The sequence below is a fragment of the Pipistrellus kuhlii genome, unplaced genomic scaffold (genome assembly GCF_014108245.1).
Source record: "Pipistrellus kuhlii isolate mPipKuh1 unplaced genomic scaffold, mPipKuh1.p scaffold_m20_p_20, whole genome shotgun sequence".
NCBI classification, from domain to species: domain Eukaryota; kingdom Metazoa; phylum Chordata; class Mammalia; order Chiroptera; family Vespertilionidae; genus Pipistrellus; species Pipistrellus kuhlii.
This window is the reverse complement of record NW_023425516.1, coordinates 16,614,385-16,896,267: the sequence shown is the minus strand read 5'-3', so window position 1 is coordinate 16,896,267 and position 281,883 is coordinate 16,614,385. Positions and strand designations below refer to the sequence as shown.

The 281,883-nt window shown below is 50.5% G+C and overlaps 8 protein-coding genes and 1 non-coding gene across 25 annotated transcripts in view; 5 read left to right on the top strand and 4 right to left on the bottom strand.

Moving 5' to 3' along the window:
- CORO1C (coronin 1C) overlaps positions 1-76,135 on the bottom strand; it is an 85,145-nt gene extending 9,010 nt beyond the window's left edge. Inside the window, exons 1-5 of one of the 4 annotated variants that reach the window (XM_036448752.2) lie at positions 76,002-76,135; positions 27,015-27,214; positions 9,844-9,966; positions 2,737-2,866; positions 229-410 (exon numbers count right to left, since the gene is read on the bottom strand). In XM_036448752.2, the coding sequence (XP_036304645.1) occupies positions 229-410; positions 2,737-2,866; positions 9,844-9,966; positions 27,015-27,214; positions 76,002-76,023 (657 nt within the window). In that variant the 5' untranslated portion in view covers positions 76,024-76,135. Of the gene's footprint in view, positions 1-228; positions 411-2,736; positions 2,867-9,843; positions 9,967-27,014; positions 27,215-28,213; positions 28,231-51,018; positions 51,167-51,452; positions 51,469-76,001 lie in introns of those variants that run through there. The other 3 variants (XM_045585643.1, XM_036448750.2, XM_036448751.2) reach the window with 3 other exon arrangements.
- On the top strand, positions 34,017-34,123 carry LOC118725764. Its single transcript, XR_004990109.1, has one exon. It is a non-coding gene; the product is annotated as a U6 spliceosomal RNA (small nuclear RNA).
- On the bottom strand, positions 71,170-110,394 carry SSH1 (slingshot protein phosphatase 1). 2 transcript variants are annotated; one of them, XM_045585642.1, is made up of 16 exons: positions 110,209-110,394; positions 105,035-105,075; positions 90,227-90,330; positions 89,530-89,594; positions 88,943-89,064; positions 86,966-87,034; positions 85,769-85,834; positions 84,628-84,822; positions 84,088-84,181; positions 83,200-83,328; positions 81,106-81,152; positions 77,665-77,811; positions 76,002-76,202; positions 73,054-73,612; positions 72,514-72,795; positions 71,170-72,474 (listed from the first exon to the last, which is right to left on the bottom strand). In XM_045585642.1, exons 1-16 carry the CDS (start codon positions 110,272-110,274, stop codon positions 71,587-71,589), a joined length of 3,075 nt encoding a protein of 1,024 aa, XP_045441598.1. In that variant the 5' UTR covers positions 110,275-110,394; the 3' UTR covers positions 71,170-71,586. The 2 variants fall into 2 exon arrangements, with proteins under 2 accessions (XP_045441598.1, XP_036304642.1); XM_036448749.2 differs by having other exon boundaries at positions 71,170-72,795.
- An 8,335-nt stretch (positions 110,395-118,729) lies between these two features.
- Positions 118,730-134,632, top strand: DAO (D-amino acid oxidase). 3 transcript variants are annotated; one of them, XM_036448753.2, is made up of 11 exons: positions 118,730-118,929; positions 123,750-123,952; positions 124,960-125,074; positions 125,592-125,668; positions 126,320-126,385; positions 127,679-127,733; positions 129,206-129,310; positions 130,435-130,517; positions 131,029-131,146; positions 131,809-131,907; positions 133,327-134,632. In XM_036448753.2, the coding sequence occupies exons 2-11, from the start codon at positions 123,759-123,761 to the stop codon at positions 133,456-133,458; spliced, it is 1,044 nt and encodes a 347-aa protein (XP_036304646.1). In that variant the 5' UTR covers positions 118,730-118,929; positions 123,750-123,758; the 3' UTR covers positions 133,459-134,632. The 3 variants fall into 3 exon arrangements, with proteins under 3 accessions (XP_036304646.1, XP_045441596.1, XP_045441597.1); XM_045585640.1 differs by lacking the exon at positions 118,730-118,929 and adding an exon at positions 119,008-119,078; XM_045585641.1 differs by lacking the exon at positions 118,730-118,929 and adding an exon at positions 119,659-119,679.
- A 2,467-nt stretch (positions 134,633-137,099) lies between these two features.
- On the bottom strand, positions 137,100-170,153 carry LOC118725352 (SV2 related protein). Its single transcript, XM_036449063.2, has 16 exons — positions 169,921-170,153; positions 162,637-162,797; positions 161,508-161,593; positions 160,597-160,695; positions 159,203-159,274; positions 157,098-157,222; positions 153,006-153,069; positions 151,491-151,616; positions 150,694-150,822; positions 148,759-148,832; positions 146,567-146,643; positions 144,301-144,408; positions 142,322-142,433; positions 141,232-141,313; positions 140,356-140,445; positions 137,100-138,631 (listed from the first exon to the last, which is right to left on the bottom strand). Exons 1-16 carry the CDS (start codon positions 169,953-169,955, stop codon positions 138,425-138,427), a joined length of 1,647 nt encoding a protein of 548 aa, XP_036304956.1. The 5' UTR covers positions 169,956-170,153; the 3' UTR covers positions 137,100-138,424.
- Positions 170,154-177,184: 7,031 nt separating this feature from the next.
- On the top strand, positions 177,185-194,051 carry USP30 (ubiquitin specific peptidase 30). Of its 3 annotated transcripts, none has more exons than XM_036449065.2 (13): positions 177,185-177,385; positions 180,912-181,021; positions 182,477-182,659; positions 184,449-184,552; positions 184,808-184,906; positions 185,459-185,501; positions 186,486-186,580; positions 188,916-188,975; positions 189,426-189,512; positions 190,344-190,424; positions 190,519-190,738; positions 191,595-191,715; positions 192,476-194,051. In XM_036449065.2, exons 1-13 carry the CDS (start codon positions 177,303-177,305, stop codon positions 192,735-192,737), a joined length of 1,548 nt encoding a protein of 515 aa, XP_036304958.1. In that variant the 5' UTR covers positions 177,185-177,302; the 3' UTR covers positions 192,738-194,051. The 3 variants fall into 3 exon arrangements, with proteins under 3 accessions (XP_036304958.1, XP_036304957.1, XP_045441592.1); XM_036449064.2 differs by having other exon boundaries at positions 177,187-177,385; positions 185,456-185,501; XM_045585636.1 differs by lacking the exon at positions 180,912-181,021 and having other exon boundaries at positions 177,232-177,385; positions 185,456-185,501.
- On the bottom strand, positions 191,463-200,512 carry ALKBH2 (alkB homolog 2, alpha-ketoglutarate dependent dioxygenase). Of its 2 annotated transcripts, XM_036449067.2 has the most exons (5): positions 199,953-200,506; positions 198,617-199,045; positions 196,818-197,016; positions 195,207-195,525; positions 191,463-191,890 (listed from the first exon to the last, which is right to left on the bottom strand). In XM_036449067.2, the coding sequence occupies exons 2-4, from the start codon at positions 198,891-198,893 to the stop codon at positions 195,219-195,221; spliced, it is 783 nt and encodes a 260-aa protein (XP_036304960.1). In that variant the 5' UTR covers positions 198,894-199,045; positions 199,953-200,506; the 3' UTR covers positions 191,463-191,890; positions 195,207-195,218. The 2 variants fall into 2 exon arrangements, with proteins under 2 accessions (XP_036304960.1, XP_045441595.1); XM_045585639.1 differs by lacking the exons at positions 191,463-191,890; positions 196,818-197,016 and having other exon boundaries at positions 194,947-195,525; positions 199,953-200,512.
- Positions 200,513-201,547: 1,035 nt separating this feature from the next.
- UNG (uracil DNA glycosylase) lies at positions 201,548-211,498 on the top strand. Of its 2 annotated transcripts, XM_045585637.1 has the most exons (7): positions 201,553-201,763; positions 202,408-202,614; positions 203,251-203,346; positions 205,395-205,492; positions 206,330-206,418; positions 207,779-207,957; positions 210,249-211,498. In XM_045585637.1, the coding sequence occupies exons 1-7, from the start codon at positions 201,647-201,649 to the stop codon at positions 210,387-210,389; spliced, it is 927 nt and encodes a 308-aa protein (XP_045441593.1). In that variant the 5' UTR covers positions 201,553-201,646; the 3' UTR covers positions 210,390-211,498. The 2 variants fall into 2 exon arrangements, with proteins under 2 accessions (XP_045441594.1, XP_045441593.1); XM_045585638.1 differs by lacking the exon at positions 207,779-207,957 and having other exon boundaries at positions 201,548-201,763.
- Positions 211,499-216,316: 4,818 nt separating this feature from the next.
- Positions 216,317-281,376, top strand: ACACB (acetyl-CoA carboxylase beta). Of its 7 annotated transcripts, none has more exons than XM_045585633.1 (54): positions 216,317-216,415; positions 227,030-227,676; positions 240,874-241,006; positions 242,091-242,229; positions 244,596-244,705; positions 244,945-245,026; positions 246,411-246,509; positions 247,735-247,844; positions 247,950-248,060; positions 248,878-249,087; positions 249,344-249,514; positions 250,422-250,583; positions 251,743-251,906; positions 253,442-253,592; positions 253,680-253,783; positions 254,525-254,606; positions 254,848-254,993; positions 255,153-255,303; positions 255,666-255,800; positions 256,742-256,888; positions 257,646-257,834; positions 258,531-258,631; positions 259,462-259,488; positions 259,760-259,848; positions 259,943-260,067; positions 260,670-260,783; positions 260,929-261,042; positions 261,521-261,610; positions 262,586-262,704; positions 263,104-263,241; positions 263,978-264,074; positions 264,149-264,256; positions 265,135-265,191; positions 265,404-265,445; positions 266,341-266,556; positions 266,746-266,901; positions 267,739-267,942; positions 268,763-268,918; positions 269,809-269,931; positions 270,040-270,309; positions 270,659-270,756; positions 271,619-271,739; positions 272,506-272,616; positions 273,643-273,786; positions 274,365-274,485; positions 275,899-275,995; positions 276,426-276,522; positions 276,983-277,118; positions 277,671-277,848; positions 278,258-278,369; positions 278,598-278,756; positions 279,240-279,410; positions 279,502-279,638; positions 280,031-281,376. In XM_045585633.1, the coding sequence occupies exons 2-54, from the start codon at positions 227,039-227,041 to the stop codon at positions 280,155-280,157; spliced, it is 7,389 nt and encodes a 2,462-aa protein (XP_045441589.1). In that variant the 5' UTR covers positions 216,317-216,415; positions 227,030-227,038; the 3' UTR covers positions 280,158-281,376. The 7 variants fall into 7 exon arrangements, with proteins under 7 accessions (XP_045441589.1, XP_036305011.1, XP_045441587.1 ...); XM_036449118.2 differs by lacking the exon at positions 216,317-216,415 and adding an exon at positions 217,022-217,300 and having other exon boundaries at positions 278,258-278,370; positions 278,602-278,756; XM_045585631.1 differs by lacking the exon at positions 216,317-216,415 and adding an exon at positions 217,022-217,300 and having other exon boundaries at positions 278,258-278,370; positions 278,599-278,756.
- Positions 281,377-281,883: the final 507 nt, after the last annotated feature.

Below are 281,883 nucleotides of genomic sequence, written 5' to 3'. Positions count from 1 at the left end.
GTTACCAAGCGAGAGCTAAGCCATGGGTAAAAGCTAGACGGTACAGCTCTGAGGAGAGGAGTGACTGGAGACCGTCAGAAGTCTGCACCAGCCTTTTCTGATTCGCAGGCCTCTGCACACAGCGAGGTCCACTGACCAGCACACAGCCCTCTGTGGCGCCTCAGAAAGCACACAGGACAACTCACTGAAGGGCCACAAATACTGGGGTTCTGTCCGGAGAATACTCACAGCAACAATCTCTTGTTTCCTAGGATCGATTACTCTCACTTTCTTGTCTTTGGAAGCCGTGCAGATGAGACTGCCGTTCCGGTTCCAGCTTACATTGTAAATCATGTCCGAGTGCATATCATCCAAGTTGATCAGGGCTTCCCCCGTCCCCACGTTCCATATGATGATGGCATTATCACAGCCTAGGAGCAAGCACAACCACCCCCCAGGTTTAAAATGCCTGCATAACGGCGCATTTGTGGAAACTACAAAGACGTGTATTGAAAGGAAGGTGCTGACAAGAGGCCCTACTTACGGGGAGTTTTAACAAAGAAAGAAGAAATTTGTATAAAAGAAATCAGCGTAAAAGTAAAAATATAGCTTAAGTTTGGGTTTGTATGAAACAAGTAAAAACACCCAAACAAAACTAAGAACTACAAGAAAATAGAATCCTATGTTTTCTGTTTGTGTTTTTTTAATCCTAACCAGAGGATATGTTTTTATTGACTTTAAAGAGAGGAAGGGGAAAAGGTGGAAGGGGAGAGAGAGAGAGAGAAAGAGAGAGAGAGAGAGAGAGAGAGAGAGAGAGAGAGAGAGAGAGAGAGAGAGAGAGAGAGAGAGAGAGAGAAATATCAATAGGTTGCCTCCCGTATGCTCCCCAAATGGTGCTCTGACAAGGGATCAAACCCACAACCTTCCGGTGTATGGGACGATGCTCCAATCAACTGAGCCACAAGGCCAAGGCCTATGTATACTTTTCTTTCATGTATATATATGTACACGCATACACATATACATATATACAAATAGGTAGATATCTTCTTTTGTAGATCTTAGAGAAAATAGGAGAGGGAGAGGGGGGGAGACAAGGAGGGAGAAAGAGAGAGACACCCATCACCCCTTACCACAGATTGAGCCCAAAACCCAGGCATGTGCCCTGACTGGAAACAAGCCATCGACCTTCTGTGCACGGGATGATGCCCAACCAAACGGAGCCACACCGGCCAGGGCGAGGCCTATGTGTTTTTAAGAGTTAACTGGGCTGTCAGTTTCCTTTCTAGTAAAATAAGCATCAGAATGAATACAGCTTACTTCTTCTCCAGCAGAGCTAAAAATAAAGAGCTTAAAAAATAAAGAGCTTGAAAAACTGTTTCGGACACTTAACAAAGATGGTGGAGAGCAGGCAATTCAAATCAACGATGCTGTACTACATGGTCTTGGATTAAAGCAAAGCAAATTACAGTAAAAGAAAGAGAAATGCAGGGACTAGCTAACAGATCTTTATCTTTCAAGGGGAAGAAATAGGTCAACATTAGCGTGATGTGAGAAGCCCAAAGTTATAGTCATGTAGGCATGAGGATTCTGAAACTGTCCCCAAAGAGGCCACACTGTTGCCTTGGCCACCAACCCTCAGCTCATCAACATCCTTCCTTCAAAGGCCTGCCCCAAGTCCCTGAGACCCTTTAAAAGAATATCTTTTGCTGCTCCAAGGACATTATTTCAAAGATAAAGAAAAATAAGAATGAATGTATAATTTACATGCAACAAACACAATACATTTATTTAAAATATACACTCATGAAGCTTTGACAAGCATATATATTTGTGGAGCCACCATCACAATCAAGATATAAAACATTCCCATCACCCAAAAAGTTTCCTCTTGTCCTTTTTATGCTTCTATAAAAGAAGAAAAAAATCTCAGATTTTAGACAAAGAAACGGATTTCCGTAAGATAACTTAAAATTGAAAGTGGTTCAACAGTGAAAAAAATCAAAAACAACCTTACCATAAAAAAAAATAAATAAATAAATAAGGGTGATTTAAACAATTGAGGTTTAAATAGTCCAGACAGTGGACTATTAATGGAGTCATTAAAAATATCATAAGAGGAACATTTAACGGCATGTGAAAAAGATCACATACTCAAGTCTCTGAACTTAAAATCATTTACGTGTGTGCACAGAAGTACCGTCTGGAAAGAAACACCAAAATGGTAATAATGATGTTCCCTCTGGGTGGTGGGATTATAGATTTTTCTTTTCTTCCTTTTGCTTATATGTAACATATAACATGCACATGCTACTTGCATAAGGAGACAGTGACAGTATTCCTTAAAAGGAAGAAGGATATGTGCCTGACAGGATCACCCTAAAGTTGGCAGCAACACCAGAGCCGGAACCTAGGGCTCCTGGTTCCCATCTGGGTTCCTTCTGCTACATCCAGAGTAACTAAAACTGCGCCAGGGAGAGCCCCAGCAGGAATAATGAAATCTGCTGAGACACAGGCAGATAGTATGTATCTGTTCATTTTCCTAAGCAGGAAGTCTGTATCTTCCACAGACTGTCAAAGTAGCCTTAACACATGCGCACATATGGGTCAGGGAACACTGCGTCTCGGCGCCTCCTCGTGGATTCCTAGTGATCTGCTTCAAACAGTTTAGCACACAGTTGAAGGCACTTGCTGCTCCTCTCCACAAGGGCTGCAAGCAGCGGTGACAATGGGGGGAGGGGGCTGCTCAGCTCCTACCTGCACTAAGAAGCACGTTACGGGCTGTCGGGTGCCAGGCTACGATGCCAACTCTCTTGGAGTGGCCTTCTAAAATCACCACGGGTTCGGTCAGGGAAAGGGTGAGTCCACTTTCTGGAATCTGCCATACCTGTTGGAAAAGAGAAAGAGGACCCATCTTTCAATATCACATTTACTGTGATCATCTGGTTTGAAGACTTGTTCTGCATAAACAGAACATACAATGGTCTTTGGATAAAATGCAGAATAATATGAAATGACTGTGTACAATTGTTTTTAAAAATGTCCGAATGACTAGAAAATGACTACTAATTTGATCAAAGTATGAAGTCAGCAAGGTAAACAATTGAAATGAGACTTTAGTGATAACAGGAAATGCATTCTGCAAGATGAATTCTACCGAGGCTTAGAACTGAAGTAGTAATACCATCAGCCATCTCCAGATGGCACCAAAACCATGGGCTGCTGGGTTTTCTTGCAAGGATTGCAAATCTCTGACCACGATTAAATAAATCAATTGTGTGTTTCCCCAAGTCCCTAATGAAGCAGCGTGATGGGAGGTTTTGGTGATAATCAGCATTTCCAGCTTAAATATTATCACGGAAGCAGAGCTCATCATGGAACTTCACCTTGCCCTTTCTCTCGCTTCTGCACCACCTTCTCCTGGGATGGTGAGGAAATTTTAATGATGAAGCAAAACATTTATTGTAAAATTTTAAAAATAAGGAAACTCTGTTCCTTTTATATGTTACTCTGGCAGATTCAATGGTTCCTTCAACTAAGTTTATGCGTTTAATACAGGCACCTAACCCATTTTACTATCTTTAACAAAAGATTCATGCAACATATTTCTTTTTTTCTCGTTAGAAGGAACTTTTACCCTTTGTGACAGTGTGAATAGACCTGGACAAAATAAATCAGTCAGAGAAAAACATAATACCATATGATCTCACTAATAACGTGGAATCTAATGAACAAAATAAACTGATGAACAAAATAGAACCAGAAGCACAGATACATGGAATAAATTGGCAAATGTCAGAGGGAGGGAATTGGGGGAGAGATAAAGGAAAGTGAAGGGATTAGCTACAGAATATATATGCACAGCCCATGGGCACAGACAATAGTATGGGGAGGGCTAGACAGGGGAGGAGGCTGAGTGAAGTGGGCAACATGCTTCTCGAGCAGCCACTATGAGACAGTCCGTTACCAGGCAGGGTGGGAAAGGCTGAGAAAAGCAGAGACGTCTATAAGACTGAAAGCCAAAGTCAGCAAAGACAAGGGACAGGATGTAGAGGGTTGGAGCATGGGCTCTGGAGCCAAACAGATCCCGGTTCAAATCCTGCTTGGGCCACTTACCATGAGGTCCTGGGCAAACAACTCAGTGTTACTGTGCACAGAGGCAACATCAGTATCTATACTTCCTAAGGCTGCTGTGAGATTAAATGAGTTAATAGGTCCTTAGAACAGTGCCTGGCACAATCAGTGCCCTCCAAACGTAGAGACAGTAGAATGCAGTAGTTGAGAACATGGGCTCCTGAACTAGAACAGACTGTCCAATCCCTGATTCGGCTATGTGTCAGCTATGCCCTTGGGAACAGTCACTAACCTGTCTGGCCTTAAGTCTCCTCTCCTATAAGATGGGACTAATAATAAACCCGCCCTCACTTGGTTGTTTTGAGGACCAATGTGGTAATATGAATCTAGAGCGTTTAGAATAATGCCTGGCATGAAGGCAGGCTCTGGATAGATATTAACTACTCTTATTACAAGGAAACCACACAGTGTGTGTGACCAAGGGAATGCTGGCATAAGCTAAGTGCTGAATGAGAATACAAATGTCATGGGGTCACCTTCTTGCTGTTCAGGTTGGGTATATCCAAGAAGGCTTCCTAGGGAGATGACCTGGAAGTATGAAAAGGAGTGAGGTGACAGGAGGAAGAAGGAAAGGAAGGAAGGAAGGAAGGAAGGAAGGAAGGAAGGAAGGAAGGAAGGAAGGAAGGAAGGAAAGAAGGAAATCAAGTATCCAGTTTTGAAATAAAAAACACAGATGCATATAGCAATCTTCCAAAAAGTGACTGCCCAGGAGGCTGGCCGAGTGGCTGACAGGAAAAAGGCCAGAGTAACAAAGACAGCACAGACACGAGGCTTTCCAGTGGGAAGAGAAAGTGACTGGAAAAGCCTGTAGCACTAAATGAAAAGACGACGAAACTCTTGCCTCTGCTGCTGGTCAATAAAGATGGTGCTGTTCTCCATTGTGAACTGTGGAAAAGAGCCGGCAGAGTCGTAAGTCTTTCCACATGAAGCGTACACACCCCTTGGTTGGTGCCCATTGGCCCTACTCATAGGCCTGTCATTATGTGGCTCTCTGCCCTTTTCAGGACCGTCTGCAGCTTCCGGGCCTGGGCCTTCCAGTTTGGACTGAGAGGTCATGCCTTCTGCAGCAGCAGGACAACAAAGAGCGGAAGTGCCACTGGGTACATGCTCAGTATTCTCCTGTGCCAACGGGATGCAGCCTGGTGCAGAAGAAAGGGCACTGGCCTGGGTGTCAGAAGGTGCCTGGGCTCCTTCACAGATGGGACGCTAATTGGCCATACTAGCATTAAAAAGGGACTTCACTTCTTGGAACCTCAATTTCCTTAATACCGAGACAGCATCAGCTCTGCTTCCTCAGGAGTTACTGGAAAGGTTAAATGGACTAAAACATTTTGTACACCCAAGCACTACCTTAATGTGAAATACACAATAGGGTGACCTTTGATAAAATGATTGTGCAGGGCCTGTGTTTCTTAAATTGTAAAATGGGAGTTATTCCTGCCTTACTTTGCTGCTATGAAGCTTCACTATAATCATGCATGTAAGGCCTAAAAACAGCACTTGGCAAGAAAAAAGTCCCTACTATATGTTTAAGATTATTTTTCTTGCTGTTACGATGACCGCCATGGATTGTCCGACCAGCATAGTTTCTTGGAATGAGTCTTATCTCCAAGTTAATTGAGTACCGTACCCAACAGTCTAACTTACGTCCAAAATATCTCATACATGAAGGGTCTGGTTCACACTGAGGACAGTTAGCACAGATGAGGACAGCTCTGAGCTCTAGGCAGGTCCGGTAGCTTTTCTCTGCTGTGGACACAGGTTCTAATACCCACCAGCTTTTTCAAAGACATGCCGTGAGTGGAGAGGAAAAGGTTCCGAAGTCCCTCTGCTGTGCGGAGAGTGGGCACCTCAGCCTAGCAGGGCTATCAGCTCTATCCGCCGCCACTTGATATTTTTGTTTTTGTTTTTTAAACAATAGTATGTTCCTGAAACTTTGTATTTGGATAACACATTTTTACTATGGCAATGGTTTGTTTTGTTTTGAAAGAAAGGGAAAAACGCAATCAGTCCCAAGGCTTCCAGATGAAAAAATGAATCAACCAGTGAAAACCCACGGTGGTTCTGGAAAAAAACAACTTGAAGCACATGTTCGGGAACTATCGTATCACCGGCATCCTTTTCACATGTGAAACTCTGGATATGGACAAAGGCCAGCTCAAGGAAATATTCCCAACAAGAAAGGAGGAAAGTTAAGAAGCTCAGGCTTCTCGCAAGCAATAATTTTAAAGTGCAATTTGTTTGAAGGCTTTATTTCTCAAGCGAACACAGTGCACGTTTAGAGCAGCACAAAGTGCTTCTAGACACTGCTTCCCTACTTTACACCCATCATGAACCCGCTACTGGGGTAGGCACTAGAGTTACAGCCATAAAAAAGGCTATTTTCCCAAAGGCTATATTTTTTAAAAGCTAAGGAAACCAATTCCAAAGGGAAAATGAAGGAAATAAATAATCTTAAGAGACAGGAAGAGGTTGCAGATTCTGTAGCAGCTGCAGAGCAGCACAATCCCCTACAGATCCACTAACCCCACAGGGTAGGAGGCACAGAGTCATGACATTCATAAATGAACCATGACATCGCGAACAACATTAGCTTTGGGAAAATCAAGAACTGAGAGCTGGGTTCTGGTTTGACAAGGCTATAATATGGGCTGGAAAATGGCCCAGATGCAATCTGCACAAAAAGGAAATGACAGGAAGCCCTGCTGAAGGACCGAGGGACAGGAATCCCGAGGAACACGCTCTCATCACCAACTACAACATCGCTTCCATTTTTATTTCAAGACAAAAACTGTATTAGGAAAACTTACAACAGAAGCAAAAATGTATAAAATAGGGAGTTGTTTTTGTTGATTTCCACAGAAGTGTGAGACTGATTTGGGAGAATGGAAAAGTGTTCATTTAAATGTAATCATTTGGGACTGTTCAGAACATCTAGCTGGAGACAACCTTCAAACTTTCCCTCGCCCAGAAACAATTATGCAACCTTGCTGAACTAGCCATTTCTAAAATTTGTATTTGATTACTACCCTGCAGATAAGGGACCATGTCAAATCAACATCATTCACAAAACTTAATTGGCTGATCTTTGTATTATTTAAAGCATTATTCTTTTCTTGGAGCTAAAATTTTCCCAAGTATAACACTAGTAGCCATATTCTTTAAAACCCTCTATAAGTAGCTATTGCTGAAGGAAAACATTCAACAGTACAAAAAATATGGAAAAAGGAATAAAGTATAGGAGGAAGGTTTATATAATTGCGTTTGCTGGTATAAAACATCACTTCAAATAGTAGTCCACTGAAAGCAATGCCTTAAATGCATCTGAGATTTTCATATGTATACCTATGTGAAAAAGCAAATGAGATAGGGTCAGGATATTCTAATTCATTCTTTGAATCCTTGAGAACCCGGATTCTTAGTGTGGAAGAAAGGATATATACAGAGATGTTATATTACAGAGGTTAGATAAAAACTCTATAGCCCTAAATTTGAACTGGAAATATTAAAATGAAGTCAAAAGTTACCACATCTTTAAATGTGTGTGTGTGTGTGTGTGTGTGTGTGTGTGTGTGTGTATTCTAGCTCCATTTACTACAATCTTTTTTAAAATTTTTAAATTACACTTGACATTCAATATTTCATGTGTACAGCATACAGTAGTTAGATATTTTATATAACTTATGAGGTTATTCCTCTTCCCAGTAAGTCTAGTACCCATCTGACATCACTCATAGTTATTATAATAGCAAAGTCTTAAAAACAATAATCACCATGGACCAATGAGCATCCCTAGCACCCAGATTGTGACCTAGAAATACCATTTTCCATGAAAAGAAATCAGAACTTGAGAGAAATGGCTGATTTGAGGTGTGGGGCGAAGGATGTCCAAGGTGAGCTGGAACACCTTAACACACCAAATAGTAAGGGAGCTACCAAAAACAGCAGGGTATTCCCTTGTAATAAATCAATTCACTTAACTGAATTCATTCAACTTTAGTGTGTTTCATAATACAAAAGTTGTGTGTGTGTGTGTTTTAAAAGAGACAACATGACCAATAATGCTGGCAACAGAAAGAGGTGGATCAAGAGAGGTTAAGACTCGCAGTCAATTTAAGATTTTGGCATTAGGTGGAAATACTGTTCTTCTGCCCTCAGCAAAATGTTTGTGGCCATTAAAATGGTCAACTTAGCAGGGCACATTAAAAGGAACAATTCCTTTTAACAGCAGCATATTTCTTTAATATGCTTTGGCTGCCAAAACTATGAGATCGCAGGAGGAGTTATCCTCAGCCAAAAGTCCATGAGGGAAAATGAGTAAATGTTTAAATGTCACAGTTCAGAAATTAACAAGTGTTTGTGTAAAATCATTTTAATTAATAAAGGCTTCCAAACAATGCTCCTAAGTCTGGTTCAGTCCGCAGAAAATGGAGAGGGAAGTAACAGTAGTGGTTCTCTCAGCTCCCCACTTGATGAATCTGAGACTGCTTGCAACTTGATCAGTTACTACACTCCCGTTTCAGTACTTACTTCAGCACTTCCCCTCTGTGCTATGTCTAACCTTTTGGGCTAAGGTTAAAAATTGATCCAAACCAATTACAATCTTAAGATCATAATCAAGAACAAGAAGCTTTATATTAAAAAGTACACCAGCCCTGGCCAGGTGGCTCAGTTGGTTGGAGCGTCATCTGTGCACCAAAGGGTTGCTGGTTCAATTCCTGGTCAGGGTACATACCCAGGTTTTGAGTTTGATCCCTGATGATTGGGGTGTGTTTGGGAGGCAACCACCAGTTGATGTTTTTCTCCTTCCCTCTCTCTCTCTCTCAAATCAATTTTTTAAAGAAGTAGCCCAAGACCTTATTTCATATGTAATCTACTTTTGGAATCCAATGAGGAAATATATAAAACTTTAAAAACCTTTCAAAATGTAGGATGTGAGGGCGATCTGGCTGCGACATCTGTCACCCCATTGATCGCCAGGGTTGATTCGGCTGATCTGGCTGGCTAGGCGGGTGTCCCCCTCCTCCCTCACCGATCCATGTGCGTCCCTCCCGAAGCTGCGCGCTTGGTCGAAGAGGACGACTTTCCCCCAAGAGGAGAGGACCAGTCTTCGGTCAAGGGTATACGAGTAGCTGCGCTCCCCTGCTAGAACTTCCAAACAAGCTCAAAATGTTTGCACTGCTGCACAAAAAAAGGATTTCTTACCAAGGGTCCACGAGACAGAACACAACTTCTAATGATAGCTTAAAAAGAAGCATTTGCAAAAACTCTTTACTATCTCTCGGTATCTGTTCCATACCCCCCTTTTTATCCATACCCCTTTGGGATCTTATTTCACTGTAATGTATAATTCTTAGAAGCAGTTTGTTCTCTCTTTTTGGGGAGAGAAGAGAGGTCATGTGGCCCAGTAATTCACAGAATTATTGCAAAGTCATTTCAGTTTCTCCAAAATCTTCCCACAGAACTGTCAATAAGCACATACAAACACACACTCATACAAAAGAAGAAAAAGGATAACATAGTACAACCTCTTGTAAAAGCCTTCTCTGTCATTAAACTTTAATGTCACTAAGTCCTGTGTAATCCATTGGACAATCAAAACTGCTGTGATTTTCAAGCATCTACACACACACACACTCACACACACACACACACACACACACATACAGTTTTTGCAAGCATTCGGTGAGTGTTACTGGCTTGTGTGTATGCCACACCCTGGAAGCTTACCATAACCGTGCAGTCCTCTGAACCGCTGGCAATGACCTGATCGTTATGCGGGCACCAATCTATGTCAAGCACTGGTCCTGTGTGGCCACATACTGTAGGGTAGGATTTGTCAATTCGACCAGTCTGAAAGCAGAGAGAAGCAAATTTATTATGTAACGTCAATGCCAGAATTTGTTTTCTCAGACCCATTTCTCCTTTATCACCTCCACCCAAAACTCTCAATGATCTATTAAAGATCAAAATTTCTAGTACTACAAAGAGTTTAAGCAACTGCATTAATAGACAGAGCAAAAAGTAATACAAAAGTTTTTTACCAAAGTGTTTTTCTATGATAGCCAAATAATAAATTATACGTGTTTCTACCACAAAAGTTGATATTACTCAAAATTCAAAGTATAACTTTTAATATAATAAGTTAATATTCTTGAATATACAAATTGAAGTACTGGAAATGAACAGCAAAGTTAAGGTAATAAAATTAGCAAGCAACGTTAGGTAATAGAAGGAAACTCTTTTTTTTTTTTTAATATATTTTATTGATTTTTTACAGAGAGGAAGAGAGAGAGAGAGAGAGAGAGAGCTAGAAACGTCAATGAGAGAGAAACATCGACCAGCTGCCTCTTGCACACCCTCTACCGGAGATGTGCCCGCAACCAATGTACATGCCCTTGACCAGAATCGAACCTGGGACCTTTCAGTCCGCAGGCAGACGCTCTACCACTGAGCCAAACCGGCTTCGGCAAGAAGGAAACTCTTTAGCTACTGTTTAGGGGCTTTAGAACATATGTTTTACATACTATGACATATGTCTCCCCCCCACCCCCATTGACCCTCATCCCCTGCTACTCCCTCCCCTCAGGACAAGCCCCCACTATCCCAGCATCTGTGTCCATTGGTTAAAAAAATACAGTTTTTAATGTTGGTCATAAGTAACAGTCACAATTTGCTCATAGTACACATTTGAATCAAACAAGCGAACCTGGCTTAGGCCATTTTTGTATTAACCAGAGCAAATGCTACTGTAACAACAAGTGTTCAAAAGCTACTTCCTTTTTCAAACAAGTTAATGTTAGTCCATGCTGAGGTTCTTACAAGCTTTAACAGCTGGTGATCAAAACCGAATCACTGCCACAAAACCGAACCCTATTGTTGCTGCTGCTCTTGTTATGGCAAGACATCACAACACTGGGGACTGGAGAGGCTTCTGGGCAGTACTAGGACACCACAAAGCAAATCTCAAAAAATACCAAGGAATCAATATCCTGTAGAGCATGTTTTGAGTACAATGCAATACAATTGAAAACAGAAAAATATAAACCAAAAATCTCCAATGCTTCTAAAAAATTTTTAATGTACTAAATAATTCAAACAGAAAATTATAATAGCCAACAGACTGATCAATAAATAGCCAATAGTCTAACTGATCAATAAATACATGATTGCCATATTGTGATTTATAAGGTATTTGATCTTCATCCATAGTTCCTGGTTCACAGCTCCTAAAACCCTTAAAATTTCCTAAGTGTTGAGAGTGATAAAGATATCATCTTTTGTATGCTAATGAGGTGACTTTTGGATCCCATCCCAGGGCGGTGGCTAGTGGTCAGGAGAACCAACCATGTGATCAGAGGTGTGAAACTTTCAGTCCCACTCCCTGGCCTGGGGAGAGGGGAGAAGAGCTGGAGATTGAGCTCAAGGCCAAAGGCCACTGACCTAGTCAATCTAACTAACTATGAAGCCTCCATAAAACCTAGGAAGACAGCTGGCTGGTCGCTTGGGGAGCACTTCCCATGCCATTACACTATGCCCCAAGCTCCACAGACAGAAGCGCCTTTGTTGGGGACCTCACCTATGTATCCTTCAGTGAACTTTGTAATAAATCAGTAGCCTAGTGAGTAAAGGAGTTCCCCTGATTTCTGTGAGCCATTTTGGAACATCACTGTGTGAGTCAGAAGCACAGGTAACAACCTGGACTTGTGACTGGCACCTGAAGTATGTGTATTGGGGGAGGGAAGCAGTCTTTGGGTCTGAACCTTTAACCTGTGGAATGTGATGCTATCTCTGGGAAGACTGTCAGAATTGAGTTGAATTCTCCAGCACCCTGCTGGTGTCTGAGAACTGCTTGCTGGTATGAAGAAGTCTACATGCACACACAGAAATTGGGTCTGGAAACCCTTCTCAATAATATACCAAAGCTTGTGGGATATAGCTAAAACAGATCTTAGGAAAAAATTTATAGCCTTAAATGCATATATGACAGAAGATAGAAAATTAATGATGTAAGAATAAACCCAAAGAACGTAAAATTATGAGAAGTAACAAAAAGAAAATAAATAATAAACCAAATCAACAAAATTAGACATGGAAGACAAAAGGCACAAATACCAGATATTAAAAAGAGACATAATTTGGTAGAAATTTACATGATATGAAAATACTAGGAATAACATGATAATAAATTTGAAAAACCCAGATGAGATAAGCAATCTCTTAGATAAAAATCTAACTTATCAAAACTTTTTCAATAGATAGAAAACCTGAATAGACCTATAAGTGTAAAAGAACAAGTTAAGCATCATTCCACACAGCCCTGTAAATCAAGCAGTCACTAAATACCAAAAATCACTAGGCCCAGATGGTTGTGCATATTAACTTTACCAAATATTCAAACAAATGTTCCCAGAAAAGAAAAAGAGCACTGCTGACCTCGTTACACAAAAATGTCCACCTAGATAACAAAGGACAGTATATGGAGAAACATAAATCTATGAGACTTAGAAATATTGTTGCAAACTCCCTAAAAAATAAAAAAGTCACCCAAATTCAGCCTTATGGGTTGTTCTACAAAAACCATAAGCAAGTGAAAAGACAAGTTGCAGACTGGGGGAAGATATATATAGCATATAGACCGACAAAGTCAACAGCAATCTAACAGAATAATGGGCAAGCGATATGAGCAGATAATCCACAGAGAAGGAAACTTGAAAAGCCAATAGATATATGAAAACATCATCTCATCGTAATCAGGGAACAGCAAATTAAAACAATGAGGTAATATTTATACCTATTAAAATTGGCAATTAATTTGGAAGTCTACATATAAGTGCTGGTAAGTGTGCTGGGAAAGAGGAACTCATAAAAACTGATCACAGGAGAGACTATCCCACTACACCACCTTCTGAGAGCGATCTGGAAACAGCTGGAGGTGACAGTGCCAGCCCCTCGGCAGTCCCACTTGTAGGTGGTCTGTGAGAGGAAAGCCCCATGTTTTGCACAAGAAGGATATTAACTGCAGCACCGTGGGAATTGTGGAAAAAAGAAAATAGAAGCAACTTCACTGTCCTTTGGTATGGGAATAAGTATCATATAAAAGTTTAACAGACACAAAGTAACAGTCTGTTTAGATATATACACATGTAATAGAAGTACAAAATATGATATATACCAACTTTGAGGAAACAATTACCTCTGGGGAAGGAGGAAGAAGTAAAGACGGATGGTATCTTAGCTACATCTGTTATGTTTTATTGTTTTTCAAAAAAGATATATGAAACCAACATGGCAAAATCTTAACTTCTGCTTAATCTTGTGGGTGAGTACATGAATGCCCTATTATTTTATTTTTTGTTTGTTTGATTTGCATCCTATTTTTTAAAAATAATAATTCAATAAAGTTGAGAAACACTTGTTTCTAACTTTACTTTTATATATATATATATATATATATATATATATATATATATATATAATTGATTTAAGAGAAGAAGGAAGAGGGAGGGAAAATAACATCAATGATGAGAAAGAATCATCGATCGGCTGCCTCCTACATACCATCGACCAAGGAGCCACAACCCAGGCATGTGCCCCGACCGGGAAAAGGGGTTCAGAGATAGATGCACAACCACTGAACTACACTGGTCAGGCTAACTTTACATTTTTAAGTAATCTTTACTCTCAAGGAAAAACAGTTTTTATTGTATTCCAGGGTCTTTGCACTCTTAGGCTCTCCCCAGCAAACCACATCTGGCATCCCTGATGGCAAAGTACTGAATTCCGAACTTCCAAGGACACCAAATATTCCCCCCCCCCCCCCCCAATTTGGGTTAAGAAGAGCTTTTGCTCAGACACAGAACAATTTTGGAATCTGGAAGTGCTATTAAGAGTTGTTCTTAATTACGTACTGAGAAGCTTACGAAATTACTTTTTTTAGGTTAAAATTAAGCACCCAGGCTAACAGTTAATAGCTATAGCCAGTATTTGTCAGTCAAGTAAGATATTTGAGCAGTATTAAGCATTTCTGTCATTCCCAATTCAGCTTCTACAAGTTTATAGCATACAAGCTCTAAGCCTGGAATCTGAATGTTATTTAAAGGGCAACTACCATGTATTTCCTTTCCTCCTCTTTATCAAAAACAAATAACAACTAATACTTTTAGAATGCTTATGCTACATGTTAGGAACTATTTGAAAGCCCTTATATTCTTTTTCTTACAAGTACCTTTATGATATAGGAACTTCATTATCCCATTTTTCTAAATAAAGAAACTTTAGTACAAAGAAAGTAAAAAAGTAGAGATCTAAAATATCACTAGATTTCTATAGGGAAAGAAAATTTCCACTAAGCTATGAGATGAAAAAGGCACTAAAATAATGCTGAAATTATTGGCAGCTGGTTATCAGAAATAAGGAGTTAATAAAAAAAAATTATATCCTACAAACAGCTGCTTCCTCTGGTTGTGACATCATCAAAAATCCGTACAATAAATAAAACGGGGAAAGCAGCATCATATCGCAGCACAGCAGAAAGGGAATTGACTAAATGTCTGATAATGATAAAGGAACAGAAAAAAAGATGAAAGTGTGAGAAAATTGGCATTTTAAATCTACAGTACACTGATCATTTTACATACAGTATGTTCAAAACACAGTCAAGAACACACATTCTTATAAATGATGGTATTTGTACACCTACACACACACACACACACACACACAAAAGAACACACATTCTTATCCATAACAAAATAAATTTTTAAAAAGCATAACATAGTCACCCAATGAGTATATGTATATGTCACTAAAAGGGTGGAGCTGGGCGATTTTAAACTGCTGAGCGCTCAAGTACACGGAAACTGAAGGAAACCATACAATAATGCCTTATATGGTAAAGATCAGAGCACATCATTTCTGAAAGACATTTTGCACTAGGATCTAAATGAGAATGCATTTCTCATTCATACCCATGACACATCCTCATTTATCATTCGGTGAACAAACGAAGGAATCCATGTCTAATTTGTTAGACTGTGAAGGACCATTCACAAAGACATCCACGGAAGTCATGGTGACATACACAGCTTACCTGCACCTCTGAGCAGCAAATTTAAATGAATGCTGAGGCTGGAAGGAAGATTTACAAGAATTTAATGCCAGCTTTTACGTATCTTTTTTTTTTTTTTTAACTAAGTGGTGATTTATTTTAAAAATTATCCATTAATTTTTAAAGACTTATTTATAGAATAATTTCATTTACTACAAATGAGTCCACTGTTTCATTAGGGATGTGTCTCCTCAGTTGCATCATCTAGAACAGTACTACTTTTTCTAGCATGGAACTGAATATTTAGCTGAGAATTGTCAGCCAGCCAGTTGGACCTCCCATTTTAAACAAAGCTTTTTATTTATTGATTACTTACTAGTCCTAATCACATACCACAGACCTGTTATTGTACTTCTTTAGCTACAATTCCAAATGGTGGGAACTGCCAGCAAGTCAACTCAAGTGGTAAAAATTACCCAACACTAAGTTCCCTTCAGGCTTTGGCCCAGAGTCCAATTCAAAATTCGGGACGTGAGTGAAATAGGTCAGGACACTAGCTTACAGACTTTATCTAAAAGATCCAATGGCCTGCCAGGGGCCAAGCAACATGAGCCCCAGGGAAAATTCCACCTTCAAAGTGTGTGTACAGCTGGCACAAGAGAGAAGTGTGACAGCACAGTTTCCATGTGGCTGGCCCAAGCTGAGGCTGATGGCTTTGACGTGTCCCAGCCAGCAGCTCTCACAGGGGCAGAAAACCTCCTAGACACTGGCACTATCGTTTGCTTTAGGTTTGGGGAAAGTCCTCAAACATTTCAAAGCAGTAAAATAAAACTCAGCAGAGCTCCTGGAGACAGAGGCTTCAACTAAACTCACAGAGTTAGGTGACACTTTCAACCAATGGGCTTTTATATTATATATTTTTTTAATTGATTAAGGTATCACATATTTGTCCTCAACCCCCCATTCCAATCCCCCATTCCTTCCCACTCATGCCCCCATCCCTCTATTGTCCTTGACCACTGGTTAGGCTCATATGTATGCACACAAGTCCTTTGGTTGATCTCTCCCTTTTATCCCCACCCTCCCTTTGAGGTCCAACAAAGGTCCAATAAGACCCATGACTCCTTATCTCTGGGTCTGTTCTTGTCCATCAGTCTACGTTGTTCACCATTTCCCCTAGATGAGTGAGATCATGTCCTATTGGGTGGGCTTTTTTATTTTTTTAAGGGGAGGAGGGTGAAATAAAAAGTTAAGCATCAGTTAATACATAACTTGATCTTAACCGCTCTAAGGTGGAAAAAATTCCTCCTTAGGCATACAAAATTCAACGTAACTCTCATAATTCTAGTTGTAAGGAAGGATAATTGCCATAAATATCAATGGAAAACAACCACTGCTTCCACTTTCACCTAACAGTGTGTCTTATTTTTCACACTTCATTTCAAAAAGGATTCATACTTAAAAGGTACACTCATCCTACATGCCAAGGCCAGTACTGTGCAATCAACACATTCTAATTATATACTAACAAATGTGTACAGAAATCTCACAGATATGTTTCTATAAAGGAGTTCCACTCTAAGAACTAATGGTGTATTACAGATGTACCCGCAGACATTATAACATTATCAAACTCTCAAAATTCGGTATTGGGATGCTTCCAATATAACCTATGCATTATATAATGAGAATCACTGATCGGCTGCCTCCTACATGCCCCTTACTGGGGATTGAGCTGCATGCAGCCCAGATGTATGCCCTGACTGGGAATAGAACCATGACTTCCTGGTTCACAGGTTGATGCTCAACCACTGAACCACACTGGCCAGGCCAGAATAATTAGTTCTTAATATGAGATTGGCCCCTAACATGATAATTGTTTTAGATCCACATTTTAGCTTGTGCAGTATTAGGTTGAAGAAGCTACTGGTCCTAAGGAAAATCAACCTAATAATACTGTTTCACTCAAAATGTAACATATTGTTAAAACCACAGAACACTACCCAGCAAGCTTAGTCTTTCTCATAACTAACATGTTTTCATAAACCTAGTAAACTCCTGTGGTGATAAAAGGTGACACACATTAGTCTTATCAGTCAAATCAAATAATTCCTTTCAAGATGTTCAAGGTATTCCAAATGCGATTTCTTTCTAGTTTCCATTCTGGAGTTTTCAATCAAAGCCCAAGCTCTTCCAGAGTGCTGGGTTCTGGTTGCTCTCTATACTGTCTCCCTTATCTAGTCCAGCACAGGCAGCTTTCCAGTACTTTTCCAACTTCTAACCTTCTGTCATCTTAGTATGCAGCCATTTTAGAATCCACTAGAGGCCCAGTGCACAAATTCGTGCACAGGTGGGGTCCCTCTGGGTGGTTTGCAGGGATTGGGCCAAAACCAGCAGTCCAACGCCACCTGTAGCTCAGAGCTGCTGCTCCTGCTCATCCCAGCCCTACTGGGCCTTTGGCAGACTCGTGCCCAATCAGTCCTGATTGGGAGAGGCTCAAAACCGGCTCTCTGACATCCCTCAAGGGGTCCCGGATTGCAAAAGGGTACAGGCTAGCCTGAGGGACCCCACCGGTGCAAGATTGGACCAGGGAGGGCTCCAGAGTGTGTCCAGCCCATCTCACTCAGTCCCGATCAGATCACAGCAAGCCATTGAGCAGCTTTAGCATATCATTAGCATATTACGCTTTGATTGATTGTTCGGTTGTTCTGCCATTCGGTCTATTTGCATATTACCCTTTTATTATGTAGGATTATTATAATCTGTGCTTATTATACAGATTGATTATACCACCCTCTGATGTAAGGGTTTAAACAGCCCTAGCCCAACCTAATGCAAGGAACAAGGTATAAAGATTTTGTTTTAGGAAAAAATGCTAATCAAATTCACTCTTTGTGCCCAAATTTCAAGAATTTTGTCATAATGTTCCCAAATTAAAAGATCTTTTCAAAGGCATTGATAACTCATTACTGGCCTTGAAGCAATACAGTAAGAGTTTTTTTTAACTCTCAGCAAGGAGAATGGTAAGTCAAACATGTGCTCGGAAGCACAGGAAAAGTTTCCAGTCCAGGCATAAGGGCTCCATTCACAATGTGCAGAGTTCAAAGGAGTCAAAAAAGGATGTCTACTGAAGTGGGTTTTCCTTTTTATTCAACTTCCTTTTTCTTGTAACAGTACTATTTATGTGGATACGTGTTCTGTTGAAAACTCTTAATGCCCTATTGCCCCACAGGGAGGAGCTATATTGACTGTGGTCCCAAGACAGGGAGAAGGAGCCCAGATAAAACCGGGCCTTCTGCAGCAGACCGTAAGGAATGGCGCACACAATATATGACTTGTTGACAGGCTGGTCACTGAAGGTGACAGCTCACAGCCCAGGAATAAAGCATTCTGAGGAGGTTTTACTTTAAATGAACCAGAAACACCAACTTAAGAGAAGGTGCTCTGAAATAAAACACAGATGTGATTAGCCAGTCCTGTAAGGTAAGCTAAGCACTAAAGCTGCCAGGGAGGGGCAGTGTGGTTCTGCAGAGACCTCACCTACCTGTGAGTTAAAAAAAAAAAAAAAAAAAAAAAATCTTTATGGGCACAGTGAAATGACAAGCAAATAATTTTGCCATCAAGTGTCCTCTTTACAATTGTCTTCAGTTATAAAAACTTGAGAGAAGTTACTCTAAAACAATGGATATTTTATTATCAGACATCAATAAAGTGGAAAAGTTAATTAACATCTCCTTAACCACGCCTAAATGCCCAATGGTGACCAGAGAAGCTAAATTCTCTAACTTCCTGACTTAACAAAAAAAAAATTTATGAAGTGAAAACCTCATCATTGCAACAAGTAATTTCATATGATATTTATGGTCTGAGAACAAACAAAATCTAGAAACCCAAGATGAGGTGGAAGAACCAAGTCAAAATAAAATTCAGCTTCAAAGCAAAAGCTGAAAAGCAAAAGAACTATTGATCTAAGTACAAATATAGGAAATTAAAACAAAGCATCCAGAGTCAAATTAGAGAGGAGAGTAACTGGCTGCCTCACCCCTTGCACTGAGCAAATGACACGGGAGGTAATCTCCCCTGGGTCCCTCTGAGAATGATGAACTTGAACTCCACGGCTCCCCCTTCCAATCCCAGTTTTACACTGGTCTGCCCACAAGCCTCAGAATAAAAATCCACCCTCCTTGAAGTGGGGATGAAAAGCAGAAAAAAATTACAATGGTTTTAGGTAAATGCCTTGGGCTTCACGGCCAAGGCAGTTCCCGTCTTGAGCAGCTGTAAATAAGCAGAAGGACAGGAGTAGAGACCCAATTCAGTAGCTTGTATCATTTACTCATGACTTAAAGTTCAGCCAGAAGAGAAACCCAAGCCACTGCTCCTCTGACAGTGCCAACACGTGCTACATCACTGGTCCTCCCAGCTCAGCCTTCCCTGCACTCAACTCAGGTCGCATCCCTAATCAGCACTGATATTCAACTTGTTAAGAACAGAAAATTTGCTACCTATGGTTATAAAGTGGCTTCTGGACAAATCAGGACTGCAGAAATGTGTTCATTAAACCTGAGTCTATTTCAGAGTAATCTGCATTCAAGAACCTTTTTTTCGCTGCTTTCTGGGGCCTGGGCTATCATGTTTATGCACTGAGGGCTTCTGCCGGCAGCACTTGTCTTGTGCTCTGCACAAACTCGGGCTCCAAAAAACAGGAAAGAGTTAAACGTTCTTTGCACTTGACTCAGTGGCTTCCCTTCACCACACACTCCCAGATCCCACCGTTCTCTGAGCCGCTGTGCAGCCAATCAAAGCAAAGGAAGGAAATTATCCTGGCCAGCTGACAGCCCCAGAGCTCTGATGGCCATATATGGTAAAAACCACTGTCAGAGCCTTGTCAAGCCTGCGGGCCGGCTGCTGTGGACATATCAGTGAACTGCAGCAGTTTGAGAGGCTGGCCAAGGAAACACACAAAGGACAGGCAGCCTGCTCATCTCCAGGGGAGGGGGGAGGGGGAGGGGAGAGGGGGGAGAAGGGTGGGAGCCATCATCTGCCAGGGCACACTCTGAGTCACAGTCACTCACTGCAATCAAAAATAGCCCCAGGGTACATTGTGAGGTTCCTTCTGCTGGGACTTTGTGCACCATTGTTAACTGAGGTTGAGTAGTGTCCCCCATCTCACCCCACCCTCCATAGCAAGACTATGGAAAACGGAGTCACTGGGAGAAAATGAAAAGGCCCTTCTGTGCGCTTCATGTGATAATGAGACCGTGTAGGGCTCACTCGCTCATGTGGCTGGCAGCTCGTGACATAATTTGGAAGTCATTGTTCTGCACCTGGTGCCTTCGCCTGCCTCCTCCAACCCCTCCTCCCCACCCAGCTACACACACACACATACACTCATCAGGCCTCCCGGCCTTTCAGGGTCCATACAACTGACAGTTTAAGGTGCTCAGGGCATCAGACAGTGTCTATTTCAGGAGACAGTGAATGGGCATTCCAGGACACTGACAATGAACCCCTGCCCATGACACCAAAGCCACCAAGGGCCCAAAGTCCACATTTGTACACAGGGCTATTGGCATTGCTACCCTGTCCAAATGGAGTGCCGCTAATTGTGGGAATGGAAATTGCCTGTCAGCAGTGTACAGTAAGGGGGGAGGGGGGTGCAGCCAATGCAAATCCAGCAGGTGCTGGGTAAAAGCACCCTCGGAGGCTGCCATTTCTTTTGAACTAGTCCAAGAAAGAAGGCACCTATCAGCATGGCGTCTGGCACTTAAAACCTCAAAAATGTGAACTGCTGTGATTTCATCATTCATTGCTGCTGTTTCTGCACAGGACATGGTATAGATAAACCTTAAGACAATTTTCTGAGCTGACAGAATCAAAGCCCTGACAGGCCAGTGTTTTTGTTATTAAATCCCTAATCCCAGAGAAAGATGCAAAGGATTAAGTGTCAATTAGACTGCAGTTTCTATACCTACCACTCCATCCCCAAAATCTTTCACACTCTCGAGGGGGGGAGATATTAACAAAAAAATATACATGTACAAATCAAACCAAGATTCAGAGACCTAAATTCTAATTCATGAAAGACTCACAGCTCTGGGCAATCACTCAATCTGAGTTTCAATTTCTGCAAATGAAGAGCAGAGGGATGACAGCAGTTCTACAATGAGCAGAAACTGAGATTCCATTTAGGTGGGGGCCCTCTAAGCATATTCAGATATCATCCTGGAGTCTCGTTTTTAAGACTATAACATGAAGTCACTGCCTTTTCCTGAGGCTGATACAGAGGAAACGTGCAATGTTGTTCCAGTTATAACAACAATCCAAAAAATGTAGAACAGTGCTTATTCTGGTTCTCCTCCATAAAATGATCACGGAAAAGACCAATTTTGCACTATTTACAATGGGGGTGGGAGCCAAGAAATGTGATTTTTCTATCAAAAAGCTATTCTTCAGCCCAGCCGGCATGGCTCAGTGGTTGAGTTACAACCTATAAACCAGGAGGTCCTGGTTCGAGTCCCAGTCATGGCAAATGCCCAGGTTGCGGGCTCGATCCCCCAGTGAGGTAGCCAGCTGATCAATGATTCTCATCATTAATGTTTCTTGCTCTCTCTCCCTCTCCCTTCCTCTCTGAAATCAATAAAATACTAGTATATATATGTTTTTTTAAAAAGCAGGTATCCTTCAGCTTCTCTTAATTCCCCTCCAATCAAATATCCCATTTCCCCAACACTAGAAAGGTCTATCTAAGTTCCCAGATCCAGGAATCTGAGGGGAGAATGTGGCTCCCACCTCATTCTTTGCCACCCCAGAGCATCTCTTTTAATTCAGTTTAAGGAATTGGCTGGGCTCCTCTTCTGTTTCATCTCTAGTTCCTACACACGGGAAAACCTGAATTCTAATAGAATATTCTGTGATGACTTCCTTGACTTCTGAGCCTCAGTTGGAAGTCATCTCTCATTGTGTGTGAGAGCACTTTATACACACACAGAGCTCCCAATTGAAAGATCAAGGTCAACTGTTATGAAAAGTTAGGAGAAGAACCAAACATAGGTCATGGCACAGAGCAGGTGCTCAAATGTCTAAGGAATGAGTATGTGAATGAATAAATGAATGTGATTTCTAAGGAATGAATATGTGAATGAATGAATAGGATTTTTTAAAGTAGAACTGTTTTAGATTTCACTAAAACTTACACCGTTAGCTCTTTATATGACACTTTTAAAAAAATAATCTTTACATGTAATAAGTTCATTGTAAAACATTTTGTAAAAAGTATAGGTATTATAAAAAAAAAATCACCTTCAGACCCACCATCAATGTTAACATTCCCAAAAACCAATAATGTAATTTGAAGTTATGTGTAAGATAGCGAGTATGACCTTATAACATATTTTTTAGGTTATATGACAGTATCATGGAACATAAGGATCTTGCCATATAACATTAACTTTCTCTGGCTTCTATACAGAATCCCCCAAGTACTCATATATTTCTTTTTAATGGAATGCTTAAAACTATGAAACGGCCTTCTTTTAGGTCATTGTGAACCTCAATGTGACCTCACATTATGAATCAAGCACCATATTCTGAGAATAGATGTATGAGTTATCAATTGCTGCTTCACTCTAAAACTCAGCCACTTAAAGCAATAAACATTTATTATCTCACCCGGTTTCTGAGGGTCAGGAGTTGAAAAGCAGCAGTTATCTGGGTAGTCAAGATGTCAGCCAGGGATGCAGGATCCATTTTTAAGATGGTTCCCTCACATGTTTAAGTTGGTGCTGGCTACTGGTGGGAAGTTCTATGGACCTCTCCACAGAGCTGCTTGAACATGGAGGCTCCAAGAGAGATAAAGTAGAAGCCATGATGCTTTATGACCTTGCCTCAGCGTCACACTCCACCAACTGCACCATATCCTCGTGGTTATACAGTCAGCCTATTAATGTGGGAGGGCACCACACAGGCATGAACACAAGGAGGTAAGAATCCCTGAGGCTACTACCACAGAGCGTAAAGCAAGACTTTGGAGAACCTGTTTTCAAGAGCTACCATTCAAACAGCCATCCAGTTTGCACCCTCTATCCAAGTGAATGTCAGCGGACCAAGAGTATGTCATTCTAACTGCCCTCCCCTTATCTGTTAAGAAGGAAGAAAATAATTATAATACAACGTGACAATGAAGTCTGTGGTACTAGTAGCATGGGCAAGGACCCAAAGAATGATTTCCATTGTCTCAGCAAATTAACAAGTAACAAGTGAGTTGGACACTGAACAATTAGAATACTACTCAGTACTGACTGAAATGAATCAAGATTTCTTCCTCAATAAATATGGCAGAAAAACACTCCCTTGTAAACATAAGTTCTATGAGAGAGTTAAGTCCTAATGCCCTAAGGAAGCTACTATAAGTAACGAATTAATTTATTTCCTATGTATCTAGAAGGCACAGCCATGTCCCATCCTTGAGAAAAGAAAATATTCACTGAAATGATTTTCTGTAGAGCTAAATTTTTTCACAAAATCCTAGTTGAGAAAGACCACAAAATGAATTGAAAAGATAGTTCACAGACATAAATATAGCAAGATCTCAGATATTCCCACACTCAGTTCCTAAAATGTTAGAAACGTATATAACTGTATATAAGGTATACTAGTATAAGGCATCATACAACTACACCAGAGGAGCTAGGACAGAGGAGATTAACAGAGCCAACAGGTTAACAGAGACCTAGCCACACTTATCCCGTAAGGGTTCAAAGCAGAGCTGCTCTCTCAGGCAGTTGAAGGGAGGATGAAATGAGTCATCACTCCAATGCTAGCGGGTAAGAATAGTTTATAGAGGAAGGGAGAGAGCAATTAGGCAGGATAGGACCCCTTCAATTTGTATCCTCCATCCAAGTGAATATTGAGAGCAAGAGCATATAATTCTAACCAACTCCCCCCTCACGCTTACTTGCTGAAGTTAGGATTTACAGGCTCACTGTGATCTGAAATTCTGGTGCATGTGCACCTAACCACAAAATGGTGTGATGTGTCTGAATGCCCCACGTGGTTCACAGAGGGATGGGAATGCCTCAGTCCCACATCACGAGTGCAGTTATTCCACACAGGAGGGGCTTGTTCATGCCCATGTGGTAGAGCACGGGGGACTGGGACAAGGCAGTCCATGCAGTTGTGGTGGGAAAAATCCCTATACCTCAAACCACAAAGCCAACTTCTGTTCAGCAAGACTGCTATTATTCAGCCTGTGAAAGACCAAAGAATAAGAAAACGCATACTAAGCCACACCTTAATAAGTCATGACAGAATGGCATGCCATAGCTTGAAGGAAGCATTACAAAAGCGATCCTGAATCACGTGTTAACCTAAATCGCCCCACCTCAGGGCTGAGTACTTTCCATATTCCTCTGACAGTGACCTCTTAAAAATCCCACTTTCTCTAATAAAACCTTCCTAACAAAAACCTCGTAAACCAGCTAAAGTAAACATACATTTCATTCCTAAACTTACCTCTTGTTGTATATGTGTTTTAATGTATGTCCCTACTACTCTCTCCATTTTCTATTTTAAGTCCTGCAAGGCAGAGTCCGTGATTCTCCTGGAATCTAACCACAAATCCTCATGAGATTGCAATAATAAGCCCTATTTACAGCTAACACTAGCTCTGAAGAGAAATTCAATGAAGACCATGTTTTAAAATGGGAGCCTTTCTGAAAGTGTCACAATACATCTTAAGATCGATACATGCATATTCAATATTAATATGTATTGAGAGCCCCGACAGCATCACCCAAACCAGTCTGCCTGTCTATATTAAAAAAAAAAAAAAAAAAAAAAAAAAAGGGGTGTGGGAGTGTGGGGGGTGTGGAGGGAAACATTACCAGAAGTCTCTGAGATAGTTATTAAAAACCATACCCCTAACTGAAAAATTAAATACCCATCTCCTTGAGTTCATGGTTAGAGTAATCCCAGACTGCTATCAACACATATTGGAGCCCAATACACATCTAGAGCATCATTTTCTATGATCTTGATTTCAAGCATCACTTCATGTTATATGTAGAAATTTGATTTTTCTTCACTTTCAAAACTCCAGTGCCTTATCTTGGCTGACAAAGCTGAACCGTCTTTCAGCTGGACACCAAAAACCCACCACTAAAAAGTCAGGTTTCCCAGTGCTCCTTGTTCTTGGTAAACAAACTAAAAAGTTGTGGAGACCAAATGCAACTGGCATTCATTTCAAGCTCCTAGTCCAAAATCAGGCTTAAGTACTGTTATAAGATTGTCATGTATCATTTGCCAATAAACAGCAATGTTCTCCACAGAAATAAAAGTATCCAAGTAGAAAATTAAATTTCCATTTAATGAAAAATTCTCCGTTAAAATATCACCAACGATTCCGCCAATTAGGAGATGCATTTGAAAACACAGATCGAATTTGTTCCCCAAGGCATCTGTCCCCTATTTCGGTAGTGAAATGGTCCTATTATGTAATATCACATCAATCCAGTCGCTAAAGTAAAAATCAGATGTTAAAATAAAACACGTTAGTCATAAGCATCTGAGAGAAAAGTACAGGAGAATTGGAAGTTTTCCCAGTGAGAGTTTTTCCTAAGGAAAAAACACCCAAATGGGAAACAATACTTTGAAAGAAAATCACTTTTATTGTAATCACTTTCAGAATCACATGGTCCATAATGATGAGACGTGCCCCTCGTATGCATGGCTCAGACTCAGGGAGACCCACTGTTCTCAGCAGAGTGGAAACAGCTGTAACGTGACCCAACACCTCATCCTCACCAGCACTGAGCCCTTATCAGAGCTCAGGACTCACCAACCCTTTTTTCCTCCAAAAGCTAACTAGAAAATTACTCTTCCCAGGTTCTCTCTCACACAGCAACACTGCCCCCCCCCAACCACCCCCGCCCAACCTCCCTCCCCCCAATTATTTGTGACTCTGGGATTTCCTTTTAAAGCAAGTATAGGTAGATTTTCACCACAATATTCAAGAATAGTCAGAAAATCACAAATCTCCGATCTTCTCTGAATTGGAAATGACTCTCTGGATGGAGTAGGGAGAACTGGGAAGTCCACTGATGTAGAAGGTCACACAAATCACTTTCAGTGAAGATCCTTTATTTCTACCACTTATTAACACTGTTTAGATCCTATGCTGAAACTTACTGTTATCCAGACTTAAAATCTGCTTCACTGGGAACCTTTTCTTGAGCTTTGATTTCATTTAGCATTCAAAAAACCAAAAGTCTCAGTCCTCATGACTTCACACACACAAAAGATGGTCTTACAAATTTCTGCCCAAAAAAAGATTGTTTTTAAACTATATCTTTTGGAAAAAGGTTTGTGAAAAGTGGGTGACTAACCAAATCATAAAATTCCTTGCCTGCCATGCTCACAGCATCATTATGATAATCTTTTTCATCCACAGACGTCACGCCCAGAACAGAGTTCATCTTTCTGTTTAATGATTCTCTACTAGAGAAAATCTGATGTGGTTGTAAACTGTAAGGAATGAAACCTCAATTATATCACAGTCTAATGGTTTGGGCAATCTATTACAATGTTAAGCAAAACAGAAAGTCAGGCCCTAGCCAGTTTGGCTCCCTGGATGGGGCGTTGTCTGGGGACTGGAGGGTCCCAGGTTCAATTCCGGTCAAGGGCGTGTACCTTGGTTGCGGGCACATCCCCAGTGGGAGGTGTGCAGGAGGCAGCTAATCGATGCTTCTCTCTCATGGGTGTTTCTAACTCTCTATCCTTCTCCCTTCCTCTCTGTAAAAAAAATCAATAAAATATATTTTTTTAAAAACAACAACCAGAAAGTAAGATTACTTACCTTGTGCAAAGGGAGCACGAGGAACGCACCTCCCCCACTTGCTTCAATGATTATGGCAACAAATCTGGGATTGACAGCGCAAAAGGAACTATCCCAGGTCACTCGAGAAACACGGATGTCATCATAACACTGGTCATTTTTTACTGCTTGTCCAAATACATGCCGGAACTTGCTTTGTCGTACCACTCGCCTCATCGTGTCTGTAGGAGAACAAAAATTATGTTAAAGTCATGCACTCAACTGAAAGCTTTACTTTTACAAATTAAAAAAAAAAAAAAAAAAAAAAAAAAAAAAGCTCTAAGTAGAAAAAAAATTTAAAAACAGAATGGTATGGCATTTTGTCTGCTCCCGTAAAAAGGAGCCTAATGGCAAATCCAAAATTCCTTGAGCAGCACATACCCATAGAAAACTGAAAATGCGTCAGGGAAACGTCAGGGAAAGAATTACAAAGAAATGAAAAATTCCTAATTCAAGATCCAGAAACTGCTCATCAGTTTAATTTCAGGGAAAAGATCAAGACAAAGAATGAAGAAAAATTAGACTTTCAGGACTGGGTGGGAATTGAAAGATAAGTAAATTCAACTCTCTCTCCCCCTTTTAAAGATAAGAAAAACTCCAAAGTTAAGTTATGTAGTAGATTTGAAGCTCAAGAACCCCTCCCCGCACAAGAAAAGATATGACACTGGCCTTTTCCTCAGTCTGCCAAGGTAATTTTCCCCCAGACACCAGCACTCCCGTCTGAGAATTCTGCCCGCTCACAAGTGTTTCCACAAGACCAACTATGAGTAGTAGAGAATTCAAGAAATATAAGCATCCACCCTTGTCTTCAAGAGCCTTCCAACACAGGCATTATCATCAGAGCAAATCAGAACCAAACTCCTGGTGCTGAGTGCTACCAGAAATCTGGCTAAGGCAACTGACAGTTCAAAAGCCAGGACTCAAAAAAGAGTAGCAAGGACTTAAATGGAGAGTAATGGGATAAAAATAATGTTTGGGATGGCAACAAGTCTGACAGTGGCATACTAGCATTTTAGACAGGAAGAAGCTAAAAGCACGTTCTGGGCTAAGAGCTGAGACAATAAGCCAGGCCTGGAAAGGCCTGGAATGACTGTAGCAGTAGCAGTTGGACAGCGGAACGGAAAACCTCAGGGAGGGGAAATGAACCAGGATGGTTTTTCACGTCAGAGTTGATCATTCACCTGAGGGAGGGGTGTTATTCCTGGTTTCCTCCTGGGTCATTTCAGACTCCAAATTCCACTAGGTTGTCCGATAGACGTGTGCACTGAAAGCTTCCTGCTTTAACATCACCAGGCCCCACCCGGTGAGTGTCCTGGACTGTGCCAATGTAATTATCCTCCCTGTCAATGTAGAACATTCTGCTCACGTTGGCTAGGATAAAAGGGGCCTGGAGAAAACCTAAGCGGAAATGGAACCTGGTCAGCTGAAAATCAGTCATTCTGACCCCCATCAGGTACAGAGGACAGCTAATACCTGTCCTCTCATGCCAAATGAGACACAAGGTGGGCTTTTGCTAATTGCTTCCCTCTACTTCCCTTTCTCATGACGCTGGGCCCACTGCTAAATGCAAAGGGAGATCATTTATTTTTGCCAGTCTCTTTCTAACCTTCTAAGGTGTGTGCAAAACTTGTTCTCTCCAAGCCTGGGGCATGTGGCTGGGTTGAGGCAGCAGACTGTTGGCAGGCAGTTGAGCACCCATGTTCCTCAGCCCAGCTGTTGCCAGACCTTCCCAGCTGACTCCCAGGACCATACATTTAGAGAACTTGGTAGAGGAGAGGGCAGATTATTTGCTTCCACGTGGCCAGGGTTCTTCATCTGTGAAACAGTGTGAATAATTCTCAAGCATGAGGAGATAAAGAGCTTCCATAAGGTGGTGAAAACCACAAGGAAAGTACATCCATACAAAAGCCAATGTACCGCCAGCTGGTTTCTGGATCCATTTCCCTACACAACCATCTGCACAAGTTAGCAGAAGCTCAAATCCCACCAATACCTTCTAGCAAGTATTTCAAAAGTAAGTTAACATAGAACTAAGGATTGCACCATATGTCAAGAGTTAATATTTTTCATACACAAAGTTCTTACAAATTAAAACATGAAAATCTCAGTAGAAAAATTACACAAAGGACATGAAGAGGTAATTTACAAAAGAAATACAAGTGGCATTTATCTTCATTCCTTCCTGGAATCCTAATAAAATGGCAAAGAATAAAAGCAGGTATAAACACCAAAGGACATGAGAAAGGTCACTAAATGGAGCCTAAGAAGAATGCAAATGGGACAACAAAATCTTGGGAGATGGAAAGCTATCCTATACTGAAATGAAATGCGAATGTCCTCTGTTCTCTTGCATGTTGCAGGAGGAAGGGCTCATTTGAAAACACCAAAGCCCACGGAAACCCCAGAGCACTCAGAAGAGAAGCAGGGATGTGGGAGAGGGGCTACCGAGAAAACTGACGCCTAAATCAGAAGCAGCTCCCCACTCAGATCACCCTCTCCCTGCTGCACAGAGCACTGCCCGCACCCGCTCCAGCACAGCCAGACTGCATGCCCTGGGCAGGTTGACACGTAGCACGGGTGAGCACAGGCAGGAACAGGTGTCACACTGACAATGTGGTTCTGTATAGTGGAGTCTCCCTTGTTACTGGGGCTCCCAAAACACTGGCTACCAGCCATCTGATAAGATCTCACCACCCCTGTGAGATCTACCACTCAACCAGCCCCTCAGCCCACACATGCATGAGGTCAACTTTTTGTGCCAACCTTTTAAATGTGAATGGACATTTGAAGAAGGCCTCTAACTTGAAAAATAAGAGACAACTTTCCTCTTCACTCAAATAAACTAGATATCATCTAATCTCACCAGCAATATAAACGTGGATAAGTGAAGTGCTTTGAATATCTTAGTAAAATGTATTACACAAATCTGCTGGCTAACTTACATACTAAAATACCTGTAAAAGTCATTTCTATATTATACACAGTGACAATTTATTTTCATCCTAACTGCACAGAGTCAGAATGATACACAGGTTCTTTTGCTACCACCATAGATTAGAGCAGGCGTCTTCAAACTACGGCCCACGGGCCACATGGGGCCCGCAGAGGAGTCTGATCCGGCCCGCCAGGTTTTTTGGGCAGTGAGCGCAGCCGAGGTGTTACAGTAGGAATTAGTAGTTCATATAGTCCGGCCCTCCAGCTCTCTGAGGGACTGTGATCTGGCCCCCACTTTAAAAAGTTTGAGGACCCCTGGATTAGAGTGTCGGCTACAGAGCAGAGACAGTGAGAAAAGTCAGCGCTTCCACAGTGCTGGGCTGACCGAGCCAGGCAGGTCCAAGTGGAGACTGAAGAGCATGTAAGCCCATTGACATCCAAGGTTGAACCTGATCTGAGCTCAGCTGTCCACATGTGGCACAGCTGCTTTTCCTGCACATAACAGAGAAAAAACAATTAAGAGGGCAGGCTCCAGAGTCAAATAGTCTTGTGAGTGAGAAGCACAGCTGTACCATTTACTTCCTGGCCATGGTTCAGTGGGGCAAGTCAATTTATCTCAAGTGTCAGATTCTCTACCTGAAAATGGGTACAATATATATAAAGTTGAAGTGATCATTAAATGAAGTAAGCACTTGGTGGTAGGAGTGTAACAAGAGATTAATATGCGAAAGCACCTTGTATGGTTAAACACACGTATCTAATTATACAATATGTGTCAGCTCTTATCATCCTAGAACTTTACATAAGGTAACCCAGATTCAAATTCTAGCTTTACCATTTATTAGTAACTTACTTAATCTTTCTGGGCCTCATTTTCCTCATCTAAAAGAATTAGAAACAACATCAGACAAAACTCAGGTCCCGGGAATAATAAACAAAAATTACATAATCATCTCACACAGAAAAGCATTTGACAAACTCTTGCATGATAAAAACACTCAACAAACTAGGAATAAAAGGAAACTTCCTCAAACTGATTAAAAACAAACAAACACAAAAACACAGGTAACAATATCCAATGGTGAAAAATACTTTCTCCCTAAGATCAGGAACCAGACAAGATGTCTGCTTTTGCCACTTCTACTCAGCAATCTACCACAGGTTCTAGACTGGGTGATTAGACCAAAAACAACAACAAATAAAGGGCCCTCGGATTGGAAAGGAAGAAGTAAAATTATCTCTAAGTGCAAATGACATGATCTTACATATAGAAAATCTAAGGAATACACTAAAAAACTATTAGAATTAATATTAGCAAGGTAACAGGATAAGAGACCCACATATAAGAATCAATTTTATTTATGCACACTGATAACAAATAATCCGAAAATGAAATTAACAAAACAATTCCAGACCCTAGCCAGATCGCTCAGTTGGTTAGAGTGTCATCCTGATATGCCAAGGTTTCGGGTTCATTCCCTAACCAGGGCACATACAAGAATCAATCAATGAATGCATAAATAAGTGTAACGACAAATTGATGCTTCTCTCTCAAATTAATTTTTTTTAAAAGAAAATATTCACAGTAATGTCAAAAGGAATAAAATACTCAGGAATAAACCTAACCAAAAAGGTGAAAGTCTTGTATACAGGCATACCCCATTTTATTATGGGTGGCTTTAAAATGCTTCACAGATGTTGTGTTTTTACAAATTAAAATGAAGACCCTCCACCAGCAAAAAAAATCCCTACAGCTCGCTTTATTATAACACTTGCTTTATTGTAGTATTCTAGAACTGAACCTACAATATCTCTGAGGTATGCCTGTACTCAAAATTATAAAACACTGATGAAAGAGATTAAAGAAGACACAATTAAATGTAAAGACAGCTGTGTTCATGGACCAGAAGACATTACTTTAAAATGGCAATACTCAATGTAATCCCTATCAGAACCCTAGCTGACTTGTCCTTGAACTGATTCTAAGATTCAAATGGAATTGCAAGGGACCCAAGAGTTGCCAAAACAACATTGAATGAGAAGAACAAATTAGGAAGATTCATACTTCCTGGTTATAAGACTCACTACAAACCAATGGAAATCAAGACAGTAAGGTATTAGAACAAGAACAGACAGATAGCCTGTCCTGTGAGGTATGTGAAGTATATCTCAAAAAAGATGTGGGTTTTTTTTTAAAGCTGCAAAGTTCTGAGCACAGACTCTGATGTTAGCAATTATTATTTAAGAGCCCACTAATAGATTTTTCTACCCAAGGGGGGAAAAAAGACAAATAAATTCTCTACTGATTATGGCCAAAAGTGCAATTTTCACATATGAAAACCAGCATCAGTTTTCAAGGACCCTTTACAAAATATTTTTGTTCCCTCACCTCAGCATGGAATTCACTACACAAAATTTCTCCTCTAATAAAGGAAAATAGGGATCTCACACAGAAAAACTCCCTTCTTCACAAGACAGCTGCCTGCATTATCAAGTTTTATTAGGTGTTTCATCATATTATTGTTTAGCTACAAACTTCAAATTACAATGTCATACCATCAAACTTAATTCTTTCATTAAATATCTTGTCCCAAATCACACAACTAAAGCATCCTTCAAAACCGAAGTATTTTATAAATTAATTCTCAATTATATTTTAAAAAGTAAATTTTAAAAATCCTGAAATAAAAAGCCCAAGGAAATACTACTACTTGACACAATTTTAAATATCTTACCAGAGTTCAACCTTGGAGAAGTTGCCTACTTATAATGTCTTTCAAGAACAAATTCCTAAAACTTTGTAGGACCTTTGCATTTGGAGGATCATCACAGTATTAAAGGAGATGATGTAGACATAAGTCATCTATTAAGCAAATCAAATATTTACCAAATGTCAAAATGTATTGACTTTAGATAGGAGAAAATGCAATGTAGTTTTGAATTTCCACAAACCTTATGTAAGACCTTATAACGTGCAATTTATCATCCTACCCATATTTCCAGTAAAACTGGGATTATTTTTAAATCATTTTCATTATGATAAAAATTGGTATTTGAACAATGTGAGGATAGGTTGAGAGAGCACAGACTCAACTATGGAATTCACTCACTGGAATTTAGTTGAAAACTCTATTTTAGAAATATGAATAGTAGTTCCCCAGCCCAATTTTCCAGGTGATACTGAAGGACAGAGAATTAAGGGTTGGGTCTTGATTGTCCAACAACCATCATAATAAATTTCTTTTTTAAAATGTATCTTTTTCATAATCCCCATGTTGTACATTATTTCCTCAGGACTTGTTAATTATACAATCAAACTCTGTCACTTTGACCACCATCATCCATTTGACCACCACCACCCCAATCCCTGCCTCTGACTCCCACCAATCTGTTCTTTTCTACAAGTTCAAGATTTTTTGTAAGTTTTAGATTCAACATATAAGTGATATCATACAGTCTTTCTCTGTCTGATATATTTCACTTAGCATAATGCCCTCAAGATCCATCCATGTGGTCACAAATGGAAGGATTTCCTTCTTTTTTATAATGAACTCGAGGCCCAGTGCACAGATTCATGCACCAGTGGGGTGCCTCAGCCTACCCTGCACCCTCTTGCAATCTGGGAGCCCACAGGGGTAGTAGTTAGCGCCTGAAGCAGCAGAGGGCCAGGGAGGAGCTAGAGCCAGAGGGCTCGATCCTGCTCATTCAGATCCTGCTGTGCCTGCCACGCTGCCACAGAGGTGGGCGAGGCTCCTGCCGGTGCAATGACCACCAGGGAGCAGCTCCTGCATTGAGCATCTATGCCCCTGGTGGTCTGTGCGCATCATAACTATTGCCAGCCGGTGGCTTAGACTTTTATATATATGAGGTAATATTCCATTGTTTTATTTTATATACCTCACATTCTTTATCCATTTGTCAATGGGCACTTAGGTTGTTTTCATATCTTGGCTATTATAAATAATGCTGCAATGAACATGTGGATGCAGATATCTTTTCAAGCCAATGATTTTGTTACTTTTGTACAAATACCCAAAAGTAAAACTGCTGGTACTCACTGTGGCAGCACATGTATTAAAACTGGAACAATATAGAGAAGATTAACATGGCCCCTGCACAAGGATGACACTCAAATTCGAAAAGCATTCCGTAGTTTAAAAAATAAAATAGAATTGCTGGATCATATGGCAGTTCTATTTTTACTTTTTTTGAGAAAGTTTCATACTATTTTCCATATTAGCTGTACTAATTTACATTCTGACATTCATGATACTAACAGCTCATCCATGAAACAAAAAAAAGGGTAAACATCTTTACCAAGAACAAGCTGTAAAAATAAGGTCGACCTCAGAGTTAGGCTCCTTCTTCGGGACTGGGCTCAACTTAGGCTTGGCTATGCTGGATTAGACTAGGCTGTTAGGGCGATCCTGGGCTATTCGGGATTAGGCTCAGCTATTAGGGCTAGGGTCGGTTATTTCAGAAGAATAAATAATAATGTCTATTTCTACGGTTTAAGGACTTACTTTATAAGTATCCGAGGGAAGTTCACTAAAAAATCATTCTCAGAATAAAATACACTCAATTGATGATCAGATGACAGAAAATTTAATTCATAAGCCATACATAAGAAATGTATTGGGTAGGAGGAGGAAAAAATGTATACAAGTCAGAGTGTTTATATTGTAATGGCACTAAATAAAATATACTGGAAAAACTGAGTAAATGTTACTACTTTTTCTCCATTCTGACTTCCATCAATCTAATTTTAAAAAATGACCACAATTTTGACATTTCCTTGTTTATTGAGAAGTTATCTGTTTAAAGATCCCAGCAGATGTACTTCTATGGTTCATATGAAAGGAAACACATCCTGCTAGGAACACATACAGGAAAACCCCTACTAGGAGCAAAATCCTGCTCAAAACATTTGCAGAGACCATTCCAGAGCATCATCAGGCTGAGAACTTTCCCTAGCCAGGACCGCAGGAGGACTCCAGAATATCCCAGTGGGGAAAGAACATGTTCCCTCTAAGTTGCTGCTTTTATGGCAGGTACTTTTTAATGTGGAAGAGATCTATTACTTAATAGAAAATGGCAAGTAAAATAACAAATGAGGCAACAAATATGCTAAGCTCAGCTATTTAAATGGCAATCCCAACACGAAAAATTCCTTTTAACAAGTTGGAAATGTAATATGTAAGCCTACGTAGAATACACATTCACAAAGGAGCAGACACCCAAAGCAAATATGGGAGGGACTATAATTAAATATAAAAATTTAACATTCATCATTTCTGGATATGAGTTGGCTGAGCTTTTTAAAATTTTTTAAAACAAAACCTACCAGTGACATTTGAAGAGTTCACCTTAGCAAATCATTTTGGTTGCATCCATTTCCTTAATTAACAGATTCATATGAGACATCCCAAGAGGGGGGGAGGGGATGCCTAATTTACCTACTTTAATAGAAGTTGTTTTACAATGATGAAAAACGACCACATGATATAAAACACAAAACACAGCAGAAAAATCAGACACACGACAGACCTCATACATAACAGCTATGGCTGAAAAGGATTTGCACTCCATTAATGACATTGAAATATAGAGGGGGGAAAGTTTTTTCTAGAAAAACTGTTAAACGCTTAAGACAACTAACTGCAAATATTAAACTGCCTTGATATTGGTTCAATTGATCATGAAAACAAAAATGGTAAGAATAAACGGGAGTTTAAAAAAAAAAAGAAGGGGGAAAATTCATACTCATTATAATCTTCCAAACAGTATCATCCCCCTACTCATTCAGGTAATAGGTAAGAAGCCAAATGATGCATACCAATTATAAATGTACTTTGTTTCAATTTAATAACCCAATATCATTTTTTTAATGTTTCTAGGGGGGAAAAATGAGAAAATCCAAGTAAGATCTATAGGCTCAGTCCTCACAGAAGCCTGGGGGAGAGAGGGTTCTAGAACTCCATTCCAGGCCCTTCATTTCCAGCCCAGAGACACTGTGACTTGCCCAAAGTTAAAGGACTTCTGAGAGAGACACATGACCTCAAACCGCAAAGTGCAGGCCAGTTCAACTTTCCACCCTCTGAACTTCCATAGTTTTTCAAAGATAAACTCCTCTTCATACATACAATTTGGCTTCCCCACATCAGCCAAGAGTGCCACTCAGAGCTCTTTCATGGGGGTGCTGCCTCAACAAAACTCATAGTTCCCCCAGGCCTGTTTGTGCAATTTTTAAATATGAAATTGCATTTTGCTCATGCAAAAAACACAGAAAAATCAGAACAGAGAAGCTGGTGATAAGCATTCAAATATGCTGAGAACAACAGGTATGCCAAATGTTTACTTCTGATTGAAAACTGTAGTCTTAAGCCAGAGGCCTATGTGCTCAACTGTCCAAAACAACTGCATGAAAAGACATGCATAAAACTCTAGAAACACATACACACACACACACACACACACACACACACTTCTAAAAGGCAAGGTTTAAAGACATTTATACTTTTTAAAGTTTTCTAAGAAGAAAACCCCAACTTTACATTTTATAATTTTATACTGATTTTAGGAACTTCGAGCAAAGTTGGAGAACACCTACCATCAACATAAACACTGACTAACAACTTAGAGTAGAATGTGCAGCTATGAAAATGACTGCTAAAAAATGAAGTCTGAAAAGAAATGAAATGAGCTACATACATAAATCAAATCACGATATACACTTTAAATACCTCAATAAAGCTGAGTTTAAAAAAAAAAGAAATAAGAAAATGTACAGCAAAATAGCAAAATAAAGATCCTAAAAACAAAAAAATGTACAGAAATCTTTCTCTTTTATACTTGTATCGATATTAAACAGAGACCCTTGATCACTAAAAGATGCACTAATGGGCCTGTAACTCAAGTGAAATATAATAAATAAGAATGACATTACAGAAATTTTGCAGTTACTAAAACATGACATTATAAGGCTTTAGGAGTCATCTCTTGCTCTTCAATGACAGAAATAATATTTTTATTACACTATCAAGTAAGAATAAATTTTCCCCACAATAATGTACAGGATGATGTGTTTACAATCCTTCTTCTCTTCTAATTTTCTGCTACAAAACCACCTCCACCCATCCCTGGAGCTTTGAAAGGAACTGAGGAACCTCCCTCACAGACAGAGGCAGGCACCACCTGCCAGAGAATGCTGTGGAACATATATACTCGTCTGAGGCTGCAGTCATCTCCCTAAAGTGCACCTCGGGAGACTAGCAGACTCAGAAGCTGAACTCCGCCTCTCTCTTCAAAGAGCCAAATTAATCCCAAGAGTTCTCATACCAACTGCAGACTTTTACAGACATGACTGACACAGCAATCTCACTTTAAAAATTAATGATGAATGTGTTTCAAAATGTTCCCTATAATTGATGACCTACTTTTCTTATCAACAATGGGTAAAAAGCACACTGTATATGACTGCTCAAACTTGCTAAGTCTGTTTCCACTACTTAATCAGATGGAGTTTCTCTCAGAATAAAATTTTAATAATTCTCTGGCAATAGTCTTATACCAGGAAATGAAATTATTGGACTCCCATATCTTTTTGTAGTTGTTGTTTTAAGACATTTTTATGAAGACGTTCACAAGGCTAGGTATAAAAGCAAAACTAGCCAAGTAAAAAAAACAAAGTAATCCCCTTCAACTGAAAAATTTCAGTCTTCTCTTTTTGCCTATACTGTGGGCAAACTGATTAAATAAACATATAATCTTGACAATGATTCAAGGGAATGGTACGGGACAGTAAGAAAAAAAACCTCTGGCTTGGATGTCAGACCCAGTTTATCCTGACAGTCACCTACCCACTGAATCATTTTGATCCCAGCATTGTGGGATTCGTCTATAAAATGGGAGAACTAAAATATAAATGACTTCTAAAGCCCACAAGTCTATAGGAAATGCTTCTTTCACTGGGATCCAGTCCACATTTCTCCTAATAAACACACTGACTCACTGAAAACCAAATTAGTTACTAGCACCCACATGGTTATACATATAACATGTACACTCATCAGTGAATGCTGAGTAGGTCTTTAATCCCAATCATTCATCATTCATTTATTGATTGAGCTTTTTTCAATTATTTATTGAGCTTTGACCATGCACCTGGCATTATGTTATATATTGAAGATGCAATGGTGAGCAAGCAGACTGGACCTTGCTCTCATAGAGCTTACAGTCAACATAATCTGGCTCTTGCTCTCCTTGACCTACAGTCTACAGTCACATAATCAAATATTCACCCAGACATTAATGTGTGGCTGGGACAAATGCTGGGATGAGGAATCAATAATCAGGAAAAAGAACCATACTTTTATTAGCACAAAAGAGGCTTCCCTTTAGAAGTAGGTGTCTGAAAGAATAAAAACAGGGAAAATAATTTATATATAACTTATTATACCTTTTCAGATTACTAACTGAAGCCGTGGCTTTAAAATTAAGGAAGTTTGCCAAGCAAGATGCCCGGAGCTTGAAGGTAGAAATATTGAGCATGCCATTTGAAAATGCAACAAGCACATTTAAAGTAAAAAGAAATCTCCCTATGTTTCCAGAATTTTCAGACATCCGATAGAAACAGGAAAGTACACCTCTTAAAATGTTACTGCAACTTAGGACAAATCATTTTGGCTGTCTGATCCTTTCTGATAAAATCACAAACTATTTCCTTATCAGCAAACCTCTCTTTTAAAGGGGGAAGAAAACACATAACATCAGTATCTACAACAGAGTACAAGAAACTGTAAGAATGTAACTCACTGGGGGAAATGGAGGTATTACCAAATAAATACTTTTTGTAATCTCTAAAAAATTACCAGGAAGCCCTGGCTAGTATGGCTCAGTTGGTAGAGTGTTGTCTTGTGCACTGAAAGGTTGCCGGTTCTATTCCCAGTCAGGACACATGCCTGAGTCGCAGGCTCCATCCTGGTGGGGGGAATGCAGGAGGCAGCGTTGATGTGTCACTCTTAGATCAATGTTTCTCTCTTCTCTCCCTCCCCTCCCCGTCTCTCTCTTTCTCTCTCTCCCCCTTCCTTTTTCTCTAATAAAAAAAAAATTACCAGAAAGAAAGTACACATACAAACACACACACAATTACAAAACAATTCCTTTCTTGTGATCATTTATCACATTAATCACTAACATGATTTAAACCAAAGCCGGTCATTTTTGAAGTTTTAATATTGCACAAATGAATTCCTAAACAATGAGGCCATTCAGCAATTGAAATGGTGTACAAATAACCATATTCTAACTTACTCAGTTCTTACCAATTTCCCAGGTCTAAATAATTCCAAACACTCTGAACACTCGGAGTCCAGGAGCCACTGAAATGCCCTGAGACCTGACCTGTCACTCCTCTGGGGCTGGCCCTGGAGCCCCTCAGGACACACCACCAGCAGGACAAGAACACTTTCCAGTCAGTCAAGGCATTAAAAGATGAGAAACTACTCTGGTCGGTGTTCCCACGGGTAGAGCTTCGGCCTGCCCGCTGAAGGGTCTCAGGTTCAATCCCCTGTCTTCATCAGGGTTAGTGCAAGAGGCAACAATCAGTGTGTCTCTCCCATCCACTGAATATTTGTTACCAGCATCGATATTTGTCTCCCGCCCGCCCTTCATTCTCTCTAAAAAGCAATGGATAAAATATCCTGGAGAGAGGATTGAAAAAAAAAAAAAAGTGAGAAACTAGGGAAGAGGAGAAAGAGGGTAAAGGGAAACTGCTGTTTGATGGCTACCTTAATTTTAAATCCTCATCTTGATACAAATTATGGCTCTTCCCCTAACTACTTTGACAAAACCTTCAAGATGAAAGCATGCTTGCACTAGCATGTGACTTCTCTGATTCTTTCTAAAGTCAAAGTCTCTAACTGGACTATAAAATAAAGTCCTACAAACCCCATGCTATCAATATTTTCAATTTATTCAAGAAGTAAGTAAGTTTGCAAATAAAGCTCCAAAATGTAATATCACTGTTTTTCATCAGAATTTGTTATTTAAATAACTAGAACTCCAAAATTTGCTGTGGTGAAAAAAATGTCCAACATTCCCTGCAATCATTAAGAACCTCTCCTTCCTGTCACCCCAACCCCAAACTAGACATCTGGACCCTGATGAGACTGACCTGGCCCCAGAGACCCCAAAGTCAACTCCCTGCTACTGTTATTTAAAGGAGATCAAACTAACCAGGGGAGTAGAAGCTTCAAATTGAGAGAGAAGGATGAAGAACTCGGAAGGCTGCTGTATTTGAGGCTGCTGGACGCCCCCCAGCCTGAGATAGGCACCTGATGTGTGGAGCATGGTTCCCACTGCTGTTTCACAGGACTCCTAGTTCCCAGGCTCCAGAATCCCATTATCACCATTAACAGTTTCAAATGCTGTGCTGTGAATTAAACAGATTTCCTCAGTCTAGGCTGAGAATTTACTCAGCTCTTGTAATACTGAATCTATACCAAAAGATGCCATCTGAGTTTCAAGTAACTGAGTTAGTCTTTGGAACATGAGCCAGTCCTTAGTTGAGAGCTGAATGTCCAAGACTGCCTCCAAAACAGAAACTGCATCAGGGCTCTCCAACCATTCACCTTCAGAAAAGCACGTAGTCCACAACTATCCTTTGCAGGTAAAATGCATCATCTGTTCCACTTGGCAATGTAACTGAGCCCAGTGCATGCAAGATATCTCTATATTGCATAAGATCAAACTGGAAATCTTGGGGTAAACAAACAACAACACAAAAGCCACAAAACTTCTGACTTTTCTTCTCCTACAGTAGCACTGTAAAGCCATAGTGGCCCACATAAGAGAAAGAGCCTAAGGAAGGATTACTGTATTTCTAAAACAGACAACACACATCTTATTAAAATATCACCCCTGTGGCCAGCACTCGTTGGCTCCAGACTCCCTCTTGCTTGCCAAAAGAAAACTAGGATGACAATGGTAAGCTAAAGACACTACTAACCACAAAATTAATTCACCATCTAGCTTGTAAAGTGACTAGTCTCCTAATAAATCCTTCTTCTTAATGGAGATGATAGCTCAAGTTTATATGTTTCTCAGCCACCACTCAGGCAGCATTTGAGTTTTTATTTTAATAAATCAGCCTCAATTCTTTAAGTTCCTAAGAATGAAAGGAATTAGAATCTTTAACTAGAAAAGAATGCTTGACCATTATGAAAAGGAATTTAAGTATCTTTCATGTGAAGTAAGTAAATAATGGTGATTAAACATTTGTCTTAAGGAGGGGGTGCTTGTGAATTTTGTCAAGAACCTCTACAATGTCAGTAGAAAATGCACTCCCAAAGGTTTCTCTCCCAACACTTCCTTTCCCAAGTGTGTTAGGGCCTTTCACGAAGCTGAAAACCCACGGCTTTGTTCAGCCAGGATAAAGACCTCAGCAGTTGTCAGAACACGTGGGCACACATCTGATTCCACAATGGGTCAAAAAGGCTCTTGCCCTAAGCAGCCACGTGCCTAGATTCCCAGTCTATCTTGGTCTCACAGAGACAGAATGACCACACTGTGAAGCAATGGTCAACTTCTGCTCATCCTAAGGGGTTTTCATTATGCCTGCTACAAAGCTGTGTAGAAGAGTACTGGACATGTGTTGTTCCTGTCAAACATAGTGTTTGCATATACAAATGGCCTAATGGTGCCAATTATTCTGGCAAGACACAATGCAGTGCTTCTTTGCGATATTAATTGGTCTTTGAAACATTGAGATAAGTCCTTACAACCATTGCTTACAAATAGTCAGATTATAAGACTGAAGAAATAAGAAATAAAATAATGTCAAGGAACTTTACACTAAAACTAGGAAATCGAGTCTACCAAAGATTTATCCAACAGATTCCAAATGCATTCTTTAGATGCATTTCCAAAAAATGCATCTAAAAAAACCTTCTGAAAATTTGGACCAAGTTTAGTAATTTAACACATGTACAATCTGGAAATGTGAGGGGAGCAGACAAACATTGGTACCACCTACCAGTTGATGATGAACTGAAAAGATAAACTGTGAGTAGGCTCACTTTGCAGGTCTGGAAAAGACCACGGTGAAAGGTTAAGAGGGAACCGTTGCATTGGTTCAAGGACTAAAAAGGGAAAACCAGTATCAATTTCACACTGTAAGAAAAAGTTTTCTTTTAATCCACACTATACTATAAACTCACACAGCCAACTATAAAAACAAAGTCACACTACAGTACTTACGGGAAAAGGTGAAGGGTGGCTGGGGAGGAGGAAGGGACAGTTAAGTTCCTGATCTTGAGCAAGTCTCTCAAGCTCCTGTGCCCAGCCCCCTCATCGGTAAGAGCAGAGAGGTACCGTATTTTTCGGACCATAAGACGCACTTTTCCCCCCGCAGAAGTGGGGGGAAAAAGTCCCTGCATCTTATGGTCCAAATATAGCCTACACATATACTTTTTAAAAAAAGTTTTTTTACTTGCCCTGCTCTGTGTGGTCTCTGTGTGCTTGCCCGGCTCTAAAATGGTTCTAAATGCTGCTGTTTACTTTACAGGATTGATTACATGTGTTTATGACTGTGATGTTGGGTTTTAATGCACATAAAATATTTTAGGACACTATTTGTTTCAGAATCTTTTTTTCTTCATTTCCCTTCTCTAAAAACTGGTGCGTCTTATGGTCCGGAGCGTCTTATGGTCCGAAAAATACGGTACGTCCCACTCTAGCTGCGATTCAGAGTCACCAGGGAGCGAGTCAGGGCAGCTGCATTTATAAAGGTCTGTAGATGGTCCTCACAGACCTTCAAGAAAGAGAACCTCTAGACCGGAGAAATAATCTCCCAAGTCCCCTTCAAATGATATATTTTTTAAAGGTATTTAAGATAACTGGTACTAAAATAAGACCCATTATTCATATTTTTAAAAATTTTAGATAACTGCAAGGATAAAGCAAAAAAAATAAATACGTTGTACTGTGGAATTACCGCCTTCAGTCTTACAAAATAAAAGCCTCCTACTCCTATTTATATTCCAGTTTCTCTCTTTCTCTGACCTGAGCATCAATTTGATTTATTTTCTCTTTACTGTAGCAAACAGGAGAACCTGCTTTTGTTATTAATGTAAGATTCAAATGACAGGCTTAATTTAATATCCCATGAAACTACAGTGGCTCTTTTCCCCACACAGAATGTTACGCTTCATCACAATGCTGCCATTCACATTATAACCAGATGACTATCTCACACACTGTAGTGCAACCTCCTTTCAAATTCTAAGATGCATCTTTTGCCAGGAACTAATAAACCTTTCCCTTAAAACCTTTTTTCTTATAACACAGACATATTGAACGAAAGCATAAGGCCTGAATAAGAGAAGCTTGTCTGTACAGACATTTCCAATTCAGATAGATAGCAAAACACTACCTCATTTTTACCCCCTTCCTATTCTAAAATTAGACACTTTTTTTTTTCTCTTTAGTGTTTCAACTTCGATTCAAAAATCTAAAATGCTGAGCTGCAAGTGGGAAGCCATGCGCAAATATCTCATCAGAAATAAGATGCATTAAACCTACTCTAGTAGATTCTCCACAGCTCCATTCATCACATCAGACATTTAAGAGTGAAGAGCGAGGGAACACAGATTTAGTCAGTGCTGCTCATTCTTAGGTACTTTACATACTTTTTCTCATTTAACATTTACAGTTCCCAGCAAGGAAGCCATTAACAGCTCCATACTACAGAAGAGGAAACAGACTCAGAGAGGTGAGGTAATTGGCAAAGTCACAGTTAACTAAGAAATGGAGCCAAGTGCTGGCCTGTGCGGCTCCGCTGGTTGGGTATCTTCCCTTGCACTGAAACTCTGCCAGTCTGATTCCAGGTCAGGGCAAACGCCCAGGTTGTGAGCTTGATCCCAGGTATGGGACCTGCAAGAGGCAGCCAATGATGCTCCCCTTTCACAGCAATGTTTCTCTCTCTCTCTCTCTCTCTCTCTCTCTCTCTCAAGTTAAAATACTTTAAAAAAAAAAAATAGAGGTGGAGCCAAGAGTGAAACCCAGCTCAGTCTGGTTCTGAAGGTCTGCACCCTTCATTGCCTCGGTTTCTTTAAATACAAAACTCTCTTAGAGCAAAAAACTATATAGAGTATTTTTCCCCCTCTTCTTTACCACCTTGCCACAATCCAACAATTCAATGAACCTGAAGCAGAAAATGTATCCCAAATGGCCAACTAGTTTCTCCTCATTCTCAGAAAGAAATTAAGAATTTTTAATTAATGTAGTAAAAGTGAATATAACAGAAAATATAACTAAAGACTACTACTGAGTCAGATGCTCTGAGAGAAGCAAGAGAGCATGAACAAAAGAACGAGAAGGAAGAAGGTACGTATGCGTCCTTACAACCCAGGTCACACTTTATCAGACTGCAGGGCAGTTCCAGCTCGGACACGATACCATCAGGGCAGGCCCGCAGCATTTGGTGTGGCTGACTGTCCCAAACTGAATGTGTCCCCTGGCCATCTGCCCTCCTGAAAGCAGGCTGTGGGCCAGTCATTTCTGCCTGTTGGAGGGAAAGAACCTGGATGACAATGTTTTGCCCTCAGGAAAATGTTTCAAACACTGTTTTACAATCTAAGCAAGTTTTTTTGTAAGAGGTGGACTTGGATGCCAGAAAGGCAGAGGGGAATTACCTCTGCCTTCCACGTTATTCTAACTCAGGCAGCAAAGCCACAAATAAGAAACCGAGAAACCCACTGACCTCAGGATCTTTCCAGTTAATTTTATTCAATAGTCATTCGCTCACTGACTGGAGATAAAAACCTAAGGGGAGTAGTGAGTGATCAGGCAGGCTGAAATCAGAGAAACCTCGACCCATGGCCACATTAAGAAGTTTGAACTTTAACCACAGACAATGGGCGGGAGGCGACCAGAGGAGTTAAGCAGCAGAATGACGCTGTTCCCTGGCACGCCCTTTTTGATCTAGGACTAATTCAGATCTTTCCCTAACCCTTTCACTTTGGCTTTTAATTTACATAAACAAAATATTGATAAGAATATGATTTATAGTCCAAATAATTTCTAACTGCATTAGTATCAATTTTTACTCCATTATGCATAGATTAGACTTCAACTTCACCAAAATTAAAAACCTTTATGCTTCAAAGAAAGTGACAAGAAATGTTAGGTCACCCTGGCCTGTGTGGCTCAGGTTGGGTGTCATCCTGTGCACCAAGAGGTTGCCGGTTTGATTCCCAGTCAGGGCACATGCCCAGGTTGCGGGTCCAATCCATGCAGGAGGCAACTAATAGATCCATCTCATAATGTTTCTCTCTTCCTCTTCCTTCCTCTCTCTCTAAAAATCAATTTAAAAAAAAGAAAAAAAAATGTTGTGTCAATTATCTATATATATAAAAGGCTAAGGTCTGATGTGCACTGACCACCAGGGAGGTGACGCTCAACACAGGAGCTGCCAAGCTGCGGTGACTTGGCAGTGTGGTTCTCGGGTAACCCACTCAGGAACCAGAGGGGAGGGAGCTGATTCCAGGGTGCAGAGTGTGTCACTGAGTACCAAGCTCTCGAAATCCGAAATCCGGGACCACCTCAGGAATGTTGGAGAGCTGGTTTCGGCCTGATCCCCACAGGTCAGGCCGAAGGTCAGGCCGGGGGACCCCACCTGCCGGAGGGACCCCACTCACTCTGCAGATGCCCTTTGAACCACAGCACCACCCCAGGTGCGGCCGGGGAGGGACTGCAGGAGGTTGGCTCCAGGGCGTGTCCAGCCTGTCCTGCCCTGCTGACCACCTTCTAATTAATTTCCTTTCAATGTGCATGAGTCTGTGCACTGGTACACTAGTATCTTAATTAAAAAGAAAGTGAAAAGACAATTCACGGAATGGAGAAAATTTTTGTAAATTTTATATCTGATAAGGCATTTCTTTCTAGAATATAAATTATAACAATAAAAAGAGAACCCAGTTTTAAAATGGGCAAAGTATTATATTTGAATAGACCTATCACCAAAAAAACAAACAAACAACTGTGCACTAATCACATAAGATGCTGGACACATCATTAGCCATCAGGGAAATGCAAATCAAAATCACAATGAGATACTACAATACTTCACACACCGAGGATGGCCAAAGTCAAAAATTCAGAGAATAACAAGTGTTGACAAGGATGTAGGAAAACTGGAATCTTTATACAAGGCTGGTGGATTATAAATGGTGTAGCTGCTTTGGAAAACAGTCTGACAGTTATTGTAGTTCCTCTGACAGTTAAAGTTACCAACATGACCCAGCAATTTGCAAGAGAAATGAAAACATATGTCCATACAGAAATTGTACATGAATGTTCATAGCAACATTACTCATAATAGCCAAAAAAGAGGAAATGCCCAATGTCTATCAGTTGATGAGTAAACAAAATATGGTATTTCGATACAATGTAATATTATTCAATCATAAAAAATGAAGTACTACTATATGCTACAACATAGATAAACCCTGAAAACATTATACTTAATAAAAGACAAACCAAAGACTCTGTATTGTATGATTCTACTTACATGAAATGTCCAAAATAAGCAAATTCAGAGACAAAAAGTAAATCAGTGGTTGCCTGAAGCAAGGGAGAGAGGAGAATGGGGTCAGGGGGCTGCTGATGGCACAGGGTTTCTTTTTGGGCTGATGAAAATATTCTACAACTGAGGGATGACTGTACAACTCAGCGAGTGTACTCATCACTACCGAATTGCACACTTTTAATGGGTGAACTGTACGGTAGTGAGTTACATCTCAATAAAGCAAGTTACAAAACAAACAAAATTCCATTATGCACTACTAAAACACAAAATAGAGTCTCAAAAAGGAGTACATAATCTTGTTCACTCACTTTAAAGGATCTGAACTAGGGCAATGAAAACCCAGAGAGATTCTATTACTTAACATTCTAGGTACTAGGTCATACTGAAATATTCATGACAATTTCCATGTTTTAATACAGAAAAAGCATCTTAAGTTTTAAGAGACATACAAGGGGAGACATACAAGAAAAGAGTTCATAACCCAGGATAACTCAGGGAACTCATCAAATGGAAACCACACATGGATCTGAACCCTAAATATGAAAGTGGCACCCAAATTTATTACTGTTTCACCTCTGAAATACAAGTCAAAGATAAAATAGCCCAGCTAATAGTATCTGTTTCTACAGCACCAGTTTGTGGCAAATCAAAATATTAAAAAGCAATTTGCAGAAAAAAGAATTTATTCTCCCATTCCCAGTTATATAGCTAAGAACTGATCATTTATCCCTTTGAACATTCTGTTTTACGGGCATGCAAACGATGCTCCTCCTCCTAGTTGAAGTGGATCCCATAAGTGACAGATACATTAACTAAAAAACTTAAGTTAAAAAAAAAAAAATCCAACAGTGTTTACAAAGGGCTATTTCTAGCCCTGGCTGGTGTGGCTCAGTTGGTTGGAGCCTTGTTCCATACAAGGAAAGGTCATGGGTTCGATTCCCAGGCAGAGCATATGCTCAGGTTGCAGGTTGGATCCTCTGGTCCAGTTTTGTGCAGGAGGGAGCCGATCATTAATGGATTGATGTCTCTCTCGCTCCCTCTCTCTTTCAAAAATCAACAAAAACATACCCTCAGATGAGGATTATTTATAAATAAGTAAATAAATAAAAGTGCTATTTCTCAACCCTAAATCTAATCCTAAATTATAAATAGATACAAATGCTAATTAGCACAATGTGCAGGCAAAGTAATAAATGATCGTGAAGATTTCAGAGCTGTGTGCAGTGATACCTCATTAGTGTGTGTCTATTAAAATTCATCTTGCTTTAATGTACCTTCCAGAATGATCAAAAACAAATAGACAAGATGCATTCCAGATGTCAAGAAGGTGTACACCCAACCTTTACACCAATCTTTGCTCAATCTTCAGTACACACTGCCTCCCACAAAACACTGCCTGCCCTTCAAGACCTACATAAAATTTCCAGTTTTATTCAGCTCCCCCACCCCATTTATTCATGCAACCTCTCAGACCCAAAGGTTACTATAGCCAAACACTGCAACTCTGAAATGCACCTCTGAGACAAAACATTTCGATTCCTTAAATTACTTTCCTAAAATATACAGAATCAGGTCCAAAATATATTTTTCCCATTTCTCCCGTTTGACAGAGAATGCAGTAAGTGAAGTAATAGAAATACATATATGTCTTTGCCTTTACAACGGAACAGACAGTACAAAGCCACTGCTTATACTTAATTATGTTTCTGACTCTACCAGCAGGCCCTGGTTATCAGGACCGAGTTCTGCCAGATGAGGACAATGAAATGCATGAACACACAGAGTGACCCAGAGCCCTCCAAGTACAGTTTCGGGGTGTAATCCCAGAGGCAGGAAGGCCCCGGGAAGAGAGTCTAATATAGTATGATAACCATTTCCAACAGCACCACGTCCACCGCCAGTTTAAAAACACGCACGACGTTCAACTCTTTTTTAAAAAATGTCTGACAGGTGGATGAAAGGCCTTTTTCATCTCACTCTCCGGGGTGAGGAGATGAGCAACTTGCCATTTGCTCCTCGCACCGCATCCCCACGTTGGCAGCGTGTAGAGAAGGGCTCTCGGACGCCGCGAACAAGGGCAGCCTACATGAAGGCCAAATATAGGATGCGATGCTACACCGTGCGGTAAAGCCTGCGTTTCCTTTTCCAGCCATCAAAACCCTTTGAAACACTTCCAAAAAAGGCCGGCGGCCGCGCTCCCGAGGAAGCAGCTCCTTTCTCCTCGGCTCTCCCGCAGCAGCTGGCCGGCCACTTCCCCCGCACACTCAGACCGCCTGGGAGACCGAGAGCCGGGAGAGTGTGTGTGTGTGTGTGTGTGTGAGTGTGTGTGAATGTGTGTGCATGTGTGTGTGAGTGTGTGTGTGAATGATTGTGTATGTGTGTGAGTGTGAGTGTGTGTGTGTGTGTGAGTGTGAATGTGAGTGTGTGTGTGAATGTGAATGTGTGAGTGTGAATGTGAGTGTGTGTGTGAATGTGTGTGTGTGAGTGTGAATGTGTGTGTGTGAATGTGTGTGTGTGTGAATGTGAATGTGTGTGTATATGTGTGTGTGCGTGTGTGTGTGTGATTGTGATTCTGTGTGTGTGAATGTGAGTGTGTGTGTGTGTGAGTGTGAATGTGTGTGTGAGTGTGTGTGTATGTGTGTGTGAATGTGGGTGTGTGAGTGTGAATGTGAGTGTGTGTGTGAATGTGAATGTGTGTGTGTGAATGTGTGTGTGTGTGAATGTGAGTGTGTGTATATGTGTGTGTGCGTGTGTGTGTGTGATTGTGATTCTGTGTGTGTGAATGTGAGTGTGTGTGTGTGTGAGTGTGAATGTGTGTGTGAGTGTGTGTGTATGTGTGTGTGAATGTGAGTGTGCGTGAATGTGAGTGTGTGTGTGAATGTGAGTGTATGTGTGTGTGAGTGTGTGTGTGAGTGTGTGTGTGTGTGAGTGAGTGAATGTGAGTGTGAATGTGTGTGTGAATGTGAGTGTGTGTGAATATGAGTGTGTGTGTGCGGGTGTGTGTGTGTGAATGTGAGTGTGTGTGTGTGAGTGTGTGTGTGTGTGAATGTGAGTGTGAGTGTGAATGTGAGTGTGTGTGTGTGAATGTGTGTGTGTATGTGTGTGTGAATGTGTGTGTGTGTGAATGTGTGTGTGTATGTGTTAGTGTGAATGTGAGTGTGTATGTGTTAGTGTGAATGTGAGTGTGTGTGAGTGTGAATGTGTGTGTGTGTATGTGTTAGTGTGAATGTGAGTGTGTGAGTGTGAATGTGAGTGTGAGTGTGTGAATGTGAGTGTGAATGTGTGTGTGTGAGTGTGAATGTGAGTGTGTATGTGTTAGTGTGAATGTGAGTGTGTGTGAGTGTGAATGTGTGTGTGTATGTGTTAGTGTGAATGTGAGTGGGGGGGTCGGGGGGGCGGCGGGAGAGCCGGGTTCCCACATCTCCCCCTCCCCTCTGACCTCAGCCGTCATCCCAGCGGCGGCGCCACCTGCACAGCCAGCGCCCCTCCCCGCCGCGCCCCCCGCCCGCCGCTCCGCCGGGAGGGAGCGTCCACCTCGGAAATGACCCCGTTCGCACCGGCGCCCAGGCTCCCCGACCCTGCGGCACTCCTGCCTCATTCTTCCTCCCCGCAGCCTCACCCGCCGCCAGCCCCGGCCCTGGGCTCCCACCCCGGCTCACCCTCCTCCCAAACTGGCCCCCGGCCCTGGGCTCCCACCCCGGCTCACCCTCCTCCCAAAGCGCCCCAGCCCCCATCACCCACGTTTATCCGGCTCTGGCCGCGCCCGCCCTTCCCGACCCCGAACCCAGATCCCCAGAAGCCAGGCAAGGCCCCCCCTCAGGCCCGGGAGTCACCCCCGCCCCGCCCAGGCCGGGCCCAGCGCGTCCCGCCACACGTGAACCCCGACCCTGCCCCTGGGGACCCCGCACCCACACCTGCCCCCCCAGGGCCGCTCCGCCTCCAGCCCCGGCGGCCCCCGCCCCCCACCCCCGCCCCAGCCGCCGCGCCCCAGCCCCAGGCAGCCCCTCCTCACACCCAAGACCCCGCCCCACCCAGGCGGGTCCCCGATCCCTAAAAACCTGCCTCCCGTCAGCCCCGTCACCCCTCAGCCCCGCGGCTCCTCACCGGCCATGAGGGCTCCGGACCCCCCAAAAGCCGCCTTCCCTTGGACAGTCTCCTCCCTCCCCACACGGGCCGGGTTCGCTCTCCTCAGACCCAGCGGTTCCGTCCCCCCAACTCCCTCCCTCCTTCCCTCCCAGGCCCGACCCCGACCCCCTGCACCCTGGCCAGGGGAGCTCCCGGCCCAAGGACCCCGCACCCCGCGCGCCACCCCAGCCCGCACTCCCCTGCCCCGGCCCTGCCCCACGCCCCGCCGGCTCCTGTCAGCCGGCCGGACAAGTGCGGAGAGAACGCGCCCGCCCGCCCGCCCGCCCGGCTCGCCCGCCCCGATCGCTTCCAAGCGGCCCCGCCGGGCGCGCGGCTCACCAGGGCCGAGGTGCCTGAGGCGCCGCCGCCGCCGAAGTCCCCGCTGCAAAGCCCCGCGAAGCTTCCAACCGCTGTCGCCTCCCGCCTGGCACTGAGCGCCGCGCCGGGGAGGGGTCTGGGCGGTCGCCCCCGCCCCGCCGCCGCACGCAGGCCCCGCCCCCGCGGCGCGACGCGCCCAACCAGAGCCGCCCGGCTGCCGAGGGGCACGCCCACTTCCGGCAGGGAATTGCGCTTCCCACCGCGCCATCCGCATCTCACACGCTCCCTAGCGCCCCCTCTGGTCAAGCAAGAAAGGTGCAGGTGGGCCGCGGAGCACCGCCCACTATGTTATCTCAGTGGCCCCCGATTGCCACGCCCACAGGCGCCTCACCCGGAGCCACGCCCACTGCTCCTCAAAACCCCGGAGCGGCGTTCCTAGGGCTCCGCCCACTGACCTGCTTGGCTCCTCGGGGCCACATCCCCGGCTCCCCAAACATTCCCCCTGAGCCCCTTAAAACCGGAACATCAGCCCCTCTGATCCCGCCCACTACCCAGCCAAGCCCTCAGCCGGCCTTCTGGCTCCCTGATCCCAGATCCCGCCCATGGCTTCAGAACTGACCTATCGGTACACAAAACCCCGCCACACATTCCAGAAACCCCGCCCACAGAGTAACCACCCCATTCGCGCAGCATCACAAGCCCCTCCCACTGCCCAGTTAATCGCTCCAAACCCAAGCTCCGCCCCAAATTCTCGACTCCCCGCCTCTGGCTACTTGAAGCTCCTCCTTTGCTTCCAGACATACCCTCCCACCACCACCACCTCTGGGGACTCCATGCTGTGGCCTTCTCCCCACTTTTTTTTTTTTTTAGAAATATGGGTTGCATTGTAATTTCATTATTCTTTTTATTATTATTATTATTATTATTAATTTCAGAGAGGAAGGGAGAGGGATAGAGAGAAACATCAATGATGAGAGAGAATCATTGATTGGCTGCTTCCTGCATGCCCCCTACAGGGGATCAAGCCCACAACCTAGGCATGTGCCCTTGGCCAGAATCGAACCTGGGACACTCTATCCACTGAGCCAAACTGGCTAGGTCTCAGTATTCTTTTTTAAAAAATTAAATATATTTTATTGATTTTTTTACAGAGAGGAAGAGAGAGGGACAGAGAGTCAGAAATATCAATGAAAGAGAGTCATCGATCAGCTGCCTCTTGCACACCCCCTTCTGGGGACATGCCCATAACCAAGGTACATGCCTTTGACTGGAATCGAACCTGGGACCCTTCAGTCCACAGGCCGATGCTCAGTATTTTTTTTTTATATATATCAATATATATGTTTTGAGAGGAATGGAGGGGGATAGAGAGATAGAAGCATTACTGAGCGCATCATCCATTGCCTGCCTCCTGTGTGCTCCCCTCTGGGGATCGAGCCTGCACCCCAGGCATGTGCCCTCACAGGGAATCAAACTGGTGCCCTCTTGGTTCATGGGTCTGTGCTCGACCATTGAACCACACTGGCTGGGCCCTCTCCCCACTTTCTATTGTCACATTCCTAGAACAAGATGGCTGACCCTGGGCTGGGCCACACCCACATAAACCCCAACCCCAACGAAGATCTCCGGTCTTGACCCCTTTTCGCAGGTGAGGAAATAAAGGAGACAGGGTCCCTCCCTTCCTTTTCCTGGCCAAAGTCCTCACCCATATGCTTAATAACTAGAGGACCCGGCCTGAAAGTCAGAGCACTGGGCTTGAGTGTCAGCTCTGCTGCTGTCAGACGGGGGTCCCAGGACAGTTTCCTTCACCTCAATATGCTGAATTTCCTGATAGGTAGTAAAGTCGTAATAACAGCAGAGTCCCTTTCTCAAAAATACCAAGCTCTGAAGAGCCAAGATTTGGGGGAAATGGATAGGGCTATTTACTTTGCCAAAAGCAAGGCATCTTTGCAGTTCACGGGAATGTTTCATTTTAAGCATCAGCCTCGGAAATGTGTGTTATGTAAATCGATGACCCCCTGAGCCAGAACAGCTATCACAGCAAATTATTCACCCTCTCTAAGCCTGCGTTCTTTTTTCAGTAAAATAGGGATGCTGTCCTAGTGGCCCCACCCAGAAGGATTCCCAGAGGTCTTAGTGGTGCACGGAGCTGGGTGCCTGCCTTGTAAGAAGCCTTAGGCAGAGGCGCCAGCTGCTGTGACTGCTGTGCTCCAGTGGGGAGGAACGCTTGGCACTTTGCCTTGAAGCAATCGCTGACAACAGGGGGGACTGAGCACCCTTTTTGTGGCTAGATTTTTGCTGCTCGCTTCATTGAAACGAGAGGAAGGTGGTGAAGCCTGCAGTGCACCGCCTGGCATTTGGTGATTTACAAAAATGATGGGCTGTTCGTATGATTCCTATCTTGAATGAAACAAGGGCATGGACAGCACGTGAGTTCCGAGTGATTCTAGGAAAATGAAGATTGATAAAGTGTTCTGAGGTGGAAATGGGAAACAAATTGGCTTACTCTTTTTTTTAAAAAAAAATATACTTTATTATTATTTTTTTACAGAGAGGAAGGGAGAGGGATGGAGAGTTAGAAACATCGATCCGCTGCCTTCTGCACACCCCCTACTGGGGATGTGCCCGTAACCAAGGTACCTGCCCTTGACCAGAATCGAACCTGGGGCCCTTCATTCCGCAGGCCAACACTCTATTCACTGAGCCAAACCAGTCAGAACTGATTCAGTCTTTAGAAACAGATTCTTGCTAACACGTCCCATCGCTTCTATATGCAAGGCACTCTCTGCATGATTTAAATGCAAAATCTTCTGACATCCCCTTCTCCCAGTTCTTTAAGTGAGGAAATTAGAAGTAAAGTTTTCCATGACACCAATTTCCCCCCAATGACACGGCGCTAGAACAGCTGTGGAATGGGCTGAGAAAGAAAGGAAGATCCCAAGGCAGTGGCCTCCCGGCAGTCTTGTTTCAGTTCCTAGTTTTATCCCTGGTTTGAAGGAGGTCATTCTTACACAGGAAGCATGGAAAGCCAGAAGCAATGCCACCTCACCAACCCCACCCCACACCTGCTCCAAATGTGGTCAGCTCAGAGCCGCTCTTCCCAGAAGCAGCAGGGGGAAAAGTGCAAAAGCCCTCTCTCTGCTGGGAGAAAACCCTCATCCTCTCACTGTTCTTGAATCCATAGCAACCCCTTTGTGGGCCCTAAGGAACCCACGGCTCTGGCCACACTGGCCCTACACAGAGGGATTCAGGTCCAGGTGAGATGATGAATTTGAGAGTCTTTTCCTGCTTCCAAAAGGTGATGATTTTTGAAGAGGCTTCAGAGAGATGCTAGATGAAGATGGATTTAATGATCGGGAAAAATCAGAGTGATTCCAAATCACTCATGTATGAAGACGAAAGGATTGTGGGTCCTGCGTTCGGAGGCTCCTAAGCAAATCACTTTTCTAGTTTCCCTCAGCAGCAAACAGGGGACATTATTCTCAGGTTGCCAGGGCAACCCGGAAACTGAGTGAATCACCCTAGGGGAACGTTAACAAATAATAATCATATTAAATAAACGAGAGGCAAGACCCCTAATTGAGTGACAGACAGAGCTCCGAGAGAGCATTAAAATTCACTCTACCATGGTAAGTCTTGGTCGTCACTTCTTTCTGCAAAATAAGAGCTGAAAATGATAGACTGGCTACTGAAGGATGTTTTGTTAATTGCATTTTTATTGTGAGACCATTGTAGATTCACATGCAGGAAAGGAAAAAAAAAAAAAAAAAGAAGAAGTAATACAAAGAGATCACATGTACCCTTTACCCAGGTTCCCCCTGTGGTAGCAACTTGCAAAACGATAGTAGACTATAACCATCCCGACCTTGACATTGATACAATCAGGATACAGAACATTCGCATCACCCTGAGGACTCCTTTTAGAGACACACCTACTTCGTTTCTGCCCCCACTCCTTCCTTAATCCCTGGCAATCACTCACCAGTTCTCAGTTTCTGTACTTGCGTTATTTCATGAATGACTACTCATATACCGTGTTTCCCCGAAAATAAGACATCCCCTGAAAATAAGACCTAGCGCAACTTTGGGAGACAAAAAATTAATATAAGACACTGTCTTATTTTCGGGGAAACAGGGTAGTAGGCAACCTTTCGTTTTTGGTTTTTCTTCCCTCAGAATGCATCTCTAAAGACGAGTCCAAATATTTATGCTGTATGTATGACTAGCCTGTTCCTTATTATTGCTAAGTAGTATTCCAAGGTTTGGATGTATCCGTTTGTTGAACCCTTTGCTCATTGCAGGAGACCTGGGTTGATTCCAGGTTTCTGATGAATAAAGCCTCTGTAAACGTTATAAACATTTGTGTGCAGATTTTTGGTGTGAAGATGGGTTTGCATTTCTCCGGGAGACATGCCCAGGAGTACAATTGCTGGGTCAAATGGTAATGGCCTGTTTAGTAGTTTAAGAAACTGCAGAAGGTCGAAACCGGTTTGGCTCAGTGGATAGAGCATTGTCTGCGGACTTGAAGGTCCCAGGTACAATTCCAGTCACGGGCATATACATTGGTTGCAGACACATCCCTGGAAGGGCATGTGTAGGAGGCAGCTGGTTGATGTTTCTGGCTCTCTATCCCTCTCCCTTCCTCTCTGTAAAAAATCAATAAAATATATATTTTTTTAAAAAAGAAATAAACTGCAGAAGGACTCTCCAGAGCACCTGTCTCCTTTTATATCCCCACCCAGTAGCAAGCTCTGAGTGGTCCAGTTTCTCTGCATCTTCGCCAGCATTTGGTGTTGTCCCTATTTTTGCATGTCAGCCTTTCTGCTAGATATAGAGTGACATCTCATTGTGGCTTCAATTTGCACTTCCCTGATGACTAATAATGTTGAAAATTTTTTCATGTACTTATTTGCCATCGTTACGTCTCTTTGACATCTTTTGCCCATTTGCAATTGGACTCTCTTGTTACTGTTGAGTTTTAAGAGTTCTTTATGTAGTTGTCATACTCGTCTTGCTGGATATGTGGTTGGCAAATATTTTCTCCCAGTCTGTAGTTTGTATTTCCATCCTTGAGCCGCTCACAGAGAAAAAAAAATTTTTTAATAGATTTTTATTGATTTCAGAGCAGAAGGGAGAGAAAGAGAGAGACAGAAACATCAATGATGAGAGAGAATCATTGATCACCCCACACCCTCCACACTGGGGATTATGCCCTGACTGGAAATCAAAACATGACCTCCTGGCTCATAGGTCAATGCTCAACCCACTGAGCCACACTGGCGAGCATTTTTATTTTTTTATCATTTATATTTTTAATTTTATTTATTTTTTAATTATTATTTTTTTGTTAGTCCTCATCCCCAGGATACTTTTCCATTGATTTTTTAGAGAGGGAGGGGAAGAGACAGAGATGGATGTAAGCCTGCATGGATGTAGGTGCTCTTGACCAGAATCAAACCCAGGACCTTTCAGTCCACGGGCTGACGCTCTATCCAGTGAGCCAAACAGGCTAGGACCAACTGAGATTTCTTACACAGCAAGAGCTAACAGATGCAAACTCAAAGGACCTTAGAGGAGGTATTCTACTTGTGCTCAGTAATTCCAACGTTTTTAAAAATATATATCTTATTGATTTTTCACAGAGAGGAAGGGAGAGGGATAGAGAGCCAGAAACCTCCATAACAGAGAAGCATCGACCAGCTGCCTCCTGCACACCCGCCATCGGGGATGTGCCCGCAACCAATGTGCACGCCCTTGACCTGAATCTGGGACCTTTCCATCCGAAGACGGATGCTCTATATCCACTGAGTCAAACCGGTTTCGCCCCATTCTCAGAACTTTATCTTACGGCGATAATCACAGTCACACGAAAAGATACCGTCAATTCCCATTGTTCGCTGCAGTTATATTTCGTACAGTCACCACGAACACCAGCAAAGACGGAGTGGCTGCTCCTCGAGGAAACGCAGGGTTAGTGAGGTTCCTGCGAGCCAAGCGATTCATTCACGCCGCGCCCACGGCCAAGGGCACTCTCTCACACATGCATTTTCTCCGCGGGGCACACTGCGGCCTGCTTGCGCTCGGGAACACCAGAGAACACTTTCGCACTACACTTGCGGGCCATTTGAAGTAGCGAAATCGTGCCAAGGAAAGCACACAGATGCTAAAAACGTGGCGCTGAAGAGACCGCGGAAAGGACTTCTGCTACATAGAGTAGGAGAGCTGAGGCCAGGGGCAGAGCCTCGCCTTGGCTGACCGCTGGCAATGTGCGTGCACTCGAGCTGGTCACTGCTCTGCGTGAGGACATGCCCTCCAATGACTACAGAAACGCCGCCAGCCAAAACCGGTTTGGCTCAGTGAATAGAGCGTCAGCTTGTGGACTGAAAGGTCTCAGGTTCGATTCCGGTCAAGGGCATGTACCTCGGTTGTGGGCACATCCCCAGTGTGGGGTGGGCAGGAGGCAGCTGGTCGATGTTTCTCTCTCATCGATGTTCCTAACTCTCTGTCACTCTCCCTTCCTCTCTGTAAAAAATCAATAAAATATATTTAAAAACAAAACAAAACAAAACAAAACAAAAAAACAAACAAAAAAAAAACACCGCCAGTACTGCTTCGGGGGTTACACATGGATTTTTAGGGGAAGGTGCATTCGTGAATACAGGACCCCCTGTGTCGGTGGAAGGGTGTTTTCTATGGAAGCGACAAGAAACACACTCTTGTTAATGGGTGTTCATGGCAAAGAATGCTGTGATGAGAGTCCCATTGGAAAGACACCCTGAGGCTGGCACTGGAGGGAATGGGCAGCAGCCAAAATGTCTGCACCTCCTCCTGGAGGCACAAAGGGACTTCCCAGAACCCAGCCTCTACCCTCTGGCTCCCGGAGGTCTGTGGTCTCTGGCCCCCATCTGCCCAGGGAAGGCCTGCAGTTTGACAGGAGCCGTGGAGTGTGGCCTCGGCCTTCTCCTCTCCTGCACCTGATGATTCCCCGGTCACTGAGAGTCACAAGTCTTTTTGTTTTAATATTGTTTTTTATTGATTTCAGAGAGGGAGGGAGGGAGAGAGAGAGAGAGAGAGAGAGAGAGAGAGAGAGAGAGAGAGAGAGAGAGAGAGAGAAACATCAATGATGAGAGAGAATTATGGATTGGCTGCCTTCTGCACGCCCCACACTGAGGATGGAGCCTGCAACCGGTGTGTGTGCCCTGACCAGGAATCGAACCGTGACCTTCTGGTTCATAGGTCGACACTCAACCACCGAGCCAGTCTGGCCAGGCCACAGAAGGTTTTTAAAGCAGGAAAAATAAAATAATTGTATGGAACAATCTCTGTTGCTGAATGATATGTAAAGGTATTCTCCTCATGCTGTTAGATGAAAAAGGCAGGTCAGAAAACAGAAATGTCCCACTTTTATAAAACACACACACACACACACACACACACGTACACGTACACACATTGTAATAGAAATTACCTCTGAGTGACAACATTCCAGTTATGGATGAGTTTCCTTTTCACATGTCCTGTTCTGAATTTTTCTCATTTTCCTGCGAAGTGCATCCAATTGGCTTTCAATGTCAAAAGTGGTCTTTTTGGAAGGGGAGAAGGAATTCTGCAAATTCAAGGTGTTCTGTCAGGACCCCTAGACCGATGTCTCTCTGAGGAACCCAGCAGGACCCAGCTGGGAGAAGAATTTCCGGGCAGACGGTGCTCCTGTGAAGATTTTCCAAAAACGTAAACCTGAGTCTCGGCAGCCGCAGCGCTCACTCGTCTCAGTAAATCTCATTATTGAGTTAATAAACCTGGTGGCTGCCTGTGTCGTCTGCAGCACAGGCCACAGCTCCCAACAGCCAACCTGGCCTGTGTGCCCCTCGCCAATCAGATGCCTCAGCTTCGCACAAAAAGGGGATGACTGCCCTGGCTGGTTTGGCTCAGTGGATAGAGCGTCGGACTGCGGTTTGATTCCGGTAAAGGGCACCAGCCGGGTTTGCGAGCTCAATCCCCAGTGTGTGTGTGTGGGGGGGGGGGGGGCTGGGGGGGGGGGGGGGAGGGGTTGCAGGAGGCAGCCAATCAGTGATTCTCTCTCATCACTGGTGTTTCTAGCTCTCTTTTCCTCTCTCCCTTCCTCACTGAAGTCAATATATATATATATATATATATATATATATATATTTATTTATTTTAAAAGGGGATTACTTTTCATTGATAATAAAAACGCTTAGATCAGCGGTTATCAGCTGGGGCAATTTGCTCCCCAACCTCTCCCCCCTGTTCCCCCACCCAGGTAACATTTAGCAATATTTGGGTGCCACTAAATATCCCACAATGCACAGGGCAGCGCCATCCTGCCCCACAGCAAAGAAGTATTGATATTTGTCCCCAGATGTCAATAGTGGAGACATTGAGAAACCCTGGCTCAGACATAGAGAGCTTATTCAGTCTGACTGGGCGAGGGGCTTTACAGGAAAGGTCTCATTTAATCTTCACAGCGGTCCTAGGAGATAGGGCTTATTATCATGCCCATTTCACAGAGAAGGAACACTGAGGCTCCAGGAAGGGAAGGAGCTTGAGATTATATATCTTGTTCACATGGCCACGCCCCCTTGTTCACGTGCTCACTCCCAGCTGTTCTCACGGCAAACCGTTTCTCAGAGAAAAAGGGCAAGCTTTTCTGCCGTAATTTTAACATCAGTGACAACGTTTGGCCGAGGAACAAAGGCGTTAGCGATGATGAGACCGCGTTTTGATTTCCATCTCTCCTGGAAAGGCGCTGTGTGGCCTCAGGCAAGTTACGTTGCCTCTCTGGCCTCCATTTCCTCCCAGGTGCCTGTGGCTGTCGGGACCACGTGACTGCAGATTCAAAAGATACCGTATGTAGGGGTGAGATGACGACAGGATATGTGGTCATCCATTTGGAAATACCAGCAGTAAATGTGCGTGATATCCCTGACTCTTTGTCGCTGGCTAACTAGTAGTCCCACCTGGGAATTAATAGGACCGTTTATTAAAATCGATATTCTTCCAAAAGGAAGAAAAGGACGGGGGGGGCGGGGGGGTGCACCCTGGAGTGAGAGCCGGAATTGGATCCAAGACCAGGCCTTGCTGGCATAGACAGCCTTGGTGAGATTAGGAGAAGGTGCCCCTGGTGAACCACTCTGACCTGTTTCTGCGTCTCTGAAATGGGGGCACATAAGGCATGCCCACCTCCCTGGAAGGCCAGTAGTCGGTCAAGCAGACGTAAAACCCCACGATTGGACCTCACTGAATTAGCTCCTACTCTTCCCCTTGTTCTTCAGCTGCCCGACCCTCCTCCCCTCCATTTCCCGGCAACCTGTGAGCGGGCTCAAGTCTTGCTCTTCTCAAGGAGGAAGCCCCTCCCCCTTGCGTCTCCCTTCAACAGCAGCCTTAACCCTCTCGCCGACACGTGTCTCCAGAATGGTAGCCAGGTGCTGCCTCTTCTCCACTTCCGGTCTGCCTGGCCAGGGGTCTGGGCTTCTTCTCCCTCCCCACCCTTCTCTGTCCAAGGTCACCAACAACCTCCTGGGGCTGCAGTCGGCAGGCCTGCCTGGTGACCCCGGCACTTCCCAGCCTGCTCCCAGCAGCCTGGCTTTGCTCCTGTCCCTCTGGCCCTCTCCAATACCAGCATCCCCCGCCCAGTCCCCTTCTTGTATCTGCCCAGCGATTTCCAAATCTCCGCCTGGCCCATACTCCATTGCTGGCCTCCGGCCTGAAGATCCCGTGGCCTCCTGGACTTCTCCACGTAGCAGCCCAGACACAAGCTCGCCCTCATCCCCTTACCCACTGCCTCCTCCCAAGTTCCCCTCTTAGGCAAGGGCCCCACTATCCACACGACTGCTCATGCCAGAACCTACGCCAGAACCCCGACTCTTCAACCCATCACCACCCCCTACCCATTTAACCTCCTGAGACCCATCCTCCCATCTCCATCCCGTCACCTCCCTCCGAGCTGGCTGGTCACTGGTTCAGTGGACCCGTACTGAGCACACATGGTGTTCCAGGCACAGTAGCACTAGCACCTGTCGCTGAATTCCTGGCACCCTGTTTTCCCCCCGCTCCTCCAGACACAGCTCCCACTGAGGGGCCTTCCCAGCACCACGCCGCCCATAAAACGTCTCCCAACGATGGAGATGCCCTACGTCTGCCTTGTCTAATGTGGCAGCCACATGGAGGGCCTGGACACTTGAAACGTGGCCGTTGGCTGAGAATCCAGCCCTTGTGGGGTTCAAAGGAGATGGTCTGAGGAGGCAGCAATTCAGTGGAAAGAGCACGGGCTTTCTCAGCGGTTGCACGTCGACCTATGAACCTGGAGGTCACGGTTCGATTCCCGGTCAGGGCCCATGCCCGGGTTGCAGGCTTCATCCCCAATCATGCAGGAGGCAGCCGATCCATGGTTCTCTCTCATCACTGAGGTTTCTCTCTCCCTCTCCCTCCGTCTCCGAAATCAATAAAAATTTTAAAAAAAGAGCACGGGTTTTGACGTCAGAGGCCTGGGCCGCCCTTTTACACTTATTCTGAACGAGAGGCCGGAGGCCCGGCAGCCGGCTCACACGCCACGCCTCTGGGTCATGTGATCTTGTTACAGCGACTGCGTTTTACTTTCTTTCTAATCAGGGAAAACAATAACAAACAGGAAAGTGAATTTCCATCTTGGGAGCAGGATGGGGCCCCGGTGAGAATTCAGGAGGGCCCAGTCCTGCCAGGACTGTGCACGTGGGATCTTCCTCCGAGAAGGCAGCTGAGAACCGGGAACGCTTGCCCCTGTGAAGGCTGCCTGTCCTGGAAGGCCAGCTTGCACGTATGCACGGGCGTGTGCCGTGTGTGTGTGTGTGTGTGTGTGTGTGTGTGTGTGTATGTATGCGTGCGTGCAGGGCAGAGGTTCTTTCCCAGGCTTAGGTCTTGTTGGGTCTTGTGCCCCCTGCCGCCCGCCTCCCATGCCTGCCCGGGCCCTCACCCGTCCACGCCCGCTGCCAGCGCAGCCCCAGCGTCTGTTGTGGCAGATGTTTGGTCGTGCCATGGCAACGCCGGAACAGGATGTGCCTCTGGATCGCAGGCAGCGGGGACCTGCCCACGCGCCCCGGCCGCCCTCGCCTTCCCCTCCCCGAAGGCGCGATGGGGGGGACCGCGGGGGGCCAGGTCAGGGGCACACGGTGCTTATAGGGGAGAGAGGCAGAGCCAGCAGCCTCTTTGGGGTCAGGGGCAGGGGAGGGGAGGACGCATGTGCACAGCCCAGCAAGTCCCTCCTAGTCCCTCCTAGTCTCTGGCCCTCGGAGCGATCCTAAAGGAGTGGGGGGCGGAGAGGGGGGAGAGGGGGAGGGAGGCTGGCAGGCCACGGGGCTGGTCCGTGGGCGGTGACCGTGTCTTCCCCACTGTTATAGCGACCCCTGTGCTCACGGGGGGACTACGCTGAGCCAGGACCCGCACTACGTGCTTCCTAAGGCGTTTACGCGGTGCTAATTACCCAGTGCTAATCTTTACGGCACCACGCTGCGGTTGTTCCTGCCTTTCCCACGGGGAAACTGAGGCACAGAGGGGCTCGGTCGCTTGCCCCGGGTCACACAGTGGGTGAGTCAGGGAGCAAGGCCCACGGCTGTCTCGCTCCAAAGCCCTTGACCCGTGTGGTGACAGTGCCAGGGCCAGCTAAGGAATTAAAGAATCAATGGAGTCCAGCCGGTGTGGCTCAGTGGTTGAGCATTGACCCATGAACCAAGAGGTCACCGGTTCAATTCCTGGTCAGGGCACATGCCCACATTGTGGGTTCTATCCGCAGTGTGAGGTGTGCAGGAGGGAGGGGGATGATCAATGGTTCTCTCTCATTGTTGATGTTTCTCTGAAATCAATAAAAATGCATTTTAGAAATTAATGGAAATATTAAAATGGGGACGGGAGAGCATTAGACCCACTGCAGGGTCTTGTAAGTGTGCAGTCCAGTGGAACCGCCCAGGCAGGCAGCCCTGGTCGCTACTCTTGCACCATCACTCCTCCCAGTCCCCCGGCCAGCGCCTCAGGTGCTCAGCAGCTGGGAGAAGCTCACAGCTCATAGCTGTGAAGAGCGGATGAATCTGGACCCTTCCTGGCTGTGTGGCCCTGACCCCTCTTCCCCAACCTCTCTGAGCTTCCACCTTTTTGTAACACAGGCACACACTTCCCGGTAACACGTGTGAAAGGTGCTCAGTGTGAGTTACGCTCCTCCTGCCTCCCTCCCCGCCATCTCCCCGGCCAGTATGTGATCCTAGTCACCATGGATTCAACATGGATGGTGCGCCGGGCAGAAGCGAGTTTGCATCCATTATCAGTTAGCTCTCCAATTATTTTTTTAAAATATATTTTTATTGACTCAGAGAGGAAGGGAGATGGAAAAGAAGAAACATCAGTGATGAGAATCATTGATCAGCTGCCTCCTGCACGCCCCCTACTGGGGAATCCAGCCTGCAACCTGGGTACGTGCCCTGACAGGGAACTGAGCCTTGACCTCCTGGTTCATAGGTCGACGCTCAGCCACTGAGCCACGCCTGCCGCGCGGCAAGTTTCCCTTTAAAAGGCAAACCACGGTGAGCACGAACGAACGAACGAACGAACTGGAGGAGGGAGGCACCTGAGTCGCGCAGGCAGCCCTGGAGAGGGTGTGGGTCAGATGTCCGGGCCGGAGGCTCCTTCCAGGCTCCTGTGAGATCAGGATGCGGTTCCGCTTGCTGCTCTCTCCTTCTGGGCGGGGCGGCGCTGGGAGAGGGGTCGTGGGAAGGAGCCATACCTTCCTGGCGTCACCGCTTTTGAGATGTAACCTTGGGCGAATGACCTTGGACAAGCCCTCTGTAGGCCTGATTCTTTGTCTGCAAATGGAGGATCACGCCCAGAGGGCCCTCAGAGGACTCCACGTAGAGGAAGGTCTTGTGTGTGTCAAGTGTGGGTGCACACGGGGTGCAGAAGTATATCCTGCCCCCTGGTGTGTGGGTGCGTGACGAGGGGGCGGTGTTTTCGGGGCAGGCCTTACGTTGGGCACTGATGGCAGGCATCTCCTTTGGAAAGGGCTTTCCCACTATGAAATAAACTCTCCTAAAAGGCAGTCATCCTGGGAAGATAGGGGGAGGGTGGGGGTAAGGGGGTGAGATCAACCAAAGGACTTGTATGCATGCATATACGCCTAACCAATGGACACAGACTACAGGGGACTGGGGGCATAAATGGGAGGTGGGGGGTTATGGGGGAATAAGGACACATATGTAATACCTTAATCAATAAAGAAATTTAAAAAATGCAGTCAACCTGCACTGGCCGAGCAGCTCAGTGGGTGGCAGCATGGTCCCGATACACTTTGATCTGTGGTCAGGGCACATGTAAGAATCAACCCAGGAGCCGAAACCGGTTTGGCTCAGTGGTAGAGTGTCGGTCTGCGGACTGGGGGGTCCCGGGTTCGATTCCGGTCGGGGGCATGTGCGTTGGTTGCGGGCACATCCCCGGTGGGGGGTGTGCAGGAGGCAGCTGGTCGATGTTTCTCTCTCATCGACATTTCTAGCTCTCTCTCTCTCTCCCTTCCTCTCTGTAAAAAATCAATTAAAAAAAATATTAAAAAAAAAAAGAATCAACCCATGAACCCATACATAAGCAGAACAACAGATGGATGTTTCTCTCTCTCTCTCTACTAAATCAATCAATAAAAAATGTTTTTCAGCCGAAACCGGTTTGACTCAGTGAATAGAGCATCAGCTGCGGACTGAGAGGTCCCAGCTTTGATTCCTGTCAAGGGCATGTACGTTGGTTGCGGGCACATCCCTAGTAGGGGGTGTGTAGGAGGCAGCTGATAGATGTTTCTCTCTCATCAATGTTTCTAACCCTCTCTCTCTCCCTTCCTCTCTGTAAAAAAAAAATCAATAAAATATATATTTTAAAAAAATGTTTTTCACGTGGTCATCCTCCAAGCTCTGCCTGCTGGAGCCTCTTCCAAGCATCTTGCCAAGAGGGGCTTCCTCGGGCTGCACAGACAAGCCCCCGCTCCCTGCAAAGCCAGCCCAGTCCGAGGCGTGATCTGGGATCACTTACAACCTCAGGGTTGCTGCTCTGTGGACGAAATCCATAAAAACAGCCAGTTCCAGGAAGGCTCTCCGAGGGCCCCCGGGGTAAATGAGTAGCTGAGTTCTAAGAAAACCCGATTTCTGTCCGGGCGCCGTGGGTGTGGTCTCCAGAAAGCACGTTAATGGGATTGTGACTAGCAAAGTGGAAGCCTGCTGGATTGCATCACCGTTTTGGTCCAGTGGCGTCTGACCCCGGCCAACAGAATTCCCGGGGGACCCCTCGGAAGCAGAGTGCCGGGCTCCCTGGCCGGGCTCTGATTCGCGGCTGGAGCCCGAGGGCCAAGTCCTAGGCGTGTCCAGCTTTCCCGAGGAAGAGCGTCCGGAACCGTGACCCTCAGAGGTCGTTGCGAAAACATCCTACAGAGAAGGCCCCGTCCAGCTCACCATGAGTCATTTCGCTGACTCCCGGAGCAATTCTTGACAATCACTGACTCCACAGGTAGATTTTTTTCCCTTTTCTTTTTTTTTTTCTTTTTAAAAAAAAATATTTTTATTGATGATTTTTTACAGAGAGGAGAGAGGAATAGAGAGCTAGAAATGTCGATGAGAGAGAAACATCGATCAGCTGCCTCTTGTACACCCCCTACCGGGGATGTGCCTGCAACCAATGTACATGCCCTTGACCGGAGTCGAACCTGGGACCTTTCAGTCCGCAGACCAACACTCTACCACTGAGCCAAACCGGTTTCGGGCCCCAACCCCCACCTTTTTTTTTTTTTTTTTTAATATTTTTATTGTTTTTTTTACAGAGAGGAAGGGAAAGGGATAGCTAGAAACATCCATCAGCTGCCTCCTGCACGCCCCCCACTGGGGATGTGCCCACAAACAAGGTACATGCCCTTGACCGGAATGGAACCTGGGACCTTTCAGTCTGAAGGCCGATGCTCTACCCACTGAGCAAAACCAGTTTCGGCCACAGGTAGATTTTTTTTTTTTTATCAGGATGGATTTAGCATGCTAGCTCGAAGTGAGAATAATTCCTGTTGTAAAGCAATAAACTCCCACTCCACCCAGTTTACCCATCCATCTCCTCCAAGTCCAGATCAGGGACAGAGCAAGCCCGGGTAAAGTGTTTGCTGGGTGCGCGGGCACTGGAATGTCGGGGTCACGCCAAGTCACGGGTAGGGGGCAGTCGCCGCGCACCAGGCACACGTGCACCTGCCATCTCCCTCCCAGCCCCGGCAGCTGGGGTGGTGGGGCCGCTTCACAGGCCTCACTCCTCGGAACGTGAGCAGACATGATGTATCGCAGCCAAAGGCGGTTAAGCATGAACATGAGTCCCTGTGCTCTTTCCCCAATGCACAGCTGGGAGCAAAGAACGCCAAGAAGGCAGGGCCTTAAGTGCCAGCAGCCCGGCTGTGCTGGTCCCCCAGGGAGGAGAGCCACCAGGAAGTCCTGACCTGCCGAGGACTGGGACCTAAGCCTTGGCCATGGACCCACCCACCAAGAGCTCACAGGCTCGATTCCCAGTGAGGGCACATGCCCAGGTTGTGGCCTTGATCCCCAGCGGGAGGCATGCAGGAGGCAGCCAGTGGATGTTTCTCTCTCATCGATGTTTCTCTCTCCCTCCCTCTTCCTTCCTCTCTCTCTAAAAATCAGTAAAACCTATTAGGAAGGAAGAAGCCTTTGCCCTGTCAGTGACTGGGACTCCCCAGAGCCTGCCCTGGGCATGAGCAGCAATCCCTCCACAGTCCCTCCCACGCATGCAGTGTCTGCAGCCTCAGTGCTTCTCTCCAGCACACACTTCCCTCTAGCTTTCCACGTCCTGCTTGTGCAGGAGGAACCATCACACCAAGTCCAAGTCCCACTCTGCCGAGGGACAGGGCTTTGGGGCCTGCTCCCCCCTCACTGGCAAAATCGGAGGGAAAGACAATTCCTAGGGGAGCTATTTCCTCTTTTGAGTCTTTCCTGGGTCTAAACTGTCCAGGATTTTAGCATGGGGCCGGGCACGCAGTAGGTGCTCAGGAAAGACCGGCTGTCGTGGGGATGCGGACGCATCTGACTGCCTTGGCGAGGGTGGAGCAGGCCGTTTTCCTTTGCACGAGTTCACAGGTCATCAGGCATTTATAAAGAAAACGTTTATTTTTGTCACAAGAAGCACACAGACTATATACAGTACACACCAACAGAAGTAAAAAAACAAAAAGTGCATTATGCATCTTCTACTGCAGATTCACAGTACAAAAGATACTGCCTTTTAAATATAGACTATAAAAACAACAACAACATAATAATAATAAAAAAAACAAACGGGTATCGTTACACAACACACTGGAACCCACTGGCAGCTTCTGAACACCAAAGGGCAGCCCACCTTGTGGAGCTCCTGATTTGGGGGTGTGGAGGGGTGTGTGTGTGTGTGTGTGTACCTGCATTTTGTTGCAAAGAGCTGAGGACACCAACATAGAAGGCGGCGGGGTGGTCTAGGCGGGAATAAAAACCTCTATTCAAGACGAGTACAGGTGTGTGACGGGGGAACGGGCGAGGGCTGGGCTGCAGTCAGCACCCCCAGCTGCCGGCACACCAAGCTCTGGTCTCCCCTCACTATCACAGGGACTCCCCAGTGATGCGAGCCATGCTCCTCGGACCTAGAGAGACTGCACAGCAGATGGGGACGAGGACGGGGCAGGGCAAGCTCCGGCCCCAACGCCAACCACCACGGACAAGGCCAAGTATCCCATCGCCGAAGGCGAGAGCTCAGCCCTTCCCCACAAATACACAGTCTTTGTAAACTAGGATTAAGGCACTCAGTTGTAGAACAGTAATTACAGTGTCCGCGGACGGAGGAAGCAGCCACCCTCTCGTGCGGCGCAGCCGACGGGAAGGACAGCAGGGGACGGACTGGTGGCCTGGCCAGAGGGCCTCCTGGGTAAGGGCTGAGGTCGGGGCTGCGGCACCTCCTCCAGGACCGGAACAGGGCGGTCCCGTCCAGAGCTACCGAGCGTGTGGCACCACACAGCGTCACTCCAGACCGGTCCAGGGGACCTGCCGCACGGTGTGGGGCGGTGCGTGTGTGAATGAGACGTGATGCACATGATGATAGGATTCAAGTTATATGTATCTATATATATATCTATATCCAAATATATATATATATATATATATATATATATATATATATATATATGCAGAGTGAACTCAAACACAACAGGCAATCCATGGCAGAGCAGACAATGAAAAGACCAGTAGCTGAGCATGTGGTCAATCACTCCCTTGGTTTGGCATGCGGCGCCAGCCAGAGTCTGTGGGGCGGGACCTGTCCAGATGTCACCCTCTCCCCAGCCTGCCCGGCCCCACGGCCAGAGGTGGGACGGGCGCCCTGCTGGGTGGCGCGCCAGAGGAGGGTTGGGTGAAATGTATTCCGGCATCAAGCACTTCCAGGCAACAGAGGGCAAGCCCCTCTTCGGACACCTCGGGGGGAGGTGACTCACGTGACCCTGACTAAAGGATACAGCATTTGTTCTGGGGGGTTCGTCCGCCTTCCGGGATCGGGCCTTGGGGGAGACCAGACGGCCGGCCGGGGTGCAGTGCCGTCCTGAGTGGTAATCCTATTGCAGACTGGCCTCCCTCCTCTGGCAGCCTCTGGGTGTGCCCCGGAGGGGAGAGGCTTGGGGATGGGCTGGAATGCTTTCAGCTGTGAGGGCGGGAGAAGAGAGAGGGGCTGGGCCACCTGAGGGCCTGGTGAGTGCCCTGCACACCAGGCAGAGAGCGGTCACCAGCCCAGGGTCTGAGGCCAAGGAGGCAGGGAAACGGCAAGAGTGACAGACATTGCTCCGGGACAGAGAGACGGAAAGCGACATCAGCAAAGCGGCGTCCCCTCGCTCCGGGGTCAGCTTCCCCTTTTCACCTGACAACCCCTGGCAGGGTGCCCCCCTGTACCAGCGCAACAGGAAGTCTGGCTCCCCCGAACCTTTGGCGCGCCATGTGACTAAAAGTTGGGGGTGGGGGGGAGAGGAGGTGACGATGAAATGCAGCTGAGAAAACGTTCTCTCATCAGACAACGGCGTTCCACGAAGGGGGCAGTCGCCGATGCCCAGGACTTGCAGGGCACACGCCCTGCCTCTGACTTGCGCCACTCGCCTAGAGAATTCCCCCACCAGCTAGGATTACAGACAGGACGGTGGGTAGGATACGGTGAGTCTTAGGGGGCAAACCTTCCTTGCAGAGAGCAGCATGGCCCCCAGGTCTTTGCCGAGGTGCCCCCGCCTGGCAGGATGCTCTCGTCAGTGCACTTCAGGCAGCGATTTGCCAGATGCCAACACGCAACTGGCCTGGGCCTGTGGGAAGCCTACCCACCGCCCCAAGGAGGCCTCTTCGTTTTGCTCTGGCGGAGGGGCCCTGGTTTGGATGTTAATATGCAAATTGTGCTTCTGAGAAATGCATCGATAATTTGGACAAAAGCCAAAAACCCACTCAGATCTGTCATCCTCCGCCCACCTTTTCGCTGGATAGGAAAAACGATGGCTTTCAAAATTAAAGTTTTCAAAAATGTCTTGCTCTCTTGTTTAAAAAAGCAAAACAGCCTTTCATCACCAAACCTAAAGGATTATTTTGACACGAAAATTGATCCACCACATGAAATTTAATTTGGCAAGACATACTACATTTAATTTTTACTTATTTATTTATTTATTTATCTATTTATTTATTTGAGACTGTGTTTTCATTGGCTGAGAGGGAGAAAATCCTAAAAGGGGTTTTGGGAAAAGTGAATAATCACCTTTTAAGGTGATTTCAGTGAATGGTGGTGGGGGGAAAAAATTCCTATCAAGTAAAAAAATAACATGTATTTTTAAAAATTAAAAGGATGCGGTCAGGGAGAAAAAGTTCCCAGAGAGAGGGCTTTTGCAAAAAAAAAAAAAAAAAAAAAAACTCTCGCACTGGCTGAAATGTGGACTAGTCTGGTTCCCGAAGACCCTGTCTGGTTCTTCTGGAAAGATGGCTGTCGGGGTCCCATTCTGACCAACGTCCGATGGCAACTCAGTCACCCCCTTTCAGGATCTGGCTGGCTCTGGAAGGCCTTCTATTTCACTGAAGTAACCTGGCTGACCAGGAGGGTCCCCACACACACAGCCACCCCGGCCTGCGGGAGGGACCTGGGGTGGGCTGAGGTCTGGGTTGGGAGAAGGATAAACTGGTTTGGCCCAGTTTCTTCCCAGCGGGCTCTGGGTCGCCCTGCGCTGCCCGATAAGCCCAGGGGTCAGCGAACTCTGTCTGTACAGGGCCTGGTAACAAACATCTTACGCTCTGCCTGCTACGTGGTCTTAGTTGCCTATTAGTTAATTTTTTTATAACCCCTGAAAAGGGTAAAAACCATTCTTAGCTCATGGGACCATGTACAAGTTTACCGACCCCCGAATTCAACCTTTCTAACCGAGCCCCTTCTCTCTTCTCAAAATATGTTAAAACCCCATCTTGCTGACCGACACCAGGCGACCCTCCATCACGCTCAGAGCAGCGGTAGCATGAGGGTTTTTGACACCCCCCCTTCCACTGAGCTCACCTGACTAACGGAGCTGCTCAGAGCCCACCCCCCCCCCGCGCCCTGTCCTCCCACTGGGAGCCGCTGGAGGGAAGCGGGCAGCAGCGCCCCGCCTGGAAGGGGCAACTGTAAACACGGAAAAGCTTTGCAACAGTCGAGCTTCTTTCACAGAAGCTGCTCTTAGGGAGGAACTGATTGTTTCTCACTATCGGGTCTTCTCCCCCGCCCCAAATACCAGCAGATGTGACGATGAACAAACCTGAGTGCCGGGTCCCTGACAGGACAGTCTGCATCTCAGGGCCCCGGGCCCCCCAGACACTGTGAACACCTCTCCCCACCACGGCGCTCAGCAGCAGAGACCAACAGTGCTCCTGGTTCTCCCCCAGCGACGGGGGGGCAATTTGAAACCCCTGTAAGCAACAACCGAGGACATCACACATGTTCCTCTCCCACCGGACCCCGGGGGCCAGAGGCACATCCCTCGGCGTTCACAACACGCCGGGACCTCGGGGTCAGCAGCACGGAGGCCCACGCCCCAGAGCTGGCTCCACAACAGCCTTCGAATCCCTGCACCTCGCAGGGCTCGGTGTGGTCGGGTGGGGTCCCAAACAACAAGAGCAAAATTCCTCCTTGGGAACCCCTTTTCGGACACAGCAGTATTCCCTGGAAAAGAGCCTTGGTCATCACTGCATTGTCGGCATAAAAAGCATAGCAAGAACAGAGGTAGGACTGATACTGCCGTCCAAGACTTTTCCCGCGCGGGCGGAATGCGCTGGGGCCGTGTGCCTGCTGCACACGGAGCTCTGTGACGTGTGCGCGTGTCTGTGCAGGCCCCGCGGCACGATTCTCCTGGCAAACCCATGACTCGGGCTCAGAGTCTGCCGGCCACACAGCAGACACCCCCCCCTTCCTCCCGGGCGGCGAGCTCTTAAGACGCGGCTGCTGGAGGGAAAGCGAGACGCGAGGGGCTGACCGACACCCGTGGTGAGACTCGGGGGAGGGGTCACGTGATCAGCGGGTGGCGGGTCAGCTTTTGCTCGGCCTCGAGGAGCTTCTCGAGCTTTCTGGCGCGGGCTTCCCTGCCGGCCCCGAGGGGGCGGCCTGGGGCTCCTGCAGGAAGGAGTCCTCGCTGGACTTGGCGTCCTGGGAGTCGGCGACGGTGGACACGCCGGCCTCGCTGGTCAGGTCCTCGGTGGAGAAGTCCAGGCTGCCGAGCTTGGCGAGGGAGTGCGAGCGCTTGAGCGGGGACGAGACGGTGAGGCCCGCCAGCCGGAGCCGCGTCTCGATCTCCTGCGCCCGCTGCTTCACCAGCCCCGGCTTGCCGCGGACGCTGTGGATGCTGTCGCTGCTGGAGCTGCGGGTCAGGTTGGAGCTCATGGAGGACGAGGTGGGCGTGTAGCAGATGGTCTTGAGGAAGTCCTTGGAGAAGTGGCTGGTGTGGTCCAGGCGGCAGAGGAAGGGCGAGGGGCTCTTCAGCGAGGCCCCCTCCAGCGGGGCGGGGGCGGCGGCCGGCTTCTCGTCCCCCGGGGGCGGCGGCTCGGGAGCCAGGTCCTGGCTCTCCTCGGGGATGCTGGCCTCCAGCCGGCCGGAGGGGCCGTCCCTGAGGGCGGCCGCCGGGTCTGCGGGCGCGCCCTTCAGCCGCTCGAGCTCTTTGGTGTGCTTGCGGACCAGGCCCGCCTTCTGCAGCTGGATGATGGACTCCTGGTGCTGCATCAGGTAGCTGTGCGCGCTCGGCTTCTCGGCTTCCTTGCTGAACAGCAGCCGCAGGTCCTTGGCCGGCTTCGCGTCCTTCTTGGGTGGCGGGTCCTCCTTCACCACGTCCATGCCGGGAGGGTTCCTATCACAGTGAGCATTCTTCAAGAGGAGGGACTTTGGCAGCACTTTTGGGGTCTCTCTGGAAGGTTCCAAAGGGCTGGCTGGCGGCTCCGGGGCAGCCCTGGGCCCAGGGCCCCCGGGGTCTGGCCTCCTGGGGCCTGCTGGTGGCAGGAGCGAGGGGGTTTCGGGGGGGCTGGAGGCCAGCTTCTCCAGGGCTCGAGGCCGGCCGGCTGCGTGGGGCACCGGGGAGGACGTGAGGTGGGGCAGGAAGGTGGGCTGGGTGCAGATGGCGGGGGCCCCGGGGGCCTCGCGCCGATCCCCGAAGGCCTCGGGCGCCCTGCCGGCTGTAGGGTACATGCAGTCGGCACAGGAGTTGTAGGAAGGCTTCACTTTGTTGAGGATCCCAAACAGAGCATCGTGCTGGAGGGAACAAGAACGTGGTGAGAGTGCGACACAGCCAGAGCCCAGGACATGCCAGGAGGCGTGGGGCGGGCTGGGGGCCCCGGAGGGATGGGGCTCTCACAGCAGGAATAGGGACCGCTCGCTCTGAAACAAACCCAGGGGTCCCCAAACCGGCAGGACGAAGTAGCAGAGGGGGCTGGGAGGGGACAGCACAGGAGGGGCCTGCTCCGGGGGCAGAACAGAAGGGATGTGGCCGGCTTGCTGCCCCACACCTACCTCGAAGTCATCCGGACAGCTCCTCTTGCTGTTGTTGTTATTTAGGTTTTCCCGGTTGAGCAGCTTCTTGTCCAGCTGGGCCAGGGGCCTCCCCCTCCTCCCTCCTCCGGGAGCCTCCTCCCTTTCCATCTCCTCCACCGGGGGCAAGGGGCCCCTCGGGGCTCTCGGGCTTCCAAACTCCGCTTTCCTCTTCCCCTCCTTCTCGCAGGGCCCGGGGCCCTCCTGGGGAGGCCGGGCTGGCCTGGGCGCTGCCGGAGGCGGAGCTGCTTCATCCAACAGCGCATCCCTCTCCAGGTCCTCCAGCCGGACCGCGCCGCCGGCTCGGTCGCCGGGGGAGCGTAGGAGGGGGTCCGAGAGGCGCCGGAAGCAGCAGGAGAGAGAGGGGCCTCCTCCCCCCGGGAAGCCAGGCTGGGCGGCATCGTCCAAGCAGGAGAGCCGGGCTTCCCGGGCGTCGCCCAGGGTCTCCGGCAGGAAGTCCCCGGGCCCCGGCAGGTCGTCCCCGGGCGGCTGCAGGCGGCCCTCGGTCTGCTGGCGCCAGAGCTTGTTGTGCCTCTGTTTGCTGGGGGAGGAAGCAGAGAGGAAGGTCAGAGGCCGGGGCCCAGCCGCTCCTGGGAAGAGGGGTAGGGGCAGGGGGAGCCAGCAAGGCTGGCATAAGGCCTCTCTCTGTTCAGTTGTCCCCAAGAAATGACAGGACGAGAGAAACAGCGCTGGGACCCAAACACCATCGTGGCCCTCACAGGAAACCTGAAAGGACTTCCTGTCACGTGACAACAACATGGCAGACAGGTGAAGGGGACAGAGGCCCGAACTGCTATCAGGAGCCTCGTGTCCCGTCTCATCTGGTCACGCCACTTAGGGTCCCGCCTCTCAGCTTCTCCATCTGTCAGTAGAAATGTTTATACATGTACGTAGTCATACTGATATAGCAACGCGAGGACGTAACGCACGTGAATGAAGTTGGGAAGATTCCAGAAAACTATAAATATTAGTGCAATAGGAATTTTTTGGGGTGAGAAAGACGGGATTTAGGAAATTTTAGAAATTAAGAGGACCATGGCAGCAGCTCTGGTATATTTCCACGGAACAGGGAAGCTGAAAAGCTGCAGCAGGCCCATTTCCACAGAAGGAGGGAGCTGGGAACAGGAAAAGGTCTATATTTTCAAAATAAAGGAAGGAAGCCCTTCACCCAGAAGGAGGAGAAGCCCAAAGGGACTAGGAAAACAATAAGGAGGGGGGAGAACCTCACATGTCCCACTGAGGTCTGACCTTGAGCCCAGGAGTTACTATAGTAACCAGTCCGAGTAGGAATAGTGGTTATATCGAGGCGCCGGGATCTGCAGGCTTTGTGAGCCACAGGGAAAAGCAGCTCAGTGGGACCCTTTCCCCTTCCCCAGGGGGGAGTCTGTACTTGCTCCTCAGTAAACCTCCACCTTCTGTCTGTGAGTTCCTTCTTCGACTCTGGCGGACAAAGAACCTGGGACATCCTGCCCAGTCCAAAATTCTGCTCCGTTAGTTTAGGTCACAGAGATTACAGTCAGCTTTAAAAATCTGTCTTCTAATACCATGGGGCTATTTTTATGGTGGCTTTTTAAAACATAAAGGGAAAAAGGGAAAGGCTTACAGTGAAGTACAGAAGTCACTCCACGAGCCTCGGAGCCGTACAGACATCATGGGGTTGTAGGGGTTGAGATGAGAGAATTAAATGTAAATGAAGGATCTGCTATTGTCGGTCAATGCACGAGAGTGACACCATCACTCATGACCACTCCCTGGCCACGTTCTGGGCGAGGCCAGGGGCCCTCAGATGGGGCTGCGATTCAAAGTCAATACCACGCAGCTCTGACCCCAGTCTGGAAGCCCCGGGCTGGGCTCAGAGGGCACTGGTGCAGGGAGTGGCCGAAGGGCCAGGGATGCACACTGCTCCGCCTCGGCCTCGGCCTGCCTGGGATCTGTCCAGCCCTCTCTGCCTGACAGCGGAGCTGTCCGGAGCTGTCCCCTGGACCCTGTCCAGGCCTCCTCCTCAAAGCGGCCAGAGGCTGAGACAGCCCGCGGCTCCCTCACAGCACCCATCGCAAATCACCAGGGAGGCCTCCTCCAGGAGGAACAGAGAGCGGGGAGGGGGACAGGGACAGAGTTCCGGGGTACAGCAGGGATCCCCTGGGGGCGGGAGGACCCCTCTCGCTGGGGGCGGGAGGACCTCGGTGCCTCCCTGCCTTGGAGGTCAACACACATGGGCAGGTGCCCCCTTCTGCTGTCCCTGGCTGGAGGTGCGGGGCAAGCTAACCTCTGGCGTGAGTCAGTCCCTCATTCTCCGGTAAGTGGGGGTAACCTGTACCTGCAGGCCTTCCTGGGGCGGGGGGGGAGGAGGGGGGGGATTGTGGTAGAAATGTCGAAAACGACATCATATCCACCGCAGCCAGGCCTAGCAGAGCCTCTGCAAGGTGAACCTGGGCAGCACTCCTGTGCATCTCACAACCACCCTACCAGGGGGCTGCTGGCTCTTCACTTACGAAGAGAGGCTGGGGGCTGACGAGCCTGCCCTGAGCTGCCCTGCCCGCGAGCGGGGGGACCCCGACTGTCCCGCAGTCCTTGGCACTGCCCTGCGGCTGAGCCTGGCCCAGCGCTGGGCCCAGAGCAGACGCTCGGGAAACGGGGCACCACACGCCCGCGCCGCACACCCAGCCGTGCCTCCGAACAGAAGCTGGGCACCGTTCCCTCCCGTGGCAAAACAGCCGTGCGTGCCAACACCACCAGAGCAGATCCCTCCTGGAAACCGCTCATCAGACGCCAAACAATAGTTGTTTTTCTCGAACCGGCCCCCCCTCCCCTGCGTCGGGGTTTTGGCTGCGGAAGCTGCTGCTCGCTGCTGGCGGGCGGGCGGGCGGGCGGGCGGGCGGCAGCTCCTGCAGCTCAGCGCTGCCAATCCTCGCAGACAGACAGTCACCCACCTCGCGTCCAAGATGCCTTCATACTCAGACAGCTGCCTCATGAAGCCGGCGTTGGGGCGCGTGATGCTGCGCTTCTGCTTCACGTAGTTGTACGCTTTCTCCAGGGACCAGCCGAATTCCTTCATCGCATAGGCTATGACCGTGGAGGCCGAGCGGCTCACACCCATTTTGCAATGGACCAGGCATTTGGAGTGGTTCCTCCTGGCGGGGGGAGAGGGTTTTAGAAAAGCTGGGCTTCGTTCTCTCTGGCTTTGCACAGCGGACGGTTTTAAACCCTGACGTTATGTCACTGCCCAAACGCTCCCGGGCTGATGTTCACGCAGCACACGTCTGTCCAACACCCCCTCTAAGGAAATCGCTTCCCTGAGAAATCCATCAGCACACACTGGGAAATCAGGATGAGCCTCTCCTTGCCCAGCAAGTTTTGCAGGGAGAGCTCAAAGTCTGGGCGGACCTCGGGGACGAGGTGGGTGTCTTCCCACATGGCCGGGTCAGGCTCGGAGAGCAAACACCCTTTTGTGGGTGGGAAGCAAGGGGGCAGCGAAAGAGAGACATCTGTAAGAGAGAGTTGTAGATACACGGCAGCTGGAGCGGATGGAGACGGGAGACGGGTTACTACAGAAGAATGGGGTCAGAGAACCGGAAGCCGCAAGGCCCTCGGGAGACAGGAGGTCAAGGAGCCAGGGCGAGGCCAGCAGCACCACGGACTTGGCCGAGACAGAGAAAAGCCAGGGGAGGATGGGGCCCTAGGCGGTGAGAAGGCAGTGCCGGCCCGGGCACGGCTGACTGAGCAGAGGGGACAAGGCCAGACGCAGTGTTTCCCCGGTATCGCTTGCTGGAGGATGGGAGGGAGCACCAACGGGAGGGAGCACCGGGCTGGGGCTCTGCCTGCACGGGAGGCTAGCCCACCTGCCTGCCTGTTTACGTTAGGAGGAGCCAGCCTGCCAGTGGAGAGCCTCATTTCTCCTACCTCAGGCTTAACACTATCAGCAAATCTCAGTGCCTTTTTTTTTTTTTGGACTGCTGGTCTGCAGTCTGCCCCAGGAATGCAAACTGTGAGGACACGGGGAAGAGCAGGTTGTGTAGCTTTGGCCTGGAGGGGTGCAGAGCACGATGGGGTTTCCAGGGGTCCCCTCTTTCTGTTCTGACTGCGTAAGGCAGAGCTGTTCTGCAGAAGAATACAGTGAGGATCAGAGTTGAGTGAAACCATGACGGGCTCACTGTGTCTGTCCCATTCTGCTGGGACAGGACAATCGCATTAGCTCGAGGGGGGAGGGGGGGCAGCCATAGCTCAGGGCATTGCCTGAGTAGATTTCTCTGAGTCCACATACAAGTGGCCCTCCCATCTCTCCCCTTTGGCAGAGCCTCCCAAGAGTGTCCACATGGTACTGATTTCTTAACTGGAACCAGAGCTGACGGTGAAATGGGTCAAATGTCACAGCCAATGACAGATAGGTGGGAGAGAACCAGCTCATTCGGGCCCCCGCCTGGAGACCAACAACTCTGAGGGGTCCTGTGGTCTGAAGTCAGAGGCCAGCAGACAGACACCCAGGCTCCCTGTGCCAGGAGGTATCTGTGCCCAGGGCTGACATTAATTTCTGCCCGCCCAGCACCTGCCAGTGGCTCCCTCAGACCGGTTTCTTTGGCTTCTCCGCCCACTTACTTGGCTTTGTTTATAAAGTGGTACGCCTCGTTCCAGTGGGCAAGGAGGTCTGTCGTCTCTTCGTCATAGACTCGGATGTTATGATATGCAAATAAGCCAGGGAAAAAATTATCTATTTCTCTGGTGACATTTAAGATGTAGTCAACACTGCAATGACAAAAAAAGAAAAAAAGAACACATTTGGAGAACCAGAAAGAGGAGCTACGAAAAACAAAGTTAATAATACATTGAACAGAGAGGGGAAAAAATCAAATATGCATTAAAGGGCATTTGTTTTTATGGTAGCACTTCTGTTTCTTTCTTAATAGTAATTTCTTTGGTATTTTCTAAATGCCCTCTCTATGATGAGAATGTATTATATTTATAATAAAAAACCAAACTTCTTTATAAAAAACTTATAAAAAGAAAACAGTTCAAAGCATTGCTAAGCAATGTTAACTCTGGAAGGTAGATATATATTACTGAAATGCATTTTTACCAGATGTTCCGCTTAACAATGTGGATTTTTTCAATAGATGGAGTTACATATATGTTGATATATATGTGATTTGATATGTATGCTGTTCTGTTGTACTGCTCCTTCAGCTGACCACTTGTTCCGATCAACGGCACATGCGCTTTCTGAGCAGCATTGCAAAACACATAAAGTGGAAACTTGTGTCTCCGAATGGTTTGTCTCAAAACAAGAAAAATTCTATTGGGACGGTCTCCACAAATGACCTGAAAGATGGAGGAAATGCGTAGCTAGTGACGGACATTACTTTGAATACAGCACTTTTGATGTTTCTCTTAAAATTATCATGTTTTCTTTTATTACAAAATCCACATTTAAAAAAATATTTTATTGATTTTTTTACAGAGAGGAAGTGAGAGGGATAGAGAGTTAGAAACAACAATCAGTTGCCTCCTACACACTCCCTACTGAGGATGTGCCTGCAATCAAGGCACATGCCCTTGACCGGAATCGTACCCGTGACCCTTCAGTCCGCAGGCCGATGCTCTAATCCACTGAGCCAAATCTCGGGGCACTAATCCGAATTTTTAACTGGTATGCAGATTAGCTATTAACTAGTTAAAAATTCGGATACCGGTTAAAAATTGGGATTTTGTAATAAAAGAAAACACGATAATTTCAAGAGATACATCCAAAGTGCTTTATTCAAAGTAATGTCCATTGCTAGTTACACATTTCCCCCATCTTTCAAGTAACTTATGAATACTGTACCAATAGAACTTTTCTTGTTTTGAGGCAGACCATTCAGGGACCCAATTTTCCACTTCTTTGTACATTTTGAAGTGCTCCTCAGAAAGTGCGTGTGTCCTCGAACAGAACAAGTGGTCATCTGAAGGAGCAAGTTCTGGTGAATATGGCGGGTGGGTTAATACTTCCCAGGCACAATCTTTTAACGTGTCTTTAACTGGTTTTGAAGTGTGTGATGGTGCATCATGAAGCAAAATTACTTTTCTGTGTCTTCTGGTCCATTCTGGCCATTTTACCATCAAAGTATGGTTCGAAGTGATTATTTGTTGTCGGTAGTGATCAGTATTAACAGTTTCACCTGGTTTTAGAAGCTCATAAGACACCACACCTTCCTGATCCCACCAAACGCAGAGCAGTGTCTTCTTTCCTAAGCCATTTGGCCTTGCAGTCGATGTTGATGGTTGACGTGGATCAACCCATGATTTTGTGCATTTCGGATTCTCAAAATAAATCCACTTGTCATCATGTCACAACTTGATACAAAAAAGACTTTCTTTCATGCCATTGAAGCAACATTTTACTGATGACTTTTAGGTTTTCCATTTGTCTTTCATTTAGTTGATGTGGCACCCATTTCCCTTCCTTTAAAATCTGTCCCATTGCTTGTAAATGATCGGAAATTGTTTGCTGAACAACATTTAATCTTTCTGCAAATTGTTTTTGAGTCTGACACGCATCTTCATCCAATAATGCTTGTAATTGTTGGTCTTCAAACTTTTTAAGTTGACCTGGACGTTCTTTGTTGTTCACACAGAAATCACTTTTAAAGCATTTAAACCAGCGTTCACAAGTATCTTGAGATGGAGCATGTTCACCATAAACTTTCTTAAGCATATGATAACTTTCAGCAGCACTTTTCTTCGAAATAAAATAATGAATTAAAAGTTCCTGCAAATGCTCTTTTTTTGGGCATGAAATTTGACATTTTTAAGCATAAAAATATCTATGATGTTAATACCTTCAGCAAATTTGACATATGAAGTTTTGAAGCTTGTTATCAATATAATTAAATAGCATATATATCGACATAGGTATAATTCCATCTATTGATAAAAATCTGCATTATTAACCGGTACACCTAATAAACTCAAAATCTCAAAATTCATAACTATTACAAGCATACAGAGACTTTAAGAAAAAACAAAGTCTCCACTTTTAAATAGTTAAAAAGCAGAATATATCTGTCCATTACTTATGTCCTTGGGAACTACTTTACCTCCTTTTTAAAACAAGGCAGGCCATAAATAAATAAATATGGAAGGGTCTGCCGACAAGGCTTTGAGGATCTCTAAACTTAACACTTATATTTCTGGAAGGACAAAGTAATTTCATGAGGTTGAGAATACCTCAAGTAGATTTTATAAGTGAACACTTAACAAACACTTTAAAAAAAATACCTTTAAAAGAGTTTACTTATTCCAAGCAAAACAGAAAGCATAGACATTACCCCCCTACATTTTAAGAATACTTTCTGTTGAAAGAATGCATCTTAACTGGCAGTTCTAAAGATACATTTTAAGAGTTGTTTAGTCTTGATTTTTAAATGCAGTAATTCAAGGATGTCATCATGTCAGGCCCACAGGACAGTGATTTTGTGGCTGTGTTGTTGTTTTTTTTAATGTCCAGACATCTGTTCTTGAAGGTCTAGATTTAAAGATTTTTTTATTTTTTTTTTACCCCCTGTTGCTGGGCATTTCTCAGACCAAGGCAGGCATGTGTTTCTGCCCAATGCTGAGTATTTAGCTCAAGGTTCCCTCCAGGCCCAAAGGTAGAAGCTCAGATAGAACCGGCAGTGGTCCAGTGGACTGGCCAGCAGCCAGGCAGTCCACCCCGGACTCTCAGCAGCTCTGCAGGGCAGTGGGCCGGTGGGAGGGGGCTCGTGGCCCCCCAGCACAGCACCCAGGCTGTCTATCTCACTGGACTGTGATTTAGGACCATTCTCTGGGACACGCATGCCATCACACAAACCCCAGGAAAATCTAAGCCCGTGAATTACTCGGGGCGGGGGGGGGGGGGGCATTCTGAAGCCCATCTGTGTAGCTATGCAGATCAGCCTGACTGCTGGGGTGCGGGCAGTTCAGGCACAGGCAGGCAGCACGGGGCTGGACCTGACCTCGGGGGCAGAGCCAGGTTTCTAGGCTGCTCAGAGGGACAGGGGAAGACAAGGGGAGCAGACTCACCCTGAGCCCTGCAGCTCCTCCAGATTGGATGCATTCCATTCAGAGCCCTGGGGGACAGATCACACAAAGCCCCGTGAGTGTCAGGTGTCAGCCTCAGACTGCTTACGGGAGGCGGGTGCGAGCTTCATGGTGATGGTGAGTACACGGGCCCCTGGCCTCAAGAGAGCAGAGGAATGAAGGCAGGTTCCCGAGGCATCCACAGCAGAATGGGGGAAGGACAAGCTCGGGAAAACCTGTCCCACTCTCACCACTTCCTGTCCTGAGGCTCCAGCGGGGTCCTCTCATGGGAGGCAGTGACCTCTGACCTCCCATTCAGGAGGGGGCACTTCCACAGACCTCTCATTACAGCAGAAATCAGCCTACCTTTTCCGGGAGGTTTCCTGGTAATATTAATAGTCTGACCCGGAAGTTCCACTTACAAAACCTTACCCCAACGAAATACCCAGCATTTTGCACAGAGATTTATGTACAAAGACATTTACAGTAATTTCACAATAACTAAATAGGGTAAACAACCCCCAAGGTCCAACAGGGAGAAATTAGTAAGACAAATCATAATGGATCCGCAGGATGGAGCCATGAAGACAGCTCATACTTTTGGAGGGTATTTCACAACACAGGGAAACACGGCATCATGATAACAAACAATTAAAGGACACAAGTGTAACGCAAACATAAACAGCACGGTTCTCCCCTTCTCTTTGCCTTGCTAAAAGAGTTACACAAGCATTAAGAAAACCCAGGAGATAGAAAAATAAATATACCAAAACGCTAACTGTGACTACCTCTAGCTTGTGACATTAGAAACATCTTTAATTTTCTTCTTCAGGCTCACTTATATTCCCAGCTTTCTATAACATTTTAATACTTAAAAAACTGTATTTAAAAAAAAACCTCCATTTCTGAGCATGCAAAAAACATGGAGGAAAAAAAAAAAACATAAAGAAAAAACCCCACCATTTTGCTCTTCGGAAATGCCAACAACACGGAGTCACAAAGAGCAGCCTCCCTCCGAACTGCCTTTCCCAGAGGGCAGACCCTCAGAGGCAGGGCCTTCGGGGACCTGTGGGGACTGGCCGTGTGTGGGTGCCAGTTGGGTTTTCACGTTGGAGGGAGAGGCTCCAGCACAGAAATTCCTTTGGTCTCTCTCATGGAAAAAGTGACCTAAAGCACCAACCGCACCGGAAAGAACCAGCGCTTTCCTAAGCCTGGGAGCGTCCTCTTGCCGTGATCGCCCCCTAGTGGGCAGACGGGCCGGCAGTGCTCGTGAGGTCCCCACCAGGGAGAACCATCAACCTCTCAGGAGATCAGAGGCCAGCGCTGCCACGTAGCTTTCATCTAGATTAAGGGTTCAAACCCACCCATTTATATGCATCTTAACGTGAAATGTGCATGTAGACATCTGTAAATACATGAAATACGTCTATTTAACCCATTAGCTATCGCTCATGACACGTGCATGTGGAGGACCGTGGGGGGGGCGGGGAACGGGGCCCGGAGGGGGCGGACTTCCATTACTACGCTGTGCGGCCTCTAATTTTAGTAACGTGCCCTCGTCGCAGTCTCTGGCTTTGGAAACTTGCCAGTTGCCTTCTATGGAGATTTACAGCTTTAAGAAAATGTGAGCGAGCGATGGAGGCTGCGTCACTGGACTCTGCGGACAGCCACGGCTGCCTGGCCACGCAGAGGGGGCTGCGCCCCAGGTGTCTGTCCAGTCACGGCTCGGGACTCCCAGGCATGATTCTGGGGTTTGGTAACTGGGGCGTTTAGCCTGTAGCCCATTTGGAAGTATCTGGACGGGGCCTGTGCTAGTCCCTGAAGAGATGGGATGGCAAGAGTCTGAAAACGGTTGCCAGTTAACGATCAAATAACACCCCTCCCGCCCACGCCCACCAGCCCAGCTGTGGCAACATCGCAAGCATCTGCCTGGAGAGCAAACCATGAGGCTGCAGCCAGAGGAAGGGGGGGTGGGATCCCGTAAAAGTCAGGATCGAAGCTCCAGTAACTCAGTTTCCCCCTCTCTGACCTGCTCTAAACAACCAAGGTCCGATGTACGTTCCCCAAGCCAGACCCCGCGCGGGCTGAGCCTCTTACGAGGTAAAGGTGATCAAAGATGAGCGAGGGCTTGTCCATCTGTCCCAGGATGAGGAGCATCTCGTTGTCTATGAATTCCTTGAATTCTTTCAAGTTACAGTTCATCTGCTTCTCCAATTCATTACGGATCTGCGGAGGGGGAGACATTAAGAAAAGCGATTTGTTAAAGAAGACGATTGTCACCCCCAAAGAAGTACGTTCACAATGCAAACTGAGGCCGTTTTCCAAAAAATGTGGGGTTGGTTTTTGGGTGGTTTTTTTTTTGCATTTTTTATGCTGAGCGGTGCACCAGGCATGGGTGGTGGGAATGCAGGCCACTCTGCCTCAAAGTAAATATGACACGGTTTCACACGAGGAATCTGATTCCCAGGGGATCTTCTCTGAGTGGAAAGCACTTATGTCTTAACGATTAAATATCAAACACATTGCCGGAGAATCCCAAGTCAGTTTCATCTTGCTTTGGAAGGTATCATAACGTGATGTTGTATATTATTAATAAAGAAAAAGACTGTATATTCAGAAATAGCCATTTCAACCACTTAGATCTACCTTGGGTAAGCTGTTATTAAAATCCATTGCATTCCTTGAACCAAAAGCAGCTGGGGGAGAACTGTGACCAGAGAAACAGCAAGAGGCCGAAGGAGAGCCGCCCATGGTTAGCAACGTGCTGGCGAGGCACGTGGAGCAGAGAGGGGTTCACAGGAACTGCTTCCGGTGCCATCGAGGGGTCTCATGGAAGCCTCACTAAGACCTTACGGACTGAGGGAGCCCAGGAAACCTGCCCAAGCCTCACAGCAGCACGTGGCAGGAAAAAGGCCCCGAGAGCCGGTGCACCGCCCGGAAAGGGAGGCCCCGAGGCTCCGGCCCGCTGAGGGACGGAGCTCTCACCTCTTTGGAGGTCACGTTCTCCAGGTCCTGGCTCATCATGATGCTGCGGAGCTTGGCTTTGATGAGGCGCTCGGTCCTCGCCCCTTCCGTTGGCCTGGAGGGGAAGGAGGGAAGAGCAGAACTTCACAAGGGAAGCCTGAGGTCGGAGTTCACAGACACCCCGGCGCTCCTGGGATCAGCAGGACGTGGCCTGGGCCCACAGAGGTAACGCCTCGGTGTGTGTCCTCCGCAGGTAGTGGGTGAGGGATCGAGTCTGCGCCGTGTCCAGAGCTCCCTCCCACCGGAGCCTGCAGTGCAGGGCAACAGGGCACACGGGGCGGGGGGCAGGGATGCAGAGATGCAGTCACACCCACAGCTGTCTGTGATTTCGGAAGTGAGGTGTGGTCGCAGACCACCCACAGGCCACCTGCCAGGGACCCCGCGTGAGAGGCTGGCTCTGGGAGGGGGGTGCGACCAGAGCAGGTGAGACCTTGTGGGGACACAGTCGGGCACAAGGCGGGGGGGGGGGGGGGGGGGGGCGGGGGGGGGCACCCCACTCACTTGTCGACAAACAGGGCCGGGGAGTCGGGCCGCGTGGACTCCAGGTCCTGCATGGCGTTCCACTCGTTGATGCAGCTCTGCTCGGAGCCGATGCAGCTCTCGTAGTAGGTGGCCCAGAGGAGGGCCACGCCCCCGGGGAAGTAGTTGTGCCTCCGCGCCACTTCGCAGGCCTTGTGGAGCACCTGCAGGGCGGACCTGGGTGAGGAGGGGAGGGCGTCAGGCCTGGGAGGCACAGGCGTTTAAACGGGGCGGGAGGGAAGGGCAGGCCATACAGGACTGGCTACCGGGGCTCCCAGCCTGCCTGGCACCATGGCTGGTCTCCGTGACACAAGCGCTGACCCGAGAGCAGACAGAACGTCCTTCACCTTGTCCAACAAGGAAACAAGGACTTCCTCTTCCTCCCCACCCGCTGGTTCACACACCGGTTTACAGTCCACTGACTAACTCCCAAGGACCAAGGTGACTTCTGAGGGAGGCCGTGGGCATCGCAAACGTAGGAGCTACAATCAGCCTCGCTGCTGGGAGGGAGTTCATCGCCATGCGGCACAGACCTCTTACTGCTTCCTCACAACTCCCACCCCCTCCCATCCATGTGGCAACAACTCCAAAGTCCCCCAGCGGATGAGTGGATAAACAAAACATGGTGTCGCCATATCATGGAGCAGTATTAGGCCATGGAAAGGAAGGAAATTCTGACACATGATACAGCATAGATGCAACGAGAAAGCATGATGGCAAGTACAAGATGCCAGAGGCAGGGACAAAGAATTCCACTTACACGAGGACCCGCACAGGCAAATTCCCAGAGACCGAGAATAGAGGTGCCCGGGGGCTGGAGGAAGGAGGATGGGTGTTCGTGGCTAGTGGGTACAGAGTTCCTGTTGGGGATGGTGGGGGAGCTCTGGGGAGGGATGGTGGTGATGGTGCACGACATTGTGAACGTACTTAATGCCACGGAATCACACACTTACTGGCAAAAATGGTGAAAGCGGTCAATTCTGTCAGGGAGAGCTTGTCATACACACACAAAACAAATGTACAAAACAAATGTACCTAAAACCCCTAGCAGGGGGTTTTCTAGTCCTGCGGTCAGCTGGGACACTATTTCCAAGGAGCTGAAAGTCCCTAAAACCACACTCACCACATGGCCTGGACAGATACGGGCTTGAAGACGTGCATCCTTCCTGCCGTGCTGACGCTGAAGCCACTAAGAGTGAAAGACAGAAAGACAGCGCGGTGAGAAATCAGCCCCTGCGAGGCGTGGGGCAGGCCCTTGGGGACACTCTCAGGACCAACGTGCCTCATGCTGTCTGATGAGGGACCACCGGCCAGCGGCATCAGACACGGCCCAAGATGGGCTCTCCATCCGGGGAGGCTCGCTCTCAACCCAGCCACACGAGGTCTGCCAAAAGGGAAACCCCAGCACAGGGTGCGAGGCAATGACGGCATTCGACCCCACCGCGTAGATGCTTGGCAATGGCCCACCCCACCTGTGTGTCCCATCAGCATTTTTTGGGGGGAATTGCACAGAAATATTAATGAAAGACAAAATTTTAAAATTCCTATGTCTTCAAGAAATTGAATGTTTATTTCTCCCATCCTGCCTCCTTCCACCCCTCGCAGAACCCATGTATTCCCCTGGGGCAAACATATGAAGAGCCAATGGCCCTTTCTCTTGCCTTCCTGCCCTGGACGAACTAAATGCTTCTTTCTCTGCAGGCCCCCATCCACCGGCCCCGTCGGTTGTCCCTGCGCCCCAGAATCGGTGAGCTCCTGCTGTGTCACATTATCTGTGAGCTTTTAGGAACCAGCCCCAGAGGGAGGGCACATTGTGGGCATTAACTGACCAACGACAGTAAATGAATGAATGTCCGCTTCCTGCTGCTGCTGAACATCACACAGCAGTGTCCCCTGTAAGGTGCTTCTGTGGCTACGTCATGACCCTGGTCACTCCCCACACCATGACCAGGCCGTCCCTTTCCTTGGGTGGCTCATTGGGGGCAATATCACTTCTCTATGTGATTCTTTTGCTAATGATTACCCAATGATGCCCAAGCCAACTCGTGTTTCAGAGTTTACAGTAATTAAAAGAACTTTTTATTATTTTTTTAAATATACTTTTATTGATTTCAGAGAGGAAGGGAGAAGAGAAAGATAGAAACATCAATGACGAGAATCACTGAATGACTGCCTTCTGCACGTCCCACGTTGGAGACAGAGCCCACAGCCTGGCATGTGCCCTTTCTAGGGACCAACCGCGACCTCCTGGCCATGGTTTATGGTTAACCACTGAGCACGCTGGCTGAGCTGAAAGGACCTTTTGAAGAGAACTGCTTACCCGTCGCCATCGAGGTGGATTTTCGTGTCGCTCCACAGCCGGAGGACCATCCCAATGGTGCAGCTTTTACTACGAGGAGGAAAGGGAGAGATCTAGGTTAGAGTCACATTATCTGGGACCTGCTCACACACAGACTTCCCCGTGTCTCCACCCAGCCCGGCCCGGGCCCAGCTCCCGGGTGTGTCCCTGGGCGTTGCTCGTAGGCTGAATTCTGGAAGACACGGGTCTGCGATGGCCGCACCAGAGGGAGCTGCCAGTGACCCCGGCGTGGAGACAGTCACGGGGACTCTGACCCCCTGGTTTGATGTGGTTGCAGTTTCATAAACACCAGGTCTCCACGGCAGCTCTCAGGGGAGAAGGAGCGACCAGCTGACCACACGACCTCACTGCAGCGGGGTGACGCCGCCGATGGCTGGTGCACTCCTGGCACAAAGCCACGCGCGCTCTGGGGGACACAGACGAGCGGAGGCACCAGCCCAGGCTCCGGTCCTGGGGTGAGGGGGCAGGGCAGCGTGCCAACACCACTGCCGGAGCTCAGGGCCAGGCTTCTGTGCCTGTACCTTCTGTGCAGCTGCTGTTTCAGAACCGGCCTGATCCGCTTTTGTTTGGCCCGTCCTACCAGGGAAATGATACTGCAGGGGCTGGCGCCGCTGGGACACGCCGAGGGGACGAGAGGGCTTATCGCAGGGGCTCCTCAGATTCTTAGGAACGTTCCTCCGGAATGTGAGAGAGTCGCTGTGAGGAACCGCTGTGACTGTGCCAAGACCAGCGCCGCAGCCGCCAGCTTACATCTCCGCTGCCACTTAGCAGCCCGCCAGGGAGTACTGTGACGAGCGTGCGACTGTGCAGACAGGGAGCCTGGGCACCTGCAGCCCTGCCCCCGCCCCTGCCCCTGCCGGACTCCTCCAGCCTTTCGTGTTAGGCCAGTTCCCGTCCCACCCTGCAGTCCTCCCCGTCCCCGATGGGCTGACGACACTTCCTTTGCAGAGCTGCAAAGTAAACCCTGTGCTGGGACCCAGACCGGAACGTCCCATCCCCCAGATTTGCCCAACTGCCTGCTTGTCCTCTGAGACCAGCTTAGCCGCTGCATGTTGCAGAGCCTCTGGCATGGCCCCTCTACAGCCCCCCTTCTACTGTGCTCCCCCACCCCTCACCCCCCACGTCTCTGCATCGCTGAGCCATCCCCAGCATCCGATGACGGCTCTTCTTCACTGAGCTCTCAGGCTCTCTGAGGTCAGGAACTGTGTGTCCTGCTGCTTCTGTGTTTACCTGGGCCTTGCCTGTTGCCTCATACACAGGAGAATGCAAACTGTTTGTTTAATGAATGAGATTAATGAATGATGACTAAGGGGGGCCCATTTAATCCAGTTTTAACAAACCCAGGCTTTGCAGTGATTTCACATGCATTAACTTATCCTGGATGTCAGGAGAGCCATTCGCCTTCGTTTCACACAAGTAATGGGGCTTGTGATGCACCGAACTTGGCCTCTAGTTATTGGGACATTCCTAACCTCTCTTCCAGCCTCTGACCCGGGACCGTCGCCAAGTTTGGGGACCAGAGGGACAGCAACACTGGGAAAGGCCCTCGACGTGCTGCCTGTCAAGCACATGCTTCCCAGACAGGCCCGTCTGCCTGGAGGGCGTCCTCCCTGCTTCGTGGGACTGGCACCTGACTGGGTGTTCACCACGGCCGTCACCTCCTCCAGGAAGCCCTCCCGGCTAAGTGCCCTCGTCTGGAGCACCCCAGTGGCACCCAGAGGCAGCCCTCCGAGCACAGTGTAACCTTCTCTCCTCTCAGCAGGCCCTGAGCTCGGAGAGACCGGATCTGGCACGGCGCTGCACACAGGAGCGGAAATGCCGTGCCCTGCTGTTCCTGGTCACCCCGCCTCCCGCCATCGAGCATCCCGCCGCCACCTCCCAAGGACACGGGGCCATGGACATCTTTTCCCAGCGGCGCCTCCCGTCCCATCAGCTCACCTCTCCTTGCTGGAAAAGTCGACGCCCAGCAAGATGCTCTCCTCCGTGTCCTGGCGGCCGCTGCTGTCCACCACCACCATGTACCGGGCCCGCTCCGCCCAGGCACTCTCCAGCCGCACGGCCTGCGGGCAGAGAGGCGTTCATGGCCCGCCCTTCCCGTCATGCCCCTTCCTCCGCCCACCCGAGGTCAAGGACGTCTGCTGTCTACCGTTCCCCGCGAGCTTAGGCATTGAGGAGATTCTCAGGCACAGGAGCCGCATCTCATTTGTACCCCAACACGAGGGACAGTGCCTGGCGTGGGGGGCCCCTCGCCGAGTGTGTGAAACGGGTGAATAATAAAATCCAGACGCTGAAGATGCCAACTCTGCACAGACTGACAGACGGACAGGCACATCCTTTCTCTGGACCCTCTGGGCACCGAGGAGCAAGCACCGCTTTGGCCATTGGGAACAATTTTGAAGAACCGGCTAAAATATAAAAACTCACATACTCCCTGGCCCCTCTCCTCCCCACCCGCTGCTCATCAGTAATTCCCGACCAAACGTCACAATTAAAAATTAAAACTTGCCACTCTCGTCTCTTCTTACCAGCTTGATTCTATCTTCACAACGCAGAAGGTTGATCATCACCTGCAGATGCTGGGGCAAGTCACCTATGGGACCAACAAATCAAGCTCACACAGTGGGAAGACACGCTGGATTCAGAGGAAGGAGAGGTTTCATACAGAGTGAGCAAAGCTTGGGCATCTGCTTTGCTATACACATTACTGTTCAGACATAAACAATGGTTTATGAGCAAAGCCGATAGCAAACTCAAAAATAAAGGTTCTGTTTATAGCTTTATTGTACCAGAAGTCACCGTAGGAAATCATTACAGCAACCATACCCGGAGCACCTACGAGGACGTAAGCACCTAGAGTAAATTTTAAATTCCATGACCGCCAAGGTCATAGGTATGTGATGCCCATTTTAAAGATCAGGAAACTGAGGCTCAGAAGTTGACTATGACAACACAATCAGTTCCAGAACTGGGATCACTCTTTGTGGTGTGAAAGGAATACAACCTGTTATAGAAAGTTTGAAAACTAGAATTAAAAAATACGTTATCACCCAGAGGCCCATCCCCTTGATGCCATGCCTGGCGCGCCTGCGCAGAAGGGGCTTCTCCCTGGACCAGTCGTTACAGCCCTGGCCCCGCCAGTTCCCTGGCCTTGGAAACCCACACTCGGCTCCCCACCAGGAAGGGGCAGAGAAAATGGGCTCCGGTGGAAGGGCACGGGCTTACCTGCGTGCTTGTGGGGATGCTGCAGGCTTCGCTGGCCCTGAGGGCTGCTTCCCTGCTGTAAGAAGAGGGCTGCTCCTTTCACCATGAAAAAGCTCTCGCTTAAGCTGGGGAGAAGGAAACAGGAGCACGGTCAGGCCGGAGCTCAGAGAGGAGAATGGGCAAAGACATGCCACAGGGTTGAAAAGCCGGGGTGCGGGCAGAGAGCACAGAGAGTTCAAACGGGATAAAACAGCTTCTGGAGACATTTCCCAGAGCTGTCTCCCCGGAGCTTTGCTACAAGCTTGCTGCCAGAGAGGGTGCAAGTGGAAACGACACTTCTGCTCAAACACCCGGGCTCTGTGTGGGCTCTGCCAGGCCTGAGAGCCCCCTCCTGGGGACACTGGAAAGGATCGCCCTGTGATACAACAGCCTCTAAAAACAGGGACTGAGCTCTGGCCAGTTTGGCTCCTAGGATAGAGTGGCGGCCTGCAGACTGAAAGGTCCCAGGTTCGATTCCAGTCAAGGGCATGTGCCTTGGTTGCGGGCACATCCCCAGTGAGGGTGTGTGCAAGAGGCAGCTGATCGATATTTCTCGCTCATTGATGTTTCTAACTCTCTATCCTTTTCCCTTCCTCTCTTTAAAAAAAAATCAATAAAATATATTTAAAAACAAACAAAAAAGACAGGGACCAACTCTGCTGAGGGCAGGGGTGCATCTTTCCTAGCCTTGCTGTGGACCTGCCTCTAACTCCGTGTCTTCTCACAGCTTCACTGCATCCTGCTGCCTTCCTTGGATGGGATCCAAGCAAGAGGAAGGGGCACTGTCACCATTTGTTTGCATCTTAAGGGAAGCTCAGTGGCTGTTGACCTGGGATTTAACTTAGTCAAGGTGCTGTGTCCACTGTTGCTTCAGAAAACCTCAAGTCAACCCAATGAATTTCTCAGCAGAATGTATCTTTGGTCTTCTGTTATTTTAACTACCAAAAACAACAATATTCAACCCATAACTTAAAAATTTGCAATGAAAACCTTTCCAAGGTTTCCAAATGCTCTAAAAATATCTTTAGCTTATACAGAAATTAAAATTGCATAAAGTGGTAGACTGCATTATCTATTAATTACTCCCAATTATTCAAAAATATTGTCAACTCTGAAAACTACCCAAAATTATTACGTTTTTTGAGGGGTTGGACTACTTATGATTAACTTCTTTCTACCTCTTAGTATCTTTCAAATCTTCTACATTGAGCAAATATTAACTTTTTTAAGTGATTGTTTTTGACTTTCAAAAGTAATAGAAAACATGTACATTATAATGAAAAAAATTATTCTTACTAATTTTCTGAAAGATCACAATTTTTATAAACTGTAAAAATGATCAATTCTCTCTTGAGCAACCGATTAATATATAAATGACTTGAAAGGGGAATCTCTTAAGAAAATGCGACACTTTTTTGGTTTGAACAGAGAGCAAATCAGTTCCTGGCAGAAACACAGCCACGTCTTCGGTAACATAAGAAAGCAAGAGCACCTCTGGCCAGACATCCCCTGTGAGTGAACTTCTAATCCTGGAATAGGACCGCCAGCACCTCTAACAAGTAACTCGAGGTGGCACGAAAACTCACCCCACAAGCTAGCAAGCGAGCCAGCAGATCCTGGAATCAGAAACGGTTATCTTCTAGAATGCAAGTCCACAATCCCATCTGCTGGTTCTCCTGGTTGAGTTCCCATGCTAAAAATAGGGACTGCTCAAATATCAAATAGGAAGGCTCCGTCTGCCTCTCTCACTGGGGCCTCGGAATTGCTGATAATGGGCTTTACAGATTTTGTAACACCAATACCTCTGTACAGCTTCTTTATTTATGATCGCGAAGGCACTGCCAAGCCATCCTCCCCACCTAGTATGCGTCAGATATCTGTGCTGCCAGTGACGAGTGCTGAGGAGCCCAGGACTCTAACCGATGGAGGAGACGGAGGCAGCCTTCCTTTGCTGCCTCGCTCTCACCCATGGGAGGCGAGAGACTCTGTGGCCCCCACCTGGCCCGTCTGAAACCCAGGCTGTGGTGTTTCACCCAGCACTCTCCCACCCTCCTCTTTTGATCCCCTCTCCTTCCTTAGACTTTCACAACCAACTTTATTTTCAGACACAGATCACTCACTGCGGATGCTCAGGGAAATCTGGAAGAGCTGCCCAAGGGACTCCAAAGCCCACAAAAGAAACGCAACCACCAGCGCATGGAAGCAGCGGGTGGAAAGGTTTGCAAGGCCACATCACCCTCTTTTGTCCACGAGTTAAAAAAACAGAAAAACAGAAATCCGCCCTGATCCGAACCCCAAGCACGCTGGAAACAGCCAGCCATGAACCGTGACCTTCGCCTTGGAAATCACGGGCAGAAATTCCCCTTGGTTTCCCTCTCACTTCCTTTGGGAAAAAAGGGGAACAATGCAGAGGAACAGGCCGCTTTATCCTGTGATCGCTGACGGGGCCAGCTGTTCCTCGGGGTCCCTGAGACTGATAAAGAGCCAGGGCAGGGCCTGCCATCCCCGCGAGAAGCTGGGGGGGAAGGAAGTATAGGAGAGCTGCGAGATGGGGCCCTGTCCCCCTCCCGGAACCCCTCGCTGGGGTGTACTGGAGAGGGTGGAGAGGAGGAGACTGGAAGCTGTGGGCAGCCCCGCGCCCTCACCTGTGCTTGGGTGGCAGCGAGAGGACAGAGCGCGAGGACGGCCGCACAGGATGACTGTCTGGGCCGCGCGGCCAGGGCAGTCACAAGATCAGGAGAACAAGACACGGGTATTTCTCCCAGACCCTGCTTCCCGTCTTCTGTGCCCCGCTCACTGCAGGCCCAGAGCCCCGGGCGCCCTCGGCGTGGCTGATGCGATCACTGTTTCCCTCCGCCAGGGCGCCGTGGAGGGCTCTGCCAGGCCTCGACTACCCAGGGGCAATGTACCCCGATTCCCGGGTCTCAAGGCGCCCCTCTGGGGAAGGAGGCCCTGTAACAAACCCACTTGGGCCATGGCACAGAAGCACAAACCCACCAACCACCCATCTCAGCCACAGAAAACCCGCAGGATGCTGGTGTCCTAAAAAGTTCGCCTCGAGTTCCAGAGGGTCTGACCCAGACACACGAAACGGAACTGTTTCCCTCCGTCGCTGTAAGAAAAATCTCCAAGTAAAAACAAAGCTGACTTTTGCCCTCCCGACCCCCATCCCCGGCGCCGTTATCTCCACGGGATGAACGTGTCCTCAGACACTGGCTCCCGCCGCTTCAGACGCGGCCGCGAGATTAAAGTCTCTACAAGGCACTGAAGACAGAGAGAAAAACCTTAATTGCTGCTCCTCAAAAACCCCCAGCCCTCAGGGCATCAGCAGCCACTGGTCCCTTCACGGAGCAGGGCAGGCGAACAGAGAACAGAGACCAGCAGGGGATACGTACTAATGTGGGCCGGAAGCCTCTGAAGAGCAGAGGTGGCTGCAGGGAGACGCAGAAGTCGGTGAGATAAAGAAGCTTCATGACTGCGGCGATCACATGGTCAGCGACCCCACGCTCCTGCCTTCCGCCCCAGGAGCAGGCGGGCAGGTGAGCAAGAGGCTGGAGTCCTCTGGCGAGGAGTCCTCCCTCGGCCTTGGCCTCAGCCGATGCTCCCGCCCAGAGAGCAAATGGCTCTGGTGGCAGTCTCGTCTCCCCCTGATATTTGGGTTGAAAAAGGCCCTTGTGCCTGCACATCCTGATGAAAGGGCCATTCAGAGGGAGCGAGGCAGCTGAAGTTCCTCTAATCACTTCCCTCCCACGCCGTGGTGGCCTCCACAGAGGCCAGAGGGTGCGCATCAGAAGCTGGGAGGGCGAACAGCTGGCCGCCCGGGCACATGTCCGTGTGACCCACCCGTGCCGGCCGCCATCGTCACACTGAGGGGTTTCTGTCTTTTTCAGAACGGCGTCCACTCACCCAGCCGTGACCATGGGCAGCTGCCACAGTTACGGGGCACTTGCAAAAGCAGAGTTCTGTGGGTGGCACGGCCACGCTGGCCAAGCTGCTTCCCATCCACAAGCATTACATTACTGCCATTACCAAGCTCCTGCCACGTGGCAGGGGCTGTGCCAGGCACTCGGCTCCGCATGGTGTCCAGCTCCCACAGCTCTGAGGGCAGGCAAGCCCTTCGCCATGTGACAGCTGCAGGAAGCCCGTCAAACGCCTGGGTCAGTGTCCAGGACAACCTCACCGATTCCGGTGCACAGCGACGTTTAAGAAAACAAGATACATGGTCTGGGTTGTGATTCGTGGTCTGATATTCACTTACAGGGTTCTGTTCATTCGTTCAAATAGCAAATATGTGCAGACTCAGAAGGACATGCTAAGCCACGCCTGCACACGTGTCCACCGGGGCTAAGGCAATGACCCTCTCTAAGGGACGGGTATATGTTTGGGTGGTTTGGGTGTGTGCCAGGCCACTTAGAAACTTAATTCCTTGAAAAACAGAGACACGAAGTGCAGCAACTTGCATTTATCTGAATGCCCTGCTGTCCAGCCCTGGCTGTCCATCTGAAGAACCTATGGACCAAAGCATATTCATGCCCAGGTCTACCCTTCACTGATGCTAACTCAGAAGGTCTGCACTTAAGTCTGAGCACCTGCTTTTTAAAAGTTCCCCAAGGGCTTCAGACCCATAGCCAGGGGGAACCCCGAACCTCGCAGACATGGGAACGCTGGTTTCTCCCGTGGGCATCCTAAAAATGCCTCCCACACAGCAGGTGCACGATCAGCGTCTCCTGCTGGTGAACGACTCCACCACTGAGAGCGCGAGGTCCTCTCAGGGGAGGAGCACACCTGGACACCGTGAGGGAGGTCACGCCAGGTCAGAGCACAAAACCACTCCCTCCTTGGAAGCAGCAGAACAGGTTGGCAGGGCGGCGCGCCTGCCCATCATCTACCCAGTGCTCTCGGGCACAAGCGTCCCTGCCCTCGAAAGGCAGCCGCGCCGCACGGTGTGGAATGGCAGCGGCGATGACAGATGAGACTCTGGTGAGAGCTGTGGACAAAGCACTCGAGCGAATGTCAACGGGCTTGATCTTCTAGGAACGCTTCCAGGAAGATGGCATTGCTATGCTCGTTTTGGAGACGAGGAAACAGGAAGGTGCTTCAGCGCTATATTTGGGGATCCCTGACACCCATCTCGCACAAAACCAGAGACCATGAGCCTCAGGTACAGGCTCTGAAAAGGGTCCCAAGTGACTGGACTGGTTGAAACAACTTTTATGAGGACAGAACCAGCCCTCGACTGCAGTAGGCTCAGCGCCATGACTACTGAGTGGGCTGTGGTCAGGCTAGTGAACGTGATGATAATTCCAGAAACAAAGAGAGAGAGAGAGAGAGAGAGAGAGAGAGAGAGAGAGAGAGAGAACAAATGTAAAGGTGGGTACCACTGACCACTTCCAAGATATTTGTGATCTAAATGCTAATTCCATTTAGATCACAAATATCTACTGTCTGGTCAAGGCTAAGCCCTGGGCATTCAGAAATGAGACAGACATGGCTCCGCCCTGGGTCGATGTTACGTGCTAGTGGGTCAGACAGACACAGGCAGTCACTGCAATGTAAGGCAGCAGGTTGCCCGGTAAAGGAACATACTGGGTGCTGCAGGTGCACACGCACACACGTGTACACATGCATACACACGTGTACTTGGAAGATCACGTTACGTCTCCCCTGTGATGAACAGAGGAGGATTTGTAAAAGGCCCCTCTGTGAACTCATAAATGCCTATTCTGGTTTATAAGTCAGTTTCTTATCAATTTGGTGAATCTAAGTTGGCTTCTCGGAAGCTGGTCATCCCTGAGTGTAGCAGTAAATTCACGTTTCAGTATGGGCAGAGCTAAGGACCAATCCCTGGGCTTCGGGCTGGGCCGTCCGTCAGCTGAGAAGTTCTCAGCGCCGGAATGCCCGGTGCAGCAGCAGCGCTCACTGAGCTGTGTGTTCAGTAGTAAATGCCACCTTCCATCGGAATGGTGCTTTACAGCTTACAGGGGGCTCATCCCTCCATTTCTGCTGTTACTTCTTAGAAGAACGAGTTTCCATTCTTCTCATGAAAGGACCAAGACAGAGAAGATAAGGACTCATCTGTGGCCATCTGTCTAACGAGGGGCAGGACTAGACGAAGAGGCTCCAAGTCCGGGCTCCTCCGGCAGAACCCCCAGGTCCAAGGGCGGGATGCTGGACCTCAGAACCACAGAGAACCCCACTCCCAGCAAAGGGGAGCTTATGGAGATGTGAAGGAGATGGGAGACGTCCCAGTTGGAGAGGCGAAGAGGACGGCAGGGGGAGACAGAAGACCCTTCCACCGCTCTCCCACAGCTTCTCCCCTCACTTCGAGTTCATGTTCAAGTCGCAAAGACCCTGAGTTGCACCAAGGCCATGGTCTTTCTGTTTTGTGCTCCGCGGTACAGTTCGGCCGGGCCTTGTTCCAAGCACCATCCCTCAGGGCACAAGCGAACAAGGACCTCACCTGACACGGCTAGCGGCTGGAACTCCCAAACCGCTTCCTGCGATACAGCGCGGAGAAGAGGGAAATTCCAGCTCCGCGGGGCATTGCACTCAGGAACGGGGTCACCGGCAAGAAATGCTGGCAGGGCTCCTTACAAGTGTCGGTGCTGCTGGGCCGTGTATTGTTTGGCTGGAAGGCGTAGGCTTCTCTCAGACAGAAGGAATGTCCAGCAGCATTGCAGACAGTAAGAGACATTCTCTGCAGCCAGCTCCACAGCTCCCCTTCATACCAGCGGGGAGGAGCAAGCAGCTGAATATACTGGCAAGCTTGCCAAAGCAGGGTTTCCCCCCACCCCCCACTGCTAAGTAAGACAGCAAATGAGGAGCCTTGCGTTGGCTTGATAACCCTTAGGGTAGTTTCTTGATGGCCCCCCAAGTGCCTCAGGCCCTGTCCATGGGAGCCGGAGCTGGTGCCACCTTCCTCTGGACAGCCGGTACAGGAGGGTCGAAGACCCCAGCGAGGCCACGTGCAGGAAGTGGGGTAGCAGCAATGACCGCCTAGCCAGCCAGAGAGAACAGGCGCGAGAAGGAAATGTTTTTGAAACGACTCCAAAATCCCACCCACGGTGCATCTCCCCCGCCCCAGGTTCTCCGTCCTGCCTTTGGTATATGCAGCCCCAGCCCCTATTCGAGGCCATCACGCCCTAACCTGGCTCCCAGACCTGCAATTCCTAGGCCTGTGTACCTGCTCACTGGTGGTGGCGTGGTCGTGCCAGGTCAGGGCACTTGAACATCACAATGGGGCTTGCTGGCCAGGACGCACAGAGTGTTCCAGTCTCCTTCCCGGGCTGACGTACGGCGGTTCTACGCAAACACGCGTCCTCCCCGAGCGGCTGGGACTCGGCGCTCACCACGCACAGGGTGCACGGGACAAGAGGGACTCGCCGAATAAACGCTGCAGGTGGAGTCACAGGCCCTGGCGCCGGGGTCCTCTAGCCCAGTGGTCGGCAAACTCATCAGTCCGCAGAGCCGAATATCACTGGACAACGACTGAAATGTCTTTGGAGAGCCACATTTTTTAAACTTCAACTTCTTCTGAGACCGCTTTTTCAACATAGACTCGCTCGGGCCGTGGTATTTTGTGGAAGAGCCACACTCAGGGGGCCAAAGAGCTGCATGTGGCTCTCGAGCCTGTTTGCCGACCACGGCTCTAGGCAACCAAGTGCTTCGAACAACACAAAACTAACTTCTCTACCGCACCCAAGTGTCCAGTCCCTCTCAGTGCCCAGAAGACAGTGTGCCCTAGTTGACACATGGACGGTAAAACATCTCTGTAGAGCACATGTGTCAAACACAAGGCCCGCGGGCCAAATCCGTCCCGCCAGGCCTTGCAATGTGGCCCGCACCGCGCTGTCATCACTGCACTCCGCTGCGTTTCCATCACAACGACAGTTTATGACTGTTCAGTAAACCATTCGGCCCGAGATTTAGGCTGGATTTTAGATTTTGGCCCCTTCTCTGATTGAGTTCGACACCCCTACTGTAGAGTATCCTGCTGAGCACTGCATACGGATCACCTAACCAAATCCTCAGCATCCACCTGCATCTGACACAGAGGGAAACGGAGGCTCGGAGAGGTTATGGCACTTGCCAAGTTCGCATGGCCGAGAAGAGACCTGTATCCGAAGGGCATCGGCTGGCAGCTTTCTCTCAGAGCAGCTCAGAAAAAAAGTTCTTTGTCCTGTACTTGCCACTTTTCCGTACGTTTTGTTTCAAAATGTTAAAAAGTATTTTTTTCAGCCCACCCAGCATGGCTCAGTGGTTGAGTGTCGACTAAGGAACCAGGTCAGGGTTCAACTCCTGGTCATGGCACAGGCCTGGGTTGTGGGCTTGACTCCCCAGGGTGGGGTATGTATGAGGCAGCCGATCGATGATTTTCATCATTGATGTTTCTCTCTCCCTCTCCCTTCCTCTCTGAAATCAATAAAAAATACCTTTTAAAAATACATATAAAAATAAATTTTATTTTTTCAACTTCCACTTACTTGGCTTTCGGTAAAACACTACTCACTCTGCACTGGCAGGTGATAAAAGCTTGGGTCCGTCTCACTGGTCACTGTCACGGGCACACTTCCTGGCTTTCTCCTCCCATCTCGGACACTTCCTCCCAGGACCATTTCCCTCTGTGTTTCCCAGAACGGCAAGGTGCGCTGGGCTGTGGGGCATGATGGGGAGCATTGCTCTCCTTGCTCCTCTTGGTCTGTGTGTGTCAGGTTGTGTGGACTTCACACACACACACACACACACACACACACACACACACACGCTGGGCTCCTGGAAGACCTAATTTTAACGTTTTCCTGCTCTGAGGCCACCCTCTGGAGCAGCGAGGGGCCGACCTGCCTGAGCGAGCCTCCCATTGTGCAGGGCACGCAAAGTCAGGATGCTGCAGGCCCGCAGGATGTGACTCAGCATCCTGTTTTCGACGTTTGGGGCGACCGGCAGCTCTGGCGCCAAACGCTGAGCTGACTTCACCTTGCAGGACCGAACACCAGGTTCATGGGTGGGATGGACACACGGCATCGGCTCTCCCCGTGGGCTGCGGAGCCCACGCCCTGACTGTCTGCCCCTCGCCCTGGGCTTCCTTATGAATGCCCGATACTTATCTGGATGATCTATCAGGGTGTCCGTCAGGAATTGTGCCTCAGAGGAACTGACCTGGCGGTGTTCTAAGGACACCATGAATCAAGCAGCTGACCTTGTTTCTCCCTTTGTTTTGACTCCTAGGAAGCTCACGGCCAGATTGGTAGCCAAACTCCGGTAACTGTAGCAACATTATGCCATACACTGCACATATAAACCTTCCAATGACTTCAGCTTATTTCCCCCCACTTTCTCCCTGCCCCATGTTTCTAATTTTATAACATATATTACTGATTTCAGAGAGGAAGTTAGAGAGAGAGGGAGGGAGAGAGAGAAACATAAATGATGGGAATCATTGATCGGCTGCCTCACACCCCCTACTGGGGATGGAGCCTACAACCCATGGGCCCTGACTGGAAATCGAACCGCGTCCCTCTTGGTTCATAGGTCAACACCCAACCACGGAGCCATGGGCCGGCCTCACTTTACTAATTTTAAATTACATTGTTTCAATGACATCACTGAGCTGTCAAATCCCTTTCCCACAGAGCTATGGCTGAACAGCACTCACAGCTACCTCTAGAAGGAAGACTTTTTTTTTTTAACTTAACATGGAATCCAGCATTCGGCACAGGACCAGGACACATACAGGCACCACGTTTACATTGGCTAAACAGATAAACAGAGTAAACTATTAGATAAAAATCACTTCCACTACCAGATTGCTTCACCAGAGGCATTTCTCCCTCCTGCTGCGCATGGCGGAGGGGGGGAGGGGGGCTGCACTGGGCCGGGGGCGTGGGGAGCAGGGGCCGCAGGAAGCCGTCTTGCATACAGTTCAGTGGCCTCAACCCCAGCCTTAAAGGGCCACTCCTAAACGTCCCTGCAACAGACCTGGCCTGGAACAGGTGGGCCTGGACATGTGGGAAGTGACCAGGGATTTACAGAGGTGGCAGCTGGCCTGGCTGTCTCCAAACCACACCGACGGTCCCCTCGCTGGTAGGAGTTCTGCCTGGGCCAGCTTTGGGGAAACGCCTGGAGAACTCCTGGCACACATGTGCCAAGCCCTGACCGGGAATTCCTCCTGCCAGCACAGGGGGGCCCTGTCGGGAGAGCACAGGCCTTTCCTACGGGGACCTCCAACAACCTTCTTTGAAACAAAGTCTTTTTAAAAACAGCTTCAAAAGTAGCCATTCAATTAAAAAAAAAATCTGCAGAAATAAAAATACAAAACATGGTGAGAGTGGGTACAAAGTTCAGTAGAACTTGGAGGGAATTAGGCCAAGCATTGCTTGTTTTTCCTCTTAGCTTCCATGTGGATGACCTTTTGGCCTTTGTGGGGGACTGATCTTGAGTCCACCCATGGAGGAGAAGATGGTCAGGAAGGGAGAGAGGAGGGGCCTTCACCACCATCAATGAGAGTAACTCATGGTACCACGTATCAGGCGGCATCAGACAAGGACGAGGCACTACACACACAACCCAACACTCTCTGAGCCTCACAAAGACCCTCAGTGTCAGGGAGGGCAGGTGGCTGGCCCAAGGTCATGAACATGCAGGTGGTCAGGGGGTGGGACCTACACCCACCCAGAGGCCCTGCTGTCAGGCACAGGCCGACCTGTGTGACTCTGTAATCCACACAACCATCTCGCCCATCTCACCCCGATGCTCAGGCCACACCCACGGGCAGGCCAGCCAGGTTTCCTCATCAGCACATCGCCTCCACCATGGGAACCATCAACAATACCACACCCGCCCCCTGAAGAGGGACCCCCACAGGCCAGGCTCAGGGTCTTGCCCCCCTCCCTGGTCCCATCCCTCTGCACATCTTGAAGAAGACTCCTCCTTACTGGGATTAATCCTATTTTGATTAATCCTGTTTCTTTCTTGTGGCTTTCCCTGAAGCAGAACAACTCGTCTGGATGCTTCAGGCCCGGGAATTTTCTAATAAACTGTCCAAACCCAGAGATCTGACCGCAGCGAAACCCATGCCAACGACGAGATCTGAGGGCGGGTCCCATTTTTCCAAATGGCACTACTGTGCATGTGGCCCGCTCCTGAGGGGAGGGCTGGGGTGCCTGACGAATGACCCCACTTTTCAGGGGTCAACCAGTTTGCTCCGTCTCAGGGTCAAACCCTAACACTGGCCTGGCTAGATGCCCCACAAACATCTGACCTGGCTCTTAGTGTGGGAATAAAGGAGAAACTCTTAACAGCATGCTACAAATTTACCATGAACGATCAGAAGCACAATGTAACATGGAGCTAGCCTGTGAGTCCGAGGACTCTTATTCTTGGATTTGGAAACCATCAGCTAATCCATCTCTTCACTTTGCAAAGGAGGAAATGGGGGCCCAGAGACTTTAGCAACCTGCCTAAGGTTGCACAGCAGATGCTATATCTCGGGACAGAACCTAGGCTTTCTGACTCCCTCTCACGGCTTTGTTCCATTCACTGGGAGGGTAGCCACTGGTCACCAGTTCTGATGAAGAGCTGGCAGGAGCATTCCTGTTATGTGCACACGCTCCCCTGGTGTGCCAAGCATGTGGGAAGAATGAGACAGGGGCCCCAAGGCACTCTTTTGAAGTCTAAGAATTAGCATTTAGAAAGTTTAATGAAACCTACTACTTGGAGCAAAATTCATTTTAAGTTAACCTTAATCATAAAGTTAATTAAGTTTCAACAGAATCAAATTAACTTCAGCTCTGTTCTCATTGGTCCCCACTCTAGGATGAGTTTTCCAACAACGTGCCAGCTGGTGTAGCTCAGTGGTTGGGTATCGACCAGGAAGGAGGTCACAGTTCAATTCCTGGTCAGGGCACAGGCAGTGGTCAGCAAACCCATTAGTCAACAGAGCCAAATATCAATAGTACAATGATGGAAATTTCTTTGCAGAGCCAAATTTTTTTAATTTAAATTATATAGTAGGTACATTGTTATTAAATTAATTAGGGTACTCCTAAGCTGGCCTTTGCTAAAAACTCAAGGGGCCAAAGAGCTGCAGTTTGCCGACTGCTGTTCTAAGGAGAATGGGGTCCTCTGAGGAATTCCAGGTCAAGACCAAAAGGGGAGGGACTCGTGGAGGAAAAGGCAGAGCGGTAAGGGACTGACAGCTGACCACTGAAACCAGATAAAACAGAGAAGACCAGATCCTGCTGCTCTGGCCCACACATTTGCCCGGCCAGGCTCGAGAAAAATGGAAAGAACTCTCATGAGCAGCTCATGCGCTTGATTTGGAAATGCCGAAAAGCAACAACAACAACAACATTCACCCCTGATCCTCACAACCATATTCTCTCCTGGGGCCCCGCCTGGCACACAACCACTCACATCGCCTGCCAGGCGGAGGCAGCGCCCAGGACGGCGAGGGAGCCAGGAGCCTCTGCCAGCGGGGCCATCTGCTCACCAATTCCCACAGTCTGAGCGGCACGGCTTCCAAAAGGGGATCGCCGGGGCCGGCCGCAGTCTGCACATGCAGAGCCGGGGAGAGGAGCAGGGAAGGGGCCTGCACTGCTCTGCGCCGTCAGCTTTCTTCTGGGCGGGAGCGCATCGGTTCCTGAGTTTTCCAGACGGCCTTCGGAGAAACTGTCGGAATGGCAACGCTGGTTCTGCACGCGTGCGTTGCTAGCTGTGTCTTAGGGGGATGCAGCCAGGTAAGGGGTGCAGTGCACGCAGTGGTGGGACCCCTCGGAGCCGGTCCAGCGTGACCCAACGGACACGACTCCTGCAGGGGGTCGGCCCCTCTAGTTTGATGCCGTGAACCAACTGACCTGAGCAGCATCGTAGGAAGACCAACCCCAGCAACGGCTCCCCAAGCCCGCCGTGGACCTGACTCTGGGAGAGGAGCCCATGCCATCTACCGATGACCCTGAAAGGTCGTCGTTTACCTCTGTCTTAGATGGACAGCTGAGACCCACAGAGGCCCGGGCATGAATTCGTGCATGGGTGGGGCCCGGCCAGCCTGGCCAGGGGGAGGGGACATGGGCAGTTGGCTGGCCTGCCTGCTGGTTGAACTCCTGGTCGAGGGGACAATTTACATATTAGCCTTTTATTATATAGGCTATGCACTGAGTGGCCAGATTATTATGCGTTCAGAGATCATCATCATCTGGCCACTCAGCGTGTATCATGGGGCTTCCTTTCCTCAGGAGTTCCTCTCCAGCTCCAAACGGTGAAGAGAACGGGGCCCTCTATGGCCAGAAGGGCAAATACATATTTTCATATCATAGCTGTTTTATATATATATATTTGTTCTTTTAAATATATATATTTCAGAGAGGAAGGGAGAGGGAGAGGGAGAGGGAGAGAGAATCATAAAACACTACGCTGTCCGCCAAAGAAGAGCAATGAAAGAAAACCAAAAATAGCTCTTTGCCCCAAAGACCATCCCAGTGAGACATCTCTGTCCTGGGCCAGAGCCCCGAGGAAAGGAATGGGGGGAAAGAGGGGAAAGAGATTCTGACTCCAGGTCAGGGCTGGAGGGAGGCTGGGGCAGGGACCCGGGCGCCTGCCGCTGCTCAAAGGGCCCCGCACGGTGGTCACAGTGACAGCCCTACTCCCAGTGCTGCCCCTCCACAGACCACGCCTCCCTCCCTGCCTCCGAGCAGAGCCGCGTGCCAGTGTGCTCTGCACCATGGCCCGTGACTGCCCCCACTTGGGGACCTGGCTGGCTCCAGCCTGCGGGCCCTGGCCAAGACCCTGAGCTACCAAAAACACCAGGTCAAAGAGTCAACGTGTCACCGTCGCTGGTCCTTCCTGGAGCATCACCTGGAAACGAGGGCCCAGCAATGGAGAGATGGCATCTCTGTGGTTTCTGCAGGCTATGGTTTGCCCTACACGCATAGGATGTTTACAAATCACGTGTGCCACAATAAAAGCATTTTCCTTCCCTTCCCTCAAACACGCAGAAACTGCACCCACGAGCTGAGCATACTCCTGCTCGGGTGTTAACCCGGGGAACGTCCTGCTGCGGGAGTGAATGCCAGCTTCTGATCCCAGATTTCCTTTTCCAATTAATTTTCCTCCTCCTCCCAAGATGGAACAGACTTTTTTTTTTTTAAAGGACAATGTCCCTGAAATGTTTATGCTTCTGAACTGAAAGAGTCAGAGTTTAAGAATGGCTCCCTGGCACAGAAGAATACATTATATAACGAAGCGCTAGAATCGTCTGCAAAGCACCAAAATACCCAAGGGGAAAACCTTAATTTGGGGGGCAAAGGAAAACAAAAATGCTTTTGGTGTCTACTATGGAATACAGCAGGGATTTTTGTAATGAGTATAGCTAAAGAATTCTCACAAGCACCAAAAAAACAACAACAACAAAAACACACACCTTGAATTAATAAACTTAGAAGGCTGAATGTCTGTTTCAAATCAGCCATGTCCTTACCTCAAAAGAAAGATCCTCCCAAAAGCAGGATAGAAATGTGAGAGCATATCACATGATTTTTTTTTTTTTTTTTAAGCCAAGGGAAGAAAGTATATAATGGTAAAGCAAGGGCAAGGATAGTGGCAATTCTTTTCCTTCTTTTCTAAACATTACGGAATGCTGGTAGAACTGTTTATAATTAAGGTGCTACTAAAAAAAAAATAATAATAATGTATCCTATTTTGAGGGTTCTCCATTTTGGACAAAAAAAACCGACAACAAAGTGTATTTCTTACCTGCTTGAAAGAAGACTTCAGAAGGAAAACGAAAAGGCCGCTTACCTGAGGTTTAGCTTGCGATCTTCATCGCTGCCAGCCTCCAGCTACAGAGAAGAGAGAGAATGTCACATCACAGACAGCACGAGCACCCAGCCTGCGACACGAGTCCACGCTCTCTGCTCTGGTGTCTGAAGACGATACGGACAGGCGTCCAGGAAACCTGGCGATTTCTAAGCAGCCGCACCCTTTCCTCGCCAAGCCTGCTCGCTGTTCCTCGGGGTCATTCCCACGGAGGAATTCACAAGTTCCCCGATGTTTACCCACATTCCTTCCACGGCACCTTGGATCAATATCTGGTAGCGGGACGGGACGTTGCTATCTGGCATTGCTGCCCAAGGCCCTCTGCAGCCCTCGGTTCTCAACTTGCCTGGGAGGGGTGGGTGGTGGATCTTATCCTGTTTCTCTTTTTTAAGGGAGGGGGGCTGTGTTTTCAGAGAATCCGTTTCCTCCTTCAAGCTAGGCCCGTGGTCTGCAAACTCGTTAGTCAATAGAGCCAAATATCAACAATACAATGACTGAAATTTCTTTTGAGAGCCAATTTTTTTTAAACTTAAACTTTATAGGTAGGTACATTGTTATTCACTTAATTAGGGTACGCCTAAGCTGGCCTTTGCTAGAAACTCAAGGGGCCAAAGAGCCGCAGTTTGCCGACCACTGAGCTAGGCCATAACTGAGTGATCAATACCGTTCTAAGCCTCAACAGACAGGTTTTAAAAAACAGCCAACCCACTCCAGGCAAGTCTTTCACAGTGAACGGTGGTCAGGATCAGGCTGTGTCTGTGGGTCTGAAAAGCTCTTGGTGATTCTCAAAAAGGCTCACTTGTTGAATATAAAACCTTCTGGGCGATTGATTGATGTATATACATGAAAGAAAGGGACATTTAATATTTCTAAAAGTTCAAAGCCCAAGAGGGGAGGCTCCAAAAGTAACCATGATTAAGCCCCAACTGTAATTTTTCTTTCTCCCCCTCCCACTCCCCTATCTCACTTTCAAGGAGAGAACTGAAATGAGAATACACACACACTCACACACACACACACTCACACACACACACACTCACACACACACACACACACACTCACACACACACACACACTCACACACACTCACACACACTCACACACACACACACACACACACACACTCACCAAACAACGGCAGCACTGGGACTTGGAGTGTTTTGTATGTCACACAGAGGAGCCCATTGAACGGAAAGCAGTGATGGCTGGGAGAGATGCAGGGCTGACGGAGGACAGAAACCTGACAGGATGATGGGAAAGGGGTACAGAGCTGGTGTAGGGAGGGGCCCAGGCAGCCAGGGACACACGCCAGAGGGTTCTGGAGCCCCTTCGTTTTATTAACTGTATTTATTAAGTATAGAGAAGTAGGCACAGGCATGCACTGGTGGCAAGTTCTCACACTCCCTGCTCCATACGGAAGCAGCAGACAAATCAAGGAGCGCTCTGCTGGCCCCAGGGCTGTGAGGTTGGGTTTCGAGTGAAGCATAAGCAAAACCGCTCACACCACCACCACCACCACCACCACCACTACGGACTTCGGAGAGAAGGCTAGGTCTGACGCAATGGTTGTCACCCAGGGGCAGTGTTTCCAGAAGGAGACCCTGGGCAATGGCTGGAGCCTTGTTGTGGAGGGTGCTACTGGCATCTAGTGGGTAGAGGACAGAGTGCTACTGAACAGCCTACAATGCTCGAGACAGCCAGCCCCTCACAACCAAGATTTCTCAGGCCCCGCCCTCACCGGTTTAGCTCAGTGGATAGAGCGTCGGCCTGAGGACTGAAAGGTCCCAGGTTCGATTCCGGTCAAGGGCATGTACCTTGGTTGCGGGCACATCCCCAATAGGGAGTGTGCAGGAGGCAGCGGATTGATGTTTCTAACTCTCTATCCCTCTCCCTTCCTCTCTGTAAAAAATCAGTAAAATATATATATTTTTTAAAGAATTCTCAGGCCCCAATGCCAGCAGTGCCAACATACAGAAATCCTGACCCAACCCTCCCCCCCCCCCCAAACGAAACTGGAGATTTGCCCGTGAAAATTAGTCATCGTGAATGTCTGTCAAGCATAACGTGATGATCCATTCCTGAAGGTTATTGATTTATCCGCTCTGGTGCTCTCTACCTGTCCTCACAGAGGAACGAGATGAGGTGAACCTGAAAATGCCCTGAGTGAGATAGTGAAAGGTGGGAGTGGGAGGAGAGAAAACAATCAAAAGTGTGAGGAGCGTTGCTCGGCTGGCCAGGCCACGTTGTCCCTCCGTTCCCACGCCGCTGGCAGCACAGGCTGGACCAGGAAACAGCTGCCCTGCGTATCTCTCACTCAAAGAATTCTGGTGAATGAGGAAGTGATCTGGGGGTAGATACTTCAAGACCATTGAATTCTCTCTCTCTCTTTCTCTCTGATTCTCAGGATAAAAGGCAAGGGAAGGTCAGTCTGACAAACCACATATGTCAAAAGAGCATACGCAAGAGGGAACTCAGCCCTTCTGAATGAGTCGAGGCCCAGAGAGGGGAAGTAGCCTGAGGGAGGCCAGGCTGGAGGCAGAGCCGCTGGCCCCCGTCTCTCTGGCCCCAGCCTCTCTGGCCCCAGCCTGCTCTCTCTCTGTTCGCTCTCTGCTCGGTCCTGCCTCTTCTCCAGGCCTCCTCCTACCTGAAGCCTTGCCTTCCAGGAACGCTCCCTGCCTCGGCCGGCTCGCTGCTGCCGGACTTCCGTCCAATGGAAGCTGGCTGAGGATGAGTCTATGTTTACCAGGGCCCGGGCACCTTGGGAAAAATCATGCTTCATAGAACCACGTAAAATGCCTCTAGTGGAAAAACCCCAAATGTCCAATAAAACGGGGTGCATCTCCACCACGGAAATAAAGAGGAATGAAGCGCTGGCATGAGGCACAATGTGGGTGAGCCTTGAGAACATGAGGTAAGTGATAGTCACCAAACATAAAAGACCACATACTCTATCATCCCACTTACAGGACAGGCCCAGAATAGGCAAACCCAGAGAGACACGAAGTGCATTAGTGGTTGTCTAGAGCTGGTGAGAGCAGCGTGGGGGGTCAGGGGTCAGGGAGGAAGGCTCTGGGTGAGGGCTAAGGGTGGGGCCTTCTTTCTGGGGTGATGAAAATGTTCTGGAATTAGACAGTGATGCTCGCACAACCTTAAAACCACTGACGTATACACGTTCGACGGTGAACTGATGGCATGTGAATGAGACCCAGGCTGCGAGGCCCTTCCTGGAGCTGAAGCCTTCCCTCCTTCTCACATCGTTTTTGGGGAGGAAACACGAGATTAAGTGCACAGAGGCACTGGGTCAACGGCAAGGCAGCCATGATGGGAGGGCAGATGACTCTGTGGACAGGACAGAAGCTACTAGGACTGCAGCCTGACTTCCAGGTTCTTCTCGGCTTGCAGAGGAGGCACTGCTAGAATCTTCTGTCTGTAGCCAAGATAACTCATCGGCAGCCACTCTGAGAATGTTCCTGCCAGTCCCAGCAAAACAGGCCAAAGAGCTCCCCGGCCGGTGGGACAGACAGGGCCACGTAAGCCAAATACAGGCCCTCCAGTCTCTGTCTCTCTCTCTCTCTCTCTCTCTCTCTCTCTCTCTCTCACACACACACACACACACACACTCTTCCCTGCTCTCCTCAACTTCCCCCGCAGACAAGGGGCCACTTCCTGGGCCGACGGGGCTCCTCCCCCTCCAGCCTCCTCTCCCTTCTCCAAACAGTGCCCAGTCTCCTCCAGCTGCTCCATCTGCGAGCCGCACTCAGCCTGGCCATGGAGGGGAGTTTACACCGGAGGCCTGGCTGGTTCTCCAAGAGAAGGTGAGCATGGGTAGAGACAAGAGCCTCAGCCCCGCGGCTGCAGCAGTGCCCTGCTCGGAGGGCCCAGACCCAGCCTGGCACCGTCTAGGAGGCTCAGAGGACCAATTCCCCAACCGCCCGGGGAACAAGGAGCCAGCCACACACACAGGCTCACAGAAACCCTGCAGGGCCACCATGCATCCCCAGAATGCATCTGTGCAGCGGGGAAACCCCAGCATCGGCCTCTGCCTCAGGGCCAGATGCATGTACACATGCAACACCCGCCCCCCCCCCCCCGCCCCCCCCAGTGATAGGACAACAAGGAAAGACCCAGGCTGGGCTGCACAGTGACATGACACACGGTCACTGCCACGGGGACACGGGCACAGCCACTGACCCCGGGAGCGTGCCATCAGGGGGACAATCTCACACAGTCACAGGGCGCCCGGCGGCCTCTCGCACAGCATCACACGGGCAGTTTCTGGAACACAGGCCACAGAGTCACAGGCAGCGAAAGTCACACACACACACGCGCGCGCGCACACACACACACACACACACACACACAGCCTCACAGGCACACGGCCAGGCGCTCAGGGGAAGGGCCGAGACCAGCCACCCGGTCACACATCTCAGAACCCACCTCTCACACAGTCGCCCCATTAGGTGTCCCAGGCCCACATCCGGTCTCCTGCACAGTCACCCCCAGGCAGGATTCATAGAGAGACAGCTTCACTGCACAGCCAGCCCCAGTTGGGGTGACACCCACACATACAGTCACCCCCAGGCTGGGGTCACTGTCACAGTGTCTGCACAGTCACCCCCAGGCTGGGGTCACACACTGACAGCTTCACTGCACAGCCAGCCCAGTAGGGGTGACACCCGCACATTCAGTCACCCCGGGATGGGGTCACTGTCACACAGTGTCTGCACAGTCACCCCCAGGCTGGGGTCACACACTGACAGCTTCACTGCACAGCCAGCCCAGTAGGGGTGACACCCACACATTCAGTCACCCCCAGAGGGGAGTCACACCCATCCACATACACAGTCACCCTGAGACGGGAGTCACACCCCAAACACAGTCACCCTCAGGTCTTACAGTCACCCTCAGACGGGGCCACAACTTCACAGTTACACGCACACACACAGTTACACACACACAGACACACAGTTACACACACACAAACACACAGATAGACACACACACAGACACACACACACACACACACACACACCCGAGTCCGGCCGCCCCAGCGGGTCGCACAGCGCCCCCCACCGCAGGCCCCGCGCTCGCCGGCCGCGGGGAGCCCCCCGCCCCGCACTCGCGGCCCAGGCCCGGCGGCGGCGGCCCGGGCTCACCTCGCTGTTGCTGGCGGAGGAGGCGGCGCTGGGCGTCGGCGAGCGCTGCAGGGTCACCAGGGCCATGGCTGCGGCGCGGCGCGGGGCCGCCGAGGCCTCGGGCTAGAGCCGCCGCCGCCCGGGCCGGGCCCGGGGCGCTCCTGGAGCCGCGCACCGGCGGCCGGGCCGAGCCGCGCCGGCCGGGCCCGCCCCTCCCGGTCCGCGTCCCCCGCCCCGCCCCCGCCTTCCGCCTCCCCCGCCGGCGCGCGCCGGCCGGAGCGGGGGCGGGCGGGCGGGGCGTGGGGCGGCGCGCGTGCGCGTGCGCGTGGGGCGGGGCGCGTGCGCGGGGCGCGGCGCGCGGGAGCCAAGGCGACGGGGAGGCCCCGGCTGGCCCGCCGATCACGTTCCCCGCGCGCCCAGCGCACGCGCACGCGCACGCCCGCCCGGCCCCCTGGACATCAAGTCCGGCTCCAGAGGCCCGGGGGCTGCACGGGCGGGGAAACTGAGGCCAGGCGGCCAGCAAAGCCGAGACTGCCCCGGAGACGGTTGGGAGGCAAAGAATGAAAGCCTCCTGGATCCCTGCCCAGCACCCACAGGCAGTCTTTGCAGAAATTCATTCATTCATTCATTCAATCATCCATTCGTTTGTTCATTCCACAGGCAGTCTTTGCAGAAATTCATTCATTCGTTCATTCATTCATTCGAAACATCGATTTGTTGTTCTACCTGAATGGATTGTGGGGCAGGGGAGTGAAGGGAGGCCAACACCTAGGCTGCTGCTGTCACCCAGGGAAGAGGTAGCCATTCATTCCTTGATGAACTATTGACTGAGCACCTCCCGTAAGGCGTGGCGTGCTGAACCGTGAGCAAAATAGATTAGGACCGCCCTCGGGGATTTCACAAAAGTGAGTCCATCACCTTATAGGGGCCCTTCCTTACCTGGAGCTTCGCTTTCCCTGTTGCCCGCAGCCCGAAAATAATTAAGTGGAAGGTTTCAGAGATGAACGATTCATCATAAGCTTTAAATTGTACGCCTGCCTGAGTATCGGGATGAAATCTCAAGCCGCCCCGCGCGGTCCTGCCAGGACATGAATCATCCCTTTGTCCAGTGTCGCTCCCGGCCTGTTGGTCACTGAGTAGCCGGTTATCAGATCGACGGCTTCGGTATCACAGTGCTACTGTTTGAGTGACCCTTATTTTACTTAATAAGGGCCCCGAAGTGCTAGGATAGCGATGACCACACTTCGGATGTGCCAAAGAGAAGCTTGAAAGCACTTCCTTTAAGGGACAAGGTGAAGGAAAGAAAAAAAAAATTGTACGCTGAGGTTGCTAAGACCTAGGGCAGTGGTCGGCAAACCGCGGCTCGCGAGCCACATGCTGCTCTTTGGCCCCTTGGGTGTGGCTCTTCCACAAAATACCAAGGCCTGGGCCAGTCTATGTTGAAGAAGTGGCATTAGAAGAAGTTTACGTTTTTAAAAATGTGGCTCTCCAAAGAAATTTCAATCGTTATACTGTTGATATTTGGCTCTGTTGACTAATGAGTTTGCCAACCACCGACTAGGGTGAGAACGGCTCTTCTATCTATGGGATTGTGAAGCAGGAATAAGAAATTTGTGCTAGTTCCGTTGTCGCACTTCAAACTGCAAAAATTATAGCCACAGAGTGTGGTAAGTGCTTAAAAAAAGATGGAAAGACATTAAATCTGAGGAGGTGGGGCATGAACAGAAAAAGTGTTGAGCCAGCAAGCACTGACCCCCAAGTAAGACTTCAGCAAGAGACCCCTCAAATGAGTAAACAACAAACCATTCACTGCAAGTAAGAGATGGTTTTACACAGATTCAGGCTTGAATGTTATCATCTCATATCATTACAAGAAAGATAAGTACAATAGGATATATATATATATACTTTTTAAAAATATATTTTATTGATTTTTCACAGAAAGGAAGAAAGAGGGATAGAGAGTTAGAAACATCGATGAGAGAGAATCATCGACCAGCTGCCTCTTGCATACCCCCTACTGGGGATGTGTCCGCAACCAAGGTACATGCCCTTGACCGGAATTGAACCTGGGACCTTCCAGTCCGCAGGCCGACGCTCTATCCACTGAGCCAAACCGGTTTTGGCAATAAGATACATTGAGAGAGCAAGAGAGAGACCACATTCACACATCTTTTATTACAGTATACTATGATAATTATTCTATTTTATTATTAGTTATTGTTGTTAATCTCTTACTGTGCCTAATATATAAATTAAATTTTATCATAGGTATGTAGATGCAGGAAGAAACAGCATAAAAAAGATTTGGTGCTATTCAGTTTCAGACATTCACTGGGGGTCTTGGAACTTATTCCCTATAGATACTATACGAGGCACATTTTCAAAATTATTTTGCTAATATTTTTAAGTGCATCCTTCTATGTGTCTAGAAATCCAGGGTCAACTGAGCATAAGTGAATTGGGAAATTTTGGCTAGAAATAAGTGATAAAGATTTATTCAAGGGCCTTAGGGTGTGCAAACCGGAAACACAGCTAGGCAAAAACCCAGAAACATTCCAAAGAGGAAAGTTAAAATTTCTTATAATGAAAAGTACATTCTTGAGAAGACTCAGTCCTGCATTCTTAGCCCTAGGATCAGTCCGGCACCATTATCAGTCAGAGGCGAGGCAGTTTGGGTGCCAGATGGTCTGGACACATGAGCACTTTGGTGGGTGACCACAGGGTAATCTGGAGGTCTGATGTGTATCCAGGCATTGGCCCAGGACTGCAAAGTTCATAAGTTCAGGTTCCCAGGCTAGCTAAAACAAATAGAGAATCATTTCCTCACACTTTAACCTAACTTGATTTCAGTCATTTAGCAGCTTGACTGGAGTGACTCCATTTTATTTCTTCTCTTGGCTCCTCACCAGTCAGTTCTTTGGGGGCAGCGAGGTCAGGAAAGGCTTTCCTGAGAACCAATGGCAAGCATTAGGGGGCGCTGTAGAAAGCTCTGGCTGCTTCGGAGGATGGATTGTGGGGCGGGGGCAGGGAGGGAGACCAACACAGAGGCTGCTGTTGTCATCCTGGGAAGAGGTGGCCAGTATAGGGACACGGAGTAAGATACCAAGGAGGATCGATCAGTCAAGATACTGGCTTGACTCGGTAATAGAAAGCTTTTCTTTCATCCCAAATCCCTTCCTTCCCCCACCTCAGTCTCCACGTGCACATTGCACAGACACCCCCACATGCAGTGGTCCAATCCTCCGCCCTAACTTAGCAAACTGGCTCCACCATCCTTCTCACGAATCAACCAGAAACCCAGGCAGCTCAGTTTGCCTCTATTAAGAACAGCAAGTTGCCTGTCCAGCATGGCTCAGTGGTTGAGAGTTGACCTTTGAACCAGGAGGTCACGGTTCAATTCCTGGTCAAGGCACAGGCCCAGGTGGCCGGGTGCAGGAGGCATCCATGAGTCTCTCTCATCATTGATGTTTCTAACTCTCCCTTGCCCTTCCTCTCTGAAATTAATTTTATATATATATATATATATATATATATATATATATATATATATATATATATATATTTTTTTTTTTTTTTACAAAAAGAACAGCAAAGGATTTGCTGTCTGCTGGGCCGTTATGCAGAGTGATTTGCCAGGGTGTTGAGGGATGTGGCTTATTAACATCTAAATGTCTTATTAACATCTCAATGTCTTCCATGCACGCTCCAGGGTCGCCTCCTACAGGGAGATCAGATATCCCTTATCTGTGCTCCTGCAGTCCCTGTGTCTGTTCCTGGGTTAGGCCTCTTTCTTTATTTCCTGTCACACTGTTCTGATTCTCATTTCATGGATGAAGAAATTGATGCCTGGAGTGGTTAAGTCACACCTCCAAGGTAACTTAGCTAGGGAGTGATGACGCTGGTGTTTGAACCCACGTTTTTCTACTTTAGAATTCAAGCAAAAGACAGAGTTTCTTCCAGTACAGCCTAGAGGGGGGGAAAGGAAGCGGGAATAGAGTCAAACCGTGTAAGCCATCAGTATAATATATGCAAAATGCATTATATTTAAATGAATTAATATTGGTAAAGTTCTCAGAACAAGCCAGGCACAGATTCAAATAAATGAAATAGGATATCCAGTCGTAAAAAAGGGCTTGAGAGCTCTGACTGGTTTGGCTCAGTGGATAGAGCGTCAGCCTATGGACTGAAAGGTCCCAGATTCGATTCAGATCAAGGGCATGTACCTTGGTTGCAGGCACATCCCTAGTAGGGGGTGTGCAGGAGGCAGCTGATCGATGTTTCTAACTCTCTTTCCCTCTTTCTTCCTCTTTGTAAAAACTTAATAAAATTTATTTTTTAAAAAGGGTGCGGGGGCTTGAGAGCCCTAAATGGTTTGCTCAGGCAGGGGTCCTCAAACTTTTTAAAGTGATCACGGTCCCTCAGAGAGCTGGAGGGCCAGACTATATGAACTACTAATTCCTACTGTAACACCTCGGCTGCGCTCACTGCCCAAAAAACCTGGCGGGCCGGATCAGACTCCTCTGCGGGCCGCATGTGGCCCGCGGGCCGTAGTTTGAAGACGCCTGGTTCAGGTTTGGTTCCTGTCAAGATCAGGCTCCATCCCTGGGGCCTGTGAGAGAGGCAACCAATGATGTGTCTCTCTCACATCCATGTTTCTCGCTGTCTCTCCCTTCTCCTCCGTCTACAAATCAATAGAAAACTATATCCTCAGGTGAGAATGAACAAACGGTGGAGAAAAGCAGGCTAAGGCGAGAGGGTGAGGAGGGGGCCGTTTAGGCGAGTGGCCAGGGAACCTCTGGGCCAGGTGACATTGCAGCAGAGGGGTCACACGACGCCCCCACCAGGTTGAGGTCAAGACCCTGGAATCTGCCAGCTTCAAACTGGCCCTCAGAGTTAGAAATTAGGGCAGGCACTTCCTTGGCCTGAGGGCTTACTTCCTTCTTTTGTGAAGGGGAACTCCTGTGCCTAAAGGGTTGGCTGGAGCCTTATTTCATGGCTTGGTTAGGAGCTTGCTGGGACCTGTGAAGGTGACCTTATTTGGAAGCAGGGTCCCTGCAGATGTCATCATGGAGTTGAGATGAGGTCATTAGAGCGGGCCCCAGTCCAATATGACTATGTCCTCACCAAAAGGGGGAGTTTGGACGCAAAGACGGAGACACAGGGTCATCACCATTGGAGGTTGGAGCCTCGCTGTCAACCATCCAGGGAACAGCCTAGATTGCCAGCAGCAAACCCTACAAACCGGGAGGGAAGCCTAGGCCTCCGAAGGAACCAGCTCCGGCCTCCAGATCTGGGAGGCGACCCATTTGTGTGGTCTGAGCCACCCAGTCTGTAGTTCTTTCCTAACGCAGCTCCAGGAAACAGATACACCTAAATATTCAACTCCATGCAGACATGGAGGCTCTGAGCAGAGGTAGGACTTGAACCCAGGCCAACCTGACCTCGGAGCCCATGTCCAGGTTCCTGGTCTTTCTTGCCCGGGAGGTGACAGTTCGAACATGGCCCCGTGTTCAGGGAATGGTGTGTGGGACGTGAAGCCTTGGTCCGAGGCATCCAGATGTCACCGGTATCCAGGGCTCCTGTGAAGGCCTCTCTCTGGACAGGTGGATGGGTCCCAGCAAACCCATAGGCCATGGGCAAACTGTGGCTCGCGAGCCACATACGGCTCTTTGGCCCCTTGAGTGTTCTAACTCCACTTCTTCAAAATAGACTCGCCCACGCCAAAAAACAACTTCTGCTCACGGGCCACGAAGTTTCAATCACACTGTACGGGCGCGCCCGCACACGGTATTTTGTGGAAGAGCCACACTCAAGGGGCCAAAGAGCCCCATGTGGCTCTAGAGCCGCTGTATGCCGACCTTAGGCACAGTGATTCCATTTCTTAGGACTTGATCCCAAGGACATACCTTAGACACGTGTGCCCAGGGTCACAGCCAGGATACTTGTGAAGCATCCATCTTACATAAAAACTGCTGTTTGACATTTTAACCCTGCTATTTGGCTTCTGTAAATGCTTGTTTGCTTAAATAATAAGAAAAATAAGACTACTCCCACTTCGGAGAGGCCATTAAACCTTCCCCGGACGAAGTTATCAGTCCTTGCACCAGGCCAGGCCTTTGGTTGAGGTCTCAAGGCCCCAGCACATAGGGGCTCTCTAAGAACTTGCAAAGGGGGCCGGAAACACCCCATATTTGGGAGACGAAAAAGATAAAACATATAAATAGAGAAAGATTCTCCATGTTGGGGTCCAGAATTTGAGAAACATTTTCCTCTGGACCCGCGCGCAATAAATGTAACTCCATCTCTCTAAGTATTGCTTGCTTCTTCTCCGGGTTTTCTGTTACACCTGTTTGTATTGAATAATATTGAAAACGTTGCCAAGACAGTCTCTCCAGGGTCTGCCTTTAAAAACTTGTGATACCCAAATTCACTGGTCCTGTGTGAGTGGACCACTCGTTATTAGTCGAGTGGAAATGCGTTCAGAACAGACCATATTGATACAGGAACTGGGAGCCGAAACAGCACGTATGACGTGATCCCATTTTTGGCATAGAAAGCGGTGTGTTTAGGAGTATTTGCCCCAAATGTGAATTGGCCCCTCTTTCCCGGTGGCGGGATTGGTTACAGGGGATTCGTACTTTCTGCTATCTATCTCCTGTTTTGTATAAGTTACAGAGGTTATGATTATGTCAGTACTCAGAAAAGGTATAATAAAGCTAATTTTGTCTGAGAGAGTGTGTGTGGGGACTAGGGTTAACTTGTTATTCTGTAACTTCACGTGGCTCCCACAGAGTTCTGCCTCCTCCTACTAAACGATCCTTTTGCCCTGGCCTGAGTGTATTTCAGAGCTTCTAGGAGGCCACGTTGGTTATTAATCAGCCAGTAGGCCAGAGAAATCCTTGATCCCGAACATACCAGCCTAATAAGCAAAACAAACAAAAAATGCTTCCAAAGGTTGGTTCTTTGGGGCCTGCTAGCATGATCAGTGACATTTGGACTTCAGAACAGTTTCTCAAGGACCTTGCAATCAACCCACCGAGTGAGCCATACACCCTTTGGGACTTAGGGCACCTCCCTTCCTCTCTTTGGGCCTCAGTTTACTCAGCTGTAAAATGGGCACATCCATCCAGTTCAGTGTTTCTCAGCTTTTTCTTTTCCTTTAAAAAAAAAAAAAAATCTCATGCCCTCTTCTGATAAAGATTTTTAAAATAGCACACCTCCCCTGGGGGAACATCTTAATCCAATAGCCAAGAATATTCTGTGGAACATTACTTTCTGTGCTTTATGTCATGAAAACAATAGGTGTCTCTGCATCTCATTTTCCAAAAATTAAGTAACAATACTGCGTATGCTTTTTACATAGAACACAGGACTCTCTGAAACCCACAGCCCACACCCAGCCCTACCGTGTGGGAAGTCCCTGTGTGGTCCCTGAGACCCTTCACTGTTCCCTCTCAGTGAAGCCCTCAGTGTGGTGGCCTGTTGCTCCAGCTCTGGGTACAGACTGCCTGTGTGGGGGGTCACCAGATAAAATACAGGGTGCCTTCTCCTCCCCACCCCATTGATTTTTAGAGAAAATGGGAGAGAGTGGGAGAGAGACAGAAAGAGAGAGAAACATTGATGTGCGAGACACATCAATTGGTTGCCTCCCATGCTTGCCCCGAACCTGCAACCCGGGTACGTGCCCTTGACTGGAATCGAACCCGGAACCCTTCAGTTCGAGGGCTGAGCGTCATCTTTATCTTTTTATCTGATGGTGCTGAAGGCTGGTGCTTCAAAACTGTCCGGAATGATGCCCCGCCGAGGGCTGGCTGGTGTTTCTCTCTGAGCCTCAGTCTCCCCATCCGTCCAGTGAGGTGCCTGGTGGGCTCCGGGCTTTAGTAATCAGAGCTCCAGGTCTGGCTCTGCAGAGGAGGGACCTGGAGCCTTGCGGCTGGTGTCCCTGGGATACCGAGCAAAGAGCCACGTCTCCTCATGGTCTCTTCCTGGCCTTACCCTACGGTGACCAGACGTCCCGCTTGTGGAGGGACAGCCCCGGTTTTTTAACAAGTTGTCCCGCGTCCCGCGGCGTTTTTAAAAAGTCTCCATTTTTGACTTTTTGAAAACGCCGCGGGACGCGGGACAAATTGTTAAAAATCGGGACTGTCCCGCCAAAAGCGGGACGTCTGGTCACCTTACTTACCCACCTCTCGTCCCAGAATGGCACCGGGCTGGACCGGGGAGCTCTGTCCAGTCCCTCTGTCCTCCCCTCCGCTGCTGCCAAGAGGATCCCCCCTGCCACCCCCTGCAGGCCAGGAAGCCACCCTCCCTCCCCCGGGGTGGCAGCAGAAAGAGAGGAGAACGAGGATCGCCTCCAGCTGGCCCGGGAGACAGGCCTGCCTGTGCCCATCAGCCCTCCAAGAACCCCCGCCCCGCCCCCTCCCTTCCTCCGAGGGCTGGGCACCGGGGCCTGGGATCAGCCAGAAAAGTCAGGCAGCTTTTCAGGGACAGGGAGTGAGGGGAGAGGAGGGGAGGGGAGGGGAGGTCTCCCCCGCTGGCCCGGCCCGGCCCCTGCCAGCAGCGCAGTGCCAAGCCGTGCCCTGTCTATAACTCCGGACTTTGACCCTGCGCTCCAGTCCCGGCTGGCGGGCAGAGGGCTGAGGACGGGACGGACACCCCAGAATCAGGAGCCTCCCCTCGGGAGACAGGACCCTGCACCCTCAGCAGCGGCCGCGTTTCTCCGGAAGTTTGGCACACCAGGTGAGTGGGTTTTTGTTTTTGTTTTTTGTTTGTTGTTTGTTTTTGGGTGAGAGGAACAGTAGAACTCACGTTCTCCCGGAGTCCACAGAGACGGCTCCACTTTAGAGCCTGAGGCAGGGGACAGCCTTGTCGTGGGGCAGGGACGTCAGGTAAAAGCACCTTCGCCTTTCTAAGCCTCAGTTTCCCCATCTGGGAGATGGGATCCTCACCCGCCTCGTACAGGGTTGAGCTGAGGATTCAAACCGGTGGTTCATGTAAAGTGCTTAGCACAGAACCGGGCGCGCAGCAAGCACTCCATCCACGGTCATTACTCTTTGGGGGGCGAGGAGCTGGCAGCCTGGCTGTCCAGCGTTGATCAAACCTGTTCCGTTTTTAAATATAAACTCTGAAAACACCCATTTCCCTAGAAGTAGCCCTGGAGCCCAACTTGGAGGCGCGAATCATGTTCATTCAAATCCACCTACCCCCCACTCCCCTCCCCACCACTTGCTGAATTTTTTTCAGGACAATCTTTCCTATTCTTTGCTGAGCTCCGTGGCCATCCAAGGCAGGCGCTGTCTCAAGCTACTTTCTAGGGAAAAGGGAGAGTGTAGGCGAAGAAACACGGGACCAGCAGAGTGTCTGTACTGCAGGCTGCTCGGTGCAGAAGGCGCAGGTCTGAACGCTGGCCCACCCTGGCTGGGCGGCCGTGGGAGAGTGGCCTTCTCTCCCTGCACTGCGGTTTCACTTCCGTAGAACCTTCCAGAGCAGGTGAGAGGATTAAGTGAGAGGATGTCTGTCGTGCATCTACCTGTGTCTGGCAAGCGGCCGGTGACCAAAATGGCTGCCTTTCTGCTCCGTCCCTAAATAGACGTTATAATTAGTCACACACACACAAAGCTACTGTAATCAGGGTCCCATTTGATTCACTTACTTTGTTAAGATAGTTGATTTAGGACAGACGTGTTCCCTCTTCCCTTCTAGGCCTGTCACCAGCACACTAAACATTCCTGCAATTGTTGTATTGATGTGGGTTTGTTTTGGTTTTTTTCTCCTCTCCCCCCACCCCTCAATGTGGGAGATTGAAACATTGGGGTTTCTCTCCACCTGTTTGACCTTCAGATTTTTTCACGTGTGGGTCAGGCTGGCCTGGGCCCCGCTTCTTACCAGAGCCTGTCGGAGGCTCAGTTGCTTCCTCTGTAAAATGGGCATAAGGATAATCCCAAGGGTGCGAAGAGGGTTATAAAGTAGATAGTGCATGTGCAGTGCTCAGCATAATCCTAGGAGTGGAATCTAGCAGCTGCTGCCATTGCTGTTTCTCTCCACATTGTAGTTCTTTCCTGGGTGTGACCTGTGCCTGCTTTCACGGCGTCTTTTTACCCCAAGACCCTACAACTCTCTTTTTTTGTTTTTTGTTTATACCCGAGAATGTGTTTGTAATGGTTTTTGAGAGAGGGAGAGGGAGAGAGAAACATTGATGCGAGAGAGAAACTTCCATAGGTGTGCCCCGACTGGGGATTGAGCCTTCCACCTGGGTATGTGTCCTGACCGGGAATCAAACCTGCGACCTACATGGGATGCTGCTCCAACCGAGCCACGCTGGCGAAGGCCCACAGATCTGCTCCCACCAAGGTGTGGCTTCAGCTGCCTCTCTCCTCTTCCTCCAGCCTCAGTTTCCCCATCTGCAGGAGGACCTCTTGCTCCCCTTTGGGATTTTACACTCGGCAGAACCTGAGCCCCTCGCTGGGACTCATCCCTTTGCCCTGCCAGCTGGTACCGGAAGTTACTCTGGGACCCACCCCCCGCCCCCCGCCCTCCTGCTCCTCTCTTGGACGTGTGACACCACACCTCCCCGGAGGCTGAGTTTGTTATCCGAAATGCCACGTGCCTCCTGTTCGAAGCCCCTTTCTCCCTGCCCAGAAACCTTTTAAGAGTTTTCAACTCTCTTCTCTCATCTCACATACTTCTATTCTATAAGCAGCTCCTTCTCCCCCCCCCCCCCCCCCCCCCCCCCCAGTTACTCACTGGTTTTCTGGGTGACATGAGAATGAGAAAAACTTGGGCCCTAGAAAAAGCAGAACTGGGATTCCAGTCTCTCTCTCTCCCCCCCACCACCTCCCCTTACCTCCCACCCCCGGCCGGCTTCTTCCAACCCTTGCTGTGACTTCTAATAACCTTGCTCTCTCCCAGCCTCAGTTGCCTCATCTGTGAACTGTGGACAAGGATAATCACTGGTTTAACGTATGAGCTGCTCCTCTGAGAACTTCATTCATTCATTCATTCATTCATTCATTCGTGAGTCCTTGCTACGGGCCAGGTCCTGTGCGAGGCCATGGGGACAGAGCAGTGGACAAAAGTCCCCCTCTCTCCTGGAGCTGATATTCCAGTGGAGAGACCATTGGCAGGGAGCTGGGTTTTATGGAAGGGGAAACTGAGGCTGTGACAATGAGCACCTTGCTCCTCCCGGTTTGCCACGGGACCCTCCTGGTGTTAACATGCAGACCCCACATCTCGGGGGGGCGGGGGGGGAGGCTGGCCACCCTTGCTCAGTCAGGTGACGTGACTTGTCCAGGCTCACACGGTGGGTCCGAGCCAGAGCCAGATGGGAAGTTGGGTGTGTCTGACCCTGCCACTTCCCCATGCCGTGCCCCCTCACGGATTCTTTGTGGGGAATTTGGACAATACAGAAAAGCCCTCCATCCCTGCCTTCGTATTGTTAATGTGCAAAGGTGCTCCACTCTCTGGAGGTTATTATGCAAAGACAAGTCGGAAGGCCCAGAGAGGGGAAGTCACTTAGCCAAGGTCACACAGCGAGGCGGAAGCGAAGCTAGGTCTGACCTTCCCTTCTTCCTCTCCCCTCCTCCACACCCAGTGTCCTCTCTTTTGTCATTTCCAAAGGGCTGGGGGACCGGAGGAGGGAGCTGTGCATTGAGGGCCTCCTCGTGCCAGGCGCTGTACCAGGAACTGTTGGCATGCTGCTCATTTAATCCTCCAGACCAGGTCCCTCCTGTTTTATCGAGGAGGAACGTGCAGGAGGAAGCTAGGGGTCTCCGGGAGGATGCGAGTCTTTTGTTTTGGCGTTTTTGCCTTCCACTTGCGGCTGAAATCCTCACTGAGCACGGTTTTGGTGTCCCGGAGCTGTTTCCTCTTTTACAAAACTAGGCCGAACTGAGAATGGCCTGCCGGTCAGGGCCGCAGGCAGGCGGGGAGCCAAGGCCTGTGGGAGGAGAGTTGTGAGTAAAGAGGAGGGAAAGTTGAATTTGGCCCTTTTGGGCACAAATGTCCCCTTGTTCTGCCTTAGCGGGAGCCAGTAGAATATTTCCCTGCTGTGCAGGGGCCTAACCAGCCTCAAGGTCAAAAGCTTCTAGGCCTTTCTAATTCCTGAGAGCCCAGGCAGCCCTGCACTCAAGGCAGGTCGTGAGGAGGTGCGCCGAAGGACCTGAGTTCTGAGGCCAGCTCTTTGCTGAGCGGATGCAGCGCATTCGCTTACAGCTGCACCCACTAGCGGCCAGCCTGGCACACAGTAGGTGTGCAAAAAGTCCGTGGGCGTTTACTTGAAATGAAATCCCAGCAGCACTCCTTCCTGGCTCTGTTACTCTCTCTGAGCCTCAGTTTCCTCATGTGGAAAGTGGAGCCAGTAACACGAGGCCCTACTTCACAAGAATGCTGGCAGAGTTTCAGGAAATGATGGGAGGTGCTTAGCACTGAGGCTAAACGTTTTACCTGTGCCATCTTGGTAAATCTTCCTTCTACCCTCCGAGGCACAAGTTCATGTCCCCATTTTCCAGAAGAGGACATTGAGGCTTGGGATGCGTCTTGCCCAAGGTCAATGGCCAGTAGGCAGCAGAGCTGAGATTTGAGATTTGAAGCCAGAGCCCATTGTTCTAACCATTAGACTCCCAAGCCTAGAGCTAGCCAGGTACTTTGCCTACGCCCTTTAAAATATGGTTTTGTTTTGCCGAAACCGGTTTGGCTCAGTGGTGGAGCGTTGGCCTGCGGACTGAAAGGTCCCAGGTTCGATTCCTGTCAAGGGCATGTACCTTGGTTGCGGGCACATCCCCGGTGGGGGTGTGCAAGAGGCGGCTGGTCGATGCTTCTCTCTCATCGACGTTTCTAACTCTCTATCCCTCTCTCTTTCTCTCTGTAAAAAAATCAATAAAAAAAAATATATATATATATATATATAAAATATGGTTTTGTTTTTATTTCAGAGAGAGGAAGGGAGAGGTAGAGAGGGACAGGAACATTAATGATGAAAATCACGAATCAGCTGCCTCCTGCACACCCCACACGGGGGATGGAGCCCGTCACTTGGGCATGTGCCCTAACTGGGTATTAAATCTTGCCCTACTGTTTCATGGGCAACCACTGAGCCACACCCACCGGGGTTAGGCCCTTTGAATGTTCCCAGGTGACATGGTGCTCTTGGGGAGGCTTCCCACAGAAAGCGGTGTCACTCACCCGCTGTGTGACCTTGGGCTTCACCTCTCCATGCCTGCTTTTCTCTTCATCAGGGTCATGGCGAGGACTGAGGGTTAAAAGGGCCTGGCAGTGTCCACCACTTGCTAAGCCTCCAGTGGGTGGTGGTGATGGTGGTGATGGTGATGGTGATGGAGATGGTGGTGATGGTGATGGTGATGGAGATGGAGAAGGAGATGGTGATGGCGATGGTGATGGTGATGGTGATGGAGATGGAGATGGTGGTGATGATGGTGATGGTGATGGAGATGGAGAAGGAGATGGCGATGGCGATGGTGATGGTGATGGAGATGATGGAGATGGAGATGGAGATGATGGTGATGATGGTGATGATGGCACGCCTCCACCCTTCCATCCTGCAGGCTGGCACCATGCGCGTGGTGGTGATCGGCGCGGGCGTCATCGGGCTGTCCACCGCCCTCTGCGTCCACGAGCGCTACCACTCGGTCCTGCAGCCTCTGGACTTGGAGGTCTACGCAGACCGCTTCACCCCGCTCACCAACACTGACGTGGCTGCCGGCCTGTGGCAGCCCTACCTCTCCGACCGCGGCAACCAACAGGAGGCGTGAGTGAGGGACCCCGCGCGTGGCCGGGCGGGCAGAGGGAGGAGCTGGGTCTGCAGAGGGGATGCCCGTTACGGAGGCTGTGGCCTGGCACGATGTGAAGAAAATAATGCACAGGAAGCCCCTTCCAGGTGCTAGACAGATGCTACCCTGGATCTCAGCAGTAACAGAAGTGACATGTGCCAGGCCGGCGGAGGCTCTGTCTCCATTCCTCCCCTAAACCAGGTGGCTGTCGATGCCAGATGAGTCGGTAAATCAGGAATACTTCTAAGGGAGTCGGTCAATGCTCAGGTTTAGCCAAGACATTGCAAAGGTCATGAGGTCAGTCTTGAAACTCCCCCCCCCCCCTCTGATTCAGCCAAGGAAGCCTCAGATGACTAGCAGCTCAAGCAGACGTTGGATTCTCCCCACAAATTCCAAACCCGTGTCCCTGATCAGTGGGTGACAATTCAGGGACCAGGCTCCTTTCCAGCTCGTGGCTCTGTTCATTCTCCTCCGTGGCTTCCAACGTGGCCCTTCTCATGGGCCAGCACCTGGACAAGGAGCATAGCATGGAGACTCCATGTGCACAGTTTCTGGGGTCTTTGGGCTAGAAGGCAGTCACGTGGTCATGCCTAGCTGCAAAGGAGTCTGGGAAATGTAGCTGAGCCGCGAGCCCAGGGAGAAGAGGAAGCATTTGGGAGTGCAAGAGGAAGCTTGAACCGTGTGGCTCACAGTCTCCGAAAGCAGGTCAAAGCCTCCATTTAAGCGTGGCAGCTACGTGATCCTAAGTGGGAGGTCGGTTCCGGAAGGCTGTGAGGGAGCATCGTCTGTTTCCCTCTTCTCTGTTCCATCGATGCGGACATATTGGAAAGCGTGGGGAAGGGGAAGACCCAAAGGCATGTGGGGTGCTGCAGGAGTGGGACAACCTCCTCGCCAGCCTGACCACAGCCCTGTGCAAGCTGGCCCCTCAGGGCTGTCTCATCCAGCTCTGGGTATGACGTGATGGGACTCTGGGGGACCCTTCCAGGCATTGGAACCGGCAGACCTTCGACTACCTCCTGAGCCACGTCCATTCTCCCAATGCTGCGAGCATGGGCCTGGCCCCGATCTCAGGCTACAACCTCTTCCACGAAGCTGTTCCGGTGAGTGAGGAGCTCTTGACCGTGCGGCCGAGTCTTGATCCCAGGCCAGTGGGGAGGACTTTGGGTCTGGAAGGTGACAGTTTCCTGTGTCCAAAACAAGTTTACTGTAAATCCTATTTCTGGCTTTTAAAATGATCCCGCCCCCTCACCCCCCGTGTTGCTACCCTGTTTCCCCGAAAATAAGACAGTGTCTTATATTAATTTTTTCTCCCAAAGTTGCACTAGGTCTTATTTTCAGGGTATGTCTTATCTTTCCGTGCGCTAGGTCTTATTTTCGGAGGATGTCTTATTTTCGGGGAAACATGGCATTAAATTGAGACCCAAGAGTCTTCTGACAAACAGAGAGGAGTAGCGCTTCGTCGCGTTCGCCAGTGGTGGGCACTTGGTGCTGAGGCCAAACTATGTCCTGTGACCCTGGAGGTGGTCCCCGGGCTTTTCATCAAGATGGACTAAAACACTCATCATGGTGCACACTTCTAAAGCACCTACTGTGTGCCCTCCTCTCCTTCTTCTGCAGGACCCTTCCTGGAAGGACATAGTTCTGGGATTTCGGAAGCTGACCCCCAGGGAGCTGGACATGTTCCCCGATTACAGGTAAGGTTCCTGTCATGGGCAAAGGGACTGAGGCCCCATAATTCAGACAGACCAGACCAGAAGGCAGAAGATGGAGTCACCAAAGTTCCTGTCCCATCCTACGCTTAGAGCCCCTCGTACTTGGTCCCCTGGTGCTCTGTTCAGCTCCTTCCGAGAAGAAACCCACCCAAACTGGGCCGTGGGTTAAGGAGGTAGAAGTCATGGAACCACAGATCCCAAGGCCAGGTGCTCCGTATCCCTTTAAAGAGGCTATGTTCCTTCCTAAGGTCACTCAGCCAAACGTCCTAAATGGGATTCCAATCCAGCCTGTGGGACTCCAAACCCCCTATTCTTTTCCCTACAGCCCAGTGTCTTTGTGGTCCTCTCCTCGCCCCACCCAATGCTTGAATCCCCTCTACAAATGTACATCCAGTCTCCACTTGCACATCCCTATGTCAGGGATGGCTTTGCATAACATAAAAAATTTCCTGGCATTGAGCTAAAAGCCACTTCCCACTTGAATTTCTCCCAGTGGTCCTGTCTTGACCCTTGGGCCCACACCACCACCACCTCCCTCCCCCTATCCCCCCAAAAAACAACACTGCTCCCATCTCCATTTGATAGCCTTCTGATTCTGATCCTTTATCCCTCCTTTGCCTGCTGTGACTCTAGCTATGGCTGGTTCAACACGAGCCTGACTCTGGAGGGGAGGAGGTACCTGCAGTGGCTGACTGAAAGGTGAGATGTTCAACGTTAGCTTCAGCGAAACACCTCCCAGGGGCCCGGGCTGTCGTAGATGATTGTTCATGGTATTCGTCTTTGGATCGGCCAACCCCAAATGTTAACATTTAGGTATGGTGGGCGTTAACCATTGGGCAGTGGTTCCCATGTCTAGTTGGGCAACAGAACCACCTGAGCAACTCTTTCCATTGATGTTTATTAGCGACCTCACTAAAACCCATAATGTTTGTGTAGTAGCTTTAAATGGATTCTCTTGAGTTTGACAGGCCTATTTACATCATCTACAAAACATAAGTTGCCTTTTATTTTTATCCCTCACCTCTTTTTTTTCTTCTTGTCTAACTGTGATGGCCAGTACCTCCAGAACAATGTTAAATAATACAGGTGACGGTGGAAGTTCCTGTCTTGTTCCTGATGCTGATAGGAATCTTGAAGTGTTCTACATTAGCTTGAGAGAGACATTGGTATTTACATTCACGTGCCTTCATATTAAGAAAGATTCCATATATTCCCTACATTTCACTATTTCATTATGATGTTGAAAACTCTAGAATAGATGGTGGCTTTTATCAGGTGACCTGGGGAGTTTTTCAAAACATAGGTTTCAGGGCCCTGCTTCATATCTACAGAATCAAAACCTCTGGGATGGGGCTCAGAAATTTATATTTTAGGAAGTTTCCTGGGTGATTCTAATGATCAGCCAGGTTTACGAACCATTGTGCTAAAACCCGGTTCTTTCTCCTAACCTTGGAACACTTAATGATTCCTGTCTAGGCTCTTCCTGGGACAAATGCTCCAAGTGTTTCTCCCTTGAGGAAACTGTGTAGATAAAATAGTCCCGAGGTTATGCTTCAGCCTTTATATGGTTTATTTCTTGTTCTGTTGATGTTTCTACTATATTTCTAACAGTGACAAATATTTTTCAGCTGGGACATTTAGAGGGCGGGGTGAGCATCTCCAACCCACCTCCCTCCTCATGCTCTGCTTCTGACAAAGGGGTGCATTGGTCCAACCCTGTCCCCCTCCAGCCTGTCATTGACTCACAGTGTGACCTTCAGTAAGGCCCTCCTCCCATCTCCATCTGCCCCATGAGGAGCTTGGACCGTCTCAAGTTTTCCAAGGGACATTTCACGGCCCCCTGGGGAACCGACTGGTTTGGCTATCCAGCCGTTTTCTCAAGGAGCACCCATGGGACAGAGGGTCTTTGGGGTGTGTCCCCCACGCCGTCCTTATGGAAAAGTAGGAGACCAGGTTGAGTAATGAGCTTTTCCGTGTGTCTGATCATCCCAGGTTAACCGAGAGGGGAGTGAGGTTTTTCCAGCAGAAGGTGGAGTCTTTTGAGGAGGTGAGCTGCATGGCTGGCCGGGGCTGGGTGTGGGAGGGAGGAGAAGGGGGCGGGCCTTTGCTTCCTGTTGCTGAGTTGAGGGCCCCCTCCTCAGAATTCCAGGATCCCTCGGAGGCCCATCCCAGACTCCAAACGTCTGTCAATCCCAGAAGGCCTCGGGCATTTGCCTTGATATCGGTGGCAGAAGCTGAGGGACTGGGGCACAATGGCGGCCACAAAGGGTTGATCTCTATGAAAGCCTCAGAGAGCTGGCTGCTTCTTCCCAGTATCAGCTGCTCCCCACTCCCACGTTCTAGACACTTGGGTTGCCTCCTGCGGACGTCTGGGTTGATGCTTCTGCACAGTCACGGCCCCAGCTGACTCAGCGCCCAAGTAACACCACCACCAGTCACCATGACAGGAGCAGCTAGCATCAGGCGCTGGCCTGGCCCCAGGAGCTTTGTTCTGTGACTTCACTCCCTCCTGGCAGCTAGGGTAGTGCTTGGCTCGGGGAAGGCGCTCAGTACCCGCAGCTACGAGCATTCTATCGTTAGCATTGCTCTGCGCCCAGCCCTGATGGGCACTTGGAAGATACAGCTGACTCAGACGCAGCCCTCATTCCCAGAGAGATGACAGTCCAGGGTAGCAAACACTGGCTCATGAACAGTAACAGCGCCCTGTGGTGTGCATGCCCCAAAACTAAGCTCTGAGGGGCATCAGGGGGCAGGGCTGGGTGCCCATCAGGCTCCATCCTGAACTTACTGAGTATCCCATCCATGCCCAGCACTAGGGATTCCAACGTGCCTCCTTCAGGTGTCTTGGCATAAGAGAAGGCAAGAGAATGAAAGGAAAAGGAGTTAGAAAGAACCCTAATCGGTTTGGGTCAGTGGATAGAGCGTCGGCCTATGGACTCAAGGGTCCCAGGTTCGATTCTAGTCAAGGGCATGTACCTTGGTTGTGGGCACATCCCCAGTAGGAGGTGTGCAGGAGGCAGCTGGTGGATGTTTCTCTCTCATTGATGTTTCTAACTCTCTCACCCTCTCCCTTCCTCTCTGTAAAAAACAAATCAATTATATATATATATATATATATATATATATATATATGTTAATGGGGGGTCACAAAGAGGAAGAGAACTAGCTCTGCTTGCTTACTGACTTCTGGAAGGTTCCAGAAAGGTTCCCCCTTTTCCACAGTACATCTTTCTAAGCATTTTTACACCCAGAGCCACACTGGATCCTCGCCGTGGCCTGTGAATGTGCATTGCCAGCCCCTTTTATTGCTAAAGCAGCTGAGCCTAGAGCAGGTAACGGGACATTTCAGAGGCCACACGGCAGGTCCAGGTCAAGGGCAGAGCACACATTAGGAGTTAGGCCCAGGAATTCCTCCCTGGGCCTCTGCCTGAGAGCTCTGAGGTAAAAGGAGGGGGGGGCAGGGGGCACCAGGATCCTTACCCTCTTCCACCCTAAACCTGCCCTGTTGGTTGCTGCCAGGTGGCAAGAGGAGGCGCCGATGTGATCATCAACTGCACTGGCGTGTGGGCCGGGGCGCTGCAGCCGGACCCGCTGCTGCAGCCGGGCCGCGGGCAGATCATTAAGGTGAGTGTGCAGGTGAGGGATGGGACCTCCGGCTTCTGTTGCTAGGAAGATGGTAGCTGCCTGCTTATTTCACCTCCAAACATCTGTCAGAGGAATCACATGTGGAAGAAGCAAGAAAGACCAATGCAATACGACTCTCCCAAATGTTCTCTTTTGAGATTTCTTCTTAATAGCAAAGCATGTGTGTTTATATGTACACTGAGTGGCCAGATTATTATGATCTCTGAATGTGTGTGTGTGTGTGTGTGTGTGTGTGTGTATGTGGTATGTGTGTGTATATATTATATATATATATTAGAGGTCTGGTGCATGAATTTGTGCATGGGTACGGTACGGCCAACCTGGCCATACTTGGCCGACCTGCCTCCTGGTCAAACTCCTGATCGAGGGGCCAATTTGCATATTAGTCTTTTATTATTTAGGATATACACTGAGTGGCCAGATGATTATGCATTCAGAGATCATCATAATCTGGCCACTCAGTGTATATGCTTGTGCATATGTGGGAGCTGCTTATACGTGCGAGCGTGCCTATTATTATAACGGAAAGAGGACTTGGTTGTTCCCATCACTGAATCTTTACCACAACCCTTTGAGATGGGGGTCTATTGTATCACCATCGCCCTCTCACAGATGGGGAAACTGAGGCACGGCGGAATTAAGGAAATGCACAATTCCACGCAGCAGTAAGTGGTGGAGCTGGGATTAGAATCCAGGCAGCCTGGATTAAGAGCCTGGGTCTGAGCATCAGTCCACACCACCTCTCAGGGAGTACGTGTGTATGTGTGTGAGGCATGCCTATTTGTGTGTATTCATAGGTATGTAGGTGTGTGGGGATGGCATGTGTGTTCCTGATATGGGTGTGTGTGTGTGTGTGTGTGTGTCTGCACATGTGTGCTGGGCTTCTCTGTGGATATGTGGGTGAAAGTATGCGATGCTTCAGGGATCAGGTGGGCTCTCAGTCGGGGTGCTTTTCCCGCAAGCACAGGCAGCTGGGTGCAGACGGTGGCAGGGGGTCCCGGGAAGTGCCCGCTCTTATCAGAGCACGTGGTCTTGGAGGGGAGCAGGGCGGGGGCCCGCCGATCCCTCTCCCCTGAGGAGATGTCTCCGTCCTCCATCCACAGGTGGATGCTCCTTGGATAAAGCACTTTGTCATCACCCATGACCTGGACAGAGGCATCTACAAGTCCCCGTACATCATCCCAGGGTAAAACGCTGGCATTGTGGGCGGGAGAGGGGCCCTCTCTGTGCCCTCCTTACGCTCCTGCTGCCTGCCCCAGGCCCTTTCAGCTTTATTCTTCAAATATTTTTTTTAAGTGTGGTTGAGTCAGTAAATGCCTGGGAGAGGGCAATAGAGATGGAAACACCAACCACTAAGCCATGCCATGCTTGGACATGCTTTTGGATGAGCATGATGCTAGAGACAATCAATAAAAAATATTTTTTAAATCTATTCTCTTAGCAATTTTCAAGTATATTGTTAACCATGGTCGCCACGCTGTACACATGAAGAGATGCTAACAACGGTGATGGTGGAAGTGGTGGTTGATGGTGATGACAATGGCAGTGGCCATGGTGTTGGTGGTATTGAGAGCAGGGATGTTGATGGTAGGAGTGAGTTAGGTAGAGATGGTGGTAAGGGTTAGCATGGTGATGACCCCCACTCATCTCAAAGGTTTTGATTCCCTTCCTCCTTGGCCCTCCTTACTTCTCTGTAGGATCCAGGCAGTGACTCTCGGAGGCATCTTCCAGCTGGGGAACTGGAGCGAGGTGAACAACAGTGAGGACCACAACACCATCTGGGAGGGCTGCTGCCGACTGGAGCCCACCCTGAAGGTAAGGGGGAGAGGTATGCAGTCCCTGCACCCGGCTCCGATCAGGAGGACAGGTGAGGAGGGGAAGATTCCACCACAGGGTCACTGGGCGAGTTAATTCCAGCAAGGGTCTGTGGTATGAATACACCCGAATTTGATCATGTCCAGGGAAGTCCTACTATGGGCTGATGGAACCAGTATGTCCATGACTAAGACTTACTCTCTGTTGAGGTGACATCCTCAAAACACCTTATTCAGTGTTCATGAGGAGCAGATGTATTTGGTGCAGAAATTTCAGTGTTCACAGGATGCCACCATCTCGCCTGTTAGTAGCAATGACAACACTGACGGTGATGAGGGTGTGACGAGCAGGTGGAGGTAGTGGTTGGTATTGATGGTGAGGAAAATGCTGAGGATGGTAAGAAGGATGGTGATGAGGTGGCGACTGTTGACAATATCATGGTGGATAAAGATGGAGAAGCTGATAGAAGTGGGGGTAACGAGTGATAGCAATGATGTGGGCGACTGCCAAAGGTGGTGATGATGGCAGTGGGGATGAATAAGACAGACAGGGATGGTGTTCAAGGTGGTGGTAATGACAAACGTGAACTCTCTATCCCCTAAAAATGGCAGCGGGGAAAAAATAATAATCCAGAGATGAATTACTAACACTTTTCTTTTCAGGATGCCAAAATCGTTACTGAATTGACTGGCTTCCGGCCAGTACGGCCCCAGATTCGGCTAGAAAGAGAACAGCTTTGCTTCGGATCTTCAGACACAGAGGTATGCTTTCAATGCCATCCCACCCCTAAGAGGGCTCTTGGCAGTGCCGGCTAATGTCCCCTCCTCTGTAAATGAGGCTCAGGGATGGGAAAGGACCCGCTCAAGGTTGCACAGAGGGCAGCACCTTGGTTTGCTGGAACCTGTGGTCAAGCAGAAGGAAATGGGCACCTTGTTGAACATCCGCTTTATGCCCATGACACGAACGACCTTAGGGAATCTCTCCTACGGCTCTTTGAAGTGGGGAATGTCCCCCCTGTGCTTCAGGAGAGCAAACAGGGGCTCCAAGAGGTGGAGTTGATGGCCTACATCTGACCACTGGTGAGGGACAGGCTTGGGGTGTGATCTGAATGGGACTCCAGCCCCTTTTCCCAGGTTCCATTTGTAGCTGCTCCGTTGTCTTTCTGGGGGTCCCTTCTCATGTCCTCTCTCCTAGGGCTTATTGAAATGACGGGAGGTGCTGTCCTGGGCTGAAGGCCCGGACCTGAGTGAGTGGGGATTGGGCTCCCATCAGGAAAGCAATCTTTCCCATCGAGGTCACATGTCCCTCCTTGTCCTGTGGATGTGTGTTCAATCGGGAGAGTCTCGCATGGAGCTTTTAAGTCCCAGCTAACGGTTTTAGCTTTGGAAAGGGCCCCAAGGTCTTGCCTCTGTCTCCAGGATGAATAAGCATGTTCCCCAGACCCCACTCCTAGGGTGCCGCCAGTTTTCTTTCCTCCCCAGGTGGATAGAAGAATCATCTAGTAACACAGGGGGTCAGCAATCCGGGGCAGGGTGGGAACGAGGGAGGTGATTTAGAGAACTTCAAACCATTTTATGTGTGTGTGTGTTTTTGGGGTGGGGGTGTAGGGGTTGGAGGGGATCTCTGACCTCAAGTTCTAGATGATTCTGCAGTTCCTGTGCTGAGAGTATAAAGCAGGTCCATCTCCTAAGTAAAAGAGGAGTTCAGGCCGTGGTCAGCAAACTGCAGCTCGTGAGCCACATGCTGCCTTTTGGCCCCTTGAGTGTGGCTCTTCCACAAAATACTCGCCTGAGCGAGTCTATGTTGAAGAAGTGGCATTAGAAGAAGTTTACGTTTAAAAAATGTGGCTCTCAAAAGAAATTTCAGTCGTTGTCCTGTTGATATTTAGCTCTTAAAAGAAATTTCAGTTGTTGTCCTGTTGATATTTGGCTCTCAAAAGAAATTTCAGTCGTTGTCCTGTTGATATTTGGCTCTGTAGACTCAAGAGTTTGCCGACCACTGGGCTAGGATGTCAACCTCCAGTTCCCCAAACAATTCCCTTACTGCTGTTCCAGGAGACCCCTCCCTCCCGCCAGGGTGCCGAGGAGAGTTTCCATGTCCTCTGGCTTTGCCCAGGACTCTTCAGAAAGTTCCTGAATCTTTCCGGGCAGACCAGGCCACCTCCTCTCTTCCTCTCCCAGGTCATCCACAACTACGGCCACGGAGGCTACGGGCTCACCATCCACTGGGGCTGTGCCCTGGAGGCGGCCAAGCTCTTCGGCCAAGTCTTGGAAGAAAGGAAGTTGCTCAGGATGCCACCATCTCACCTATGAAGGTGCCAATGATCACCACCCCACCCAACCCCCCCCAAGGACTTCCCACTTTCCTCAGCCAACTAATCAATGTGCTTCTCTCTAAGTCATCACTTACCCCCCATCCCACCCCTGGCTCCTGGGCACAAGAAGCACGAGGTGAAGGTCAATTCCTGGAGGTGAGTCCAGCCCCATCTGGGCACTCTTTAACCTTTCTCTCTCTCTGGGGCTGGCCTTGCTAAGGCTTACTCCATGAGTCCTCAGAAGAAAGAAACTCTCAGGAAGTCCAAGAGGCGAGCAGGAAAATGAGGCAGTTGAGGTAACGTCAACTCGATGACAAGTTGCATTAACATATTAAAGAGGAAAAAACATATGAAAGGTTCTGAAAAGTCCTGCAGCAAAGACCCATATCTGATGTTGTGTCTTCCTGAACCTATGGAAACCTTTTGCCCAGCCCTAAGGCCACAGAACAAACCTGGGGAAATGCTGTAACAGATTTCACAGGAAGTTATACGTCGAACTGGAATACAGAGGAGGCAGAGGAGATGAGGCATGAAGCTACCAACATACGATGCCTGTTTCACATCCAGGATTCCAGATGGCATCAACCACCCACTGAGTGGCCCCAGGAGCACCATGTAAATCCTTGAGAAGGGGCCCCGGGAAGGATCATCCCACAAGGAACCCCTTCCCAGAGACTAAACTCACCAAGCACACTCCTTGCTTGCTCAGCATCTCTCTGCCTTCTGGCTGGTACCTTCTGAGATGGCAAACAGGCTTCCAGATGTTTCTGAAAGCCTTTCATGAGCCTAGGAGCCACTCTGGTTTGCCTCTCTTGACCCAATCTTCCCAACCCATCTTCATTGGTCCACGATTATAACGAACCCTAAACTGGACCAATCGGCTTCCTCCCCGGAGGAGTTGGAAGTGGGACACTGGACAGCTGAGTCAGATATGTTTGCAGAGCCGAGCCACGGTGCGTGGAAGCCATGAGCAGGGTAGGCATAGGCAGCGACCACGAGGAGGCACTTGCTGAGGCTGCAAATGGGCGGCCCCTGCACCAAACGCTGGCCTGCGGTGGATTCTATTGGGCTCACACGTCATTGAAAAATGTTTGCCCCGACGTGCTAAAATTTGGAGATTTGACATAAAAATCCAGACTCCTGTCTTGAAAACTGGGAGATCCCATCATACACCCAAAAGAAAAAAATAATAAAACCAGGTACGACTGAGTAGTGGCCGCCCCTTTTCTCCTTGCTCTGTGCTGTCCTTCCCTCTTCCTGTGCTTCTTCATATGAAGTAACCCAAGTCCAATTGCTATTCCTTGCCATTAAAACAGCCTTGATGGGCCGAAACCGGTGTGGCTCAGTGGATAGAGCATCAGCCTGCGGACTCAAGGGTCCCAGGTTCGATTCCGGTCAAGGGCATGTACCTTGGTTGCAGGCACATCCCCAATGGGGAGTGTGCAGGAGGCAGCTGATTGGTATTTCTCTCTCTCATCGATGTTTCTAACTCTCTATCCCTCTCTCTTCCTCTCTGTAAAAAAAATCAATAAAATATATTTTAAAAAACCACACACAAAACATCCTTCATGGGAACTCTGTGGCAAGGCTCCTCTCCCTTACCCCTCATCCCACCATCTTCCTTCTTCCACGCTAACAGAATCCCAATTCTGTTTCAAGAAGATCCTGTGGGAAATAGGTCTTTTTCCTCCTGAGACCTCGGGAAGAATTCATGCTGGAATGGGCATGGGACCCAGGTCTGATCAATGCAAAGCAATGATAAATCTGTTGGAGCGCTTCCTTTTTAACCAAAAGCAACAGACCCGTTTGAAGGAAACCCTTTGGTGGCTGTTCCTTCCCAGCTCTACTCCTCCTTTGAAAACCAATATGATGCCCGGGCCCGCGGGAGTCCCCCCGTGACCAGGAGGCTGCGAATGGCCAACATGCAGACGAGAGCAGGGGAGAAATGCAAAAAGAAGTCAGGTCTTGGATGACACGGTTGAGCTGCTAGGCCTTTCCTAGAACGACTCTCGGCTTGTTGCTGAATGAACAAGGACTATCTTAATGGTCGAAGCTACCATTGACTGGCTTTCCAGCTGCTTGCCGCTCAAGGTCGCCAGTCTTTTGATGTCTGCTTAGTGGTAACTAAGGGAGTCTCTTCATCTCGCCCTTCAAGGCTCCTCTGTTGCTTAATATTACTTAAAAATAAAGGCTGCCCGTAGTCACGTCAACAAGTCCATCCCTAAGAGAGTCTTTCATCCCGTTGCCAACGCCGCCAGGGTCGTGGATGGGTTCCTGAGACTATGAAGTAAGGGGCAGAAATTACGCAGCCCCAGCTACACTGAACGTCCTAGGCCATTTTCTGAAATCTTTCCTAACACGAGGAACAGATGACATTCCCATTAACGGGAACAGGAGCTTTCAGATAGTTCAAAAGTAGATGCAAACGTCCTCTGCAAGAGGCTTGGGCAACTTTGGTGGCAGCTCGTGTGTCGTTCAGGAATATTGATTTGTTTTTGTTTTTTTGGAAAGGGCAAGGGATTTACAATAGAAGGCAAAAAATTTTTTCACTTGCATTTTCTCCAGAAGAGAAAGCTCTCAATCGCAGGTCCTCTCGACTCCGGCCCCTGGAAAACACTTCTGCCCACCCAGCACTCCTTCCCCGCCCCAGCTCCCCCCCCGCCCCCGCCCCGGGTTATTTGAGGGTAAAGGGAGTGGACAGGCTCATCCGGCAGTGTCTGGCCAGCTGGAAGGCAAAAAAGACAAGCGAAGGTTCTGTGTTACCCGGGAGAGCTCAGCAGACCAGAAGTAATCAGAGCTCTAGCCACTCGGGGTTCAAGGGCACCCCCCCCCCGCCCTCCCAGTGCCAGGGAGCGGAAGATCCGCCAAGAGCTGCCCCCTCCCTGACTGGCTGCCTGGGCCGAGGGGGCAGCAGCCGCTATGGTCCAGGGACACTGGATTGTTTGTCGTCCACCTCGGACTTGAGCCTGGCGAGGTCGCCCACACCACTAGGAGCGAGTGTTGCCTCCGACAGACCCAGAGTCACGAGGTTGGCGGCCAACAGGACAGCGTTTCCCCCTTCGGGGAAAGATGACCATATCGGAGCACATGGGAGCGTTGAGATGGCCCTGCATAAGCAGAGTTGGCAAGGCCATTAGGCTGAACTGTCAGTAGGACGTTATGACAAACGGACAGACTTCGTCCCTGGAGATGTCCATCACCACATGTTTTTTATCCTCACCCGAGGGTATTTTTCCATTGATTTGTAGAGAGAGTGGGGGGACGGGGGCGGGGGTGGTGGAGAGGAGACAGAGAGATACATCAACTGGTCGCCTCCTGCATGCGCCCCCATACGCCCCCAACCCAGGACCCTTCAGTCCACAGGCTGGCACTCTATCCACTGAGCCAAACTGGCTAGGGCCAACATGTTTTTTTGTTTTGTTTTTTTAAATATATTTTATTGATTTTAGAGAGGAAGAGAGAGGGAGAAAGGGATAGAAACATCAACGATGAGAGAGAATCATTGATTGGCTTTCCCTTGCACGCCCCCTACTGGGGATCAAGCCCGCAACCCAGGCGCGTGCCCCTGGCCGGAATCGAACCTGGGACCCTTCAGTGCGCAGACTGACGCTCTATCCACTGAGCCAAACCAGCCAGGGCTACGGCCAACATGTTTTAATAAGAGATGAACGAACACATTGGGCTTCCACACAATGTTCACGCCAAGCAGATGCCTCCAGGCAGAGGGTCAAGCTTCTCTGTTGTTGGGACCCAGCCGCCTCCTCCCTCCTCTCCCAGGTCCCCTGCCTTCCGGGTGGGCAAGAGGCTCCTGGAACCCAAATCCAGGAGGTGGGTGTCAGCCCTTCCTTCCCAGGCCAACCCCAAACCCAAAGGACCTTCCTCCTCTTCCTCTGAAAATGTACACGTTTCACATATCTGGGTCCCCGCCCCCCATGGCTCCCCAGCTGGTGGCACCCCCGCTGTGGGTGCGTTGCTGGAATCCCAAGAGCTGACTCTGTGCAGAGACCAAGCCAGCCTTGATAGCAAGGGCGGCAGAGAAACCAGGGGAGAGGATTCCTATCCCCGGACCCCAGCGGGAGGGGGCGATTGGAGAAGCATCATTTGGTTCTCTCCGTTCGCCCGAGCTCAGCGTCCAAACCGCAGAAACCTGAGGTAACTGTCCTCTTCCCCAAGAGTCCCCCCAATCCGCCTGACCAAGGAGCGGGCCTCAAAAGCAGCCCCGACGGGGCCTTCGCTGCTTCCGAGCGGGAGGGCCCTGTTTTGGCTCTGGGCTTGATTCTCCCCTCTCTTTGGCCCCGGTCCCCAACGCCTGGGGTGACAGCTTTCCGGGGCTGCCGTCCAGTGCAAGCCCAGCGGTCCCCATGGACACATCGGGATCCCCCGGAACCAGAAACAGCAACTCCCAAGGAGGCCAGGTGGGGCACGTGGGCTCAAGGTCAAATGCAGGTACGTCTGCCAGAGACTCCAGGAGTCGGGGCCCGCCCGCTTGGGGAGGCACACCGAGAGGCCCCTTCCTCCAAGGGAGTGTTTCTCAAACCCTAGAAAAAGCTGCTCAGGCCACTCCGGCGTCATCTGGGATCTCAGAGAAGGAAGCCGGGGCGCCTGGGTGTCGGAGAAACCTACCGACCAGGTCTGGCTGGTGGGCAGGTCTCCCGGGGGCCGGGGCCTGGACGGTGTCGATGGAGACCTTCTGGCTGTGACCCCGGACGGTGCCTGGCTGGCTGCCAGGGTCCCCGGTGTGGCAGTTTTCCCATGCAGACCCACAGGCGATGGACAGCCCTCCCCCCACACATCCAGAGCCTCCCCCGGAGCGAGGGCTTCCCCAGGAACAGGAGCCACCGGGTTGTGCTCGTGGGCGAGTTCTCGGTGTCGGCAGTGACGGTCGGTGCCCCAGACGGGCGCCGCCTGCTCCCTGCGCTCCGCGGCCTCGAAGACCAGCCAGCTCAGCCCCTCCCCCGAGGTCACTACTCCTGGGAGCCCGAGTTCGACCTGGTGACGCCTGCGCCGTGCGCCCCGCGGCCCACCATCTCCTGGCCCCACTCCCGGTGGCTGGACTCCTGCAGCCCGCGGCCTTTGGTCTCGATGGGCAGAAAGCAGGAGGCCAGGGCGGCCAGGAGGCAGCAGCCGCTGTAAACCGCCAGCGACAGGTACACGGAGGATTCCAACATCACCTGGGGGGGAGGGATGGGGCAGAGAAGATGTGTGTCCGTGAGAGCATCCTTTCCGAATGGACCACCAACCATTCAGACGACACTGATAATTGGTTGCCCCATTTAGTCCTCATGGCAGCTCCATGAGGTAAGTTCCCTGTCCCCATTTCACAGAGGGAAAAACTGAGGCTCAGAGAGGGCTTCAGTATCATACCCAGGTTCACGGAGATACGAAGAATGGGATTGGGATTTGAGCCCAGACCCCAACAGGCCCAAGCGTCTGGATTCCTTGTTTCAACCCTCTCTCCCGGAGCAGTGTCTCTGCTGACTTCCTAGCTCTGTGGTCGGCAAACTGCGGCTCACGAGCCACAGGCGGCTCTTGGGCCCCTTGCAGGTGGCTCTTGCACAAACTACCATGGCCTGGGTGAGTCTATGTGAAGAAGTGGCATTAGAAGAAGTTTACATTTAAAAAATGTGGCTCTCCAAAGAAATGTCAATTGTTGTGCTGTTGCTATTTGGCTCTGCGGACTGATGAGTTTGCCGACCACTGTACCTAGCTCAGCGGCCCCAGGAAAATCGCAGCAGGGCTGAGCCTCGTTTCCTGCATTTGGCAAAGGGCACGAGGGCAGTGTCCGCCTCCTAATGAGAAGATACCGTGGCAGCACTTGGCACGGGGCAGGCGCATGGCAGGCTCTCAACCAGTATTAGTTAGCAGCGACGTACAATGGCCAGACACAGCAGCGCAGAACAGAGCTGCTCGGCTCCAGCCCATGCTGGAATTCCAGGCGCATGGAATTCCGGAACAGATAAGTCCCCGCGGACAGACTGCGGGGGGTGGTTGCCAGGAGAGGGGAGTGGGGAGTGGGGAGGCGCTGCTACGTGGGTACAGAGCTTTGGGGGTGGTGAGAGTGTCCTGGAACTAACCAGGGGGAGGGGGTGGTTGCCAGCATAAGGAATGTGCTCAATGCCACTGAATTGTTGGTGTAAAATGGCCCACTTTTTGCGGGATACAACTTTTGTCTCCATTTTTGAAAAGTGACAAAAAGAGGGAGAAAAGGAATTAGATACATAACAAGTAAAGATATTTCAAAATAAGATCCCTAGCCGGTTTTGCTCAGTGGATAGAGCGTCAGCCTGCGGCCTGAGGGGTCCCGGGTTTGATTCCGGTCAAGGGCACATGCCTGGGTTACTGGCTCGATGCCCAGCGTGGGGCATGCAGGAGGCAGCCGATCGATGGTTCTCTCTCATTATTGATATTTCTATCTATTTCTCTCCCTCTCTCTCTCTCTCTCTCTGATATCAATAACAATAGATATTTTAAATTCCTGAAAATGGGTTGAAATGCTTCAAGATACACATCGGGCTGCGAACTTCTACAATTACATCTAATGACCCAACTTGGAGACCAGGGGCGGGAACATTTGTTTCCTATGAATCATGTTTCCATCCAAATTATTTTTGGCCAAGTCCTATGACCTCGCAGGGGTCTTCCGCGTGGGAGAGACCTGGGTTCGATCCCCAGCTTCTCTACTTCCCAGCTGTGTGACCTTGGGCAAGTCCCGTGACCCTTCTGAGCTCGAGTTTTCCCATCTGCGAGCCGTATTTCTTTTCTCGTAAGATGGGTGGTTGGGATGAAATACGAAAGGCACACGGAGGGCTCCACAGAAGGCTCGGCATATCGTAGCTGCCTGCCACACGCTGGCTCCCGGCACGCCCACCCGCTCTGTATTTGGGGGGACACCCACCTGAGCAATGAACGGAGTGATGAGGGCACCCACTCTCGCCATGCCACTGCAGGTGCCCAGGCCCAGCGCTCGCGTCGCCGTGGGGTACACCTGAAACACAGCCCCCGGATGTGGTCCGTCCTGCTGCCCCAGCTCAGGGATGACGGGACTGACTCCCCAAGGGTGGGCCGGCCTGGCGTTAGGGTGAATTCCTCAGGCGTTGGTGACCCCAGTAAGAGGTGGGATACTGGGGGTAAAGATTCTTAACACAGCCGAAACCGGTTTGGCTCAGTGGATAGAGCGTCGGCCTGTGGACTGAAGGGTCCCAGGTTCGATTCCGATCAAGGGCATGTACCTTAGTTGTGGGCACATCCCCAGTGGGGGGTGAGCAAGAGGCAGCTGGTCGATGTTTCTCTCTCATCGATGTTTCTAACTCTCTATCCCTCTCTCTTCCTCTCTGTAAAAAGTCAATAAAATATATTTTAAAAAAATATTCTTACCCCAAAGGAGTTAGGAAATTCAACTGAGAAAGAAGGCGAGAGGCTGAGCTGCGGGTGGGAACCCAGCAAGGAGGTCCTCCTGCCCCCTCGATGGCCGCCAAAGCCTCCGCCAGGAGCTCCGCCCGGGGTCCAGGGACTGTCCTGCCTGCCACTTCCCACTGGCTGACCTTGAAGCACTCACCGGTCTCGGGTGTTAAGGGCACTTCAGACAGAGAGACTGAAGTGTTCACAGGGCGTCTCGGTTCATAGCCAGGAGTGGCCAGTCCCCGAGGGGCGGGGAGGGGGCGGTCCTGTGCACTGTGAGGGGTTTAGCACCCTCCCTGGCCTCCACCCGCCAGAGGGGGTCCCATGTCTGTGCCTCCCGCCCTGCCCAGCTGCTCCCAGACACCCCTCCTACCTCAGGAGTGTAAACATAGGCTGCTTGGAAGCCTCCAGAAATAAACGCTCTTGCAACGAAGAGTAACAGCGTGAGCATAGTTCTAGGTGGAGGGAAAAAACAAAACAAAACAAAACAAAAAAGACCAACAGGAATTTTTTTCTTTTTCTTTCTGTCAGCTTGGCCTGCTTTTTCCATGTTTCTCATTCTCCAAAGCACCAGGCCGAGAGCTAGAAACACCTGTGTGCCCAGGTTGGGGAGAAGTGATATAAATAATCAGACGCCCAGGAAGGACCCGGTACGGTGGATTATTGAGCCAAATGAGCCAAGGAAAATAAACTTCTGTTCAGTATTTTTAGGGAGAATCCTCTGATCCCCAACCTTCGGTTCTGTTGTTCCCATAAACCATCTCAGAATATCAGCATTTCGTGCCCTACGCTGTATCTCCAGACTTTGCCCAGATTCCTCATCAGGCTTTGTCTGGGGCCTCTCACAGGTCCAAAGAGGCACCAGCCACTTCCATATTTTGAGCCGGAAAGGGAATTATAAATCAGGGCCGATTTAAAATAGTTCCATGGGACACATGACCATCTTAAACCCATGCATAAATCCAACAGGCTAGATGCATGATTTTATTGGGAGATAATATCAAAAGTCTAAATGTGATGGTAGACGAAACCGGTTTGGCTCAGTGGATAGAGCGTCGGCCTGCAGACTGAAAGGCCCCAGGTTCGATTCCAGTCAAGGGCATGTGCCTTGGTTGCAGGCACATCCCCAGCAGGGGGTGTGCAAGAGGCAGCTGATGGACGATTCTCTCTCATTGATGTTTCTAACCCTCTATCCCTCTCTCTTCCTCTCTGTAAAAAAAATTAATAAAATATATATTTTTAAAAATAAATAAATAAGTGTGATGGTATTGGAGGAGAACTTGGACAAACCCCACACTGGGGACCCCAACTTTGGGTCCGATCTTTTGGTCAGTTTTCAGGGAGCCAAGAGCCTCTGATGACCCCCCGCCCCCCACCGTGGGTGCAATCTCCGGCCCACAGGCCACTGCCCGGGACCGGAGCCATCCGCCTGCTGGCCAGAGAGGGCTGGTGTCACCACCCACCTGCCGACACAGATGAACAGCAGGAGGCTGCACAGGGAGAAGACGACGAAGCACAGCGCCATGGTCTTCTTGCGGCCCAGGCGGTCGATGATCCACAGAGTCACCAGGACACCTGGAAGGGAGCAGGGCACCGTGGCGGGCAGCTCCCGGCGTGACCGCCGAGGACCCCCAGCCCCTGGCAGTCACACCCTGTGCGACCCCCTGGAGAGGGGGCCGGCCTAGTGACGCACTTCTAATGGCGAGAGCACAGCACGAGTGATGGAATGTCACTTCTGATGAGGTTAGAAAAGGCTGTGACTGCCCGGCCAGCACGGCTCAGGGGCTGAGCGTCAACGTGTGAACCAGGAGGCCACAGTGAGATTCCCAGTCAGGGGCACGCTCGATCCCCAATGTGGGGCGTGCAGGAGGCAGGAGGCAGCCGATCCATGATTCTCATCCTTTGATCTCTCTCTCTCTCTCTCTCTCTCTCTCTCTCTCTCTCTCTCTCTCCCCCTCTCCCTTCCTCTCTGAAATCAATAATATATATATATATATATATATATATATATATATATATATATATATATATATATTTTTTTTTTTTTTTTTTTAATAAAGGCTGTGACTTGCCGAAATCAGTTTGGCTCAGTGGATAGAGCGTCGGCCTGCGGACTGAAAGGTCCCAGGTTCAATTCTGGTATAGGGCATGTACCAGTAGGGGGTGTGCAGGAGGCAGCTGATAGATGATTCTCTGTCATCGATGTTTCTAACTCTCTCTCTCTCTCTCCCTGGCTCTTCTCATGTGCTTGCCATGTTGGCCACCTGGAAAGGAACTGAAGGTGACCCCTGGCCAACAGCCAATGAGGAACGTGAGGCCCTCAGCCCTACAACCCGGAGGAACCAAATCCTGCCGACAGCCACGTGAATGAGCGTGACAGCAGATCCTGCCCCTCAGGAGTGGTCAGTCATTGGCTGAAGGCTGCTCCCAGGCGTTAGCTCCCTGGCACGTCCGGCCACCGTGCTTGCTTTTGGGCTTTCCCTTCCTCCTGGGACAGCCTTGGGGCACAGGGATGCGGATCCTGGCAGCAGCCAGTTGCAGGATCGGCTTCTGTTGCACCTCTCCCAGCCTTGCGTCTCCAGCCGTCAAAAGGGGATAACTAGCCCTAGCTGGTGTGGCTCACTTGGTTAGTGTGTTGTCCCAAACATCAAAAGGTGCTGGGGCCGAAACCGGTTTGGCTCAGTGGATAGATCGTTGGTCTGCAGACTGAAGGGTCCCAGGTTCAATTCCGGTCAAGGTCATGTTACCTTGGTTGTAGGCACATCCCTGGTAGGGGGTGTGCAGGAGGCAGCTGATCATTGTTTCTCTCTCATCGATGTTTCTAACTCTCTATACCTCTCTCTTCCTCTCTGTAAAAAATCAATTATATATATATATATATATATATATATATATATATATATATATATATATATTTTTTTTTTTTTTTTTTTAAGAAAAGGTGCTGGGGCAGATCCACTGCACTGTAGCATCGCCCTGGCCCCTTCCTCATCATCCCCCTGGGACATGGGGCAGGAGGACCTGCATGAATATGCTACTCGTGCTGTTTGCTGTGCTCAGGAGTCCTTTGTCTCTGCCCCAGGAGGTTCACGTCTCCAGCCAGCACGCACGGAATTGGGCAGCTTCAACCTGATGGCCTTCAAACGGAGGGAGATCTCAGCCCCTTCACCCTCTTGACAATGTATATAGCTCAGGGTGGACAAAGCAATCCCCAGCTCCCCCGGAAATGGAATTTGCTTCCGGGTGGCCCCAGGAATGTGGCACCACCTGGGAATGCAACGGAAATGCCTCGTAATAGTTGGACTCTTTTAACCATAAAAATCTCATCAGCTTCGCCAAAAAGGAGGAAAAATAAAATAAAACAAAGAAGGCGGCGCTGGACAGCCGCCACATTTTCAGGCTTCCTTGCCCCAACCCCACTCCCCAGGTGTCCGCCCCTCACCTGGGAACTCAGAGAGGGTGGTCCACAGCAGGTCCATGTAGTCCTCCTCACTCAGGTACTCGCAGGCCAGGCTGCACTTGGCCTCCACTGCCTTCTTACTGCTGGAAACTGGGAGGTGGGCAGCAGAGGGAGAGGATCAGCCACGTGCAGCGTCTGGAGTCCACGCCCCTGCTCCCCATACCTCCTTCTCTGTGGAGTCTGATTTGGCTGGCATGCTGTGAAAAGCGCCCAGCCAGCCTCAGGAGTCAGACAGACACGGGTCTGACTCCCAACCAGCATTCTATAGCGTCATCTCTCTGAGTGCCCGTTTCCTCAAAAAATGGGGAGAGGCCAAAACTAGTTTGGCTCAGTGGATAGAGCATCGGTCTGCGGACTGAAAGGTCCCAGGATTGATTCCGGTCAAGGGCATGTACCTTGGTTGCGAGCACATCCCCAGTAGGAGGTATGCAGGAGGCAGCTGATCGATGCTTCTCTCTCATTGATGTTTCTAGCTCTCTATCCCTCTCGCTTCCTCTCTGTAAAAAAAAAAAAAAAAAAAAAAAAAAAATCAATTAAAAAAAAATTTTTTTAAAGAGAAGAAGACTTCATTGGCATAAAAATGACATGAAATTCAAATCTGTGTGCACAAATAAGGTTTTATCAGACCACAGGCCATGCTTGTCGTTACACATTGCCCATAACTGCTTCACTGCTATGGTGTTCGAGCCACCCGGCTCCCCATGCCTGCCAGGTCCGCTCTCTGGCCCTTTATAAGAGAGTTGCCAACCCCTGCTATGTAACCTTTCACCGGACCCGCTGCTTGGCTGTAGCAGGTCCACTGTGAGGGGCATGCAATTATGTTCCATCAACCCCAAACTCCAACTCCACCACTGAGCTGCTTCCTCCGAGCAGTTAATTTAGACCTCCACCCCCCCGCAGTGAGATGTGACTCCGCCATCCCACGAAATCCTTATACCAATAAACAAAACTATTAGCGATGATGAAAGCGGCTTACCACCGAAAAAGATAATTGGGCAAGTCCCGCAGACCAGCCAGAACCTGATCCCTTGATCCCCCCTCCTGGGCTCAGTGCTAGGAAGTTAGTATTTTCTTAAGGACTGAACGATTTGAAAGCCCAGGCATCGGCATCTAGACGTAGCTTTTTATTCGTTTCTTTTGTCCGGCCAGCGGTCCCCACCTCCAGCTACACAACAGAATCGCCTGGGGAGCTTTTATAACCCACGAATGCCCGGCTCCAGCCCAGGGATGCTGATTACATTGGGCTGGGCATTGTGTGACTGGCGCTGGCATTGTTGAAAAGCTCCCCAGGCGATTCTCTTGCATGGCCAGGATTGAGATCCAACCTGGTTCTCAGACTTAATGTGCAGAGTCCTAGTGGTTTGACTCAGTGCTGTACTTCATGGAGCTCGGTAAGGTATGACTCTGGCCCGGCCGGTGTGGCTCAGTGATTGTGTCAACCTATGAACCAGGAGGTCATGGTTCGATTCCTTCCCAGTCAGGGCACACGCCAGGATTGTGGGCTTCATCCCCCGTGGGTGGAGGGCCTACAAGAGGCAGCCAATCCATGATTTTCATCCATTGATGTTTCTATCTCTCTCTCCCTCTTCCTTCCTCTCTGAAATCAATAAAACTATTTTTTTAATTTAAAAAAATAGTAACTTCTATAACGACAGGACTGTCAAGATCTCTGTTCAGCATCTTGAAAACCACAGCCCAGATAGTCTAAGCTCAGATTTTTTAAAGAATATATTTTATTGATTTTTTTAAAATATATTTTATTGATTTTACACAGAGAGGAATTGAGAGGGACAGAGAGTTAGAAACATCGATGAGAGAGAATCATCGATCAGCTGCGTCTTGCACACCCCCTACTGGGGATGTGCCCGCAACCAAGGTACATGCCCTTGACTGGAATCGAACCTGGGACCTTTCAGTCCGCAGGCCGACGCTCTATCCACTGAGCCAAACCGATCCCGGCGATTTTTTATTTTTTTTTACAGAGAGGAAGGGAGAGGGAGAGAGAGTTAGAAACCAAACTGAACCCAGGACCCTTCAGTCCAAAGGCCGACGCTCTATCCACTGAGCCAAACCGGTCAGGGCTAGGCTCAGATTTTGCACAAACTTTCTCTCTGGAGTTGGTGGGGTCAAGTCAGTGGGATTTGTGCAAGGCCAGGCCTGGTGAGGGCAGAACCTGGGGTGGACGTGGGCGTGTGTGTGTGTGTGTGTGTGTGCGCGTGAGTAACTGGTCCACGGCTGCCATACTCACTGCTGCAGACGTCCCCTGCCTGGAAGAGCTCCGTGGTGAGCAGGACTAATCCGTAGTAAGAAAACGCATTGGAAAACCTGCCGGGAAGGAAGCAAGAGAGGGAAAGAAATGGGCGTCTGAGGGCTTTCCTGGGCCCCAGGGCAGGAAGAAGGCAGGTGCAAACCACAGTGAGGTGACAACGGGGATTCATCCTGTGTCCTCTGAAAGCTCCAGAGTTGGATTCTGCCACAGACATGCCGCCCCCGAGGCTGTTTACTCAACCGGCAACAGGGGGCACCATTGGGGGAACCAACATTTAGAAGAAAGCACAGCGTTGACACCTGTCTGGGCTTCTGGGTTGAGTTGGTCTGTTGGACTGGGGACACACACACACACACACACACACACACACACACAGAAGCTTTAATAATATACAGAACGGGGCTCCCACTCTCTCCCCGAATTCCTGAGAGCTGAATCGATGCACCAGTCACGTATTAAACACTGCTGTGTGCCCCGTACAGGGGTGGACTCCACAGAATTCACTCGGCTCGCAGGTCAGAACGAGGCGATTCATTCATTCCAGAATGTCCCAAGAACCCGGATGGATTCTGGAGTCTGTAGGGCCGAACATTCTCATCCAGTGCAGTATGTGGGAACCCCGTCACCACCAGACGCCACTGATCCGCTTCCTTGGGCTGCAGTACGTGCTGGCAAACGCAAGGAATTAGACATTGCCTCTACCTCGTTGCTTCTGTGTTCAGCTAGTGTCGGCTCAACAGAATCATGTGCTCTCAAAGGCAGACCCCCTCAGCTCTGTACCCCTCCAAACGCCCTTAACAATCCGACAGCCTGGCCATACGGTAGGTGAGTCCCAAGTGCTTGGTGAGTGGATCCAGCTCTCAGGAAGGCGGGGTTAGTTCTGTGTGTGGAATTCTGTAAATGGGGCCCCCGTTCTGTATATTATCACAGTTTTCCCCTCCTCCTAACTACAATTAACCACTTTCGCTGACACCCTTCTCTCCATCCCCTCCCCCGCCTCTGCTAACTAGTACCCCTGCTCAAAGGTGAAAAGGAAAGGTGAGAACTAATTGAAACAGAACACAAAGCCTGACCAAGGCCCAGGGCCTGCACTGTTGATGTTGTGTGCACGACTGGGCAGAAAGAGAGTTGGAAGAACCGCTGAAATGGGACTGGTTGTAGCGTTAAAAGCCCCACCCTCGCCCTTGTGATTAAGAAAAGTAGAATGGCCGAAGCCGGTTTGGCTCAGTGGATGAAGAGCATCGGCCTGTGGACTGAAAGGTCCTGGTTTCGATTCTGGTCAAGGGCAAGTACCTTGGTTGCGGGCACATCCCCAGTAGGGAGTATGCAGGAGGCAGCTGATCGATGTTTCTCTCTCATCGATGTTTCTAACTCTCTATCCCTCTCCCTTCCTCTCTGTAGAAAAATCAAAGAAATATATATATATATATATATATATATATATATATATATATATATTTTTTTTTTTTTTTTTTAAAGATTTAAGAAAAAGAAAGAAAAGTAGAATGTGATCAGGATGGAACGTTCTAAGAATGCCCATGGCCACCAAATCCATGCTCCCCAAACTAGGGGCCCTGGTGGTACCCAAGGCCATATGAGTGGAGCGGGGAACTGATTACAGCATCAGCATGAAGTCTCATTGTAGAAAAAAAAAAAAATCCCTTTTCAATTTCCTTTCAATTCTTTTGATGGTATCTCTTGTCTTCAGTGATGAGTTACTTATGTGAGTGAGTCCTCAGCACCTCCCGCTCTGTCTGCTTCTCTATCTCTTCAGTACAGCCACTCAGCGCCTTGGCAAGCCATCAACCTGGCAACTACTCACTGCGTTTATCTCTAAGAGTGCCTTCTATCTATGGCCTGAAATTAAGGTGTGTGTGTGTGGTTTTTTTTGTTTTTTTTTTCCTTTAAAGAAGACATATAAAGTTTCCTTTTCAAATGCATTTATCTAGGTAAAAAGTGAGTCCCATGAAAGAAAACAAGTGGGAAAATAATCGTCCGGGCGCTATCTGGGTGAGACAGCGGTCAGGAAAGCGAGGCTCTCACCCCTGGATTTTGCAGACGCTGCCCCAGATCAAAACGCTCCCTGTGCTTTGTGTTCAAACAACACCCCCCCCCCCCCCCCCAACAGGGCACAGACGAAGGGGATCCACGCGTCAACACATGGCTCTTACCATATGAACCACAGCAACAAGGTTGTCCATCTAAAATGGGGCGTGAAAAGGTCCCGCAATTTGCCTCGGTCTTCCTGTGTCAAGACAAAAAAAACCAGGCAGGTGCGTGGGTACCGGCTGGTGGCCGGAGACGGGCGGGCAGCCGTGGCTGAGAGGGAGGTGTCCCGTGAGCTGGATCCTCAGGCTGCAAGGACCCGGGACTCAAATCTCCAGCCCAGTGCGGCCAATTCAGGCCCTCCAGCCGGGACCCAGCAATGTCCACAGGCTTCCCTCCGCAGGATGGGGACATTCTGAACCCCCACCCCAACCTGGAATCCGGGAGCTGGGAAGCAGACCCCTTGGGCTTGGGCTTGGGCCCCCTGACACCTCTTAGGTAATTTCATGGGCCTGGGAGCAGAAAAAAGGGGTGTCCAACCATATCATGTCTCACCCCCAAGAGGACACAAACTAAGGCACCCATCAATCACCAAAAGCCATTTGCCAAGAGACAGATTAGCTAAAGGACCCAGTTGCCAATGCCATGTAATTTGCTAACTTGTCAAATCTTTGCCTTACACATTCTCTTTTAAAAATATATATGTATTCTATGACTGATTGTATGCTTCTTCGATGAATTTAATGAACATTCTTTTTCTTAGTAGCAGTTTGAGAAGTGCTTACTTACTTAAACACAATAAAAGTGGGGGGGAAAATATTATAGGCCACAGGTGGCTTAGTCTCTGAGTATTGCCTTCATGAATAAAAATATTTTGGTAATATATTCTACAATGAAAAGATAGCATTCATTAAATATGCTTACTGGATATATTTGAGAATGCATTCATTGAATATATTTAAGAATATTAGGCAGAATATATTGATGAATACATGTACTCATATGCACATAGAGAAAATATATTCCTGTTTACTAAATATATTTTTTGGTAAATAGATACACTAGCAAGTTAATTCAGGAAAATCTGCTTTTGGAAAACGGGTCTGCCCTTCTCTCCTCTTTTTGCTTGTCTCAAAATTCACCCCCTCCTTGGAGCCTTCCCTGACCATCCTGTTTCTGGAAGTGGATTTGGGTGTGTCCTATGGCCCACGTACCATGCAAAACACCGCCCCTCCCTGTGGGGAAGTTTCATCCAGTTCTTTTTGCATAATATAAAAACAATCACAGCCCTGGCCGGTTTGGCTCAGTGGATAGAGCATTGGCCTATGGACTCAGGGGTCCCGGGTTTGATTCTGGTCAAGGGCATGTGCCTTGGTTGTGGGCACATCCCCAGTGGGGGATGTGCAGGAGGCAGCGGATTGATGTTTCTCTCTCATCGATGTTTCTAACTCTCTATCCCTCTCTCTTCCTCTCTGTAAAAAAAACAATAAAATATAATTTTATTTTTTAAGATAATTTCCCTGTACGGTCTGTTGTTCGCTGAAGGGTATCTGTCCTGTCTGAGATCAGGAACAGCAGCCTTTAACCTGACAGCCTTCTCCCCTCGAACCGCACCCCCCCCCTCCCCTTGCTGGGTGCGCATGTGCATTCTCTCTGCGGTGGGTTCCCTGATGGTGTTGCCATCCAAGCAGCGATGCGCCATCCGTTAAGTGCAGTTTGGCGCCCTGGACCTAAGCCTATCGCGGCCCTTTCTAATGTGGTTTTATGGCCCGGCCTCTGGCGATCCATCACATTTGCTAATCAGAGGTAACGGGCGCTGAAAGGTGACACCGGATCCATTAGCGGGCCCTGCCTTCCACTCCTCTCATCGCGGGTGCGTGCTCCGGGTGGCACTGTCAGGGCTTGGCAGTGAGAACACACCGAGGGCAGCTGCCAGGTTCACCTTGCAGAATCTGCCCCCTCCCTCCCCGCCCCCGGACCCCGACCCACTCCATGGACACCTGCGACCACACACACACACACAGGGGCACCCTGCCCGCCCAGGGGGGCCAGGAACTGACCTGCCTGGAAATGATGAGCTTTCCCAGCGGCATGGGGGCCCCGTTCTCCGTCGCTATCCTCTTCAGCGTGGCCATGGCCTTTTCCTGGTTCCCCGACAGCACGTCATACCTCGCGCTCTCCGGCAGCCACTGTGGGGGCGGGACGGCCGCACGTGGCAGGTTGAGGGGAGGGGGGAGGGGGGAGGGGGGAGGGGAGAGACAGAACACTGGGTTCCAGCCTCACACTCATCTGCGTGTAGAGAGACCTTAAGGGTGGGGGGACTGGCTTCAGAGCCTGGCTCTGCCATGGAGTAGGTTGGCTGTGTGACCTTGAGCAATTACGCACCCTCTCTGTGCCTCCATCTCCTCATCCATAGACGGGATAAAGCGCATGATCTCACTGCGGGGAGGCAGGGGGGGGGGGTGTAGTTTATGCAGAGCTGAGTGGAGATGGAGAGATCATTTGAGCTCCTGGGCCCAGTTTGAGTTGGGATTCTGTCATTTACAACCTAAGAGTCCCAACTATTCTGATACAGTTCCCTTCCGGGTGCATCTTGCCATGGTGGGACCTGGGTACCCCTCCGGCACCCCCCGCTGTCTCCCTAAAGAGCATCCCAGCAGCGTCTGTCAGGAGGAAACCCAGTGCTCCCCACGGAGCCTGCCCCAGGCCCCGTTCCTTGGTCTCCTGTCCTGATTTAAAAAAAAATAATAATCGAAAAAGGTAGCTTTGGTGCTGTCTACACACCCTCCCTGACAAACACAGCGGACAGCAGAAGGTCCGTAGCAGAGGCTTTGGGGTCTCTTAAAGGGGTACCTACAAAACACAGCACAGCGAAGATGAGGAGCGGGACGGCTGAGAGGAGGAGCAGCCAACGCCAGCCCAGGCTGGGCATCACAAACACAGCCAGGGCGACCTCGAACACGGTCCCGATGGCCCAGAACACCTGGACGGAAGAATGGGGGGGGGGGGGCGGCACTGGTCAGCACAGTGAGCCATTCCAGGGTCACTGCAGACATGATAACCCAGGGGGCACGGGGCCCTTGGGGGTCAGCAAGGTCAGAATGGCCATCCCGTTTCCTGTGGTTTATAGGGCTGGGCCAGGGCCACCATCTCGCCCCTGCGCAGTGTGGGACATTTGCAGGGCACCCACGGGAGTGTGTGCATAAGGAGACCAATGCGATCAATATCATGCGATGTCGCAAACACGTTGGTTTTTGTCCATGGACAGCCATCTCCTTTATCAGAACTGCCTCTTGCCCTGACCGGTTTAGCTCAGTGGATAGAGAGGACTCGGGTTCAATTCCGGTCAAGGACATGTACCTTGATTGTGGGCACATACCAAGTGGGGAGTGGGCGGGAGGTAGCTGATCAATGTTTCTCTCTCATCAATGTTTCTAACTTTCTACCCCCCTCCCTTCCTCTCTCTATGCCTGTGTCCTGTCACATATATAAATTGTCTCTTCCCTGTGGGACTGCACATCCTCTGTTTGCTTCTCCAAGTCACTCTCCATCGGTTTTCACCTTGTGTCCACAGGCTCCCTGTCCTGTGGTTCCCGTTCAGTACAGCCAATGGGGACCCTCCCCCCCCAGGGATGGGAGGGAGGGAGGAAGGAAAGAGAGATTGCCTGTTCATTCCTCTGGCTTTCTCTCTGCAGGGTAGTGAGGGGCTGGCTGCATCCCTCAGGTGAAGGTTACAGCTCCCATCCAACAGTCCTACCCAAACTCACTCTCTCTCTCTCTCTCTCTCTCTCTCTCATCAATTGAAGAACTTTCAAAACAACCCTGTTGAAATCAACATAGCTGATCCATTTAAGATCCATTTAAGTCCTTGCATACTAAGTCTATTATATTTTTATTTTATGTTTTTGGTTGCTAATCCTCACCTGAGGATATTTTCCCACTGATTTTAGAGAGAAAAGAAGGGAGGAGAGAGAGAGAGAGAGAGAGAGAGAGAGAGAGAGAGAGAGAGAGAGAGAGAGAGAGAGAGGGAGAAAGAAAGAGAGATAGAGAGAAACAGAGATAGAGATAGAGATAGAGAGAGAGAGAGAGAGAGAGAGAGAGAGAGAGATGTGATAGGACACATTGATTGATTACCTCCTGCACATGTCCCGACTAGGGCCAAGGATCAAGCCTGCAACTGAGATATGTATCCTGACAGGAATTGAACCCATGACCCTTCAGTCTGAGGACTGATGCTCTATCCACTGACTCAAAGCAGTTAGGGCTTTTATATTTTTCTTAAACCCGCTTTTCCTTGTCCTGTGGCTCCAGACACCTGAGAACTTCACACCAGAGCCCGAGAATTCCCCGCAAACCCAGCCACCCTCCTCACCTCGATCAGCAAAATGCACTTGGCTCTGGCTTTCATGGGCAGGAACTCGGCATACAGCGTCACCCTGGGGAAGCAGAGACACAGAAAGGGGGTCAAGGCCAGGACTGAGCAGGAAGATTGCTACCGCTTTCTGAAGTTCTATCCATCTGGTATCTATCTATCTATCTATTTATCATCTATCTATCTGTCTATCATCTATTTATTTATCACTGTCTGTTTCTCTCTCTCCCCACATACATACCATACATCTATATCTATATAGCTATACCCATGTACATGTATTTAAAAAACAACCAATGAGCTCATACCAATACTTTCCATCCCAGTCCAACCAGAGGTCTTTCTAACCTTCCAGTTTCCATGATTGTAAACCCCTTCTCCAAAACTTGAGGAACCTGGGTCACATTATCCTCAATATATTTATGCATCTGGTCAGGCAATTTACTTGTGTGCTCCATGGAACCAACGTCTTAACCGCTCCAGCAGCCTCTTCCATCCACTGCCTCCCCACACCCCTCCCTTCCCTTTCTCTTCCTCAGCCACTGGACAGAGAAGGAAAACTCCTAGACCACGCCCCCACACTGCCTTCCTTGCTGCTAGGAAGGAGACCTCTAGCCCCTCATCTCCCACTGAAGCCCGGCATCCGAGCTACTTGGTGGCCTCGTGTTACTCTCCTGGATCCTCATAAGGAAGGTGGGGGCAGAGGGAAGCTAATTTCCACGAAGCCTTTCGAGGCAGATCAGGACCCCTCCAGAGCTCCTGGAACCCCTTTACTAGGCCAGTGGGCAGTCAGAAGTTATGTTAGAGCCCTAACCGGTTTGGCTCAGTGGATGGAGCTTCTGCCTGCGGACTGAAGGGTCCCGGGTTTGATTCTGGTCTGCATGTGCCTTGTTTGTGGGCACGTCCCCCATGGGATGTGTGCAGGAGGCAGCTGTTCGCTGTTTCTCTCTCATTCATGTTTCTAGCTCTCTATCTTTCTCCCTTCCTCTCTGTGAAACATCAATACAAAATATATATATATTTTTTTAAAGGTTAAATTAGAATTTTCTGCTGCAGAGTGGTAGGGTAACTAACAGTTGTTCAAGGCTCCTGAATCTGTGTCAGGATTTGCTTCTCACACGATAGTTTGGGAATCTTTCCATATCCATATTAGGGGTGTCGAACTCAATCAGAAAAGGGGCCAAAATCTAAAATCCAGCCTAAATCGCAGGCCGAATGGTTTACTGAACAGTCATAAACTGTCATTGTGATGGAAACGCAGAGGAGTGCAGTGATGACAGCGCGGTGCGGGCCACATTGCAAGGCCTGGCGGGACGGATTTGGCCCGCGGGCCTTGTGTTTGACACATGTGCCATAGATCTATAGCATTATCTTCTAACAGCCTCAACCCTGTTGGTCAACATGTAGATGTTTGCCATTCCCTGTTTTGTTTTGTTTTTTGCAACCGATGCCACAAGAAACATCTTTTCCTGGCGTTGTTGTGGCCCCACTTGGCCATGACTCATGGCCGTTGACAATGGAAACGAGCTGTTTGATCTCCATCCAGTGTGTGGTGACTACGATTACAATGACACTGGAAAGTAAAAGAATGAGCAACAGAATCAGCCGCGCCAAGAAGCAGCCGATACTGGCATAAACAAACCCTCGCTGCAAGCCATCGCGTGTGTCTGGTGGCGAGTTGGCCACTGAGACTTGCCATCTGGATCCCAGGCTTAGCAAGAAATGACCTGTGATCTCCGCTCCTCGTTTCTGCTTAAAATGTGGAAGAAAGAGCCGTGCCCAGGACAGGTTTGGGAGCAAGCTGGCTGTAGACACCAAACTGAAGACCCTGCTGAGGCCGATGGCGAGGTGGGCGGGGTGGGCAGCTACCTGGGGGTGCGCACGCATTTTTTTAAGAGAGGCTAAGGAAGGTTTCCATCCAGCCTCTTGGGAAAGTGGCATTTCTGCGGAAGCACACAGCACCCTCTACTGGAAAGAAGGAGTGATGTGCCCCGGTGGGTTCAGTTAGAGGCGATCATCATTTGGGGGTGAGGAGGGTGCTTCTTTACACTGGAATTTTTTTCTAAAACAAAAATGTATGGTCTGTAAGGATAAAAAGGAAGTTACACTGGACTCCCTTGCTTGAATTAAAGTCTCTCTTAATGCTCCTTCATAGACAGAAAATGGAATTATTAGTATCATCCTAAATGTGACTCCTCTTTCCTGCAGTAATTAAAAGGATAGCACCTGGCCAGAGGCTCAGTTGGTCAGAGTATCATCCCAATCCACGAAAGTGGCCAGTTGGGTACCCCCTCAGGGCACGATCAAGAGTCAACTAATAAATGCATACATGAGAGGGACAATAAATCAATGTCTCTCTCCCTCTCTCTCTTTCTCTGAAATCAATTTTTTTTTAAAAAAATTAATAATTAAAAAAATAATACCACCTGCTCAGAACCAACCATTCTCCATTCCCAGAATCCCCCCCCCCCCCCCCGCCCCCCCAAATCAGTACTCGGGCCCCAGGGGCATTATTGGTTTACCGGGACCTCTGACTTGGTACGCTCAGAACTCTTCCCCAATATTTGTTCAAGCGAGAGCTTTGGCATTGGGCAACCCGGACTGGAAGGCCGTGCAGGTCCCCCTCCCTGCACCTACACTTCCTCGCAATGACACTTGGCAGCCCACCCCATCCAGAGCCTATGTCCCCATCCCTCCAGCCTGGGCTCCGTGACTTGCTTTTGATCAATAGAATGTTGCGGTGCCAGTCCCAAGCTTGGGCTCCAGAGGATTTGTGGCTTCTGCTTGCTCTTGGGACCCCTGCCCAGGTACCACGTGACCAGGTGCCTGGGCTAGCCAGCTGGAGGATGAGGGGCTTGTGGAATGCAGAGGAGTCAGCCGTGGCCGTCCTAGCCTAGCCAGCCCCCATTCAATCCACCCGTCAACTGAAGACACATAAGCAAGCCCCACCGAGACCAGAACAACCGATCTGACCAACTGCAGAATCACGAGTTAAAGGAATCATTATTTTTAAGCCCCATCGGTGCTGGGAATGTTTGTTACAAAGCAAAAGCAACTTCCACGCCCCACGTAAGAACCGCCTGGCCCCACGGGTCACTTATGATCTCGGAGCCTCCGTTTTCTCATCTGTAAAATGGGGATAATAGGATTGTCCAATGGACAAGATGAGAGAGTGTGAAGACAGCACCTAGCACTGGTCTAGCACTTGGTAAACATCCTATTAATATCATCGTCATCGTCACTGTTAATGCTAATATTGTTGCTGTCGCCAAGAACTGATGTGAATACATACTTTAAGGGAAGAGATAAAGGAAAGAAAAAAAAAAAAAGAAAGAAAGGAGGGACATAGAAATGGATAGATCAGAGCAGAGAGATGATCTGGCTCTTTATTAATAATATAATTTGGATAGGAGATGATGGGTGCTATCTAAACGTATTGAGGTAATCATTTTGCAAGCTACATAAGTCAAGTCGTTATGCCGTACTCCTAAAACTGCTGTATATTGATTATATATCAATAAAACTGAAAGAAGAAAAAAATTTCAATTAAGACATTTCAGTACTACAACTTGCATTTATACTAAAAACGTAGGGTACCTTATAAGGCCTTCTCATTGTTGGGCCCTTAAAAACTACATAAGCAAAATCCTACCTGCTTGGTTTGGTGAGGTGGTGCAACTGGGTAAAGCTATTCTCAATGAATGGAAACTCTTAGCTACATTTAATTACGTAAAAATATCTTCCACTAAATGTTCCCAAATAATGAGCTTAGGGGAGCCATTTTATAACTAGATAAGCACATTGCCTGATTAAGACGATTATTTCTACGTAAATGGCTGAAGCAAAGGAGCCGGGAGGCCAGTGGCTCTCTCGGGTGGTTAAATATGTCTGCTGTAATTTTGTTGGTGGTTTTTATGCGCTCTCCTCATAGACAAAAGAGTTATAGGACACAGTTAAGCTAAGACGTTTGGAGGAGGATCCAGGGATGTTTACATCTCAGCGCTGCTGTTGAACTAGCAGTGAGAACCCCCGAGGCCCTGACCCGGGGGACGGGCTGCCTGGCTGCAAGGCGGGAGCTGGGTGTTTACTTACGACTGGGGGACCCCTCCGATCCCGAAGCCCACCAGGCCCCGGAGCACCAGGATCCAGCTGTACACGGGCGCGAAAGCACTGAGGATCCCGTAGTACAGGGTCCAGAGCACGCTGATCTTCAGCCCCTGCATGGACGGGAGACACTGAGTCACAAGGATGCTCAGCACCACCAGGTCTCAGGGCCCTCCCCCCATTTAAAGTCACCATAAGGGCCGAAACTGGTTTGGCTCAGTGGTAGAGCATCGGTCTGTGGACTGAAAGGTCCCAGGTTCGATTCTGGTCAAGGGCATGTACATTGGTTGCCGGCACATCTCCAATGGGGAGTGTGCAGGAGGCAGCTGGTCGATGTTTCTCTCTCATCGACGTTTCTAGCTCTCTATCTCTCTCCCTTCTTCCTCTCTGTAAAAATATCAATAAAATAGACAAATAAATAAAGTCACCATTAGGGTCCTGTTTAAGGGGAACCCAAACAACCGAGGGTTGTCTGTGTGGGTGCCGCCCACCCCTAGGCTGTAGGTGGCAAATCTGTGGGCTTTCTCGGTTGTCCCAATGATTGGCATGTATAGCCAGGGCCCAGAAGTGAAAGATGTCCCACTGTGCATGAGACCTAGGAAGACTTGTCCTCCCGGCCAGTGTTGCTCAGTGGTTGAGCATCGAACTGGGAACCGGGAGGTCACGGTTCAATTTCCTTGTCAGGGCACATGCCCAGGTTGTGGGCTCGATCCCCAAGGCAGCCGATCAATGATTCTCTCTGATCATTGATGTTTCTCTCTTGCCCTCTCCCTTTCTCTCTGAAATTAATAAAAATACATATTTCTTTTAAAACCATAAACTAAATTAAAAGGAAATTTGGAGGTCTACTAGCTGATTTCAGGTCTATGGGGACATGACTTTAACTAATAGAGAGAATATTTCAAATAACTGTGAATCACCTTGCAAGAAAGTAATTTCTTCTTCTTTTTAAAAAAAAATACATTTTATTTATTTTTTACAGAGAGGAAGAGAGATAGAGAGTTAGAAACATCCATCAGCTGCCTCCTGCACACCCCCTACTGGGGATGTGTCTGCAGCCAAGGTACATGCCCTTGACTGAAATTGAACCTGGGACCCCTGAGTCCGCAAGCAGACGCTCTATCCACTGAGCCAAACTGGTTTCAGCTTCTTTTTCATTTTAATAATCATTCTTCTGGTGATGGCCAGAGGAGACATCCGTGTGGTGCCAGTCTGTCTTTAACACCTTTTGGACCATCTACCAATCCCTCTTTTTAACCAAGAGAGCAGTGGGTCAATGGTAAGCAGCTAGAACTTAATAACATTATTTCATTTTCATTGTATTTATTTTCGCAGATATTTCCTTGGGGCAATTGTGACTGATTTCCCATTTAAGATGCTCTGTAAAGTTTTTTTTTTTTCCAAAAAAAGAAAATTCATGTCATGAAACTACACACACAATAACTGATACAAATAAAGGTATTGTGTACCTAAGAGAACAGGTAGGACAGGAATTATTCAAGCAGGAAATCCTGGATCTATTGCAATAATAATAAAGCAACAATGCCCTAACTGGTCTGGCTCAGCGGATAGAGTGTCGGCCTGCAGACTGAAGGGTCCCGGCTTTGATTCTGATCAAGGGCATGTACTTTGGTTGCAAGCACATCCCCAGTAGGGGGTGTGCAGGAGGCAGCTGATCGATGTTTCTCTCTCATCGATGTTTGTAACTCTCTATCCCTCTCCCTTACTCAATAAATTATATATTTAAAATAATAATAATAAAAATAATAATAATAATAAAGCAACACTGATGCACCCCTAAGCCCATAACTATGACATCGGTACCTGCCACACACATCCTTAATTCCTTTCCTTGGGCATAAGCTAGCTCAATGGAACCCAAAGAGTCTTGAAATGCATGAGCTTGAGCTTGAAATCAATGCATGATTTCAAGACTCCACAGTGGCCTCAGAGCATTGTCTACTGATAGCACATCGACATGGCTCCTCCAAAGGCCTCCCACTGCTCCAGCAGCATCAGTGTGCTATTTGTCGCCGTCACCACAGAGATAACCTGGGCTAGGGGACAGGCCCTTAGGAGAGAGACTGCCTTACTGTTTTCCTGCCATACTGGTCCGAGATGTTCCCCCAGAGGGTGGAGCTGGACATCATGCCGATAAAGACCACCTGCGGGTGGGAACGGGGTTTCCGTTAGACGGTGACATGGAGCATGGATTGCAGAGAAAGGGATCGACAGATCGAACCTGGGACGTCACACCCTAGCGATAACCATGCATCAGCATTCTCTGAGATCCGGCTGCTGAGGGGCAAGCACGATTGTGTGTGCACTTCACGCTACTGTGGAAACCTCACAACAATCCAAGGGAGTGGGTGCTGTGATTGGCCCCGTTTTACAGATGAGCAAACTGAGACTCGGCGAGGGGAGGCCATTGGGCGGGGGCCACGCATCTGTAAGCGGTGCAGCCCAGGCTGGACTCGGGCAGTATGGCTGCAGTAGTATGGGTTGCTTGTCCTGTTGCTAAGAAAATATCCAAGGCAGCAAGACACAGTTTGGAGAGTAGAAAATCGAAGGCAGGAGGTTGGGATGGGAGCGGAAACCCATTAGAAGAGAAAGCAGTCATGGAGCACTGACTGTGCTCGGGCAAAGCCACTGTTGCAAGGTTAATCCTTGAACAGAGCTAATGAGGTTGGACTCATCAGATCCATTTTATGGAAGGGGAGCCTGAGGCTCAGAAGGGTTAAGAAACCTGCTCAGGCCTGGCCGGCGTGGCTCCGTGATTGAGCATCGACCTATGAACCAGGAGGTCAAGGTTCACTTCCCGGTCAGGGCACAGGCCTGGGTTTTGGGCTCGATCCCCAGCAATGGGTGTGCAGGAGGCAGCCAATCGATATTGATGTTCCTCTCTCATCAATGTGTCTATCTTTCTCTCTAAAATCAATAAAAACTTATTTAAAAAATAAAACCCTTGCCCTAGCCGGCTTGGCTCAGTGACTAAAGCATCAGCCTGCGGACTGAAGGGTCCCTGGTTCGATTCCTGCCAAGGGCACATGCAGGCTCAGCCCCCAGTAGGGGGTGTGAAGGAGGCAGCCGATCAATGATTCTCATCATTGATGTTTCTATCTCTCTCTCTCTCTGAAATCAATAAAGAAATATTTTTTTAAATAAAATTAAAATAAAACCCTCAATCACCCTCCTGTGGGAGGTATTGGCACATCCTTTCTGGATGAGTGAGGTGTATCCGGTCTAAGGGATATGCCAAGGAGCCCATGTCTGGGGACCCCGAGGACTGGGACCCCTGGGTGCAGTGGAGGTGGCTGCCAACCGACCGGGGAGTCAAGGGAGCTGAGGTCACGATGTTTCCATGCAGAGAATTGGACTTTTTTCTGCTGAGCAGCTGGCAGCAGCAGAGGGAGGGGCCCCGCACAGATCCCCCACCCCCACCCCGTGGACCAGCACAGTACCCAGCGGGAGGGCCGCTGCTGCCTACCGAGGTCAGCAAGGCCACCTGCCAGCTGGGGAGCCGCCACTCGCAGTGCAGCTGGGGCGCGAGGATGCTCAGGATCATCATTTCCATGGCATCGGCCATCTGCAGGGAGCGAGCAGGTGTCATGAGCCAGGCCACTGCCTGGTGCCCGGGTGGCTGACCTCAGCTCAGCGCCCCCCCACTCCCCAACTCTGTCCCCGTGAGAGCCTGGACGGCTGACCCCTCACTCAGCGCCCCCCCAACTCTGTCCCCGTGAGAGCCTGGAGAGCTGACCCCTGGCTCAGGGACTCCCCCCACAAAGCCTGGACGGCTGACGCCTCACTCAGCCCCCGCCACCAACTCTAGCGCAGCGGTCAGCAAACTCATTAGTCATCAGAGCCAAATACCAACAGGACAACGGTTGAAATTTCTTTGGAGAGCCTCGTTGTTTAAACTTAAACTTCTTCTAACGCCACTTCTTCAAAATAGACTCGCCCAGGCCGAAAACTGACTTCTGCTCATGGGCCACGAAGTTTCAATCGCACTGCACGTGTGCATCCGCACGTGGTATTTTGTGGAAGAGCCACACTCAAGGGGGAAAAGGGCCACATGTGGCTCGCGAGCCGCGGTTTGCTGCTGTTCTAGGGTGAGCTCCGCAGATGACATCACCATCTCCCTGTAGCCCTGAGCCCCCGGGGACTGAGGGCCGCTCCCTGAGCCAGGAGCTCCCGCTCCTCCTGAGGGCGGTGGCCAGCATCCCCCAGCGCTGACCTTCGTGACCCCCAGGGTCACCCTCAGAACCCTGACAGCTTCACGCCAAGGCTCTCCGCGGGAAGAGCGGGCTCCTGCCTCGTGGGTCACGGCACCCAGGGGAGCGGCCTCAGGAAGGGTTTCTCGGAGACTGAGAGGGAAGGCCCTGCCCCAGGGATACTTGCCCACGCCAGGCCCGTGAGAACAGACAGCTTCCACTGGAACTTCCCAAACCCAATGGCTTCCACCGCATCTTCCACCATGAAAGTATCTGGAAAGGAGAAGGGGGGGGGGGCGGAGTTGTCATAGTGTGGAGGTGTCCCGGGGGGAGGGGGGGAGGAGGGGTGTCCATAGCCAAGCTCCTTAAACGCGGCACATGCCGCTTCTAGAATTTATCTTGGGAAAGCAGTACGGCAAGTGTGGAAGGATACCTTGCTACAAAACCCCGGCAGCATTGGTTACAAAAGGGAAAACGGCCCTGGCCAGTGTGGCTCCGTGGTTAGAGCGTCAGCCGGAGCCCCGAAGGGTCGCGGGCTCCATTCCCGGCCAAGGGCATGTACCTGGGTTGCAGGTTCGATCCCTGGCCCTGGAGCGCGCTCTCTCTCTCTCTCTCTCTCTCTCTCTCTCTCTCTCTCTCTCTCTCTCTCTCCTCTCTTACTTGGAAAAATGGGACTTTTTTAAAACGCAGCGGGACTGTCCCGCCAAAAGCGGGATGTCTGGTCACCTTAATCAATACACTATCAACACCATCATCACCACCACCACCACCACCATCATCACCACCATCACCACCATCATCATCACCATCATCACATCATCAATACACTATCACCATCATCATCACTATTATTATCACCATCACCACCTTCATCACTACCATCATTACCTCATCATCAATACACTATCACCACCATCATCACCACCACCACCACCATAGTCATCACCATCACCACCTTCATCATCACCACCTTCATCATCATCACCATCACTATCATCACCACCACCATCATCAATATATTATCACCATCACCATCATAGCCACCATCACCGTCACCACCATCATCGTCATTGTGCTGTCCTCAGCTAAGTGCTGTGCGATGACGCTGGTGGCGGGGATTGTGATGTAGCCCTCCCTGCTGAAGTAAGCCATGCAGGTCCAGTTCACACTTTCAGTATCACCCCTGGGCCCTCGGGGCCCTCCTACTTGCCTTTTCGCAAGATCCCTCTGAGCATGCCCCCTGGGGAGGCAACCCAGGCACCTCAGAGCCCCCGATTGTGGTCTTGGCTGATGCCCCAAAGGCAGGGCCCCCTCACCGTCGGTGGGATTGGCAAACTCCTTGGGCACAGCTGCCCCATCGTCTAGTTCGACTGCCTGTAGGCCCGTGCGGACCCCTTCGATCTGGACCTCATGCTCTCCCGAAGCCGTGTCGTCCTCTGACCTTGCACTCTCGCCCGTGCGTCGGAATTTCACCACCCTAGAGGACAGAGCAAAGCTGGTCATGAAGGCTGGAACTCCCCCTCAACAGTCTCGCTGCACAGCTCATGTGCCCAAGACAGGTGAAAGGCTTTTTATCTCACGGTCAGGGGAGTTGGATGGGGAGGAGGTTGGCACGTCTGCTGAGTTGGCCTGTGGAGATTGACACCTTCCTAAGTTGAGCATCAGGGCTGGCACACATGGCTGCACAGGTTTGGCACTGCCCAGCTCCATGGGGCTCCAGTCACGTGGTAGGCTATGGGAATGGGGAGGGCTTTATTAAATAGTTTGGGAGCTTGTGTGTTTCAGAGTTTAGACTCATCTCTCTGTAGCAGAGAGAACACTGTGGTCACCTAAGGTTACATGATGCACACATGAAGTTGCCTACATGGTGGTGTGTTCTTTTAAGTGGATGTCACTTTTTTTTTTAATTGAAAGAATTCACAAGAAAAGCAAGACTTCTGATCTCTCTTACAACAGTAGGATAGCTGGCCATCTGGGGCCCCTATCTTTCTAAGGCAGTGGTCGGCAAACTCATTAGTCAACAGAGCCAAATAGCAACAGTACAACGATGGAAATTTCTTTTGAGAGCCACATGTTTTAAATGTAAACTATCTAGCTAGGTACATCGTTATTAACTTAATTAGGGTACTCCTAAGCTGGCCTTTGCTAAAAACTCAAGGGGCCAAAGAGCCGCCTGTGGCTCGCGAGCCACGGTTTGCTGACCACTGCTCTAAGGAAAGAGTACGGCTAGATCTGGGCAGAGTCTCTGTAGCTGAGACATTTCCACTCTGCCACCCACGGAGTCAGGGGTGGTGTGAAATGGGTTCCAGGAAGGGACTCTCTGTCTCCCAGAAGCAACTCCAAAATAAAAGCATAAACAGTCCCCCTCGGTACCTATCTGTACAAGACGAACGCATCAACCCTTATTAGGCTAAGGAAGGACATGAACATTCATGCACATTACCACTTCATCTTCAGGGATGAAGGAAAGGCCCGCGGGTCCCCCTCGACGCTGAGGATAGCATCCGAGAAGGACATGGCCATGGGGCCCGGAAATCTCCCTTGACTACGGCTCTGGTCGCATCCTCTCCTCAAGGGCCGCCTGGGGGTCCCTCCCTTCGGTCTGTGACTGATAGCAGCCCCTGCAACCTTCTGGAAGGCAACCCGTGATAGCTTCCAACAGGTAACATGCTCTGTGCGCCCACCTCGGATGGCGGTGCTGGCAGTTCATTGTCGGGATAGAGTCCCCGTGGTCGGCAAGCCGCGGCTCTCTAGCCACATGCGGCTCTTTGGCCCCTTGAGTGTGGCTCTTCCACAAAAAACCATGGCCTGGGCGAGTCTACGTTGAAGAAGTGGCATTAGAAGAACTTTACGTTTAAAAAAATGTGGCTCTCCAAAGACATTTCAATCGTTGTACTGTTGACGTTTGGCTCTGTGGACGAATGAGTTTGCCGACCCCTGGGGTAGACCCAAGCAGGCGATGATTCACGGCCCATGTAACAGCCGCTGGGGATTCTCAGCCTGCTGCGTGTCAGGCCGAGGGTGTGCGTTTTCCATCGGTGATCTTATGACACCTTCGCTGTCACTGACCTGTGTTCCGGAGGAGGACGCTGGAGCACAGAAGGGCTGGGAGCTCGCCCAAGGCCCCACAGGGGGTGCGGAAGCCAGGCTTCGGCAATGCCACCTGCCCTCCCTGGGCCCCACTGGCAGCCTCTCCTGGTGCTCTTCTCCTGCAGAAGCTCGCAGGAGAAGCTGTTTGCAGCCTTGCATGTGATAATTATTCTCTAAAAGCGATAAGTATGAACAAAACCCAGAAACAATCACCTGGGGAGGAGGAACCAGAGATGATGGCTTGGCCACTTAAGAAAATGTCTTAGAAACTGTAAGTTGATCTGTAGCACAATAGCCAAAGACAAAAACAACTGTGGTCTAAAAGGGCAGGGGACTCTCACGCATTCTGCAACATGGGTGAACTTAGAAGACGTTACACTAGGTGCAATAAGCCTACACACCAGGACAAATACTGTGCCCCTATAAAAGGGGGCCAAAAAGAATCAAATTCACAGAGATAGAAAGTGGGTGCAGCCCTGGCCAGTTTGGCTCCATGGATAGAGCGACAGCTGCAGACTCAAAGGTCCCAGGTTCGATTCCGGTACGATTGAAACTTTGTGGCCCATGTGCAGAAGTTGGTTTCTGGCTCTCAAAAGAAATTTCAATCGTTGTACTGTTGATAGTTGGCTCTGTTGACTAATGAGTTTGCCAACCACTATGCTAGAATATGGTCCCATGATCTAGGTCCTTGCCATGAAGACTTGAGTGTGGTCTAACTGGTTTGGCTCAGTGGATAGAGCATCGGTCTGTGGACTGAAGGGTCCCAGGTTCGATTCCAGTCAAGGGCATGTACCTTGGTTGCAGGCACATCCCCAGTAGGGGGTGTGCAGGAAGCAGTTGAATCGATATTTCCCTCCCATAGATATTTCTAACTCTCTATCCCTCTCCCTTCCTCTCTGTAAAAAAAATCAATTAAAATATTTAAAATAATAATAATAATAAATATACGTAACAATAGCAACTCTCTACAGAGCTCTTGCTGATCGGGCAGCACCTGCTGAGCATGTTACGTCTGTGAAATAGGAAGGATGACGGGCATGCAGGGCCGTCATGAAGTCTCACTGAACCCAATGAATGGGCAGTGGCAGGCAATGAGTCAGTATGAGCTTCCCTCCCACCCGGCTTCACTCAGGCCACCTTTTGGCCTTGAACCTGGAGTTCGTTGACCTTTGTGGAATGTAACCTTGAGAAAGTGGCTTAACTCCCTGCAGTTTTAAACCAGGATCTGCTCACAGTCCTCCTCTGGCAAACACACAAGAAGCCAGGGCAGCGGTATTTATGAACGCATTATTTATTGACGAACACTTGTTTTAAGGCAGACGTAACAGGGACCTTGGACATTAAATTAGACTCAGAAAGCTGGGCCACATTTTGAATGGGTCGGGTTTCTAAAAGTATGTATCGAATGCACCTGCCAACAAGACTTCCCAAGAGAGAAAAAAGAAATATGAAAGAAAATAGCAGTGACATATGTTAAATATATGAGGACTTCCAAGCAGGCTGGCTCATAACTCCCTGGCATTTGTGGGGTATAGATAGCATACAATTCACCAAAATAGTTGGGAACATTTATTTTACATAATTTTGCCGTTTAAAGGAGAGAAGGGCTTGAGGAACTAGCTGTCAACAGTGAAGATCTTATTTGTGCCGACATGAAACTCATTCACCTCGGACCTTCAGTTAGGGTCTGAGACATGATTATTAAGGTATTTTAGACAAGGAAGAGTGCTGTTGTTGTTGTTATTTTTCTCTTTCCATCTGAGTTTCTGGACTTCTATCCTCAGAGATCATGAAGCTACCAGACTAAAAGCTACCAGACTACTGCTCTACAGCAAGCAGTTCTCAACCTGTAGAGCCTAAAACCATCAGAAAACACAGATATTTACATTGCAATTCATAACAGAAGCAAAATTATAGTTATGAAGTAGCAACAAAAATAACTTTATGGCTGGGGGGCACCACCACACGAGGAACTGTATTAAAGGGTAGTGGCATTAGGAAGGTTGAGAACCACTGTCTTAGAGTGAAGTTAGCTACCAAGTGTTGGAAGTAATAAGGTCTGAGTGGCTTTGAACTTGAGGTTGTAAAAGGCTTCGGTGGGTTAACCTTGAGGCTCCCTGTGCTCCCTACTTTTTGCCTGAAGTGGGTGACGTTGGACCATTTCTCCCTGGTCAGTGCTACCAAGGGACTCCTTTTTCAAATTTCACATAGTTTATTTATAAATTATATTTATAATATGTATTATATTATAAAAGTTGTTTCACATACTAACGACATGATTTATGTTTAAAGTGTTTTTTTTTCTGTTCAAATCCTCATCTGAGGATAATTTTCAATTGGTTTTTAGAGAAAGTGGAAGAGAGAGGGAAAGAGAGAGAAACATCGATGTCAGAGAAGCACATCCGTTGGTTGCCTCCCCACATGAGCCCTAAACAGGGCCCAAGCCAGGGAGGAGCCTGCAACCAAGGTACATGTCCTTGACCAGAATCGAACCTGGGACCCTTCAGTCAGCAGGCTGATGCTCTATCCACTGAGCCAAACTGGCTAGGGCTATGTTTAAATTTAAATAGCCACATGGAGCTAGTGATTACTGTGTTATATATTGCAGCTCTCAGTTAGAAGCTTCTCTTATTTAGTTATAGAGTCTCTTGTATCAAGGATGGCGCCCAAGTAAATTGAATAAAGGAATCAACCAATCCATCCATCCATCCATCCATCAATGTAGTCTGCAAAACTTGCTTTCAAGAAATCATTCTAGAAAGGAGAGACTCAGAAAAGTCTAACTTGCACAAGGTCACACAATAAGGCAGAACTAGATTAAAAAAAAAAAATTAAAAAATCTCAGCCTCTGGAGTGTCCTGGAACATAGTCTTGAGCCTGAGTGAACTGCAGGTGAAAAGCACAGGTTGTTTGTGGTCTCAGATGGACCGTCCTGGAGCTATGTGAAAGGAGCTCCAAGTACAGGGAAGGCCTGTTCTCTTAGGCACCCTCATTCCCTCTCCCCATCCCCGTCAACTACTTAGTGGCTTATTATCCATCAACACTTGGCCTCCTGTGCGATAGAGCCTGTTCCAAACACCACTCCTGCCAACCCTCTAGAAGGCACTCTGATTTCTTAAACCGTGTTGCTCTCAGGAGCTCTGCTACCTGCAATCTGTGGCTGACATACACAGGGTGTGGCTTAAGTCCATCTCAGGCGTGATTTGTATCCCGCTCAGATTCACGTGGCCGTTCTTTATTTGTTTTCAATAAACCGAGGTCAACACATTTCAGGGCTAATTTTGACTCCATTCAAATGTCATTTGGGATTTTCCGAGGACAATCTTTGCAAGTCCAATGTAAGAAGTCTATACTGCTTTTATCAATGATTTTCCAGATGTAATAATAATAGTTAATGTGGGTTAAATGTTTGGTGTCCGTCAGGTATGTAGCTTCACAATAACCCCAAGAACCAAGTATGGTTGTGACCCCCATTTTATGGCCAGGGAAACTCAGAATCAGAAAGGTGAAGTCACTTGCTCAAAGTCACATAACCAGGAAGTGGCAAAGTCAGGATTGGAACCCAAGACCGTTACTTAATAGCCAATGCTCTTAATCAGTACACAATTTGGTCTCATATATATATTAGATATTATATATATATATATATATATATATATATATATATATATATATATATATTAGGTATTATCTATGTATATATACACACATATATATGCATAAAATATCAGAAAAAATAGTCAAGAAACATAAAACTAGGGTTTGGGAAGAGAGAGACTTTTAATTCTTGTGCTTCTTTTTGAACCTGCCCTATATATAGATTATATAATGCTTTATCTTATACATTATCATAAAATGAATTATTTTTTAGATTTAAAGAAGTAAAAACTTCCCATTATTTTACCTTTTTTCATTAAGAAAGGACTCGTCACAATAGTGCCCTGCTTGCATACCAGTAAATTAAATATACATGAATCTTTAAGTAACTTGCAAGGTTCACATGCTCTGACATTATTGGAAAATTTACCTCAGTAAAACAGCAGCTCTGATACAAATCGTAGTTATTGTGAGGATCCAATTTCATATGTCAGCCTCTAAATTATTTTTTTCACTTTGGGGTAACAGGTTGGCTTTGAACAGGATACTTATTTTCAATGGGAGCGGTGTGCTTCCCGTGACAGATTTGCACTCAGAGAGGTTCGTTGTTATGTGTTCAGGCATTGACCTTTCGCTGTGATAACTGAGCATCCTTCAGCATTTGTGAAAGAATGCTGAGTTACATAAGCTCTGCTATTTGTGGATCAATTAATGAAAGCCTAAAAGTAACCTTCCAATTAATTAAACACTGGGAATGAAAACGAACGTTATGCTGGTTGAGAAATAAATATTGCAATATCCTTCAGGACTCGGAGTCTCGGAGAGCTGTGTCAGTCACACTAAAAGTCACTTGGGAGAATTCCTCAGTGGCTTAGCAAGAGGAAAAAAAAAATGTCCAAGTCAAGAAAATACACACACACACACACACACACACACACCAACACTATTGTATCCTCCCCAACAACTCCGAATGGTGTCTACTGCTCCCCTCCAAATGGCTGGTGCTTCTAAAAATTAAAACAACAGTCCCCCTTTCGTGTCCTTTTTAATGCCCATCTCATACTCTTGGGATTTGCTTAAGAAATCACCGCCGGCTTGTGGTAGGAGACAGCCCCCCTGCCAGGCCCCTGTCCTTTCCTTTGCTTGGCTGTATTTCCTCAAAGGTCTCACAACAAATTGGGTATCGCTTTAACAGTGCCCATCCGCTGAGCCGTGTGTGGCTGATGTCCCCGAGGAGAGCTGTTGACAGCGAGCCTCACTCGAGCGGTGACAAAAACACCTTCCATTCAGAAGAAGGAGAGAGGTTTCAGCCAGGGTGCAAAGCCCTCTCATTCACACACTTCGTCCACAGCCCAGCTCGGCCCCGGCCTCCCCTCTCGGAAGGCACCTTCGCTTTTCAGACACCAGTTCCCAACATCGGTCATCACCCCCTTTCCAGCTTCCAGGAGACCTTGCAGGAAAATTAGGAATGTCACAGCCCAGGAGAAGGGCTGGAAACACCCCCCCCCCCCCATGTCATTGCATGGGCTCCTGCATTCAGTCCACATTTCACAAACAGCAGCGAGTGCTTTCTTAAAACCCAGACCTCAAACATCCCTTTTAAGGGCTGAGAGCAATGAAGAGGGGAAGCAGAACACCTTGTAGATTCCCCCCCTACGATTCTGACGGATCTGGGGGGGGGGGGGGATTAAAAAATCGAACTGAGTCAGATACAGAGGCTGGGCTCCTGGGGGTAGTAGGAAAAATGGCTTTTCTCCTCCAGGCCTAATGCTCTCCATCGGAAGCAGTTCCCTTTTACAGTCCAGAAGCCACGCAGCGATGCCCCCCTGCAGGGTTTTCATATTTGCAAGGAAAGCCGGCCTGCCTCTCACTCGCCTTCCTCCCTCCCCTTCCCTTCCTGCCCTGCTACTCACGGCAGCTGCCTGAGCTGGTATAAGTCCTCCTCCATGTCCGCGCTGCGCCAGGACGAGCCCTTCTCATGGCCCTTACATGGTGGTGGCGGCGGAGGACGGGCGGCCGGGTTTCAGCACCGGGGCGCCGGACAGCGCCCACGCCGCGCCCTCGCTCCCTCCCGCCGGCCCGGCGGCAGCTGTGTCGGGGGAGGCAGCCCAGCCGCCGGGACCGACCTGCCCACAGACAAAGCCTCCGCCGCCGCCGGGAGACCGCGGCGAGAGTGGGCGGAGAGGAGCGGGCGGAGGGCAGAGCAAGCTGTGCGGGGAGAGGGGGCGGGGAGAGAAGGATTGACTGGCTCTCCGTGGCTGGCTGGTGGGGTTTTACCCGCCTGGGCCATGGCTGTCCAGGTACCCGGGAGCCCTCTTTTATAAAATGTGTATCTGTAGGGAGTCATGAACGTTACTTACAGGTAGACTATTCTGCAAGCGCAGGCTGCTATCACAAATGCAGAATAGAAGGGGACATTTCCCCCCCCCCCCCATTTGTTCATGCATGAAAGAACGGTTTATTGAGCACCTACTAGAATAGGCACTGGGCATCGGGGAGAGAGCGAGTTAGACATGCCATGGTCATCACGGAGTTGAAGGTCTAGTGAGATGAATTAAAAAAAAAAAAAAAAGTAAGGCACGTGTGAGATCGCTCATTCATTTACCCAACAAGCATTGTTACCTGATTTCTACTGTCCTGAGTATATGGCATGCGAATGATGCCTCAATAAAGCTTCCTTTAAAAAAAAATATATGTCTTATTGACTTTTTTTTTTTTTTTTTTCCAGAAAGGAAGGAAGAGGGATAGAGAGCTAGAAACATCAATCAGCTGCCTCCTGCACACCCCCTACTGGGGATGTGCCCACAACCAAGGTACACGCTTTTGACCAGAATCAAAACTGGGACCTTTCAGTCTGCAGGCTGATGTTCTATCCACTGAGCCAAACCGGTTTCGGCAAAACTGTCCTTTTTATTAAAAAAGTAGTACCTTTTAAATTTCTTTCCAATTTTTCCAACATTGAAACAGAGATATTTTTATTTCTTTATTGATTAAAGTACAATATTACATATGTGTCCTTATTCCCCCATTACTCCCACCTCCCATTCATGCCCCTGACCCCCTGTTGTCTGTGTCCATTGGTTAGGCTCATATGCATGCATATAAGTCCTTTGGTTGATCTCTCTCCCTTCCCCCCACCCTTCCCTACCTTCCCTGAGGTTTGACATTCTGATTGATGTTTCTCTTAAACAGAGAGGTTTTTAATGTAATAGGATTATGAGCTTCTTGGGTAAGGAGGTGGGGGGGACAGCATTTCACTCCTGAGTCTTCCTTTCTCTCTGGCCACTAGCAACCTGGTTCCCAAAACAGTCTGCTCCATCCTGTCCACACTGAGGCCAGGCCAGAGCAACCTTTGCACGTTTATATTTCTGCCTCTGCTCTTTGGGGACTCCTACGGTCCACCCCTGAACACTTTGTACATAACAGGCATTGAAAAAGAGAAGTCTTAGAGAAGTAAATTACTATGTAATGTGTTGATTCACTTACAAAATACCATGTTTTCTTGTTTTTCTTAGAAGCGTGGTTGTGTTTTTCTAAAGCACATGTGTCAAACACAAGGCCCGCGGGCCAAATCCGTCCCGCCAGGCCTTGCAATGTGGCCCGCACCGCGCTGTCATCACTGCACTCCGCTGCGTTTCCATCACAATGACAGTTTATGACTGTTCAGTAAACCATTCGGCCCGCGATTTAGGCTGGATTTTAGATTTTGGCCCCTTCTCTGATTGAGTTCGACACCCCTATCTAAAGCAATGGTTTCTTACTTTGAGCTTCCCCCAACGGGCTTGTTAACACACAGGTCGCTGAGCCCCATTCGGAGTTTCTGACTCAGCAGATCTGGGCAGAGGCCTGCATTAGCATTTGTCCCAGGGTCCCAGGTGCTGCTGCTGCTGCTGCTGCTGCTGCTGAGAATTGAGGGTCCCTGCTCTAAAGTTACATCTGGATGACATTATCAGCCAAGAAAAACACGGCTCACATTTTTACACCTCTGATCTCTGAGACATCCTTGGGCAGAGAGGCGTATTATAAAGGCAGTTGCCTCCAGCTAACCACGTTATCCATCTGTCTGGGAAATGAGGGCCTGCCAAAAGCCAGATGGGCTTTATTTCACGGCCGTATAAAGCACCATGATTTCCCCCTCAGATTCTTTTTTTATAAAGTGAACATCTTAAAATAGAGGCTGACGCCCCAGCCAGGTTGTCCCGTTGTTTGGAGCATCATCCTGTTCACCAAAAATGTGGGTTCGATTCCTGGTGAGGGCACATACCTCGGTTGCGGTTTGATCCCCTGTTGGGCATTTACAGGAGGCAACAAGTGTCTCTCTCTCTTTGTCTTTCTCTCTCGCTCTCCCTCTTGCCTCCCTCCCTTCAATAAAAAACCTATCCTCGTCCCTCACCAGTTTGGCTCAGTGGATAGAGCGTCAGCCTGCGGACTGAACGGTCCCAGTTTCTATTCTGGTCAAGGGCACATACCAGGGTTGTGGGCTCGGTCCTCAGTGGGGGGCGTGCAGGAGGCAGCCGGTCAGTGATTCTCATCACTAATGTTTCTATCTCTTCCTCTCCTTTCCTCTCTCTGAAATCAATAAAAATATATATTTTTTAAAACATATACTCAGAGGAATATTTTAAAATTTTTAAATGGAGGCTGAAATAGGGCCTGACAAGCTGCCCCTTAGTCTGAAATACTGAATGTAAAAGGCATGTGCTATGTACAAGCGTTTCTCCAGCCAACTGAATTTTAATCCCTACTTTGTATCAAGACAATATTCTATTATAGTAGTTATAAAAATGGTACCTCATTTTAAAGGTAAGCCCATGGATTTAAACTCATAAAAAAGATTTATCCTTTTTTTTTTTTTTTTTTTTTTTTTTTTTTTGAGAACTGACATTGGATAAAAGACCAAAAGGGGAAACTCAGACTTTGGTGGTAGATCTCTGCTCTGCCAACCGTGCTGGTGGGTCACTGCCACCCGGAGTCCCTTCCAGGTCCCTGGGATTGTGCTGGGAAGTGTAAGTACCGCCTGACTTACCGAGGAGCCGGCAGAAAGGGGAGGCTTGGTTAGGAGGTTAAGCCTTTGTTTGGAAATGCCAGGCATCCCGGCCCGGTGGGTCAGCTGGTTGGAGCATCCTGCACCAACACTGCTGACACCAGACTTGTGTGCGGTTTTACCCCCACACAAGCAACTCTCTGGGACACCAGCTGGGTGTCCTACAATTTAAATATATTTATATATATATATATATATATACACACACACACACACACACACACACATATATATATATATATATATATTATTGTCCTACAATTTAAATACACACACACACACACACACACACTGAGTGGCCAGATTATTATGATCTCTGAACACATAATAATCTGGCCACTCAGTGTATATCCTATATATTAATAATAAAAGGCTAATATGCAAATTGTCCCCTTGACCAGGAGTTAAACCAGCAGGCAGGCCGGCCAACCACCCATGTCCCCTCCCCCTGGCCAGGCTGGCCAGACCCCCACCTATGCATGAATTCATGCACTGGACCTTTAATATATATATATATATATATTTTTTTTTGAATGGCCAGATTATTATGTGTTCAGAGATCATAATAATCTGGTCACTCAGTGTATATATTTTATTGATTTCAGAGAGGAAGGGAGAGAGGGAAAAATAGAAACATCAATGATGAGTCATCGACCAGCTGCCTCCTGCATGCCCCCTGCTGGGGATCAAGCCCATACCCCAGGCATGTGCCATAACCAGGAATTGAACCGTGATCTCTCGGGTCATAGGTTGACACTCAACCACTGAGCCACACTGGCCAGGCTTGATATTCTACAATTTAAGTCAGTTCTGATACTATCTGCCTGGAGATAATGTCATATCCAATCGGTCAAGGGTTCAGTTTCACAAGACAGCTCCCACCCCACCTAAGATGCCAACGTCCAGTCGTAGGTCCTCAGGTCACACACAACTTCTGTCTGATTTGGCTACAAATTGGAGGGTCCCATGATTTTCTCCTCACGTTTGATTAATTTGCTAGAGTTGTTCAGGGGAATTTCCCTAAAACTCAGGGAAATACTTAGGGAAACACTAGAGGGAAGCGTCTGTATCCTTTGTCATATCCTTTAATTAACTTAATGTAATTTACCAGTTAATTACATGTGCCAGTTAATTAAAGGACACGATAAAGGACACAGATGAACAGCCAGGTAAAGAGATACATAGGGTGAGATCGGGGAGGGTCCTGAGTGTGCAGGAGCCTCTGCCCCCAAGGAGTTGGGGTGCCCCCCTCCTGATGTAGATGTCTTTGCTAACCTGGGAGCTCTCCATATGCCTATCATGGGGATTTCTACCTATCTGGAGGAAAATATAGAACAATGATAATTTTCTTTAATATTAAAAAGATTCCCAGCCGGTGTGGCTCAGTGGTTGTGCTTCGACCCATGGACCAGGAGGGTCACCAGTTGCATTCCGGGTCAGGGCACATGCCTGGGTTGTAGGCTCGATCCCCAGTGTGGGGCATGCAGGAGACAGCCTATCGATGATTATCTCTTATCATTGATGTTTCTATCTCCCTTTCTCTCTCCCTTCCTCTTTGAAATCAATAAAAATATATTAAAACATATTAAAAAGATAATTGGATTCTAGATCTTTCTTGTGACTTTGGGTCACACCTCGATCACGATTTCTGAGCTCTTCCTTCTGACACACAGGGCAGCCAGAAGAGGGAGTGAAGAAGGAATACAGAGCTATCTTTCTCTCTCCTTAGGACACTCACTCCCCTGGGGCCAGGGAGAAGACTTCTGAATCAGATTTGAGTTTTAAATTTAAAAAAAATAAAGAGAACACTAATATATCTGTGGAAAGGAGATGAGGCGTCTCTAAACATAGATATAAAAATTGCGTTACAGGGGCCCTACTCCATGGTGTGAAAGGGAGAGGTCCAACTTAGTACACAGGGGGGGCAGCTGGGGAAATGCTGCTTTTGGTGTTTAACCCTCAGGAGCTGAGGGTCCTGAATAAACCATTTAACTGTGGAATCATCCCAGCACCTGCAAGAGCTCTAAGACTCTAAATCGTGTCTGTGTGCTCGCCCTCCGTGCTGCAAACCCTTGATCTACAGGATAAATGTGAAAGCAGGCCCTGCTGGTTCCTGGCTGTGGTATTATTGCCATCGTTAGTAATATATTCTCAATAATAAGAACATCTGTTAGTCAAGGACAGTCATATATCCCTACTGGTTAGAGGAGCAGTGAGGGCCAGGCTGGAGGAGATAGTCACGTCATGAGCGTGAAGTACTGTTATTACTCATGTGGCTGCTGTGAGAATTAAATTGAGATAAGGCATGCAAAGTGCTCAGAAAAACTTGTGAGTTGATTAGCTGTGGATACTCTATGTTATTTAAACTAGTCTGCAATGTAGAGTTCTAAGTAGATCTGTGGATGGGATGGCACGGTATTCACTCAAGAGGCTAAAGTAGAGGGTCTCTCCTGGTGGTATGAGTCAGAGGTTGAGCATCGACCCAGGAAATAAGAGGTAACCAGTTTGACTCCTGGTCAGTGCACAAGTCTGGGTTTCGGGTTAATCCCTAGTGGGGGGCATGCAGGAGGCAGCCGGTCAATTAAATTTCTCTCTCATCGTTTCCATAGCTCTATTCCTCTCCCTTCCTCTCTCTCTAAAAATCAACTTTTCAAAACCATTTAAAGTAGAGGTTCTGCAAGAATATTTGCAGAGCCCTTCCTTGGAACTCTCTTCAGGTGGTTATTGAAGTAAAAACTATTTTCATGATAACAGATATTATTTGCCTTTCCCACTCCCATTCACTCATGGTTGTACCCTGGAATTTTCCAGAAGCTACACAAAATTCGATGAGGTCATGGCTCTGATGTCTAATGGAATGTATGCTTTGGTATTCTTGGGCTTAAATTTTTTTTCTCAGTCTTGTTAAGTGGTTTTCCAGGGACTCGGGATGGGTGGAGGAGTTGACTATAATGGGACAGGGGATAATTTGGTGTGGTGTTAGTTACATGACTACATTTGCCCAAAATTCATAGAACTATACACGAAAACTAGGTGACTTTTACTATAGAGTGTACTTCACTTAAAAAAAAAAAAAACACAATAGTTATTTCTTCATTTTAATTTCTAATACTATATAGATATAACCCACATTAACAAAAGCTTTGATAATTTAAAAGATTAAAAACTTAGAGAATCACTGAGCCTAAAGCATTGATTTCTTTACTAAAACAGTTGCCAGTTGTTAGATTTGCAGTTGGGGAAAATGATTCTCTCTGGCTCAAATGCCTTATAAGCCAGGGCAAATTCTCTCTGGCTCAAATGCTTTATAAGTTGCGCTGTCCAATATGGTAGCCACCGGACATGTGTGGCTATCGAGTGGCTGGTCCAAATTGAAATGTACTTCACACACACACAAAATGTAAAATATCTGTAACAATTTTTACATAGAATTGGCATTAGTTTGGTCATATTGGGCCAAGTAAAAAAAATTGTTCATGGTGTTTTTTTTTTCTATTTTTGCTTATTTTATTTGAAAACCGCTATACTTGACGGCCGATCTTGTTTCCATCAATTACAAGCTGTGTCAAAAGACATTACTTCTCTCAAGCTCTTGGGTTTCCTGGGATGTAAAATGCAGATCATGTTCAGGTTGGTGTGAAGGCGGCATGTGAGTGAAATATGCATGTGACATATTTAGCAATACACCTAAGCAAAAAGCAAATTTGGAGGCTATTATTAAAGCCTCGGTTTCTCTATTGATGCCGTCAGAGATGGGCCACATGATCATTCAACAAGGCCCTTCCTCTGCGACTTTAGCAATTCTAAGCACCATAATAACAGGCTGCCCGAGGCCATACTCCGCTTTCGGGAGGGGCCGTCCTCTGCACACCAAAAAAAATAAAAATGACACGGCCTCCCTCCTGGAACAGGGGCATTGGTGTTTATGAACGGAGCCCTGGCAAAACCTGAAAACAAAGCGTGCTCCGGCTGCACGGCTCCTTTAATAACCGACGCCAGGGCCCATTGCCTCCAGGAGGAGGGAGAAAAAAAATAAAAACAGGATGTGGTCCGTCGGCTTTTCCCCTCCGGGTGCGGCTGTTTCCGGTCCTCTCGGGAGCCGGTCCTTCGGTATCCCTTCCCCTGAGGAGCTGGGACTTGCACCGCGGGTTCCGCCGCCACAGGAGCCCTGGGAGACTTCTGTCCGTCAGCGGCGGGGGCGACGGGGGCACCGGGGGCACCGGGCGGCGGCGGGCCTTCCGCGCGGCCGCGATGCTGAGCTCCCGGGCCCGGGAGGCGGTGAGCGCGGCTGACAGGGCCATCCAGCGCTTCCTGCGGACCGGGGCGGCCGTCAGGTGAGCGTGGGGGGGGGGCGGGCCGGGGCGGCCGGGTCCAGAGTCCCCCGCTCGGGCCTCTGGCGGCCTTTGCACGTCCCAGTCAGGGTCCCCGGGTCCGGAGCGAGCATTCTAGAGGCTTCTGCGTCCTGCGGGGTGGGCGGCCCAGGCCCCGAGGCGGGAGGGGGGCGACGGGCCTCCGGGGCCAATGCTGTCTGCACCCCCCAGTTCCGCTGGCGCCCCCAGATTTCATTGGCGACGCCAATGCTGTCTGCGCCCCCTCCCCGGATGCCCCTGCCTCCTCCAGGCCTGTCATGGGCCCCAGAACTTCTGGAAACCCGCGGGGTTGTCAAGGCTTCAGATCTCTCAATGCCCCTCGTCCTCTCAGGCCCCCCAGGTTCCCTTAATCCTTTCAGGATCTCCCTCTTCCTCTCCCCCCCCCCCCCCCCGCATCCTTATGGGTTCCCAGCCATGTCAGGCCCTGGCCTGCCAGGGTTCCCCAGCCTTGTCAAGCTCTCCTCCAGCCCTGCATGGTTCCAATCCTGCAAAATGCCGGGTGCATTCCAGCGCGACCCCCGCCCCCTCCCCCCCCCCCCCCCCCCCGTTCCTGTCAGTCCCTGTCCCAGGTATGCCCGGATCGCGTCTTCTGTCTGGGTCCCCCGTCTTATTAGTAACTAATTGTCTTGCAAGGGGGGGGGGGGTCCCTACACCAGCCAGGACCCCTTTACCTATTAAAGCTCCCAGTTCTGCTAAGGTCCTGCCAGGTCTCCCACCTCCACCACCAGTATTGCCCCCCCTTTTCAGACCCCCTATTTCCCTCCTCTTGTCCACTCTCCACGGGCTCCGGGCTTCAGAGCTGAGCCCTGCTCCCTCCTCAGTCCTGTCCCTGAATGACCGAGACCTGTTGTTCAGGTCAGCCTCCTGCCTCTGGAACTGGAGCAGGTCTAGAGCTTACAGCCGGCCGGGAGCCATCGCTGGCTCTGCGGTGTCCCTCTTCTGAGATGGGAGACGTGTCTTGGGGGGGCCTTGGCCATGACCCTGCAACCAGCCTGAGCTTTTCACTCACAAAACCAGAGCTTTTCACTCGCAAAGCCCATCCTCTCCTCATGCTGTCATTTTGCAGAGAAATGGCGTTTCCAGTTTTCTTTGTCCATGCCCGGCCTGCCCTCCCTGCCAAGCACACGGTCAAGTTCTCTGTCCCACCCCTTCAGTGTCCCTTGTGGGCTTGATGGTGTGAAGCACGGGGATGGCAGCCTGTCAGGCCGAAGTTCAGAGCCCACGGCCTCGCCCTCTTTGACCAAGTTGGCTACTTCTCTTCGTTTCCTCATTTGTAAAAAAGGAGGCGGTAGCCGAAACCGGTTTGGCTCAGTGGTAGAGCGTCGGTCTGCGGACTGAAAGGTCCCAGATTTGATTCCGGTCAAGGGCATGTACATGGGTTGCAAGCACATCCCTGGTAGGGCAGCTGGTCGATGATTCTCTCTCATCGATGTTTCTAGCTATCTAAAATCAATAAAATATATATTTTTTGCTGAAACCGGTTTGGCTCAATAGATAGAGCGTCGGCCTGCAGACTGAAGTGTCCCAGGTTCAAAGGTTCGATTCCAGTCAAGGGCATGTACCTTGGTTGTGGACACATCCCCAGTAGGGGGTGTACAGGAGGCAGCTAATCAATGATTCTCTTTCATCGATGTTTCTAATTCTCTCTCCCTCTCTCCTTCTCTCTGTAAAAAATCAATAAAAATATTTTTAAAAAATAAATAAATAAAAATAAAATCAATAAAATATATATATATTTTTTTAAAAGGAGGCGGGAATGGGACCCCGTTCCATGGAGTTGTTTTGGGGGTGAGCTAAGATGATCACGGTGCCCAACACAGAGCACGCACTGGGAAATGTTAGTGTTTGAAAAGGGGATTTGGCAGCCGATGTGTAAGCGCTTTACCATTTCAATGCCGGTCCTTTTTCATCTTCCCAGGCCTTTGTGAATACTCTTGTTTTGTAAAAGTCAGCACAGCGGTGCCTTCGGAAACTTTAAAAATAACTTTTCTTCTTTTTAAAAAATATTTTTAAATATTTTAAAAATCAATAAAAATATTGCAATCAATATTTTTATTGATTTTAGAGAAGAAGGAAGAGGGAGTGAGCAATAGAAACATCTATGATGAGAGAGAATCATGGATCGGCTGCCTCCTGCAAGTCCCCAAATGGGAATCGAGCCCGCAACCTGCACGTGTACCCTTGACTGGAATCGAACCTACGACCTTTCAGTTCGCAGGCCGATGCTCTATCCACTGAGCCAAACCAGCTAGGGCAGTGGTTGGGCAAACTCATTCGTCAGCAGAGCCAAATATCAACAGTACAATGATTGAAATTTCTTTGGAGAGCCACATTTTTTAAACTTAAACTTCTTCTAATGCTACTTCTTCAAAATAGACTTTCCCAGGCCGTGGTATTTTGTGGAAAAGCCACACTCAAGGGGCCAAAGAGCTGCATGTGGCCCGAGAGCCGAGGTTTGCCGGATACTGATCTAGGCACTCGGGATCTGTCAGTGACTAAATAGACAAAGGTCCCTGCCCTCAGGGATGTAGCGTTCCATCTCAGAGAGACGGGCAGTAAACATAGTGAAGAAGTGAATGTTATGTTAGAAGGTGACAAGCAAAAGTCAGCCTGGGCGAAAGGAGCCAGGAGTGCAGCTTCTGATAGTCAGATGTGGAGGGGAAGTGAAGGAGTGAGCCACGCAGGGGTCTGGGGGAGGAGCTTAGAGAGAGGGGGCAGCAGTGCAAAGGCCCTGAGGCGGGGTGATGGGCAGTGTGCGGGGAGTGAGGGCAGAGGAGGGAAAACCTGGCTTCTCCTCTCAGTGAGATGAGGCTTTTGTGGTCTGACTCAGGTTTTAAATCCTAAAGTCTAAATCTGCTGATTTTCAAGACATAATCCTATGCTATATGTTACTTTATTTATTTTTTTAATATATTGATTTTTTACAGAGAGGAAGGATAGAGGGATAAAGAGTTAGAAACATCGATGACAGAGAGACATCAATCAGCTGCCTCTTGTACACCCCCTACAGGGGATGTGCCCGCAACCAAGGTACATGCCCTTGACCGGAATTGAACCTGGGACCCTTGAGTCAGCAGGCCGATGCTCTATCCACTGAGCTAAACCGGTTTTGGCGCTGTGTTACTTTAGTTTGAAAGTTAGGTATTTGGTGGGCCAGTGGGTGGTTATTATTATTATTATTACTATTATTTTAATATTGATTTCAGAGAGAAAGGGAGGGGGGAGAGAGAGAAAGAGACAGAAGCATCAATGATGAGAAAGAATCATAGATCAGCTGCCTCTTGAACGCCCCCTACTGGAGATGGATCGTGCAGCCCAGACTGAGAATCCACCCATGACCTCCTGGTTCATAGGTGGATGCTCAACCACTGAGCCACACGGGCCAGGAGCCAGTGGATTATGTTGAGGGAATGTCATTTCTTCATATGTCTGTATACACCCAGAATGTGTTTGTGATGAGGGCAGACAGTAAACCGGTTTTCTTTCTCAGGTATAAAGTCATGAAGAACTGGGGTGTCATAGGTGGACTGGCCGCTGCTCTTGCAGCAGGAATATATGTGATTTGGGGTCCCATTACAGAAAGAAAGAAGCGCAGGAAAGGTAAGACTTAGACCTGGCAGCATGGTCTATAGACTTGACCCAAACCCTTATGACCCCAAACAGTACAAAAAGGGAGACCATTTTGGTTCTCTTGTATCTTCAGTTTTTGAACAGTACTTGTTGTTGTTGTTGTTGTTGTTGTTGTTGTTGTTGTTCTTCTTCTTCTTCTTCTTCTTCTTCTTCTTTTCAATATATTTTATTGATTTTTTTACAGAGAGGAAAAGAGAGGGATAGAGAGTTAGAAACATCGACGAGAGAGAATTATTGATTGGCTGCCTCTTGCACACCCCTGCAACCAAGGTACAATACATGCCCTTGATCGGAATCGAACCCGGGACCTTTCAGTCTGCAGGCTGACGCTCTATCCACGGAGCCAAACCGGTTTCGGCTAGTACTTTCTTTTAAACAGAAGTTTGTTTGGGTTTTTTTTGTGTGTGTGTGTTTTGTTTTGTTTTTTTTTGCATCATACTAGTGATGACATTAGGATAATGTTGGTAGTTGTCAGAGAGAGTCCCTAGTATCATCAGTAGCTGAGATCAAAATAGTATTTACCTGCTCCAGATTTTATGCCCTGCAGTAAAAGTGGCTGCATTGCCTAGTGTCCTCATTAATATGGCAATTATGTGTTTTAGTAGCAGAACTGACTAATTATGTACCGCATGTGGGGCTTCGCTGACTAGCTGGTAGTCACTAGTAAATGTTTCAAGTTTCTTCATTCACACAAACGTCTATCTCCTTCTTTGTGAAAATATGCCCTTTTGTAAATGCAGCTCTCCTTCTGTTGGTTAAAAGTCAGCTTTGAGGGGGGCGAATAGATGTAGCAAAATGCTGATCTTGGTTAAATCTGAGGATGGTTACTCAGATTCATTATATTTCCTCTCTTCCTTTGTGCTTGTTTGAGAACTTTCATAATAAAAAGGTGTTGTTGTTGTTTTAATATCAGCAGCAGAGGGAAGTGTGCCAGGTTTTGTTGGTCTCTTTGCAGAAAGACTGACCAGAATTGCTGTCGTGTCTTTCCCACTGATTATAAGAACACAATCATTGTCCCAGGAGCGACAACAGAAGAATTGTTTTCCTCTGTGCTGAGAAACATTGCTTTTTTATCAAAGGAGAGAGAGAGGAGGAGGAAGGGCAAGGGAGACGTTACTATAGGGTTTTGTACACTCAGTGTTAACCAAACTGTACTGGACGCTGCGGTGGGTTTCAAAAGTAACACGGACGGACTGGGACCTGTCCGTCTGTCGCTGCAGCCCCCTGAGGGAGCAGGGCTAGGACAGGGCTCGGCCTGGACAGAATGCCTGGCTCCGGATCTCTGTGGCTGAGAACTTTCTCACATTCAGATTTCAAATCCGAGGCCGAGGTGCAGAAACTCTGGGTCACGTGTGGGAGGGAGTAAGAGGGCGGATCCAAGGTGAAGTGCTGGTCTCTCTCCCCCCGCCCTTCCCTCACTTCCAGGGCTGGTGCCTGGCCTCGTCAACCTGGGGAACACCTGCTTCATGAACTCGCTGCTGCAGGGCTTGTCCGCCTGCCCCGCCTTCATCCGGTGGCTGGAAGAGTTCACCACGCAGTACGCCGGGGACCAGAAGGAGCCCCCCCGACACCAGTATTTATCCCTGACACTGCTGCACCTCCTGAAAGGTATCTAGCTGGGAACGGGGGGGGGGGGGGGCTGTGTGCATTTTCTTTTTTTAATATATTTTATTGATTTTTTTCACAGAGAGGAAGGGAGAGGGATAGAGAGTTAGAAACATCAATGAGAGAGAAACATCGATCAGCTGCCTCTTGCACACCCCCTACTGGGGATGTGCCCACAACCAAGGTACATGCCCTTGACAGGAATCGAACCTGGGACCTTGCAGTCCGCAGGCCGAAGCTGTATCCACTGAGCAAACCGGTTTTGGCACACTGTGCATTTTCAAAGCAGCAGCTCGGTTGATAGACAGAGGGTTAGTATTATAGCCTCTGTGTAGGGAAAGATCATACCGGTCATGATGGGAAAAACCACGAAGAGCCCAACAGATACAAACAGCTCCTTTAAAAATCAAATCAAATATATCACCACCTGTTCTAAAAATGATCAGTTTAGTAACAGATTTCTAGGGAAGATGAAAACCCTTTGTTACATAACCGTTTTGATTATCGAATACCCTGGTTTCAAAAACAATGAAGTGTTGTTTTTTTAAGTATGTTAGCCTAGGAAGGAAGGAAAATAACACAAATTGTATTTCGATAGATAAAAAGTGTATCTGACACTCAAATATGCATCTTAACTGACATGAAATAACAGCGAAGTACCCTGGGTTGTTGGTGTCGTTTTTTTGTTTTTGTTTTGCCTGTCAGCAAGGATTGAAAAACAAATCCACGGTCATGACCGGCTGTGGGATGACATGTTCCTGCACACTGCTGAGGAGGGAGGGGACCTTTCAGGAAGCGCTTTGGTTGTCTTGCTGAATGTTCCACAATTAGACTTAGCAGTGCCTTGTCTGGAAGCCTGGCTTAAGGAAACAGTTAGAAATGTAGAATAATGTGGCTCAGTGGACAGAGCGTCGGCCTGCGGACTGAAAGGTCCCGGGTTCGATTCCGGTCAAAGGCACGTACCTTGGTTGCGGGCACATCCCCAGTAGGGGGCGTGCAAGAGGCAGCTGATCGATGACTCTCTCATTGGTGTTTCTAACTCTCTATCCCTCTCTCCTCTTCTCTGTAAAAAATCAATAAAAAATATATTTTTAAAAAAACATTTCTTGTAATACTAGTTTGATTAACTCCTTTTGTTTTTTCTTGTCTGGGAAACCCTTTTTCTCCTTGTATGCTGTATGCTAAATGATAGCCTTGCTGGATAGAGTAATCTTCATCGTAGGTCTTTGCTTTTCATCACTTTGAATATTTCGTGCCACTCTCTTATTGGCCTGCAAGCCCAGTATACTTTTATTTTTATTAGGTTTGATTCTATTTAGGATTAAAAAGTAAACAACTCAGCAGGCTGCTACTTGTAGCTTGATTTCTTTGCAGTGATAATGAGAAACTCACATGCAGACAAGTACAAGTGAAGGCCATGGGAGAGGAATTAAGCACTGAATGTGGGGTTGGACGAGATGAGTGGTTAAGGATCCCCTGAGTTAAAATCATTTTATTCAGTAAGAATCTGCAACAATACATTTATTTATATTGATGATAATTCAAGTAAGTCACTAAAAAGCAATTGCTTTATTTAAATGCTGCAGCCTTATGAAAAGTCACATTCATTCAACAAACACCACGCGCCTCATAGTGTACTAAGGTTACAAGGAAGAATGAAGGAAGAGATATGACTCCAAGGTGAATTTTACAAATTTAAGTTCATTAGCTTTGGTATGTTGTGCGGTGCAGGTTTTCTGGCTAGCTGTTAGGCTGATGAATGTAATGATTACGTGACCATCTCTGTTTCCAGCTCTCTCCTGCCAAGAAGTGACAGATGACGAGGCCTTGGATGCAAGCTGCCTGTTGGACGTCTTAAGGATGTACCGCTGGCAGATCTCTTCTTTCGAAGAGCAGGTGAACACAACATTCAAAACAGCTTTATGTTTAGAGCCTCCTTCCCACCAGTGAGCTCTCCGTCTGGGGAGGGTCTTCATTGAGAAAATGGCCAGGAGGGAACTGTTTTCATTAAAGGAGCTGGGCCCTGAGAAGGTGGACAGCAAACCCTGCCCACGTTAGCCGGAGGGGGCTGCCTGGCGGGCCACACGGGGGTGGTCCTGATGCTGACCCCGGCCTCCTCGGGCCTCTGAAGAACGCTTTGCCCTTTGGCAGGATGCTCATGAGCTATTCCACGTCATCACCTCGTCGTTGGAAGATGAGCGGGACCGCCAGCCCCGGGTCACGCATTTGTTCGACGTGCATTCCCTGGAGGTAAGCCATGAAGGTTTCCAATGCACTGCATGTGGTTCGTGCACGTGTCACAGGTGAAGGGACCATGGGTATAATCTTCGTACAAGTTTAAGCTCACAGTCAGACTCAGGAACCATCGGCAGTGGGGTGGGGCCGGGAGAGGGTCTTTGCAGGCAGTGACCAGGAAGACTTCAAAATAATTCCTGGCTGCAGTTTGTGTTGGCTTGGAAAAGGAGAAAAATCCATGTCCCCCCTTTTTTATACAGGGGGACACAGAGCCCTGGGAATGCTAAGTGAGTCTTCGTGTCCCTGAACCATTATAAAAGTTAACGGGTACCGGGGGGGGGAATATTCCCGAGAGAGGGACTGTGTTCTGATCGCATCTGATGAAGGAATAGGCACAGTGGCCAATCAGAGGGCGTGATCCAGGCTGCAGGCTGCTTCCAGAAATCTTTGGGAAAAGCTGGTTTCGTGGTGCAGTCAGCACAGAAGCTGGTGAGGTTGGCAGTGGGCCGAGGGGGAGAAAAGGGTTGCAGGAGGGTCTCCAGTCTGTTTCTCTTTCCCTTACAGCAGCAGCCGGAAGTCACTCCCACACAGATAACCTGCCGCACAAGAGGTAGTCATTGTCCACTGAACTGCAACACATAAGATGGGTACTTTCTGGATATGACAACCATTTGCTCATTTACATTTTTTTTTTTTTCTGGTGACATCCAGCTTGAACTGTGTGTACTCCCAAAGGATTTTGTGTTTTGGAAACAGCTGTAAATGGTTCCCTCTGTGAACATCTTGAATTATTCCTTCCCATCTTAGCCTGCTCAGTTTCCTCCAACGGACTTATTTCAACTACAAGAGAGGGTTTTATTTTGACCTTCTTTTAAAATATATATATATATATTTTTTTTTTTTTTAATTGACTTCAGAGAGAAAGGGAGAGGGAGAGATAGAAACATCAATGATGAGAGAGAATCATTGATCAGCTGCCTCCTGCACGCCCCCTATGGAGAATAGAGCCTGCAGTCCTGGCTTGTACCCCAACAGGGAATCAAACCATGACCTGCTGGTTCGCAGGTTGAGGCTCAGCCACCGAGCCAGGCTCTTTTTACCTTGCTGAAGTGATCCTGTGAGGAACTCAGTAAGCTGAAACCATGTTCTCAGCATTTCTACCTTGGCCGGCTTACTACAAATGATCACAGTCCTCCTTAGAAGGGAGAGATAGAAAAATCAATGATGAGAGAGAATCATTGATCAGCTGCCTCCTGCAAGTCCCACACAGGATCGAGCCCACAACCTGGGCATGTTCTCTGACCGGGATCAGGATCGAACCTTTGACCTCTGGTTCATAGGTTGATGCTCGACCACTGAGCCACGCTGGTGGGGCAAGGCTTTCACAGTTTGATTCCTGGTCAGGGCACATGCCTGGGTTTTGGGCTTGATTCCCAGTAGGGGGTGTGCAGGAGGCAGCCGATCAGTGATTCTGATCATTGATGTTTCTATCTCTCCCTCTCCCTCCCTCTCTGAAATCAATTAAACATATTTTAAAAAATAATCAAGATAAATAAAAAGGAGGTGGCAGATCCAAAGATGTTTTGTGTTGCAGGGTCACCTCATCCCACATCCAATCACTGGAAATCTCAGCATCCTTTTCATGGGAGACTTACTAGTAACATGGTCTGCAAACACTGTGAGCACCAGGTAAATACGACGCCAGTGCTTTGTATTTTCTCGCGATGTTTTCTTTTAAGTTAAGATTCGTGAAGGGTCAGAAGAAGAATGTGGACTATCGTTGGTATATGCTGTTTGTGATTGCCTGTGGACAGACTGCCCCGCTGCGGTCAGTACTACCCTGTTTCCCCGAAAATAAGACAGTGTCTTCTATTAATTTTTTCTCCCAAAGTTGCGCTAGGTCTTATTTCCAGGAGATGTCTTATCTTTCCACGCGCTAGGTCTTATTTTCGGAGGATGTCTTATTTTCGGGGAAACACAGTAACATGGTCACTGATCTTCAGGAGGCATCTTCTGAGCCAAGAGCCTCAGAACCCCTGTGGGTTGCAAGAATTCAGGTCCTGAGTTTGGGTCTATACTGATGGTGGACACAGCAGTTTCTAGGACTGTTGTTTTGTTTTTTGCTTTTGAGGTTTTAAATTTTTTTTTTTTTTACTTGGAAACTTTCCAAGTAAATACAGAAATAGAGAATTGTACAACTATCACCTCAAACAATTTTAGGATATTTTCATTATCATCCACCCTCCAAAAAACCTGGATCTATTATAGCAGTTACTCCCCATTTCTTTTTCTCTCTCCCCTCCCCTCTGCCTTCTTCTCTCTCTAAAATCAATAATGGGTGAGGATTAAAAAAAGGTCCATAACTTAAAATTCTTATGTCTTAAATATATTTTAATCTATAACTTTCCCATTTATCTTTTACTTTTTATTGCATTTTATTTGTATTTTGATACTTTTGTAAGTGGGATTTTAAAACCTTTTTCTAATATATGGAAATTCAATTGTATATTGACCTTCTATCTTGCGTTCTTGTAAAAACTAATTTATTGATTCCAGAAGTTTTGTTGTAGATTCCTTAGAATACTTTTTAGATTTTGTTGTAATTTCTCTGTTGGCTTTTAGCTGTCCTTTTTAAGTTTGGGGGGGGGGGTTATGATGAAATCATGCAATTTTAAGCATTTAGAGATAATATAATATTGCATAGGAAATTTATAAATATAGTTCTAGTCCGCATCCTTTGTATGTTATTTTTGTCATATATCACAGATCCCATAATACTGACATACTTTTTGCTTTACATAGTTAAATATATTTAAAAGAAAAAACAAAACAAAATAGTTTTACATTTGCTATTTTCAGTTTTCTTCAGCCCTTTCTGTAGACCCAAGAATATTTGATGGTTTTTCCATTCAGCCTAAAAGGATTCCTTCATCATTTCTTGCAGATCTATTGGCAACAATTTTACTTAGATTTAATTTGTATGAAAATGTTTTTCGTTTGCCTTTTTTTTTTTTTTTAAGAATAGTTTTGCTGGGTATAGAATTTGGGGTTGCTGTTGTTTCAGTTTCATTTGGTTTATTTTAAATTCATCCCTTTATAGGCATTGTTGTCTTCTGACATGCATTTTTTTCTAATGCAGAGTCAGCATCAGTCATTTCATCCCTTTGTGTAGAAAGTGTCGCTTTTTCTCTGGCTGTTTACAAGATTTCCGCTTCATTTTGGGGGTTTCAGTAGTTTGCCCATTCAGTGCATAAACACCATTTTCTTTGTATTTGTTTAGAGTTTGCTGCATTTCTTGAATCTGTGTCTTTGTTTTTCACCAAATTTGTACATTGTTTTAGGGAGACCTTCAGACAAAAAGCCACACAATGCAAATCTCACCCACGGAGCTCCTATTTTTCCAAGACATGACTTCTCTTCCATTTCTGCCTGCTTTTGCTAGCTCTCCAGTCATTCCTATAGTTTTGTTTTGTTTGGATACAGATTCTACAATTGTTATCTCAGGGAAGTTCATCTAATCAAGCTACTCTGTCATCACCAAATGCGGGAACTCTTACCCTATTTTAGCATGTTTTTTTTTTCATGTTTGTAATAAAACACACATCTTTCCACATAATCACACATTCTTATACTACTCTATTTTTAATGTAGTATTCCACTCCATGGACATGATTGAATTTATTTAATCATTCTGTAGAAATTTCAGTGATCACATTTTGCCATGATCAATAATGCTCTGATGAGCATCTTTGTAGTTATGTCCATGATTACTTCCTTAAGATAAAACCCCAAAATTTCTGGGTCAGCCATGTCATCTTAGTGTTTCAAAGCTGTTTAGTGTTATTGTATTTTGTGTTTACAAGGTTGTTTTCAGTAGAATTTGCTTCTGGGTAAGTACATTATGTTTCATTATGTTAGTGTTGAACTTCTAAATATTAAACTTCAATAAACATGTATTTTCCCTTCTATAAAGTTTTGAACTGAACTCCAGCCCTTTCTGGGTTTTCTGCAATCTTTGTTTCAGAGTCCTGTTCGATTCGATACCTTTGATAGCCTTTCACTAAGTATTCCAGCTGGCACCTGGGTATGTACTGACCTGTGGTTCCTTTGGGGTCTGCTTCGGGGACATTTGAGTCTGAAAGGGTTTTGGGGCATTTTGTGTAGCTCAGGGGCCATGGGTTCCTCAGATCTGTGATTGGTTGAACCTGTCTTAGTTTTAATGTCTTTAGTACCATGACCCGATTTGTGGGGAGAGGAGGTGGACGGTTTGCAGAAATTTTGACTTTTATTTTAAAAATATACACACATTAATCTCAAGTTCAAAAATATCTAAAACAGCGTGGGAGTCCATCATCATCTGCAGCATTATGTCCTCATACCCTGGACTCCCTCGCGGTAGCCAGTCTAGGGTGCCGTGAGCTCCGTGTTTGTTCAGAAGGCAGCCGGTTGTGTCTGTGATGCTTTTTTTTTGCCGTTCACCATGTCAGTAGCTCCCCTTTGAATTGTGACGAAGCGTCGTCTTCTTGTGCCGTAGGGTCATCCCCTGACCCTGGACCACTGCCTTCACCACTTCATCTCGTCAGAATCAGTGCGGGATGTTGTATGTGACAACTGCACAAAGGTAGGCCTTCAGCCCCGAACGTCGTCTCCCCCGTGGTCTGTGTGCCCCGATAGACGCCTCTCACCCCATTGGCCCCGGGATCCTTCCCGCCACTGCCATTCCCACCTCAGGTTGGGTTCCTGGCAGCTGATGGAGCACGTCTCTCTCCCTGATGAGTTTGGTTTTATCCACCAAATATTGAAAGAAGTTAGATACCATGGTTTGAGATTGGACATGCCCTCTCCGGTTCGCTAGAATCCCCTCCATTCCTACTTGTCTCACACCCGCCTTACCTGTGCCACCTGCCTAACTCCCTAAGCAACTGAATTAAGAGGGACTATGTGGAACAGATTTTTAAAAAAAAAATATATATATATATATATATTTTATTGATTTTTACAGAGAGGAAGGGAGAGGGAAAGAGAGTTAGAAACATCAATGAAAGAGAAACATCAATCAGCTGCCTCCTGCACAACCCCCAATGGGGATGTGCCCACAACCAAGATACATGCCCCCTACCGGATTTGAACCTGGGACCCTTCAGTCCGCAGGCCGGCGCTCCATCCATTGAGCCAAACCGGTTTCGGCTGGAACAGAGTTTTTAAAGACAACAGAATAGGTTAAATGCCAGTCTCAGAGCTTCTTTTTATTTTATTTCTCCTGCCTCCACGGTCGCTGGTACTTAAGAAATAAAACACTGACAACCCACAAGTAGTTGGGCAGCTGAGTTCATTTCAGCAGGTAGTAGTCAAGTGCCAGCTGAATGCAGGTGTAAACACCCACCTGATGGCAGCTCTCCAGAGATGTCCTTTTAAGAATTTCAGCCAATGGACGCGGTTTCTTCTATTCCAGATTGAAGCCAAAGGGACGTTGAACGGGGAGAAGGTGGAGCACCAGAGGACCACTTTCGTTAAGCAGCTAAAACTGGGGAAGGTGAGCCCACGCCGCACACCTTGTTGGCTCTGCTTTCGAGGCCTCTCAGGGCCCCCTCCCCACACTCAGCACTTCTGGTTTCTCCCGCCCGCAGCTCCCTCAGTGTCTGTGCATCCACCTGCAGCGGCTGAGCTGGTCCAGCCACGGCACGCCCCTGAAGCGGCATGAGCACGTGCAGTTCAATGAGTTCCTGATGATGGACATCTACAAGTACCGCCTCCTCGGACATAAGCCCGGCCAGCACAGCCCCAAACTGAAGGAGAAGGCGGGGCCTGCACTGGAACTGCAGGACGGGCCGGCCGCCCCCAAAGCAGGTGTGTGGCCGAGGAGCTGACGCAGCGCAGAGAAAAGGGGTTTGGCATCACTAGCTTCTGGGGCTTTCTGCCTTGAAGGCTTGTCCAGTGGTTGCTGAAATTCTTGAAAACAGCAGGTTTGGGGCTGGAGGGATAAGGTTTCTTAAAAGAAAAAAGTTAAAATTATATAGTAATGAGAGGTATAGTTTTTGTTGCTGTTTTTAATTGATTTCAGAGAGGAAGAGAGAGAGAGAGAGAGAGGAACATCGGAGATGAGAAAGAATCATTGATCAGCTGCCTCCTGCACGCCCTGTATTTAAAAATTAAATACATGAATGAATAAATAAAAACTATCACAGTTGAAAAAAATATAGGAAGAAAAGCTTAAGATTTCTGTCTGGTCTTTTGACTGTAAGCAGTAATTGGTTCACATATCATTCCAGTGAATTTCTTCTTCTTTTTTAATTTTAAATAAATATTGATTTCAGAGAGTCAGAGAGGCAGGGAGAGGGAGAGAGCAATGGAAACATCAATGATGCGAGGGAATCATTGATTGACTGCCTCCTACAGGCCCCACACTGCTGATTGAGCCCACAACCTGGGCAAGTGCCCTGACCGGGAATTAAACCGTGACCTTCTGGTTCATAGGTCGACACTCAACCACTGAGCCATGCGGTCAAGCTTTTCTTTTTTCTAAATGCTTTTCCTGTTGGTGTTAAAACAGGGACAAAAGGCAGGAAGCTTGACAGTAACAAAAAGAAATACTATGTGTATTTTCTTTGTCGGGTAGTTACATTTCAGCATAATAAAAAACCATGTTTTGCTTACCCACACCCGTTGCTAATTGTTAACTGCCTCGGGCCTTTTTCTCTTGCAGGTCTGAATCAGCCAGGGGGCCCCAAAGCCCAAATTTTTATGAATGGTGCCTGCTCCCCGTCTTTGTTGCCCACCCTGCCAGCCCCAATGCCCTTCCCCCTCCCGGTGGTTCCGGACTACAGGTGAGTGGCTCTCCACCGGCAGCCTTCCCCGTTGGGGGCTGCTGGTTTTCTGGGATTTTCCAAAATTAGCTCCTCACGAAGTGAATGAATGACAGTGTGAGGTGGCTGTCCTTCATTGTAAGGTGGAACTTCACTATTATGCATTCCTGTTTATTTTTGTCCGAAATGGAAGTCACTATAAATATAAGAATTATAAAATTTAAATATGTGTTATGTGTATGTGTGCATGCGTTTGTGAGTGCATGTAGGAAAAGCATAAGGCAGAAAATTTTTAATATCTTGGGCCACTACCTAGACCACCAGTTAAGTCCTTAATGTCTTCCACTCTGTAATGTGTGTGAGGGCTCTCATATAATCACTCAGAGAATGGACATCGTGCCAGTAAATATAGGCCTGTATTTTTAAAAATATATTTTATTGATTTTTTTTTTTTTACAGAAAGGAAGAGACAGGGATAGAGAGTCAGAAACATTGATGAGAGAGAAACATCGATCAGCTGCCTCCTGCACACCCCGTACTGGGGATGTGCCCGCAACCAAGGTACATGCCCTTGACCGGAGTCGAACCTGGGACCTTTCAGTCCGCAGGCCGACGCTCTATCCACTGAGCCAAACCGGCTTCGGCATAGGCCTGTATTTTAACGGCTGTGTAGCATCCCCTTGTACGGATGTACCATTGTACCAGCCCCCTCTCGTTGAATATCTAGGATTGGTCTACTTTTTGCTTTTGTAAACCGCTGGCATTTGTTCCCACCGGCCAGCTCCTCCACGTACCTCTTCCGGCTGATGGCAGTCGTCGTCCACCACGGAGACATGCACTCGGGACACTTCGTGACTTACCGGCGGTCGCCCCCTTCGGCCAAGAACCCCCTCTCCACCAGCAACCAGTGGCTGTGGGTCTCCGACGACACTGTCCGCAAGGCCAGCCTGCAGGAGGTCCTGTCCTCCAGCGCCTACCTGCTCTTCTACGAACGCGTGCTCTCCAAGATGCACCAGAGTCGGGAGTACAAGTCCGAGGAGTGACTGTGCCCGGCCCCAGAGCTGGACCTGAGGGCCCTGCCCACGCCGTAGGGAAAAGGACGGAGCCAGGCCGCTCGCGTGCGGTGTGCAGGCAGCCCCCCGAGAGTCCTCCCGCCTCCTTGTGCGTCCTAAGGGCAGGTTCCCCGGGAGCAGGTGGCCCCAGTGCCAGCCGGTCCGCCCTGAGCCGCTCTAGTGTGCACCGGAAGGCATCCTCGTCATGTCAGCAGAGCACTCGTATGTCTAGAGCATCTGTGTGCTCGCCCGATGCAGGTGATTAAAAGAGATCGAACTCCAGAGACATCGTTGTTATATCCTGATAACGCTAGGTGTTCTCAGAGGGGCGTTAACCCTGTCCAATCCTCTGAGGTCTCGGCACAGATCTTTTATCTTTAATAAGCAGGCCCATCCAGAAATGGCCGACTGGAGTGCGTGAAATGATCGAAGGCAACAATGAAGAAGGAAAAGTGCCTTTCACTGCTTCCGGTTGCTTTTGTGGCCTGTCCGTTCTGGAAAACACTCTTTCTCTAAGGGTCGTAGCAACAGTCTTGGGAAAGCTCTCTCCCAGGTTTCCCGGTGGCTGGCTGGAGGACAGGGAAGGGATGCCCACAGAACACCTGCCTTTCCGTTTGTACGTCTTTTTCTAGCCTCCCGCTCCTTCGTATCCAGCGCAAGCGCATCTGCCAAATCTGCCCCTCGGGGACCCCGTTCACGGCCGCGTCGGTGCTAGTGACCGGCTCACTCATTGCTTTTACCTTCAGGATGGGACCGGGCGGGCTGATCATCCCACGTGGACAGCCAGGCCTGAGCGGTGTGGGCTCCCCTGCCGACCCCTCTGCTCTGGAGAAGACACCTTTCTCACCCAGAGGCCCCGTTCGGACCGTTATTCTCTCCTATTTATTTATTGCTGGGGCGGAGCTCGCCAGACTTCCAGGTGGGGCCGGGGGCCGGGTAAGAAGACAGCCCTGCCTGGATGTGAGAGCCTGACCCGGAAGGAAAAGCACTGACCCCGGGGCTGCCGTCTCCACGGACCCGTTTCCTCTTCCTAAAGTGAAGGGTTAGACTCGGTGACCATCCAAGGCCAGGCTTGTCCACAAAGAAAAGAAGTCTAAGTTATTTTTTAAACACAGAACTACAGCTGACAATAACAGTAGTGTCCTTCTGTTAAAGGTCCATGTTTTAAACCATCTGTCCCCAGCAGCCTTACACAGAGACACCACGGGGAGCATGCTCTTCCCTCTTCAGGTAAGTGGCATGAACACAGACCAGGCCGAGGGCATTTTGATGACACAGGAGTATGTTAGCGAGATTTATGTATTTTCAAAGAAGACAAAGGATACCAAATTCGTGTGGACTCTTCAGAGAGAAGACCTGGAATCGGACCTGCCCAATTGGCCGCCTGAGGTAAGTCTAAGAGCCGCCCTTCCTCCGGTGGGGGCAAGCAGGCGGACCCTTCTAGAAGATGCCTCGGTGTCAGCTAAAAGCTCAAGAGGCCACGCTGCCACCAGGCCCAGCTCGCACCTGGAGGACTCAGACACTGGACTCTCGTACCCAATAGCACAGACTGTGAAGGCTCTCAAGGTCCTGGCTGGCGGGGTGAGGGGCAGCTGGAAGCGTCTGGTCGAGCCACTCACTGCTGCTCCCCCTCACCCCCCCACCCCCCACCCCAATTCCGTGGCAGAGCCTGGCTTTGATGTTGAAACGAGCGTGCATACCCGTGTTACCCGAGGCTGGTGGGACAAACACCCCATCGTGTGACCTTAGACCGCACTGCACACCTGTCGCTTTGAGTAGCTACTGCTCCTCTCTGAAGTCTCTGCCGTTACAGAGAGATGCCGGGCACGGAAGGGCTCATCCTTTGAACGCGTCCTAAGCAGATTGTTGGTCAGAGGCCACGGTTGTAAATGATACCGTGCAGTCTCTCAACCTGACTTTCTCGTTTTGTAAATTACCAGGCGTTACGCAGCGGCCAAATAATCTTATTTCTAGTTTTAAGTTATTTACAAAACAGCTTCTTTTTGCAAAAAAATCTTAAGCTAAAGTAGTCGTTTCTGCCACATTAACTGCTGATTTATGTACTTGCTAAAGACACCTTTTGTATCTGCTCTGTATTATAGCAATAAAAGAATCATTTTCAGGAAAAAAATAAATCAACTGGTATTCTTTCATAATTTATTTTTTAAATCCTCACCCAAGGACATTTTCGTTGGTTTGGAGAGAGTGGGGCAGGGAGGATGAGAGAAACATCGATCGGTTGCCTTCTACACTTGCCCTGACCATGCACCCAGCTGGAGCCAGAGATCAAAACCGCAATCCATCCATGTGCTCTGGCCAGGATCGAACCTGGGACCTTTCCGTGTATGGAAGTACGCTCCTGCCGACTGAGCCAAGAATAACCTTTCCTTTCCCTGTTGGTAAAGGCTATGCCAGCTCCATCCTCGAGCAGAGAGGCAAGGAGACAACAGAAGTACTAACGGAAAAATATTTTCACTTCCTAGTAGGCAGGATTTTGCGAAAGGTCAGGTTGACGCGCGGAGCCAGGACCTTCTTGCGGACGGGGAGGCTGTGATACCAGTGAGCGTTGGTCGGGTGGTTCATCATCAGTAAACTCCCGTGGGCCAGCGGCAGCCTGACCGCCTCCAGCCTCCGGGAGCGGCTCCTCCCGCGAGCGTCTTTGTGCCGGAAGAGGAAGTCCCTGCAGGCCCCAAAGGAGACGGAGGCGATGGGGCTCCCAGGAGCCAGCTCTCGTTCGTCATCTCGGTGTTCCCCGATGTGGTCGCAGCCGTCCTTGTACCTGGGATGAGGAAGCGGGCACAGCTCACGGCACAGCTCGCTCCTGCGTGCCAGCACTGGGCATCCTCATTTCTCACCCTGTGAACAGCTGCTCCCAGCATGCCGGTTTCTTACCTGGTCCCACAGGTGAGCCACGCCTAGAGCTTTCTCACTGGGTTACCCAGTCCCTGTCAGTCACGTGCTTGAAAATTCAACAACCAATAGAAACCAAAACATGTTTTCTAGTTCTCCTGGTTCACATATGTAAACCTTTATCATGAAAAGATCTCTCCCGCCGGGACCAGTTTGGCTCAGTGGATAAAGCGTCGGCCTGTGGACTGAAAGGTCCCGGGTTCGATTCCGGGCAAGGGCATGTACCTTGGTTGCGGGCACATCCCCAGTAGGGGGTGTGCAAGAGGCAGCTGATCGATGATTCTCTCTCATCGATGTTTCTAACTCTCTATCCCTCTCTCTTCCTCTCTGTGAAAAATCAATAAAATATATTTAAAAAAAAAAAAAGAAAAAAAAGAAAAGAAAGAAAGAAAAGATCTCTCCCTGCCCCGCCAGAGTTTAGAGTGTCAGCTCTTGCACGGAAAGGTTGCAGGTTCGATTCCTGGTCAAGGGCACATAACCTAGGTTACAGGTTCAATTCCCAGTCCCGTCAGGCACATGCAGGAGGCAACCATTTGATGTGTCTCTCTCACATCAATGTTTCTCCCTCTCTTCTCTTGCCCTCCCTCCATTCCACTCACTCTAAAAATCAATGGGAAACAATATCCTCGGGTGAGGATTAACAACAAAAAAAGTCTCTCCCTACACCTAGATAAAATCCATATTCCTTCCACCGGGACTGGGCAGTGTCTGGGGACGTTTCGGTTGCCATGACTACGGAGGGTTGCTACTGGCATCTAGTGGGCGGAGGTCAGGGACTCTGCTCTCAACTTCCTACAATGTATAGGACCGTCCACACCGCAGAATTACCCGGCCCCCCAAAAACATCCTGTGAGAAACCCTGCCCTGAACCCAGACCCCTTCCTGCTGCCCATTCTTGGTCAAGTCAGCCAGACACTGATCAGCGTCTGACAGGATCTCATTCAGCTGTTCATCAGTGAGTCACCCCTCCCTTCCCCTGAGGCAGGAGCTCCAGGAAGACTGGCTGCTCATGCCACTCGGCCACCCACAGCCCTGGTGCACTAAGGGGTTACCCGTGGTGCCAAGGAATCAAATATGGAGGAAGCCTAACCTCTCCCTCCTGGAAGAGGCAGAGATTGGTAAAAGTCAGTGCCGGGGCCTAAAACAAGAGTAAAGTGTCACCTGTTAACGAGCACGAAGTTGAAGGTGTGCCCAGTCACCGAAGAGACACGGTCTCGGACCCGCTCCAGCACCGGGACCCAGGGTTTGGGGGACAGAGTGAGGCCGGAAAACGTGTAGGTCAGCCCGGCGTCGCCGTACGTCGCCTGCTTCCTGGGCACGCTGTGCCACTTGCCAAACACCTGCACCTTGGCCAGCGCACCTGTGCAGACGAAGCATGCAGCTCAGAGAACGGGCAGGGGGTGCCTGCACACTCACTACCTGAGTATTCAGGATAATTTTAAAAAGACACGGAATGATATTAGAGAGAAGGAAGGAGAGAGGGGTGGGGGGAGAGAGAGAGATTTGTTGTTCCACTTACTTATGAATTCATTGGTTGGTTCTTGTATGTGGTCTGGCTCAGGATCGAACCCGAAACCTCAGCGTATCAGGACAAAGCTCTAACCCCGTGGTCGGCAAACTCATTAGTCCACAGAGCCAAATATCAACAGTAAGACGATTGAAATTTCTTTGGAGAGCCAAATTTTTTTAAACTTAAACTTCTTCTAACACCACTTCTTCAACATAGACTCGCTCAGGCCGTGGTATTTTGTGGAAGAGCCACACTCAAGGGCCCAAAGAGCACCAAGTGGCCTGCGAGCCGCAGTTTGCCGACCACGGCTCTAACCAACTCAGCTACCCAGCCAGGGCAGGAATGACTTAATAACCTGACCAAGGACCCCTCCTCAAAAGTCCTTGTGGCTTGCCCAAAGTTTTCATTTAAGAACAGTGATTCTTGCCTAGCTGGCGGGGCTCATTGGTTGAGTATGGAACTAGGACCCAGGAGGTCATGGTTTGAGTCCTGGTCAGGGCACATGGCAGGGTTGTGTTCAATCTGCAGTGTGGGGCATGCAGGAATCAGCCAATCAATGGTTCTCTCTCTCTCTTTCCCTTCCTCTCTGAAATCAATGAAAATATATTTTTTTAAAAACAAACAAAAACAGTGAATCTTGTCCTGCACTTAGAGAAAATGGTCCTAGTCCGATTATTTTAAGAACACCATAACTTAATCGCCTTGACTACAGTAGGAACAGAAGAAAGAGGCCGAGATGTGAGCGAGATAAAGTTAGGGGTGATACACGTGGGGGTGATTTTGCCCACTGTGGAGACCAAGGGTCTAGGGCCCCCTGAAAGGTGGGGCTCACACAGCTTAGTCTGTAGGCTGGGGCCCCCAGTGGGCTTTCCTGTGCCTCCTCGTGCTCTGCCACCTTGCTGGTTCTCAATGTGAGGTACCCCACTGCCTCTATAAGACTTGACAATGCAGACACTGGTCTGTGGGGCGGGGCCCAGCCACCGGAGTTAACACAAACAAAGGAGTCCTCTGGTGATGCTGGGAGCACTGCATGATTACCGGCCATTTGCCTTCTCTCCCGGGCCAGTGGTCCCCAGCCCTGGCTGCAGGTTGGATTCACCGGAAAACACTGATGCTCAGGCTCGCCTCCAGCTACTCTGATTCCACTGATCTCGGTCAGAACTCAGTATCTTTTTCTTTTTTCAACTTCCCCAGCTGATTCTCCCAGTGGAGATTCACTCTAGCTGTCTGTCAGCTCCCCCGTGGGCAGGCAATCCTGTTTTTTGTTTTTGTTTTAAGTTTTCACCCCAAGCACCTCGAGAGGATCTTGGCCCACAAGGGGCCCAGAGAAAGTGTCAAATCAATTAACAAACTCATCAGCAATTAATGGCTCCTGAGTTCCGATTTCTCTAAACATGGACTCGTTCTATTGAACAAGCCTTCCACACACAGCCTGCAGTCCTCTGCTTACCTGTAAAATACTCCACTTCTCGCTCCAACTCTTGGAAAATCTCGTCCGCCTCGGCTTTGCCAAACAGGACTGTGTAATCGCAGTCCAGGCCCTCAGACCGAATGCGTCGCCAGCTGAGGCCCGCCAAGCCAGTGCCATTCCCGGGGCTTTCTGTCCTGGGCCTTTTCCTGGTGCTTTCCTCGTCTTCTCCCGACTCGGCTGAGCCTGCTCCTGTCTGCTCCTGCTCCCTCTTTCCCACAGGGCTCCCCAGAGCCCTCTTCTCCAGGAATCTGTCCATCCTGTCTCCACAGAGCAAAGACCTGGGAGTCAGTGGTGGGGCACGGCCCAGGCTCTGTCCCAGATGCAAAAATGAGCTCTACGGCAAAGTGATCCAAGCAGCATTCCTCCTTGCTGTCTTCAGATTGTCATTGGAAAGTTTAACGCCAAGTGCTAGGAAGGAAGTAGGTGGTTAAAGCTGCGATGATCTGGTCTAGCCCAGGGTCTCGCACACCTGGCCATGCTGGAATCAGCTGGCTAGCTTGCAAAAAAAAAACCCAAATGCCTGCACTCCTCCCGCAAGCACCTGAAGGTTTTTTAAAATAAACTTTTATTGATTTCAGAGAGGAAGGGAGAGGGAGAGAGCGATAGAGACATCAATGATGGGAGAAAAGCAGTGATCGGCTGCCTCCTGCAAGCCTCTCACTGGGGATGGAGCCTGGAATCCCTGCATGTGCCCTGACCCGGAATGGAACGGTGGCCTCCTCACTCATAGGTCAAAGCTCAACCACTGAGCCAGTTGTCTGGGCAGGCACCAGTATTTTTATAGACAAGCCCCCCCACCCCCACCGCCCCCAATTCACACTGTACAGGCAAATTTACAGATGGGGAAGTAACACTAGGAGAACGTAAGGGGCTTGCCTGCCACAAAGTCTTCAGAAAAGCAGTGTGTCTATCTTCCTTTCACCCTAGCCGCCTGCCCTGCCCACACCAGTATTAAAATAAAGTGATACTAAAATACTGAACTAAAATAAACAAGTATAGTGATCCTCAAGTGGATAGGATTTTTTTTTTCTTTCTCTTACTGATTTCAGAGAGGGAGAGGGAGAGATGGAAACATCAATGATGAGAGAGAATCATTGATTGGCTGCCTCCTGCACGCGCCCCCCCCCCCCCCACTAGGGACTGAGCGGGCAACCCCGGCAGTGCCCTAGACGGGGGACCCTTCAGTCCGCAAGCCCAGGCTCTATCCACTGAGCCAAACCGGCTAGGGCTGGCTATGATTCTTAATCTACGTATAAACAGTTCAACGTGATCCATAGGCAAGTACTGGAATTCTGATAAGAAATAACCGTAACACCTGCGTGAAGTGGGGTGACTAGTGTTCTCTTTAAAATCTCAGCATCTGCGCAGCGTCCGAACCCCCTCAAACACGGTAGATGAGGGGGGGGTGGGGGAGAAAACACTCACCCAGGACCGCAGCAGTACTTCCGGGTGGATTTCGAGGAGCAAGCTGGGAAATGCAGGCAGAGCTGCCAAACAAGGCCGGGGGCGGCCTCCGAGCGCCACCTGTTGGCCTCCTGGGCGTGTTGCAAGTACTGTCCGGCCGTGTTTTTTGAGTTTAGAATCTGCTCCATGACTGTTGAGGATCCTCCTGTGGTTAGGGAGCTGTTACTGGGTGCACCTCTCCTGGGGACTCACCTGGGAGCCCGACAGGGAGTTAGTTGCTGTGTGGGTAAATGATTTTATATTATGAGCTCCTCTCTTACCCTTCAAGCTCCTTGTTCTAAGCACTGAAACACATCTGTTAAGAAGAATACAGTCCCTGCCCTCACTCAGGTTATATTTTGGCACTGCAGACAGAAATAAACAAGGAAAGAATACACAGGATAATCTTCGGTAAAACAGAAGCTGTAAATAGAGTGACCCAGACTGGGACCTGAAGCTTCCAAGTAGGGAATGCTGCCTGCAAGGGTGTGAATGCCACACGACCAACAAGCTGGTCATGTTCCAGTGAACGCCGAGACCCAGACTCAGCCATGCCACCCTCGTAGGGGCTGTCAGAGAGGGAAGCAGCCTGGCCAGCAGAGGGACAAGCTGGCATCTTACGCTAAGCATACTTGGAAACTGTAATGTGAAATTACTAATAATTTTGCCTTCCAAACAGATCACTTGGTAGGAAAGATGTGGCCAGCTGGAATTTTGGCCAGTAGAACGAGAGGGCAGCGGTTGAATTCAGGCTTTATTTTTGGAGACAACCAATTGGACCTGTTGATGGCTTGGATATGGGGAGGGAAGGACAGGCAGGTGTATTGGGGGGCGAGGGGCAGGGGTCCCCTACAGAGGATGGCTATTTTGGAGTTCAACCTTCACGCCTTTAAGGTCTTCCCAAAACTCACAGGTAAGGCACTGTGTTGTCAGTAAAATGGGTTGGGAAAATTGGACAAGATAATGTAGTATCTAAGAGCTCAACAAATAGTATTTTTTTAATTTTTAATATATTTTTATTGATTTTTTACAGAAAGGAAGAGAGAGGGACAGAGAGTTAGAAACATTACGATCAGCTGCCTCTTGCACACCCCCTACTGGGTACTACCAAGGTACATGCCCTTGACCGGAATCGAACCTGGGACCTTTCAGTCCGCAGGCTGACGCTCTATCCACTGAGCCCAACCGGTTTCGGCAACAAATAGTATTTTAATGCTAATTTCACTCCCACTTTACCTGGCAGGTACTTTTATCTCCTTCCACTCCCCCTCCCCCACTTAGCAGGCAGAATGCCGGGACTTGCCCCAAGGCAGAGGAATGGGGGGGGAATACCGAGCAAACCAATGAATGGATCCACCGAAGGAAACCCTGCCCCCAGCAGCCCCTCCCGCACATGCGCACTAGGCCCTCCGCCGCCCCCCGCCCAGCCCACCCCCTCGGTGGGAGCATGCGCGCGCGGCTTGGCGCCAATTGCGGACCGCCACTGCCAGCGCCCGCCTGCCCGCCGGACCCCGGGCGGCGCGCCTCCGCTTCCCCCAGCCTCGCGGGCCCCCGGGCGGCTTCGGGATGATCGGCCAGAAGACGATCTACTCCTTCTTCTCCCCGAGCCCCGCCGGGAAGCGACGCGCCCGCAGCCCCGAGCCGGCCGCCCCGGGGACCGGCGTGGCGGCCGTGGGTGCAGAGGTGAGGCGCGGCGGGGACCGTCCGCTCGTGGGGCCGGGAAGGCGGGAGGGAGAGGGAGAGAGAGAAAGGCGGCGGGGACCGCGCGGCTTAAGAGTTTGCAGGAACGCAGCCCTGACTTGGGAAACGTGGGAGTCTCGTGTCTCTAAAGCTGCCTTCACCCTAATTCAAAACAACCGCGGCGTTCCCCGCCATCGGCGGCCTTGCTGAGGGGCCAGCCAATAGGGGCGCACTTGGGAGCCCACGGCGCCAATCAGAGGCGAGGGGACCGCCCTTCTCGCTCGCGTCCAATCGGACGAAGGGAGGGGCGGGGTCTCGGAGAGTTTTTTGCCGCGAAAAGACCACGTGGGGACGCGCAGTGGCGGGTCTGGCGGGGCGGGGCGGGGCGCCTGGTTGCAACGGGGCTTCCCCTGCAGCGCACCCCTCCATTACGCCCGGTTATTCATACCAAACACGAAATTTTTGGGGGCGTCGGCCTGCTAAGCGCGGGTTCCCAGAGTCCGGTTTTGCACGGATCCTCCGGGTGGGGCTGAAGCCCACGGATGGGCGTCCTCTGCTATGGGCCTTTGGGTCGGGGGTGGAACCTGCTGGTGCCCGGGAGAGGTCGGCTGTGGATCCTGACCCGCCTCCGCGGGGACCACTCGCAGATCAGCCCCGCCAAGAAGGCCCGGGCGGAGCAGGAGGAGCCCGGCACACCGCCCTCGTCGCCGCTGAGTCCCGAGCAGCTGGACCGCATCCAGAAGAACAAGGCCGCGGCCCTGCTCAGACTCGCGGCCCGCAACGTGCCGGTGGGTTTCGGTGAGAGTTGGAAGAAGCACCTCAGCGGAGAGTTCGGAAAACCGTATTTTATAAAGGTAAAACGAGGAGGCTGCGGGCCCGTAGTCTTGTTAGCATATAGCGGGCCGAGGCCACACGTATAGGCTATTGCTTTCTTAGTCTCCTGTCTTCCCGTTAACTATGGTGTCTTGAATCTGCACATTTATATTCGTCTCTAAACGACTTAAGGTGATATCTGATATCGTGACCTCTTTTAACCCATCTAGTCAGTCTGCTATCCAGGAAAGAGTAGCAAAGTTAAAACCACAAACCCGGCAGCTTGAAACCTGGCTCCGCCTTTTAAAAAAGGAAGGGGGTGGGGCTGGCATTAACAGGAAATCAGAGCGTCTAAGCCAATCGACTTTGGCCCAGCCCAAAGAAAGAGCGGGGTTGAAGAGATGGTGCAACTTCGGTGGGGAGGGAGCAGGTACTGTTTTTACTTGCTGGTTTTTCTTATAAATTATTCAGATTTATTTATTTATTTTTCTTACTGATTTTTAGAGATGTGCCTTTACTGGAGATAGAACCTGTAACCTTGGTATATGCCAGGGCAAAAAAGAATTGGGACATTAAACATAGCAAAGAGTTAGATGATGCTTCCGTTAACTTTCTTACTGAATTCATACGCTTTTCAGTGAGAATCTGATTTTAAATCTAGTTTCTTTTTCAATCAGCTGATGGGATTTGTTGCAGAAGAAAGAAGACGTTACACTGTTTATCCGCCCCCACACCAAGTCTTCACCTGGACCCAAATGTGCAACATAAGAGATGTAAGTACAGGTTGTGGGTGAATTTTTGCACAAGAAGAGTGGGAGTCAAATAGTATTTCTTAATTAGGGACACTGGAGTTAAAACACTGTCCACATTTTAACAAAATAAAATACTAAAATTGTGAGATTTGTCAGGCTATATTTTAACCTTTTATTTTTGACATAGACCGTTGTGTCTGAGTGCGCTCCTTTCTTGTATTTTACTTAATCCTGAACCCAATCCCAGACCAGTGTTAAGTGTTATTGTGGGAGCAATGGGGAAACTGAGGCACGAGGGAGTTACTCTCTTCCACCTGGTTATAGTCGACCCCACCTTGACGTGAAGCTCGGTGTTCTTTCTGTCTGACCAGACTGTCCTTTAGTCTCTTAACTTCTGGCCCAAACAGCTCTCCCACCCGGTTATGTTACCAAATCCCTCTGTGTTGGTTGGTTGTACAACCCGCTGCTGCCTGGGGCTCTAGTCACATCAGTCTCCTGTTCAGAAGCTGGTCTGGCTTCCCACTGCCTGAAGCTGCATGCACGTGGCCATGTCCTACTTAGCCAGCCTTTCCTCCACCACCACCTCCACCTCCACCTCCCACCACGACACACACACCCCCCATCCTACTTAGCCAGCCTTTCCTCCACCACCACCTCCACCTCCACCTCCCACCACGACACACACACCCCCCATCCTACTTAGCCAGCCTTTCCTCCACCCCCCGTTCTTTTACATCAGAATTGAACGCTGTGGCAGGCCTCTCCTCGCTGCTGTCTTTTAAAACCAACCACCTCACTGAATCCCGTTTTCCACCTCTGTTGTGATCTGGGGGTTTTCCTCAAAATCCCCCCAAATACGCTTAGTGTCTGCTTACACGGGAGGTTTTTACACTTCCTTCTTACGCTTTTCCCTCCCCATTTGTAAGTTGAGAGCAGGAATCCCGTGACTTAGTAAATATCTGTTAAGTAGAAGTGAAATAAGCCATCCTGATAAGGCTAGTATGCCTGATACTTAGCCAGCTTCACAGTTTTCAGTTTAGAGTCAGGACTTTGGATGTAGCTTCTTGTTTCTGAAGTTAGGAGAGAAAAAAAACACACAAAAAAACAAGTTATAATATTTTAAATTCACTACTGTTTTGCCCCTTGGTTGAATCGGTGTTCTGGTTGGAATACCGGTAATTAATATAAGTAGGGAAGAAGAAAAGAGCCTGAGGCTGGGGATCGGGTGGCCCGGAGTGACCTTACACATGAGCATGTGGCGGTTCAGGGAGGTCACCTGGCTCCTCCAACCTGTCCCGTACCCAGCTTGCGTGCTGGGACAGGTGGCTTCCGGCTGGGGAGAGTGTGAGCACCAGCGGCAGGGAGGGAGAGACCCGGGAAAGCTTCCCGCTGATGGGACTGTCTGAAGCCGGACTTTGGAGGATAAGGTGCGTGTCAGCTGGGGAAGAAGATTCCAAGAAGGTGGCCCTTGAGCAGAAGCATGAGAAGGAAGAAGAGGTGGGCGGCCTCCCGGTGCCTTCGCCCAGCCCGTGACAGTGACCTAGTTCCTTCTCACTGCGTCCCGCCGCCTCCTCCCGTGGCTCTTGACCCGACCTCTTTACCTTCTGGTTTCCTTCCTTAGAAGATCGAGGGGAACAGGCCCCTTCGAATGCTGCCGGTGGGGAATTCCAATTGCTTCAACTCATTGGAAATGAAAATGAGGATGGGATAGGATAACTGGGAGATGACTAACCACTTTGTATCTTTCTGGATGGTTGTACTTGTTTTCAAGGTGTATTTACTTTTGTCATTTGACAAATGAAGAGGATGAAAGCAAAGTTGACCCTAACTTGTTTCCCATCCCTGGGTAGTGTGGTAGAGTGGTTGAGTGAAGGAGAATTTGGTAATGGAAAATAAGTGAGATACCAGGCCATCTGCTTTCTTCGGGGGATTCCAGTTGGGGAGGCGGGGTGGGAAAGGGGGTCGCTTTTCTCATTATCCTATCCCTTTGTAAAGGTCAGCAGTCAGCCCCGTGTTCATTACACTGCCTACGCTAGAGTATTGTTTAATTTGCCACCTGGCATTCGCAGGTGAAGGTTGTCATCCTGGGACAGGATCCATATCATGGACCCAATCAAGCTCATGGGCTCTGCTTTAGCGTTCAAAGACCTGTTCCGCCTCCGCCCAGGTACGATTGCTTTATGGATGGCTCAGGGCCCATTGCAGGCGTGGGCTCTTTCAATCCGCGGTCGCCAACCTTTTGGACCTCACGGGCCACCGGTTGGTGTCCGCTGTTTTAAAAATATATTTTACTTATTTATTTATTTTTACAGAGGGGAAGGGAGGAGGGATAGACAGACACATCGATGAGAGAGAAACATCGATCAGCTGCCTCTTGCACACCTCCTACTGGGGGTGTGCCCGCACCCAAGGTACATGCTCTTGACTGGAATCAAACCTGGGACCTTTCAGTCCACAGGCCAACGCTCTATCCACTGAGCAAACTGGTCAGGGCAGAGAATGCTGTATTAACTGATTGGTTCGCCTATTTGGGGGACTTTCGCTAGCCTATATTTTTTTTTCCTCGTTGATTTCAGAGAGGAAGAGAGAGAGAAACAATGATGAGAGAATCATTGATCGGCTGCCTCCTGCATGCCCTCCACTGGGGATTGAGCCCACCACCTGGGCATGTGCCCTGACTGGGAATGGAAGCGTGACCTTCTGGTCCATAGGTCCACGCTCAACTATACTGAGCCATGCTGGCCGGGCTAGAGGGTTTTTATGAGTAAACGCAGAGATACAAAACTGTAACTAAGCATCCATCGGGAGGGAGATTGTAACTCCTGGGCTAATGTGTGCTTCAGTTTTCCGAAGTGCTGTTCCTTAAACCCAAATACAGACTGACAATGTACCCGTCAGCAGGAATGGCTGGCTTTACCCGCTGTAGTTCACACGCCTGCTGGAGGTTGCTGAACTTAACGAGTTTGTACTTAAGATTGCTTTTTTCCTTCCGGCTTGCTTTCAGCTTGGAAAACATTTATAAAGAGCTGTCTACGGACATAGAAGGCTTTGTCCATCCTGGCCATGGAGACTTATCTGGCTGGGCCAAGCAAGGTAAACCAACCACGGTTACATGTGCTGACGTGACTGAACTTATCTACGTCAGAAAATGAACATTCGTTGTACCCTCAGCCAATGTTTCCTCCTTTTTCTTTTTCTTTTTCTTTTTCAAGTATTACATATGTCTCCTTTTTCCCCCGATTGACTCCCAGCCCCGTTCTTTCATGCTTTAATCATAATTTTAAAACTGCGTTCCCCTTTATTATTATTTTGTCCTCACTTTTGTTATTTCCACATAGGTGGTGGTGTATGTATTTAATACCTATGGGTTTCTTAAAAAAAAAAAAAAAAAGCTAAAATTTTCCTTTGATTTATTTTTGTTTTTGTTTTTTTGTTTTTTAAAGAGAAGAGGGGCCGAAACCGGTTTGGCTCAGTGGATAGAGCGTCGTCGGCCTGCAGACTGAAAGGTCCCAGGTTCGATTCTGGTCGAGGGCATGTACCTTGGTTGCAGGCACATCCCCAGTAGGGGGTGTGCAAGAGGCAGCTGATCCATGATTCTCTCTCATCGATGTTTCTAACTATCCCTCTCCCTCTCCCTCTCTGTAAAAAATCAATTAAAAAAATTTTTAAAAAAGAGAGAGAGAGAGGGAGAGGGAGGAGGGGAGAGGAGAGAGAAACATTGATGTGAGTGAAGCAACTATCAGCTGCCTCCTGCAGGCCCCCTACCATGGATGAAGCCTGTAACCTAGCCCAGCCAACTGAGCCACACCAGCCAGGGCTTTTCTTGCTTTTTTTAACAAATAAGTTACAACCAAGATAAGGAAAAAGTATTTGCCCTTTGGTTTCTTTTTTTCTTTTTTTTTAATATACTTTATTGATTTTTCACAGAGAGGAAGAGAGAGAGAGTTAGAAACATCGATGAGAGAGAATCATCGATCAGCTGCCTCTTGCACACCTCCTACTGTGATGTGCCTGTAACCAAGGTACATGCCCTTGCCCAGACTCGAACCCGGGACCTTTCAGTCCGCAGGCCGACGCTCTGTCCACTGAGCCAAACCGGTTTCTGCAACCCTTTGGTTTCTTGAGTTAGATTTTTTCCCCCCCAGTAAAACACTGTGGCCTCCTTTTGTTATTTTCTGGAGTTATTTAATATCACGATACTGTTTAAAAACAGTTCTTTCTGATGATCGACGGTGTCTATGCACATTACTGTTGCGAACTTGCAGAGGTGTTGAAAGTGCAGAGGTGAAAGTTCAGTGCCCTCTGGTAGCACCAAGAAGTGCCCAGCGGTCCGTTGAAATGCTTTCTCTCTGGCCGAATTTCAGCCGGCCGCTCGGTCCCATCCGGAGGATGCAGACCTTGGCTGACTCGTTCCATCCTGCCTTTAACCTCTTTCTCTGGTGGATGTCCGTAGGTGTTCTCCTACTCAACGCTGTCCTCACCGTCCGCGCGCATCAGGCCAATTCTCACAAGGAGAGAGGCTGGGAGCAGTTTACCGACGCGGTCGTGTCCTGGCTGAATCAGAACTCAAGTGGCCTCGTCTTCTTGCTCTGGGGCTCTTATGCTCAGAAGAAGGGCAGTGCCATCGACAGGGTATGTAGTTTTTCACAGTTTAAACCGGTGAGGATCTAGGCATCCTTGCAGCGTGGTCCTGGAAAATCCTTGCCATAAAAGGAAGCTTCTTTTCCCTGAAGACTGGTAATTAGGGTTGAAAATGGAACAAAATTTAGACAAATTACGGTAATGAGGAGAGTGGCTAGCCAATTTAGGATTTACTAATATAGGCATAAACTTGCCGTATACGTAGGAAAGAACACAGATCCCCAGCTACCATTTATTTAGCAAATAGTACAATAAGTCAGCAGTTTTCAACCCGTGTGCCGCAAGAATTTTTAAACATGGCAACACGAGGGGGCGCTGGCCTCTTTTCTCTTACATTGTCAAATTTAAAAATGACAACAGCCAACACAACCATAGCCATCTGGTGTGAATGAATCAAAATTATACTTTTGATTTTCTTTGTCAGATCAGAAAATACATTATTTGGTGTGCCATCAGATGAGAAAGGTTGAAGATCGCTGATCTATCCAGTTGTCCAGCCAGAAATCAAATCAGATATCATTCGTTATACCTCCCTACCTCTTTTCCCTTTCTTCCTCTCCCTCCCCCATCCCCCTATCCAGTCTGTCATTCATGGCCCAAGTTCTCTCATCTTTCTCTTTTTTTTTTTTTAAATATATTTTTATTGATTTTATACAGAGAGAAAGGGAGAGAGATAGAGAGTTAGAAACATCGATGAGAGAGAGTCATCGATCAGCTGCCTCTTGCACACCCCCTACTGGGGATATGCCCGCAACCAAGGTACATGCCCTTGACCGGAATCGAACCCGGGACCCTTCAGTCCCCAAGCCGATGCTCTATCCATTGAGCCAAACCGGTCCCGGCAAGTTCTCTCATCTTTCAAAAAACGTCCCCCTCCCCACCCCAGATACCTTTGCCCCTCTGATCTTGCCTGGAGCATTCATGCCTTCTCCCTGAAGGCCTTGACTTAGGCTGATAAGCTGGGGTCTGGGACATGGCCCTGGTCTCAGCCACAGCTTGTTGCTTCTCTCTCCACGCCAGGCTGCCTGCAGGCACGTCTTGGGTTTGTTTCCTGTGCCCCACTTTGCTGGCCTCTGAACGCCCTGCTCCTTTGTTCTGCGTGGAGAGGTCTCTCTTCCCCAGAGGCTAAGCCATCCTCCCGAGCTCAGCACAGCTCACATTTCCAGGGGCCTGGACTGCCTGCCAGACAGGGTGCTCACGAGCACTTGACCTCAATTACTTCTCACAATATTCTCCGCACACAAGCTAGACCGCTGCTGATATTCGCAATGTACAGATGAAAAATTAAACTCGACTTCCCTGTGGCTACCCAACTGAGGGGTGGAGACGGGACTTGAACCCAGGCGGCCCCACCTTAGGCTCTGTGCTCTTAACCACAGGGCTGCCTGGCTTCAGTTAAGGACCCTCCTGGACTGAGCAACTTGAAGGCAGTGATGTTTGAAAATATTTGTTAGGTGGTTATAATTCAAATGCAGAAAAGAATAAAAAGTCTAATCTTCCTGTTCAGTTAATGACTGTTGGAAATTTAAAAATCAAAGTAGTCCCTTTTTTGTTGTTTATCCTCACCCAAGGACATTTTTTTCTATTTTTAGAGAGAGTAGAAGTGGGGGCTAGTGGGGGCCGGCGGGGAGAGACGTCAATGGGTTGCTTGCTACACACACCTCAACAGTGACGGGGGCTCACATGCTTTCCACTAGTTCTTTTCCCTGAAGGAACTACTACAAATAGTGTTTTTGGGTAATTTTTTTCAAAAAAAAAAAAAAATTTGTAATGCAATTATCCCTTTTTTAAAAAATTGATATATTTTGGAGGTCTATCAGCGTATGTAGCTCAGCCGTATTCTAGTATCGGTGGGGTGTTTCATTGTAAGAACTTGAGGATAATATTTTTAGCTCATTGCAAGACACTGAATTTATATTGGGTTTTACCTGGAGAAGCAGTGCTGCCATGAACCCCCTTAAACCTGCATCTTTGTGTGGGTACCTGCATCAGGGTGTCCTTTAGCAAATATATTCTCAGCAGTGGGTTCCTGGCTCATCAGGCACTTAAAGAGATTGCATAGACGGTGCCACGTTGGAGTCTGAGACTGGTCCTCGCAGCCTCAGAGCCTAGCAAAGCTTGTTGCCCCACAAGTGAGTGCACTGATGCCCTCCTGTGAACACCGAAGGCAAATAAATACACTTAGCAAAGTGGGAGGATTTAGAAAGCGCAAAGGGGAGGGCACACTGTCTTCAGAGGCCCAGCCGTGCCAACTCTCGGTCATTCTCTTTCTCTCTCTCCAGAAGCGCCACCACGTGCTGCAGACCGCCCACCCCTCCCCTCTGTCGGTGTACCGAGGGTTCTTTGGGTGCAGACATTTCTCCAAAACCAACGAGCTGCTGCGGAAGTCCGGCAAGGAGCCCATCAACTGGAAGGACCTGTGACCCTGAACTGGGGCGGGGGGTCCTCCGGGCAGCTTCTAGAAGCTGCCATTGAAGTATCTGTCATGACGAAGTCGGATTGAGAAAATAATTTCCCCGGTGATCCCTCGGCACCATGCACGCCGGGAGAACGTTTCGGTAGCGCGGCCGTCCGCCAGGCTGCCCAGGAGCGGCGGCGCTACCCAGCAGAGACTGTCCCCTGCGACCATGTGTCTGTCTCAGGAACTTGGCCTTGGCTTAGAAAAGACACGTCACAGTTTGGGGAAAGAAGAAGAGTTCGAATTCTCTAGACTCTCCTCGGTTTCCTTTCTGGTTAGAGATGGTGGGACAAGCACCTTTTCAGTGTCTGAGCCAGCTGCTAGTTGCTTTCACCGGTAGGTTAGACGTTAGGCTGTAAGTGTTGGGTGGTTTTATGTAGGAAGGCCCGCTTCGCACACGGGCCGGGTCCTTACAGAGCCCCCCAGGCCCCTCCTGGCAGGAAATGGGGATTTTATTTTGTTTTATTTTTTGCCAGTTCCCAGAAATTGGGGGTCAGTTACCTGATTGGAGCCCAGCAGAGAATTCCTAAGGAACAGTTCCCGCTGTGAGCCCTCAGACTGGCAGAGGCCGGGAGAAGTGGGCTGGTTGTTCTCTGGGTGTTTCTAGGAATAGGCAGTGGAAGGAGGGAGGGGTTTGGTTTTGTTTTAAGAAGGGAAATTGTTTTCTCCCGTGTGTATCTTGCACTGGGAGAAAAGGCAGCATAATGCCAAATGCTTTTTTTTTTTTTTCTTTTTTTCTTTTTTCTTTTTTCTTTTTTTCTTTTTTTTTCTGGACAGAAGTCACATAGTTTTACCATTTTCTGGAACATTGGAGAATTTCACTCTTTTTAAAAATATCAGTACTTCTGTGCCTGGCTACGTGGCTCCATGGTCCAGGGTCAGTCTGTGAACCAGGCTGTCACGGTTGGATTTCTAGGCGGGTGTTGTTTGTTTGTTTGTTTGTTTTTTAATCTTTTAAAAGACCATCTTCATTAGGGCTGAGCCTCCATCCTAGGTCCGTTAGGGATGCTCCCGTTAGCGGGGCTCAGAGTTAAACCTGCTGGAGTTTGGGAATAAAAGGTTGTGGAAGTTTCACTTTTTGTGCTGTGCCCTTCATGCTGCTTACTCTCCCACCCCCGCACCCCCGGGCCTGGCCATCCGTGGAGGCCTTGGGCTGCCCTTGGACGGTGGTTGCCATGGCAACTCCTGCAGGCAGGAAGGGCCGCCCTCGCTCTTGCCTCCGCCCCTGCACCTCCCCCCTCAGTCCGCCCCATGCCCCATGGAGCCGCCCACCGGTCTGCGGGGCTTCGGTAAGCGTTGGGCGGGGTTCCAGGGAGGGGCTGGGGGCTGGGGTCAGGGTCAGGGACCTTTTCAGCTGGGAAACATTTCTGCAGAGACCTTGGCATTGCCTGTCAGGGCTGCGTCCTGCCAAACCTTGGGACAGTGCCCCGGCTTCCCTCTGCTGGTGTCTGCAAACTTTCCAGGAAATCGGAGGTTGCGGTGTGAGGCCAGGACACTGGGAAAACAGCCCGAGCCCACTGACCTGCCTACAGAGCTGGAGAGGCCGGTAGCCCATCCAGACAAGAGGCTGGCCCTGGCCGGTTTGGTTCAGTGGATAGAGCCTGGGCCTGAGGACCAACGGGGTCCCATGTTTGATTCTAGTCAAGGGCAGGCACCTGGGTTGCAGGCTCCTCTGGGGCCAGAGGCAACCAATCGGTGTGCTTCTCTCACACCCATGTTTCTCTGCCTTCCCCTCTAAAAATCAATGGGAACATGTCCTTGGGAGAGAATTAATAACAACAAAGATGAGGGACTGGGTGGACACTCCTGGTGTGAAATGAAGGAGGAAAGTAAAGGGTCAGAAGGGCTTGGTCACCCATTGCCTATATTTAAGAGCGTTAGAAAGAATGTATCCAGCCCTAGCTGGTTTGGCTCAGTGGACAGAGCTTTGGTCTGCAGACTGAAGGGTCCCAGGTTCGATTCTGGTCAAGGGCATGTACCTTGGTTGCGTGTACATCCCCAGTAGGGGGTGTGCAGGAGGCAGCTGGTCAATGTTTCTCTCCCATCAATGTTTCTAACTATCCCTCTTCCTCTCTGCAAAAAATCAATAATATATATTTATTTGTTTATATATATATATATATATATATATATATATATGTGTGTGTGTGTGTGTGTGTGTGTTTTAAAAAGAATGATCCAGCAAGAGCACAGACATTTCTTGGGAAAGCAGGGCGTTGGGAACCTTTCACTTGAGAATCTTTCCCTCCGAGTCTTTGGCTGAAGAGAAGGGCTTGCGATCCCAGGTTCTGCCATCAGCCAGCAGGCAGGACAAAGATGCATTCTTCCTCTGCCCTCTGGTGACCTGGGGTCCTCTGGGCATGACAATGGGTCCCCTGAGCCGAGGGAGGAACAAGGGGAGGGGCTCCTATTTCTGTGGGGCTGTGAGAAGGGTGGAAGCAGGAAGCTCTGAGTTGCCATAAAGGATTCACAAAGCAAGCTCCTTTTTAAAAACCTAGTGAATCGTCTCCCAGAAAGAAACTCACTGCACACTGATTCATTTGCCTTTCAGCATAAAAAAAAATAAATAAAAAAAAGCTGATTCTGGCCATGGTGCTGCCCTCACACTGAGGCATGCAACACCATGTCACTAGAGCTCAGAGTCCCTGCACAGGTTAAGGCAGGTGGACTTAACCTGAGATCTTGAGACACCTACGGAGCCCTTGGAAAGAATTCAGACATCCTTGAACTTCAAGGGGGGAATTATTTATCAATCTATATCACTAAACACAGCTGAAATTTAGCATTTTCCTCAACTATGTAGGCAACAAAAACATAGTAGTACTAGATGTATCTGTATCAACAAAAACATCACAGATATTTTCTTATTTAAAAAAAATATAGTGAACCTCCTAAGTATAGTGCTTTTTAAAAATATATATATTTTATTGATTTTTTTATTTATTGATTTTTTTTTTTACAGAGAGGAAGGGAGAGGGATAGAGAGTTAGAAATATCTATGAGAGAGAAACATTGATCAACTGCCTCCTGTATACACCCCCTACTGGGGATGTGCCCGCAACCAAGGTACACTCCCTTGACCGGAATTGAACCTGGGACCCTTGAGTCCGCAGGCCAATGCTCTATCCACTGAGTCAAACCGGTTTTGGTCAGATAGTACATATTTAAGCTTTATGGCCATCCAACCTCAGGCCCACTCTGCTACAGAGGAAGCCACCACATGCAGAATGTAAGCCAACGGGTGTGGCCGTGTCCCAGTAAATGTTTATGGACCAAAATTGGAATTTAATAGGATTTGCATGTGTTGTGAAATCTTTTATTTTTTCCCAAGCATTTCATCAATGGAAAAGCCGCTCTTAGTTCAGTAGCCACAGGACAACAGACAGCCCGGGCCATAGTTTGCAGCCCCCTGTTCTAGGGGGTCATACTCAGACAGCAGCAATGACGGAGCGTAAGGGCTGTGTCCTCCCAGGCGGTGCTGTGCGGCTCACGGGAGAGAACCTGGTCAGCAGTGATTCCTCTCTCCCCTCCGAGGCGAGGAGAGGATCTGCGGAGGGCTTTGGGGAACACAAGGAAGTCAGTTATGCAAACTGTCCTGGGAACCTCAAGTTATAAAACAATCATGTCAGTCACTTATCTGTGATCGGAGTCCAGAGGGGCAAGGTAGGGGTATGGGAATTGTTTTAGTCAGAGGCTTCAGCCTGGTGTTAATTCGCTTCTCTTTAATTAAGATCATCCTTTTTTTCCCCCTTTTGAAGTTCCCTTTCCTGCTGCTGTTTGCTCCTGGCATGAAAAAGTCTTAGGAGCCCCATCCGGTTTGGCTCAGTGGATAGAGCAGTTTGGCTCAGTGGGTAGAGCATCAGCCTTTGGACTGAAAGGGTCCCAGGTTCGATTCCGGTCAAGGGCATGTACCTTGGTTGCAGGCACATCGCCAGCAGGGGGTGTGCAAGAGGCAGTTGATTGATGTTTCTCTCTCATCAATGTTTCTCTCTTTCTCCCTCTCCCTTCCTCTCTGTAAATAATCAATAATAAAAAAAAGTCTTAGGAAGGGTTTTGGATTGGAGAAGTGAACTTTTCAGTGTGTCTGGGTGTGGCAAACCTTAGAAATGCATGAGGTATGAGCTCTGGGCTACTTTGGAGGGTCCTGGGGTGGTGACTGGTAGTGACTCCAGCTGAGAAAAGACTGGAACAAACCTGCTGGGAAGGTCTCTTTTCCTATTTAGGGTCCTGCACGTAAAAAATATATATATATATTTGATTTCAGAGAGGAAAGGAGAGGGAGAGAGAGGTAGAAACATCAACGATGAGATAATTATCGATCAGCTGCCTCCTGCATACCCCACACTGGGGATTGAGCCCCACACCTGGGCTTGTGCCCGACTGGGAATGGAACTATGACCTGGTTCCTAGGTCGAACCTCACCATTGAGCCACGCCAGCTGGGCAGGTCCTGACACTTTTCATCTGCGTCTCACAGCCCCTAAAGTCACCTGTTGATTCGATTCTCTCAGCGGACATTTGGAAGCATGTTTGCAGTTTGGAGAGTGAGACAGACCAGGCGATCCGTTCCTGGCATTCTTGGCTACTCAGAGGTGTGTTTCCTGTGTCCTTGAATTTGGGGTGACGGAGAGGGGGGTCTGGAGGCTTCAAACAAACCATTAGTGCTCCTCAACCTCCACTACAGAGTCACCTGGCAGGGGGGGAGGAGGAGAGAGGAAGAGGGAGGAGGAGGAGGGGGAGAAGGAGGAGGAGGAGGAGGTTTGCAGCAGGACTGGCAACCTCTTTCCATGTGGCCAGGTGATTTTTTTTTAATTATTATTATTATTATTTTTTTTGCAAATGATATGTAAGACTTTCTGAATCTGTGTTTGAAGGAATACATTTTTCTACTCATGTTCTTATGTGTGATGGGGAAAGTTGGTGAATAACTGGTTTCCAGCTTTCCATTGTCTTCTAAAAAACACCTGTGCCTTAGAGAAAGCTTGTCAAGAGAGAGCTGAGCCACCAGCAAGAATTCTTCGTCTGAGTGTGCATGCATGCCTGTGTGTGTGTGTGTGTGTGTGTGAAATGTTTCTAACCTTTCCTTTTTTCCCTTTATTGGTTTATTTGTTGAGGGTATTTTTTCATTGATTGTTTTAGAGATAGTGGAAGGGAGGGGGAGAGACAGAGAGAGAGAAACATCGATGCGAGAGAGAGACACACCAATTGGTTGCCTCCTGCAAGCCCCTGATCAGGGTGGGGGATGGAGCCTGTAACCGAGATACATGCCGCCCTTGACTGGAATCTAACCTGGGACCCCTCAGTCTGCAGGCTGACGCCCTATCCACTGAGCCAAACCGGCTGGGTCTTTCTCATCTTTTTTGATTCGATTTGACGAAGCGCCTGCTGTGAGCGAGCCGCCGTGCCAGCCGCTGGCTGCCTATTGTTTCATTTCATTTTCCCTCCCGTGCGATGAAGTGGTTGGATGAGGACACCGGCTGGGCCCGCTGCCCAGAGCCACAGGTAGCACAGCTCAGATTCAAACCCGCGGCAGCAGCCCGATGTCACAGCCCAGTCGTCTCGTCGCTACTGACGCTCTGCCCAGACGATCGCTCTTTGCCGTCCCTGGGCATGTAGATGGAGCCTGAAGGGCTCCCCTCGGCTCGCAGATGGCTTTCCCGGGAAACGCAGGGGGACGCGTCTGTGGCTGGAGAGCTGCCTCTCTGAAGGGGCCGCAGGAGCCACAGAGAGGGAAGCGGCCTTCCTAAAGAACCGCACCTCACCGCCGTCACAGGGGCTGCGAGCGATCAAGAACTCGGGGACCCCCGGTGCTTGACCCTCAGCGCCCCTAAAACGGACGTGGCACTGTTCCAGGTGGCAGCGGACGACCCCGCGGCTTCCGAGGACCCAGGAGGCTTATCAGTGCCGGGCGGCCCATCCCACGAAGTCCGCTTCTCGGAAAACTAGCCACGAGCGAACGGCCGTTCCGGGCGGCACCTGGCCCGGCCACCAGGTAAACTGTCTTTGCAGGAGCTCGGCTCTTACGGCTGTTTCCCCCCCACGCGCCTCCCGGTTCACAGAGGACAATGCCCTTTTGTGCGGCCTCCCCGCGGGCTCCGGTTTGGACCTGAGGCTGACCTTTGTCCCACATGCTGCTGGGACATTCTGTAACGGCTGCGGATGCTGGGCTGCTCCTCCCGGCCCCAGCCAGCCCCCGCCGGCCCCAGCCCCCCACAGGAACGGAGCTCTTTGGGGTTTGTTTTTCTTTCCCTAAGTCCCCCCCACCCCCCAAACAAAAAATGGGGAACGTTTCCTTGAGTAGCATTTGCATGGAGAAGGTTGAACCCAAATCTTCCCCCTCCTTCCTGTCCCTTCCTTCTCCCCGCTCCCCCTCCGCACCCTGGGGAGAGAAGCCAGGTGATCTTTCCGTCCCCTGAGCCCATTCTCGGGGCTCAATCCAGAAGCCCTGTCTCCAGGGCCCGGCAGCCTGCGTGCGGCTGTCCGAGGAGGGCCGGCTCGGCTCCGCATTGCTTACGCCAGCTTGGACTTTCGATCCCTCCCTGGCGGCTCCGGCGCCTGCGGATTTTGAAGCAAAAAGCGGGCGGAATGGCCAGGGGGATCCCCTCCCGCTGCTGTGCCCGGCCTGTCATTGCTCTTCGGTGCCTTGAAGGTTAAGTGCGCCCGCCCGCCCGCCCGGGATATTTTTAAACTGGCCGGGGCCGGTTCATCTAAAAGTGACATTTGCAGTCACGGCGGGGAGCAGCGGGCCATGCCGCCGGCTTAGGCTCCGGGGGGCCCTTTGCAAACAAGAGCCAACCCCGGGGAATGTGAGCCTGAGCCTGAGCCTGAGCACACGCGGCCGGGAGGACATGGGGCCAGGAAAGGCCCGGAGAGAGGGGTAAGTGAGCGCGTCCCTCCCTGGGGTCAGGGCGTCCCCGAGCACAGGGACGGCGGCCCCCGTCGGGGCGCACTCGCACGCGGGCTCCCCCGGGCAGCGGGTCTGTCCCGCGTGGGAGAAGCTGGTCCCGAGGGCCCCGAGGGTCACAGGCGAAGGAGAGCGTCTTTCTCTGCGTCTATAAATGGTGATGTTGCCGGGAACCCGGTGCTTGCTCATCCGTGCCACGTGCCGAAATGTGTTAGGACTCAGGGTTACCTAGAAGGCTGTTCTGTGGTTTGTGTATTTATTTATTTTGTGTGTCCCCCCCCCCCCCCAATCTTCTGTTTGAAAAGATTGAAACCGAACAGAGGAACTCGGGGTGTCTCCTTGCCCCGTCCTCCACCCCGAGGGAGCTGCTGTGTTAAAACGTCCCAGACCTGGTTCCCCCAGAGGCCTCTGGTTCTGTGCATTCGTCTGCTGCATTAACTATGTCTTTCCCACGGACCCCGGTGATTGTTTGGACCTAAAGGGGTGGCCCAGCACCCAGATTTATCCAGCATGGAGGGGACTTCCCAGGAAACGGGTCTTTCCATAAAAAAAAAAAAAAAAAAAAAGCGGTGAGGTCTAAATGTTTGAGAAATGTTTTCCTTCTGCCGGGCTGGTATGGCTCGGTGGTTGAGTGTTGACCTATGAATCGGGAGATCACGGTTCAATTCCCGGTCAAGGATTCTTTCTCATCATTGCTGTTTCCCTCTCTCTCTCCCTCGGCCTTCCTCTCTGAAATCAATAAAAATATTTTATTTATTTTTAAATATATATATTTTATTGATTTTTTTTTTTTTTTTTTTTTTACAGAGAGGAAGGGAGAGGGATAGAGAGTTAGAAACATCGATGAGAGAGAAACATCCATCAGCTGCCTCTTGCACACCACCCCCGCTGGGGATGTGCCCGCAACTAAGGCACATGCCCTTGACCGGAATCGAACCCAGGACCTTTTAGTCTGCAGGCTGACACTCTATCCACTGAGCCAGGTTAGGGCAAGATGTGATTTCTTTCCTGGCTTCTCCCAAGTTTTAAATGGAAAGACCCAGCCAGTTCTCAGCCGGGGTAGTCTGAGATGCACGCACGCCCTATATTTGAAACGCTCGGGGGAAGGCGCCTGGTGTTTATGCAGAGGCGTTCTATTTGCTCCCGCCCAGTTTGACCACCTTTAGATCTGAGGTAGGAACGTGTTCCGTTACACGAGGCATTCCATCTTTGTGGCGAAATAAACATTGTCCCGGAGATGGAACTTTTCAGACAATCTTATATTCCCGTCCAAACGCCGGGGTCCCTTCTTCTCACACTTCTTTTTTTTTTTTTTAATATATATATATATATTATTGATTTTTTACAGAGAGGAAGAGAGAGGGATAGAGGGACAGAGAATTAGAAACATTGGTAAGAGAGAATCATCGATCAGCTGCCTCTTGCACACTCCTTACTGGGGATGTGCCCGCAACCAAGGCGCATGCCCCTGACCGGAATCGAACCTGGGACCCTCCAGTCCGCAGGCCGACGCTCTATCCGCTGAGCCACACCGGCTTCGGCCTCGCAATTCTTCTGAATGTTCACTCGGGGATCCCGGCCTCGGAGGAGCCTGCACCTGTGCCCGGGAAGCCCGGGAGCAGGGCCAGAAGCCTCGCGTCTTATCTGCAGGCTCGGTGCGCATGCGAGCTGCCATTCCCGCAGAGCCCTCCCTGTGTGCTACCAGGGAACGACTCACCCCCCTGGCTCCAGGGGCCCTGTCCCTTTGTCCCGGCATCCAGAACTCCTTGTACCGAACAGGCCAGGCGGCAGCAGGAAACCTGAGGTCTGGAGTGTTGAGAAGTTGGCACATGCCAGGCGTTTACACACGAGGATGGTTTTGGGGGCGGGGGAGAGGGGGGGATTGCTTACTCCACTCCCCAGACCAGGAAGGAAATCAAAGTTCAGGGAATCTCCGTGATAGGCCCAGACCCATCAGGTGACAGACGGCAGAGTCTCCACCCTCCCAGGCTAGCCTCACGCCAGAGGTGCCGCTCTGGACCTCGCTGGGCCCAGCCACCTGAGCTCCCTCCCCTGTGCTGGGCCCCGGACACGGCCGCACGCCAGTCACTGAGGCTTTGTGCCATGTTGGTTGGACTCACTGAAGCACCCCCTCCCCTCTTTTCCAATCAGAGTAAATCATGGTTAAGAGTGATGTGAAAGGCCAACCCCAACACGCCCTTCTTTCTGTTTGGAAGTAAGTGGGTCATGAGCCCTAGCCAGTTTGGCTCAGTGGATAGAGCAGCGGCTGTCGGCCCTTGGACTGAGGATCCGGGTTCGATTCTGGTCAAGGACACGTCCCTCACGCTTGTTCTCACACTGGCAGGCTCTATTCCTGCCCCGGTTCATGTGTTTCTCTCTGTGTATCTCTCCCCCTCTCTTCCGCTCTCTCTAAAAAGTCAATGGAGCCCTAACCGGTTTGACTCAGTGGATAGAGGATTGGCCTGCGGACTAAAGGGTTCCAGGTTCGATTCCGGTCAAGGGCATGTACCTTGGTTGCGGGCACATCCCCAGTAGGGGGTGTGCAGGAGGCAGCTGGTCGATGTTTCTCTCTCATTAGTGTTTCTAGCTTTCTATCCCTCTCCCTTCCTCTCTGTGAAAAATCAATAAAATATATTTAAAATATGTATATTGAAAAGTTGAGTTTGAGGCCTGTCCTGGTTGCTCAATTGCTTAGAGCAGCAGTTGCCAACCTTTCAGAGCTCACGGACAACCGGTTGGCCACTGCTGGCTTAGTGTCATCCCCAAGGTGGTGGGTTGGGTTCCTGGTCGGGGCACCTACAAGAATCAGTCAATGAATGCATAAATGACAGAACACATCGATGTTTCTCTCTCTCTCTCTCTCTCTTATTCTCTCTCTCTCTCTCTCTCAAATTGGTTTTTAAAAAACATGCGATTTGGCTCCCTAGGCATTCATTGAGCACCTCCAGTGTGCCAGGCACGGCCCAAGCGCACCTTTCTGGGCCAGCACTTCCGGAGAACCGGGGGCCTTGGTGATCTGAGCCTTTTTCCAAATCCACAGGCTTCCCTCCTGTGTTATCCTCTCCAACGTTGTTTCCACTCCCAGGGCCCCTGCAGCCGCACACCCGCTGGGCTCTGAGGGCAAGCGGATTTGGATCTGGCATGAAAGCGGGATTGCTTGCTTATGCAAATAGCATCTGCTGGGCTTCTCTGCAGACCCAGAAGCTCTGACACGTGCTAAGTCTGAGAACTGCTGGCTCTCCCCGGGTCTTGTTTCTGGGCTTCTGATTCCACCCACTTAAGAGGATAGCCAGTTAGTCCACGGGGTCAGCAGCCTGGTCACCTCCCCCTGAGCCACATCCTGGCTCCGGAGTCCGGCAGAACAGGTTTGGCTCTTCTGTCCCTCCGGGCTGTGTGACTTTGAGCGGGTCACTCCCCTTCTCTGGGCCTCGGGTTTTCTGATGCCTGATTTTCGAACTAGGATAATAATAATAATAATAATAATGTGAAGGAGATGAGATGAATACTTCCCTTGTAGGGCTGCTATGAGGGGTCAATGAGATTCTGGGTGAAAGAACAAAATAAATGAAGAAATAAGACAGAAGCAGACGCACAGACTGACTGTTGGCAGAAGGGGCGGAGGGCTGGCTGGGGGACTAGGTGAAAAAGGTGAAGGGATTAAGAAGTACAGATGGGCCCTAACCGGTGTGGCTCAGTGGATAGAGCGTCGGCCTGTGGACTGGAGGGTCTCAGGTTCGATTCAGGTCAAGGGCATGTACCTTGGTTGCGAGTACATCCCCAATAGGGGGGCGTGCAGGAGGCAGCTGATGGATGTTTCTCTCTCCTCGGTGTTTCTAACTCTCTCTTCCTCCCTGTAAAAAAATCAATAAAATATATTTTTAAAAAAGAAAGAAAGAAAGAAAGAAAGAAAGAAAGAAAGGTCAATGATGAGAGAGAATCAGTGATTGGCTCCCTCCTGCACACTCCCCCCTCCCCCCTCTAGAGACCAAGCCCACAACCCGGGCATGTGTCCTGACCGGGAATCGAACTGTGACCTCCTGGTTCATAGGTCAACGCTCAACCACTGAGCCACGCCGGCCGGGCTGTACGTCCATGAGCTGAGGAGGCCCCCTCAGCAGAGACCACACTCCTGATCGCCCGCCTCGCCCTCTCCCCTCGGACGCACCAGAAGGGGAGCGTTGTGATCGGGGACTAACTGGATCGTGGTTGATCCCGTAATCCTGCGAGGCGGGCGAGCTCAGAGCCGTGGCTGAGATGAGCCCCACTCAGCGCCCTGTGTGGGCGCTGGCAGTAACCTCACCGTGCAAGCTGTGCCCTTATCTGACTTTGCGGATGAGTCACCGGAGGCTGGAGAGGGCATTGAACTTGCCCCAGGCCCACCCCGCGTGTGGGCGGCGGAGCCTCCGTGGGAACGAGGGTCAGTTTCCAAGGCCGCGGCCGAGGCGCCCGGGGACGGTGGGATTGGCTGGGATGGGCGCCTCGGTGCAGAAGGAGCCCGGGGACCCCGGTGCTGGGCGTGGCTGTGTCACTCACTTCGCGTGTGACCTCTGGCCTCTGTTCGCCTGTAACACGGGGACGCCGGGCTTGCCAGGGGCTCCCCCTTTCAGGCTGTGGGTTGGAGAAGGCGTCCTTTTGGGAAACACTGACCCGTGACTCCGCTGGCTCCCGGGGCCGGAGGACAGGTGCAGGGAGCAGCTGCCAGTCCACCTGTTTGTTCTCTCACCTTCATTACCTGGGAATTCGTAGAAGGCCTTCGGCCACCACCTGCCAGCAGGAAGGTCCCTCACCACCTACTCTTCCTCCTGATGCTTTTTAAAAATATATATATTTTTTTGCCGAAACCGGTTTGGCTCAGTGGATAGAGTGTCAGCCTGGGGACTGAAGGGTCCCGGGTTCGATTCCGGTCAAGGGTAGGGGTGTGCAAGAGGCAGCTGATTGATGTCTCTAGCTTTCTGTCCCTCTCCCTTCCTCTCTGTAAAACATTAATAAAATATATATATTTTTTAAAAAAAAATATATATATTTTTTATTGCCTTTTTCATAGAGAGGAAGGGAGAGGAATAGAGAGTTAGAAACATCATTCCGCTGCCTCTTGCACACCCCCTCCTGGGGATGTGCCCGCAACCAAGGTGCATGCCCTTGACCAGAATCGAACCTGGGACCCTTGAGTCTGCAGGCCGATGCTCTATCCACTGAGCCACACCGGTCAGGGCCCTCCTGATGCTTTTGCTTCCCTTTCCATCATGCCCAATTGGCCAAACCCAGGGCCTGCTGAGACACCGCCCCTCCCCCCGCCCCACAGGCAAGTGTCTGACCCAAGGAGCCTCGGTCTGGTTCCCCTGTCCTCCCCGGGCGCTCGTGATCCCGGGGGCGATTTACTTCAGCGACAGACGCAGAGTTGGGCAAGGGGGCTGGGTGATTGCATGCGCTGAGAAGTAGGCCTAAGTACAGGCATGTGGCAAGCCGGAGGGAGGTGGCGCCGGGAGCCTCTTAAGCACCTGAGCCAGCCGGAGGCCAGGTGAGGGCTGCAGGGACGGGTGACAAACGGGAGCATGTGCGGCCCAGCTGACGGGGGAGAAAGCTGCCCCGGGCTGGGCCACCGGCCGGCCAAACCCCGCCCCCGTGGCCTGATGCACGCCACCGGCCTCCTGCTGAAAGGTGACACTGCGTGGGCCGGGCTCCCTTAGTCACAGCGGGCGCCCGTCAGGCCCGGACGGGGTGCAGCTGGTGGCTGCGTCCCCGGCCATGGTAAGTGGCAGGCAGCAAGCCCCGGGAGGTCATCTCGGTGGGAGGAAAAGTCCGAGCGGGAGCTGGGAGTGCCGGCCGGCCGGCCGCTGACACTCTCCCCTTCTCCCTCAAAGACCTTGCCAGGGATTGGGGGGGGGGGGGGGGGCGGGGGAGGAGAGCTGGAAACCTTCCTCTCTCTCTCTCTAGCCCTCGGCTGGCTGCTGGCCAGCACTGCTTGGAGCCGGGCCGTGGCCTGCATTCGCGTGGCCAGGGCCAGGATTGCTCTGGCAGCCGGCAGCTGTTGCTTCGGGTCCGGCTTGCAAGAAGTAAAAATAGCGTTGGCCAGCTGGGGCTGGGTCTCTGGGTCAGCGGGGTGTTCTCAGAGGAGGGCCTCAGCAAGGCATGGCGGGGCCCACGGCGGTGCACGGGGACCCTCTCCCGCCCGTGGACTCAAACCGCAGGCACAGGGACCCCACACGGCAGTGCTGGTCGCCATGCGGCTCCTTCTTCTATGCAGCAGACAGGTGTCTGATTTTACGATCGTAACCATGTGCCCGTTGTAAACTCTCCATTTTATGGAATTCATTTACATCCAGTGTTGGGGTGGGGTGGGGCAGGGGGAAAGGTGTGGGCGCTGGGCTTGGATGTGAGCGACCTCAAGGCACTGGGCTCCCCCGTGCCTCAGTTTACCAGCAGCGAGGTGGGACTAAGGTTGTGGCGGCAGCAGTAACAGTTCCCAGCAGTAACTGTTCTAAGGATTGGAAGCCGGAGGGCACTCTCTCCTCGCGATGGTTTCTGTATGTGTCAGGGCTGTGCGTGTTTATGTGTCATCGGAAGAGCAGCTGTGAGGGGGCGAGAATTGGCGTGCCCATTTTGCAGACGAGGAAACTGAGGCTCAGTTTCTCCAGGAGCTTTCTCAAACAGTTTCCCCCTTACTCGTGTGGTGGCCTTGGGGTCCTGCCATTGCTCCCCAAAGGAAATGGAGGGGCCCTGGGGTTTTTTGTGCAGGTAGCTCTCCCAAGAAAGGGTTTGGGGTGTCTTAGATTTGCAGAGTAAGAGAGGGCGCCAATGTAAGCTTGGCAGCTTCCCCCCCATCCATCCCCACCGCCCGTATGTCTCTGCCCATCTGCCCGCCCACTCACTTCCCCTCTTTGCACCCACCGACCTATTCATCCTTCTGCCCACAGTCCCGGCCAGGATTTCCACAGCAAATTCCCTAAGAACTTGCCTAATGCAAAACTTGGGAATCCATGTAAAGAATGTGTTCTCAAGCCCGGCCAGTGTGGCTCAGTGGTTGAGGGTTGGCCACTGAATCAGGAGGTCACAGCTCAATTCTCGGTTAGGACTCATGTCCGGGTTGCAGGCTTCATCCCAGGGAGGGGGGAGGATAAGAGGAAGGAGGGTGGAGGGTGCAGGAGGCAGCCGATGGATGATTCTCATCACTGATGTTTCTATCTCTCCTTCTCCCTTCCTCTCTGAAATCAATTTTTAAAAAAAGTTTTGGTTTTTTTTTTTTTTAAAAAGAATGTATTCTCAGGATTCCCAAGCCCCAAGCCCCCTTGTAGCACATGTTTTCCCTGATGCTACTCTGTAGCATTTCAACTTCATGCACTATTTCCACTGTGTCTTGGCGCTCACAATTTCAGACACGAGCACTTTAAATGCGCCTACACTTGGCCGCGTTGGGATAAGGTGTCCTGCTTGGCGTTCCACTTCAGAACCGCCGCTGAGACACCCAGCTAGTTCCCGGGGCGGTCCTGACACAGCCCCAGCCACGGGGCCCTACAATCCAAATCCCAGCTCACTTCGGGCCTGAGTGTGTGTGTGTGTGTGCGCGCACGCACAGGAATTTGTCATTCATTCCATACACACGACTGGGCGCCAAGGACCGAGCTGGGCACAAGGGTCCAGAAATGAATGACAAACGGTTCATATCCCCAAGGGACAGGGGATTGGCCGGGGGAGACCAGTGACTGTGCGTCGTCCGTGTTACGAGGATGGAGGTCTGTGCTGAGCAGAGAGCCCGTGGGGGTGGGCTGGGGCGTTGTGAAGGTGCTTGGCCAGTGTGGCCGGCAGAGGGCGTGGGGGGGGGGTGGCCCTTTTACCCCAGCCATGCCCTCGGGCCTAGGGAGGAAGTGGGCAGGAGTGGGCAGGACTGCGACCTGCTGGAGCCTCTGGGGAAGCCAGGAGAGCCTTGGCAGTGTATTTTCTTGGTGATGCCATCTGCCAGTTGCTAATTTCAAAATTTGTCCTGAGGCCAATTGTAAGCCTGCCCTTTCAGGACTCTGACGTTTCTCAAGCTTTCCTTGAGGACTTAATTCTGTGTGAGAAATGAATAAGAAATAGTCTCTGTTCCCAGAAGCTCCAACCTCCACTCAGGGGCTGGAGTGGGAGGGAGGGGAAGGTGGGGAAATTTAGACCACTGATTCTCACCTGAGGGCCATTAAAAAAAAAAAAAAGTATTTTAATTGATTTCAGAGAGGAAGGAAGAAAGAGAGTGAGAAAGAGAGAAACATCAATGATGAGAATCACTGATCAGCTATCTCCTGCACGCCCCCTACTGGGGACTGAGGTGGAAACCCGGGCATGTGCCCTTGACTGGAATCGAACCCCGCCCAGACCCTTCCATCTGCAGGCTGTGCTCTATCCACTGAGCCAAACCAGCCAGGGTGCCTGAGGGCAATTTTGTTCCCCGGGGATTTTTGGTTGTCAGAGCTAAAGGGAGCGAGCTACTGTCCTCTCGTGGCTGGAGGCTCGGGACAGCCTCCTCCACAAAGAATCCTCCGGCCCCAACTGTCGGTGGTGCCAGGGTGAGGGCAAGGCTTGGGCCTCCGAAAGTGGGAAAGTTTATGCTTTGAACACGTGTGTGTACACGTATGTGTGTGTCCCTGTTCTCGGTTCGTGGGGAATGGAACTAGTTGAATAGCGGAGGTGAGCATGGTCACCCCTGTCTTATTCCTGGTCTTACGGGCAAGCATGGCCCCTTTCACTATTGAGTGGATATTAACTTTTCATAAATGCGTGTTGTGACTTTGAAGTTCCTTTCTGGTCTTAATTTTCCGAGTGTTTTAATCAGGAGAGGCTGCTGGGTTTTCTTAAACGCTTTTCCGGTTCCACGGAGAGGATCACGTGTTTTTCCCCCCTCCCTCTGTTCTACTCGTGTGGTTTGTTCCATTGGTTGATGTTGAACCGCCCTAGTCTCGCACATGCGTGTTTATGATTCACAGCGAGCATGCGTTAGCATACCTAAATTAGAGGTGAGCAGCCCTGAGCCTGAGGGCTAAGGAATGCACCCAAGACCAAGCACGTGATGGGCAGGAGCTGGGAGGAGGCCCCTTCTCCACTCGGTCCCTGGCTTCTCTCCTCTGGCTCTCTCCGCTGAATACCCAGATTCTCAACTGCCTCTCATCCCACTCGATCCTTTAGGAGAGAAATAACTTGCCCTAGCTGATTTGGCTCAGTGGATAGAGCGTCCGCCTGTGGACTGAAGGGTCCTGGGTTCGATACCAGTCAAGGGCACATACCCAGGTTGTGGTCTTGATCCCCAGTGGGGGTTGTGCAGGAGGCCGCTGACCCATGATTCTCATCATTGACGTTTCTATCTCTCTCTCTCCCTCCTCCTTCTTCCTTTCTGAAATTAATTTTTTAAAAAAAGTATATATATATATGAGAAATAACTCACTCTGGTCTCTCTGGTGGCTCAGTTGGTTGACTGTCATCCTGTGCACCAAAAGGTCACTGGTTCAATTCCCAGTCAGGGCATAGCCCAAGTGGCAGGTTCAATCCTGGTCATGGTACATGCAGAATGCAACTGATTGATGCTTCTCTTTCACATGGATGTTTTCCTCTCTTTCCCTCCCCTTCTCCTGTCCTCTCTCTCTCTCAAGTCAATAAAAAATATATTTTTTAAAAAAATTAAAAGGAGAAATAACTCAAAGCCATAGATACTAAAGCACCTCTCTCTTCTCCTTGCAGGTTTTCTGAATGACCTTGCTGCTTTGTCTGTGCTGTCTGATTTTCTCCTGCCTGACCTTTTCCTGGTTAAAAATCTGGGGGAAAATGACAGACGCCACACCAGCCGCCAAGAATAAACCGGAGGCGAGCTTCGTGCCGAGCCAGGAGCCCCTTCCAGCGCCCAACAGCTCCGAGGAGCCACCGCAGAAAAACGGGGACAGCGGCCCTTTGCCAAAGACCCCCAACCAGGAGGAGCCCGCCTCTCAGAAAAGCCCCAAAGATGCCGACTGGCAAAGGACCTCCAGGCCGCCCCGGCACAGGCACCCCTCCAGAAGCCCCCTTCCCTCCCGCGATGCCTCCCCAGCCAGTGGGATAAGGACCCCAGGCCTGGAGGCCCCAGACGCCAACGGCCTGTCCTCGCCGCCGGCCAGGCCCCAGGCCCGAGTCAGGGCCCTGTCCAAAGAGGACCAGAAGCAGGCGCGCCTCAAGAGGCAGCTGATGACCAACTTCATCCTGGGCTCCTTCGACGACAACTCCTCCGACGAGGATGCGGGGGCCGGCCCTGGCCGGGAGTCCTCCCGCAGGGGCAGCCGGGCCAGCCTGGGGGCCCTGACCCTGGAGGCTGCTCGGGCCGCAGGCGACTCGGAGGCCCTGGTCCCCGCGATGAGGTAAGGTGCCCCCCTTTCTGTCCTCGTAACCGGGAGGGCGGCGGGCGCAGAGTGAGGGAGTGGTCTTCACCCTCTCCCCTCCTCCCCGCACTGCTCCGTCAAGCCATCCTTGGATGCCAGCGCTTCCAGGGTAGCTGTGTGAAAAGCAGATGTTACCCTTCTCTGCCTCCTTCCTTCCTTCCTTTCAAAAATCGTCTCTTACACACCTGCCGTGTGAATGGGAAGCTGGCTTCCTAGGCAATCCCAGCCTCGCTGGGGAAGAGGGCTCCGCGTGTGACTCGTTATAATTTAAGCCGAACGAGCTGAAGCCACGAGGGATGGCGGGAGCCTGGAGGGCAGGCCAGTTTCCCTGCCTCCTAAAGGGACATCCCTCTAATTTGTGCGTCTGTCCGGTCAAGGGCATGTACCTTGGTTGTGGGCACATCCAGGTAGGGGGTGTGCAGGAGGCAGCTGGTTGATGTTTCTCTCCCATAGATGTTTCTAGCTTTCTATCCCTCTCCCTTCCTCTCTCTAAAAAAATCAATAAAATGTATTTAAAAAAAATTTTTTTTTTTTTTTTTTTTTTTTTTTTTTTTTTTTTTTTTTTAAAGAAGAAGCTGAGACCGGTTTGGCTCAGTGGATGGAGCACCGGCCTGCGGACTGAGGGGTCCCGGGTTCGATTCCGGTCAGGGGCGTGTACCTTGGTTGTGGGCACATCTCCAGTGGGGGATGTGCAGGAGGCAGCTGATCGATGATTCTCTCTCATCGATGTTTCTAACTCTCTATCCTTCTGTCTTCCTCTCTCTAAAAAGTCAATAAAATATATTTTTAAATAAAAAAAGAAGAAGCTGAGGGCTGGAGAGGTTCAGGGGTCTGTCCGAGGTCTCCCAGCAAGATCTCCTTAGGCCCAGAGCACCACTTGAACCCGGACCCTCAGCAGAAGCAGGTTAGAAACTGGTCTGAAAACTCCCGGTATTGATGTGGCCACCTCACGTGGGCTCCACCAAAGGCACCTGCTCCCTCCTTCTAACTGTTCTTTCCCTTTAATGGAAGAGGGCCAACTGATCAAGCACGCATTCCCCTGTGTGCTCCTGGGGAGGACACCCCCTGCCCTCTCTGGGCCCGTCTGGATGCTCCGAGCTCCTCTCTGGCGCTAACGGTCTTGGCTTTCGCGTCTTTGTGTGTGGAGGGGTCGGTAGGGGCTGGGAGATGGGGAAAAAGAGAGGAGCTGGAAAATTGGAAAAAGCACGTTCATTGATAACCATCTTCTCCTTTGCTAATTACCGCAGAGGGTCTGGGTTCCGGGCGAGCTGGGGACAAGCTAGGAGACGAGATGGTCCAGGGCGGTAGCTAAGGTGTGTCCCCCGCCCTTCATTGGCGTGGGGGCTCTTTTTGCAGCCCTGCAGCTGGGTGCCAGGCGCCGTGATTGGCACCGCGGACGCATAGACAGTGAGACCTGGCCCCTGCCCTCCGGAGGACGGGCTCAGGAAGGGCTGAGCGGCCGGGAGCCCGGGACATTGCCCTTGATGGGTGGAGAGAGCTGGGGGAGGGGCTAAGAGCACTCCCGCTGGAGGCCAGCTGACTGAGCACCGGCCTGCTGACTCCTCCACCGGCCGTCATGTGACCTGGGCTTGAGCTGTCAGCTTTCTGTGCCACAGCGCCCTCTCAAATGAGGCCACAGTGGCCCCTGCCTCACAGGGCCAGAGCCCGGCTCAGGGCAGTCACCATGAGCACAGCGCCTAGAGCAGGGCCCACCGGGCACTCAGTGTCATTCAACGCAAAGCACGGGGTCACAGTGCGGGCCCAGGTTCAGATCGCAGAGCAGCCCCAAGACCTCTCTCCGAGCTGCCGTTCCCTTCTCTGCCGAAGCAAGCGGGATGAGACCGGGCCTCCCCGGGAAGTGCGCTGAGGAGATCCCACGGGAGGAAGGGCCGGGCGTGGATGGCGGCGGGCTGCCTCGGTGGCCGTCTGTCGAATGGGCATCTTACAAAGCTGTTACCGGTGGCGATGGCTGTCCTCACGGCACACCTCGGCTTTCAGGGAGGGCGGCAACCTGTGTCCACGGAGGAGGAAGGGGATGGACACGGCAGGGGCAGTGTCCCTGCGACGGGCTCACGTACCCACTGGCCCGCAGGTGCCGGGGGTTAGCCCTGCCTTTTTCCAGAATGCTCGCTTCCATGTGGGAGTCTGAGAGGGTTGCAAAGCGCACCTCGGACCCTGGGGAGGCGAGCGGAGTGAGGGTCTGTGGGCTGTGGACATGATGGAAGGAACCCGGCCAGGAAGTGAAGGTGCAGCGGAAAGGAAAGGGACCCCGAGATTTGCATCCCCCCATGCCCCCCCCGCCTCCCCCCCTCCCATCCCACATAGCATCCGGGTGAGCTCAGCCTCTCCTCTTCAACAGTTGCCATCCATCCCTTGTTCATCAGTTCTGAGTAGTGAGCGGCTCCTAAAACTTACAACTCTGTACATATTTGTATCTCTAAATGGCATGCAATGGATCTTTCTAAGATATCTGAATTTGTGTATTCATGTGCTAATGTAGGGGAGGGACGGACAGACCCCGCCCCCTTACCCTCCCATTTTCACCTAAGATAGTCTCTGGGAGCCCGGGACAAGGGGATCCCTCTCCTTTCAATGTTCTATTGTGGAATGAATGCTGAGGTCCGGGGGAGGTTGGCTATTCTCTCAATACAGGGTCCAGAGTACCACACCTGCTGTCTTTCACCTTTCCCTTACGCATAAATAAGCATCCTGTTTTAGAAAAAAATCTTTCACTTCTGCTCTATACTTTTCTGTAATATTCCCTCCATCATATATTAATTAAAAGGGATTATTTATTTATTTATTTATTTTTTCACAAAAGTGCATATTATGCCCATGATTTTCCAGAAGAGGAAGTGGAGAGAACCGGTTTGCTCAGGGTCACACAGTGCCGCCAGCCAGTCGCATGTGCGTTTTGTGTGTGTGTGTGTGTATTCGTGCTGTCACCAATCTGGGCTTTCTGCAATATCAACAACTTAAATTTAGCCTCCGATAAGTCTCCGGAGCAGGGCGTTCAACACGGGATTGCAAGCACAGCCAAATGTGAACAGCTTCATTGAAAATCACAAGCACTGATGCCGGCATAATGGTGGTGTGTATAGGGGTGCCTCTTACTCTTTCCTTCTCGTCTTTTATTGGATAATCACGCAGCAGAGAAAAGCCCAAGCCGCCGTCCCTCTGATTGATGACAGGCTAAGCCCAGCCATCTAAGGGAAACCCCTCTTTGAGAGCCTGGGCGAAGCCCCGTGTGTGAGGGCGGGTGCGCAGAGAAGTTAGAATATCACACGGTGTTATATAATAACAGCGAGTGTTGGGGATTGTCCATAGAATAGATAATAAAAATGGAGAGCAATGGAAGGAACCTGCTGAGAGTTTTTGCTGAGAGTTCTTGCTGATCTGGACTGACCTGGGTCGGGTAGGGTGTTTTGAAATACCTTCATTTCCTGATTTTAATTGTTTTCATAATTTTGAGGCAGTTACATTTAAATTTGGGTCGTTGTGGGTTGGGGTGGCGACTAGGCGAATACTTTTAGGTTTTGGTTTGAAACTTTAAAAAAATCAGCTTAAGGTGATTTTTATTTTATTTTTTTATTTTATATATATATTTTTTTAGGGATTGAAGGTAAGGCCAGAAAGAAACTTTGAAGAACTGGGAATTTTGTTCACCTGTGTTATTTATTTTTTAACCTATTGGGGGTTTTTAATTATTATTTTATTGGTTGATTTTAGGGAGAGGAAAGAAGAGGGAGAGGGAGAGGGAGAGGGGAAGGAAGAAGGAGAGGGAGAGAGAGAGAGACATCAATTAGTTGTTCCACTTATTTATGAATTAATTGGTTGATTCTTGTCTGTGCCCTCACCAGAGATCTAACCTTGGTGTATCGGGACGATGCTCTTAACCAGCTGAGCTACCTGCCAGGGCCTGTTTATTAAACTCGTTGAAACGTTGTTTAATATCTGGTTCAAGTACAACTAACCCGTGCCCTCAGGCAGGGCTGCTACTCCACCTCCAAGGGAGGTCACGAGCCTCTGCTGGTCATGCAGATGGTGCCCCCTGGAGGTGTGGCCCTGGCTATATTTTTTGAAGGGAATCATTTGCAAACACATTATTTTTTTTTTATTTTTGTTTCTGTTTGCTACGAACATGGGCTACATTAATTATTGGTGCAGTATTTTTTAGGCACTGTTTTGGATTCTTTTTATTTATTCTGACTACTTGGAGAAGCATTCATTCATTCATTCTGCCTGGGTTCACGTCACCAGCTGTCACCTTGGGCAGCATTTATCTGCATGATGGGAATAAAAACGGTAGGATTGCTGCAAGGGTTCAATGGACAAGGGCACTGAAAAGCCCAATAAATGTTCATCTTACCAGAAAGGTGAGATGAAAGGATCTTATTTAAGGTTGTCTGGGGTCTTCCGGGTCTAGAAGGCCCTCACTTTATTTTCAATACATTTTTATTAATCGATTTCAGAGAGGGAACATCCATGGTGAGAGAGAATCATTGATTGGCTGCTTCCTGCACGCCGCACACTGGGGATGGATCCCACAACCTGGGCATGTGCCCTGACCCGGCACTCGAACGGTGACCTCCTGGTGCATATAGGTCGAGGCTCAACCACTGAGCCATGCCAGCCAGGCAGGGGGCCCTCACTCCAGAAGGGGACCCAGATGGTTCAGAGCACGTGCTTATAGAAAGCCCCCTTTGGAGAGGCGGGGCACGGAGCAAACAAGTCCGTGGAAGCAGAGGTGGGAGAATAAACAAAAACAGGAACTTGTGTAAGCCAAAAGTTGACTTGAGTACACGGGCTTTTCCCAGAGGCACGTGGTGACAGCTGACTCACATTTCAGAGAACCCACATTTTCCACCACTTCCCTGCCGTGTGTGTGTCTCCCAGCGCATTGATTGCGAGTGTTTTGCAGCTGCCAATCTGTAGGGGGAGGCCGTCCTAGGACTCTTCCTTCTACTGCAGGCAGGGGAGCTGGGGAGGCCATCAGCCAAGACGTCTTTTCCCGCCTGCAGCTGTCGCCCCAGCCCAAGGTCAGCTGCGGCTCCCAGATTGGCGGCTCCGGGGGCGGGGCAACCAGGGGGCGTGGCCTTCTGAGGGCGGGGCCTGCCCGGGGGCGGGCCCGGGGGCGGGGCCTGGGCCGGACACTGGCGCGCAGCAGGCATTTCGGGATGGAGGAAGCGCCGCGCGGAGCCGGTCGCCTGCAGGCCGCCGCCGCCGCCGCACGACTCGGCCCCAGAGGCGCTAGACCCGCCCCCCCGCCCCCCGGCCGCGGCCCGGCCGCCCCGCTGGGCCCCGCACCCCGGGCGGTCGGCTGCAGGGGGCTCCGGGGACACATGCTCCGCGTCCCGGCAGGCGCCCGGCGGGGTCGGCCGGCGGGGCGGTCACCATGAGCCCGGCCAAGTGCAAGGTCTGCTTCCCCGGCCGCCGAGGAGAGTAAGTAAAGCCGCCTTCTCGGTGACCGTTATCTTTCCACAAACCGGCGCCCGCCCTGCCGGCGGGCGGGCTGTGGCCCCGGCGGCGGGAGAGGCGGCGGAGCTGCCGTGACGCCGTCGGGAGGAGGGCCCGCAGGTGCCTCCGGGTGGGCCCGCCGGCGGGGCCCTGCGTCCCCCTCCCCTCCCCTCCCTCCCCTCCCCTCCCCCTGCGCCTTGGCCTTGGCCGAGGGGATGGGGTGGTCGTGGAAGGCAGGTCTCTTTGGAACCTCGTGGTTGTCAAGTCCGGGGGGAATCAAGGTGCACTGGAGCAGGCATCCCAAGTAAGGCCGTTTTCGGGGCAGGTTAGTGTAGGTATGTCTGTGCCTTGAGTGCTTCTTGGCCCCGCCTCCTAGATTTTCCTTTCTTTCTTTCTATTTTTTTTTTTTTTTTTTTGTGTGTGTGTGTGTGTGTGTGTATGTGTGTGTCTTCATTTTATAAAATTACCAACGTGATGCTACGTTTGTTGTTGAAAATTCAGACGGCCGAAACCGGTTTGGCTCAGCGGTAGAGCGTTGGTCTGCGGACTGAAAGGTCCTGGGTTCGATTCCGGTCAAGGGCATGTACCTTGGTTAGGCACATCCCCAGTAGGAGGTGTGCAGGAGGCAGCTGATCGATGATTCTCTCTCATCGACGTTTCTAACTTTCTATCCCTCTCTCTTCCTCTCTGTAAAAAAACCAATAAAATATATTAAAAAAAGAAAAGAAAATTCAGACAATTATAGATAAGCAGGAAGGAGGAACAAATGTCACTCATACCCAACTCCCTTCCCACCTCCATGTTGGTTAATAGTTGCTGTGAATCTTTCCATAAAGCACTCCCCCCCCCCCCCCCCCCCCCCCCGTGAATTATGTTTTAATGTAGGAACTCCAGTCATAACAGTTGCCTTTTCATTCGACATTAAGTATTTATTCTACCACTGGCTCAGCTTACTGTGGCCACAGCATAATTTTGTATGTGTTTTTTTTCTTTTCAGTAAAGCATGGTTTAAAAAAAAATCAAAAGAATACTATTTGGTGACGTAAAAATGACCTGAGATGTAACTTTCAGTGTCTACAAATAAAGTTTTATTGGAACACAGCCATGCTCGTTGTTTATACATTGCCTATGGCTGCTGCTTTCAAAATCCAAGGGCAGGGTTCAGTAGTGGGACAGAGATGGGGCTATACCACCTGGTCCAATTTACCATTTTGTCCTTGACACAGAATATTTGCCAACCTTTGTTCTACGTCATGCTTTTAACCGGGTTCATATGATCCCTTTAAGATTCTTGAAAAGCCAAAACCGGTTTGGCTCAGTGGATAGAGCGTCAGCCTGCGGACTGAAAGGTCCCGGGTTCGATTCCAGGCAAGGGCATGTACCTTGGTTGCAGGCACATCCCCGGTAGGGCGTGTGCAGGAGGCAGCTGATTGATGTTTCTTTCTCATCGATGTTTCTAGCTCTCTATCCCTCTCCCTTCCTCTCTGTAAAAAAATCAATAAAATATATGTATATATTTTTTAAAATGATGGAAGACAAAAATAAATAAATTGGAATCGCCCTTGCAAATTCGGCCATGTAGTCGCCATATTTCTAATATGAAGCTGCTTTATTGGGTCATTCTCCTAGCTTAAGAGGTGCTGAACAGATGGGATTAGGGGCCCCATTCTGCCACTGAGCTGTGTGATGTTGAGTGAATGCCGTCCACCCTCTGAGCCTCAGTTTCCTCATCTGTCAACGGTGCTAATTCTGATAGGCCTTTCCGGATTCTGGAGACTGACCAGTGCTAGACCCGGGCTCCGTGCCTGATGCCAGGCTGTGGGAGGTGCTGGCCTTAGCGCTGCCCATTCAGCATCCACATTTGCACAGCGGAGAGCCGTGAGGGCGCTCGGTTTGTGAAAGAGGCCTGTGGAGTCAGGAGGCCGCTGGGACCCTGTCCTGGAGGCTGGACCCTCTGTGGAGGAGCCAGAGGTAGTAGGAAGGCAAGATTCCAAATGCTGCCGGCATCCCTCTCGGTGCCAACAGGGCCGGAGTTCGGAGAGTGGAGAAATGCATGTGGGCAGAGTAGTTGGAGGAGGGCTTCTTGGAAGAGACATGAATTGAACGGGATGAAATCAAGTGGGGGAGGGGGAGGCAGAAGAATCTGGTCCTCAGTGAGTCCCACCATGCCCCGTGGCCCCCGGTGGGTGACATCACTGCCGTGGGAATTCTCAGAACCACGGCCAGCAGTCTGTGTGGCAATGCTGGTTGTGGATCTATCGGTGGTGCCCACCTCTGTCCGTACATTAGAATTTTCAGGGGGGACTTTTGAAACATGTAGATGCAAAATCGGCCCAGTTGAGTACCTCTCAACCATACGTGCTTGTTGTTGTTGTTGTTTTTTAAATAGGTTTTTATTGATTTCAAGCAGAAGAAGGGAGAGGGAGAGATAGAAACATCAATGATGACAGAGAATCATCGATTGGCTGCCTCCTGCATGCCCCCCCCCCCCCCCCCACTGAGTATCGAGCCTGCAACCAGGACATGTGACCGGGAATCAAACCGCGACCTCCTGGTTCATGGGTGGGTGCTGACCACTGAGCAACACTGGCCGGACAGCGCTTGTTGTTTAAAGTCCAGACAATAGACGTATTTCCATTGATCTCAGCTAGCTTTCTGCTCAACATTGGATTCTGAGGGCCGTGGCGTCGCCTTGGAACCTGAGGTCAGTGGCCTCTCTGAGCCTCGGCTTCCTCATCCTGAGCAGGAGATGATGGCGGTGGGGGTTCAGGAGGAAGCCCCCGTGCTGATCCCAGGTGACTGGAGACTGCTGTCCCCTCCCTCCCGATGCGGCTCGCCCTGGGCGTGTGCCCCGGCAGCTGACAGCGTTTGGGGTTTGGCTGACAGCTGTCGCGTAGTCTCGCTGTTGATTGCACCTGCAGCCATTTCCAAAGTTACCATGTCACCTTCCGCACTTGCCAAACGCCAGCCGAAGGTCAGCCCTCCAGAGCCAGTGGCGGCTGGCCTCCAGCTCTGTCCAAACAGATAAAAATAGCCGCCGGCCTAGGGACGGGCCTTCCAGAGCCAGGCCGGCCGCTCTGCCGCGAGGGGCGTGGGGCCGCCGGGTGGAGGGCTGGGCCGCCGGCTCTGCGGTCAGAAAGCCGCCCCGAGTGCTTGTCCCCGGCCGCACCGGGCTTTTCTGGCAAGGGAGGTTCCCTTGTTGCACTTCAGGTCAAGTTGCTAGGGTTGTTATTTTTATTTTTAAAGTTAATTAATTGATTTTAGATAGAGAGGAAAAGGACCTTTCAGTTCGCAGGCCGACGCGCTAGCCACTGAGCCAAACCGGCTGGGGCTCAGATCAGTTCCTTAAAAAAAGCAACTGGCTAACGAAATGTAATGATGACACAAGCCCCGTTCACACTAGCAAGATGCTATGGACCTTCCAAAGCCCTTTCCTAAACCCTCGTGCATGGCAGCGGGGCAGTGCTGGGAGGTTTTAGGAGAAAAGCTGCTGGCAGTTCACCAGAGGCACTCCCTCCACCGCGAGGGCCAGGTCTCATCTGGTCATTCCCTCGTTCATTCATCCAGACATCGAAGCAGAACAGAGACAGTCTGAACGTAAAGCCCGTATGGTACACTGCCATATAGACAACAGTGGGTTTCCGTCCTTCATTTCTCTTACGGTTTTTCTTCTTCAAATTAGAAGAGGAAGTTTATTTAGAAAGTCACAGAGGTGGCAGAAGTGACCCAGCGGGGCTGCGTGGGCTCAGGAAAAAGCTATGGAGGCGGAAGCAGGGCCCTTGGCGCCTAGGAGAGGGGAAGGCAAAGGTACCGTACGCCTAGGGCCGTGGCTGGGAAACTGCGGCTTTGGCCTGTTGAGGGCGGCTCTTCACGAAACACACGGCCTGGGCGAGTCCATGTTGAAGAAGTGGCGCTAGAAGAAGTTTAAGTTTAAAAACTGTGGCTCTCCAAAGAAATGCCAGTCGTTGTCCTGTGGATATTTGGCTCTGCTGACTAATGAGTTTGCCCACCACTGGCCTGGGGGAAGTGAAGGGGGGAGGGAAGGCGCTGGGAGACCCTGGGAGGGAGAGCCATTTCTCCTTTGTCCCCCTGGCCCAGAAGTCTGTTTCCTGATCTCTGACAGGCAGAGCCTTTGGTGGCGCCACTGGGGAGGGGGGTGGGGAGGGGAGGGTGGACAGACTGCAGGTTTGTAGAGGAGGTTTTTCCTCATGAGAAACCACTGGACTCGGAGACTTTATAGCAGAAAATGCCGCTCCCTACTTTCTGGTGTGACGGAAAGAGCCCCAGGCCTGGCGACTTGCTGGGCCACCCCCTTTGCCTGGCTGGGCCTCGGTTTCCTCGTCCGGTAAATGGGATTTCTTTTCCCTGACTGCTTATTTGCCTCCTCATAGACAGGGCGTGCTGGCGGTGTTCTTATAATCAATCAGCTTCCCGGCCCCCCGACCCACTCAGCCCAGCCTCCCAAGGTGCCGGTGCCGGTCTCCGGGCACTCGCCTGGTGGTTAACCTCTAACCTAGTTCCTGGCAGGCAGCAGCTCCTTTGGCTGGTTTAAGAGAGTGGACTGAATATTCCTTTCGATTCTGCTCCTGTCAGAGTCCCCCAAAAGATAACAGAGATAAAGAGAGAGAGAGAGAGAGAGAGAGAGAGAGAGAGAGAGAGAGAGAGAGAGGAGCAGCCCATCAAGCCCGGGAGAACAGGAGGGGAGACAAGCAACGTTTGGGAGGTTGGGAAGCGGACGGGCGAGTGGGAACTGGCTCAGCAGAGCCAATTGGGCCGAGGCCCAGAGCAGCAGCGAGGAAGGCTGGGAGCCCCAGAGCTGCCCTCTTCTCCTGCTCCTTGTGGCCGGGGCTGCCCAGTTCTCCTCCAATAGGAGGCAGGAGGTTTGCTCCAAGAGGGAAAGGCCCATGGTCTCGGGCCTGGGGACTGATGGGCACCCTGGGGGCGTGGGACCTGTATTCCTAGCAGGAGGATAGGGTCTTTATAGGTGTTGAATCCTGAAAGTTGAACTTTTCCCCCAGACCAGTCCCAACAGTTCCCCCTTCTTCCCTGCCTGCCTTTCCTCCATGCAGGAGACCCAGGCACTTCCTCTAGGAGAACTGGACCAGCAAGGGAGGACAACTCTATAGATACTTGGGGCTCTCGCCAATTTGATTCAGTGGATAGAAGGGTCCCGGGTTCGATTCTGGTTAACGTACCTCAGTTGTAGGCTCTATTCCCGGCCCTGGTCTAGGCTCATGTGGGAGGCAACCAATTGATGTGTCTCACATCAATGTTTCTCTCTCTCTCTGTCTCTCTCCCTCCCTTCCACTTTCTCTAAAAATAAATGGGAAAATATATTTGGTGAGGATTAACAACAACAACAACAAAACTGTTATTCTGTGGAGCACTTGAGATTAAAAAAAGAAAAGATACTTGGGGTATCAAAACACAGACCTCCCAGAGTGCAGCTCAGGTCCACCAGCCTCACCACATTCTCAGCTCTTGTCATCAGCCCTTTTGGTCCTGCTCCTGGCCCTGGACAAGTAACCTAACGTTTGGGTACAGTTTCTAACAGGAAGGCGGGCCCCAGACCAACAAAGGGCCACAGGACACGTGGGAGAATCAGAAATCTCGTTCTAGGAGAAGAGAACTTGAAAAGGCTGCCGTTAATCCCCTCATCGAGGTTGGCCAGGATGTCGCACGCAGGATGCACAAAAAGGAGCTTTCGCAGGCCAGAAACAGGCTCTTGGGCGGTAAGCACAGGGTGGCAGAAGTGAAAAACTCCCCGGAACAATTAGAAGAGAAGGCGGAAGGCACTAAACAGGAAGTAAAAGAAAAGGGACAGGAAGTAGGAGCGGGAGAAATGTGTACGCTGGTGGGCCAGGCCGGAATCTCTACATCCACGTCTTAGGGCTTCTGGAAAGAGCAGAGGAAAAGGAGGCAGGGAAACCATCGAGGAAATACCCGAAGACCAAGTCCCGGATGCGGGTTTCCACACCGAAGGAGCCCAGCACGTCCCCAGCCTCACTGTTGGGAGCAGACCCGCGTCTGAGCTTATCCCTGTGAGACGGCGAGGACAGAGGACAGAGAAGATCCCTTAAAGCTTCCAGATACGAAAGAAGCAGGCCACCCACCAAGTGCCAAGGGCCAGAATGGCTCTGGCTCCGGCGTCCTCGGAAGCCACGACAATGGCACCAGGCGTCCAGCACTCCGAAGGAGAAGGTTTTCCCTTCTAGAATTCCGCCGACGGCCGGTCCAGGGGGTCACATGTGAGGGCAGAAGACCGTTCTAGAACATGTCTGGCTGCAAAACATTCACCTCCCTGAAGACCTCGTCTTAGCTGCTCCAGGATGTCTCCCCCGGAAACAGAGCACACCGAAGAGCCACGCCGCTGGGGACAGGACACAGATCCGCGTTAGAACCCGCGGGCTCTGGGATGACGGGGACGAGGGCGCCTGCAGCCAGAGGCAGGACAGGCATGTGGGGGGCGTGGGCACGTGCCGGCCATTGTGCCCCCTCTTCACTGGGTAAAGCTGCTGGAGGACATGCCCGGCCAGACACGGAGGTCACCGAGAGAGAGGGAGCCACCAAACTAGGGAGCAGATCTCAAGGAAGGCCGCGGGAACGGAAGGGCGTCAGCAGAGGGCGGGCCCAGAGTGACAGCTGTGCAGGGGCCCAGAGAACAGCCCCTCTAGGCGACAGGAGCGGGGAGGCCTCCAGCAGAGATGTCGCCATGGAGAGGATCAGCCCTTTACATTAGCGGGGAAACTGTGAGGAGGAATGGGAGGAATCAGCAGCGGTGCAAGGAAGACAAGTCAATGAGAAACTCATTCACTCCAGGAAAAAAAAAAAAAAGGAAAATCTAGTCTAACCCAACCCTGACTTGTGGATAATGATCTCAGACTCTTTTTTTTTTTTTTTTTTTAAGATATATCTTATTGATTTTTTTTTACAGAGAGGAAGGGAGAGGGATAGAGAGTTAGAAACATTGATGAGAGAGAAACATCGATCAGCTGCCTCCGGCACACCCCCTACTGAGATACATGCCCTTGACCAGAATCGAACGTGGGACCTTTCAGTCGGCAGGCTGACGCTCTATCCACTGAGCCAAACCGGTTAGCACATCATCTCAAACTCTTAAAAACACTGAACATGAATCTCCTTGGGCCCTAGTGAGAGGTTGGGAGGAGGGCAGTGGACGGGATGGCCACCTAAGAGCATTGATTCCTCTTCGCTCAGGGGAGGAGGGCCACAGGTGGTGGCTCAGAGGGGTGACTCACAAGGTGGCACACACATTGCTCGGAACGTCGGAGGTGCTGGCCGGATCTGGAGGGGGTGGGGCAGGCAACCCCTACTTTTTTGTTATGCATCTTTTTGTTTTCAGTTCTAAAACGTTGGCACACACAGGAAAGTGCGTGAACGGTACCCCTGCAGGTGAACACGTCTAAAGGATTAGGGTGTGACCCTCCCTCCCTGATCATACGCTTGCACCCCTCTTCCAAGCTTCTTAGGGTTCCTAAACGCCGGGCATATCACATGAACGTTAATTTCAGATGAAAAATCTAAAGGGTGGGTCTGGGGCCGGCTCCTGCTTTGTGGGTGTGCCGGCCCCTTCCTGGGCCTCCGTGGGAAATGACTGCGTCTCCGCGTGGGCCTTGGTTCTGTGGGTGCTGGGCGCCCCGCTTCCTCCCCGGCCGCCCGGCACCCTGGCTCACGCGTGCTGCCCCGTTCCCTCCGCAGGCCCAGCATGTCTGGACTCCACCTGGCGAAGAGGGGCCGCGAGCACAAGAGGGTGGACGTGCACAGAGACTTCACCGTGGCTTCGCCGGCCGAGTTTGTCATGCGCTTTGGGGGGGACCGGGTCATTGAGAAGGTACTGATGGGGTCCCATGCTCTGGGCGAGGCCAGGTAGGGTGGGGTGGAGAGGAGGACGGGGCCAGCCTGTGCTGGGGGCCGGGATCCTGAGCTTTTCCCAGCAGGTGAAGCAGTCACCTCTCACTCAGGGCTGTTGTGAAGATCAGTCAGCGATGGAAGGGCCGTAAGATACAGGGGCGGGCAAAAATAAGTTAATAGTAATAATATAATAATAAATAATATAGTAATACAGAAATAATAACAGAATAGACTGTGTTTCACATACTCACCGCTGTAAACCTACTTTTGCCCACCCCCGATAGGATTTGCTCTTGCCAGTCAGGGCTTTGAAGCCAGGCGCCTAGTTGTTTTAGGAACTAACGCCACATAGTAAGTCTGTGATTCAGACAAGAATTGAGACCAGGACTGTTCTGTTGTGCTCTACTGCTGGGGACAGCCAGCATTACTGCCTTTCCTTTCCTTATTACATTGGGGCCCTTTAACCGTCAGCATGCAGAGGCAGCATGGTGGGGGTGGACTTCAGAGCTCAGGCCAGACCAAGGAGGGCTCAGGTCCCAGCTCTGCCACTTACTAGCTGTGTGACCTTGGGCAAGTGCCTTAACTCCTCTGAATTTTAGTATCTTCACCCTCAAATAGGGATAATAATACAATCTCTTTCAAAAGGCTATTGCGTCCATCCATCCACCTACCCATCCAGTCATCCATCCATCCATCCATCCACCCATCCATCCATCCATCCATCCACCACCCATCCTGTCATCCATCCATCCATCCATCCACCCATCCACCCATCCATCCATCCATCCATCCACCACCCATCCTGTCATCCATCCATCCATCCATCCATCCATCCATCCATCCACCCATCCACCCACCCACCCATTCACCCATCCACCCATCCATCCAGTCATCCATCCATCCATCCATCCATCCATTCAGACGTAGAGCACCCGCCCTGTGCGGGGCTGTGTGCTCCAGGTGCTCCAGCAGCCTCGGCAGCCATGAGCTGGACCCCGGGTGGCACGCAGCCTCTGGTGCAGGTGGATGTGCAGCCATAGCCCGTCCTCCGTGTCCTTGTCCAGGTGCTCATCGCCAACAACGGCATCGCCGCCGTGAAGTGCATGCGCTCCATCCGCCGGTGGGCCTACGAGATGTTCCGGAACGAGCGCGCCATCCGGTTTGTCGTCATGGTGACTCCAGAGGACCTCAAGGCCAACGCAGGTATTTGGGCCTTCACGCCCTCCCCTCCCACCCGCCAGGCCCTGTCCTCACCTGCCCTCACCTGCTCCTGCCCGGGCAAGTCCGTTCTGGACCCAAACAGACTTCCAGGCTGGCTCTGTCACGAGCCTGCAGTTATTTATCTTTTCTTCTTCATCTGATTAAAATGTCTGCTGGCATCAAGAATGACCTCTGTGTCCTAGAAAAGGGCGGATGGTTCGCGTGCAAAGCGGATTCCCATCTGTGAGCGCTGCCCATGTGGCCACAGATCGCTGTCTCTCGCTCCAGACGTGTTTTCTTGCAGATGGATCCAATGATCTGATCTTCCATTTGCCTATTCATTAACTCTCTTTCTGTCTACTAACCTAGATCATTCTACTAGTGTTCGTATTAGACAATTTGCTTATTATCCAGAACAAGGTATCTGTGTTCAGACCCTTCTCCACACAGCGGCAAACTGACCTTTTAAACCCAGCTCAGGTCCTGTGCCCCCTCCTGAATGCCCCAGAGCCTGCAGTGCTGTCCTCGGCACCAGCAACCTCAGTCCTGTCCTCTGAACCCACTCTGCCCTGTGGGCACAGGCCCCGGGCTCTGCCCTGCGAGATGCCGCCTCCTTTGAACTCACGAGGACCGGAGAGGACAGGTTTGATGGTTGGCTCCCTTTTCTAGGTGAGACAGTTGAGGCCCGGGACATAAGTCCCTCACCCAGGGTCATACAAACGGTGAGCGACTGTTCGTTTTCCAAGGGAGAGCAATATGTGTGTGAGGCCGCTAAGAACAGCTATTTCGGATGCATTGATTCAGTCCGAAGCCCAGATAGTGTTTGGATTAGGATACAAAAGCAAGGGGTACTTATGAGTGCAGATTCTATAGTGATGCTAATTCTAAACAGTGTTTTTAATCTTCAGCCCGGTAGTCATAATAACCGCTTTCTTGTCATCTCTGCAAACAGTTTCATTTTTTGCAGCACAGTGTTGTCCTGGGCCCAGTCCAAAGGTCGTTTTGCCCTTTTCAACATTCCAAAGATTTGAGACAGAAGATGTGTAAGGAAGTTCCTCTCTCTTGGCAGCTCTGGCTCCATTTTAAAGTGGCTCCGTTTATTATTATCGTATTTTAGCCAGGACCGGTTTGGCTCAATGGATAGAGCGTCGGCTTGGGGACTGAAGGGCCCGGGTTCGATTCCGGTCAAGGGCATGTACCTTGGTTGCGGGCATATCTCCAGTAGGGGGTGTGCAAGAGGCAGCTGATCGATGACTCTCTCTCATCGATGTTTCTAACTCTCTATCTCTCTCCCTTCCTCTCTGTACAAAATCAATAAAAAAATATATAAAAAAAAAATATTATTATCGTATTTTATTTATTTTTGTTAATCCTCACCTGACAATAACCCCCCCCCTCCCATTGCTTTTCACAGAGAGTGGAAGGCAGGGAGGAAGAGAGAGAGAGAGAAAGAAACATCTATGTGAGAGAGACACATAGACTGGATGCCTCCCAAACGCACCCCAATAGCGGGTGGGAAGTGAACCTGCAACCCAGGTACATGCCTTTGACCAGGAAGCAAACCTTGGATCCTTGGGTGCATGGGCCGATCCTCTAACCACTGAGCAACACCAGCCAGGGAAACTTATTATTTTGACATGACAAGGGGCAGGGGAGTTGGTCCAGGACACAGTGTAAATGGGTGAGCTAAAAAGGTCTGGAGCTCTGTTATCGTGACTGGCCTGCACACTCCCAATGTGAGCAAGAAGGCCTATTTTATGTTTGTTCTTTGCCGTGGTTAGAAGCACACAGTATACAGTATATCTTCTTTTTTTTTTTAACCTTCACTGGAGGATATGCAAACATTGTATTTTTCCGTGGGAAAACAGTGCGAAGATAAGAGTTGAGGAGTTTGAAATAAAACCCTACCTCTAATCTCACCACTTGATAATGTGCTTCTTTCTTTCTGTTGTTCCCTCCAGGCTTAGTCCACATACACATAATATATTAAATATATATAATTTATTTCAGAGAGGAAAGGAGAGGGAGAGAGAGAGAAACATGGATGATGAGAGAGAATCGTCCATCGGCTGCCTGCTGCTCAGCCCCCACAGCGGGGGACAAGCCTGCATCCCGGACATGTGCCCTCACCGGGAATCGAACCTGCTTCATAGGTCGATGCTCCGAGCCTCACCGGCCGGGCTGAACACACTTCTTTTTCCATAAATAAAGTCCCGTTCAGTTTTCTTCTGATGATCACACGCGTCTGTCCGGTGTCGCCCTAGTCTGGTCCCGGTTACGCTCTCATTGGCCGGATGTGGGTGCGTCTGCAGCTCTCCCACGGCCGCCTCCAGTCTCTGCTCTTCTTCCTCTTCTCTCCCTTCCTCCAGAGTACATCAAGATGGCAGACCAGTATGTCCCCGTCCCCGGGGGGCCCAACAACAACAACTACGCCAACGTGGAGCTGATCGTGGACATCGCTAAGCGGATCCCCGTGCAGGTGGGTCAGACGGCGCCCCAGTCTGCCCCGGGGGGGGGGGGGGTGCCCTGGGCCCTGGGGCAGCTGGAGTCCGCCCTCGGGAGGGTCCTAGACTCTGAAACCCACGGCTGATGTGACCCAGCAAAGAGCTCTTGGTGTGCAATGTGCGGGGGGCGGGAGTTGGGGTTGGGGGGTGGGAGGAAGGTAGATGGGGGGCTGCTTGAGAAGGAAGATCTCCGTTCTTGCCTCTGTGTTTGCAGGCGGTGTGGGCTGGCTGGGGCCATGCTTCCGAAAACCCCAAACTCCCGGAGCTCCTGTGCAAGGACGAGATTGCTTTCTTAGGTAGATGTGTCTCCCTCCGATGCGGGGGGGATCGGGATGTGGACGGGACTCACCTCCGGGTCCAATTCTCTCCACGTGCAGCCCTGTGAGGTGGGGGGTCAGTCCGGTATTTCCACGTCACACATTCATGGTCAGGAGCAAGCCAGTCCAGCGGGAGGGCACCTGGGACATGGAGCCATTACCATGGTTTCCATGGTGGAATGATGCTGGGGCAAGGTGACCTCTGCTCATGTTCCTGTTGGTACAAGACAGCAGCCGAGTTCAGATTTATCGCTAGGTTTGGAGGTCACAGTTTTTCTAAGGCCACACCTTTTAGGGGGGCTGTTCTCAGGCCTTTGGAATGCCTTACCCCCTGGGGACCAGAGCCCCTCATCTCTGCTTTTTATTAGGTAAAACGATGCTTGTTAGCTGTCTGTGGCTGCATTTGTAAAGTCTGTGTAATTATGCTGACATCCTCGCATGGTTTAGGGCAGTGGTCGGCAAACTCATTAGTCATCAGAGCCAAATAGCAACAGTACGATTGAAATGTCTTTGGAGAGCCACATTTTGTAAATTTAAACTTCTTCTAACGCCACTTCTTCAAAATAGACTCGCCCAGGCCGTGGTGTTTTGTGGAAGAGCCACATGCAAGGGGCCAAAGAGCCGTGTGTGGCTCGCGAGCCGCAGTTTGCCGACCACTGGTTTAGAGGAACCATTCAGCACTCACTCACCTCGGGGCCACCACACAGACTTACGTATGAAGCAGCTCAGTGCACGTCAGCGCCTGCTATCCCAGAGCTTAGCCTGGGGACCTGTGCCCACGATGCTGTTTCTGTCCATGGTCTTTGATTGGCTGTCGCACAGGATTCTCCTTCTTCCCCTTTAGCTTCTCCGGAGGTTAGTGGCCCAGCCCACAAGCTGGCAAGCTATACAGCTCACAGGCCGAGTCCGGCCCACTGCCTGCCTTCTGTAAATACAGTTTTGTTGAAAAGCCCTGCTCATTCACTTACGGATTGCCCATGGCTGCTCTCATCCACACTGGCAAAGTGGCATGTTAGTGGCAGAGAGCAGCAGCCCACACAGCTGCGTGTATTCCCCGTCTGGTTCATCCGCTCACCCATGGCCTAGTTTTTTGGGTGCTGGCTGCCCACCCGCCCCCCCCCCAAAGTGAATTTTGCGTGTGGCCCGCAGTTTAGGGCGCACAGTCCGGGCGCACAGTCCACGTGTGCGGAAAGGTGACTGATGACAGAGCAGATGAACAGACTGTTTGCTCCCTCGACTTGACCTTAAACTCCTCGAGAGTTTGGCCCTGGGCATTGTTCTCTCCCTGAGCACTCGGTCAGCCCTCGCGGTGAGGGGCTTGTGGCTGACTTTGTTCTCCTCCCCCTTTTACCTCACCCCTTAGGCCCTCCCAGCGAGGCCATGTGGGCCCTGGGAGACAAGATTGCCTCCACCATCGTGGCCCAGACGCTGCAGATTCCAACCCTGCCCTGGAGCGGAAGCGGTAAGGGACCCCAGGCTTCACACGGGGACGCCTCGGCCATGCTGCTCATGTGAACAGGGGGTGGCAGAGTGTGCGTCCTAACGCTTTCATTTACAGATTTAAAGTTATTGAACACGCGGCACAGTTGCGTTTTAGACAACTTAGAAAATAAATGTGACACATGCAGAAAAGAAATAGAAATCGTTTATAATGCTATGGCTCCGGGTTGAACACTTGTTGCATTTTAGGTATCTGTCTACCTTCCCAGCCTTTTTTCTAAGCACATCCTTTAAAAAACCCAGAGAGTTTATATTTGCTAGTTTGGGATTTATTTTTCTCTCTAATCTTTCTCTGTCAATAAATATACTTTGCAACATTTAAAATGCCTGCCTAGGATTATGTCACACAGAGAGAGGTACCATGATTTACTTAACAGTCCTCTCTAGTTATACATTTAGGATGTTTCCAGTTTATTTTGTTCTAACTTCAAAACCACTAACAGCCATGGAGGCTTGATCACCTCTAGTTTAAATCTCTATGTATGTTTTAACCATTTCCTTGGGATACATTTCTTATAGTGCGGTTTCTAAGATATATTTTTATATAAAAATAAACAAAAAAAAGTCTTAGGACTTTTCTGTTCAATTTGATTTTTTTCTTCTAAAGATTGAATTTTAAATTTGGGACGGGAAATGTTTTTTTCTTGTTGTTGTTGTTTTTTTTTTAAACCTTCACAGGGTATTGGAAAATGATGATTCACATATTAATGACTCCATAGGGTGGAACTGGGATTTTTTATTTTATTTTTTGAAGATTCAGGTTAATGTGGCATTCGGTGTGAATTTCTTGTTGTTTTTTAGAGAGAGTGGAAGGGAGGGGGGAAACAGAGAGAGAAACATCGATGTGAGAGAGGCCCATAGAATGGTTGCCTCCCACCTGTGCCCCGACCAGGGCTGGAGATTCCACTGACAACCCTGGTTTGTGGCCTTGACCAGAACTGAACACGGGACCCTTCAGTCCGTAGGCCGAGGTCCACTGAGCCAAACCGGCTAGGGCTCAGTCTGAATTTCTTAAGCTTGATTTCCCATTCAGGGTTGAGAAAATGGAAAGCCATTCAGTAACTAAGCTGAAGGACTGCGTCCGGAGGCCAGGCCTAGAGCAGCTCTGGCGAGTCAGGGCCTCGCAGTCTCTGTGTTGTGTGTGCCCTGCCATCCGTGGACGATTCCACTTCCTTCCGACTCCCCAGGCCTGACGGTGGAGTGGGCAGAGGACAGTCTGCAGGAGGGGAAGAGGATCAGGGTCCCGGAAGACGTGTACAGCCAGGGCTGTGTGAAGGACGTAGAGGAGGGCTTGCAGGTAAGCCAGGGCCTGGGGGGCACCGGGTGCCGGGACACCCCCCTGTCCTGGTGGCGGGGGACACATCTAACTTCTGAAGGGGGCCGTGTGCCCTCTGCCTCCCAGGCAGCAGAACAGATTGGCTTCCCGCTGATGATCAAAGCTTCCGAAGGCGGTGGCGGGAAAGGGATCCGGAAGGCGGAGAGCGCCGAGGACTTCCCCATCCTGTTCCGGCAGGTGAGCGCGCCTGCGCGGTTCTCCGTCTTTGGGAATAGTCTCTACTCGTGTGCTGGCCAGCAGACTCTTTCTTCTTCTTTTTAAACGGTTTAAATATATTTGTGTTGATTTCAGAAAGAAAAGAAGAGGGAGAGGGAGAGAGAAACATCAGTGATGAGAGAGAATCATTGATCGGCTGCCTCCTCTAGGCCCCGCACTGGGGATTGAGCCCGAAACAAAATCAAAATTTTAAGCAGATTTTTGACTGCAGGTACATCCCCAGTGGGGGGGGTGCAGGAGGCAGCTGATTGATGTTTCTCCCTCATCGATGTTTCTAACTCTCTATCCTCTCTGTAAGAAATCAATAAAATATATCTTTAAAAAAATGTTTTCAGAACCCTGACCCTAACCCTAAAAATAAATAAATAAATAAATAAATAAATAAATGCTTTCAGTTGTAGTTGGTGTACAATATTATATTAGTTTCAGGTTACAACATAGTCATTAGACATTTATACGATTGATGAAGTGATCACCCCGATAGGTGTCGTACCCATCGGGCACCAGGGCAGCACTAATTCTCAACCCCTTTAACTGTTGGCAGCACCTGAAACTCCTAACCAGTTAGTCCCCAACTCTTGACAGCACATTGTCTGTAGGAGATGGGTTGTGGGAAATGTCACTGTCTGTGTTATGTATTTCCACACCATTGGATGTAAGACACCGAGAATGTCATGTTTTGAACATGTTACCTGAGACTAGAGGACCATGGACATCACCGCCACCGACTCCGGCCTCTGCAGAGAACTTCCTGTCCAGCGGCTCTGCCTTCCCGCAGGTGCAGAGCGAGATCCCGGGCTCCCCCGTCTTCCTCATGAAGCTGGCCCAGCGCGCCCGGCACCTGGAGGTGCAGATCCTCGCTGACCAGTACGGCAGCGCCGTGTCCCTGTTCGGGCGCGACTGCTCCATCCAGCGGCGCCACCAGAAGATCATCGAGGAGGCGCCTGCCACCATCGCCACCCCGGTCGTGTTCGAGTTCATGGAGCAGGTGGGCTCTGCGGGGCTGGGTGTGAGGGCAACCTAGGGGCCGGGGGGCGGTGGCCGTCCCAGCTCAGAGCCAGCGAGAGCTCCCCGTGTCCGAGGTGCTAACGTGGGTGCCCAAGAGGAAACCGGGGGGCCCCTCGTGGACGGGATCTCAGCCAGTCGACGGGAGTATGAGCTGTGTGGTCCCCGAGGAACGGACCCAGAGCAGTCCCCCATCTGCCTGTGGTGGGGTCTGAGAAGCAGTCTCTGTGCCTCGGCAGTGCGCCGTCCGCCTGGCCAAGACCGTGGGCTACGTGAGCGCGGGGACGGTGGAGTACCTGTACAGCGAGGACGGCAGCTTCCACTTCCTGGAGCTGAACCCCCGGCTGCAGGTGGAGCATCCCTGCACGGAGATGATCGCCGACATCAACCTGCCGGCCGCCCAGCTGCAGGTGAGGAGACGGCGCCGGCCGGCCGGGCCCTCTCCCGGCCCCTCTGGACCCACTGTCCGCGGGGAGTAGCACTGAGAGCCGCCAGCGCGCGGAAGGTTCCAGATGTGTTGGTCGCCTCTGCCTGCCATGTGGTCCTTTGAATAACAGGCAAAAGTCATGGACCTGCTCCTGGAAAAGTACATTGTATGTGATTTCAGGCCTTTGTGGACCCGCAGTGCCCATTTGAAGTCCTAAAGAAGTGTTTCTTTCTTTCTTTTTTTTTTTTTTTTAAATAAATGTTTTTATTGATTTCAGAGGAAGGGAGAGGGGGAGATAGAAAAATCAATGATGAGAGAGAATCATTGATTGGCTGCCTCCTGCACGCCCCCCACTGGGGATCGAGCCTGCAACCCACGTGCCCGTGACCGGAATCAAACCTGGGACCCTTTGGTCTGCAGGTCGACGCTCAACCACTGAGCCAAACCAGCCAGGGCTGGAGGAGTGTTTAACCTTGTTTTGCATTATGGTCCCCCCTAAGGAGCCTTTTTAGATATTATCCCCCCCAACTTCCCCAGTGAGATCTTAATGTCACAGAATGGTAGATGCGTGTGTGCTTTATACATACACAGAGTAAGATGTTTTTCAGCCCCAAGAGCAGGTATTTGTCCCCGTGGGGGCAGCATCACCCACATTGAGAACTTGTGAGCAGCCGCAGGAATGCCCGCATTCATTGGATCGCAGTTTTTTTTAAATTAGTATCTTCTTCCTTCGCTTCTCCTGCCACCGTCCGGCATTTTGTTGTGAGCATTTCAGGTGCTCGGTGCACCTGACATCGTGCACTGCGCCTCGTCCTCCAGCGCCCGCTCCGTGCTGGTGTTGGGGGCGGGGTCTCGTGGGACTGACCGTGGTGCTGGCTCTCCGGTTCCAGATCGCCATGGGCGTGCCACTGCACCGGCTGAAGGACATCCGCCTGCTGTACGGAGAGTCGCCGTGGGGGGTGACGCCCATCGCCTTCGAAACGCCCCCCAACCCGCCCCTTGCCCGCGGCCACGTCATCGCAGCCAGAATCACCAGCGAAAACCCTGATGAGGCAAGTTGTGGGGGCCCCAGGGCCTCCGCCATCTCCACTCTCCCAGGGTGAGGGGCTCCCACCATCAGCCTCAGACGAGACCTCCCCCCCAGGCTTCTTGGTTCACAGACGAGGAAACTGAGGTGCAGGAGGGGTCACTCACGGTTCAGAGACGCTGAGTGTGTGCCAGGCAGACCCTTCATGGGTCTCACGGCTCACGTTCCGCCAAGGGGTGTTACCCCAAATTACAGATCAAGAGGTTGGGGTGACTTGCCTGGGCACCTGGAACTCGGTCTCTCACCTCCAGGCACCTCTGCCAAGACATATGTCTCCATCACTCACTTCAAGAGCCTTAATCCCAGAGAGAAGGTCCAGATCCCCCTCCCCCTTACCAAAATTACCCTCAGGGGCAGGCCAGCCCCCAAAGGAATTCGTGTGCCGGCAGCAGCAGGCTAATGCTGGGTTTCCGTATCTGCTGGAATTGTCGTCATCCAGAATTGGAAACCCAGTCCTCTGTTATTTTAACCTTTCCTGTCGACAGTGCCAAGAGTATAAAATCAGAGGGAGGGCATGTATGGGAGGGGGTAGGCAATAGTATATGTACAAAGATAATAACTTAATAAAAAAATTTTTAAAAAAAGGAGTATAAAATCAGAATGTACCTTCACTCAGATCCATCCATGATCACTGTTCTCCCACATTATGTCTGGTGGGGATTGTTTTTTAAAAAATATTTTAAAATATTTTTATTGATTTCAGAGAGGTAGAGAGAAGGAAAGAGATAGAAACATCAGTGATGACAGAATCACTGCTCGGCTGCCTCCCGCACGCCCTGCACTGGGGATGGAGCCCGCACCCCGGGCCTGTGCTCCGACCGGGAATCGAACCGTGACCTCCTGGTTCCTAGGACGGTGCTCAGCCACTGAGCCACGCCGGCCGGGCTGCTGCTGTTTTGTAAATAGTTTAGGTAAAGTGAACTTACATGCACCGACATGCTCACGCGGCACACCCCCAGGCAGTGTCCAGACCCGCAGCCCTGAGGAGAGGTCAGCGTGTCCTGGATCGTGCTGAGTTTTGGGTGTGGCAGGCTCTTGGGTTTTCCTAGGGTTTAGTTCTGATGGAACTAGATCTGGAGCCATGATTCTTCCTTGTTGCTTTTTCTCTTCCGTCTGGGCTGCAGGGGTTCAAGCCGAGCTCGGGGACAGTCCAGGAGCTGAATTTCCGCAGCAGCAGGAACGTGTGGGGCTATTTCAGCGTGGCGGCCGCTGGTGGCCTGCACGAGTTTGCCGACTCCCAGTTCGGACACTGCTTCTCCTGGGGAGAGAACCGGGAAGAGGCCATCTCGTCAGTACCTCCCTCCCTGCCTCCTCCTCCCTCCTTCCTTCCTTCCTTCCTTCCCTTCCTCCCTCTCTTCTCCTTCCTTCTCTCCTCCTTCCGTCCCTCTCTTCCTTTAAGAATATCAGGGTTGGCCTGTGGCTCCAGGTGCAGTAGTGAGTTAGGAGATCAAGGGCCCGATTGACACCCAAGGACTAAGTCCGGCCTTTCCCTGGGTTTGAGGTCCTTAAAGTAAGATGACCTCTCCAAGGTCATGGCTCTTGAGCTACCGTGTTTTCCTGAAAATAAGACATCCTCCGAAAATAAGACCTAGCGCATGGAAAGATAAGACATCCCCTGAAAATAAGACCTAGGGCAACTTTGGGAGAAAAAATTAATATAAGACACTGTCTTATTTTCGGGGAAACAGGGTAAGTGCAGGTCCAACTTGCAGGAGATCCAAAGGTCGTTCCAGGTGACTCCAAAGTTTAAAAGGTGCAGAGGACTCCAGTTCTTTTAAAAAAGGTGTGTGTGTGTCTCCGGGGAACGCCTTTACATTTCAATCTCGTAAATAGTTCCCAGAGAAACCCGCATTCACAAAGAGGCTCCCAAATTCTGAGACACATCTTTTCTGCTTGACCTGGGGACAAAAAGGTCAAAACCAGTTCAATTGTAATTGAACATTCTGTGTCTGTGGGTAAGTGTCCCTCAGAGTGAAAAATCCCAGAGCCGTTTGGACATTTTATTTAGGAAACATTAAAATCCATCTGGCCCTGGCCCTTAGCCTTGAATTAAATTGAGTTTGGTGGTTTTGATAAGGGAGCAGGCTTTCTTTGCCAGCTTTGAATAATTAATTTTTTTTAAAAAAAGAACTGTTTTATTGATTTCAGAGAGGATGGGAGAGGGAGAGATAGCTAGAAACATCAATGATGAGAGTCATTGATCCACTGCCTCCTGTACACCCCCTACTGGGGATCAAGTCCATACCCTGACTGGGAACTGAATGGTGATCCCCTGGTTAATAGGCCAGCATTCAACCACTGAGCCACCCAGGCCAGGCAGAATAATTAGTTTTCATCATGCTCAGCAAAAAATTAAGACCCTTGAAGGTGAGAGAGGATTCGGCAAATAAGAATGAATGGGGGGGGGGGGGGAACCACTGTCCCAGCCGCTTCAGATGCAGTGGCCGGGCTTGTCTCGTGCCCTGGGATTGGGGTTTGAATAGGTCCAGCGGAGCAAGGCAGAGCGCCCGGCTGCGGTGAGTTGAATGGGAATCATGGCCACGAGTCCTGTTCGGAGCAGGTGACAGTGACTGATCGGTGGCTGGGCGTTCACGTGGCTGGTCTCGCTGTCATCCGCAGCGCCCGTGTGAAGTCGGGTTATTCCCCCATTTTCCAGATGAGGAAACTGAGCCCACGGTCACCCGGCCAGTCAGTGCTGAGCCGAGATGGACCCAGGGCGTCTGACTCGGGACCCTCCTGACTTCTGTGCCGTTGGCTCCTTGGGAACCGCGGGGAGCCCCGGGGGCGAACTGGGAGAACAGTCCGGTGCCTGTCCCCCTCCAGGAACATGGTGGTGGCCCTGAAGGAGCTGTCCATCCGGGGCGACTTCAGGACCACCGTGGAGTACCTCATCAACCTCCTGGAGACCGAGAGCTTCCAGAACAACGACATCGACACCGGCTGGCTGGACCACCTCATCGCCGAGAAAGTGCAGGTGAGGGGCTGCCCACGTCTCCCCTCCCGTCACCGGGAACCCTCCCCCGCAGCTCCCACAGATACCGAACTGCGGGGTTTTTCCTAGGCCGAGAAGCCGGATATCATGCTCGGGGTGGTGTGTGGCGCCTTGAACGTGGCCGACGCGATGTTCAGAACCTGCATGACGGACTTCCTGCACTCGCTGGAGAGGTGTGCGCGCGGGCCACTTTCCCCCCTTTTGGGGTGTGCGTTAGAGGCAGGCGAGGCAGATCGTGCGTTATCTGGGTGCAGACCAGCCACCGGGAGACGTGTGAACCCCTCCCGCACGCCCCCCTCCGTGGAATTCCTCGGAGAGACCTGGGCTGCCCTGGGAGAGGGAGGGGTCAGCATCCTCAAGGCCGAGGCAGCGAGTAAAGGCCCCATGGTAGTCTTCCTCCTCAGGAGCTCGGGGTCCTAGGATGTGTGTTCTGGTCTCGCCCAGGCCCTCACCCGAAGCAGCAGGTGCCTGGTGACACGGGTGGGCACGGGGGGGCGGGTGCCCGCTGTCCCGGGGGGAGAATCTCTGTGATCAGCCCATCAGACTCCCCGAGAGAAATGAAAGGACAGGTTTCTGGCGCTCGGTCATGCCTCTGAAAGGAGGTGGAATGACATCCGGGCGCTGGTTTCTCTCGTAAGCGGGCAGCAGGAGGTCCAACACAGAAAGATTTGAGAGGAAGCCAGGATGGGTTTAGCTTCCCGCAAAGCCCTTTGGAGAGTCCACACCCCTCAGACACGCTGTTTCCTTATGTCCTGAGGAATGCCGGCTTCCCCGGGACGGTCCTGGTTTGCTCGCCTTTTAATGAGACGGAGCTTTGTTGAGGACAGCCAGGCGCGCTGGGCCGCAGTCCTGGGACCTGGCCGCAGATTCTCAGTGGGAAACAAGGCTGACCGCCCATCTGTCTTCTCTCTCAGGGGCCAGGTCCTGCCTGCGGATTTCCTGCTGAACACGGTGGACGTGGAACTGATTTATGGAGGCGTTAAGTATATTCTCAAGGTAACGGCCTGGGTTTCTGGAGTCCCAGGTCCCCCATGTGCCCCTGGCGGAGCCACGTGTGGGAGGCAGAGCCCTGCGCCCCGTCTCCCTGCTGCCCGGGCGGCCCTGCGGGGGGCGGATGCCCAGTGTATTCCCAGGGGACACTGCTCTGGCTCCTGGTCGGGGGCGGGGCGGCTGCTGGTCGGGGGCCAGGGGACAAGCGACATCCTGGTGCAGGCGGGTCGCTGCTCCTGCCCCGCAGGTGGCCCGGCAGTCGCTGACCATCTTCGTCCTCATCATGAACGGCGGCCACATCGAGATCGACGCCCACCGGCTCAACGACGGCGGCCTCCTGCTGTCCTACGACGGCAACAGCTACACCACCTACATGAAGGAGGAGGTGGACAGGTGGGGGCGGCCCCGAGCGGGCGGGGCGGGCTCTGCTCCCCCAGCCGGCTCCTCACCCACTCGTGGTGACCGTCACGTGCCACCCGTTGGGGAAGGGGAGCCCCCGGGCTGCGTGCGGGGAGAGAGGCTGCAGCAGGCCTGACGCCCCTCCCTCCCCAGTTACCGCATCACCATCGGCAACAAGACGTGCGTGTTCGAGAAGGAGAACGACCCCACGGTGCTGCGGTCGCCCTCGGCCGGGAAGCTGACGCAGTACACGGTGGAGGACGGGGGCCACGTGGAGGCCGGGGACAGCTACGCCGAGATGGAGGTGAGCGCAGGGCAGGCCCGGGGGGGGGGGGGGGGGCAGCGAGGCCTCCCCTGGCCCGCGCCCCGAGGGAGGGCCGTGGCTTCTGCAGACGGGCCTCCCCCTTAGCCTGGCCCACCAGCTGCCCATTCCTGAGAGCCAGTGTGCGGGCTCAGCCCGGATCCCTGCAGTATTGAAGGCAGAAACGCACACTCCCTGGGAATGAGCAGGAACGGATGCATGGTAGTGATGGAGACCGTTACCAAGTCTTAAGCCAGCACTTCAGGGCGTCACTCCGTTTCCGTGCCGCGGGCCCCGCCCGGAGCCACTCACACAGGCCGGCCCTGGCGGGCTCCATCCCGGGTCTTCTTTCTGCTGTAAAACAGGTGATGAAGATGATCATGACCCTGACCGTGCAGGAGAGCGGCCGGGTGAAGTACATCAAGCGCCCGGGGGCCGTGCTGGAGGCGGGCTGCGTGGTGGCCAGGCTGGAGCTCGATGACCCATCCAAGGTGCACCCGGTACGTGGCGCCCGGCACGGCCGCCCGCAGGCCCAGGCGGCTCCGGCCTGGCCAGCGAGCCGAGCAGACGGGGCTCCTAGCTCGCCTCCCCCCCCCCTTCCCCCCCCCCCCGTGTCCCCGGAGCCAGCGCGAGAGGAGCACACGTGCCTCCTTTGCTCACCCCTCTCAGCGGCTGGGTCTCACTCAGAAGAAAACCCAGTTCCTCTGTGGACCTGCTAACCCCAAACCAGCTGTCCCCACTGCCTCTCTCGCGCTCCCCCTGCTTACATAGACCAGACCCCACCTGGGACCTGCACCCCCTTCCGGGAGGGCCTCCCCAGATGCTTTCTGGGCCCCCTCCTCCCTCTCGCGAGCGTTCTCGCAGACGTGCTCCGGGCACGGGGTACCCGGAAGAGGCAGGTCTTGCTGACTGTTCAGTAAGCCGGGCTCATCATTCATGTGTGGATTGCTCTTTCCTCTACGGCACAGGTGTCAAACACAAGGCCCGCGGGCCAAATCCGTCCCGCCAGGCCTTGCAGTGTGGCCCACACCGCGCTGTCATCACTGCACTCCGCTGCGTTTCCATCACAATGACAGTTTATGACTGTTCAGTAAACCATTCGGCCCGCGATTTAGGCTGGATTTTAGATTTTGGCCCCTTCTCTGATTGAGTTCGACACCCCTACTCTACGGCTCTCAGTGCATGTGCCCAGGAAAAAGCTAGAAACATTTTACTGTTGTTAATCCTCACACGAGGATATTTTTTTCATTGATTTTTTTTTTTCTTTAGAGAGAGTGGATGGAAAACAGAGGAAGGAGAGAGAGAGAAAAAAAAAAAAATCAATGTGAAAAAGGCACACCGTCCATGTGGCTTGCGTATTGGCAGGTCTGCCTCAGCCCCGCTTGTCTCGGTCGGAAGGCCACGGTGCCCTTGACCTCGGGTTCTCCTTGTGTCTCCTCAGGCCAAGCCGTTCACAGGGGAGCTCCCCGCCCAGCAGACGCTGCCCCTCATGGGGGAGAAGCTGAACCAGGTCTTCCACAGCGTCCTGGAGAACCTCACCAACGTCATGAGCGGCTACTGCCTGCCCGAGCCCATCTTCAGCGTAAAGGCAGGTCCTGTGTGAGGGGCGTGTGTAGTCCACACACATGGAGGTCCGTGTGATGAGCTAGAAGGATTCCACACACGTGTGGGTCCGTGTGATGAGCTAGAAGGATTTGCTCCCTGAGGTCAGAGGGCTCGACGTTTGATTTCACACATCGGGGAGCCTCTGTCTGACTGTACAGACTGTTGTCAATGTGACAGGTGGTGTTTTAGGATTTAGTTCAGCTCCGCACTGAGACTGTTCAGATAGTCAGTTAAGAAAGGAGTCGGTGTGGGTCACCCTTTTATTTTTTTAAAAGTATTTTTATTGATTTTTAGAGAGAGAGGAGGGGAGAGGGATAGAAAGAAAGAAACATCAATGAGACAGAAACATCATCAATCAGCTGCCTCCTGCACGCCCCCTACCGGGGATCCAGCCTTCCACCCAGGCCTGTGCCCTGACCAGGAATCGAACCGTGACCTCCTGGTTCAGAGGTCAGTGCTCAACCTCTGAGCCACACCAGCCGGGCACACGGCCGTGTGTTTTATCCTCACACCGTGCTGGCTGTGTGGGTGCCTGCAGGGGCGGTGGGACCTTCCTAGAGGGAAAACTGGGTGTCCCCTGTGGTCAGGGGCCCCTTCCTTCCACTCCGGACTGCCCCAGAGCCTGCTGGGTCCAGGTGTCCGGCTGCTCGAGTGCGTGGGGCCGGGAGGGGTTGAGCGTGCTGGGTGCCGCGTGGTGGGTGGCGGTGCCCGGCCCCGCCGACGCCGTGGTCCCGCCGCAGCTGAAGGAGTGGGTGCAGAAGCTCATGATGACCCTGCGGCACCCGTCGCTGCCGCTGCTGGAGCTGCAGGACATCATGACCAACGTGTCGGGCCGCATCCCCGCCCCCGTGGAGAAGTCGGTCCGCAGGGTGATGGCCCAGTACGCCAGCAACATCACCTCCGTGCTCTGCCAGTTCCCCAGCCAGCAGGTGGGTGCCCCGCCCAGCCCCGTTCCTCAGGCACTCAGCTCCCGGCAGGGCTGGGCTTCTGCCCTCCGATGGAGGTGAGCATTGTGAAAGCCATGCAGGGCCCGAGATGGTGGGCCCAGCCCTCCCTGTAGAATCCCAGCCTGCCCCGGGCAGCAGACAAGGAGCACGCAGTTGGTACACAGTGAGCGTTTTCCAGAGATGCTGGCTGAAGTGATTGAGGAGGTTGTGAGTTTTTCTTGCTAGTTTGTAGCTTGGATTCTCCTCCTTGAAAGGCGTCAGTCTTGCAGCTATGAGTACATGTGGTATTTGTTAAAAATGGAGAGGGAGCGAGAGATATTGTAGAAACATCAATGATGAGAGAGAATCATCATCGGTCAGCTGCCTCCTGCAAACCCTCCACTGGAGACAGAGCTGCAACTGGGCATGTGCCCCGAAGGGGAATCGAACCATGATTTCCTCGCCCCTGAGCCACACCGACGGGCCATTCTGGGCTCTTGAGTTCCTTGAGCCTTACACTGAGTGGATGGGCAGAGCTGTTTCAGGGTGGCCAGAGGGCTGTGGGGCTGGGATTCTCTTTTTCCTCGTGAGCCTCAGACGGGTCTTCCAGGGGAGCCTGGGGCCGGTCCTTGCAGTGACTTCTGGTGGCGACCGGATTGTGTGGCTGTGAGTGGCCAGACCCTCCTCTCTCCCGTCCAGATCGCCAACATCCTGGACTGCCATGCGGCCACCCTGCAGCGGAAGGCCGACCGGGAAGTGTTCTTCATGAACACACAGAGCATCGTGCAGCTGGTCCAGAGGTGAGTCCGGGCCCAGCGTGGGTGCCCGTGTCACTCTGAGCCATCCCCTGTCACACCGGGTGGTGCTGTGGGGTTCTCTGAGGGCCAGGCTCGACCTGGAAGATAGCACATGGGGTCGGGAAACCCTGATGACAGTCCTGGCACAGCCATTCCTAACGGCGGAACCCCAGGCGCGGCACCTGACCTCTGTGCATCTCAGTTTGCCTGTTTATAAAATGGGAATAAAATCACCTCTTGCACAATAAGTCATTCTAAGTGGATTAATCTTTTTAAATTAATTATTATTTTTATCTTTATCCAAGGATATGTTTTCATTAATTTTTTTTTTTTTTGAGAGATAGGAGGGGAGGGTGGGAGATGAGAGAGAGAAAAAAAATTGATGTGAGATAGAAACATCAATCCGTTGTCTCCCATACGTGCCTCAACTGGGGGATTGAACCTGAAACCATGACTGGGAATCGAACCAGTGGCCTTTTGGAGCACGGGATGATGCTCAGCCAGCTGAGCCACCGGCCGGGGCCAGGTTGTGCAGGTCTAAAGTCACATTTGAATAAACGAGCGCTATCGGTTCTTCTCTTCTGTTGTCACTGGGTGAGGCTGGGGTTAAGCTGGTTGCAGCTTCTCTAAACCTCCTGAGGAGCCGTGCTCCCTGTGTTCGGTGTGACTGAGGGAGGTGCTCTCGGGAACGTCCAGTTAACATTCGGCTTCACAGGGAAGCGAAAGTGACACAGATCGTTCGGCAAATGCCTTTCAAGTCTTGCTTTTTTCCAAACTGTCTTTACACGGTGGATGGTTAATTGAAAATTTTTCTTTTCACCCATGCATGCAAGGCTGACCCCTTTCAGCATCCCAACTCTGTAAGTGTGTTTCCTTCTCTCTGGGGACGGGGCAGGCGCCACCCCAAGGCTCGGGCGTGGCCTCTGGTGTGACGTGTGACCTTGGGCAAGTCACTGCTCTCTCTGCCCTGCAGTTCATGCAAATGACCCAACTTGCGCATCCGCCCCTCCCAGGCCTCAGGATCACAGGGCTGCATCCCCCACGTGCTCTGAGATCCTAAAAGCCCTGCCTGTGGCTATCCAGGCGCCAAGGGGGCGAGTGGCTCACCGAGGTGCCTCCCTCCCCCCCCAGATACCGCAGCGGCACCCGCGGCTACATGAAGGCGGTGGTGCTGGACCTCCTGAAACGGTACCTGCAAGTCGAGCACCACTTCCAACAAGGCAAGCGCGGCCGGCCCTGGTGACAGGCCCTGGAGACAGGCCCCGGGGTGGGTGGGCGGGCGGGAGCCTGACCCTGTGGCCTCTGTCCTCGCAGCCCACTACGACAAGTGCGTGATCAACCTGCGGGAGCAGCTGAAGCCCGACATGGCGCAGGTGCTGCACTGCATCTTCTCGCACGCGCAGGTGGCCAAGAAGAACCAGCTGGTGATCATGCTCATCGTACGTGGGGGAGGGCGCCCCCTTTCTCCCCCCACCCCCTGGCGGAGGTCTGTGGAGGTTTTCCAGGAAGGCCGGAGAGGAAGTAGTTTAGATCTTGCAGGTCATACGGACTCAGGCCGGACGCTCACAGCTGCCTCTGTGCACTGTGGGGGCTCATAGTCGTACGGTCAGCCCCTGGGGGGCTCATAGCCAGCACCCGCTGTGTGCCACGCACTGCTGACATATTGCTTCTCTGACCTCAGTTTCCTCATCTGTAAAATGGGGATCCTGCTGGCGGCTCCTCAAAGGGTTGGGGGAATTTGGGGAGATGAATGTCAAGGGCCTAGCTGCTTGCCTGGCCACAGGAAGCACCCATCACTGTTGGCCATCGGTGGTGCTGCAGGCTCGGGCTTACTGGGTGGTTAGGGTGTGTTTGGGGCGGTGAGGGAATGGCCAGGGTGATGGTGGGAAGGGGAGGGGATGTGCCTGGGGCTGTGCCAGGTGTCCTCAGAGGCCGGGCGGCTCTGTGGTTTCCCGGGGCAGCCATACTCCGGCTGAGGATGGTGCCTGCATGTTTCTGTCGGCGGACAAATGCCACCTGGATTCTGTTTCCTCCCCCGAAGGACGAGCTCTGTAGCCCAGACCCTTCCCTGTCGGAGGAGCTGACCTCCATCCTCAGCGAGCTCACGCAGCTCAGCAAGACCGAGCACTGCAAAGTGGCCCTCAGGGCCAGGCAGGTAGGGCTGTGGGGTGCCGTCCTCCCAGCATGCTGCGCCCCCACATGCACAGCCCCTTGCTGCAGTCCGTGTCCAGCCCGACGGCCCGGCCCTGGCTCCTCCCCTGTGAGGGCGGCTCACCCCGGCCCCTCATCCCTCCCCACAGGTCCTCATCGCCTCCCACCTGCCCTCCTATGAGCTGAGGCACAACCAGGTGGAGTCCATTTTCCTGTCTGCCGTCGACAGGTACGGCCACCAGTTCTGCCCGGAAAACCTCAAGGTGAGGCTGTCTGCATCCCCCCACCCTCCAGAGCAAGGCCGTGGCCAGGTGGGGCTGGGGGAGGCGGGCTCCGTAGCCCTCAGCGCCGGGCACAGTCACAGATGCCAGCGGTTCAGGCCAGCGCGGCCCGGGCTGCCCAAGGGGCTGCGGGGGCTCAGGCCTCAGGGCTGCCCGGGAAGGACGCGGTGGAGCTTTGGAAGCTGCCAGCCTCCCGTGGCTGAGTCTCGGCTTTATCTCCCCAGGGCTCCCTGCCCCCCTGCTCCGCTCATTGACAAGCTTCCAGGGTTGCCCTCTGTGTCTGGGAGCCCGTGCAGTCAGCTCAGCTGCTCCCACAATCAGATCTTAGGGGCCTGGGGCACTGGGGTGCTTGGCGATACCACCACCAGCTTCTCCTTGCTCCCTCCCCTCCCACACATCCACCTGTTGGTTAAATTTATCCAGGTTTACTTTTCTCTCTTTCCCTCACCATTTCCTGCAGAAATTAATACTCTCGGAGACGACCATCTTTGACGTCCTGCCCGCTTTCTTCTATCACGTCAACAAGGTGGTCTGCATGGCGTCCTTGGAGGTAAGTGGGAGTGGCCCTTCGAACCACATGGTCTCGCACGGCCACTTCCAGCATCCACACAGCTGACCCCGGCCACCCACCTTACAGACGTGATCGCATTCTACCAACAAGGTAGACCGTTACTGTTTCCATTTTACAGAGGAGAAATAGGCTCAGAGAGGCGAAGCAACTTGCTCGAAGTCACACAGCGGGGCAGTGGCAGGACGAGGGTTCACACTAGGTCTGCCCTTGTCCAGAGACCTTGCTGGCAACCCCTGCTGTCTCGTGTTCCACCCCTGCCTCCTCCACGCAGGAAACCGTTAAACTCAGCATCCAGGCTCTTCCTGGGCGCTGGTCACCTGGGCACCGTCTGGCTAGCACACACCAGCATTCCAAACTCCCAGAAAGAAAGCACATGTTGAACATAAACCATACAGTTTGCACACTTTAGGCACCATAAACTGTTTGTATAAGGCACAGTGGGAAATTTCCCCAAGTCCAAATTCCCAGATGTAACCAATAACTTTTTATATTGATTACCTGTTGAAATAGTGATATTTTAGGTGTTATGGATGAAATAAAGTTATCCAAGTTCTATTGACCTGATACCTTTTTATTAAGTGGTTTAAAATTGCATATGTGGCTTGGGTCCATTTCTATTGGACAGGACTAATCTAGAGCAGGAGTTGGTCACCGATAGCCTGTGGGCCACATCTGGCCCCCTGCTTGTTTTTATAAATAAAGTTTTATTGGAACAGCCACATCCATTCATTGACATATTGTCTGTGGTAGCATAGGTTGTGATACAGATGATATATTTCGCTGAAATATTTACTATCCAGCCCTTTGCAGAGAAGGTAACATTCTGAAATGTGAACAGAGTTGCTCTTAACAACGGCTCAGAGATAATTTAGAGGTCACTTCTCCAGCCTGGATTTTCTCGGGTTTCAAAGGCGCTGCCCTGAGACAGTGTCCTCTGTGCTCCCATCCCTCTAGGTGTACGTGCGGAGGGGGTACATCGCCTACGAGCTCAACAGCCTGCAGCACCGGCAGCTCCCGGACGGCACCTGTGTGGTGGAGTTCCAGTTCATGCTGCCCTCCTCCCACCCCAACCGGTACGCAGAGTCAGGGGAGCGGAGGCGGGGTGTCTGGAACTGAGCCTACCCCTCCCCGGGCTTCTAGGCCCGGGACTCCCCCAGAGAAACTGGCCGGAGAGTGTTCATTCCGTTTGGCTGCGTTCACTGCTTTGGGTTTAGCTGGGGACCCTGTTGGGACTACACTCCTATGCGTGCTTCATTCATTCATTCGTCGTTCGTTCGTTCGTTCATTCGGTCACTTGTTGAGCTCTTAGTCCTCAGCCCTCCCCTGACCTCAGTCCCCTCCGCCTCTAATTTGATGCCCCCTTTGGGGAAGCTCCGGTGCTGGCTCACCCAAGTTTCCAGGGCAGGAGCAGCTGCTGGGGCCAGATCCGCAGCAGAGCCTCACCCCCCCCCCCCCCGGCCACCCCCCTGCAGGATAGCCGTGCCCGTCAGCATCACCAACCCCGATCTGCTGAGACACAGCACCGAGCTCTACATGGACAGCGGCTTCTCCCCGCTGTGCCAGCGGATGGGCGCCATGGTGGCCTTCAGGAGGTTCGAGGAGTTCACCAGGTACCCGGTGTCTCCCTACCCTGCCCCCCCAGAGGGGCCGCGGCAGCTGCTTCTGACCCCCCCCTGTTCATGGGACACATGGGGTGGGGCGGCCCAATCATACCGCACAACAAATTAATAATCACAGTGTAATAATAGTGTAGCCAAGAGCGTGGCTCCGCGCTTCCTGTGGCTCGGACCTAACTGCTTGGCCTTTTTGTGCCTTAGTTCTCCCATCTGTATAATGGGAATGAGCAAAGGAACTGCTTCCTAGGGTCACCAGGAAAATTAAACGAGATCGCACCTTTTAATATTGTATTCAAAGCATCACTGACATGTAAATAACGTAAAAAGTGTCAGCGGTCAGTCCTACTCCAGTTACTGCCTCTTTTAACCCTTTCCTGCGCGTTACGCATCGTGCTTGGGCCATGTGTGTCTTCACTCCGGCACTAGGAGCTAGTGATGACTTCTGTTGTCCTCGGGGGACTCAGGCGTGGGGTGACTCCTGAGGGCTCCTCGCTGGTAAAAGGGGGGCCCGGCCGACGCCTCAGAGTTCAGACAGCCTTCCTTTTGTTTGTGATCCCAGATCACATGGGCTGGTCTTCCCTCTTGGGAGAGACCCCGTCCGGGAGCCTTGGGCCTGGTCGGGAACCCAATGAGCTTACAGAGTGGTGGGAGGGAGAAGGGAGGACTCGGGCCTGACCTCCAGCCCAGGCGGAGCAGCCCCTCAGCCCCCCTCTCTGCCCCGCGCCCCCAGGAACTTCGATGACGTCATCTCCTGCTTCGCCAACGTGCCCCGGGACGCCCCCCTCTTCAGCAAGGCCCAGACCTCCGTGTACTCGGAGGACTGCAAGGTGAGCGCCGGCGGGGGCGAGCAGGAGCCGGCGGGCCGGGCCCAGGCCCCTGACGCCGCCCCGTTCCCTCCCAGAGCCTCCGCGAGGAGCCCATCCACATCCTGAACGTGGCCATCGAGTGCGCCGAGCACCTGGAGGACGAGGAGCTGGTGCCGATCCTGCGGACCTTCGTGCAGTCCAAGGTGCCTGCGGGTGCCTCCGGCTCTGGCTCCCGGGGGGGGGGAGGACGGGCCCCGGACCTGCTGAGTGTCTCAGAGCCGCAGAGCTGGCTTCTCCCCCGAGCTCTGCTGCTCCCCACGGCCGTGACCGTGGGCAGCGGTGGCCGAGCGGGGCAGAGCCTCGGCTTCTTCCCCTAACACGGGTGGCATTTCTCTCTCCCGGCGTTGCCATGATGAAATGACAAAGTCTGTGCACTTAGCCTGTGCAGTGACGGAGTGACAGGCTTAAAACACCACTCAGCACAGCAGCACATTCGGCATGTAGTTGTGGGTTTGGTGGCGTGTGTGCTGGGATAGCCTAGAAAAGTCACAGTTGTGAGACAGTCACGTGCATTGACATCCGTGAATGCAGGTAACCGCAGGCTGCTTTTATAAACGTGGTGACCATTGCCAGTCTCACCCTGGCAGTAGGAACACTTGTTATGTATGCTCAGGGGCCTCAGCTGCAAGCAGATGTGGAGCAGCTTGGCAGGTGCAGGTCGGAGAAACAGCGGGAAGGTGCTGTGTGACCTCAGGCAGGTTACTGTACCTCTCTGATCCATACTTAGTATCCCCATCTCGGATGCTAAGATTCTTAGCTCACATATAATCACATCTACCAGCCACACTGTCTGGCTGCTAGTTCTTGACCTTCCTGGCTTGGCTCATCTCCTCTCCGACTACGGGTTTGCCTGTTGTGGACATTTCATGTAAATGGGATCGTTCAGTCTGAGGTCTTCTGTGACCTGTGTCTTTCCCAGCATAATGTTTTCAAGGCTAACCCACGTGGTAACACGTATCAGGACTTCTCCATCCCATGTTTCGGCTTCTCCATTCCATCGTGTGTTTGGTTTTTCACGCAGAAAAACATCCTGGTGGAGTACGGGCTCCGGAGAATCACGTTCCTGATCGCGCAGGAGGTGAGTCGATGCTCAGCGCCCCCTGCGTCTCCTCCCCCTCCTCCCTTGACCTTGACGCTGCCGATCGGGGCGGAGGAGATGGGGCGCTGGGGAGGACGGCCTTCCAGATGACACGTCCTAGAAGCCGATGGGGTCACCCTTAACAAGCACACGCGTGTGGACACGGGTCCTGCTGGATGTAACGGTCTTCTGTGCGAATTTCTCTTTTGCAGAAAGAATTCCCCAAGTTTTTCACCTTCAGAGCAAGAGACCAGGTATGACCAAAAGCAGCGATGCGTCCTCTCTCCCTGGCACCTCTGACTTTCAGGAAGACAGTCCCGGATCTTAAGATATTCCCGTGCTCTAGATCATGGCAGCTTTCATGCAGACTCCCCTTCCTCTGGGGTATTTCCAAGGGGAGCCCCGAACGTCCATGTGGAGCTCAGACCTCGAGTCTTCACTGCACGTCCCTCTGTCATGTGGACAGTTTTGGACTTGCTGGTGGACTCAGAAAGGTGGTTCTCCCATCTCATTTTTCTTCTCTCTTTTTTTTAATCCTTGATTTTTAGTGAGAGTTAGACAGAGAGGGAAAGTCTAAGAGAAACATGGATGTGAGAGAAACACATCGATTGGTTGCCTCCTGCACCAGCCCCGACCAAGGCCCAGGCTGGGGAGGAGCCTGCCCCCGAGGCACATGCCCTTGACCGGAATCAAACCCGGGACCCCTCGGTCCGCAGGCCGACGCTCAACCACTGAGTCATGCCGACCGGGTGCTAGTCTCCAGCACCATCGGATGCTTCCTTTTGAGGGTGAATTTCCATTAGGAAACCCAGGGCCAGTGGCTTCTTGAGGAATACTCTGTCCCATGCCAGAGAGGAACTGCCCAGCTGTGCGGCAGTGCTGGGAGCGAGCTGGGCTCACTGGGAGCCTCCTGCCCGCACGCCGGCCTGGCATGTCCTCTGGCAAAGTCCCAGCCCTCTGGAGCCCGGGGGGTTGCTCACAATGAGACAATATAATGACCGCGCATTTCGAGGGCCAAACCCACAGACACGAGCGGACTGCGGGGCAGAGTGTGGACCAAGCAGGGTCACGGTCCAGCGTCCAACTCGCTGTGTGTCTGTGTGTCTGTCCGTCTGTCCGTCTGTCCGTCCTCTCCCCGTCGGCCTGCAGTTCGCAGAAGATCGCATTTACCGCCACCTGGAGCCCGCCCTGGCCTTCCAGCTGGAGCTCAGCCGGATGCGCAACTTCGACGTGACAGCCGTGCCCTGCGCCAACCACAAGATGCACCTGTACCTGGGCGCCGCCAAGGTGAAGGAGGGCGTGGAGGTGACCGACTACCGCTTCTTCATCCGCGCCATCATCCGCCACTCGGACCTGATCACCAAGGTACCGCGGCTCGGGGTTTCCTCCTTCCCCTGAGCCCGTCGCTCTGGCGCCGGCCCTCCCCCTGCTGTCCTGCTCCGTGCCGGCCCCGGGCCTGGAGGGGGGACTCGGGGGGCCCTGGGCACACAGCCTTTGTCAGCTCTTGGCCTTCGAGGGGGCTCTGTTGTGCCTCACACTGCCCCCTCCTGGCAGGAGGCCTCCTTCGAGTACCTGCAGAACGAGGGCGAGCGGCTGCTGCTGGAGGCCATGGACGAGCTGGAGGTGGCCTTCAACAACACCAGCGTGCGCACCGACTGCAACCACATCTTCCTCAACTTCGTGCCCACCGTCATCATGGACCCCTACAAGGTCTCTCCGGGGCCCTCGCCCGCTCGGGCTCAGATCCCGGGGACCCGGGCTCTTCGTGCCAGGCTGCCCCGGGCACCGCCTCCTGGCGCTCGAGACCGAGTGACAGGACGCGCATGTGTGTGCCCGGGCTCCGGCCTGCAGGTGGAAGACACACCCTGCACCGCTGACTCTAGAGCCACCAGCCCGGCCCGGCCCTGTCCCGCGTTCACCCTCCGTGAGTGTGCCTCACTTTGAGGACCACACGGATGCCCCAAACGTCTTGCAAAACAAAAGGGTGTCCTGTGCCGGGTCCGGGCTCTGTTGGGGACCCCCTCACCCCACTGGCTCTTTCTTCATGAGCAGGCAGGGTGTAGGGTGGTGATCGTGGGATGAAAGAAGTCCTGGTACCTCATCCTGGCATCTGTGGGGTGCAGGTGCCCCTGCCCCACCCCTCCCCCCCACTTCCCAGCAGAGAAGATGTGGGGGCTTGAGATGCATGATGGGATACAGGTGGTGTCCCAAAGGAGCACGAGCTGTTGGTCACCAGTCTCCTTGTCTTCATCTAATTGGGGAATAAAAATGCCGGCACTGCCCTAGCCAGTGTTGCTCAATGGATAGAGCATCGGTGTGTGGACCAAAGGGTCCCGGGTTTGAGTCCGGGCAAGGGCTCAGTTGCAGGCTTCTCCCCTCCTGGTTGGGGTTGGTGCAGGAGGCAACCAATCGATAGCACCCGCAGGTGTGGCTACACTGTGCCCGGGCACCGTGCCCTCGGCGTGACTTCTCTGCATTGCTGTCAGTGCAGAGCTGCCGGGGGTGCATGCCGCTGGGCTCTGACGCGGGATTCGCTGTGACCGGCAGATCGAGGAGGCTGTGCGCTCCATGGTCATGCGCTACGGCAGCCGGCTGTGGAAGCTGCGCGTGCTCCAGGCCGAGGTCAAGATCAACATCCGCGAGACGGCCGCCGACAGCGCCATCCCCATCCGCCTGTTCATCACCAACGAGTCCGGCTACTACCTGGACATCAGCCTCTACAAGGAGGTCACCGACCCCAGATCCGGAAACGTAAGGCCGGGGAGGGGTCCCGAGGTCGGGGCGGAGGCAGGCTGCCCCTCCAGCGGGATGTGGAGGGAGACACACTCGGTGGCCGCCTCGTTGGCCACGGTGGACCCGGCAGCCCCTCCGAGCTCTGATGATAAACCGGGTGGCCTCTGAGTCCCCCACGTTCATTCCCCTGGGAATACAGGGGTCCGTGTCTAATCCATTTTAGCACCACATTCGGGATCGGGTGTGGGGTGCAGCCTCCCACATCGCTTCCCTTAGGGACGTAGGTGTTTTCCACGGCCGTGCTTTAGAGCAGACATTTGCAAAGTGAATCAAGTATCCCACTTTTAGGATATCAGCTGTCTTTTCATTTGGAAATAATTACTCTCCAGAATAATTGCACAGAGAGATAAGTACAGAGATGACACAGAGAAATAAGTAGCACGGAACGTTCCCATGTACTTTCACCCACTTTCCCAGAGGTAGCATCGCATGTAACCGCAGGACCTTGTCAAACTAGGAAACTGGCCCGGGCTCAGTGGCGTTAACCCAAATTCAGACTTCCTTTGTGTTTCATCCATTTTGAGGCCCTCTTGTTTGGGTGTGAATGTGCGTGTGCATGTGCATGTGTGTGTGTGTGTGTGCACACATGCGTGCGTGTGGTACTATAATAGTTACATCCTGCCGCCGCCCCTCCTGTGCTGGCTGTAGCAGAGGAGAGATTAGCAATGCCGGCACTCGCTTTGTCCTGTGACGGGGTTTGCTCCCCGAGCTGGGATGTCTGGGATGTCACTGAGGACGTGTCTCCCTCATGCCCGGTTTCTCCTCCTTTCTGGTCCAGATCCTGTTTCACTCCTTCGGCAACAAGCAGGGAGCCCAGCACGGGATGCTCATCAACACTCCCTACGTCACCAAGGACCTGCTGCAGGCCAAGCGCTTCCAGGCCCAGTCCCTGGGGACCACCTACGTGTACGACTTCCCAGAAATGTTCCGGCAGGCAAGTCTCCTTAGGGAGAAAAGAAGTCACACGTGACCCGTGAGCAATGAGGGGTTAGGGGTGCCAACCGAAAATCCTCACTTAGCTTTTGATTCCCCCAAAACTTAGCTGCTAATCTGTTGACCAGAATCAACACAATAACACAGTTGGTTAACACCTATTTTGTATGTTACCTGTATTGCATGCTGCATTCTTACAGTAACGTAAGCCAGAGAAGAGAAAATGCATTTATAGTATTTTACTGAAGAAAATCTGAGGAAGTGAGTTGCAGAAGGATGTGTGCAGTGCGATACCACTTATTTAAAGTTTCAGTCACGCAAAAGACGACTACATGTTTAAATGTAGGCATACATGAGGAAATAAAAACCTGCAAGCATGCAGAGGGCTGGTAGACACTAAATTCAGGATGATGATTCTCTGTGGGGAGGTGTGGGGAGGAGGGTCAGGGATGGGGTACAGTAAGGGCTCCACCGCATCTTATTTGAAAAGAAAATCGTAAGCATTTCCATAAATTTCTATGGAAAATTATGATTTGATAAAACCATGAGATTTATTGTTCTGCGTGTTAAAAGTAGCTCATGATTGGCCAGTGTGGTCCAGTGGTTGAGCATCAACCTATGAACTAGGAGGTCATGGTTCAACTACCAATCAGGGTACATGCCCAGGTTGTGGGCTCGATCCCCAGTAGGGGGCATGCAGGAGGCAGCTGATCAATGATTCTCTCATCATTGATGTTTCTCTCTCTCCCTCTCCCTTCCTCTCTGAAATCAATAAAAAAAAATTTTAAATAGAAAAAGAAAAAGCAGCTCATGATTTAAAAAGAGAAAGAACTAGTAAGTGTGCCCCCCTACTGGCGACTCAGGCTTTGCTTTTTCCTCCCCTCCCCCCAGGCTCTCTCTAAACTGTGGGGCTCCCCAGACAAGTGCCCCAAAGACATGCTGACGTACACGGAGCTGGTGCTGGACCCGCAGGGCCAGCTGGTGGAGATGAACCGGCTGCCCGGAGGAAACGAGGTCAGGCCTCCGCGGAGCCCGGCGCCGGCCGGGACCGCCCTTCCCGCCAGCGGCCCCCCCCCCCCCGAAGACACCCCCCGCTTCCCCCTGCGTTTGTGTCGCCACCAGGTGGGCATGGTGGCCTTCAGAATGCACCTGAAGACCCGGGAGTATCCGCAGGGGCGGGACCTGGTCCTCATCAGCAACGACATCACCTTCCGCATCGGCTCCTTCGGCCTGGGCGAGGACCTCCTGTACCTGCGCGCCTCCCAGCTGGCCCGGGCCGAGGGCATCCCGCAGGTCTACCTGGCCGCCAACAGCGGGGCGCGCATCGGCCTCGCCGAGGAGATCAAGCACATGTTCCAGGTGGCCTGGGTGGACCCGGAAGACCCCCTCAAGGTGCGTCAGGAGCCGGGTGGCCGTGTCCTTCCGCTTGGCTGGCACTGTATCCAGGGAGAAGATGACGAAAACAGAGCCGGACCCGGGAGAGGGGAGGCGATGTGGGGAGGAGGGGTGGCAAGCACTTAGCACAGCACAGATCCTGAATTTATAGCTCTTATCAGCATGGTGTTAACGTCAGACATGTTAACATGTCGGTATGTTATTAACATCCATTCTACAGTGTTGACATGTTTTTAAAAACAGTGGCTGCCAAGGGCAGGGAAATGGATTCATAGTTTCACTGGAGAGTGTGGTGTGTGTGTGTGTGTGTGTGTGTGTGTATATCTTTTTTTTTTTTTTTTTTAAGGGATTTAAGTACCTGTACCTGACCCCCCAAGAGTACACCCGGATCAGCTCCCTGAACTCCGTCCACTGCAAACACGTGGAGGAGGAAGGGGAATCCAGGTGAGTGACTCGGCAGGCGGCTCCTGCCGTTGGCCTGGCGCTGATTCGGCTCCTCCTGGGGAATCTGCCTCTGCCTCCGGCTGTGGCGGAATTTCCAAGAGGGTGGGAGGGGGTGCATAGGGGGACCCTTGAGCTTTGGCACCGATGACTTAAAACCTGGGTGTTCTCCAAGGTGAACTCCTCCTGTCATCCCCAGATAAGCCGGGCCCCTCACAAAGATCGCGCATGACACAGGGGGAACCTGGTCAGTGTCCCGTAGTCCCCAGAGCCGCAGGCTCACAGTATAGGATCCGATTAGCCACCGACGCGGCAGTGATTGGGCAAGCCGCGAAGGTGTGTGTAGGACAGGGCTCGGCTCCGCCTGTCTCTTCCAGAGAAAGTGGAACCCACTCTGCTGCTTTAGTGAGATTGACGAAATCAGAATTTCCCCAGCTGAGTTTTCTGGAATGTTAGTTGGTGATGTGTGGGAAGGAGGAGAAGTTTCCATAATCACGTGGGTCTGGGTTAGATCCAACAAGCATCTTTCCCGAGGGCACGTGCCAGTGTCCATGACTCTCGGGCCGGTTAGGAAGTGCAGTGTCTCACCCTTAGGTGGCCAGCCTGATTGATTGGCTGTGAGCTCAGCGGCTTTCCCGTCTCTCCGTAGACCAAATGGTATCCAATTGCTGCAGGAAGAAGGCCCAGTGGGGTGGCACTTCGTTAAGACAGCCTCTGAACAGTCTTCTAGAAACTTCAGGGCCAATCACGAAGGCCCTAGGCCTCTGCTTTCGTTTCGCCTCTGGCTGCTCTGTCCCCTGCCTGCCCCTCCTGCCTCGGATTCCCCTGGACCACGTCGCGTGTTTTAACTCCTGTCTGGTTCCAGGTACGTCATCACGGACATCATTGGGAAGGACGATGGCCTGGGCGTGGAGAACCTGAGGGGCTCGGGCATGATCGCAGGCGAGTGCTCCCTGGCCTACGACGAGATCGTCACCATCAGCATGGTGAGCCTCCTCCGGCCCTACTGTCTCTTCTGTCTCCGCCTTTTCTTTTAGAAAGCTTAAAGCAGACACAGAAGGAAAGAGTTGATAACGCGGGGGCTGTCCACTGAACCACACTGGCCGGGGTACTCTGGCTTACTTTATTGTAACAATACAGCTCCTGACACCTGTAACAGAATAGCAGTTTATCAGTAGTTGTTTGGGGGGGATTGGAAGTTATTCACTGATTTTATTGGGGGGGGGGTACCTCTCCTGACTCCTGTGTTGAAAGGTCAGCTGTGTGTGTGTATACACATCCATTTATTTAGGCACAGCGTTGGACCCCCCAGAAGTTAGTAGTGTAGAGAGGTCCCGGGCCCTTTTCCCTCAGCTCCCCCGCGACGGAATCTTTCACACGAGAGAGCACACTGTCAGCCGGGACGTTGACCTTGGCACGGCACTCCCACCCGCACGGCCCCTGCCTGGATGTCCCGTGTCACACGTCCTTTTGTCGTGGGAGCGGCTGCGAGAGCTCGTGTGTGGCCCAGCTCAGAGGGGCTCCCCGCGTGCCCTGGGAGGGAGAACCAGAACATTCCGTGCTGCGGCCTGTCTAACGCACCCCTCAGGGTTGACTGGGTTACTGCTGGGACGGAGAAGCCAAGGTCACACGAGCCTCAAGGTCAGGCTTCTCCCCGCCGTTCGGCCCTGACTCCGGTTGCCGCCGTTGGTGCCCATCGGGCTCCTGCTGGGCCGGGGCGGCCTCGGGAACTCACGGGGGCTGTCTCCACAGGTGACCTGCCGCGCCCTGGGCATCGGGGCCTACCTGGTGCGGCTGGGCCAGCGGGTGATCCAGGTGGAAAACTCCCACATCATCCTGACCGGAGCCAGCGCCCTCAACAAGGTGACCCACCGCGAAGGGCTGGTCCGTTTCCGTCCCCTCGTCCCCTCCTGTGTCTTCTCAGTGTGAGACCGGTATCGTTCCCGCGGATGTGAGAGCTGTTTTCCCAGTTTGCAAATATCTGGGCCTCTTATGAATAACTTCCCCCACTCCACCCCCACCCTCCCAAAAAATGATCTGGCTTCACATTCCTGACATTTAAATTTCAAAAAATTAGTTAATTTAAAAAGTTATGCAAATTTGTAGGACAGCATGTACCTTGCGGAAAATTGGAAGAAGAGCCCAATGTCACTGCGCTCCCGCTGTAACTCTGGTGCCTTTCCCTCTCGTCTCCGCCCGCCCGTGGCGAAGCTCAGTGGATGTGCAGTGTGCTCACTCCATGGCAGCACTGCCCGCTGCTGTGAAGCTTCCAGGACAGAATGAGAGTCTCCCAGTGCACCCCAACCGGCAGCCACAGCACCCCCTGGGGGCTGGTTAGAGATACAGATCCTCAGGCCAATTCCCAGGCCCGGTCCCAGCCCACTGAGCCAGAAACATAAGGGAGGGCTTTGCCTTTTTTTTATTTGTATTGATTTCAGAGAGGAAGGGAGAGGGAGAGAGAGAGAAACATCGATGATGAGAGAATCATTAATGGGCTGCCTCCCGCACGCCCCCTGCTGGGGATCGAGTCTGCAACCCGGGAGTGTACCCTGACCAGGAATGGATCTGCGACCTCCTGGTTCATAGGTCCATGCTCAACCCCTAAGCCATGCCATTCGGCAGGTTTTGCTTTTGAGATGACCACAGTCATCATAAGTAATTGTAATCAAGGTACTCAAAGGACACCCTACTTCTCAAATTGGGTGCATGTTGGAATTACCTATAAGTTAAAAAACACCAGAGGCTCTAATATAATCGGACCGCGTACAGCCCGGGCATCCGGGTGTGTAAAAGCCCCCAGTGATTCCAGCGTGCAGCCCCGGGTGAGACCACCGAGGGGGATGGTGCCCGGGCCGGGCAGGACTGGCTGACCCTGCCGTGTCTATGCAGGTCCTGGGCAGAGAGGTCTACACGTCCAACAACCAGCTGGGCGGCGTGCAGATCATGCACAACAACGGCGTCTCCCACATCACCGTGCCCGACGACTTTGAGGGTGTTTACACCATCCTGGAGTGGCTGTCCTACATGCCCAAGGTGCGGCCCCCCCGCCGCCCAGGGCCCGGAGGCGCTGCCATGGCGACCATGGCTGCGTGGTGGGGAGGGAGCACGGGGAGCAGGGAGCCCTGCAGGTGTGGCGGGTGAATGTTTCTTTATCCCTCCCTGCCTCCTTCTTTCCCTCCCTCCCTCCCTCCCTGGCACCCAACCCTGTGCTCGTTGTTCTTGGCCTTAAAAAGAAAAAGAAATGGCCAGTGTTGCTATTGGTTGATCCTTTAGAAGGGGATGGGCTAGATTTGATTCCTGGCTTCCCCCTCAGTAGCAGTCAGACCTGGGGACAACTGAGCCTCAGTTTCCTCATCTGTGAAATGGGCACAACAATAGCCCCTACCCCCAGAGTGTTACCCTGATGATGAAGTGAAATGACGTTTGGAGCCCAGATCTTGGTGGGCCCTCGGCAAAGGCTACTCAGAACCGCAGAGATGAGCTCATTTGGGTTCGGCTTCTGCTGGGCGGGCAGCCGTAGTCACGGTCAGAGAAGAGAAGCGCAAGGGGCAGGTCGCAGGTGTTGCTGACAAACCGGGGAACGGAGTTGGAGACCCGGCTTTCTTTTCCAGGACAATCACAGCCCGGTCCCCATCGTCACTCCCACTGACCCCATTGACAGGGAGATCGAGTTTTGCCCATCGAGAGCCCCCTACGACCCCCGGTGGATGCTTGCAGGAAGGTCTCACCCAAGTAAGTCCCGGGCATTTGCCTGAGACCTGGGGCTCGGATGGAGGTTTTCCCTGTGCCTTTCCGAGTGACAGACCGAGGAGGACGGAACCGAGGAGGATGGGGCTGAGGGGTGGCGATGAGGTACAGGGCAACGAGGTCATGACCCCCCGCCCCCGGCCCCGGGGTGTCCAGGTGCGGAGTCCCGGCCGACACATCAGGATTTGGAGGACTGCTCCTCTCTGCTTTCCCTCCTCCTCCCTCTCTCTCTCTCTCTCTCTCTCTCTCTCTCTCTCCATATATATATATATATATATATATATATATATATATATATATCTCTTTCTCTCTCTCTCTCTCTCTCTCTCTCTCTGGTTAAACCTTCACAGCGGAGCTGTCTGTGTGTTTACCCAGGACAGGCAACTTCACCTCTTCTACATACATGCACACACACATGCAGATACTCGTGTGCACACATGTTAGTCCATGCACTTGCACACACATATTCTCTCCCTCTGCGAAAGCAGCAGGTCTGTCCCTGGAGGATATGATTACACTGAGCGCCCAGAACAGGACAGGAAATCCGAGCTCCTGAGGCTCGGCTTTCACAGGCTGCGCCTTCAGCATCCGGCCTCTCGCCCCTGCCAGCCAGGAGCCCCGAGCTGGCTCCCCCTCCCCCGTTCCTGCCGGCCCTTCTCACCTGGGCGCCCGGAGGGGGCTGGCTTTGTCTTGATATAAAAATGCCCCGCTTCTTGCTGACGGTTTTCTCTATCTGGCCGGGCCAGGCCTGGGCTGACCGTGACGTGGGGCCGCCTTGTTCCCACACCTGCCACCTGAGACCCTCCCGCCGCCTGTGCTTCTTATCCGACCGCAGTCACCCACCCGGGGTGTGGTCACCCCCTCCCTCCAGGAGCCGCAGCCGACATATCATCTCTCTCTCTCTCTCTCTCTTTCTGGGAAACTGAACACATTACTCTGTTAAACGGGAGGTTCAGTGTTATTAAGCTACAGCCAGCAGGTTGGGGGTCACGGATGAGTTTTTCGGGTCAGATGGTCCCTTTCTGACAGCCACCCCCTGAAGGCGCCCTCAGCTGTTTGCCTCCTGGGAAGCAGCAGAGCTGGGCCGAGGCCTCTCTGTGTTTGGCTTTGATGGGGATCGAAGTGGTCGCATATCCTGTATGGACCGAATTCCTGACTTGGTATACATTTTGCAGGCCTGTCTATTTTTTATTTTTATTTTTTAAATTTGTATTTTTTATTTGTTTATTTCTTTGCAAGGGGTTGGGATCTGTGTCCTGTTCTGGGGGGGGAAAGGCATTTGGGGTCAAGGTCAGGCTGCCCTTAGAGAAACCACAGAACAGTCCGCCCTCTCCAGTGGACCCTGGGGGTCCTCGCCCGCCCGGCCCCTCAGCCCGGGCTCCTGCCTTCTGCCCGCAGCTCTGAAGGGGACCTGGCAGAGTGGATTCTTTGACCAGGGCAGCTTCAAGGAGATTCTGGCGCCCTGGGCCCAGACCGTGGTGACGGGACGAGCAAGGTAACCTGAGGGCGGGCAGGGTTTTGTTCTACAAACTTCCTGGGTGCTGGGACAGGGGCCCAGCGACACTCTTCGTGGCCCCGGATTTTCCGAAGGGAAGACTTAATCCTGAGCTCCGTCATAAAGTCTAGATTTGTCTGTCTCAGGCGCTTCCGGCTGGGAGCTGGGCTCCTTGCCCCTCGTCCGCCCCTGGGACAGGGTGCTCCAGCCAGGGGCCACCGACCCCGTAGGGACTCGGAGGTGGCCCTGGAGTCTCGGCGGAAAACCACACAGACGCTCACACTGGACTCCGCTTCCGGAGGGCAGGATCCTGGTGTCCAGCGTAGCTAGTGACAGGCTTACCTGCTTGGCCCCGTGCCCTCCGCTTCCCGGTGCGACTGGTGTCTAGACCGGGGTGCCCACACCGGGCTCGCCTGTCTTCGCCTCGCAGGCTGGGGGGCATCCCTGTGGGAGTGATCGCCGTGGAGACGCGGACGGTGGAGATGGTGGTGCCCGCAGACCCCGCCAACCTGGATTCCGAGGCCAAGGTGAGGCCGGGGGGGCGGCGGGGAGAGGGGGGCTGGGGCTGCTGTTTCGGCGGCTCAGGCACAGGTGTGGGCCCAGGTGGTTGTGAATCTGCCTCTCCAGCTCAGACTCAGAGGAGACGGCCTGGGCCTCAGTGCCATTTCCCCAGCCCTCTCTCTGCGGTGGAGAGCCTTCCATATCAGCTTCCTCTTCCCTCAGGGGATGGCAGAGGGCCCCGGGTCCCCCCGTCTCTCGCCCATCCCTGGGGAAGTTCCAGGGTTGGGCCTCTGGGAGGAGCTCAGGAGCCAGGGGCCGGTCCTAGGACCGGACTCGGCTCAGGCCCCTCTGAGCCTGTAAATGGGCAGAGGGCCTCAGGCTGCAGTGGGGGTGCCCTCCCAGGGAGCCTGGCTCTGGAGCCGGTGCCCGCCGTCCCCCGTTGAGGCTGCCCCTGCACAGAGGGTCTCACGGGCTGGCTTTGTGCAGATCACCCAGCAGGCGGGCCAGGTGTGGTTCCCGGACTCCGCCTACAAGACGGCCCAGGTCATCAAGGACTTCAACCAGGAGAAGCTGCCCCTGATGATCTTTGCCAACTGGAGGGGCTTCTCTGGGGGCATGAAAGGTGAGGCAGCCTCCCCGGCAGGACCCCCTCGGGGCGGTGACCATGGTCCCATCGTCGTCTTAGCTGAGGCCCCCCACCCCCAACCCTGAGAACGGGAGCAGTTCTGGAAACAGCCCATTTCACAGATGGGAAACTGAGGGTTCCTGGTGGGACTTGCCTGAGGTCACGCCGTGAGTGAACAGAGTGGCTCAGTGGCTGAGTGTTGACCTATGAACCAGGAGGTCACGGTTCAATTCCCAGTCGGGTGCATGGCTGGGGTGCAGGCTGGATCCCCATTGTGGGGCGTGCAGGAGGCAGCTGGTCAATGATTCTCTCTCATCATTGATGTTTCTATCTCTCTCTCCATATCCCTTCCTCTCTGAAATCAATAAAAATATATATTTTTAAAAAACCCACCGATGGTTGAGCCCCCGTGCCCAGGCCGGTCCTGACTCTGAGCCCAGGCTCTTTTCCCAGAACCGTGCAGCCTCCCAGGTGAACACACTTCCCAGACCCCCCAGGACAACACGCTCTGCCTGCGGTGAGCGCCTCAGGCCGTCGCTTGCCTTTCAGACATGTACGACCAGGTGCTGAAGTTCGGGGCCTACATCGTGGACGGCCTCCGGCAGTACCGCCAGCCCATCCTCATCTACATCCCGCCCTACGCGGAGCTCCGGGGCGGCTCCTGGGTGGTCCTGGACTCCACCATCAACCCGCTGTGCATAGAGATGTACGCGGACAAGGAGAGCAGGTGGGTGCCCCCTCCGCCCGGCCCAGCCTGCCCGGGTTCTCACTCTGAGCCACTGGCGTGGCATCTCGGGGGCGCTTTGAGATTCTGAAGGACCGAGTGCATCCAGTTTAACCTGAAACTCGTGTCCAGGGACCAGTTGGGTTTTTCTCAGTAGAGCAAGTGGCTGAAGCAGAGAGGCGGTGGAGGAATTGTCTGTTCTTTCTTAGCTCACACCTCTCTGCTCCCCAAGGAAGTTTGCAGTCAAGTGAGGAAGGACCAAAAGCACCTGAGCTCCCTGGCAGCCAGGATGAAAAGGGAAATATGACCAGTCCTCTGGTTCTCACTAAACTCGGAGTCTCTCCCAAAGCTCTGAGTTCCTGTAGTGGCTGTATTTTACCAACTTTTATAACCCCACCTCTTTTTTCCTCAGGGGGGGCGTTCTGGAGCCGGAGGGGACCGTGGAGATTAAGTTCCGGAAGAAGGACCTGATAAAGGCCATGAAGAGGATCGACCCGACGTACAAGAAGCTCGTGGAGCGGTTAGGTGCGAGGTCCCCGGGCGCCAACCCCCGCCGTCAGGGGCCCACAAACAGCTACAGACTCGGGAGATATTTTAAATGTTCACACACAGCAAGTCGGCCCCATCTTGCCCTTGTGGGGGTGCTTCTGGCCCTGCAGGAGCCGCTTGATTTGGGGGTGCGATCCCAGTTAGAGCTCGGGCTTCCTGCGCCCAGGCCTGACCTGCAAACTCTGGTTTGTGCCCCGGCCCCCGCAGGAGCGTCTGATCTCTCCGACAAGGAGAGCAGGGACCTGGAGTGCCAGCTGAAGGCCCGGGAGGAGCTGCTGCTGCCCATCTACCACCAGGTGGCGGTGCAGTTCGCCGACCTCCATGACACGCCGGGCAGGATGCTGGAGAAGGGGGTCATCTCCGTAAGCCACTGGGCTTCCCGCTCGGGGGGGGGAGAGCTGGGCTCAAACCCTGCATGCCAGCCTCACCCGAGCATCCCAGAGCCCCTGTCCAGACCAGTTAAATCAGGATTTCAGCAGTGGGAGTCCGACCTCAGTATTTCCCCCACCAAATCCCCAAGCGATTTCAACAGGCAGTGAGGTTTGGGACCGCCAGTCTGTGTGTGGCTGTACCTGCCGAGCCAGATGTGGGAAGGGTGGTTTCTGCCCGGGGTTCGCCCACCTCTGGCCATCGTAACCCCCGTCCCATGGCCCCACCTCCGAGAGGACGTTCCATGTCAGTCACCTGCTAGCCCCTGCCTCTGGGAAGCCCGTTCAGCGTCCTGGCAGAGTCCTGCCTTTGCCGCTGCTCGGGCGGGTGCCTTCCCCTCCCCGGGCCTCAGCTTCCCGGCCTGTGAAATGGGCATGATCCCGGGCAGTGGGGGCTCAGCCGGGGCCCGTCCGCAGGACGTGCTGGAGTGGAGGACCTCGCGCACCTTCCTGTACTGGCGCCTGCGCCGCCTGCTGCTGGAGGAGCAGGTGAAGAAGGAGATCCTGCAGGTCAGCGGCGAGCTCAGCCACGTGCACATCCAGTCCATGCTGCGCCGCTGGTTCGTGGAGACGGAGGGCGCCGTCAAGGTGGGCCAGGCGGGGCGGCGGCGGCGGCGGGCGGGCGGGCGCTGGTGGGCCTGCAGCCCGGGCCCCCTCTGAGGCAGCCTCTGCCCCCCAGGCCTACCTGTGGGACAACAACCAGATGGTGGTGCAGTGGCTGGAGCAGCACTGGCAGGCAGGCGACGGCTTGCACTCCACCATCGGCGAGAACATCAAGTACCTGAAGCGGGACTCCGTGCTCAAGACCATCCGGGGGTGAGTGGCTTGTCCAAGGTCACGGCCGGAGGACCCGCGGGCCTTGGGCTGTTGGCTCCTGTTCGGATCAGCCTTTCAGGAGGACTTGCTTCCCCCATTCTCACGGGGTCCCCTGGGAGGAAGGAGGTAGGCCGTTTGGGGCATGAAGCTGAGGTTCGGGTCTCAGTAACACAGCCAGGGCCCTGTAGGGTCCCCTGCCGTTCCTCGAGGCGGCCTGAGCCCCAGGCCATATCCTCTCCTGCCCCCTACGGGCCCGTCACCCCCGTGGCGACCACAGAGGAAGAGGTTGGGAGCTCGGGGTTCTTGCCCGCCCAGGAAGGTGACGTGGCCCTGCACAGCGATTCTTAGGGCCACGCTGGGTGACCCCAACCCTTCTCTCCCGCCCCCTGCAGCCTGGTCCAAGACAACCCCGAGGTGGCTGTGGACTGCATGATGTACATGAGCGAGCACATCAGCCCGGCCCAGCGGGCCCAGGTCGCTCACCTCCTGTCCACCATGGACAGCCCGGCCTCCACCTGAGCGCCGGCCGCTGGCCGCTCGCAGCACCGCGGGCAAGAGGAACCGCCCCGGCCCGCCGGCCGCAGGCCCCTGCCAGGACCGCGGGGTTTGCTTCTTAAAACGGAAAGTTCCCGGCATTTCTGCAGGGCTGCTGGCTCCCAACTCACTCCTGTCCCAATAAACCGCGCAGGAGCGCCCCCTCCCGGCGGAACGCGCCTCCTCCCGTTGCCGGGAGTGTTTGTCTCTGAAGACTGTCTGCTGCATCACTGAATGAATGGAACCCCAGCGCCCGAGCTCCCTTCCCTTTGGGGGTCGTTTTATACCAGATCATGGGATGTTATTTTTTTACTCGGACACCGGCTCTCGCTGTAAACATCTGCATTTCAGCAGAACACAGAGGCCAAGGAAAGAAAGAAAGACAAGACAAAGAAGAGAAACCTATTTTTGTAACGATGCTGTTTGGAGACTGTCCAGCTGCCCGGGCGAGGGTACCCGTGGTTTTTATTAAGAGAATAAAATGGAATCTTGTTCCCCGATGTCCCCTAGTGAGTCGCAAGAGATGGCCCATCGGCAGGCCGTGCTTAGCGCTCAGGGGCAGAGATCCCATTTGGGGAAAGGAGATGAGAACTAGCGGAATTGCCCCGGGGGAAGGTCCCGGACGCATGGAGATCTCTACTGAGGGCTCACAGCCCCCTGCCCGCCCCTCCCTCTGAGGACAAGGACCAGCCGTGGTGGGTCCCCCACTCCCACCCGGGACTGGCCACCCTTTCCCGGTGCCCTCCTGCCCTGTTGGGACTGCAGAGGCGGCAGAGCCGCCCAGACTCACAGCCTGCCTGCTCACAGGTGTTACCACTGGGATGGCCGCCACCGCATGGGGGCCCTTCCGGTCACCATCAGCCTCCTCCGGTGCCTGGGTGTCCGTGCGGCATCCGGCCCGAGGAGCAGAGCTGCTGGTCTCCCAGGCCGGGCACAGGACCTCGCCGATTCGCTCAGGGAGCCTTTGCGTGTGACACGCCCACCAGCACAGCCTGCAGGCTGCACAGCGCCCGCCAGGCCAGCCCTCCCGGCTCACCCGTCCGTCCGGGGGCTGGCCTCAGGGGAGGGGCGGGGGGGGGGTAGCTGGCCGCCCCCACTGCAGTGACGGGCAGTTTGTCAGAGAACATCCAGCGGGCCGCCTGGCCAATTTGGAGGACAAAGGGAAGCCCCTGCACGCCAGATGCTTGAGGCTGTCTTGAGTTTTTTAAAAAAATAGTCTGGTCACCAGCTGATGACATCGCTGGCGTGGGGCGGCGAGGGGAGACGGATGGATCACGCCATCCCGAGGCCTGGGAGGCGCCCGTGCTGCCCTGCGAACCGAGTTTCTGTGTCGGGGACGCCCCGCAGTTCTGCGGGGAGAGACCGGGGACGACCAGCTGCTACCCAGGGGCGGGGCGGAGGGACCTGCCGCGGGGCGTGTGGAATAAATTATTTTTTAAAGGAAGCACCTTGGCCTTGACTCAATATCTGGATCAACGAGGGCAGCCCGCCTCCCCGAGCGATTCCCCTCCCCGACCCTGAGCTCGCCATCTTACATCCCACCGTCAGCACGCAGGCTCCGGCTTCATCCCCACCAGCCCTTGCTTCACGGGCTTTTTCTTAAAAAAAAAATTTTTTTTTTTAATTTAATTTCAGAGAAGGGAGAGGGAGCGCGAGAGAGAAACATCAGTGATGAGACAGAATCGCTGATCGACTGCCTCCCGCAGGCCCC

Coding starts and splice junctions, on each gene's coding strand:
- ALKBH2 (XM_036449067.2), bottom strand. CDS start 198,893: ATGGACAGATTCCTGGAGAAGAGGGCTCTGGGGAGCCCTGTGGGAAAG. Junction 197,017..198,616: donor AGAAGTGGAGTATTTTACAG/GTAAGCAGAGGA, acceptor TCGTCTGCACAG/GTGCGCTGGCCAAGGTGCAG. Junction 195,526..196,817: donor AACTTCGTGCTCGTTAACAG/GTGACACTTTAC, acceptor TCCTCATCCCAG/GTACAAGGACGGCTGCGACC.
- SSH1 (XM_036448749.2), bottom strand. CDS start 110,274: ATGGCCCTGGTGACCCTGCAGCGCTCGCCGACGCCCAGCGCCGCCTCC. Junction 84,182..84,627: donor CCGGCCCTGTTTGTCGACAA/GTGAGTGGGGTG, acceptor CTTCCCCTCCAG/GCCAACGGAAGGGGCGAGGA. Junction 81,153..83,199: donor TCTTTGATCACCTTTACCTC/GTAAGAGGCTCA, acceptor TCTGTCCCCCAG/GGCTCTGAATGGAATGCATC.
- UNG (XM_045585637.1), top strand. CDS start 201,647: ATGATCGGCCAGAAGACGATCTACTCCTTCTTCTCCCCGAGCCCCGCC. Junction 202,615..203,250: donor GAAAACCGTATTTTATAAAG/GTAAAACGAGGA, acceptor TTTTTCAATCAG/CTGATGGGATTTGTTGCAGA. Junction 203,347..205,394: donor AAATGTGCAACATAAGAGAT/GTAAGTACAGGT, acceptor TGGCATTCGCAG/GTGAAGGTTGTCATCCTGGG.
- ACACB (XM_045585633.1), top strand. CDS start 227,039: ATGACCTTGCTGCTTTGTCTGTGCTGTCTGATTTTCTCCTGCCTGACC. Junction 244,706..244,944: donor CTAAGCGGATCCCCGTGCAG/GTGGGTCAGACG, acceptor CTGTGTTTGCAG/GCGGTGTGGGCTGGCTGGGG. Junction 248,061..248,877: donor TCCCCATCCTGTTCCGGCAG/GTGAGCGCGCCT, acceptor GCCTTCCCGCAG/GTGCAGAGCGAGATCCCGGG.
- DAO (XM_036448753.2), top strand. CDS start 123,759: ATGCGCGTGGTGGTGATCGGCGCGGGCGTCATCGGGCTGTCCACCGCC. Junction 125,075..125,591: donor TCTTCCACGAAGCTGTTCCG/GTGAGTGAGGAG, acceptor CTTCTTCTGCAG/GACCCTTCCTGGAAGGACAT. Junction 127,734..129,205: donor AGGTGGAGTCTTTTGAGGAG/GTGAGCTGCATG, acceptor GGTTGCTGCCAG/GTGGCAAGAGGAGGCGCCGA.
- USP30 (XM_036449064.2), top strand. CDS start 177,303: ATGCTGAGCTCCCGGGCCCGGGAGGCGGTGAGCGCGGCTGACAGGGCC. Junction 182,660..184,448: donor ACTGCTGCACCTCCTGAAAG/GTATCTAGCTGG, acceptor CTCTGTTTCCAG/CTCTCTCCTGCCAAGAAGTG. Junction 189,513..190,343: donor TATGTGACAACTGCACAAAG/GTAGGCCTTCAG, acceptor CTTCTATTCCAG/ATTGAAGCCAAAGGGACGTT.
- LOC118725352 (XM_036449063.2), bottom strand. CDS start 169,955: ATGGAGGAGGACTTATACCAGCTCAGGCAGCTGCC. Junction 160,696..161,507: donor TTCTCACGGGCCTGGCGTGG/GCAAGTATCCCT, acceptor CGCTCCCTGCAG/ATGGCCGATGCCATGGAAAT. Junction 141,314..142,321: donor CTGTTCATCTGTGTCGGCAG/GTGGGTGGTGAC, acceptor CCCTCCACCTAG/AACTATGCTCACGCTGTTAC.